The sequence below is a fragment of the Leucoraja erinacea genome, chromosome 37 (genome assembly GCF_028641065.1).
Source record: "Leucoraja erinacea ecotype New England chromosome 37, Leri_hhj_1, whole genome shotgun sequence".
NCBI classification, from domain to species: Eukaryota; Metazoa; Chordata; class Chondrichthyes; order Rajiformes; family Rajidae; genus Leucoraja; species Leucoraja erinaceus.
This window is the reverse complement of record NC_073413.1, coordinates 1,413,960-1,652,096: the sequence shown is the minus strand read 5'-3', so window position 1 is coordinate 1,652,096 and position 238,137 is coordinate 1,413,960. Positions and strand designations below refer to the sequence as shown.

The 238,137-nt window shown below is 47.8% G+C and overlaps 3 protein-coding genes across 7 annotated transcripts; all 3 read right to left on the bottom strand.

Annotated features, from left to right (window-relative positions):
• Positions 1–21,053: 21,053 nt before the first annotated feature.
• Positions 21,054–100,071, bottom strand: mgat3b (beta-1,4-mannosyl-glycoprotein 4-beta-N-acetylglucosaminyltransferase b). Of its 4 annotated transcripts, XM_055663009.1 has the most exons (3): positions 75,937–76,405; positions 72,909–73,633; positions 21,054–23,121 (listed from the first exon to the last, which is right to left on the bottom strand). In XM_055663009.1, exon 3 carries the CDS (start codon positions 23,118–23,120, stop codon positions 21,582–21,584), a length of 1,539 nt encoding a protein of 512 aa, XP_055518984.1. In that variant the 5' UTR covers position 23,121; positions 72,909–73,633; positions 75,937–76,405; the 3' UTR covers positions 21,054–21,581. The 4 variants fall into 4 exon arrangements, with proteins under 4 accessions (XP_055518984.1, XP_055518983.1, XP_055518982.1 ...); XM_055663008.1 differs by lacking the exons at positions 72,909–73,633; positions 75,937–76,405 and adding an exon at positions 99,034–100,071; XM_055663007.1 differs by lacking the exon at positions 72,909–73,633.
• A 35,872-nt stretch (positions 100,072–135,943) lies between these two features.
• On the bottom strand, positions 135,944–176,740 carry tab1 (TGF-beta activated kinase 1/MAP3K7 binding protein 1). Of its 2 annotated transcripts, none has more exons than XM_055663005.1 (11): positions 176,644–176,740; positions 176,186–176,322; positions 173,991–174,141; positions 169,602–169,688; positions 167,033–167,171; positions 163,977–164,093; positions 158,570–158,681; positions 156,230–156,374; positions 153,910–154,132; positions 142,736–142,898; positions 135,944–137,562 (listed from the first exon to the last, which is right to left on the bottom strand). In XM_055663005.1, exons 1-11 carry the CDS (start codon positions 176,674–176,676, stop codon positions 137,343–137,345), a joined length of 1,527 nt encoding a protein of 508 aa, XP_055518980.1. In that variant the 5' UTR covers positions 176,677–176,740; the 3' UTR covers positions 135,944–137,342. The 2 variants fall into 2 exon arrangements, with proteins under 2 accessions (XP_055518980.1, XP_055518981.1); XM_055663006.1 differs by having other exon boundaries at positions 176,186–176,319; positions 176,644–176,727.
• Positions 176,741–181,625: 4,885 nt separating this feature from the next.
• Positions 181,626–232,424, bottom strand: LOC129713700 (protein FAM227A-like). Its single transcript, XM_055662950.1, has 13 exons — positions 232,274–232,424; positions 223,653–223,735; positions 216,454–216,502; positions 209,981–210,033; positions 209,310–209,447; positions 207,686–207,784; positions 205,375–205,479; positions 199,256–199,385; positions 195,447–195,560; positions 193,863–193,975; positions 191,973–192,120; positions 185,292–185,362; positions 181,626–181,841 (listed from the first exon to the last, which is right to left on the bottom strand). The coding sequence occupies exons 1-13, from the start codon at positions 232,422–232,424 to the stop codon at positions 181,626–181,628; spliced, it is 1,470 nt and encodes a 489-aa protein (XP_055518925.1).
• Positions 232,425–238,137: the final 5,713 nt, after the last annotated feature.

The window sequence follows — 238,137 nt, the reverse complement described above, 5'->3', positions numbered from 1 at the left end:
TACGTTCCCCTGCAAACACAGGAGATGTACCACTCATTCCACACTTCCTCCGTCAAATCCACCATTTTTGATGTGGCCCCAGCAGTCCTTTTAGGTAAGTAAGAGGTTCACGTGCCTTCTCTAACCTCATCTAAGTTCATGTTCATAAGTTCTAGGAGCAGAATTAGGCCATTCAGCCCATCAAATCTACCTCCGTCTTAAAAATATCCATAGGCCTCCACAGCCTAAAGAAATTCCTTCTCATTTCCTTTCTCTGTCTGAGGCCTATGTCCTGTGGTCCTAGACTCTCCCATTAGTAAAAACATATTCTCCATGTATTTTCCACATTCACTCTATCCATGCCTTTCACTAATTGTTAAGTTTCAATGAGGTTCCCCCCCCCCCCCATCCTTCTAAACTCCAGTGAGTACAGGCCCAGTGCCGTCAAACACTCATCATATGTTAACCCTGGGATCGTTTTTGTAAACCTCCTCTGGACTCTCTCCAATGCCAACACATGCTTCCTCAGATATGTGGCCTACAACTGCTCACACTACTCCAAATGCAGCCTGGCCATTGCCTTATAAAGCCTCAGCATTACATTCCTGTTATTTTGTATTCTAACCCTCTTGAAATAAATGCTAGCACTCGTACATTTACTGCATCCATGGCCGTCCGAAGGGCCGGTGCGTTGGGTGGTTCGATGAGTTCTCTGTTCTCTCGTCCCCGGGCGGGAGTGGCTGAATCTGAACCCACGGCTGTAACTCCAACCCCAGTCGCTGCTGTGGCGGAGCCTGCTCCCCTAGCCTCCTCCAGCCGCTGGGGCCCAAGCCATCTTCCCCCCACACCACCCCCGCTGACCCCCACTGGGCCCACGCCACCTCCGCTGGGCCCACGCCACCCCCGCTGGGCCCACGCCACCCCCGCTGGGCCCACGCCACCCCCGCTGGGCCCACGCCACCCCAGATGGGCCCACGCCACCCCCGCTGGGCCCACCCACCCCCCCTGGGTCCACGCCACCCCCGCTGGGCCCACGCCACCCCAGATTGCTGACCCCTGCTGGGCCCACGCCACCCCCGCTGGGCTTACGCCACCCCCTGCCCCCGCTGGGCCCACGCCACCCCCGAACCCTGCTGGGTCCACGCCACCCTCGCTGACCCCACGCCACCCTCGCTGACCCCAGCAGGGTCCACGCCACCCTCGCTGTCCCCTGTTGGGCCCACGTTACCCCCGCTGGGTCCACGCCACCCCCCCGCTGTCCCCTGTTGGGCCCACGCCACCCCCGCTGACCCCCGCTGGGTCTCCCGCCACCCCCACGGGACTCACGCCACCTTCATCCCTCCCGCTCGCTGGGCCCCCGCTGGGCTCGCACCACCTTCATCTTCGCCCCCCGCAAGAAAGTGGGGGGATGTGAGAGGGGGGAGGGGGAGAGAGATAGGGGAAGGGAGGGGAGAGAGAGATGGGGGAGGGGAGAGGGAAAGGGGGATTATCTTCAGTGAGATTGCAAAATTAAGATATTTTAGAGCTATTATATTTTCTCCTCCAGATGAATAATATTCAACAATATAAAATAATATCAAACAATTGGAACTGATTTCTTTTCTTTGATAATAATACTGAAAAATATGAATTCCATAGTTTGTGACATAAATATACATTTTAATGGGATCATTATATACAGATGTAACATTTCCATTTTGAGATCGTGGGGTGGGGTGGGGGCGGGGGCAAATATGCGTCAAGCCGATAGCCTAATCGTTAAAGAGTTAAAAAATAGCCTAAGAGCTGAGAAGAGGAATCAGAGCTGCCAAGGAAAGATACTCTGAGAAGTTGAGGAGCAAGTTCTCAGCTAATGACTCTTCTTCAGTTTGGAAGGGCATGCACGAAATCACCAGCTATAAGAGGAAAGCTCTTTGGACAATCGTCAGCTGACGAACGACCTGAATGAGTTTTACTGCAGGCTTGAAAATCAGAAACGTGACCCTGTTACCCCCTCCCCAACAAACACAGCCAGACCCCAGTCTGCAAAGAATGGACCCTGCACCCTCTCCTTCCCATTCACCACCTCACACCTACTTCAAGCAAGACTCCAGTATGAAAAGAGTGGACCCTTTCCCACCCCAACCAACACTTCACACCCACTCACAGCCTGACCTCCGTCTGCAAAGACTGGGCCCTTCTACACCCACCCCACTCCAATCACCACTCCACTCCAATCACCACTTCACACCAATGACTGCACCTCCACAGACACCTCTGTCAAGCTTCTCAAGTTTGCGGATGACACAACCCTGATTGGACTGATCCAGGATGGGGATCTCTGTACTCTTTTCAGTTTAACATCTTTCCTATAACATGGTGCCCAGAACTGAACACAATATTCTAAATGCGGTCTCACCAACGTCTTATACAACTGCAACGTGACCTCCCAACTTCTATACTCAATACTCTGACTGATGAAGGCCAAAGTGCCAAAATACTTTTTGACCACCTGATATACCTGCGACACGACCTTCAAGGAACCATGCAACCATCAACCATTCCTCTGCCCACCTGGCTAATTGATCCAGATCCTGCTGCAATCTTTCACAACCATCTTCACTATCTGCAAAACAACTCACTTCTATTGATCATGATTTGAATAGATATGGTTGAGTCTTTTGCCCAGAGTAAGTGAATCGAGGAGCAGAGGACATAAGTTTAAGGTGAAGGGCAAAAGATTTAATAGGAATCTGAGGGGTGTGTTTTTCACACAAAGGGTGGTAGGTGTATGGAACAAGCTGCCAGAGGAGGTAGTTGAGGCAGGGACTATCGCAACATTTAAGAAACAGTTAGACAGGTACATGGATAGGACAGGTTCGGAGGGATATGGATCAAACGTGGGCAGGTGGGACTAGTGCAGATGGACATGCTGGGCCGAAGGGCCTGTTTCCACACTGTATCACTCTATGACTCTATCTTTCCCTCTCAAACCCATTCTCCTGCCTTCTCCCCATTACCTCTGACACCCGTATCAATCAAGAATCTATCAATCTCCTCCTGAAAAATGTCCATTGACTTGACCTCCACAGCTGTCTGTGGCAATGAATTCCACAGTTCACCACCCTCTGACTTAAGAAATTCCTGCTCATCTCCTTCCTAAAGGAATGTCTTTTAATTCTGAGGCTGTGGCCACTGGTCCTAGACTCTCCCACTAGTGGAAACATCCTCTCCAAATCCACTCCATCCAGGTTTTTACCAGACTGGGACAGACTGCAACAGCTTCACACCATGTCCCAAAGCTTGTGTCCAGTCCTGCATCACCCAAGGCAGCAGAGACGTTATAGGAGAGGGCAAGCACCGTAACAAAGTAGCTCACGATGGTTTGGGTAACATTCAGGGATGTCTACGCATGCCACATCATGAATATTACTGAAGAACGGTCTTGACCCGAAATATAATCTGTACCTTTTCTCCACAGATGCTGCCTGACTCACTGAGTTACTCCAGCACTCTGTGACATGTCACCTATCCATGTTCTCCACAGATGCTGCCTGACTCGCTGAGTTACTCCAGCACTCTGTGACATGTCACCTATCCATGTTCTCCACAGATGCTGCCTGACCTACTGAGTTACTCCTGCACTCTGTGAAACGTCGCCTATTCATATTCTCCGCAGTTGCTGCCTGACCCACTGAGTTACTCCAGCACTTTGTGACTATTTTCCCTTCACCCATCTGCCCAAGCCCACCCTCCCCCTCCTTTCCTATGTTCCTTTCCACCCATAAACCTCTCTCTGCCTTTACATTTCACTCCTCTTTCAAATCTGCTCTACTTATCTACATGCATTTTTCTTCTTCACTTTTTAGTCATCGAATGATGCAGTGTGGAAACAGGCCCTTCAGCCCAACTTGCCCACACCGACCGACATGTCCCATCTACACTAGTCCCACTCACACGCGTTTGGCCCATATATCCATCTAAATCTGTCCTATCTATGTACGTGTCCAAATGTCTCTTAAACATTAGGATAGTCCCAGCCTTAACTACCTCCTCTGGCAGCTCGTTCCATACACCCAGCACCCTTTGTGTGAAAAAGCTCTCAGATTCCTGTTAATATCTGAAATATTGGTCATAAATTTGGTGCAAAAATGCTCCAAAATAAGGCTCAGAATGTATCAGAGAGCATCTAAACCCCCTGAGCTTCCAGGGCCCTTCAGCGCGCCCTGGACCCCGGCATCGAGGGACTTCACGCTTCGCGCACGTGATGTGCGCAGCGCACACATTATTTCACATTAAGTTTTTTGTATTCCTGTCATGCCACCCCCCTTTTTGAAAAGATTCGTATGGGCCCTGCATCCCTTGTTCTAGATGTGGCTCCGAGACAAAGTGCAGACTCAGCGACCTTGGTACTCGGTCCACCAGGGCCTAGATCTCCCAGTAGATAACTCCCCTTCCCATTCCCATGTGGACTTTTCTGGCCTGGGTCTCCTCCATTGCCAGAGTGAACAGCACCTCATATTCCGATGAATATGAAGAAGGGTCTGAAGAAGGGTTTCTGCCCGAAACGTCGCCTATTTCCTTCGCTCCATAGATGCTGCCGCACCCGCTGAGTTTCTCCAGCATTTTTGTCTACCTTTGAGCACCTCATATTCCGATGGGTAGCTTACAGCCCAATAGTATGATCTCCCCAATGATAGACTAGTCCAGATATTTAGAGCCCGTGGGATCCTGTTTCAACAAACTAAATTGCCTTGGGAGGAAGCAGAGGATAGCGGTGGAGGTTTGGTTTTCTAAATGTAAGTTTATAAACAATGGGGATCGCTACTGGGATCTTTGTTGTTTGCCATATGGTAAAGAAGGCATGTGGTATGCTTGCTTTCATAGGTTAGTGCATTGAGTATTAGAGTCAGGAAGTCATGAAGAAAAGGTCTGAAGAAGGGTCTCGACCCGAAACGTCACCCATTCCTTCTCTCCAGAGAAGCTGCCTGTCCCGCTGAGTTACTCCAGCTTTTTGTGTCTATCTTCGGATCATCCGATCTGCCATTTACCAGCTGATCAGAATCTCGGAAACTGCCCAGAGCCCCAGCAGACCAGCAGGTCTCTCCCTCCTGTGAATTGTGGGCAATGCTGATCCCAATGCACGAGGGTGATGCAGCTTTATAGAATTTTGGTTTGGCTACATGTGGAGGATTGCGTGCAGTTGCGGTTGCCCCATTACAGGAAGGATGTGGAGGCTTAGGAAAGAGTGCAGAGATTTACCAGGACTATCCCTGGATTAGGTAGTATTAGCTACAGAGAGAGGCTGGACAGACTTGGAGTGTTTTCCCTGGCATGCCGAAATTTGCGGAGAGACCTGATAGAAGTGTATAAAAATGATTAGAGATGTGGAAGGACATTATTGACATAGAGGGAGTGCAGAGACGGTTCACCAGACTGATTCCTGGGATGTCAGGACTGTCTTATGAAGAAAGACTGGATAGACTTGGTTTATACTCTCGAGAATTTAGGAGATTGAGAGGGAATCTTATAGAAACTTACAAAATTCTTAAGGGGTTGGACAGGCTAGATGCAGGAAGATTGTTCCCGATGTGGGGGAAGTCCAGGACAAGGGGTCACAGCTTAAGGATAAGGGGGAAATCCTTTAAAAAACCGAGATGAGAAGAACTTTTTTCACACAGAGAGTGGTGAATCTCTGGAACTCTCTGCCACAGAGGGTAGTTGAGGCCAGTTCATTGGCTATATTTAAGAGGGAGTTAGATGTGGCCCTTGTGGCTAAGGGGATCAGGGGGTATGGAGAGAAGGCAGGTACAGGATACTGAGTTGGATGATCAGCCATGATCATATTGAATGGCGGTGCAGGCTCGAAGGGCCGAATGGCCTCTACTTCTGCACCTAATTTCTATGTTTCTATGGAATGGGCAGGCAGTCGGAATCTTTTCCCATGATGCCAAAATCAAATACATAGCTTTAAGGTGAGAGAGGCAGAGTTTAACGGTGATGTGCAGGTCAGGTCTTTTTACACAGAGGGTGGTGGATGCGTGAGGTTGATGCAGTGGCATATAAAAGACTCTTAGACAGGCACAAGGATATGCAGGGAATTGACGAATATGGGTTATGTGCAGGCAGATATTTAATGATCTTGGCATCATATTCAGCACAGACATTATGGGCCGAAGGGCCTGTTCTGGTGCTGTATTGTTCTATGTTCTTATATACAGGTAGTTCGTTCTGCTGTAACACAATAGTTGTTACATCCTGAGAAAGCTTGAGCTCTGGAAAATCTTATTGTAAAAACAATTGCATCAACGGGGGAAAAAGGGTGTTACAAGCCAGAGAGTTTGCAACTCACAATAACAACATCCTTCTTCCCACAGGATATTCACAATTAAATCTCTATTTTTAAAGCTACGTTTTTTTTTGTTACTGCAGTCTAAAAATACACAAGTCTGCATCTTACATTGTTTGATGGCGTATCTTCACACACATGAAGACAGTAGCAAATCTTTGACAATTCCAATGGCCTCCCAGTGTGAACCTAGTAGCCTGCTTCATTAAGATACAATGGTAAATTCCGAATCTGAGGAAAGACACTCTTGCCATAGAGGGAGTACAGAGAAGGTTCACCAGACTGATTCCTGGGATGGCAGGACTTTCATATGAGGAAAGACTGGAAAGACTCGGCTTGTACTCACTGGAATTCAGAAGACTGAGGGGGGATCTTATAGAAACTTACAAAATTCTTAGGGGGTTGGACAGGCTAGATGCAGGAAGATTGTTCCCGATGTTGGGGAAGTCCAGAACAAGGGGTCACACACAGTTTAAGGATAAGAGGGAAGACTTTTAGGACCGAGATCATTTTTTACGCAGAGAGTGGTGAATCTGTGGAATTCTCTGCCACAGAAGGTAGTTGAGGCCAGTTCATTGGCTATATTTAAGAGGGAGTTAGATGTGGCCCTTGTGGCTAAAGGGATCAGGGGGTATGGAGAGAAGGCAGGGATGGGATACTGAGTTTGATGATCAGCCATGATCATATTGAATGGCGGTGCAGGCTCGAAGGGCTGAATGGCCTACTCCTGCACCTAGTCTCTATGTTTCTATGGTATCTGATTACTGAGGGGAGATTACATAGAAACCTATTTTTTTCTGGACTATTTGTTTCCCCCAAGGCAGCTTTTTGTTTTGCTTGCCAATGTCCAAAGTGACTTTAAAGTGGATTTTGGCTTCCTGAATGCAATTGAAATTGCGTTTTTACGCCTGCAAAATACAAGTGCAGGTAGTTCTGTCACGGTGCGTGTTTTCACAATGCAAATTGGATATAACACGATTGATGAATTAGGAACATCAGCCAAATAAATTACAATGCGATTCCTATTGGGAATTAGAAAACGACTTCAAAGTTATTTAGGAAAATGACAAGCAGAAAGAAAGTTGGCTTGGGGAAAAAAAAAGTAGGAAAAAGATATATATCCATTTAAGCTACACGCAATAATCAGACACTATCTATCTATCTATCTATCTATCTATCTATCTATCTATCTATCTATCTATCTATCTATCTATCTATCTATCTATCTATCTATCTATCTATCTCTATATATATAAAACTCAAATCCGTCCGCCGTCCGTCCGCCTGCAGTACGGATCCCTTCCTGCCTTTTGATTCGTTGACGGCTGCTCATTCCTCAGCTTCCAACACACTTCGAAACAATGTTGCAAGACAGGAACACTGAACTTTTCACTGCTGCAGCAGGCAGGGATTTTTTTTTAAAGAGGCAGGGCAGTGCTGGAATCTTACTTTTGAGAACGGCTTCAGTTCCATTGGAGGAGACGGGTGCATGGTGGAATATTGGGTTGGGGGATCACACCATTGGGGGAGCAGACCCAATGGGACTGCACTTGGTCTAGTATATATATAAAACTCAAATCCGTCCATCCGCCTGCAGTACGGATCCCTTCCTGCCTTTTGATTCGTTGACGGCTGCTCCTTCCTATCAGCTTCCAACACACTTCGAAACATAGTTGCAAGACAGGAATACTGAACTTTTCACTGCTGCAGCAGGCAGGGGAGGTGCAATTGAGGGAGGCAGGGGAGTGCTGGAAACTTACATTTGGCAACGGCTTCAGTTCCATTGGAGGAGACGGGTGCATGGTGGAATATTGGGTTGGGGGAATCACACCATTGGGGGAGCAGACCCAACGGGTCTGCACTTGGTCTAGTTAACTATTAAAAACAGTCTGTCAGATTCTCTATGGGTGGCCATTGAAATCGCCACTGTGACTCCTGCACATGCAGAACTCATTGACTTCATTAGCTACTAATTTCCATCCTGCACTCAAATTCACTTGGACCATCACAGACATCTCCGTACCATTTCTTGATCTAACCATCTCCATCACAGACTATCGACTGCCAGACGTCTATTACAGTATAAACCTACTGACTCCCACAGCTATCTAGACTACACGTCTTCCCACCCTATTTCCCCTACTCCCAATTCCTCTGTCTAGTTTGGCTATTTGAGGTGTTCCATACCAGGACATTCGAGATGTCCTCATTCTTTAGGGAACAGGAGTTCACGTCTTCCATCATAGATGAGGCTCTCACATAGGTCTCCTCGATATCCTGCAACTCTGCTCTTTCTCTCCCTCCCCCCCCCCTAGTTGCCAGAGGGACAATCCCCCTCCGTAGAGTCCCCCTTGCCCACCATCAGCCATCGCACACAGCACATAATACTCTGACATTTTTGGCACTTCCAACGGGATCCCACCACTAGCAACATCTTCCCATCTCCACCTCTTTCCACAGAGACCATTCCCTCTGCAACTCCCTTGTCAACTCGTCCCTTCCCACCCAAACCACCCCCTCCCCAGGTATTTTCCCCATCAACTGTAGGAGATGCAACACCTATCCCTATACCTCCCCCCTCGACTCCGTTCAAGGACACCGACAGTCTTTTCAGGTGAGGCAGAGGTTCACTTACACCTCCTCCAACCTCATCTACTGTATCCACTGTTTCAGGTGTGGGCTCCTATATATCGGCGAGACCAAACGCAGGCTCGGCGATCGTTTCGCTGAACACCTCCGCTCAGTCCGCCTGGACTCACCTGATCTCCTGGTTGCTAAACACTTTAACTCCCCCTCCCATTCCCACACTGACCTCTCTGTCCTGGGCCTCCTCCACTGTCAAGAGTGAGGCCAAAGGCAAATTGGAGGAACAGCATCTCATATTTCGCTTGGGTAGCTAATGCCCCCGTCCCACTTAGGAAACCTGAACGGAAACCTTTGGAGACTTTGCGCCCCACCCAAGGTTTCCGTGCGGTTCCCGGAGGTTGCAGGTGGTTGCCGGAGGTTGCAGGTAGTGGAAGCAGGTAGGGAAACTGGCAAAAACCTCCGGGAACCACACGGAAACCTTGGGTGGGGCGCAAAGTCTCCAGGGGTTTCTGTTCAGGTTTCCTAAGTGGGACAGGGGCATAAGATAGAACTCTTAGGGCTAGCGGAGTCAGGGGATATGGGGAGAAGGCAGGAATGGGGTACTGATTATGGATGATCAGCCATGATCACATTGAATGGCGGTGCTGGTTCGAAGGGCCGAATGGCCTACTCCTGCACCTATTTATAAATAAACAAAACAAAAAAAACATTGCAATAGTACCTGCCTCAACGACCTCCTCCGGCAGCTCATTCCATACACCCACCACCCTTTGTGTAAAAAGGTTCCTATTAAATCTTTCCCCACTCATCTTAAACCTATGTCCTCTGGTTCTCGATTCCCCTACTGTGGGCAAGAGACTCTGTGCCTTTAGTCGATCCATTGTTGCCTGTGTCTATCCTCGGTTCAAACCAGCGATCTGTGGAATTCTCTGCCACAGAAGGTAGTTGAGACCAGTTCATTGGCTATATTTAAGAGGGAGTTAGATGTGGCCCTTGTGGCTAAAAGGATCAGGGGGTATGGAGAGAAGGCAGGTACAGAATACTGAGTTGGATGATCAGCCATGATCATATTGAATGGCGGTGCAGGCTCGAAGGGCCGAATGGCCTACTCCTGCAACTATTTTCTATGTTTCTAACCGCAGTTCCTTCCTACACGTTCTGTTACAAAGAGGTCCATTAAAACGAGGGCTTAGTGTATTTATTGCACATCTATAATTGCCCTGGAGAGGGTGCTGGTGAGCAGCTTCCTTGATCTTGCTACTGACCTTCATGTGAGGAAGTGCAGCTTATTAGGTGGGGGGTTCCAGGGTTTAGATCGATGAAGATGAAGAACCAATGATACATTTCCAAACCGGTCTGGAGAAGACAGCCAAGGCAACCGACACCCATATTTTGGGGAGTGTTGTTGATGAATTGGTGCCGTGCATCTTGCAGGCGGTGCTGCAGCCACAGTGGTGCAGCTGTGGTTGTTTTAAGCAGAGAGGGTGGCTGGAAGGAGCAAGGTGCGCAGTCACAGGAAGGACCAGCCGTTCCGGACTGTGTTGCAAACAGTTTCTTTAACCCATGAGGGTGGTGACTCTGGAACTCTCTGCGGAAGAGGATGATGGGGGTGGGGGGTGATGTTCAATCACAGAGTACATTTACACCAGATATTGAAAGGTTTCGATTTGAAGAGAATAAAGGGATACGGAGTTAGTGCAGGAAAGTAGAGCTGCGGTGGAAGGTCACCTATAACCTCATGGAGTGGGCACCAGGGGGTGAAAAGCCAATTCCTGCCTCATGTTCTTATATGCTTCCCTATTGTCCCTTATCCGCTCAGTTTCAATGAGATATCCTCTCATCCTTCGAGACTCCAGAGTGTACAAGCCCAGCCGCTCCATTCTCTCAGCATATGACAGTCTCGCCATCCCGGGAAGTAACCTTGTGAACCTACGCTGCACTCACTCAATAGCAAGAAAGGAAGGACATTCTTGCTATTGAGGGAGTGCAGCGTAGGATAACAAGGTTAATTCCCAGGAAGGCGGGACTGTAATATGCGGAGAGAATGGAGCAGCTGGGCTTGTACACTCCCAAATTGAGAAGGATGAGAGGGTATCTTATTGAAACATACAAGATTATTAACGGTTTGGACACACTAGAGGCAGGAAACATGTACCCGATGTTGGGGGAGTCCTGAACCAGGGGCCACAGCTTAAGTTAAGCCATTTACAGTGGAGACGAGGAAGTTGTGAGTCTGTGGAATTCTCTGTCTCAGAGGGCGGTGGAGGCAGGTTCTCTGGATGTTTTCAAGAGAGAGCTAGATAGGGCTCTTAAAGATAGCAGAGTCAGGGGATATGGGGAGAAGACAGGAATGGGGTGCTGATTATGGATGATCAGCCATGATCACATTGAATGGCGGTGTTGGTTCGAAGGGCCGAATGGCCTACTCCTGCACCTATTTATAAATAAACAAAACAAAAAAAACGTTGCAATAGTACCTGCCTCAACGACCTCCTCCGGCAGCTCATTCCATACACCCACCACCCTTTGTGTAAAAAGGTTCCTATTAAATCTTTCCCCACTCATCTTAAACCTATGTTCACATTGAATGGTGGTGCTGGGTAGAAGGGCCGAACGGCCTACTCCTGCACCTCTCCTCCTCCTGTCCATCTTCCATTTCCATAATCCCTAACGTCTCCTCAATTCTCCACCACCCTCTCTCTTCCATGCTCTTGGGACCTTTCTACTGTCTGACTTCCCATACTTTTTCCTCTCTCTCCCTCCACCCTATCTCACTCTCCCCTACTTCCTCTCTTCCCGCCCCTTTTTTTCCTTACACTCCAACCTCCTGCACAAAATGGAGGCCGTATCTCGTGCCCTGTACATGTGCAATCCACATATTTGCTCCAGAGATGTCCAGCCAGCAACACCCCTTCTACTGAAAGGTCAAACATGAAGAGGAAGGCTGTTTTCCTGGTGGGCTTTCATAACTGATAGGAGCAGAATTAGGCCATTCGGCCCATCGTCTACCCCCGCCATTCAATCATGGCTGATCTAACTCTCCCTCCTAACCTCATTCTCCTGCCTTCTCCCCATGCTTTGACACAATGAACGAGTTGGTCTGGCATCTCAGGAGCTCAGTAGGCTTATTGGCCTCTTATATTGTAAAGGAATGTGTAAAACAGGAACCTCTATTGAATTAAGACACAAAATGCTGGAGTAACTCAGCGGATCAGGCAGCATCTCTGGAGAGAAGGAATGGCTGACGTTTCAGGTCGAGACCCTTCTTTATTCTGATGCCTATTGAATTAGTTTGGAGAAGGGTCTTGACCTGAAATATCACCCATTCCTTCGTAGGGCTTTGTGGAATCACCTCACCTCACCCTGTGGCACAGCGGGTATAGCCACCTGCTTCATCACAACACCAGAGACCGGGTTTCGATCTGGACCTCGGGTGCTGTCTGTGTGGAGTTTGCACCTTGCATGTGATCGTGTGGGTTTTCTCCGGGTGACCCGTTTCCTCCCAAACCGACGTGTGGGTTTGTGGGTTAATTGGCTTCTGTAAATTGCCCCTTGTTTCTCATTTCGACAGAAGGAACTAATTTACAAAAAAAATGCTGTAGTAACTCAGTGGGTCAGGCAGCAACTCTGGAGAATGTGTATAGGTGAGGTTTAGGGTCAGAGCCTTCTTCAGACTGAAGAGTCCCGACCTAAAACTATGTTTTCCAAAAATGCTGCCTAACCCGCTGAGTTACTCCAGCTCTTTGTGTCTTGTGTTCCCTCATTTTCCCAGTTCATCAAGCTGAAACAAAACTCCCTTTGTCTTTCCACAGATGCATAGCAACGTTCTGAACATTAGCAGCATTTTATATTGATGGTTTCCACATAAACTGGTTTGCCAAATGAAAATCTTTGACTCCATTACAATCTTCCATCATTTTAAAGATTTATATTAGGTCACCACACACTTCTTGAGAAAAGAGAACCAGTCTATTTCGTCCCCCATTTCCTGTTAAATGCACCCTTTCAATTTAATTCACTCAATGCTTTAATTCACTCAAATTCCATTTCCTGTTTTTCTTACGAGCAGATAATCCTCATTCTGTGTGGGAAGGAACTGCAGATGCTGGTTTAAACCGAAGATAAGACACAAAAAGCTGGAGTAACTCGGCGGGTCAGACAGCATCTCCGGAGAAAAGGAACTGCCATCGTTTCGGGTCCCTTCAGTCTGATGAAGGGTCTTGACTCGAAACGTCACCTATGTTATCTTGTTAATATAACTCCTAACATCTCGCCTCTTTCACCTTAGGAGTAAAACCTACTCATTGCTTTCCACACAATACACAATACAATTTATTTGTCACTTGAACCTCATAGAGGCTCAAATGAAATGTTGTTTCTACGGTCATACACACAAGAAAAAAAGACCCAAGACACAACACAATTTACACAGACATCCATCACAGCGCATCTCCTCCTCGCTGTGACGGAAGGCAAAGACTTATCTCTCCTCTGCACTTCCCATTCCCCTCCCGATGTCAAAGTCAAAGCCCCCGGCGGGCGATGGCAATTGTCCCGCGGCCATTAACGCCGCGCCGGGTGATGCAAGGCCGCGCTCCGGGTCTTGTTGTTGGAACCCCCGGCGGGCGCTAGCAAGGTCCCGCAGCCGTTAAAGCCGCGCGGGGCAGTGATGTAAGGCCCCGCTCCAGGTCATCCTCGACCCCGCTACTCAGGCAGGAAAAGTCGCCGTTGCGGAAGCCCCGAAAAGCGGTCTCCCACCAGGGACCCGCTGGCTCCCGGTGTTACTGTCCATCAGACCTGCGGTTGTAGCCTCCGAATCCCCGGGGTCGGGCCACAGCAGCGCGCCACCACCGCTCCTCCCGCTCCGAACTCGGCCAGCTCCATGATGGTGAGTAGGTCCGCAGCTCCGCGACTGGAGCCCCAGGTCGTTCCTGTATGGCCTTGCTAACAAGGGCACTAGCTCGCAGTGGTTAATCTATTTATGGTTTCTCCCAAGTCTGTCCAGGCACTAAGGCCAACCATATAACCCAGGCCTGGAAATCGCTATCAAAACATAGGGGGGGACACAATTTTTTGGTGGCCGCGAGCATGCGCACATATGGGAGGCTTCGGCCGTGGGCCCTGTGGACGGTAACACCGGGAGCTGACCTGGTTGGTGACCGACTCCGAACTCCGGCAACAGCAGCTTCGTCTGCCCCAAATCGTGGGGCCTTTCATCGGCTGGCGGGGGCTTCAACATCGGGAGCCGCGATCACCTCGATGCGGCAGTTTGATTTTAAGCCGCGCCGGGCGATGAAAGGCCCCGCGAACGGGCCGATTCAGCCCTTAGAAAGAGTCCTCCCCCCCCCCCCCCCCCCCCGGGATTTCCGCCCATGATATAACCAACAGGCTGGCCCGGTGTGGCAGGGTCCCCCACAATTCATGTGGAACCACAGGGTTAGGGCTGAAGATACAGTGGTAACATAGACACACACACATTATGTTACAGTCTGAAGAATAGGTCTCAACACGAAACGTCACCCATTCCTTCTCTCGAGATGCTGCCTGTCCTGCTGAGTTACTCCAGCATTTTGTGTCTATCTTGTTAGTCACCTCTCTAGAGGATTTGAGGGGATTTATTTTTACACACACACACACAGTGACTGATATTTGAAACACACTGTCAGACACAATCGCTACCTTTAAGAACCATGAAGAGATGCATGTGAACAGGATAGGCATGGACTCGGTGGGCCGAAGGGCCTGTTTCCACGCTATATCTTTCCATCAAACAATGAGGGGGGGTTGCATTGAAACTTTCAGGGATGAAGAAGCAGGCTGCAGGGATGATGTTCCCTCCGAGGGTCATTACCCCAGTAGGAGTGAGACATTTAGGATAGAGAGGAGAAATTAGTTCCTAAAGGTTTGGCATGGCACAGTGGTGCAGCGGTAGAGTTGCTGCCTTACAGCGCCAGAGACCTGGGTTCAATCCTGACCACGGGTGCCGTCTGGACAAGTTTGTCCGTTCTCCTGGTAGGCTGTGGGCCGAGGAGCTTTATTCCAGTGTTTCGTGACCCAAGTCTCAGAACTACATGAAATTTTCACATATTGTGTAAGAAAATTATATAAATCACTCCTGAAACTCGTCATGAACAAGACTTGCACATTTTTAAAATTAAATTAGAGAATTAGGGTATTTTTAGTCCCATCACAGCACGTTTAACATTGAATTGTCTGCCAGTTGGCCAATCACGCGCTTTGTTTCAGGCTAGCACACGTCATAGCTGAGAGGGCTTCACAGATGCCTGTTTTACTGGAGATTCCGATGAAGGTTCTTTGTCGTGGAAACTTGCAGCAGGGTAATTGAATTTAGTGAGAAAAGCATTACGAAGTCTGAAAAATGTGCAGCTAAGTGGATAGAAGTGGAAGAAAGTCTTGAAAGCAAAGTCCCTGCAACACAAAGTTGTGAAACTTTGTGAATCAACGCAAACTGAGAGGTAAGGTCTAAAGTCTGAATTGATGAAAATTAATCTGTATGGACTTTAATTAATTTAATTGCACCCTTTATATTGTGAAAAAATGAGATTTGGAGGCTGTACATTCACTCACTCACTCATTCCTTCACTCACTCATTCATTCCTTCATTCACTCATTCATTCCTTCATTCACTCACTCATTCATTTCTTCATACATTCATTCACTCACTCATTCAGGAACCAACGAGAGCAGGCTATTCTAGACTGGGTATTGAGTAATGAGGACGGGTTAGTTAGCAGTCTTGTTGCGCGTGGCTCCTTGGGCAAGAGTGACCATAATATGGTTGAGTTCTTCATTAGGATGGAGAGTGACATTGTTAATCCAGAAACAAGGGTCCTGAACTTAAAGAAAGGTAACTTTGAGGGTATGAGACGTGAATTGGCCAAGATAGGCTGGCAATTGATTCTTAAAGGGTTGACGGTGGATATGTAATGGAAGACATTTAAAGATTGCAGGGATGAGCTACAACAATTGTTCATCCCAGTTTGGCAAAAGAATAAATCAGGGAAGGTAGTGTATCCGTGGATAACAAGGGAAATCAGGGATAGTATCGAAACAAAAGATGAAGCATACAAATTAGCCAGAAAAAGCAGCCTACCAGAGGACTGGGAGAAATTCAGAGTCCAGCAGAGGAGGACAAAGGGCTTAATCAGGAAAGGGAAAATAGATTATGAAAGTAAACTGGCAGGGAACATAAAAACTGACTGCAAAAGTTTTTACAGATATGTGAAGAGAAAAAGATTAGTTAAAACAAATGTAGGTCCCTTGCAGTCAGAAACAGGTGAATTGATCATGGGGTACAAGGATATGGCGGGCCAATTGAATAATTACTTTGGTTCTGTCTTCACTAAGGAAGACATAAATAATTTGCCGGAAATAGCAGGTGACCGGGGGTCAAATGAGATGGAGGAACTGAGTGAAATCCAGGTTAGCCGGGAAGTGGTGTTAGGTAAATTGAATGGATTAAAGGCCGATAAATCCCCAGAGCCAGATAGGCTGCATCCCAGAGTACTAAAGGAAGTAGCCCCAGAAATAGTGGTTCCATTAGTGATAATTTTTCAAAACTCTTTAAATTCTGGAGTAGTTCCTGAGGATTGGAGGGCAGCTAATGTAACCCCACTTTTTAAAAAGGGAGGGAGAGAGAAAACGGGGAATTACAGACCAGTTAGTCTAATGTCGGTAGTGGGGAAACTGCTAGAATCAGTTATTAAAGATGGGATAGCAGCACATTTGGAAAGCGGTGAAATCATTGGACAAAGTCAGCATAGATTTATGAAAGGTAAATCATGTCTGACGAATCTTATAGAATTTTTCGAGGATGTAACTAGTAGAGTGGATAAGGGGGGACCAGTGGATGTGTTATATCTGGACTTTCAGAAGGCTTTCGACAAGGTCCCACATAAGAGATTAGTATACAAATTTAAAGCACACGGTATTGGGGGTTCAGTATTGATATGGATAGAGAACTGGCTGGCAGACAGGAAGTAAAGAGTAGGAGTAAACGGGTCCTTTTCACAATGGCAGGCAGTGACAAGTGGGGTACCGCAAGGCTCAGTGCTGGGACCCCAGCTATTTACAATATATATTAATGATTTGGACAAGGGAATTGAATGCACCATCTCCAAGTTTGTGGATGAGACTAAGCTGGGGAGCAGTGTTAGCTGTGAGGAGGATGCTAGGAGGCTGCAAAGTGACTTGGATAGGCTGGGTGAGTGGGCAAATGCATGGCAGATGCAGTATAGTGTGGATAAATGTGAGGTTATCCACTTTGGTGGCAAAACAGAAAAGTAGACTATCTGAATGGTGGCCGATTAGGAAAGGGGGAGATGCAACGAGACCTGGGTGTCATGGTACACCAGTCATTGAAAGTAGGCATGCAGGTACGGCAGGCAGTGAAGAAAGTGAATGGTATGTTAGCATTCATAGCAAAAGGATTTGAGTATAGGAGCAGGGAGGTTCTACTGCAGTTGTACAGGGTCTTGGTGAGCCCACACCTGGAGTATTGTGTACAGTTTTGGTCTCCTAATCTGAGGAAAGACATTCTTGCCATAGAGGGAGTACAGAGAAGGTTCACCAGACTGATTCCTGGGATGTCAGGACTTTCATATAAGAAAGACTGGATAGACTCGGCTTGTACTCGCTAGAAGTTAGAAGACTGAGGGGGGATCTTATAGAAACTTACAAAATTCTTAAGGGGTTGGACAGGCTAGATGCAGGAAGCTTGTTCCCGATGTTGGGGAAGTCCAGAACAAGGGGTTACAGTTTAAGGATGGGGGAAATCTTTTAGGACTGAGATGAGGAAAACATTTTTCATACAGAGAGTGGTGACTCTCTGGAATTCTCTGCCACAGAAGGTAGTTGAGGCCAGTTAATTGTCTATATTTAAGAGGGAGTTAGATGTGGCCCTTGTGGCTAAAGGGATCAGGGGGTATGGAGAGAAGGCAGGTACAGGATACTGAGTTGGATGATCAGCCATGATCATATTGAATGGCGGTGCAGGCTCGAAGGGCCGAATGGCCTACTCCTGCACCTATTTTCTATGTTTCATTCACTCATTCATTCACTCATTCACTTATACATTCATTCATGAAGTTGAGGGCCTAAACTATATGTATCAATAACAAAGTAAATTAAACATTTTCACTAATGCCAGCTTGTTGTAGAGTAATAGGTCTTAATCATCTAATCTCAGAGCTGCCTGCGATAACTTACCGGGAAAAGGTGCTCCGATCGCGGGGCCTATGTATTTAACATAGTGAAGCCGCGGATCTTCTCCGCGGGCGGGGGGGGTTGTACATAGTGCCGTCCGTAGCGGCCGTTTCCAGGAAAATGGAGGAATATATCTAACTGGAATATATATAGGTATAATAATATATTATGATATATATTATTATACCTATATTACTATCTGGAATATATATAGTTATAATAATATATTATATTATTATTATATATATATTATATTATTATACCTATATTACTATCTGGAATGTATATAGGTATAATGATATATAGTTTAAATGGACTGCAACACGGAAATAGGCTGCCCTTCGTGTAATATGGGCATTGGCCACTAGATGGCGCTTACTTTCCCGATCTCATTTTCTAATTAGTTTAATTAATTAACGTGCAACTTACGGCAATGACGAGTTATGACATCCTTCTCAATTATATTTCATCTAAAACTGTGGAAAATTTCATGTAGTTTGGTGACTTGGGTCACGAAAACTGATTTCTAGACACATTTTTGATGCTCGGCCCGCAGCCTACGCGGGTTTTCTCCGGGTGCTCCGGTTTCCTCCCACATTCCCAGGACGTATTCATTGACTTTGGCAAGTTGAATAAAAATTGTCCCTAGTGCGAAAGACAGTGTTAACGTGCTGGTGGTCGCTGGTCGGCAGGGACTCTGTGGGATGAAGGGCCTGATTCCGTGCTGTATCTCTGTATCAGGTCTGAAGTGGGTTGGAGTTCTCTGTCCCAGTGCTGTAGAGGCTCCGTCACAGCAGATTTATGATCGGAAGGGAACAGATGGAAATTGGAGATGGCCAAGAGAATGGGACCGCGATCCTGATGAACGGTGGGCAGGTTAGAAGGGCTGAATGGCCTCACCCCGAGGATCATTCCTACATCCCTTCGCCTCACCTCTCCCCATCCAGAGACAGATCTGTAACAAATGAAACTGGGACACACCGTTCATTACATACAATTTAAATTTAATGTTCTGGGAAATATTTAACGCAAACGTTGTTACCAAAGGTAGAGTTGGCGTGGGCCCCTTGAGCAGCAGGGTGCCCGCAGACCTTTGCTGACAGAGGTGGGACCATTCGGACGTGGGGGGTGGGAGAGGGAAGGTGCTGGGCAGCCGGTGCGGAGCAGAGCTGCTCTGTGGCGCTGACAGGTGCAGTGTGGGACAGGATAACTTAGTGTCATACCCTCCAGCCCAGCCCCAGCTGAAAGCACGGGCAGCAGGAGCAGCCTGGCCGCTTTTAAGCTGCGACCGCATCTTCCAGCAGCAAGGGCCGTCACCCTTCCCGACGGTCAAATACAACAAACTCTTACCTCGGAGTAAGATGGAGTGGGGATGGCTCATTCCCAAATCCATCCGTGCTGCCTCTCCCTCCTCCCGATGACTCCCAGTGCGCAGACAACGTGCGGACATGCAGTTGGCATTGTGGCAAGGGCAGGACCAGTGTTATGGGGAGTGAGAAGTGGAGGGAGTGAGTCGGGCGCGTGAGGGGAGTTTGTGCCAGTCATCATGAAGGTGGGTGGGCAGTGCCACTTGGGGTAAGCTGTGCCACCCTGGGCCACCTCCTGGCTATCATTCTCTGTCAGTGCATGGCATGGCGGCAGGGTACGGGCAGGGGGCAGTGATTGCTGGATGGGAGAGCCCATGCTGCTGCCGGACTCCAGCTACATCAGTGGTTTGTCCCTACAGTGCAAGCCCGCGACGGCAGCAGGCAGCCAGTCACCCATCCACTGGCTCCGGGCTCGACCCGCGTCGCTTCACCCCACCCCTAGCGGGCGGGCACTACACACAGTTTCACAGAAACCTCAGGCTGGAAGACATTTCACGGGTAAAACCAGACACACACACAACCGAGCGAAAACCAGCCCGGCCTTAAACATTTTCAAGTAAAGTCCTTCAACAATCAGTGTCCAGTGTGTGCAGGCAGGACGAGAAGCTGGGGACGGGGACGAGGCACCAGCTCCACATTAGTTCATCTCAGTTTATCTGGACCAAGGGCCGAGGGTTGTGCAGTGAGGATGCTGCCTGGCGCTGCTCTGACATCCACTGGCCCAGTGGTAAAGTCTGTTCCTGCTGCCTGACCACAGTCCACCCCTCTCCCTGAATGCAAACCCCTCCTCTCCCCACACGCAACTCCTCACCTCTCCTCTCCTCTCCTCATACATCGCCACCTCTCCTCTCCTCTCCTCTCCCCATACATCACCACCTCTCCTCTCCTCTCCCAAACATCTCCCCATCTCTCCTTCTCCCCACTCCCCGTGGATCTCCCCATGTCTCCTCTTCCCCACACGCAACTCCCACCTCTCTCCCCTGCACATAGCTCCCACCTCTCCTCTCAGTACACTCCTCCTCCCCTCTCCCCACATATAACCCCCTCTCCTCTCACTCCACCACACCTCCCCTCTCCCCTCAGGCTCCTCTTCCCCACACGCAACTCCCACCTCTCTCCCCTGCACACGCGGCTTGGACCGTTGAACGGCTTGGACTGCCCCACGTCCAGTTGGAGTGAGCGACCCGAGGCAAGTTCTTCGATTGATGCCAAGTTGCTCCAGGTCTGTCCCAGGGTTAGTGCACTGGGCCTTTTACACCCCTGCTGCCACATGCAGCACCCTGCACGGACAAGCTTGCTTAACAGCACGCACCCACTCACTGTGCCTGCCCTCCACCCTCTTATTGTGCTCAATCACCCATCCCCCCTCCCCCCAAATTCCCATCTCCTTCCATGCACTCCTGGTCTCACCAGACCCGTAACGCCTGCCTCTGCTTGCCCTCTGACTACTCGGTAGCTCAGCGGGAAGGAGCAGCCCCGCGGGAAGTTCATCGGTCATCGTACCTGTCCCTGAGTTACTGACTCAAATCCATTCCCCTGCCCTTGCTCCTTCCCCCCCCCCCCCCCCCCCCCCCCCCGGCCCAATCCTCTGCTATCATCACCGCCCACTGGCCTGAGGACGAGTTTGGCCGAGTCACATTTTTGTACAGAAAGTGCTTGAACCGAAGAAATGCTACATCCAGACTGGGTCAGAGCTCCGTACACCTTCCCCACTCTCCCTCAGCACAGCACCTCGCCACCACTGCAGACTCTGCCGGTGCTCTGCAGCAGAGAGAGAGACTCCCTCGCTGGCAATGTGGCTGGCGCACCGCACCTCAGTCACAGAACCATTGTGGACAAAGAATGAACTTGGAACGTGGAAGTAAACCTGAAGCAGAACTGAGGGAGGAGAAACAAAAACAGAAAGCAGCTTGGCCCAGGCAGACGGACATGGCTGGCAACGTCAAGGTTGGTGAGAAAGTGCGGGTGCAGTGTGGCCTCGATGGGAGCAGTTCGGAGAGGCTTCCAGAATCCACAGGTAGTGGCAAGATGCCAGACAGTAGATGATGCACAGTGACCTGACCCTCCAGTGTTGCACTTGCTGCTTGCTGGTGGCACTATGTGATCCCCCCGGTCTGATTGTACGTGTCCACAGCTCTCCTCCGCCCCTGGCCCCAGCTCTCCTTCAAGTAAGGGTTCTCCAGCAAGTACTTGTACCTGCCGTAGTTTTTCAGCAGGTACTTGGGGGCGTACATGTGTTCCTTCGGGTCAGCGGGGGGGTACTCCTGCTCAGTGCCATCGAACCAGCCCCCCGTCTGGATCAACTCCCGGATGTAGCTCAGATCCCTTTTCTCCTGGTAGTTGCCCCAGCGGGGGAAGTCTCCGTTCTGGGCGGACAGCAGCTTGAAGCGGATGCCCTCGGGCCGAAAGCACCAGGAGCAGTGCCAACCGGCAAAGTGAAGCGGGCTGCCCACTGACCAGGGCACCAGGATGTGCCCGGTGCTGTTCTCGTACTTGCGGAAGTTTGGCATCAGGTAGTACTCCCTGCGCCTCAGCTTGATGCCGTCGCCGTTGTACACCATGAAGAGCATGGCCACGGTGCAGCCCGACACCACCTCCAGGCTGCCCGGCTGCTTCCAGAAAAAGCCGTAGAGGGACTTGCGGAGGTGGAAGGCGAGCGGCTCGGTCCAGCCGTCGAAGAGCTTGAGGAAGAGCACGCCGTCGCGGGCGGGGATCTCGTCGGCGTCGTCGATGAGGAAGATGTCGTCGTCGCGGAGGTTGGCGATGCGGCTCATCCCGTTCTGGGTGAGGAAGGTGCGCAGGTAGTCATCGGCGATCCAGCCGTCCTGCCTGCCGCCGCTGGGGAAGTGGTCCAGGAAGACGTACAGCACCTTGGAGGCCACGTAGCCGTACGTCCCGTTCAGGAGCATCTCGGCGAACCGCAGCGGTTTGGGGTCGCCGAAGGCGGTGAAGTTGGACTCGCAGATGATGAAGACGTCGACCACGCTGCCCAGCTCGTGGAACCGAACGTCCAGCAGGTCGAACTCGTGGTTGACGTTGATGGCGTTGATGACCCGGCGCGGCACCGCCCGGGGAGTCAGGCGCTCCTTGGTCGGCAGGTTGGAGTGCTGGACCATGGTGGGAACTCCGCAGTAGGGACCGTGCCAGCCCGGCAGGCAAGGGCACCCCACCCACCGACGTCTCGGTCTCCCACCCACCCCCAAACCCACCGCCTTGTGCGTCAGTGGCTTGTCCAGAGAACCGCGGGCCCAGGCCACCCCTCCCTCCATGGACCCCGCCATCCTGTTCTCCGTTTTGGTCCCCTGTTTAAAGCAAATGGCTCCCGCCTTGGTCCGTATGAAGTACTCGGTTTCATCGTCTTTCAGCTGGAACTGGGCCCGGTGCAAGTACGGCCAGCCTCCCTGGTGGCCGCCCAGCGATGCCTGCAGCGCCAGGCCCGAGCTGGCATCCTCACCCTCGTTTGGCTTCCAGAAGAGGTGCGAGTCGACGAAGATGGACCTGAGGGAGGGGCTGAAGGCGGACAGCTCGCGGGAGAAGGTGATGTACGACAGGGCCTTGAGGAAGTGCAGGAAGGAGATGAGGCAGAGTCCCGCCATACACAACATCAGAACTACACGGTGTCGCCGCATCTTCATCCTGCAGGCAGGGAGACAAGCAGAAAATAACAATTAAATATAGGCCTCAAGAGGCTGCGTCTATCTACGCTGCGTACTTCAGATGGACGAGGAAGGCCGTGTGCGATCTACGTAAATATCACTAGTTACCAACAGTGGGAGAGTCTAGGATTAGAGGTCACAGCCTCAGAATTAGAGGACGTTCTTTTAGGAAGGAGACGAGGTGACATTTCTTTACTCAGATGGTGGTGAATCTGTGGAATTCTTTGCCACAGAAGGCTGTGGAGGCCACGTTAGTGGATACATTTTAGGCAGAGATAGATATATTCTTGACTAGTACAGGTGTCAGAGGTTATGGGAGAAGGCAGGAGAATGGGGGTTAGGAGGGACAGATAGATCAGCCATGATTGAATTGCGGGATAGACTTGAGGGGCCGAATGGCCTAATTCTACTCCTATCACATGACCTTATGACAGATCAGCCAGGATTGAATGGCGGAGTAGACTTCATGGGCTGAATGGCCTAATTCTACGATCACATGACCTTATGATAGATCAGCCAGGATTGAATGGCGTAGTAGACTTCATGGGCCGAATGGCCTAATTCTGCTCCTATCACTTATGATCTTATGATAGCAGCAAGAATCAGGCCGATTACAAACAAAAATTCAAATGAGATAAAAATGAATACAAGAGGAAGAGAATGTATGAGGGAAAAAAATTGTGGGCAACATAACCAGGAATATAGAAATTCTCAAAGGCATAAATAGAATTGTAAAGCATGGAGAGGTGGGGCCCACTTGGGCTATACAAACTTTTAAAACATGACAGGTTAAGAAAAACACAGTGCTGGAGGAACAGAAAATGGGATCAGGCAGCATCTCTGGAAGACACGGGTCGGTCACGTTTTGGGTCGGGACACTTTAGAAATCAAACCATTCTGAAGATGGGTCCTGACCCGAAATGTCATCCGTCACTCCTTCACTAGGGGTCACTCCTCATGGGTAGTGACTGGCCCGTCGCTAAACTGAACCTGTAACGGAACTGAACAGAACTGAACCTTCCACAGATGCTGCCTGATCCGCTGGGTTCCTCCAACACTGTGATTTTACTCAAGATTTGCACTTCCTTGTTCCTCCAGAGCATTGAAGAAAGTGGTTGGGATTGCTGGCATTATTCTAAACTTTATCAATAGAGGATTAGAAAGTAGGGAAGTCATTCTGAACGCACTGGTCTGACCTCAACAGTAGTATTTTGCTTCATTTAGATCACCACATTACGGGCAAAATGTGCAGGAAGGAACTGCAGATGCCGGTTTATACCAAAGATAGACACAAAATGCTGGAGTAACTCAGCGGGTCTGGCAGCATCTCTGGAGAGAAGGAATGGGTGACGTTTCAGGTCAAGATTCCCCTCTGACGAAGGGTCTTGGCCTGAAACATCACCCATTCCTTCTCTCCAGAAATGCTGCCTGTCCCGCTGAGTTGCGCCAGCATTTTGTGTCTAACTTCAGGCATAGGTGGTGGTTGTTGAAGAAGTACAACTAATAAAGGAGGAGATCAGTGCAATGATGAGGAACAAGCTTCGCGTTGAAATCTAAGCAACAATGTGAATCACGGGTTGAGTTTACTGCAGTTCCATTCCTACACAATTACCCTGCAAACCTGTACGCCTTTGGGGTACAGGAGGAAACCGGAGCTCCTGGAGGCAACCCACACAGGGTCATGGGGAGAACGTGTAACCTCCATACAGACAAGCACCCACCGAACCCAGGTCTCTTGAGCTGTGGCGCAGCAACTCTACCGATGTGCCACCAATTTCTTACCATCGAATATAAAAGTAAGGAGGTTACTTAAATACTCCAACCAAACATTTCATGATAATCAACATATTTTGTGTGACTTTCTCTTGTACTTTCCTATTTCAAGAAGAACAATCCCAGTTTATCTGTTGAAACGTTTTGCAGAATTCTATTCTGTAACCTCTCTAAAGGGAAGTTCAGTTTACTCTGAATTTGCTGAAATCTACCTGGAGCTGAGCTTCTTTTTTATAAACCACAAAGGAAGTGCTGGAGAATAACCCATTGAAAGTAAACTTGCGGACTTCCGGTGACGAGGGGAGCAGATGGCTGCTTAATCTCGAGCTCCCGATAGCAAGTTTAAAACTAGCCTCCCTTATGCCCTGTCCCACGGTACGAGTTCATTCCAAGAGTTCTTCCGAGTTTACCCTGATTCGAACTCGGAGATTTACGGTAATGGCCACTCGTCGGTACTCGGGGCTCTCGTGGGCATTTTTCAACATGTTGAAAAATCTTCACGAGTCTTCCCGTGCTTACCTGCCGTTAGCGAGTCTTCCCGAGTACCTGCCGTCAGTGTTTCGAGCCGCTGAGAGACGTCCCCGAGCTCTGACGTACCCGCTATGTTCATTCTCCGTGCTTACCATGAGTTTGACTTTTTTTTAAACTCGGGAGAGCTCTTGGAATGGACTCGCACCGTGGGACAGGGCCATTAATTCACTAATTGCCACATAATTCACAGTTTTCTGTATTGGAATGAGTGGGGGAGCGACAACTAGAAGCCAAAAGGAACGTGACGGACGAGAAAGAAAGAATTCACCGGAGAGGGACACAACTCAAAGCTCAAACGATGACTCGGCAGAAACCGTGCGCTCAATGCTCCACAATATCAGTGAGGAAATACGTGACTTCAGGGCTGAATATAAAGTGGACTTACGTAAACTTAAAGAAGGACTCAAAGAAGACATGAAAGCCGAACTCAAAGATCTGAAGCAAGAAATTCACCATAAACTTTCTGCTAACTTCAAACAAATCCACACCAACTAAACTAGACTAAACAAAGCAGAGGCTCGAATCGAAGAGGCGGAGACAATTAGCCTGGCTATGAAAAATGTGCTGATTAAATTAATGAAAACCACAGAGTCATGCAAGAAAAACGGACTGATTTGGAAGGACGGTCTAGACGAAATAACATTCGCATCTGCGGCATACCCGAAGAGAAAGAAGGCAAATCCATGTCTGAATTTGTGGAGCAACTTTTGAAAACTGAACTTGTAATAACAACGGACACCAACGTACGGATCCACAGAGCTTTGGCTCGCAAACCGGAACGTAACGCACCACCCAGATCCATAGTGGTAAATTTCCTGGAGTTTAATACCAAAGAAATGGTATTGGAAAAGGCCTGGGGGAAGAAGATAATGATTGACGGGCGACGTCTATCATTTGACCACAACTATGCAACGGAGGTTGTCCAGAAGCGCAGGGCATGTAAGGGAACAAAGAGGGCCCTGAAGGAGAGAGGCGTCTGCTTCCAGACCCCGCTGGACAAGATGCGCATTCACTGGGACTCAGGAACATGCACATATCGTAGTGCACAAGACGCAGCGCAGGAGCTGAGGAGGAGAGGCTACTCCGTGGAGACACCAGATTACAGGAGCTGAGGAGCCGGCGGACCCGGAGATGGAACGTCTTCTCCAGGCTATGACATGGCAGAGAGTTGGATAGAGGAGCGAAGATGAGAGTGAGACAGCAAGAGAGTGACTACAGGAGCCTGAGCAGACCCCATCCAACTAGCTTTTATTGTGTCATCACTTCTTTTGGACTAGAAAATAAGTGCTCTCAGTTGACGTTGGACGATACTAGGATGCATGAAATGGAGTGTTTCACCTCTAGTGAGGGGCCCTCTGGGAGGAGGCTTTCCCCTATACCTGCCAACGGGGACTCAGGGTGGCAAGGAATCACCCTTGCTTGGAAGTCAACTGTTTTCCCTTTTTTTTTTTAATTTTCTTTATTCGGCACAAGTTGTCCAGATGTTCAGACCTGCACAGTTTCAAGTTATCTGGAGATTTATGAATGCAAGACAGGATTAGGTGAATTAAATGTCACGTAATACTATTAAATTGGTGTCACTCAATGTAAATTGAATGAATAATCCAGTTAAAAGGAGCAAGGTCCTGGCTAAACTGAAAAAAGAAAAGGCTCAGGTACTATTTTTTACAAGAAACCCACCTGCCTCAACAAGACCATGAGAAACTAAAACGCTTTGGCTTTAGAAATGCATTTTATAGTTCTTACAAAACTAGCCAAAAGAGGGGAGTGGCTATCCTTATCACAAATGCAGTCCAGTTTGAATGCCATAAAGAAGTCAGGGACAAAGAGGGAAGGCATGTATTAATTAAAGGAAAGCTGGAAAACAAAGTTGTGACACTGATCAATGTATATGAGTACCAAATGTTTTTTCAAAACTCTGTTTGATATTATTGCTTTAGAGACTGAAGGTATTTTGATATGTGGAGGGGACTTCAATGTGGTTATGAATCATAATTTGGATACAACAAGCCTAAACAAAACCAAGATGCATCTGACCAAGTTTATTTACACATCAGTGCAGGAAATGGGCCTAATTGATGTTTGGAGAGAACCACCCTTTAGAAAGAGACTACACACACTATTCAGTACCTCACTCAGTCTACTCCAGGATTGACTACTTTTTAACGAATACGGGTGAAAGACACAGGATCACAGAGTGTAAAATCGGGGTGGCAGATGTATCTGATCACAGTGCGATCAGCTTAACAGTACACCTGAATAGTAGAAAAATAAATACTGTTTGGAGGCTCAATGTGGGTATTTTGAATAATAAGGCAAATGTGGAACAAATAAGGGAAGAGATAAAAAGGTACATAGAAGTGAATGATAACGGAGATGTGGATCCTGTAATACTGTGGGATGCTATGAAGGCAGTTATACGTGGAAAGCTGATCACCCTGATGTAGATGACATGTGCATGTACCTTTAACATAGTGACCTCACCACTACTAACCACTCCCCATATCACAAGTATAATTACAACCTCCCCACCCACTGATCTCTCTCTAGTTCCCATGACAGACCACGTACAGCTAGTGCAGTAATGTATATACAGTATGAATAAACTGGAGTAAAGCCACACAGTGTAAATTACTCATGTTTACGCCTGACATCATCACAAAAAAAGGCCCGGCTAGCTACGTATGAACATAAAGTAGAAACATTGAAGGAATTGGAGAAAAAACATAAAAACATACAGGATCAGTTGGTACTGAAACAGTTTAAGGAAATAAGGGGGGGAGATAAATGAGATCCTCAGGGGAGATATGGGAAAAAAGGGTCGGGGGGGGGGGGGGGGGTCGAGAACTAAGGGGGACCAGGGGCGGGAACCTAGGGGCCTGGCCCACTTTCACGACCTAATTCACGACCTTTTTTACACGTGGACATTTTTCATTTTTCTCAGAAAAAGAACCCCCCCCCCCCCCCCATATGCCACGAGTACCTACGACTAGCATCACGGCCTGCTACGGCCTACCTACGACCTCGTGACGACCATGCTGCAAGTATGAAACATAGAAACATAGAAATTAGGTGCAGGAGTAGGCCATTCGGCCCTTCGAGCCTGCACCGCCATTCAATATGATCATGGCTGATCATCCAACTCAGTATCCTGTACCTGCCTTCTCTCCATACCCCCTGATCCCCTTAGCCACAAGGGCCACATCTAACTCCCTCTTAAATATAGCCAATGAACTGGCCTCAACTACCCTCTGTGACAGAGAGTTCCAGAGATTCACCACTCTCTGTGTGAAAAAAGTTCTTCTCATCTCGGTTTTAAAGGATTTCCCCCTTATCCTTAAGCTGTGACCCCTTGTCCTGGACTTCCCTAACATCGGGAACAATCTTCCTGCATCTAGCCTGTCCAACCCCTTAAGAATTTTGTAAGTTCTGTAAGTTTTGTAATGAATCAAGGGCAAACTCGGCAGAGGTCGTGAAAGTGGAACAGGCCCTTGGGGTCGGAGAGGGGGGGGATCGAGAATTAAGGGGGACGAGGGGGATAAAGGGATTAAGGGGGAAGAGGGACCATTGGGGATTAAAAAGTTACCTTGTAACTTTGTTGACGCCCTTTACATGGGAGCTCATTGTATGTCTAGGGATGTGACACAAAGCGACTCATTGTTACATGTGACAATAAAAGCCTCTAATTTAATCTAATCTATCTTTGTTCTTTCTTTTTTTTACAGCATTCATTCTTTAACCCTCTTCCGTCAGGAAGAAGATTCAAGAGCTTGAAAGTGCATAACACCAGACTCAGGAACAGCTTATCCCCGCAGTTATCAGTCTCTTGACTGACCTCCCATGCGAGGGATGAATTTCTACTTTAACCTGCATTTTCTCTGCAGCGGCAACACTATATTCTGTGTAGGAAGGAACTGGTTTACACCAAAGCAAAGGATTTTCATAGCAAAAGGATTTGAGTATAGGAGCAGGGAGGTTCTACTGCAGTTGTACAGGGTCTTGGTGAGACCACACCTGGAGTATTGCGTACAGTTTTGGTCTCCAAATCTGAGGAAGGACATTATTGCCATAGAGGGAGTGCAGAGAAAGTTCACCAGACTGATTCCTGGGATGTCAGGACTGTCTTATGAAGAAAGACTGGATAGACTTGGTTTATACTCTCTAGAATTTAGGAGATTGAGAGGGGATCTTATAGAAACTTACAAAATTCTTAAGGGGTTGGACAGGCTAGATGCAGGAAGATTGCTCCCGATGTTGGGGAAGTCCAGGACAAGGGGTCACAGCTTAAGGATAAGGGGGAAATCCTTTAAAACCGAGATGAGAAGAACTTTTTTCACACAGAGAGTGGTGAATCTCTGGAACTCTCTGCCGCAGAGGGTAGTCGAGGCCAGTTCATTGGCTATATTTAAGAGGGAGTTAGATGTGGCCCTTGTGGCTAAGGGGATCAGAGGGTATGGAGAGAAGGCAGGTACGGGATACTGAGTTGGATGATCAGCCATGATCATATTGAATGGCGGTGCAGGCTCGAAGGGCCAAATGGCCTACTCCTGCACCTAATTTCTATGTTTCTATGTTTCTAAAGATAGACACAAAGTGCTGGAATAACTCAGCAGGTCATGCAGCATTTCTAGAGAAAAGGAATAGGTGACGATTCGGGTCGAGAGAACCTTCGTCACACTGAGACCGAGGGGAGAGGAAAATTAGAGGGTTGAAAAAGTACAGATCAAAGAGCCAGCAGCGATGACCATAGGAATAAGATGTGGTCGCAGAGCTGGAGAGCAGGACGAATCACCGAGGGGAAGCAGTGAGAGAGTGTGTTGCAGTACCCCTGTCGGAGAGAGGAGGAGATCTTGGGCGGCACGGTAGAGTTGCTGCCTTACAGCTCCAGAGACCGGGTTCGATCCTGACTATGGGTGCTGTCTACGGAGTTTTTACCCTCTCCCAGTGACCTGCGCGGATTTTCTCTGAGATCTTCGGTTTCCTCCCACAATCTAAAGACGTACAGGTTTGTAGGTTAATTGGCTTGGTGTAAATGTAAATTGTCCCTAGTGTGTGTAGGATAGTGTTAGTGTGCGGGGGTGGCAGGTTGGTGCGGACTCGGTGATCGAAGGGCCTGTTTCCGTGCTGTATCTCGAACCAAAAAACTATTATTATAATACAATTGTAATATCTAAATGGTGTCGAGTTCTGAAAAGAGGAAGTACAACGGGATCTGGGGGTCCTCGTTCATCAGTCACTGAAAGTAAGCATGCAGGTACTGCAGGCAGTGAAGAAAGCTAATGGCATGTTGGCCTTCATAAAAAGAGAAGTTAATAATAATAATAATAATAATTTTATTTATAGAGCACTTTAAAAACAAACATAGCTGCAACAAAGTGCTGTACATCACTAATCATTGACAAAAAAGTTAATACACACCAAAAATAACAATCAAAAGGTTGAGTATAGGAGCAAAGAGGTCCTTCTGCAGTTGTACAGGGCCCTGGTGAGACCACACCTGGAGTATTGTGTGCAGTTTTGGTCTCCAAATTTGAGGAAGGACATTCTTGCTATTGAGGGAGTGCAGCGTAGGTTCACGAGGTTAATTCTCGGGATGGCGGGACTGTCATATGTTGAGAGAATGGAGTGACTGGGCTTGTATACACTGGAATTTAGAAGGATGAGTGGAGATCTGAATGAAACATATAAGATTATTAAGGGATTGGCCCCGCTCGAGGCGGGAAACATGTTCCCGATGTTGGGGGAGTCCAGAACCAGGAGCCACAGTTTAAGAATAAGGGGTAGGCAATTTAGAACGGAGCCGAGAAAAAACATTTTCACCCACAGAGGTGTGAATCTGTGGAATTCTCTGCCTCAGAAAGCAGTGGAGGCCAATTCACTGGATGCTTTCAAGAGAGAGTTAGATAGAACTCTTAAAGATAGCGGAGTCAAGGGATATGGGGAGAAGGCAGGAACGGGGTACTGATTGTGGATGATCAGCCATGATCACAGTGAATGGCAGTGCTGGCTCGAAGGGCTGAATGGCTTATTCCTGCATCTATTGTCTAAAAACTAAACTTCCTCATGCAGGAGGAATCTATACCGCTTATTCAGTATTGTTTATTTTTCTATTTTGCACTACCCCTTGTACTCGTTGATGATACAACTTCCCTGGATTGCGCATAAAATAAAGTATTTTACTGCATCAAGAGTGTTTCATTGTCAACAATGGACACAAAATGCTGGAGAAACTCAGCGGGGCAGGCAGCATCTCTGGAGAGAAGGATTTGTGCATCCAGCATGTGGTGTCTATCTTCGATTGAAGCCAGCATCTGCAGTTCCTTCCTGCACACGTGTTTCATTGTCATATGTACTAACAAGGAAACAATGTGTGGCAGCTTAAAACAGGTCCGCAAACGCAAAACATACTGAGAATATGATAATTAAAACATGACAATAATAAGCCACTACTAATCTTAAACACACTCACAGGATAAGCAATCCAACATCCTCTTCCTGGTCATTATCCCCAACAAATGTTCCGGTTACACTCAGCCCCCAATGGACCAAATGCCGACACCAGATTCACAAAATCAACACACAGGTCTATTTTGAGAATCAGGTTTCTTCCATACAATTTATGTGGCCATCATGCACGCTGAAAGTGTTTTTAAAAGACTCTCTCCCCGACTCCTGGGAGAAAGCGGCATTTAGGATGACTCCCTGCTTTAGAAGCACACACTGTAAACGTTGGGAGCTTGCGTGCGACCCACTCTGTGCACTAGCTGTGGTAGTAAACTGCAGGTCCTACACACAGGCCTGATCAACCAGCTCAGAGGACAGACATAAAATTCTGAGTAACTCAGCGGGACAGGCAGCATCTTTGGAGAGAAGGAATGGGTGACGGTTCGGGTCGAGACCTTTCTTCTCTCTCAACCTGAAACGTCTCACCCATTCCTTCTCTCCAGAGATGCTGGCTGTCCCGCTGAGTTACTCCAGCATTTTGTGTCTATCTTCGGGGTAAACCAGAGTCTGCAGTTCCTTACTACTCAACCACCTTAGAATAGCTCTGTGTTTAGTTTGGTTTAGAGATACAGTGTGGAAACAGGCTCTTCGGCACACCGAGTCCACACCGACCACCGATCTCCGTACATTAATACTACCCTAGGGACACACTAGAGACAATTTCACGTTTATACCAAGCCAATTAACCTACAAGCCTGCACATCTTTGGAGTGTCGGAGGAAACCGAAGATCTCGGGAGAAAATTAATGCCGGTTACGGGGAGAAGGTAGAAACTCTGTACAGACAGCACCCATAGTCAGGATTGGTCGGGTATCTGGCGCTGCAAGGCAGTAGCTCTACCGTGGCACCATCATGCCGCCCAAGTCCTAATGCCTCAATAGTGCAGAGCATTCGAACGAATGGCACAGGAACAGGCCTTCAAGCCACTATGCCTGTGCCAAACATGATGCCAAGCTAAACTAATCTCCTCTACCCGTACAAGATGCATGCCCCTCCGTACCATGCATATCCACATGCCTATCTACACAAGTCTCTGAAACGCCACCACACCTAGCAGCACATTCCAGGCACCCACCACTTTCTGTGTAATCACCTTTCCCCACAAATCTCCTTTAAGCTTTGTCCCTTTCACCTTAAGGCAATGCCCTCTAGACTTTGACATTTCCATCCTGGGAAGGTTCTGACTGTCTACCCTATCGATGCCTCTCATAAGTTTATACACTTCTATCACGTGCCCCGTCAATCTCCAGCATTCCGGTGAAAACATGCCAAGTCTGTCCTGTTCAGTTCAGTTCAGTTTAGTTTATTGTCACGTGTACCGAGGTACAGTGCAAAGCTTTTGTACAGGAAGAAGGGTCTCATAGAAGGCCCATTCCTTCTAACCAGAGATGCCCCACTGAGTTACCCCAGCATTTTGTATCTATCTTCAGTAAAAAAGTTTTTGTTGCGTGCTAACCAGCCGGTGGAAAGGCAATAAATAATTACACTCGAGCCATTTGTTGTGTACAGATACAACAATACAATACAATACAATACCTTTATTTGTCATTTGAACCTCACATGAGGTTCAAACGAAACGTAGTTTCTGCAGCCATACAATAAAAGAACCAAAACACACACCAACACTATTCACATAAACATCCATCACAGTGGCTCTCCTCCTCACTGTGATGGAAGGCAAAGTTCTTGTCTCTCCCCTGCACTCCATTTCCCTCCCGAAGTCGAGGTCAAAGCCCCCGGCGGGCGCTAGTCCGCGGCAAATTAAGGCCGCGCCGGGCGTTGTAGGGCCCCCCTCCAGGTCACTCTCAACCCCGCAATTCGGGCGGGAGAAGTCGCCGCTGCCGGTGCCCCGCAAAGCAGCCTCCCACCGGGGATCCGCGAGCTCCCGGTGTCACCATCCACCGGAGCCGGGCCGCATCAACGCGCCACCGCCGCTCTCCACGCCCCGAAGCCGGCCAGCTCCACGTAGGTAAGTCTGCAGCAGCTCCTCAGCAGCTCCTCAGCAGGCTCCACAGCAGGCTCCACGGCAGGCTCCACAGCAGGCTCCACGGCTCCACAGGCTCCGTGACTTGAGCCTCCAGGTCGTTCCGGTGGAGGCCGCTCCACGGCGCTAGGCCTCAACGGCAACGGAGCTCCGACAGGAAAAAGGTCGGGTCTCCATGCAGGGAAGAGATTAAAAGTTTCCCCCATCCAACCCCCGCACATACACATTAAAAAAAAAAAAACACGATAAACAGCTACAAACTAAACCCTCAACAGGACAAAAAAACAAAAAAACACAGACAGACTGCAGAGGCCGCTGCGACACCGGTCGCGCCGCCCACATGATAAGGGAATAACGTGCAACTGCTCTGCATCATTTCACATTCTTCCTGTAATGTTGCAACCAGAATTGCACACAATATCCCAATTGTGGCCAAACCCAAAGTCCGATAAAGTTGCATCATGATTTCTTTATTCTTATACCGAAGATTCTTTATTCTTATACCGAAAAGGGGAAGTACAACAGGATCTGGGAGTGCATGTTCATCCGTCTATGCAGGTAAGGAACAGCAGGCAGTGAAGAAAGTGAATGGCATGTTGGCCTTTATAACAAGAGGAGTCGAGTATAGGAGCAAAGAGGTCCTTCTGCAGTTGTACAGAGCCCTAGTGAGACCACACCTGGAGTATTGTGTGCAGTTTTGGTCCCCTAATTTGAGGAAGGACATTCTTGCTATTGAGGGAGTGCAGCGTAGGTTTACAAGGTTAATTCCCAGGATGGCGAGACTGTCATATGCTGAGAGAATGGAGCAGCTGGGCTTGTACACTCTGGAGTTTAGAAGGATGAGAGGAGATCTCATTGAAACATATAAGATTGTTAAGGGTTTGGACACGCTAGAGGCAGGAAACATATTCCCGATGTTGGGGGAGTCCAGAACCAGGGGCCACAGTTTAAGAATAAGGGGTAAGCCATTTAGAACGGAGACGAGGAAACACTTTTTCTCACAGAGAGTGGTGAATCTGTGGAATTCTCTGCCTCATTGGGCGGTGGAGGCCGGTTCTCTGGATGCTTTCAAAAGAGAGCTAGATAGGGCTCTAAACGATAGCGGAGTCAGGGGATATGGGAAGAAGGCAGGAACGGGGTACTGATTGGGGATGATCAGTCATGATCACATTGAATGGCGGTGCTGGGTGGAATGGCATACTCCTGCACCTATTGCCTATTGATTCCATCTTCAAGATTATTTATTCATAATCCACCCGGCCTTCTCCCCCTGAACTCTTCTCCCCTCTCGAGTGAATGGACTGCATTAATTTTTTCACTTTCCTCACTTGCCTCAACCTGCACTAAAGAATATATTGACGTTGGTTCTTCATGAGCAGAGGGCTTTATTGGCAGTAAAACATGTTGCCGGGGCAGTGCTGTGTTATTCCTCGAACTGACTTTTACTTCGCAGAGGCCAACCACAAGCTGTCTGCCATTTCCTCATACTCCTTCTATGAAGCATGATCCAAACAATGACTAAAGATAGACACAAAAAGCTGGAGTAACTCAGCAGGACAGGCAGCATCTCTGGAGGGAAGGAATGGGTGACGTTTTAGGTTCGCTGGAGTCTGAAGAAGGGTCGCGACCTGAAACATCACCCATTCCTTCTCTCCAGAGACGCTGCCTGTCCCGCTGAGTTGCTCCAGCTTTTTGTGTCTATCTTCGGTTTAAACCAGCATCTGCAATTCCTTCCTACACACACCAATCTCCACATCATTTCTTCTCTGGAGATCTTTCCATCACAGCCTACATCCACAGCTGTCTTTCTACCCCATGCCAAAGATTCACGAGCTGGGCTTTCCTGGTAGATCCCTTATATCACTTTTACAGAGATTGATTAAATTAATTGAACAGATCAATGCAATAAATCCATACATATCACTTGTTCCTGTTCAAAAGTGTTTGTCTGAGAGACACAAAAAGCTGGAGTAACTCAGCGGGTCAGAAAAATAGGTGATGCTTCGGGTCGAGATCCTTCTTCAGACTAAGTGAGGGGAAAGGGAAACAAGAGATACAGACGGTGATATAGAGAGAGAGAACCTCTATCTCCCATTTCCTCTTCCCCAGACTCCAATACTGAAGAAGGGTCTCCACCTGAAACGTCACCTATTCTTTTTCTCCAGAGATGCTGTCTGACCCGCTGAGCAAACTCCAGCTTTTTGTGTCTATCTTCAGTTTAAACCAGCATCTGTAGTTCCTTCCTACACAGTGTTTATCTGAGTCTATGTACCAACGACGCTGCTGCAAGTAAGATTTTTATTGTACCTCCACCTCACTGCAATCGCGCACATGACAATAAACTCCACTTGACTTTCACTTAAATGTAGAATGCGGTTGGGGAGGGAATTTAGGCCCACAGCAAGGAAGAACGATGGATATTTCCATGAGGAATGTATGTGATTTGGAGAAGAATGCGCAGATAGTGGTGACAGTCCTTAGGATGATCAACTTTCAAGTTACAACCATCTTCTGTGTATGGTAGCAGGAGAGTTGCTGCCTGACAGCGCCAGAGACCCAGGTACGATCCTGACTTATGGGTGCTGTCTGTAGAGAGTTTACACGTTCTCCCTGCGACTGCGAGTGCGTGGGTTTTCTCCGGTTGCTCCGGTTTCCTCCCACACTCCAAATAGGTACAGACTTGTTGGTTAAATGGCTTTGGTAAAATTGTCAATTGTCCCTAGTGTGTAGGATAGTGTTAGTGTTTGGGGTGATCGCTGGTCGGCACGTGACGTGGTGGGCCGAAAGGACTGTTTCCGTGCTGTATCTCTAAAGTTTAAAGCCCACAACATGACTATAGGCATTGGGAAGTTTTCCCTACCCTGCCTGATGACTACTCCATCAAATGCTGCCTTGACATCAAAGGGCAGTCAGAATTGAGGAACTTGGTTTACATGCAGACGACATATAACTCTGTGATGACATTGGAAACTAAACTGTCCTGGCAAAATCTAAACTGAGCAATTAGAATGAGTTTTTGGTAAAGGCACCTTCTTAGCTGAACGGGTGAAACCATCCTTGACTGCTGATGATATAGAATTGTCTGTTGGCAGAATAGGTTGCCCTATTGGATTTTTCATGTCAGCTTGTAGGGATGAGCAATGCAATGACCTGATAGTGATGAATAATCACAGCCTCAGGCGGCCATTGCTACTGGAGTTCCTCAGGTCGGTCTCTTAAGCTCATCTATCTACAGATGATTCCTGCACATTTAATATATTTTACACGTTCCACCCATACTAATCAAATTCCACACAGACAGCACCTCAGGTCAGGAACCAACCTAGATCATTTGCGCTGTGAGGCAACAACTCCACCAGCCAGTGTGCAATAGTGATTCAACAGTTAATGGAACTGACTGGCATATGGGTGATCTACAGAGATCTTTTAATTCTTCCTGATATTATTTGAATCTCCCACTATTAATGTATTTCAGGACAACGTGTGGCGTGGCACGGTGGTGCAACGGTAGAGTTGCTGCCAGAGACCTGGGTTTGATCCCCACTATGGTGCTGTCTGTACGGAGTTTGTGCGTTCTCCCCGTGACCTGCGTGGGTTTTCCCCAGCTGCTCCAGTTTGCTACCACACTCCAAAGACGTACAGGTTTGTAGGCTGATCGGCTTTGGTAAAATTGTAAATTGTCCCTAGTGTGTGTAGGATAGTGTTAGTATGCAGGGGATCGCTGGACGGCGCGGACATGGTGGGCCCGAAGGGCCTGGTTCCGCGTTGTATCTCTAAACTAAACTAAACTCAAAATTAGAACTGTTTCTCCGGCAGATGGAACTTGTTGTGGAAAAAAAACACATCTCAGCAGGGCCAGGAACTAATGCCCTGCGGGGATTTGCTGGTGTTATTGGGAACATTTACGCTAGCTTGGCAGAGGGATGAAAACAGTAAGGAAACTAAGGAAGGAGAGGACGGCAAAAACAAGAGTCAAGCAGCAGGGGAGATTAACATACAGAAAAAGGTTAAACAGGTCAAATTACCAGTTGTATGTCCCACTGCATTTGCGACACACAAGTAAGTTAATCTCACAAGCAGAAGTGAACGGATATGGTGTAACTATGTTGGCAGGGTGACCAAAGTTAGGAAGTAAAGGCTCCAGAGTATTCAACATTTAGAAAGGGCAGGCATACTGTCGGTGGGATGTGTGGGAAGGAACTGCAGATGCTGGTTTGCCCTTTCTTCAGACTCCGGTCTGAAGATGAATCTCAATCCGAAATGTCACCCATTCCTTCTCTCCAGAGATGCTGCCCGTCCCGCTAGGTTACTCCAGCATTTTGTGTCTATCTTCAACCATAGGTGGTGGTTGAAGAAGTACAACTAATATAGGAGATCAGTGCAATGATGAGGAACAATCTTCGTGTTGAAATCCAAAGCACAATGGGAATCACAGGTTGAGTTTACAAATAGCATAGAGGCAGAAAACATTGGTAGTTGTAAAATGTAATATTGGCTTGGCATAAATCAGGGAAGTAAGGAGATTATGACATGAGTGTAATCATGGGTGACTAACAAACGCAGACTGGATAAATCAAATTGACTCTAATAAAATGAATGACTGAAATTTATACTAATCTTAAATCTTTTGCTCCAGATTCCAGAATCTGGTTTTGCATTTGCTCTGAAATTGTATTCAAAAATAATATTTTCAATATCGTTCTATTTCAGTGGGTATGTACCAATGCACAATGTGAAAACATATAACCATATAACAATTACAGCACGGAAACAGGCCATCTCGGCCCTTCTAGTCCGTGCTGAACACTTACTCTCACCTAGTCCCATCTACCTGCACTCAGACCATAACCCTCCATTCCTTTCCCGTCTATATACCTATCCAATTTATTTTTAAATGATAAAATCGAACCTGCCTCCACCACTTCCACTTTTTCTCCAATGTATATAGCTGACCACAAGTTTCGAGATTAAAGCCAACAACTTTTAGTGATTGTACTTATGCCTTGTTGATACTTGTAGCAAAAATAAAACAACTGAAGTACCACAGCATTTTGTGTTCCAAGCATGTTTCCAGCATCTGTAGTTCCTTGTGTCTACAGGGAACCAAAGATAGGTCAGCAAGTGTTTGACGGCACTGGGCCTCTATTCGCTGACGTTTAGAAGGATGAGGGGGAACCCCATTGAAACTTACCGAATAGTGAAAGGTCTGGATAGAGTGGATGTGGAAAGGATGTTTCCACTCGTGGGAGGGTCTAGGACCAGTGGCCACAGCCTCAGAATAAAAGGACATACCTTTAGAAAGATGAGGAGGAATTTCTTTAGTCAGAGGGTAGTGAATCTGTGTCATTTATAGCCACTGATGGCTGTAGAGGACAAGTAATTGGATATTTTTAAAGCGGAGATTGACAGATTCACAGAGGATTGACAGAAGGCGAGATGAAAGGGGTTGAGAGGGAAAGATAGATTAGCCATGATTGAATGGCGGACTAGTCTTGATGGGCCGAATGGCCTAATTCTGCTCCTAGAACTTATGAACTATGAAGAAGGGATAACAGGTATCCAAGGGATGAAAACGCTTCCCACAACAGCGTGACTAGTTATTACTGCGACCTAAATAACATGCGGCAGTAAATTTATAACTGATAATAATCTTGAGCTGCTATGAAATATTGGTGGATCCAAATTCCTGAGTGGCTTGACCTTTAAAACATTTAAGATAATGTGATGGTGGGGAGTCTTTAAAACTTCAATAGGAAGCATAACTCAATAAAAACACAAAATGCTGAAATAACTCTTGGAAGTCTGTGGAATTCTCTGCCTCGAGGGCGGCGGAGGCAGGTTCTCTGGATGCTTTCAAGAGAGAGTTAGATAGGGCTCTTAAAAATAGCAGAGTCAGGGGATATGGGGAGAAGGCAGGAATGGGGTACTGATTGGGGAAGATCAGCCATGATCACATTGAATGGCGATGCTGGCTCAAAGGGCCAAATGGCCTACTCCTGCACCTATTGTCTATAAACTCAGCAGGTCAGGCAACATGTCTGGAGAAAATGGATAGGCAATATTTTGGGACGGGACCTTTCTTCAATCTGAACGAAGAGTCCAGATCCGAAGCATCTTCTCTCCATGGCCTCCATAGATGATGCCTGACCTGCTGAGTTACTCCAACACTTTGTGTATTTTCCCCGTAAACCATCATTTGCAGTTCCTTGTCACCAGGAAGTGCTCCTGTCTGAAATATTTGTCACATTGTCGATAGATTTATACGGTACAGGTTGCACACAAAATCTTGCAGATGTCATTATTCATAACCTGCCGGGTGACATTTATGGGTCCAAAAATTACTTCTTCACGTACCCTTTGGTAATTCAAGGAGTGACATTTGGTTAAACAGCTTGACTGAAGTGTTGTTAATGATTTAGCCCAAGTCCTTGTCAAAATCATTTCTGTTGAATCATCGTATTTAATTTCTTCCTAATTTGAACAAATTCAAAGCAAACTCTCCTGCAGATGGATTGCCGATCAAATGTGCTTGCAAAGTGGTTTTCAAGTGTGATTGTTTAATATTTTCCTAAATATATGATGCTTTTACACAGGCATTCCCATCATCTGCTTTAGCACTTCATGAAATTCCTGGCAGAGTTTGATGAAAATCTCCAGCTCGCACTAAAGTAAGACCTATAGTTTCCCTCTCCCCTGACTCTCGATCTGAAGATCTCGACGCAAAACGTCACCTATTCCCTTTTCTCCAGAGATGCTGCTTGAACGGCTGAGTTACCATAGGATGTTGTATCTATCTTCGGTGTAAACCAGCAAAGATTAGTGGGAAGGCATAGGATTGGGAAGCTTTTAAAGAACAAGGAAAGGTAACTAAAAAGGCCAAATGGGGAGAAAAGATGAAGGTAAGCTAGCCAATAATATAAAAGAGGAAGGCAAGAGTTTCTTCAGTAATATAAAGAGTAAGAAAGAGGTAAGAGGACGTAGGACAGCTGGAGAATGCTGCAACAGTCTTCCCAGTCGAAGACACAGCAACGTGCCTGAAATTCAACAGAGTAAGGGGGTGGAAGTTAGTGGAGTGGCTATTACTAGGGAGAAGGTGCTTGGGAAGCTGAATGGGCTGAAGGTGAATAAGTCACCTGAACCGGATGGACTGCACCCTAGGGTTTTGAAAGACGTGGCTTTAGAGCTTGTGGAGGCATTGATAGTGATATTTCAGGAATCACTAGAGACAGGAGTGGTCTCAGATGATTGGAAACTTGCCAATATTACCCCGCTGCACAAGAAGGGAACAAAGCAGAATAGTGGGAACTATAGGCCGGTTAGTCTAACTTCAGTGGATGGTAAGATTTTAGAGTCCTTTATAAAGGATGAAGTTAGGGGTTAGAGGTTCACGATAAAATAGGCCAAAGTCAGCATGGCTTTGTGAAGGGGAGCTCTAGCTTGACAAATTTGCTGGAATTCTTTGAAGAATTGGCGTGGCGGCGTGGCTCTGGCTGCAGCGGCTCACCGGCAGTCCCGTTTGTTTGTGTTTTTTGTGTTGTTTATTTTGTTTTGGTTAGTCTAGTTTTTGGGTTTTAGTTTGTGTTTGGGGGGGGGGGGGGGAGGGGGTTGAAACGGGGTTTGCAGTCTCTCCCTGCGGGGGAATGCGACCTTTTTGTTGTATTCCCCTTCTCTGCCACCGTCTGCGCTGAGGCCTAATGGAGCTGACGACCTCGAGGCTCCGGAGGCAGAGACCGTCAGGACTCGCCCTGAGCTCGCTCCCGTGAGGGTGGTCCGGCTCAGGGCTGGAACAGTGCTCCCGTGAGAGGTGACGCTCCCGTGACGGGCTCCCGTGAGGGCGGCCTCCAGTTGCCGGCGAGGGGGGGTGCAGCGCTCGCAGGCTCCCCGACGCCCATGTCGGGGCGGGCCCGGCCCGGGGAGGTGCGGCGCCCATGTCGGGGCGGCCCAGCCCGAGGCTGCAGACGGTACGGTACTCACGTGAGGGTGGCTGGGACGGTGTTCTGGCGGTGGTGGCCAGCGGCTGTGTCTGCAGGACTGGGGGGCGGCAGCTTCAACCACCCCGGGCCGCGGTGTTTGAGCCGCGGGACTGATTTATAACATCGCCCGGGGGGTATCGCCTCAGCGCAGAGGGAGAAGAGGAGGGAAGAGACTGCAGACCTAAGACTTTTGCCTCCATCACAGTGAGGAGATGCTGGGTGGACTCACTGTGGTGGATGTTAATATGTGTTTATTGTTGTTTTTATTGTATTATATGTATGACTGCTACAATTTCGTTCAGACTTCGGTCTGAATGACAATAAAGGCTATCTAATCTAATCTAATCTAATCTAAAAAGAAGTATATAGCAGGACAAAGGTGAGCCAGTAGATGTTGTTTACTTAGGATTTCAGAAAGCTTTTGAGAAGGTGCCACACGTGAGGCTGCTAAGGAAGATGTGAGCCCACAATATCAAAGGGCAGGTACTAGCATGGAAAGCAGGTTGGCTAGATGGCAGAAGTGTGGAGTCATGCATTTTGGTAGTAGAAATAAAGGCATAGACTATTTTCTAAATGGGGAGAGAATCCAGAAATCGGAGGTGCAAAGGGACTTGGGAGTGCTGGTGCAGGATTCCCAAAAAGTTAACCTGCAAGTCGAATTGGTAGTAAAGAAAGCAAACTTAATGCCAACATTTACTTCAGGAGGGCTTGTATACAAAAACAAGGATGTAATTCTGAGGCTCTAGAAGGCATTGGTAAAGCCACATTTTGAATATCTTGAGCCATTTTCGGCACCGTATCTGGGATCTGGGGAAGGATGTGCTGGCTCTGGAGAGGGTCCAGAGGAGGTTTGCAAGATGATCCCAGGAATGAATATGATGAGCATTTGACGGCAGTGGGCCCGTACTCGCTGGAGTTTAGAAGAATGAAGGGGGACCTCATTGAAACGTACAGAATAGTGAAAGGCTTGGATAGAGTGGATGTGGAGAGGATGTTTCCACTCGTGGGAGAATCTGGGACTAGAGGTCATAGCCTCTGAATTAATGGGCGTTCTTTTAGGAAGGAGATGAGGAGAAATGTTGTTAGTCAGAGAGTGGTGAATCTGTGGAATTCTTTGCCACAGAAGGCTGTGGAGGCCAAGTCAGTGGATATTTTTAATGCAGAGAGAGATAGATTCTTGATTAGTAGGGGTGTCAGAGGTTAGGGGGAGAAGGCAGGAGAATGGGGTTAGGAGGGAGATAGATCAGCCATGATTGAATGGCCGAATGGCCCAATTCTACTCGTATCACTTATGACCTTATGACCCTCTGAGCATCTGCATTTCCTTCCTACACATCCCCCGATGATTTATTGTGTTCAAGATCTTGCCTCGCTCAATTGAATGCTTCAATGGCTGCATTGTGAGCATTCATCCCACTACAATTTATCAACTTTTTTCCCTTTGCAGTACCCAGGCCAATGTTACATATTGCAGTCTCCACAGTTGTTACATCTAAAGGGAGTTTGAAAGCCAAATATGCTGTTCCCCAACCCATCCCTCCACCCCCATCAATGGTATTGAAACAATGCAATAATTATTTGTTTTTGAACTCCAGCCAAATGTAGATTAATAAGGACATTTATTTCCTGTTTCACCAGAAGCATCCAAAGAAAAAATAATCGCTTTATCACTCTAAACAAACTTTGTAATAGAATCCAAGGCATTGTTTTATGCCTCGCTAGGATTGATTCTAATACATTTGCCTAACTGATCCTGCAGAAGTTTGGTGCACAGATCTCCAGTTTTCCGTTGCAGTTCGTATAGTGTAAAAAGACCCACTAAAATATTTAATACCACAAAAACATATCTGAAAAAATAAATTTAAGTTGGGAAATTTAGAAATTTAAACTTAGAAACAAGGGGTGGCACAACGGTAGAGTTGCTGCCAGAGACTCAGGTATGATCCTGAATAGGGTGCTGTCTGTACGGAGTTTGTATGTTGTCCCCGTGACCTGCGTGGGTTTTCTCCGAGATCTTCGGTTTCCTCCCACACTACAAAGACGTACAGGTTTGTAGGTTAATTGGCTTTGGTATAAATGTAAATTGTCCCTAGTGTGGGGATCGCTGGTCAGAGCGGACTCGGTGGCCCGAAGAACCTGTTTCCACGCTGTGTCTCTAAATAAATAAAAATAAAAACACTTTTGTCAATGGAGGCCCTTCTTGACGTCCTCTGAGGGAGGGCTATATGTATGTATTTACGTATGTACTTAATCTATGAACCACTGTTGGATAACGTTAGTACCTCCACCAACGTAAAGCACTTTGGTCAATGAGAGTTGTTTTTTAAATCTGCTATAGAAATAAGTGACTTGACTTCTAAGGGGGTCTTAGACAAAATAAAGGGTGGTGCATATCCATATCCAAGCATATCCTTGTGCTAAATCCAACTTCCATTGCTGCTTCACCTTTGTTATTAGGCTTCTGAACAGTCCTTCCAGAAGTTAGGGTACTGTCCAATTCACCTCCATTGTGGACATTGGACTTTGTCTCTGGAACTGGTGCGCTACAATGCTGAGAACTTTATTCTGCACTGTATCTTTCCCTATGCTCTGTCTACTGTACTTGAGTGCAGATAGAGCTAGTAATAGAAAGATAGACACAAAATGCTGGAGTAACTCAGCGGGACAGGCAGCATCTCTGGGGAGAAGGAATGGGTGATGTTTCGGGTCGAGACACTTCTTCAGGGGAAAGGGAAACAAGAGGCAGACGGTGAAGATATAGAACAAATGAATGAAAGATATGCAAAAAAGTAATGATGATAAAGGAAACAGGCTATTATTAGCTGTTTGCAAGGTGAGAACGAGAAGCTGGTGCGACTTGAGTGATGGAATGCACGGATTGATGGAGAGAGGGAATGCACGGATTACTTGAAGTTAGAAAAATCAATATTCATACCATGATTGTATAGTAGCAGCAGTCCGTCCATTCACCCTTTCTAAATGTATGTTCTTAAAGGTTTCTAAGTATTTTTTGTGTGGGGGAGGTGTGTAGGGGGGGGAAGGAGGAAACTGTTTCCCAGTCACTTCCTGGTCGGAGATGTGTCTTTTCTCCGAGCCACATCTTCACCCTGCCCCCTACCGTCTGGATTGGCGCGGCCTTTCCTGCCGGAGACCAGCCAGAGCTTCAGCAGCGGCGCAGCACTGAATTCCATCGCGGAGCGGGTGATGCATTACCGGGGATCGCATGTGTTGGAGCTCCGATGTGTTGGGCCTGCTGATTAACACCGTGGAGCTGTGGTTGTGGTGCTTCCAGCTGCGGGCAGCACTGACTTCAACATCGCGGTGTCCTGGGATCTTTTGCCGAGGGTCGCCAGTGTTGAATCTCCGCCCAGCTCGGCCTGTGGACTTCGGAAGCCACGGTCTCCGGTAAGAAGTGGCCGATTCGGAAACTCCAAGCGGCTGAGTGTGTTCTTCCGTTCCGACGCCGGAGTTCTGATAATCCCGGCGAGAGGGCCTGAACATCGGGCTGCCGTAGCGGCAAATGCGGAGGGCTCAAAGGCCCCGACCACGGGTGAACAAAGAGGAAGATGACTGAACTTTATCGCCTTCCCTCACAGTGGGAAACATTGATTCCGCTGTAGGGGATGTTTATGTTAAACTGTATCGTGTGTTGTGCTCTTTTTGTTTGTATGGCTGTATGGTAACTCAAATCTCACTGTACCAGTTGGTGCATGTGACAATAAATGTAACTTGAACTACACAAACCATATAACAATTACAGCACGGAAACAGGCCATCTCGGCCATTCTAGTCAGTGCCAAACACTGACTCTCACCTAGTCCCATCTACCTGCACTCGGACCGTAACCTTCCATTCCTTTCCCGTCCATATACCTATCCAATTTATTTTTAAATGATAAAACGAACCTGCCTCCACCACTTCCACTGGAAGCTCATTCCACACAGCTACCACTCTCTGAGTAAAGAAGTTCCCCCTCATACATACACTGAACTTTTTTTCTCGTTTATTATATTGTTTACAGTGTACTACTGTACTATAACATAACCATATAACAATTACAGCACGGAAACAGGCCATCTCGGCCCTACAAGTCCGTGCCGAACAATTATTTTCCCTTAGTCCCACCTGCCTGCACTCATACCATAACCCTCCATTCCCTTCTCATCCATATGCCTATCCAATTTATTTTTAAATGATACCAACGAACCTGCCTCCACCACTTCCACTGGAAGCTCAGAAGAAGCTCATACTACATAAGGGTTAGCACTACACGCTACAAATCCCAGCTGTGGAGACACTGGTATCGTTGTCTCGTTGTAGGACATTGATCATTCTTTTAATCTGGATTTTTAACATGTATAGTGTTTAAAAAAAGATATAATTTATGATGCTTTTATAAGTGATACATTAAGATTTAATATGTACTTTATGATATTTAATATGCAATGCATTTTTTTTGTATGTAATGTTGCCGCTTGTCTGGACCTCAAGTCCGTAATAAAGTTTATTATTATTATTATGTACTATGTTTACATATTCTGTTGTGCTGCTGCAAGTAAGAATATCATTGTTCTATCTGGGACATGACAATAAAACACTCGTGGCTTCAGATTAGCTCTCATTATACCCTTCAAAATGCATGACCTTTCTCTGCGTTAAACCTCACCTGCCACACCAGGAGGAAAGAATTATTCTCTGGGAAGATGGTGAATCTTTGCAGCTCCCTAGCGCAGGGAGCTGTGGGGGCTCAATCACCAAGTCCATTCAAAATATCAGTCAAGCATAAAAATCTGTCTCCACCACCCTCAGCCACTGCATTCCAGATTTAAACCACCCTCTGAAAAAATTCCTCAGATTCCTTCTATAAACCTCACCCTAACCAGATCCCTTCTACTTTTAGATCGACACAAAAAGCTAGACTCTACTTTTAGACTTTCGCTATGGGAAACTTTCTGACTAAACATCCTCTCTATGCATCATAAAGCTATGCAGCATAGAAGCAGGCCCTTCAGCCCAGCTTGTCCATTCCATCCATAAGGCTGGTCTATACAAACCCCATTTGCCCACATTAGGTCCATATCTCTGTTCCTTTCCATTCCAAGTAGCTGTAACAATGCCTATTAAACCTTGTAATTTAACTGCCTCTACTATGCCTGTCATCATTTTGATAACCCCTACCATGTCCCCTTTCAGCTTACTCCAGTTTTATAAAGTCGCACCTCATCTCCCTGCTCATATCTGCACCCCAGCTGTCCTATGTGTCTCCTTTGCGCCTTACGTGTTGCCTGCTTCAAGAATCTGGAGTATTGTGTACAGTTTTGATCTCCTAATTTGAGGAAGGACATCATTGTGATTGAGGCAGTGCAGCGTAGGTTCACGAGATTGATCCATGGGATGGCGGATGAAGGATGAGGGGGATCTTATAGAAACAAATAAAATTACAAAAGGACTGGACAAGCTAGATGCAGGAAAAATGTTCCCAATGTTGGGCGAGTCCAGAACCAGGGGCCACAGTCATAGAATAAAGGGGAGGTCATTTAAGACTGAGGTGAGAAAAAAAGTTTTCACCCAGAGAGTTGTGAATTTGTGGAACTCCCACTGCCACAGAGGGCAGTGAAGGCCAAATCACTGGATAGATTTAAGAGAGAGTTAGATAGAGCTCTAGGGGCTAGTGGAATCAAGGGATATGGGGAGAAGGCAGGCATGGGTTATTGATTGGGGACGATCAGCTATGATCACAATGAATGGCGGTGCTGGCTCGAAGGGCCGAATTGCCTCCTCCTGGACCTATTTTCTATCTTTCTATGTTTCTAATCCCAGGTGTTGTACATACCAAAGTCTGAAGAAGGGTTTCGGCCCGAAACGTTACCCATTTCCTTCGCTCCATAGATGCTGCTGCACCCGCTGAGTTTCTCCAGCTTTTCTGTGTAACCTCTCTCTGTTCCATGACACTCCCAAAGTCCAAACTATTCACTGTGCACGTGCTACCCTTATCAATTCTCCAAATGCACCTGGCACTTGTCAGGATTAAATTCAATCTGTTGTTGCATCATTCATGTATTCTATAAACAACAAGAGTCCCAGAATTTGTTGTACAGTAGAGCTACTGCCTTACCACGCCAGAGACCTGGGTTCGATCCTGACTATGGGTGTATAGACACAGAGTACGGATTTAGGAATAAAGAGCAAGGATGTGATATCTAGAAAGGGTTTACGCGGGCTGGAGGAACTTAATGTTTTGCTGTGCTACAAAGCTCTGGCAGATGAAAAACTATGAAGACTTCCGCACCCTTGTTGTGCTGCAAATCTATTCATGAGGGAAGGGCTGATGGCTTTAACCAGCACCTGGTTTTCCCCTGATAGTTTAATTTCACCTCAAGTACATCCTTCTCAGCAACCGAGCACAGTTAATCCTCGCTTCCTAAACAATGCCCTCATCCATGTCTGTGGAATTCTCTGCCTCAGAGGGCGGTGGAGGCAGGTTCTCTGGATACTTTCAAGAGACAGCTAGATAGGGCTCTTAAAGGATAGCGGAGTCAGGGGATATGGGGAGTCGACGAATAAAACCGTATTGTATTGTATTATATTGTGTTGTGTTGAGAAGGCATGAACGAGGTACTGATTGGGGATGATCAGCCATGATCACATTGAATGGCGGTGCTGGCTCGAAGGACCAAATGGCCAACTGCTGCACCTATTGTCTATTGGCGATTGTCTATTGTCAATGTTCAAGAATACAAGAAGCACCCAGCAAATGGGAACAACTCACTGGGCAGTGAATTGGATGATAACCAGAGAACCTCACACTTCTGTTTAAGAAGGAACTGCAGATGCTGGAAAATCGAAGGCAGACAAAAGTGCTGGAGAAACTCAGCGGGTGCGGCAGCATCTATGGAGCGAGGGAAATAGGCAACGTTTCAGGCCCAATGCCTATTTCCTTCGCTCCATAGATGCAGCCGCACCCACTGAGTTTCTCCAGCACTTTTGTCTACCTCACACTTCTACTGTACACTCACTGGCTGCAGGTTAACATTCTAAAACTCATGATTTAAGATGAGTTTATAAGACGCCTGTCATTCACCTGATCTGCAAAATGAAATTCCCGTTTTGAGCTATCTTATTCATTACTGGTACCAGGCATCAAATTGCATGGGTTCGGCCCTTATCCATGTCAACATCAGCAATGAACAGCCACCCAGCTTAAGTCAACAGAAACCATTTACTCAAACTACAAACAACGATCTCAGTGATTTTTACCGTACAATCATCCCACTTCATCTTGCGTCAATAAACAAACACCAAGCATGCCTATTATACTACTATATGCTAAATTTACATGCAGGGTGGAAGCATAGCAAAATGAAAAGCACTTGCACTCTTAAAGCATTGATAGCAAGGTCCACGTTAGAGTCAGTGTCCTAGAATCATAGGGCAGAGAAACAGGCCCTTTGGCCCACCTCATCCATGCAATCAGGTACCCATCCATGTACATACAAGGAACTGCAGATGCTTGTTGACAGACACATTGCTGGTCTAACTCAAGTGGGTCAGACAGAATCCCCAGGGAACATGGAAAGGTGATGTTTCGGGTTGGGATCCTTCTTCAGACGGATTGTCGTGGAGGGGGGAGGAGACGAAGGTTCACAGGTTGATATGGATGAAGGGGGGGGGGGGGGGGGGGTTTGATGGGCAGATGGTGGAAATAAGAAGCCAGAGGTGAAAAGACAGCAGGTGTGAGTCAAAAGGAGTGAAGAGTTTCAAATTTTCACCCCCCCCCCTCTCTCTCACCTGGACAATCTTTTTCAATTTCTTCAGTGCCACTATGCCGTAAGTGAAGACCGCCAGCAGGATTGTGAAGACCGCCAGCAGGATTATTGGTGCTCCACTCCCTTTCTTGCTGGACATATACAGGAAGAGATGTATCAACAGAGCCATCTCCATCATCAAAGACCCCTACCACCCATCGCATCACATATTCTCCATCCTGCCATCTGGGAAGAGGTACAGAAGCATTAGCTGCAAAACCAGCAGGATGCTCCTCAGCTTCTTCCCGCAGGCTATAAGACTGATAAACGGACTTAGCCCCCTGCTAAAGTATCACGCACCAACCACCAACCTGGACACACTGCAGCAGCTGTCGATCGGAACGCCTGTTGATGTTTAGTAGAGAGTAGAGTGTTTAATTTAATTTGTTCATGATATATGTATTTTTATTTCTATTTACTTGTTGTTATTTGTACTGCACACTGAATGGACACTGGTTGAGCAACGTTTTTTTGTTTCCTCTGGGTATGTGAGTTCTCAGGAAATGACAATAAAGATATACTGATACTGATACTGATAAGTGAGCTCTAACACTTTGCAACGTTTTACGAGATCTACTCAGTTTTTCCAATTTCAAGATGACAGTCTGGTCTACTCATTCTATCCTCATAGCACATCACCATCCCTGTAAATTGTCTAGTGAATTTCAGCAACACTCCCTCTTTCTGACCAAGGGTCTTGACCCGGAATGTCACCCAATCCTTCTCTGCAGAGATGCTGCCTGTCCCGCCGAGTTACTCCACCTTTTTGTGTCGATCTTCGGTTTAAACCGGCATCTGCAGTTCCTTCCTACACACGTGGCATTTTTATTCCTGGTTTACGGAAGCCAAAATTGGATGCAACACTCTAGTGCACGCTGACCAAGGTCTCGTGCAATTGCAGCAAGACATCTTCACTGTTTAAGAAGGAACTGCAGATGCTGGAAAATCGAAGGTAGACAAAAATGCTGGAGAAACTCAGCGGGTGAGGCAGCATCTATGGAGCGAAGGAAATAGGAACGTTTCGGGCCGAAACCTATCTTCCGACTTTACACCTGTGCTCAAATCCTTTCATCTTAAAGGTCAATGTTACACACACACACCTCTCCTGCAGGGCCCACAGGCCAACTTTAGGTTGTCAACCAGTGATCTCCCGACTGCAAAACATTAACAGAATAATCTGTTCTTAATATAAACTTGGCCACAGCCCAAATATCAAGGGCAAAGTCATGAAGTCACCTGAACAATGCCACTGAAGAAACCAAAAACGGTTGTAGCAGGGGTTTGCTGCTCAGTGCTACATCGACAATGGGTGAGCGGTAGAGTTCTGCCTTACAGCGCCAGAGACCCGGGTTCAATCCTGACTTCGGGTGCTTTTCTGTACGGAGTTTGTACGTTCTCCCCGTGGCCTTGTGTGGGTTTTTTCCGAGATCTTCGGATTCCTCCCACACTTCATAGACGTACGTACAGGTTTGTAGGTTACTTGGCTTGGTATATAATGTAAATCATCCCTAGTGTGTGTAGGATAGTGTTAAAGTGCGGGGATCGCTGTTCGATGCAGACTTGGTGGGCCAAACGGCCTGTTTCCGTGCTGCATCTCTAAACTAAACTAAAGACAATATGACTCGGCCATTTCATAGTGCAATTAAAACTCTGACCCCCCTCTGAAGGGCATTCGTAAACCAGATAGCTTCTTACAAAAATCTGCAGCTTAGGGCCACCTAAGCTTTATTTGCAAACAAAATCCATATGAACATAATTTGCTTAGCTGTCATTGTGGGATTTGAATGTGCAGCTGTGGATTGTTAGCCCAAGCTCCACAGCCCCATAACTTATCACTTCTCCATCAGTGTTTTTCCTGCTTGCTTGTGCAGTTTGAAACTGCATGCAATATTTGTCTTCCTTACAAATTGATGAAAGGCATCTTAGTTGAGTTTAGAGATGCAGCGTGGAAACAGGCCACTCGGCCTACCGAGTCCACACCTACCAGTGATCACCCCGTACACTAGTTCTATCCTACACACAAGGACAATTTACAATTAACCTACACAAATATTTAGTATATGGGAGGGATAGCCCAGAGAAAACCCACATGGTCACGGGGTGAACGTACAAACTCCGTACAGACAGCACCCACAGGCAGGATCGAACCCGCATCCTTGGCGCTGTAACTCTACCGCTGCGCCAACGTGCCACCCTGTTCCGTCTGTAACATTCATGAATATTTTTTAATTAACTCACTCAGAATGTGTGCGTTATTGGCACCCCATTTGCCCCAAGATGATACCTTCAGCCTCTTAGAAACATAGAAAATTGCTATATTTAAGAGGGAGTTAGATGTGGCCCTTGTGGCCAAGGGGATCAGAGGGTATGGAGAGAAGGCAGGTACGGGATACTGAGTTGGATGATCAGCCATGATCATATTGAATAGCGATGCAGGCTCGAAGGGCCGAATGGCCTACTCCTGCACCTAATTTCTATGTCTATGTCTAAAATAGGTGCTGGAGTAGGCCATTCGGCCCTTCGAGCCTGTACTGCCATTCAATATGATCATCCAACTCAGCGTGCGTTTAACTTAGTGTGCGTTTAAGAGTAAACATGTAGGTTACATCAAGTAGAGAGGATCATTTGCTTTTTTAAGGGGAGGGGAGAGAGAGGGCAGGGAAACTTATTGAAAATGTTGTAATAAAGGGGAGAATAAAGGGGAAAGGGGAGACATTTTAGAATAAAGGAGAGGTCATTTAAGACTGAGGTGAGAAAAAACTTTTTCACCCAGAGAGTTGTGAATTTGTTGAACTCACTGCCACAGAGGGCAGTGGAGGCCAAGTCACTGGATGGATTTAAGAGAGAGTTAGATAGAGCTCTAGGGGCTAGTGGAATCAAGGGATATGGGGAGAGGGCAAGCACGGGTTATTGATAGGGGACGATCAGCCATGATCACAATTAATGGCGATGCTGGCTCGAAGGGCCGAATGGCCTCCTCCTGCACCTATTTTCTATGTTTCTATGTATTTACAATACTGAATTTGAGACCAATTACTAGACCAAGTGGGACCCATTGGGTCCGTCACATGGGAGGTCTTGTCCCCCAACGCAAACCCTTCCCCCAACGCAATATTCCACCACTCACCCGTAGCCCCTTATCCCCCCTCTTATTAAACTTTTTTTTTAAATGTCAGCACTTGCTGCCAGGATTTAAAAGAAATTTCCAATTCCACTCCCCCAGCACTCCCTCCCCCTCCTGTTCAGCCTCACTCTGCCAGGACTCAGTGTTTTATGATTGCAACATTGTTGTAAATGAGATCCCATTGTGACGCCATAGCTGTAACTGCCAGCAACTGCCACAGCACTTGAAGTTATTGGTCTCAAAGTGGGGTTTTGTAAAGTTAAAAAATGTTAATAATGTAAAGTATAACATCAATCTGAACAAAGCTTGTTGAAAACACATCACAAGACAAATGCAAGTAAGGTGGTGCAAAAAAATTTAGCGCTATCGTGTATCGTTTTGCCGTAATTTCAGGATCATATATCCGCACATAGAAACAAATAAGATGAGTTTTGGTAATATATAAATCAATCATTGCGGTAGACACCAGGAACTGCAGATGCTGGAATCTTGTGGAGAACACAAAGTGCTGACGTAACTCAGCAGGTGAGGCAGCATCTCCGGAGGACATGGATAGGCAATATTTCGGGTCAGATTTCTACAAACTCAAAAAAATAGTCTCAGAGTCTGAAGAAGTGCCCCAACCTGAAACGTTGCCTCTTCATGTCCTCCAGAAATGCAGCCCGATTTGCTGAGTTACTCCAGCACCTTGCATTCTAAACAAGGTACCAATCCAAAAGGTGAGGAGGTGAGGAAAGACCCTTCCCTCAATCCTTGAAAACTACCCAGCCAATATTAGTAACTTTGATTAACTGGTCTTCCATCTCCATGTTGTTTTGGGAACCTGGCATTGTACAACTGCATTCTACGACAAGAGAAGATGGAGTAAATCAGCGGGTCAGGCAGCATCTCTGGAGAAGAGGAATTGGTGAAGTTTCAGGTAGAGCCCCTTCTTCAGACCCTACTATATGCAACTACCCTACTACATACTACTTCTTGCATCTTATTACAATTCCACACTCCATGGGTGATGGAATGCACCATCTCACACATCACCAAGTGCCTGCCAGATGGTTGGAAGAGTTTAAAGTTCCCATTTTGGCCTCATGACCACCAATACTGGGATGGGTGCAAGTGATCGTTGATCCTGACGGACTGCTTATGAAGCTGTCACAGCAGAGCGAGAGATGGACTGGACTGCTTTGAGCTCACAGCCTGTCCATCGTCCAGAGCTCAACCTGTAACCGAGCTTTCTGACATTTAATGGGTCAATAAGGATCCCAGTAAAAACTCGCAGGCAATGAATAATTAAGTAGCTGAGCACAGGAAGCTTTCATTTTCAGGCAAAACAAAATGACCATTGTTTCTTCACAGCCTCCAATGACTATTGGCTTCCCAATCGAACTCAGTGCCTTCGCATGCACAATGCTTTCTTTCACATGGTCTCTCTCACCATCCTTGAGTTACACCTCTCACTGCTGCTCCAATTCATTCAGTGTGACCAGACACCCCGGGAAAGTCGACCCCAAACAAGAGCACAGTGTGCATGGAATGACTCACTCACACAAGAGATTCTGACAAAAATGGAAGAGGAGAGATGTCTCCGAATGCAGGGGCGGGCGGCAGGAGGGGCAGGCACTGGCCGAGGACTGCCAGCCGCCATTTGAGTGAAGAAAATTAGTTTTCTCAGGCGCCAGCAAAATACAAGTTAAAGCATTTGCCATAGCGTTAGATTTGAGGACTACTAGTGAAGAAACACCGGCAGAAACTAACTTGCTTTTAAACAAAAATCTAGCAAATAGAAGATGGAAATTGCAGAGACCAGGGCTGGGAAGTAAATTGTATTTAAATCCTTCTCGTCCAGTTACAGCAACTGAATTGAAATCGGGCTCTTATGCCGGTCCCGACAGTCCCTTTAAGCCAGCTCCACATCGTACAGCCCCTGTAGACGGCTGTCCATGCTACCTCACTCGTCGCTCCTTTATAGTTTAGCGGCCACACCTGTTGCAGCCTGCTCACCGGCGAGCTTCAGCCTGTCCCCCCTACAGCTTCTGTTATCACATCGGCAGCCCCACATTCAGCACCTGAACCTGCACCCTGGCCATTGAACGACACGACAGAAAGAGTTTCAAACTGCGCCTTAACCATACCTGTGCTCCAATCCAAAATGCTATTCAAGCTTGCTTGCTGGTTCGATGATCCTGACACATTTCCTGGATCCCCTCTTGCCCTCCACAAGGCACTGAACCGTATACAGACTTGGCGATCTCTAAACAAACCGCAGTTTTAAAACAAAATCGATTTCTTTCCACAATACCAAGGAGTCATGTTTAACTCCTCTACTATGGACTTCCCCGACCCGTTCAAAACCATCATCAGTCTGTAGCGAGCTCTGCCACACCCACTGTAGTTGCACAATTCCTCTCCAGTTCTGTTCTCCTACACACAGTTGGCAGCCGTCATGAACCAGCCTCTATTCACATCTCTATTCCTCCCCGCTTCTCGCTCCCTCACACAGCCGACCCAGCTGCACACGGGTGCCTCGTCCACTGTTGCAGAAGCTTCGCATGGTGCATTGGGTTAGTGGAGCATTACATTTATGGCAGGTCAGATTCATGCATTTCACGTGTCACTGGAGATGCACTAAATTACCTGCAAGTAGAAGGACAGTCCGGTTTCAGTCCGGTTTCACGAGGTTGACTGCAGAACAGACAGATTATGAAGAATCCAAGTCTATGAAATTGCCACATCCCAATGCCCAATTTGATCACAATGGAAGGAACAGCTTTGCATATTAATAAAACCCCTATTTTGCCTCGGCAATGATAGGCAGAAAGCAACTTGGCGGGAGAGGGAAGGCACATGGATATCCCAGACAAATTCAAACCGTATAGACACACAGTAAACACATTAAATTGAGTAACAGTGTTTGTTCGACACACCAGGCTTGGCAACTCAACTAGGGTGTCTTTGAAACAAATTCCGTATCAGACAAACTTGCTACCCTCCTAGAAAAAGAATGGGGCTAATATATAGAAAAATCATCCTACCTCCTCTCTGAAGAATCTCTGAACACAAAAGCTTCACTCCCATGAAGCCAGGCGCTAATGTTTTGTACTCTCCCAACAGCCCAGCTCCCTCTCCTGCCCCCAACAGCACAAACACAAACAAAACTCTCTATTCTAATAGTTCTTCTCACTATCATGAAGTCTTTGAAACTTCTTCTGTGGAATAACTTCTGCTATTTTCCTTGTTTAACAGAAGCTGTAGGGGGGCTTTGAAGAGACCTTGTAGTGCCAGCAGTCTGGAGTGGGATTTGCTGAATGAGGGATCTTCAGTGATGAGGATCTGTGAAATCTGCTTAAAGGGCCTGTCCCACTTAGGCGACATTTTAGGCAAGTGCAGGAGACTCTACGCTCCACTCATGATCGCCACATGTTCGCTGGTGGTCTCTGGCGAGTCTCCTTCTTGGTCGCGAGGAGTTCCCGCATTCGGGGAACTAGTCGCCGACTCAGTATGGTCGAAGCAAATTTTTCAACATGTCGAAACATTTTCTGCAACCAAAAATTGGTCGCCATGGAGAATATCGATAATCCTGTAGTCGTAGGTGCAGTTGTAGCGGGCTCGCCATATAGTTATAGGTAGTCGAGGTGGTCGTAGGTAGTTTTAGTTCATCGCCTTTGCTGACCGGTCAATTTCGACGGGTGATGTTAAATGCCCGCCGAACTTCACAGCTGTGTATCTCTGGCTTATTTGAAAGTTGTCTGGCTTCTTAAAAGTGTCTCCATTCCTTCTCCCCCCCACCCCCCCCCCCCTCTCCTTTTTTTTAAAGGACCTACCGTACACTGTGCTGGTCGTAACCTCCCTGTGCATCGCGGTGTGTGTCTGTATAACCTTGGCTTTGCACCATGTGAATTTCAGACAGCGCTCCCCCACTTGCCCTGGCCCCCACCTTTGCGATGCGTGTGTGTGTGTGTTGTGTGTGTGTGTGTGTGAGTGTGTGTGTGTGTGTGTGTATAATAGTGTCTCTGACAGTCGCCGTTCCTTTTTTAGGTTTTTTTTAGGCGAGTGCCGGCAACTTGACATTCGCCGGCAGTCCACTGAAAAATCGCCTAAGTGGGACAGGCCCATAAGACAGCCATCTGGTTGGACAATATGGTATAAATGCCGAGGAAAGTAGGTTGGCGCGTTTTTATTTCTCCCACTCATTTTATAGCCTCCATAAATTGGGAACAGATTGGATACTTTAATTTAGAAAGGGCCCCTTCGAAAGAATGGGAGGCGAGCTCAATAAGAGTGATACATGACTTGCAAGTAGACAAAATGTGTAGGAAGGAACTGCAGATACTGGATTAAACCGAAGATAGACACAAAAAGCTGGAGTAACTCAGCGGGACAGGCAGCATCTCTGGAGAGAAGGGATGGGTGATGCTTCAGTACCCTTCATCAGATTGAAAGTCACAGGAAAGGGAAACGAGAGAAATAGATGATGTTGAAGAGAGATATAGAACAAATGAATGAAAGCGGAGCTTTGGAGGCTTCGGCCACAGGCCCTGTGGACGGTAAAATCGGGAGTTCGCAGGTCCCTGGTGGGAGACCGATTTTCGGGAACTCCCGTAACGGCAACATCGTCCGCCCCGAATTGCGGGGTTTGACTCGGCCCGTCGCATGGCCTTACATCGCCCGGTGTGGCTTAATCGGCCGCGGGACTTACCAACGCCTGCCGGGGGCTTTAACATCAAGAGCCTCGATGCGGGAGGAAAACAAAGAACCGGGAAGATCTAAAACTCTTGCCTTCCATCACAGTGAGGAGGTGTTTGGGGATTCACTGCGATGGATGTTTGTGTGAAACTGTGCTAATTGTGTATTATGTTTATTTTACTGTCACGACAGCAGGGAACGAAATTTTGTTCAAACCTCTGTTTGTTTGAATGACAATAAAGGCTATTTGTATTTTGTATTTGTATTCGTACATATGCAAAAAAGTAACAATGTTAAAGGAAACAGGCCATTGTTAGCTGTAGCTAGGTGGGAACGAAAGCTGGTGTGACTTGGGTGGGGGCAGGATGGAGAGAGAGGGAATGCAGGGGTTACTTGAAGTTAGAGAAATCAAATATTCATACCCCTAGGTTGTGAGCTGCCCAGGCGAAATATGAGATGGTGTTCCTCCAAGGTCCTGCAAGTAGAAGTGTGTTCCTCGCTGTCTGGACAACTACATCTGCGAGAGGTGCCTCCAGTTTGGCTGGCCTTAGATAGACCCAAAGTACTGGAGAAACTGAGCAGGTCAGGCAGCATTTCTGAAGAAAAAGGAATAGGTGAAGTCTCGGGTCAGGACCCTTCGACTGGGTTTCAGAACTTGGAGGCACAATGATGTATCTGCATGTATTGGGAACAATACCTGGAGGGCACCCTGCATTGCAATAGAAGGCAGTGAAAGTCACCACCAGCTGAGGGGAAGAAGGCAGGGAAACAGAGAGCATCTCACTCTAAAACTGATTCTCCATGTCGGAAAATGGCAAGAGTGAATACCTCTGGTGCACGAATTTCTAGAAATTGTATGAAATTTGCACGTTTACAATACTTAAAGGGCCTGTCCCACTTATGCAACTTTTTCGGCGACTGCTGGCACCCATCATAGGTCACTGAAAATTTTCAACATGTTGAAAATTCAGCGGCGACCAGAAAGACGCTACGACTCTTTGAGTGACTGGGTGACTAGGAGACTAGGAGGCTACTCACTACCGGCCAGCACCGCCATTCAATGTGATCATGGCTGATCATCCCCAATCAGTACCCCGTTCCTGCCTTCTACCCATATCCCCTAACTCCGCTATCTAAACGAGGGATGGAGAGGATATTGACTGTGGAAATGTCGAAGAAACAGTTATGAATATAATAAGGGTTACGTCACCTTTAGCCATGGATGAGGATGCAAGCAACCCAGCCACCGTCCCAGAGGCCCGATTAAGACGGCAATAAAGATAATGGGGAGATCAAGCAACACGTACAGAATATCAGCCTTGGAGAAGCAGATGATTGTAAATTAATTGGCTGCCTTAAAGAGGAATGAAGGCAATCACACATTTTGGAACATGATAGCAGAGCCAAAGAGGCTCTCAGGTTTAACTACAATAATGTTCACTTAAAGGTGAAGGTTAAAATGCCAGCCATGGTACACACGACTGCTGCTTAATCACCGAGATAGAACACGGGTTGAACAACAGGGACTACTGATGACCAAAGATAGACAGACACAAAGATCTAGAGTAACTCAGTGGGCCAGGCAACATCCCGGGAGACAAGGGATGGGTGATGTTTCGGGTCGAGACCCTTCTTCAGACCCAAAACGCCACACATTCCTTTTCTCCAGAGTCGCTGTCTGTCCCGCTGAGATAGTGAGGTACAGAAACTTGAGATGGACACAAAAAGCTGGAGTAACTCAGTGGGACAGGCAGCATCTCTGGAATGGGTGACGTTTCGGGTCAAGCCACTTCTCCAGCTTTTGGTGTTTATCTTCGGTTTAAACCAGCATCTGCAGTTCCTTCCTACTACTAATGACCAAACGTTTAATGGTTTCAAGAGTTGAAAAAGCCAAAATGGACTCGGGAGGAGAAAAAGCGATTACTATCAACATGCCTGCGGCTGAATGTTGAGGGAAAGTTTAACGTCTCTAGCAAGTTGGGGAAGTACATTTGATGAGTTAAAGGTAGAGATCATGAGAAAAGCGAGAGAGATCCAGTGGGAACCGTAACAAAGTGCTGACAGAGACCAAAAGGACATCCAGATACTCAGTCGAACAGGTCATGGATGTATAGGGAGGAACTGCAGATGCTGGTTTACACCAAAGATAGACATAAAATGCTAGACTAACTCAACGGGGTAGGCAGCATCCCTGGAGACAAGGAATGGGTGACGTTTCGGGACGAGACCCTTCTTCAGACTAAGAGTCAGGGGAGAGGGAGACATAGAGAAATGGAAGGGTAAGATGTGAAAAGGAGAGATCAAAGGTTAAGGAAAATGTAGAATGGTTCATTGTAAGCTTAGGAGAAGGTGACAGCAAGGCATCCAATCAGTAACATTGATTCAGGAGGACAGAGAAACTAGTCGGAGAACTAGGATGGGGGAGGGATGGAGAGAGAGGGAAAGCAAGGGTTACTTGAAGTTGGAGATATCAAATGTCAACCGCTGGGGTATAAGCTGCCCAAGCGAAATATGAGGTGTTGTTCCGTCAATTTGTGTTGGGCCTCACTCTGACAGTGGAGGAGGTCCAGGATAGAAAGGTCAATGTGGGAATGGGAGGGGGAGTTGAAGTGTTTAGCAACCGGGAGATCAGGTAGACCTAGGCGGACTGAGCGGAGGTGTTCAGCGAAACAGTCGCCAAGCCTGCGCTAAGCCTCGCCAATATATAGACCATACCTGGAACAGTGGATGCATTATCAGTGCAGTGTATGGACCAGTTGTCTGGGGGGGTTCATCTAAGGTGGTGTTTATTATCAGCCACCTCTCATGCTGATCAAGTTGTTCTGGAAATGTATGGGATTTAGAGATGAACAACCACGGGGAGGTATGGGTGTTGAGAATGAGGAGAGCCCGGGAGAAAGAGAACAGAAAGAGAGGTGTCAGCACTGATGTGAGAAATCTTCTTCTTCTTCTTCTTGCGTATGGCGTGCACAGACTAAGGTTGTAGGACAACTTGTTCTATTTGATTTTATTTGATTGTGCACTCGTCGAAACAAGGCGGACCACGTGAAGGTTGCAATCATCCACACCAGTGTGAGAAATGAGGAACAGCAAAAGAAAACAGGTACAGAAACTTGAGATAGACACAAAAAGCTGGAGTAACTCAGCGGGACAGGCAGCGTCTCTGGAGAGAAGGAATGGGCCACGTTTTGGATCAAGACACTTCTCCAGCTTTTTGTGTCTATCTATGGTTTAAGCCAGCATCTGCAGTTCCTTCTTACAGAAACTGGAGGGCATGCATTTAAATTGGAGTGGGGGGGGGGGGGGGGGGGGGGGGGGGAATGTAGGTCACCCTGCCACCAACCAGGATGCCTCCTAACTTTTAAATGCTAATGGTAGCAATGTTACAAAATTTTGAGATTTAAAAAATCAAGTCTGCAATTTATCCCATCAGATAAAGCATAACAATAAGTTTAATTTGACACCAAATTCACTTTCATATCTCAAGTATTAAAAAAGTTATGACCATTTTCATACTCGGAAATTAGCATCTTGTTCCCTATTGATTTTCAATGGACATTACAAAAAAGCTGTGATCTTGGATAATCAAACGCCCATTTCTTAAGGAAAGATTAACATTTTTAAATAGCCTAAGTGTCCAAAGATTATTCACAAATAATTCACAATATAACATGATTTTTATATCTAATTTACATTAATTTATAGGCCAAATGGAAGGAATTTAGTGTTCAATTGCTGTAAATAAATGCCCATTTAAATCGGCTTTCTAGTGGGTTCATGTGGAACGCGCCGGTTTAGAACGTTGACATAGCGCTAGATTAGTGCCCTCAAGTGCCGAGAAAAATACTGCGGGATATAAAAAGCCCAAAATGAGCTATTCGTTATAGATAATTTGATATATAGGGTTATATATATGCCCCATTTAATGTAAAAATAAGGTACATACCTTTAATTGTTTGCTCTATAAAACCCTGGGGCTGCGAGAGATTGCGAAATGAAACAGTAATTTTAAAACTATTAGAACTATATTATCGAGGCCTATAAAACTAATAAAACCTTTTGCGACCGGGTCTTGCAGCGATTTTTCGTTAATGATTTACTAGGCTGAACATGCGCGATTAGTACAGCCTAGTAAAAATCGCGTTTTAAACCCGCCCCCTCCAAACAGCGCCAAAATCGCGGGCCTGGCTGAGGGCAGATTCCTAATGACGATTCAGGTAGGTTTTGTAACATACCTACTAATGGAGATTGGAATAGTGATGTGGGGGTGATTAAATGCATGTTTTTGCATGATCAATGTGTCTTTTGTGTGTCAAACGCTTCACAATCTGAGCGATTTCTTTGAGAACCGCATGATTGCTTCAATCTCCGTTTGGAATTGCAAGTGAAATCCGCCTTCTCATGTGGTCGACAAGTTTTAATACGAGGCGTGGTGACACTTGAGCGAGTGAGTAAAGAGCTGTTACTTGTTTATTGGAAATGACTTAAATATAAATCCTGTTTCGCACGTATAGAATGTGATAAAACATGCAGGGTCCCTCGTGTCTGAACAGGCAGCATCTCCAGCAAGTTGTGTGGGGATCCCAGCCACACAGCTTTGTTATTCTTTAGATTATTTGATGGAGTTTTCACTCTGGAAATGAACAGTACATTCTTATTTTTTCAGTTATTTGCGAAGGGAGAGAAGCACAAGCATGGCATTTTGTTTTGCCTCCACATGTTTTAAGTTTATTTTTATCCCATTTAGTTCCTTCAGAATTGAGCCGACTGGGAACAATCTCTCCACATCCACTCTATTCAGGCCTTTCATTACCCGGTGGGTTTCAATGAGGTCCGCTTCTAAGTTTCAGCGAGTACAGACAGGCCCGGCCCCTTCAAACTCTCCTCATATGTTAACCCAATCATCTCCGGGATCGTTCTCGTAAACGTTCTCTGGACCTTCCCAACACCAGCACATCCGTCCTCGGATATGGGGCGCAAAACTGCTCACAATATTCTGAATGTGCCCGGACCAGCTCCTTATAAAGCCTCTGTATTACATCCTTGCGTTTATATTCTAGTCCTCTCAAAATGAATGTTGACATTGCATTTGCCTTCCTTGCTACTGACTCAACCTGCAAATTAACCATTTTGGGAATCCTGTACCAACACTCCAAAGCCCCTTTGTACCTCCAATTATGAATAGTCTCTCCCTTGAGAAAGTAGTCCATGCCCTTATTCCTTCTATAAAGTGCTTGACTTGTACACTTTGCTACACTGTATTTCACCTGCCACTTCTTTGCTCACTCTCCCAACCTGTCTGCAGACTCCCCGCTTCCTCAATAAGCAAGTTTGGTATTCCAACCGCGTCAGTCTGAAGAAGGGTTCCAACCCAAAATGCCATCCATCTTTATTCTCCAGAGATGCTGCCTGCCCCATGTAGTTACTCCAGCACATTGTGTCTATCTTCGGTAGAAACCAGCATCTGCAGCTCCTTTCTACACAAATAATCATCAAATTCTATGAGCAGTTCCACTCTCGACTTCCTCACAAACAGACCTCAATCAGTGGGGACTGGCAGCAACACCTCCTCCTCGCTGGCCATCAGCACAGGGCCACCTCATGGCTGTGTGCTCCGTCCCCTGCTCTACTCTCTCTATATCCGTGACTGTGTAGCCAGACATAACGCCAATGCCATCTTTAATTCTCAAGCAATACAATCGTCATTATAAATAGTGGTTAGCAATGAGTGAGTGCAAAAGGGAGATTGATAATCTGATTCAATAGACAATAGACAATAGGTGCAGGAGTAGGCCATTCGGCCCTTCGAGCCAGCACTGCCATTCAATGCGATCATCCGCAATCAGTACCCCGTTCCTGCCTTCTCCCCATATCCCCTGACTCTGTTATCTTTAAGAGCCCTATCTAGCTCTCTCTTGAAACCATCCAGAGTCAGAGTCTGAGGCAGAGAATTCCACACTCACCACTCTCTGTGTGAAAAAGTGTTTCCTCGTCTCCGTTTTAAATGGCTTACTCCTTATTTTTAAACTGTGATCCCTGGTTCTGGACTCCCCCAACATCGGGAACATGTTTCCTGCCTCTAGTGTGTCCAAGCCCTTAACAATCTTATATGTTTCAATGTGATTCCCTCTCATCCTTCTAAACTTCAGTAGTGGCACAAAGAGCCGATTGTTGGCTTCAGAAAGGGAAAGCCAAGGCTGGACTGCAGGGGCAATTTACAGAGGTCAATTAACCTAAAAATCTGCACGTCTTTGGGATATGGCAAGTAACCAGAACACCTGGAGGAAACCCACGCGGTCACAAGGAGTGTGCAAACTCCACTCGTGCAGCAACTGAGGTTACGATCGATCTACCAGCTGCTTCACTGTTGACCAAATGTATAGTATGATTGGATTTGTTGATTGGTGGCCGGCCAAACTCCCAACACGGGTCAGAGCAACAAATAAACACGCATTGTAGAAACATAGAAATTAGGTGCAGGAGTAGACCATTCGGCCCTTCGATCCTGCACCGCCATTCAATATGATCATGGCTGATCATCCAACTCAGTATCCCGTACCTGCCTTCTGTCCATACCCTCTGATCCCCTTAGCCACAAGGGCCACATCTAACTCCCTCTTAAATATAGCCAATGAACTGGCCTCAACTACCCTCTGTGGCAGAGAGTTCCAGAGATTCACCACTCTCTGTGTGAAAAAAGTTCTTCTCATCTCGGTTTTAAAGGATTTCCCCCTTATCCCTAAGCTGTGAACCCTTGTCCTGGACTTCCCCAACATCGGGAACAATCTTCCTGCATAGAGCCTGTCCAACCCCTTAAGAATTTTGTAAGTTTCTATAAGATCCCCTCTCAATCTCCTAAATTCTAGAGAGTATAAACCAAGTCTATCCAGTCTTTCTTCATAAGACAGTCCTAACATCCCAGGAATCAGTCTGGTGAACCTTCTCTGCACACCCTCTATGGCAATAATGTCCTTCCTCAGATTTGGAGACCAAAACTGTACGCAATACTCCAGGTGCGTTCTCACCAAGACCCTGTACAACTGCAGTAGAACCTCCCTGCTCCTATACTCAAATCCTTTTGCTATGAAAGCTAACATACCATTCGCTTTCTTCACTGCCTGCTGCACCTGCATACCTACTTTCAATGACTGGTGTACCATGACACCCAGGTCTCGCTGCATCTCCCCTTTTCCTAGTCGGCCACCATTTAGATAATAGTCTGCTTTCCTGTTTTTGCCACCAAAATGGATAACCTCACATTTATCCACATTATACTGCATCTGCCAAACATTTGCCCACTCACCCAGCCTATCTAAGTCACCTTGCAGCCTCCTAGCATCCTCCTCACAGCTAACACTGCCCCCCAGCTTAGTGTCATCCGCAATCTTGGAGATATTGCCTTCAATTCCCTCATCCAGATCATTAATATTATATTGTAAATAGCTGGGGTCCCAGCACTGAGCCTTGCGGTACCCCACTAGTCACTGCCCACCATTGTGAAAAGGATCCATTTACTCCTACTCTTTGCTTCCTGTTTGCCAGCCAGTTCTCTATCCACATCAATACTGAACCCCCAATGCCGTGTGCTTTAAGTTTGTATACTAATCTCTTATGTGGGATCTTGTGCATTGGTGGAATGTGAGGCGCTATGATGTGTATGAAACTTGAGCTCATGGGGGAGATCAAAAGAAGAGAGAGAGAGTGCAAGCTTGTGCCTGTTAGCACCAGCCTGGTTTAGTTTACTTTAGAGATACAGCACGGAAACAGGCCCTTCAGCCCACCGGGTCCGCGACGACCAACGATTAACACTCCCCGTACATTAACACTATCCTACACCCACGAGGGACAATTTTTACATTTACCAAGCCAATTAACCGACAAACCTGTACGTCTTTGGAATGAGGGAGGAAACCGAAGATTCCGGAGAAAACCCACGCAGGTCAAGGGTAGAACGTGCAAAGTCCATACAGACAGCACCCATAATCAGGATTGAACCCGGGTCTCCGACGCTACATTCGCTGTAAGGCAGTAACTCTACCGCTGAGGGATCTAGGAGTGCAGGTACATGGTTCCTTGAAGGTGGAGTCGCAGGGAGATCGGGTGGTCAAAAAGGCTTTTGGCCCCTTTTCTGAGCCAGAGTATTGAGTATAGAAGTTGGTAGGTCATGTTGCAGTTGAATAAGACCTTGGTGGGGCCACGTTTAGAGTATTGTGTTCCGTTCTGGGCACCGTGTTGTAGGAAAAATGTTTTGAAGCTGGAACGGGTACGTAGAAGTTTTACGAGCATGTTGCCAGGACTAGAGGGTCTGAGCTAAACGCCGACCCGTTGAGTAGGCTGGGAATAGGTGACGTTTCAGGCGAGGCCCCTTCCTTCAGAGATTCTGCCTGTCCCGCTGAACTGCTCCGGCATTTTGTGTCTGTCTTTGGTTTGAACCAGCATCTGCAGATCCTTCCTACACACGGTACAGGACGGGTTCACCGGGATGTTGCTGAGACTGGAGGGCTTGTGTTATAGGGAGAGACTGGATAGGCTGGGACATTTTCCCATGAAGTGTACTATGTTGAGGGGCATAGATCTTCTCCAAGGCTTGTGACATGGTCCCATGTGGGAGAATGGTTTAAAAGATTAAAGCCCGTGGGATCCTAGGCAAGTTGATGATGGAGGGTTGTTTTGGCCATTGGAAATTTGTGATTACTTGTGTGCCTTAGGGATCAGTGCTTGGATCCCTGATGTTTATTTTGCTTTAACAATGCGTGCGTGTGTATAAAATTGCATAATTTCTGGAGGGGAATTTTTGAAATTTTTGAATAGATGCTGCTGCACCCGCTGAGTTTCTCCAGCACTTTTGTCTACCTATGACTCTACCATACTAAACCTGCCAATTCCTTGCCCGTAACCTAGCTACATTCTTTTACAGGCTGTGATCTCATAAATTGTTCACCTGCTGATCTTTTTATCAGCTGCAACTTTTGCCACAGTGCATCGAATCACTTCAATAATATGTATTGTAAATAGCTGAGGTCACAGATCCTCAGGACATCCCACTGGTATTCCAACTCTGGAGCCAATTAGTTATCCATGTCAGTATAATATTCTCACCCCCATGCCCTCTTATTGCAGTAACCTTCTGACGCACGTTAGCCTTGTAGTCACACAGCAAAGAAAGAGGCCCTTCGACCCAACTCATTCATGATCAAGAAACCTCACCTAAGCTGGTTCAATTTGCCATATCTCTCTAAACCTTCCCTATCCATGTTCCTGTCCAACTATCTTTTAAAGGTAGACAAAAATGCTGGAGAAACTCAGCGGGTGAAGCAGCATCTATGGAGCGAAGGAAATATACAACGTTTCGAATCGAAACCCTTCTTCAGACCATTTAAATGCTGTTCAGATCTTTTAAATGCTGTTATTGTACCTGCTCAACATGTTCCCAAAGTTGGGCGAGTCCAGAACCAGGGGCCACAGTCTTAGAATAAAGGGGAGGTCATTTAAGACTGAGGTGAGAAAACACTTTTTCACCCAGAGAGTTGTGATTTTATGGAATTCCCTGCAACAGAGGGCAGTGGAGGCCAAGTCACTGGATGGATTTAAGAGAGAGTTAGATAGAGCTCTAGGGGCTAGTGGAGTCAAGGGATATGGGGGGAAGTCAGGCACGGGTTATTGATAGGGGACGATCAGCCATGATCACAATGAATGGCGGTGTTGGCTCGAAGGGCCGAATGGCCCCTCCTGCACCTATTTTCTATGTTTCTATGTTTCAACAACTTCCTTGGAAGCTTGCCACACATACACACAAACAGCAGTAAAAAAAAATTCCCCTCAAATTACTACTAAATCTTCCCGCTCTCACCTTAAATCTATATCCTCAGGTTCTTGATGTGTAAACAACTGAGCATTTACCTCTGTGCATTTAGCTTTGTACAGCCTTCGTGGTTAATTTCAGTGCAGTTACATGATACTTAAAAAGATGCAAAACAATCCTGGGTAGACAAATATGTTGGAGAAACTCAGCGGGTGAGGCAGCATCTATGATGCTGCCTCACCCGCTGAGTTTCTCCAGCATTTTTGTCTACCTTCGAATTTCCAGCATCTGCAGTTCCTTCTTAAACAAAGCAATCCTGGAATACCTGCAAATCCCCTTTTCACCATTTAAAATGCACTTTTCTTTCCAAAGATTTGCTGTATTTTTATGTGCTTGTAATTTAATGCTTCCTTCTGTAGTGCTTGGAATACTATCCATCGTCATCATTGGCAAATTTAGGCACAGCTTTCTGAATCATCCAAGTCAATTATTAATCCAGCAAGGAACCATAGTTGCAACACAAATCTTCACAGATCACAGTAGTCACAACCTGCCAATTTCAAAACCTACCATTACCATTATAGTAAATTGGAGGAGCAGCACCTCATATTTCGCTTGGGTAGTTTACACCCCAGCCGTATAAACATTGACTTCTCCAATTTCAGGTAGTCCCTGCTTTCTCCTTCTTTCCCCTCTCCTTCCCAGCTCTCCCACGGCCCACTTTCTCCGCCTCTTCTTTTCTTCTTTCCCCCCCCCACCCCACCCTCACATAAGTCTAACGAAGGATCTCGACCCGAAACGTCACCTATTTCCTTCGCTCCATAGATGCTGCCTCACCCGCTGAGTTTCTCCAGCATTTTTGTCTACCTTTATCCTCACACGCTGAACGCAGTGACATAAACAATTTCTTGGATCAATTTTTTTTTTTCCAAACCCAAGAGTTTCTACTATAGTGAAAAATGTAATAATCACAGATAATCAAACACCTTCTGTGAGCCCACAAATAACATCTATATATATTTCTCCTTTTATAACTTTAGAGTACCTCTTTAGAAAAATCATACGTTTGAAAAGGGCAAACGCTGGATAAAAAAAACAAAGTTTCTGGATACAAGCAAAGGTCTGGACCCTAACAAACAGTGGCAGAACTATAATACCACGGGAAGCCATTCCACCGATCAAGTATAAACAGGTCCCTTTTCTCTAATCTTTCCTCATACACTCAAATTATTTGCAAATGCTTGTACAAATTTCAATTTGAAAAATCAGGATTTTCTTTTCACAATCCCTATTTCTTTCGTGAGAAAGTCACCCAATAAAGCTACGGAAAGGCCTAATGAACCACCATGGCCTAAAAAACCATCAGGCGAGAATGAAGTGCTCGGAGAGGGAGAAAGAGGTGCAGCGCAGGGGCCTTCAACCTGGTGAGACGGAGGAGGAGGCCGGCCAGGACTCGCCCCACAGAGCCCAGTCCCTCCATGCACTAGAGTCTCCCAACCCCCGCAGAGTGGTTATTAAGATGGCTGATCCGTGGGCGGTTGCTGCTGGGACGCAGGTCGGGCCCTGATCAACCCCGGCTGGGTTGCCTGGGCGAGGGTGTCTGATGTTGTGAGACCCGAAACACCCAATGACCCCAGGTCACATCACTGAGGATGCGTCCCAGCGCATCTAGAAGATGTATATTTTTAATACTAATGGCAAATTTTAAAAGACAACTCGAGGGTGGTCCAATGCTGCAGCTGGTGGAGCTGCTACCTCACAGTGCTACAGACCCGGGTTCGATCTTGACCTCGGGTGCTGTCTGTGTGGAGTTTGCATGTTCTACCTGTGACCACGTGGGTTTCTTGTGGACCTCACAGATCCCAAAGACGTGCGGGTTTGTAGGTTAACTGGCCACTGTAACAATTGCCCCTTGTGTGTGGGGAGTGGATGAGAAAGTGGGATAGCACAGGCGATTGAAGGTTGACGTGAGCTCGGTGAGCCAAAGAATCTTTCGTCATGCTGTATCTTTCAATCAATGAGAAACAAAGCAACTACTTGTTTAAGATAATTTTTGCATATCCTCTTTATCTTTTGCACAACAGTTTGAACCTGTCATTCCGGTCTTTAAATCATCCTCTTATAAGAACTGTGTAGGAAGGAACTGCAGATGCTGGGTTACACCAAAGATGGACACAAAATGCTGAAGTAACTCAGTAGGTCAGGCAGCATCTCTGGAGAAAAGGGATAGGAGTTTTAGGTCGAGACCCTTCTCCAATACAATACAATACAATACAATTTATTTGTCATTTGAACCCCATTGAGGTTCAAACAAAATGTTGTTTCTGCAGTCATACACACAAAAAAGAACCAAGACACAACGCAATTTACACAGACATCCATCACAGCGCATCTCCTCCTCGCTGTGATGGGAGGCAAAGACTTATCTCTCCCCTGGACTTCCCATTCCCCTCCCGATGTCAGAGTCAAAGTCAAAGCCCCCGGCGGGCGATGGTAATTGCCCCGCGGCCATTACCATCTTCTGAATGAACAGTTGTCCTCTACCCATGCAATACAAACAAGTCAAGATCACATCCATGTCTTAATCTTCAATCAACCTACGATGCTCCTGCAAAAGTCCAAGTTTTCCCGTCTAAATCCCTGGAGCTCTTCCAGCAATGTTTCTCCACATCCACTCCAGGACCTTCACCCACATCCTAAAGTAAAACTCCCAGAACTACACACAATACTCCAGCTGTGGCCTAACCATTGCTTTACATAGATCCAAAAATAACTCCCTGCTTTTGTAGAAACGACAAACTGCAGATGCTAGTTTACAAAAATTCACAAAGTGTTGGAGTAACTCAGCGGGTAAGGCAACATCCCTGGAGAACAGAGTCAGGGCCCTTCTTCAGACTGAATGTAATTTGTGGGGGGGGGGGGAAATCAGTCTGAAGAAAGGATCATGACCCGAAACGTCATGTTCATAAGTTGTAGGGGCAGAATTAGGCCATTCGGCCCATCAAGTCTACTCCGCCATTCAATCATGGCTGATCTTTCTCATCCTCCAACTCCTTCTCCCCATAACCCCTGACTCCCACGCCAATCAAGAATCTATTAATCTCCACCTTAACAATATCCATTGACTTGGCCTGGGCCTTCTGTGGCAATGAATTCCACAGATTCACCCCCCTCTGACCAAAGAAATTCCTCGTCATCTCGTTTCTAAAGATATGTCCTTTTATTCTGGGGCGATGATCTACTGGTGGAAACGTCCTCGCCACATCCATTTTGTATGATGGGTTTCTCATTATGATTCCCAAGGATCCCATTTGACTTAATAGGTTTTGCAGGTTAATTGGCTTGGTAAATGCAAAAATTGTCCCTAGTGGGTGTAGGATAGTGTTAATGTGCAGGGAACGCTGGTCGGCACAGACCATGTGGGCCGAAGGACCCGTTTCCGCGCTGTATCTCTAAAACTAAAACTGAAACCAGTCACTCAGCAGACCTTGCCCCTCAAGGATTTATGCTTCTTCTGCATCAAGATACCTCTGTTTCCTGCAGGCTTTGGAATATTGCCTTTTTGTCGACACTGCCTCTCCATTTCCCATCGGCCAAAAGTTCACCACTTTGCGCTTCACTTTGTTAAAACTTCCTCTGCCATTAGCCTGCCCAATGCCGCCAGCCTCAGGCTCATATAGTCTGCAACCATCCTCTTCACTTCATACAATTCCAAGCCTTACTTCATCTGCATGTTTGGAAATGTTATCCTTACGTGCAAAAGTAAGTCATTAAATAATGGACCCAGAGGACACAGGACATCCCAGGAGAACAGGGTTTGGACCCTTCTTCAGACTGAATATAACTTGGGGGGGGGGAGGAATCTGGTCAGGACCCAAAACGTCACCCATTCCTTCTCTCCGGAGATGCCGCCTGTCCCGCTGAGTTACTCCAGCTTTATGTGCTTATCCCCAAGAGGACACCACAATCCAGACCCCCCCCTAATTTCAAAAACACCATCTACCACCATTCTCTGCTTTCTATCTTGAAGCCATTTTCCCATCCATGTTTCTACTGAAGCTCAAATTCAATGGGGCTCAGTTCTCCTAATCAGGCCTTTGGTGCAGAAGCTCAAACGCCTTCTGAAAATCCATACAGCTCTGCCCCAGGCTTCGACTGCCCGGCGTGTTCAGCCTGCACATACCAATGAGTGTTTGGGACACCAGCGGGATGGATTTGTTGGCTGTTGTGGGAATGTGGTTCGAGGGCAAAATCATTGCTTCTTGCAGAAAAGCCTGAAAGGTCGAGTTAAACGTTGTTGTTTAACTACACTTGGTTAACCTTATTTTATTCAAATATATTGATTGGCAGTCACATATTCAATATGTAAACTGTTCAGGGTACTAACAGCTCTCAGGGATGGAACTGTCACAACCTGGGAGTAATCTGTAAAAATAATATTCAGTTAAAAAAAAAAAAGTGCTGCAGTAACTTGCTGCTGCAAGTAGGAATTTTCTTGTTTTGTTTCGGGACATATGACAATAAAACACTCTTGACTCACTATCTCAGTAGGTCAGGCAGCATCTCTGTTGGACACAGATAGTTGGTTGCTTGTGTCTTCTTAAGTAATATTCTTGTTCCTTTCGTCAAATTTTTGTTTGACTCATTAAAAAATAGATAATTGGACTAGTCAGATATGGCATGCCTTAAACAAGTCAATACTGGTTCTCTTATCTCAAACTTTGAGCACATTAATTTCACCATTTCTTAAAGCCGTCCCGCAACACAGGTTAAAATAACTAGCTCATAGTTTTCCGGCATGTCTGCGCACTCCTTTCGGAGCAAGGAATTACTTTTTCCAGACTTCTGACAGCATCTATTTATCAAGGGAGGTCTGGAAATTTACAGCCACCTTCTTTCTAACAACCAGTGCCACCTCCTTCAGCAACCTAAGACACGTTCCATCAGAAGCAGATGACTTGTTCACTTCAATCACAGCCATCGAAACAGTCCATTTGTCCTACTGTAGAACAATAATGCCCCATAAGCTGATTGAACAATACCTTCCTCTTGTTTGGGACGGTACCAAAGTGATCTCCGCAATTTTCCTTAACAAAATAGACACAAAAAACTAGGTAGACAAAATTTCTGGAGAAATTCAGCGGGTGCGGCAGCATCGCTTGATGCTGCCGCACCCACTGAGTTTCTCCAGCAATTATGTCTACCTTCGATTCTCCAGCATCTGCAGTTCCTTCTTGAACACAAAAAAGCTAGGAGAAAAGGAGAAAAGGAATAGGTGACTTTTCGGGTCGAGACCCTTCTTCAGACTGAGAGTCGGGAGAAAGAGAAACAAGAGATATAGACGGTGACCTAGAGAGATATAGATCAAAAGCAAAGTCAGTTTATTGTCACGTGTACAGTGAAACTCGAATTACATCAAATTAATGAAAGATATGCAAGAAAAGTAATGGTGATAAAGGAAACAAGCCATTGTTAGCTGTGGGTTTGGTGACATCTCTGTGCTCCAACATTGCTCTGATCTATATTAGGATAATTGAATCCTCACAAAACCGTCACTCGACATACCACCAAAATGTAGCTTTCCACAATACCTGTCGTCTATCACCCGCTCACGATGTAGCAGATGTACCTTGCATCGTTAGGTCAGACATGGGGATGTTTCTTTTTCATTCTACCTTATTCCGTTCCATTTGCAGCATTGCGGGTTGTGTGGCTGCTCATTCCTCCAGAGAGCAACATGAACACTGGACACACTCCTGCTAAATGTTAACATTCAGCATCAGCACACCCAAAACTGGAAAGTCCAGCTTGACTTACTACAACATCGCAAATGCCACAAGCCCCAAGCTACTGTGTTAGACTGGAAAATATCTGGAACAATCACGTCACAGCGGTTAACAATGAACAATGAGGCAGACAAACTAAAACTTTATCAGCACTTTATCAGCACAGAGCCTTCCCTCTGCTTGCGTGTCTGTAGTTCCAGAAACACAAGATAAGCCCCTGTCCCACTTTCACGACCTTATTGCCGACCTCTGCTGAGTTTGCCCTTGACTCATACTCGCAGCATGGTCGCCACGAGGCCGTAGGAGATCTTTGTAACTCTTCCTCATGCTCATGATGGTCTCCGCGTACTCGTGGCCTCAAGTAGGTCGCGGCATTTTTTCCAGCCTGATAAAAAATGTCCACGAGTAAACAAAAAGGTCGGCATGGAAAAAATTGATACTTTTTACTCGTAGGTAGGTCGTGATGGGTCGTCGGCATGGAAAAAATTGATACTTTTTACTCGTAGGTGGTCGTAGGTTGGTAACTGGCCCTAGAAATAAAATGCAAACATGACATAATTTTATCATGTGATCATTTTCCACTCGTAGCTAGTCGTAGTTGGTCTTAGTTGTGGAAGACTGAGGTCAAGGGGGGTCGTAGGGGGTCATAGACATAGTCGTAGGGGGTCGTAGACATAGTTGTAGGAGGTCTTTTACTTTGACGAGTCAACATGACGACATTTTTTTCAACTCGTCTAGGGTCTTCTAAACTCGTGGATTAGGTCGTCCAAGTGGGACAGGCTCTTTACAGAATATTAATCACAAAATAAAAATTGTACGAAATGGAAAGCGTCACAAACACTCAACACGTCACTCAGAAATAAATATTGTCATCATCTCTGGCGTTTACCCAACCATCTTCCAATCAAAATACTCCCTCCCCTGTATCCACCTATCACTTGCCATGCTTTGTCCTGCCCCATCTCTCTTCCAGCTTTTACCTGTCTGAAAAAGGGTCTTCACCCAAATTGTCACCTATCCATGTTCTCCAGAGATGCTGCCTGACCCACTGAGTTACTCCAGCACTCTGTGTCCATGTTCTCCAGAGATGCTGCCTGACCCACTGAGTTACTCAAGCACTTTTTTTGTAAACAGCATCTGCGGTTCATTGCGTCTACTGTAAGTGACCACCAAAGCTGTAAACAAGACCCAGGATACAAATATTTGCAGTTGGAGATGGGGATGGAGAGACAGAGAGAAAACAGGTTGTTCTGGTTACACAATACTTTAGTGAGAGTATTTGTGGGAGGGCCTTTATCACAAAGTTTGCAGAAGCACAAGTTTCATCACGTCGGAAGGGCCTCTAAATTTCAGATATCAAACTCTTGTCTTTCTTGTGTCAGGAGGCACACGAGATTGTAGGTGCTTGAATCAAGAGTTACAATCCGTGGAGAAACTCAGCAGGTTGGGCAACCTCTGTGGGGGCAGAAATGAAGAGTCCTAATTTGGTCCAAATCATTTCATAAGTTATAGGAGCAGAATTAGGCCATTCGGCCCCTCAAGTTTACTCTGCCATTCAATCATCTTTCCCTCTCAAACCCATTTGATTTGGGGAGAAGGCTGGTTTGTGTGATGAATGCATCATTCTCCCCATCACACCCCTCCTAATGAAAGAGTGAATCAGGACAATGTGTGGAGAGGGGAGATAGCTAGCGTGTAAAAGAGAGGGAGAGTGGTGAGACAGGGGCCAGATGTGATGGGTGGATGGAGGAAAGGTGAAGAACAGGCAAATTGAATCAGGTAGTGGAACGCAAGGGAGGGAGATGGCAGATAAAGCAGTTGGATGATAGGTAGAGCAGGCAGGCTGAGAAAAAGAGGCGGCTCTCGAAAAAGATGCAGAAACTGGATGAGGGAAGAGGATGAAGGTGGAGGAGCTCGGAGGATGAAAAACAGGAACTCAAAGGCCACCACCTCTAGCATCAGATAAGGAAGGGATAATGCAAACTATTGTAGAGAAAGTGAAGGCAGATGGAATCAGAACATCATGTGGCGGGAAATAAGCCTGTGGGTGAAATGTGTGCACAGCAGGTGCATCAAATGGAAACATCTGAAGAGGAGTGGTTGGGGGGGGAGGAAGATACACACTGGAAGAGAGGCTTTAGACTTTACCTTCGAGAGAAGGCGCATAAACAGGCCTTTCAGCCTTTCGAGTCCCCATCGACCAGAGATCACCCCGTACACCAACACTATCTAACACACCAGGGACAATTTTACAACTAATTAACGCCAATTAACCTATAAATCTATACATCTTTGGAATATAGGAGAAATTGGAGCACCTGCAGAAAACCCATGCAGAGAAGTTCATAGGAGAACGTGCAAACTCCATATAGACAGCACCCGTAGTCAAGATCGAACTTGGGTCACTGGCGTGGTAAAGGACCAACTCTACCACTGCGCCACCCTAAACGTTACCCAAAATTGGAAAATGTAATGTTCTTAGCATTTGATTGCAGACCACTAGTACGAAATACAAGGTGTTGGTCCTAGATAGTGTGTAAGGTTATCCCCCTGTAATATTAACCATTACTTCCTCTCTCAACAAAAGCGAGCTAACCAGATAAGACTTTCAATAGAGATTTAAAGGACTGGAAGGATTGTAATAGATTTGTATTGGCATTTAAGGATTGATGAAATGCCAAATCCATAACGCATCTACCTCACAAACCAGCCTCCTCCCACAATCGACTCCACTTCGCACTGTTTCAGGAAAGCAGCCAACACAATCAAGGACCACTCACACTCCATCTCCCTTCCCCTCAGGCATAAAACACAAAAATGTGGAAGCACCTACCGCCAGATCAGGAACTGTTTCAGCCCTGCTGTTATGTTCTTGAACAGACCCATCATAAGCTACTATATACTCAGCATGTATTCCCGATCTCCTTTGTTGTCACCCCTGCGCCTTTCTATCTGCACTGTCCCTGTAGCTGCAACATTATATTTTGCATGCAGTACCGTATGCCCTTCCTGGTTGGTATACATCGTTTCTCACTGTATTTCCGTACACGTGACCATAAGAAATCAATACCAGATCTGCTGATGTTTAAGAAGGAACTGCAGATGCTAGAAAATCAAAGGTAGACAAAAGTGCTGGTGAAACTCAGCGGGTGAGGTTACAGCCACTGAGTTTCTCCAGCACTTTTGTCTACCAGATCTGCTGACGTTGAGATTTTTATTTTGTATCATTTCGCTTTGCCCTGCCTCACATTCCAGCATTACATTTCTTTAAACATCTCCAGCTACCCTCAGTCCTGTATTAACTAGTCTGCAAAAGCACAGCCACCTTGATGGCTTTGAGCCCCACCCTATCGCAAACATTCCCTTTATTATCTTTGCCTCCTCCCCAATTGCTACAACTGCAAGCATACCTGCTTATGTACTCCAGCTCGGATGATGATTGGCCTGGAATATTAGCTGCTTTTTTCCTCTCTTTCCATGGAACTCTTCCCAAGCCGCTAAGCCCTCCAGCATTTTGTTTTTATTTCACAACAACACAGTTCAGTTGATTGGCACAACATTCATTACCTTTTTATTCACCCTTTTAAACAGCGCACTGTAGATGCAGTGTGCAGGACGGTGGCTACGTAGGAACGACTTCATCACAAGGGCTGCAGTAACTCGAGGCTGAAGATCACTATCATCTTCTCAAGAGTAATTAGGGATGGGCACTAATTGTTGTCATAAGCCCTAAATTAATATATAAAGGCCCTGTCCCACTTTCCCAAGTTACTCACAAACTCTCCTGTGTTTTCCCCTTGATTCAAACTCGGGGAATTACGGTAATAACCGTTCATAGGTGGGGCTATTTTTTTTAACTCGTGGACATTTTTCAACATGTTGAAAAAACGTCCCGACTTACCTGATGCCCCGAGTTCCTGCGGCTGGCATTACGAGCCGCTACGAAACATCAACGGACACCTACGGCCTCCTACGAGCTCGCTACCTTCATTCCCCGAGTTCAAATCAAGGGGAAAACTCGAGAGAGTTCGTGAGTAACTCGGGAAAGTGGGACAGGGCCTTAAGTCAAGTCAAGAGTCAAGAGAGTTTATTGTCATGTGTCCCAGATAGGACAATGAAATTCTTGCTTGCTGCAGCACAACAGAATATAGTAATGGCCCTGTCCCACGGTACGAGTTCATTCCAAGAGCTCTCCCGAGTTTGCCCTGATTCGGACTCGGAGATTTACGGTAATGGCCGCTTGTCGGTACTCGGGGCTCTCGTGGACATTTTTTCAACATGTTGAAAAATCTTCACGAGTCTTCCTGGTCTTACCTGCTGTTAGCGAGTCTTACCGAGTACCTGCCGTTAGCGTTACGAGCCACTAAGAGACGTCCCCGAGCTCCGACGTACCCACTACGTTCATTCTCTGTGCTTACCGTCTCCGTGACGAGTGGCCATTACCGTAAATCTCCGAGTTCGAATCAGGGCAAACTCGGGAGAGCTCTTGGAATGAACTCGTACAGGGCCATAAGGTGCTGCCACTGGATACATTTGAATTTACTTTGTGGCAATATGACCAAATATTTCAAAAATCTTCAAACAGTTTCTAATTTCCCCATTAGAAGTCGAGCAATATATCATACAGGTCTGAGCAGGGTGGATGTCTATCCTAGGCATTCTTCACACAAGCAGCCCCATTGATGACATTGTTTCAGTTCCATGCAAGCCCAGACATTGCACACAAATCTCAGATTGCACAGAAACTATATATCACTTAAAAACAGAGATTAGCGCAAAGCACAGGGATACTGGGAGACAATCATTCCATGTTATAACAATGTTGGAAAAGGGAGCTGAAAGAAAGTGTGATGGACCTTTCCCATGAGAGAGACAGAGAGAGTGTTCGGGTGCAGAAACAGACCACTGATGGAGATCTCCAGTCCAACTTTCCACCGCCTCCTGCCTTACCTCACTATTGCACTTCTATTTTCCTATCTCATAGTTATGGATCATTCCTTCATTCGCTTCATGAGAGCATGGAAAAATACTTTTTGACCTTTCTGTCCTGGGCCTCCTCCACTGTCAGAGTGAGGCCAAACACCAGAGGAACAGCACCTCATATATTGCTTAGGCAGCTGACAACCCAGCGGTATGAATATTGATTTCTCTAATTTCAAGTAACCCTTGCATTCCCTCTCTCTCCATCCCTCCCCCGCCTTAGTTGGCCTACTAGGTACACTGCCATTCTGCTTGGTTTCACGGTTTGCATCACCTTTTCCACAGCCAACATTTGACCATTGTGGGCTCCACCTTTCCTTGATCATCATTGCTGGCTTTGATTTATTATTTTCATAAATGTAATTCATTTGTTCTTTGTACCTTTACATACCTCTAGTTTCCCCCTCCCCAACTCTCAGTCTGAAGAAGGGTCTCGACCTGAAATCTCACATATTCCTTCTCTCCAGAGATGCTGCCTGTCCCGCTGAGTTACTCCAGCTTTTTCAGTCTATCATGGGAAAGTACAGTACAGGAATGGCCCCACCAACCCACAATGTCCGTGTACAAGATAAACTAATCTTATCTGTTTGCACATGATCCACATCCCTCCATTACCTACATAGCCATGTACATATCTAAAAGCTTCTCAGACACCACCCTGGGCAGCACGTTCCAGGCACACACCCTGACTAAACGAATTCCTGGCTACAATTATTTGCATTCACACGCACAAGCATTAGACTCACCCATACCCTGTATGTAAAGATCAAACTTAAAAAACCTCCCTGGAGTCACCCTTCAGTTTTCTTTTTATGGGAATATACTGCCCCAACTTCAATATTTCCACATTTATTTTCTGTTGTGGTATCATCCTCAGAGATATATTGTTTCGACAGCACAGTGGCGCAGGCAATAGAGCCACAGAAACACAGCACAGGCGAACAGGCTCAATTTGACCTCAGGTGCTGTTTGTGTGGAGTTTGCACACTCTGTATGGGTTTTTTACAGGCATTTAGACGGCCAAGGGCTGATTAGGGATAGTCAGCATGGGTTTGTATGTGGGAGGTCGTGTCTCACAAATCTGATTGTGTTTTTTGAGGACGTGACCAAAAAGGTTGATGAGGGCAGAGCTCTGGATGTTGTGTACATGGACTTCAGCAAAGCATTTGACAAGGTTCCGCATGGTTGGCTGCTCTGGAAGGTTAGATCGCATGGGACCAAGGAGAGATAGCTGAATGGCGAGAAAATTGGCTTCATGGAAGGAACCAGAGGATGATGGTGGAAGGTTGCTTCTCAAACTGGAGGCCTGTGATGAGTGATGTGCCTCAGGGTTTGGTGCTGGGCCCGTTACTGTTTGTCATCTATATCAATGATTTGGATGAGAACATACATGGCAAGATTAGCAAGTTTGCTGATGATACAAAAGTGGGTGGTTTTGCAGATAGTGAAGATAGTTGTGAAAAATTGCAGCAGGATCTTGATCGATTGGCCAGCTGGGCAGGAGGAATGGTTGATGAATTGAATTGAATCCTTTATTTGTCATTCAGACCTTTCAGTTGATGGAGTTTAATACAGAGAAATGTGAGGTGTTGCATTAAGGGCAGGACCTACACAATGAATGGATGGCCTCTGGGGAGTTTAGAGCAGAGGGATCCGGGAGTGCAGGTGCATGGTTCCTTGAAAATCGAGTCGCAAGTAGATAGGGTGGTCAAAAAGGTGTTTGGCACATTGGCCTTCATCAGTCAGAGTATTGAATATAGAAGTTGGGAGGTCACGTTGCAGTTGCATTAGACTTTGGTGAGGCCGCATTTAGAGTATTGTGTTCAGTCTGGCACTATGTTCTAGTAAAGATGTTGTCAAGCTGGAAAGAGTACAGAGAAGATTTACAAGGATGTTGCCAGGACTAGAGGGTGTGAGCTATAGGGAAAGTGTTTAAGAAGGAACTGCAGATGCTGGAAAATCGAAGGTAGACAGAAATGCTGGAGAAACTCAGCGGGTGCAGCAGCATCTATGGAGCGAAGGAAATAGGCAACATTTCGGGCCGAAACCCTTCTTCAGACTATTTCAGAGCAATATTTCAGACCTTCTACAGTGCTATAGGGAAAGGTTGAGTAGGCTGGGACTCTGTTCCTTGGAGTGCAGGAGAATGAGGGGAGATCTTATTGAGGTGTATAAAATCTTGAGAGGAATAGAGTCTCTTGCCCAGAGTAGGTGAATCAAGGACCAGAGGACATATATTTAAGGTGAAGGGGAAAAGATTTTATAGGAATCTGAGAGGTAACTTTTTCACACAAAGGATTGTAGGTGTATGGAACAAGCTGCCAGAAGAGGTAGACGAGGCTGGGACTATCCTGTCATTTAACAATCATTTAACAGGTACATGGAAGGATATGGACCAAATGAGGGCACGTGGGACTAGTGTAGCAGGGCCATTTTGGCCGTTGTAGGTAAGTTGGGCCGAAGAGCCTGTTTCCACGCTGTATCACTCCTTCGGAGCTCCAGTGTCCTGCCATCTTAAAGATGGGCAGGCTAGTAGGTTAATTAGCCCCTGTGGCGGCACTGTGGAGCAACTAGAGTTGCTGCCTTACAGCACCAGAGACCCAGGCTCTTCCCGTGACCTGCGTGGGTTTTCTCCGAGATCGTCGGTTTTCTCCCACACTTCAAAGACAAACAAGTTTGTGGGTTAATTGGCTTGGTATAAATTGTCCCTAGAGTGCGTAGAATAGCATTATAGTGCAGGGATCGCTGATCAGTGTGGACTCGGTGGGGCCAAGGCCATGTTTCCACGCTGTATCTCTAAACTAAACTGTATATTACCTGTATGTAGGGGAGTTGTAAAATCTGCGATAGTTGATGGCAATATAGAAATAATTTAAAAATGGGATTAATGTGGGATTAGTACCTCAGTATAAATGAGAGGTTGGTGTTAAACTTGTTGGGTCAAAGGGCCTGTTTCCGTGTGGAATCTCGTTGTGTCTCTATTTTGCATCTTTTCCTGTGCCTCATATCCCTTCCACACTCTGGAGACCAATGCTTTGTGCAAGATTTCTAGTGCTTTATCTTACCGAGGTACAAACAATAAACCATAATAATTACTTCATGTGGTAAACACAAAATGCTGGAGTAACTCAGCGAGACAGGAGGCATCTCTGGAGAGAAGGGATGGGTCACCCATTCCTTCTCTCCAGAGATGCTGCCTGTCCCGCTGAGTTACACCAACATTTTGTGTCTACCTTTGATTTAAACCAGCGTCTGTTGTTCTTTCCTACACAATCTGCATGCATGCTTCGTTGTGAGCTGTGCACACATAATCTCAGCTCTCTCATCTACTATATTCCTGCACCTATAGGGAGTTTTCACGGCAGTCAGGTCACGACCCATGACCCGTACTGTTGCAACGCTACGCCAAATGGATTACACGCGATATACTGCAGGTAGGCACTTACCATTGATTCCAGCTTAGCGGGCCCGTTAAAAACCCACCAAAAATGTCAGTTTTTGCGCTGCAAATAATTATGGAAATCGGGATAAGCGTGTGAGACATTTAGCCTACTTCAGAATTCCAAAAGTGAGGAGAAATTATGGTAGCTGAAGGGACAACAACAGCCAGAGTGCTTGGCAAACATTGGCCGTTTGCTCACTGCATTTCATCAACTAAGGCATTATTTGTATTTTTTCTTGATTTCTTTGGCATCTAAAAAGTTTCAGAAGTGATAAATCTGGCTGTAATTTATTTTAATCACCCATGGTTCTCAAGTGGGTTTTTACATACAAAATGAAAACGCATCTGAAGAAAAATTTACAGCCACATTGATCACTTCTGAGACTTTTTAGATACCAAAGGAATCAAGAAAAAACACAAATAATGCCTTACTGTTGATGAAATGCAATGAGCAAACGCGATAATTCCCAATATTTTCAATTACGATATCTGCACGGCCAATGTACTTTACAATCTGGAACAGCCAGTACTTTACCAAGTACTTTAGCTGCCGTTGTCCCTTCTGCTCTGCTTCTCTTTACCTTCATTTCGCTTCACTTTTGGAATTCTAAAGTTGGGTACATGTCTCTCACACTTACCCCAACTTCCACAATTTTTTTCAGCGTAAAAATTCAACATTTTGGCGGTTTTTAACAGGTAGGAAAGTATCCGTTTCTTGCATTAATAACATATACCGGAAGTGACGGATGTCCTCCAGATGGATTGAGAGGCACAGTGCGTCAAACCCTATGACCCAGTGACCTTACGTGCAACCCCCTTATTCAGCAAGGATAATGTGGTCTCTCGCATTCCTATCAAAATGCACCCTTATCGGTATTGCAATTGCTTTTTAATTTGCATGACCACTTCAAAGTCCATTGTTGTTTTGTCATTCGTTTACCAAGTATTACTTTAAAACTTTAGCAACACACAATGGGAAACATTATAACTCACCCAAGCATTCTGTGACTGTTTCATTTTGTTATCTAGCAATGTTACAAAATTTTGAGATTTTAAAAATCAAGTCTGCAATTTATCCCATCAGATAAAGCATAAAAATAAATTTAATTTGACACCTAATTCACTTTCATATCTCAAGTATTAAAAAAGTTATGGCCATTTTCATAGTCAGAAATTAGCATCTTGTTCCCTATTGATTTTCTATGGACATAACAAAAAAGCTGTGATCGTGGACAGTCAAGAGCCCATAACCTTCTTAAAAATTAAGAGAACTGAATGAAATTTTCAGTTATCATAGATTGAAGCATTCTGAAACAAATATAAAATAATCTTACTTGGATGACCTGAAATTAAAGCATATAATTAGTTAGTTACCCAATTGTAGCTAATTCCAAACTTCAATTACTAGATCTAAACATCTATCCATTTCTTAAGAAATGATTAACATTTTTAAACAGCCTAAGTGTCCAAATAATGTTCACAAAGAATTCACAATAAAACATGATTTTTAAATCTCATTTACATTAATTTATAGGCCAAATGGAAGGAATTTAGTGTTCAATTGCTGTAAATTAATGGCCATTTAAATCAGCTTTCGAGTGGGATCCTGTGGAATGCGCTGGTTTAGAACGTTCGCGTTGCGGTAGATTTGTGCCCCCAAATGCCCAGAAAAATACTGCGGGATTTAATGGGCCCCTAAATTAGCTGCTTTCTCCTCCCCTTCCCAGCTCTCCCACTATCTCTGCCTCTTCCTTTCTTCTTCCCATCCCCCACCCTCACATCAGTCTGAAGCAAAGATCCTATAGCAAGCAAGATAGATCACTCGACGAAAAAGGCGTAGTACGGTCATGGGCAGATTCATGGATAATTTTTGGCCCCATTTCCGTAACCGGCTTCCGTCTCCGCACCAAAGATCCCATAGCGGAGCAAAGATACTAGTGCAGAGACGGAAGCCGGTTACGGAAAGATCCTCGTAAAAATAAAAGTTATTTGGTAAATTGCTTCTCCTCATTTTCAGAATTTTAATTTATTAACACAAACTGTTCCCCCGCAACGTTGATTACATTGCGAGTGGGGTCGGGTTACGGAGATGGATGAAAAAAAGGCCCATTGCGTACTACACGTCAGCCCATTTAGCAGGAGTGGTCTATCTTGCTCCGCTATAGGATCTTTGGTCTGAAGAAGGGTCTCGACCCGAAACGTTGCCTATTTCCTTCGCCTCACCCGCTGAGTTTCTCCAGCATTGTCTACCTTCGATTTTCCAGCATCTACAGTTCCTTCTTAAACATTATTCCTGCCTACTCTTTAGTACATTCAGATATGCGTTCTCAGGGTGCTTGTACCTATATGGTTTCAATGTAATCCTGGGAGTACAAGGGGAGATACATCTTTCCCATCAGTGGCATCCAGTTACCTGTAGTATATTTATTTACCCCTTCTCAGATTTATGCACTGTTTTCACAGATATATTTTCATAAACATGGAGGTACTGCCCTGGCTTCACTGACCATCTACCAATCAGCAAAACCCAAGATTTATTCTTTGTCTAGTTCATCAGCTACTCCCCACCTTAAACAGTTCAATATTCTTTGGATCTCAACACAAAGAATTGCAGATGCTGGATTACAAAAAAAAAGACGCAAAGTGCTGGAGTAACTCGGGTAGCATGTCTGGAGAACACGGTAGGTGATGTTTCAGGTCAGGATCCTTCCCAAGGTGTCACCTATCAATGTTCGCTAGAGATGCTACCTGACGAGCTGAGTTATTCCAGCACCCTATCCTTTGGTTCTCATCTGCTCGAATCAAGTCAAGTCAAGTTTATTTGTCACATACAAGATGTGCAGTGAAATGAAAACAGCAATGCCTGCGGATTGTGCAAAAACAACATAACAGAATAGAACAGAACCAGTATTTACATTTTAGAAAAAAAAAAATGTTTTAAGACACAACACAACAGTAAATTAGTCCCTGGTGAGATAATAGTTTACAATCCTGATGGCCTGTGGGAAGAAACTCTGTCTCATCCTCTCTGTTTTCACAGTGTGACAGTGGAGGCGCTTGCCTGACCGTAGTCATATTAACCTTGTTATCCTCCCTGATAAACACAGAAGCAAAGTCAGAGAGAGACACTGCACCAAGTCAGTGCCAACCGTGAACGACCCATTTGCTCTAATCCTATATTAATCCCATTTTTATTTACACTAGTCTTTCCATCAACTTTTGCATCCATTCATCGACACACAAGGAGTTATTGATGCCAAGCATCAAGAATATTTTCTTGTCATACCAAAACGCAACGATTAAATTCTTACTTGCAGCAGCCCAACAGGTTTGTCAATAGATACTGTAATAAACACACATAAAAATGAAGCTCAATAAATAAGAAAAGCAATCAACTTGACAGAAATATAGGACAACATTCCTTTCAACAACCATCAGGCTCATGAAGTACTCCGCACGACACTAACCAAACCAGTGATGGAAATGGGTTTTAGGAACTAGGGGTACTCTAGTTCCTAAAACCTTTCTAGTAGAAAGGAAAACGGGAAGTATAGGCTTTTCTTCCATTCATTTGTCCTTAGTACCGTCTATATCTCTTGTTCCTCTTTCCCCTGACTCAGCTGAAGAAGGGTCTCGACCCGAAATGTCATCTATTCCACTCTACAATTGTTGCTTTTGTCTGTCTGTCCGCTTGTTTGCTTGCCCTTGGATTAAGTAGCGCAGGATAAAGCTGTGAATTCATGCCATTCCCCTCCCATTCCCAATCTGACCTTTCTGTCCTGGGCCTCCTCCATTGTCAGAGTGAGGCCCAGCGCAAATTGGAAGAACAGCAACTCATATTTCGCTTGGATAGCTTACACCCCAGCGGTGTGAACATTGACATGCCATTAGTTTTCTTCACTGCCTGATGTTTCTTGCATGCTTATTTTCAGTAACTGATGTACAAGTACACCCAGGTCTCGTTGCACTTCCCCTTTTCCTAATCTGACACCATACAGAAGAAGGGTCTTGACCAGAAACGTCACTCATTCCTTTGCTCCAGAGATGCTGCCTGACCCGCTGAGTTACTCCAGCATTTTGTGTCTACCTGCCATTCAGATGATAATCTGCCTTTTGTTCTTGCCACTGAAGTGGATAACCTCACATTTATCCACATTACACTGCATCTGCCATGTATCTTCCCACTCACCCAACCTATCCAAGTCACCCTGCATCCTCATAGCATCTTCACAGTTCATACTGCCATCCAGCTTTGTGTCATCTGCAAATTTGCTAATGTTACTTTTAATTCCTTCATCTAAATCATTAATATATATTGTAAATAGCTGCGGTCCCAGCACCGCCTTGAGGTACCCCACTAGTCACTACCTGAAAGGGAACCGTTAATTCCTACTCTTTGTTTCCTGTCTGCCAACCAATTTTCTATCCATGTCAATACCCTACCCCCAATACCATGTGCTCTGATTTTGCCCACTAATCTCCTGTTTGGGACCTAATGAAAGGCTTTCTGAAAGTCCAGGTACACTACATCCACTGGCTCTCCCTTATCCATGTTACTGTCCTTATGAACTTGGTTGTTAGGGATAACATTCATTTCTTTTCATTCATTTTTGAATGACAAATAATTTCAATTCAATTCAAAATGTACAGGTCAAGAAGATCTTGGAACATTTCACATTGTTTGTTAATGATCTGCATAGTTTAATCTTCTGCCTCACTTTCCCAAAGTTTACTTAAATTTAGAGCTTTGGTTTCTGACTCATGCTTCCCTCTTAACTAGTTTATCGAATAACATTCAACGGTGACTGCCAGCCAAGCGTTACTGCACCATTAACTAATTGACTAACTCAGACTCAGAGCATAAGGTATTCATTATTTTTGTTAGCTGAAGGACATATCATTCCAAAAAAGTTGAACCCAATTTCTAACTATGGCACAATCAACGATTTATACAAGTTTTCTATTAGGTTCTTAAGCATTATTTCCCATTTGAAAATGTAGCTTATCATTTGCTTTTGAAGGTTTGTATATCTGAACCCTGATTTTTTAAATGTACACATTTTATGCATCTCCTTTCTACAAAATACTTCCCAAAATACATCATCAAGTTTTCAAGAGCGGGCAGAGCGCAGAGAGACGGCAGAGCTAGGGTGGGGAGCGGGGAGAGCGCGGGGGGAGCGCGCGGGGAGCGGGAAGCGTGGAGAGAGCGGGGAACAGGGAAAGCGTGGGGAGGGAGTGGGGAGCTGGGAAAGTGCGGGGAGCGCACGGGGAGAGCGGCGGAGATGGCAGAGGGGCACGGAGGCAGATAAAATAATGTGGAATAATAAAATAACGTGAGTTTACCTGAGCCCGTGCTCGCGGTCCGGTAGCCCTGACAGTGAGTTTAAGAAATTCTCCCTTGAATTTTATTCAAAGGAACGCGGTGTTAAAACACAATTATATTTACTGAGGAATGTGGATCGATGTATCGATGACACATTGTATAACTACTGTTAACTACTGGCTGTTAATAAGTGCTAACAGTGGCAGTTAACAAATCGTTTTTGGCCGAGTTGAATAAAGTGGGATTCTTTCTGCAGTCATTAATCCCGAGCTGCAAATTGAAAACTAGGGGAACACCGTACCCCTGCGTACCCCCCCCCCCCCCTCCCCATTTCCATCACTGAACCAAACCACTACGGATTTTGCGCTACAATGGTTGCTCTACACACGGTGGGTTTTGCACTAGTTTGCTTAGAATAACTGATAATTTATTGTTGTTGCATTTACTGTGCATGTAAGGCTGCAGCATGCAATTTCATTGCTCTGGTTCGCATCTGCTGAATATGACAAATAAACATTTTTGACTGATATTAGAGGCCTGGACTGCTTTCGTTGAAGAGATAAGGGAGGTTTAATTAAGTGCACAAAACGATGAGGGGTAAGAACAGTGGGAGGGCGTACCTCTTGATAGAGAGGTCAAGAACCAGCCGTAAGAAAGAAACATAGAAAATAGGTGCAGGAGTAGGCCATTCAGTCCTTCGAAACAGCACCACCATTTATTACGATCATGGCTGATCATCCAAAATCAGTACCTTGTTCCTGCTTTCTCCCCATATCCCTTGATTCCGTTAGACCTATGAGCTATATCTAACACTCTCTTGAATACAAGGTGATGGGGGAATGATTTATAGGGACATGAGGGACAACTATCTTACACAAAGGGCAGTAGGTGTTTGGATCAGGCTGCCAGAGGAGGAGGTTGAGGCAGATTCGATCGCAAAACATTTACTCCCGAGAAACATTTAGACAGGTACATGGATAGGATAGATTTAGCGGGATATGGGCCAAATGTAGACAGGTGCGACTAGTGTAGATGGGGCAAGTTGATCGGTGTGGGCAAGTATCACTCCATGCTGATTCTTGTCTTGTGATATCTGGTGTGTTTCAGTTGGTCACTGATCTAAAATCACATCTAAAGGGGTTCCCAGACCAGTTGTAACACAAAAGCAGTGTAGGCAAGTTGGGCCGAAGGGCCTGCCTCCATGCTGTATGACTCAGTGCGTGAGGATGTGCTAGTTTCACTTCTCCTGGGATGTTTCGTGGCCAGGGTGGGGGTGGGTGCGAGTTTAAAAAAAAAATGTTTTTAAATTAGAAGCAAGTGTACAAAAATATAACCAGCGGCATATGACATAATACAGTTATTGTACAGCTTCAATTTTGACTTTTAGCTATAGTTAAAAGAGAAAAGAGGAGAGAAAAAGCATGAGAGAGAAAAAGTGGAATGTGCAAGGATAGACCCCCTAGACTACCAAAGTGGTGTATCCAAAGAGTGAGTAAGTAAAATAAATAAGGAAGGAATAGAGAAATAAAAAGACAAAAACAGAAAGGAAAAAAAAGTGATGATATACCTGCCTCGCATCCCATCCCACCCATTACCCAACCCATAATTCGATGAGTGCGAGTATTTAACTCCAGTCCTAATCGCTCCTAAAAACCCTCCCAATGGCTGAACCTTCATCTGAGTAACTGAACTGCACCTTAGGAACCTGAACTGCACCACAAAAGGAAAGAGAATTAATAGTCACATGAAGACAACCCTCTGGGCAAAGCATGTAGTTAGAATCAGCATTGTCACGCTACAGATGGGTGAAGGCAGATTCAATTGTGGTTAAAAAGGGAAACAATCTAAATGTAGAGTGCAGAAAAAATAACCCAGACTACCGAGAATAGCCTGAAGAAAGGGGACGGGTGTGGTACAAGAGAGTTTCTCTGTTGGAGAAACAGCACAGACACCACGGACCAGATGGTCTACCTCCTTGTTGCGACCATGATATGATTTTAAGACTGCAGAATAAAATGGTTGAAGGCAGAATCACAATGGAGCAGCGACAGAAATCCCAGATGGAGAAACAAAACTGGAGGAGATTTCAGGGGTTCATCATTCTGGAGCAGGAAGCGAGGGCGACTAGATTGCTTTGACAGTAGATAGGAACGGAGTCTGAGTGCAGAACCACTGGGATGTGCAGCAAAGAGGAGGACGATGTCAATTATGTCAAAGGGTACGGGCAGGTCAACGGGCCTGCTCTACTGTCACAGTACAGACGATAAACCCGGCCCTCACACAAAGTCAAGGCCCGCAGCAAGGATAAGCATGAGTTAGGAGGCGATTACACAGGTTATCAAAAATTGCAGCAGGATCTGGATCAGTTGGGCCGAGCCCTGATTAAGGGAGTTTAACGCACCACAACACCTCCCAGGGCCCTGACATTTAATGTGAAGGTCCTGCCCTGGTTTGACTTCCCAAAATGTAATTACCTCGCACTTATCCGCATTAAACTTTTACCAAATGTAAGAACCAGAGGACATTGGTGTAAGGTGAGGGGGGGGGGGGAGATTTAATAGGAACCCGAGGGGTAATTTTTTTAATGCAAAGTGTGATGGGTATATGGAATGAGCTGCCAGAGGCAGGTACTATCGCAATGTTTAAAAAACATTTGAACATGGTATATGGACAGGAAAGGTTTAGAAGTGTATGGGCCAAACGCAGGCAGGTGGGATTAGTGTAGATGGGGCATCTTGGTTGATGTGGGCAAGGTGGGCCAAAGAGCCCGTTTCCACGCTGTACGACTCCATGGATAAAACCTCTTGGATTTAAAAAAAAGGAAAGCTAGGAATTGGAAGATTGTTTGCCTTTGGACCCTGCCAAAGACCTACATACCTGAGCCAATGACTGCAACCTACATATGCCTGACAATCATCTCAGGTTATACAGGACAATTAGTATCTTAGGTCACTTTGCTCAGATTCCCCCTCCATTAGCAAGGCATTACATTTCCAAAATCACTTTACTGAGCTTGTCTGCTGCCAAGAGGCCTGTTCAAGCCTCTCTTACCCCAGATGTAATTAATTTACAGCTCCCACACTGAGCTCTGTATACAGAATCGCCAAACAGTTGCTTGTAGTCTCTATGGCACCAAGCCCCATTTGCCTCTTACCTCTGAGTTCACTGACCTGTACTGCCTCCTGGTCCATTGAATTCCCCCGATTTTAAATTCTCATCTTAGTTTTCAAAACCCTCCTGCGTTCCAACTCTCGACTCGTTCCGATTCCCATCAGCCCACATTTGGCTCCCAATGCCAAAAGATTGGAAATTCCTCCCGAAAAACTCAATTTTATTCACTTTAGTTTTTCTTTAGAATTCACCTTAATTCCTACCTCTTTAGCTCGGGAGTCATCAGCCCTAATTCAACGACACACTGCACTGCATCAAACCTTGCAAACACATTCCTGTAATTCATTAAGCATATAATGAAGCCATCATTTTTGGTCTCCATTAAATAACCCCTTTATATTCTCCATTTGTATATATTTTCACTTTTCCCAGCTTGCTATGTACTTATATTTCATCACACTAGACAGCTTCCTATTGAATTTTCAGAACATTCACTATTTTTTCATCATCCTGCCAATGGTTCAATGCTACTGTAACATCAAAATGCTTTATGGTGATTCACAGTTATATCTGTTACATTCTATGCCTTTGGCCTCAAAGAGTAATACCTTCACTTTAAAATAAAATAGTCTGTCAAACCAAGTTGTGTATTTAATGCTTGTCAAACTGCTGTCACCGAAACTTCCCCTATTTATTGCTTTTCATAAACGGAAATGTTCCTCTCGCAATTGTTGACGAATTCTAGCTACAACCTTTATCCGATCCACCAGCTTATCACATCTCCTCACACGGCCCTCTCGTTCTCAACTGTACTTTAACACTGGACATACTCAAGGTAGAAACATATTTGAGGCAGACATCAATAGATTTTAAAAAAAATATATGAAGGGAATCGATATTAAGGGATTAGTACTGGAAAGTAATGCTGAGGTAAAAGATAACCGTGATTCTTTCTGAATGGCAGAGCAGACATGAGGAACTGAAGGCCAACAGACTGGTCTAGATCCCAAACGTCACCTATTGCTTCACTCCACAGATGCTGCCTCACCCGCTGAGTTTCTCCAGCATTTTTATCTACATCCGGCTACAATCGCATATGTTTTTATAGTTATATATACACACAACACAGAAACAGGCCCTTCGGCCCAACGCGTCCATGCCGACCAAGATGCCCCATCTAAGCTAGTCCCATCTGACCACATTTGGCCCATATCCCTTTAAAGCTTTCCTATCTATGTACCCGAGTGTCTTTAAAATGGTGTTACAGTAGCTGCCTCAACTACTTCACCTGGCAACACATTTAATATACCCACCATGCTCCGACTGAAAATGCTGCTCCTCAGGTTCCTATTAAAAAATGTTTTCCTCTCACCTTAAACCTAGTTCATCTGGTTCTGGATTCCCCTACTCTAGGTAAAAAAAATCCTCACCATCCCTGTACACTTCTATAAGATAACCCCTCAGCCTTCTTCACTCCAAGGAATAAAGTTCTAGCCTGCCCAACCCTCTCCCTGTAGCTCAGGCTCTCAAGCCCTGGTATTGCTTGGGACTCTTTCCAGCTTTCAAATGATACATCTTCCTCGACCAAGTCCAGCAAACAGAATACTGGCATCACGGTGCAACCCCTCATACCTTGAAACCATTTATCTCCCCAGTTGCCTTCTTTTCAGAAAAGTTTTTATATTTAATACTTTATAACTTCCAATTCCATTCCACTCATAATCACACACGGTACCTTTGAATAGTCCTCTGGCAATCTTTGTACAATTCATCTGCCATAAGGATCAGTCCGAAGAAGGGCCTCGACCTGAAACGTAAACCTATCCATGTCCTCCATCGATGCTGCTTGACCTGCCGAGTTACTCCAGCACTTTGTGTACTTCCCTCCCCACACACCTCTACACCACATCTACCGCCTCTTCAAATTAACTCCTTACGTACAAGGATATCCATTTTCAATTCTACATCAGCAACTTCCAACTGTATTGCAACCAGGCATTGAGTTAATTGAATAAATCCAAAGATTGACTATGACTGATGTTAAACTGGGTGGAATGCCACAGGTTGCCAATTAATAGGCATTACGCAATTAATAGGCATTGTCAGCCTTTGTGCAATGCAATGATTGTCAGAGTGTGAAAGAGTCATTGTTGTGTAGAGGTTTGTTGCTGCTCCTCGCAGTCAATATTAAAATTGATTTATATTCTAACGATTCCTTTCCAAGTGGAACCTACCTCCTCCCAGTTACAATAGACAATAGGTGCAGGAGTAGGCCATTTGGCCCTTCGAGCCAGCACTGCCATTCAATATGATCATGGCTGATCATCCCCAATCAGTATCCCGTTCCTGCCTTCACCCCATATCCCCCGACTCCGCTATTTTTAAGAGCCCTATCTAGCTCTCTCTTGAAAGCATCCACAGAACCTGCCCCCACCGCCCTCTGAGGCAGAGAATTCCACAGACTCGCCACTCTCTGTGAGAAAAAGTATTTTCTCGTCTCCATTCTAAATGGCTCACTCCTTATTCTTAAACTGTGGCTCCTGGTTCTGGACTCCGCCAACATCGGGAACCTGTTTCCTGCCTCTAGCGTGTCCAAGCCCTTAACAAATCTTATGTTTTAATGAGATGCCCTCTCATCCTTCTAAATTCCAGAGTGTACAAGCCCAGCTACTCCATTCTCTCAGCATATGACAGTCCCGCCATCCCGGGAATTAACCTTGTAAACCTATGCTGCATTCCCTCAATAGCAAAAATGTCCTTTCTCAAATTAGGAACTGCAATTGCTGGTTTACACCAAAAATATACACAAAATGCTAGAGCGGGACAGGCAGCATCTCTGGAGAGAAGGAATGGGTGGTGTTTCGGGTCTAGACCCTTCTTTGGAGAGCTCAGACACATTTTAGTATTTTTCCTCAGACACATGGCATCCATGCAGGCCTGTGCAGATACAATACCTTCAATCGATCCACGCAGACTCCTACGGCCACGCTAAATGTAAAATCGACACTGTCACTCTGGATTGTTCAACGAACACATGGAAAGGAACTACTACACCAAAAATCACAGAAAATGCATAGAAGGCATTGAGTATAGAAGTTGGGATGTAATGACCCTTCTTTTGGAGAGCTCACAAGGCATTTTCCTCGGCCAATTGGCTGGAGTGCAGATACAATACCTACTCCACGTAATGTAAAATCGACACTTGGTGTACAATTGGTCGCCTAATTATAGGAAGGATGTCAACAAAATAGAGAGAGTACAGAGGAGATTTACTAGAATGTTGCCTGGGTTTCAGCAACTAAGTTACAGAGAAAGGTTGAACAAGTTAGGGCTTTATTCTTTGGAGCGCAGAAGGTTAAGGGGGGACTTGATAGAGGTTTTTAAAATGATGAGAGGAGATTTACAGAGTTGACATGGGTTTCAGCTTTTCCCACTGAGAGTAGGGAAGAGGGCTTTAAACAAGGGGGGTTAAGGGGACATGGATAGACAGAGTTGACGTGGAAAAGCTTTTCCACTGAGAATTAAGGGACTGAAGTTTAGGGGTAACATGAGGGGGAACTTCTTTACTCAGAGAGTGGTAGCTGTGTGGAATGAGCTTCCAGTGAAGGTGGTGGAGGCAGGTTCGTTTTTATCATTTAAAAATAAATTGGATAGTTATATGGATGGGAAGGGAATGGAGGGTTATGGTCTGAGCGCAGGTATATGGGACTAGGGAAGATTATGTGTTCAGCACGGACTAGAAGGGTCGAGATGGCCTGTTTCCGTGCTGTAATTGTTATATGGTTATATGGTTAAACATAGAAATTAGGTGCAGGAGTAGGCCATTCGGCCCTTCGAGCCTGCACCGCCATTCAATATGATCATGGCTGATCATCCAACTCAGTATCCCGTACCTGCCTTCTCTCCATACCCTCTGATCCCCTTAGCCACAAGGGCCACATCTAACTCCCTCTTAAATATAGCCAATGAACTGGCCTCGACTACTCTCTGTGGCAGAGAGTTCCAGAGATTCACCACTCTCTGTGTGAAAAAAGTTCTTCTCATCTCGGTTTTAAAGGATTTCCCCCTTATCCTTAAGCTGTGACCCCTTGTCCTGGACTTCCCCAACATCGGGAGCAATCTTCCTGCATCTAGCCTGTCCAAGCCCTTAAGAATTTTGTAAGTTTCTATAAGAGAGCAACTGGTTGACCCACTACTGCTTTAGCGTCTGTATTGAATTAAATTAACTGTCTCAATTAAATGCAGAACACCTCTCACAACCTCTCAGCGGCGTAAGAGAAATGGAATTGCAACAAAACATGCATGGTACAAGGCAACTGATAGACAGCATTCACCCACCACTGAAGGAGAGCATCCAGACTTTGGCAGCTCTTTCAAGGACTGGTCTCATTCTCAGACATTATCCATGTAACCTTACAAATTTCTCTTCTCTCCACCCCCCTCCCCACCCACCCCGACCATCACCAAGTATTTCCTATTACAATTTTACTTAATGTACTTAATTCCAAACTTTTTACATACAAATTCCAAGATCTGCAACTTGCTGCGTTAACAAACAACTTATCACCTTCTGGAGAAACTCAGCGGGTGAGGCAGCATCTATGGAGCGAAGAAAATAGGCGATGTTTTGTGTCGAGACCCTTCTTGAAGATTGAACATTGACTTCTCCAATTTCAGGTAGTCCCTGCTTTCTCCTTCTTTCCCCCCCCTTACCAGTTCTCCTTCAGCTCACTGTCTCCGCTTCTTTTCTTCTTCCCGCCCCTCCCCGCACCATCACATCAGTCTGAAGAAGGGTCTCGACCCGAAACGTCGCCCATTTCCTTCGCTCCATAGATGCTGCCTCACCCGCTGAGTTTCTCCAGCATTTTTGTCTACCTTCGATTGTCCAGCATCTGCAGTTCCTTCTTAAACTTATCACCTTCTTGTGCTTTTGTCAATGTCCTTTAAATCTCTGTCCTCTGGTCACCAATCCTTCTGCCCTGGAACACTTCCACATTTGGCCTTTCAAAACGCTCCAGGACTTTGGACGCCTCTGTTAAAATTTCCTCTCGACTTTCTCCGCTTGGAGAAACAGTCCTGGCTCTCTTCCATTGTTGCAGGATAACTACTCCTCATCCTTGGAATGAAAGTAACCCACCTGCTCCACAAGCAGATGGAGCGCTTGGAGCAAGACTGCAGCCCAGTGTGTTTTCCCGAGGCTCTTGTGCCTCCTCGAGTCCAGGGCGGCCCCTTAACCATGCCCTTTCTGCGGCAAACCATCGGAGGATTTGCCCCAAGGCCTTGGCAACATTCCAGACGTGCAGTGCCCAGACATTAACGCAAATCAAGTCTTGATCTTGTCAATGATTTCACAAAAAGGCATGCACGGAATGTTTTTGTTTCATTAATACAATGAAAGCCCAGCATCTTTTATGTACTCAAGGTATACTTTGATAAGCGTCGCACTTGCAAAACTACATCCAATCATTATTTATCCGGTATTAAGTTACACCCAAACATTTTATCAGACCTTACACTTCTAACCGTTTCGCAATCACCTCACCTGATAACGTGTCCAAACATGGCTTGCATTAATAAAATTAACCTCACCCCACCAACCAAGTTTCCTTTCCGTGGGGGAAATGATTAACAAGAGTCGAAATGATTAACAAGAGTCGGCTTTGAATAGAGAGAATGTGTCACTTGCTACACCTTGAACGACAGTTGGACTTTCACTATTAGCAGTGGCAGGGTCTAAGCTCTAGAGCCATCCTTGTCTCAGCCTGACCTCTGCTCGCAGAGTAGGCAGAGTGCGCTGACACAGGGGCAAAGGGGCAATTACACTGGCAATGGTCCACTCAGCCAGTAGACCCACCAGGTATGGGAACAACATCAACATTATTGCAGTAGGTGTCTAGGGATGTGTAAGAAGGAACTGCAGATGTTGGTTTAAACCAAATTTATAGATACAAAAGGCTGGACAGGCAGCATCTCTGGAGAGAAGGAAAGGGTGACGTTTCGGGTCATGACCCTTCAGGTACTGCAAGATGGGTGTGACGAGACTGGATGAGATAATAAAGGGAGGGTCTCTGGGGGATTCAATGGAGAAACGTGCGGGAGGGTTTAAGAGGAGTTAGGGGTCTCAGTTAATCATTGTGTGGGGATTGGGGGGGAAAGCAGTTAGCAGAAACGGACTGGGTGGAGGAGGGCAGGTGTTAGGGGCAAGGGACTGTATGTTTGGCCAGAGAATGGGACGAAGAGGCAAGGACGGGGAGGGAGGGGGAAGGAAGAAGTCAAGTTAGGGATGACATAGGTCGAGATTGGAGCTCTGGGCAAGAGATAAGCTGTATGGGTGGGTGACTGTTATCGTGGCTGCAGCAGCATTGGGACGGAGAATACGGGCGAGAGTGGTGATGAACGACAGTGTTGGGGCTGCAGGTCAGAGTGTGGGTTCAGGTGGAGGTTGACAATGGTGCAGTCGACTGTCATTGAGGTGAGTGGTCGTGAGATGGGAGCTTGTGTAAGGGGTTGCCGTGGGTGTGATGGTGGGGATGGGTGACAGTTTGGGGTGGGGTGAGGTTGAGGGCGCTGGGGATGGGTGTTTGGGTTGTGGGCAAAGGCCAAAGATTGGGGATGCAAGGGTGATGGTGGCAGCCGTGTGGATCAGGAGGAGGGTGGTGTATGTTGGCCGTTGCGTGTGGTGGGAAGAGGTTGCGATGTGGGAAGGAGAGAATGAGGGAGGAATGGGGGGGCTACTGTAAGGGGTGGGACCCGTTGTGTGTGGGGGGGTAAGAGGCTACTTGCGAGGGGCATGGGGAAAATGGCCACCAAGAGGGGTGGGGGTGGTTGGGGTCAAGGGGGTGGCAGTCTAAGAGAGAGCGTCCCTTTAGCGGTGGGAGGGGAAGAATGTAAGGGAGAGAGCGGGGAGGAGAGTGGCCCTGTGAGGGTGGGAGGATGGCCATCAAAGGGTTGGGGGGGGGGGGGGGGCTGCCATGAGGGGGGGGGGGGAGGGAGGACGTGGAGGAGGTGGGGAGAGAAGAGTGGCTGCTTGGGTGGTGAGGAGGGGGGGGTAGCAGCTGCCGAGGGAGAGGTGTGTGGTGGAGGGCATTTTTGGTAGTGTGGTGGATGAGTGTGGCCACTGTGAGAGATGAGCGCAAAGAGTGGCAGATCGTGGTGTTTGAGGGGGGGGGGGGAAACCGTTTGGGTTTGTGGTATGCGGGGAGGGCAGTTGTGAGGTGAGAGGGAGACCATTATGAGATGTGGGAGACACCTTTGTGAGGGTGGGGGAGGGGAAGACAGTTGTGAGGGGAGGTGGGCTACGGGGGGGGGGGGGGGGGGGGGGGAGAAGAATTGTAAGGAGAGGGGGGTGTGGTGAGGTGAAGGGGGGGGGGGAAGATGGGGAGAGGGGGAGGGGGTGAGGGAAGGGTGGAGATGGTGAGGGGGAGACGGGGGGGGGGGGGGAGGAGGATGGTGGGGGGAGGGGGAGATGGTGAGGGAAGGAGATGGGGAGAATGGTGAGGTGAGATAGGGGGGCTATGGTGGGGGGAGATGGTGAGGTGAGACGGGGGGGAGATGGTGAGAGGGGAGGCAGTCGTTAGGAGAGGGTGCGGGGAGATGGTGAGGGGAGGAGACGGGGGGGGAATGGTGAGGTGAGACGGGGGGGGGGGATATGGTGGGGGAGGGGAGAGATGGTGGGGGGAGGGAGATGGGGGGGGGGGATGGTCAGATGGGAGGGGGGAGATGATGAGAGGAGGGGAGGGATGGTGAGGTGACAGGGGGGGGAGATGGTGAGGGGAGGACACGGGGGAATGGTGAGGTGAGATGGGGGGGGGGGATATGGTGGGGGGGAGGGGGGAGATGGTGGGGGGGAGGAGACGGGGGGGGGGGGATGGTGAGATGGGGGGGGGATGATGAGAGGAGGGGAGGGATGGGTGAGGGGGGACGGGGGGGGGGGGGGGGGAGATGGTGAGGAGAGGACACGGGGGAATGGTGAGGTGAGATGGGGGGGATATGGTGGGGGGAGGGGGGAGATGGGGGGGGGGAGGAGGGAGGAGATGGGGGGGGGGGATGGGGGGGGACAGGGGAGATGGGGGGGAGATGATGAGAGGAGGGGAGGGATGGTGAGGTGACGGGGGGGGGAGGGGATTGGTGGGGGGGGGGAGGAGACGGGGGGGGGGGGGAGAGGGGGGAGGGGGGGGGAGGGGGGAGAGGGAGGGGGGGGGCTTGGGGGGGGAGACGGGGGGGGGGGGGGAGGGTGAGGTGACGGGGGGGAGATGGTGGGGGGGGGGGGGAGGGAGATGAAAGGATGAAAGGGGGGGGGGGGTGAGGTGACGGGGGGGGGGATTTGGTGGGGGGAGGGACGGGGGGGGGGGATATGGTGAGGGAAGGGGACGGGAGAGTGGGGGGACAGGGGGGGGGGGGGGGGGGGGGGGATGGTGAGGGATGGGGAGGGGAGGACGGGGAGGGGGGGGGGGGGGGGGGGAGATGGGGAGAGGGGGGGGGATGATGAGAGGGGGGAGGGATGGTGAGGGGGGGGGGGGGGGGGGGGGGAGGAGACGGGGGGGGGGGATATCGTGGGGGGAGGGGAGAGATGGTGGGGGGAGGAGACGGGGGGGGGGGGGGGGGGGGGGTGAGATGGGGGGAGATGATGAGAGGAGGGGAGGGATGGTGAGGTGACGGGGGGGGGGGGGGGGGGGGGGGAGGGGGGGGGGATGATGAGGGGAGGAGACCGGGGGGGGGGGGGGGGGGGATGGTGGTGAGATGGGGGGAGATGATGAGAGGAGGGGGGGGGGGGGGTGAGGGATGGTGGGGGGGGGGAGACGGGAGGGGGGGGGGAGGAGGGGTGAAGGGGAGACCGCTGTGATGGACGAGGGGGGAGAGGAAGCTGCCGATGCTCGGCTCACTGACGGGCGGCCGGGGGGGTAACATGGGGCCCGGTGGTCGACGCCGGTGCTGGAGCCGGGATCGGGGTGGTCTCTGTCTCTGTCTCTGTCTCTCTCTCTGTGCGGAGGTTGCGGTTAGGCCCGGGCCCGGGATGGAGGAGGAGGATGATGTCGGAGGGAGGGCGGCCGGTACCCACCAGCCCGTTCACTCACCCATTGCCCGCAGCCGCCGGCCCGGCCCAGCCCGGCCTGGCTCGGCTCCGTCCCGCTCGCTGGCTCGGTCTCCCGGCGCCGCCTCGCTTCACCTCACCTCGCGCTGACAACGGGCCGCGGATCTCCGGCCGCCCGAGGGAGCGAGACCCCCCCACCCGGTCCGCGCGCCTCTTAAAGGGGCCGCCGCCCGCCGAGCAGCAGCACCTCAGACAGCTCTCCCGCTGCAAGTTCTCCCGTTGCAGGCTCTCCCGCTGCAAGATTCCCCGTTGCAAGCAAGCTCTGCTCCCCCGTTGCAGACTCGCCCTTTGCAATCTCTTCCTGCTGCAATATTCCCGTTGCAACTGCAAGCAAGCGCCGCTCTCCCCGTTGCAGACTCTTCCGCTGCGCTCTCTCCCGTGTGCACCGTGCAAGCTCCTCTCTCCCTTTGCAAGCTCGCCCGCTGCAATTTTCCCGTTGCAACTGCAAGCAAGCGTTGCTCTCCCAGTTGCAGACTCTTCCGCTGCGCTCTCTCCCGTGTGCACCGTGCAAGCTCCTCTCTCCCTTTGCAAGGCTCGCCTGCTGCAACTGCAAGAGATCTCCCCGTTGCAAGCAAGCGCCGCTCTCCTCTCCCGCTGCAGGCAGGAGCTCTGCCGTGCAACTCCCCCGCCTGCAAGCGCTGCTCTCCCGCTGCAACCGCGCAGCCCTCTCCCGCTGCAGCTCACTCACTCACTCACTCACAGCCGCAGCCACGGCGCTGCAGAGGCCGGAAACATGAATCGAAAAGGTTCAATGCCGGAGAGGTTCAGGAGGTCTGAGAGGCAGAGACGAGACGGCAGAAGGAAACCCCCTGCACAATATATGCTGCAACCTGGAGCAAACCACCAAGTGCCGGAGAAACTCAGTGTGTCAGGCAGCATCTGTGATGGGGAAATGGCCAGACGATGCTTCGGCTCAGGACCCTACTTCAAGTTGCAACTTGTAACTGAATTGGCCTGTGTCATGGCCAACATAGTCTATATCAACAACAAATGCGCTTCACTGGGAAATCGTTGAATTCAAGTCAGGTTCACTGTCAAATGCACAACGAATATATTATTTGCAGCCCAGGCACATAGACTCAGACAACATGCACAAACCAATTGGTCATAACACGGAACAGAACAGGGAATTCGGCCCACAATGTTTGTGCGAACATGTTAAACTGATCTCCTCTGCCTTTACACGACCCATATCCCTCTGCTCCCTGCATTTCCATGTGCCCATCCAAAAGACTTTAACGCCACTACATTACCTGCCTTCACTACATCTTTCCTGTACATTCTACATTCTACAAGATGGTGAAAAAAAAGTCATAAAAACCAAGGCATTGGTACAAAAATACACAATTCAATGTTAAACCGTGAGGGCTGCAACTTCTATGATGCATGTACTCACTCAAGCTGACTTTGGGGTTCGATGGAACAATGTTGAAGACCAAAGGCAGAGTAGGATGGAGAATTACGGTGACTGCCAACTGGAAGTTCAGGATGAAGACAGAATGAAAGTCAATTGCCCGAGCGAGGCCCCCATGCAAACTGGAGGAATAGCACCTCATATTCTGCTTACAACACAACAGTATGAATATTGAAGTCTCCAATTAAAAAAAATATTTTTTTTTTATTAGAGGCAGGTACATATCTTATTAAAAACATTTCATGTATATCATTCCTACAGTACTAATATTATCGATGAATATTAACTCTGCTTCTAGTATTTTTTTATATATAGATAGAAAATAAGGAAGAGAAAAAAAAGAGGAAAAAGCATGATAAAGAAGAATGGAATAATTTACTAAAAATACAACTTTGGAGATAAGTTCATAAATTATAAAGTATAACTTTTCATCTAATCCTTAATTCGAGTTTCAGTCAGGTTCCCGTGCTGAACCAGTCTGCCCCTTCAAATAGTCAATAAATGGAGACCATATTCTGATTAAAAGTTCTTGTTTGTCCATTAAGACAAGTCTGATTCTTTCCAAATGTAAGGTCTCCAACATTTCCATAATCCACATTTTAATTGTGGGGGTTATAGGACCTTTCCAAAATTTTAATATTAATTTTTTCCCATCGAGGGGATTTATCGCAGTCGCTGCCTCAAAAAGGCTGGCAGTATCATCAAAGACCCACACCATCCTGGCCACACACTCATCTCCCTGCTACCTTCAGGTAGAAGGTACAGGAGCCTGAAGACTGCAACAACCAGGTTCAGGAATAGCTACTTCCCCACAGCCATCAGGTTATTAAACCTGGCTCGGACAAAACTATGATTATTAATAACCCATTATCTGTTATTTGCATTTTATCAATCAGTTTATTTATTCATGTGTGTATATATTTATATTATGGTATATGGACACACTGATCTGTTTTGTAGTAAATGCCTACTATGTTCTGTGTGCTGAAGCAAAGCAAGAATTTCATTGTCCTATCAGGGACACATGACAATAAACTCACTTGACACTTGACTTGACTTGTTAGGCTTTGTTCTGATATTCCTAGTATTATTAGTATTAAATCGGGAATTCTCCAGTTTTAAGCGAGAATGATTGAATGACGCATTATTGTTACATGTACCTGGATAAAGTGAAATGCTTTGTTTTGCAGACAAGCAGATATACCCATAAGAGTATTCAGCTCCTAGCTCTGATCCTCTTGCAGATTAGTACTGCCTGAGAGAGGTCTGCTGCCCGGGAAAGAGGATCAGAGCTGGGAACTGAATATTCAGGGTTATACGTCCTATCGAAAAGGCAGACAGATGGGCAGAGGAGGTGGCATGACTCGGTTGCTCAGGATTGAAATTCAGTCCCTTGCGGGGGGTGACAGAGAATCAAACGATGTAGAGCCATTGTGGATAGAACTGAGAATTGTAAGGGTAAAAAGACCCTAATGGGAGTTCTATACAGTAGCCTGGAGATAGGGGGCAAGTTGCATAAGGAGTTAAAATTGGCATGTCGTAAAGGTAATGCTACAGTGGTTATGGGAGATTTCAACATGCAGGTAGACTGGGAAAATCAGGTTGGTACTGGACCCCAAGAAAAGGGGTTTGTGGAGTGCCTCCGAGATGGACTCTTAGAGCAGCTTATACTGGAGCCTACCAGGGAGAAGGCAATTCTGGATTTAGTGTTGTGTAATGAATTGGATTTTTATAAGGGAACTCAAGGTAAAGGGAGGTAGAGACCATAATATGACAAATTTTAATCTGCAATTTGAGAGGAAGAAGGTAAAATCGTAAGTGTCACTATTACAGTTGAACAAAGGGGACTATGGCGGCATGAGGGAGGAGCTGGCCAACGTTGACTGGAAAGGAGACCCTAGCAGGGATGACGGAACAGCCATGGCAGGTATTTCTGGGAATAATCCAGAAGATGCAGGTTCCTACACACACTCGGGACAATTTACTCATATACCAAGCCAATTTACCTACATACCTGCACGTCTTTGGAGTGTGGGAGGAGACCGATAATCTCGGTCACGGGGAGAACGTACCAACTCTGTACAGACATAGAAACATAGAAAATAGGTGCAGGAGTAGGCCATTCAGCCCTTCGAGCCTGCACCGCTATTCAATATGATCATGTCTGATCATCCAACTCAGTATCCCGTACCTGCCTTCTCTCCATACCCCCTGATACCTTTAGCCACAAGGGCCACACCTAACTCCTTCTTAAATATAGCCAATGAACCGGCCTCAACTACCTTATGTGGCAGAGAATTCCACAGATTCACCACTCTCTGTGTGAAAAATGTTTTTCTAATCTCGGTCCTAAAAGATTTCCCCCTTATCCTTAAACTGTGACCCCTTGTTCTGGACTTCCCCAACATCGGGAACAATCTTCCTGCCTCTAGCCTGTCCAACCCCTTAAGAATTTTGTAAGTTTCTATAAGATCCCCCCTCAATCTTCTAAATTCTAGCGAGTACAAGCCGAGTCTATCCAGTCTTTCTTCATAGGTCTCCGGCTCTCCAAGGCAGCAACTCTACCGCTGGGCCACTGTGCCACCTCAGTTATTATCAGGCAACTGAATCATCCTACCATGTTGTTGACCCTCGAACTATGTTTGATCGGACTACTGGCTTTACCTTGTTCCCTTACCATGTATCTATACACTGTTTGTAGGGTACAAATGAATACATGATTAAACACGGATGACTGTTCCACTCATCATCATGGCTTGATTTACATGTCCCTCTGACTTTTTTTTACCAGTAATTAATTAGTAATGAAAAGACTAGGCTAGTATTCACTGGAGTATAGTAGGATGAATGGGGAATCTTATAGAAACATATAAAATTATAAAAGGACTGGACAAGCTAGATGCAGGAAAAATGTTCCCAATGTTGGGCGAGTCCAGAACCAGGGGCCACAGTCTTAGAATAAAGGGGAGGTCGTTTAAGACTGAGGTGAGAAAAAACCTTTTCACCCAGAGAGTTGTGAATTTGTGGAATTCCCTGCCACAGAGGGCAGTGGAGGCCAAGTCACTGGATGGATTTTAGAGAGAGTTAGATAGAGCTCTAGGGGCTAGTGGAATCAAGGGATATGGGGAGAAGGCAGGCACGGGTTATTGATTGGGGGTGATCAGCCATGATCACAATGAATGGCGGTGCTGGGTCGAAGGGCCGAATGGCCTCCTCCTGCACCGATTTTCTATGTTTCGATGAATCTGTGTGGATTTGATGAGCTGTGCAGCGTGATGCTATTTTCTAATTCATCAACCACATCAAATGACCAACAATCGAAAATGGAACCATTGCGAGGAAATCCCACAGCAATTTCGAGGTTTTCAAACATGTGGAAGTACATACACTTTTGGGGACAAATAGTTCCTTTTTATCTTGGAACGTTTGTTGATCAATGCTGTGCATTTCTTGTTGAAGACTTCGGCACCTCTGGTTTTTGCCTTAGCGAAGCACTTTACAGACATCTGCCTCCTGAACTGTAGTATTTTCTCTTACATTGAGTGGTAAGTGCTACCATGTTTGGGTGACGGCTATCTGGCTCTTCACCAAAGGGCTCAGGGTTCATTCGTGCCTCTTTGAAAGTGTCCCATCATCCAGGGTTACTTAATGCTGATGAATCCTTAATCCTGAATCCTGAATCCTGAAGCATTCGGAAAGCCGTGACAGGATCGGTCAAAGTCAGCATGGATTTATGAATGGGAAATCATGCTTGACTAATCTTCTGGAATGTTTTGTGGATGGTAGATGGTAACAAGTAGAATGGATAAGGGAGAGCCAGTGGATGTAGTGTATCTGGACTTTCAAAAAGCTTTTGACAATGTCCCACACAAGAGATTAGTGTGCAAAATTAGAGCACATGGTATTGGGGGTAGGGTATTGACATGAATAGAGAACTGGTTGCAAATAAGACAGGATGCAAAGAGTAGGAATTAACGGGTCCTTTTCACAATGGCAGGCAGTGACTAATGGGGTGACGCAAAGCTCGGTGCTGGGACCCCAGTTGTTTACAATACATATTAACGATTTAGACAAGGGAATTAAATGTAACGTCTCGAAGTTTGCAAATGACACAAAGCTGGGTAGCAGTGTGAGCTGCGAGGAGGATGCTATGAAGCTGCAGGATGATGGATAAGTTGGGTGAGTGGGCAGATGCATGGCAGATGCAGTATAATGTGGATAAATGTGAGGTTATCCACTTTGGTGGCAAGAACAGGAAGGCAAATTATTATCTGAATGGTGTCATATTAGGAAAAGGGGAGGTGCAACGAGACCTTAGTGTCCTTGTACATCAGTTGCTGAAAGTAAACATGCTGGTACAGCAGGCAGTGAAGAAAGCTAGTGGCACGTTGGCCTTCATTGCGAGAGGATTTGAGTTTAGGAAGGAGCAAGGAGGTCTTACAGCAGTTGTACAGGGCTCTGGTGAGACCACACCTGGAGTATTATGTGTAGTTTTTGTCTCCTAATTTGAGGAAGGACATTCTTGCTATTGAGGGAGTGCAGCATAGGTTCATCAGATTAATTCCCGGGATGGCGGGACTGGCATCATATATAGGCCATTTAGAACTGAGATGAGGAAAAACTTTTCCACCCAGATAGTTGTGAATCTGTGGAATTCTTTGCCACAGAAGGCAGCGGAGGCCAATTCACTGGATGTTTTCAAGAGAGTTAAATTTAGCTCTTGGGGCTAACGGAATCAAGGTATATGGGGAGAAAGCAGGAACGGGATACTGATTTTGGATGATTAGCCATAATCATATTGAATGGCTCGAATGGCCTACTCCTGCACCTATTTTCTATGTTTCTATAACATTGAGACACATTGGTTAAAAGACTACTCAGAGATCAGGAATCAAGGGTCGATCAGGCTCTTGTTATCAGTGTGGTATCACAGCGCTATGTAGCGAGCTCTCAGCTGTTCACAATTTACTTCAAAACAGCTTGTTCATTTGAGTAAACAGGATGCCGTGGATTAGCGTTTAGTTCATTTAGCATGGAAACAGGCCCTTCGGCCCACCAAGTCCAGGCCGACCATTGTTCAAAATTCAAAATTCAAAACTTACAAAATTCTTAAGGGGTTGGGCAGGCTAGATGCAGGAAGATTGTTCCCGATGTTAGGGAAGTCCAGGACAAGGGGTCACAGCTTAAGGATAAGGGGGAAATCCTTTAAAACTGAGATGAGAAGAACTTTTTTCATACAGAGAGTGGTGAATCTCTGGAACTCTCTGCCACAGAGGGTAGTTGAGGCCAGTTCATTGGCTATATTTAAGAGGGAGTTAGATGTGGCCCTTGTGGCTAAGGGGATCAGGGGGTATGGAGAGAAGGCAGGTACGGATACTACTGCGTTGGATGATCAGCCATGATCATATTGAATGGTGGTGCAGGCTCGAAGGGCTGAATGGCCTACTCCTGCACCTAATTTCTATGTTTCTATGTCTATGTTTCTATGTTTCACTCGTACACTAGTTCTATGTTATCCCATTTCTGTATCCTACACACTAGGGGCAATTTACGGAGGAATGCGGGAGGAAACCGGAGCACCCGGAGAAAATCCAAGTGATCACAGGGAGAACGTGCAAACTCCGCACTCGAGGTTAAGATCGAACCTGGGTCTCTGGCGCTATGAGGCTGTGGCTCCACTGCCCTGCCCTGCCCCGCTGGAGATAAGAGGTGGATGAGATAGTGAGCTGTGAAGAGAACACAAAAAGCTACACAGGAAGGCATTCAGGTTACAGGAGAGTTCAATGTAAGAAAAAGCTGGGATGTAATGTTAAAATTGTACAAGGCATTGGTGAGACCAAATCTGGAGTATGGTGTACAATTTTGGTCGCCCCATTATAGGAAGGATGTCAACAAAATAGAGAGAATACAGAGGAGATTTACTAGAATGTTGCCTGGGTTTCAATAACTAAGTTACAGAGATAGGTTGAACAAGTTAGTTCTTTATTCTCTGGAGCGCAGAAGGTTAAGGGGGGACTTGATAGAGGTCTTTAAAATGATGAGAGGGATAGACAGGGTTGAAGTGGACAAGCTTTTCCCTTTGAGAATAGGGAAAATTCAAACAAGAGGACATGACTTCAGAATTAAGGGACAGAAGTTTAGGGGTAATATGAGGGGGAACTTCTTTACTCAGAGAGTGGTAGCGGTGTGGAATGAGCTTCCAGTGGAAGTGGTGGAGGCAGGTTCATTGGTATCATTTAAAAATAAATTGGATAGGCATATGGATGAGAAGGGAATGGAGGGTTATGGTATGAGTGCAGGCAGGTGGGACTAAGGGAAAAAAAGTTGTTCGGCATGGACTTGTAGGGCCGAGATGGCCTGTTTTCGTACTGTAATTGTTATATGTTTATATGGTTATAAGAAAATGTGAGATTGCCCACTTTGGTATGAGGAAGAGAAAGGCATAATTTTAGTACGAGGAAGTGGTAAATATCATCTGTTGAGAAATCTGTGTGAGCTGGTTGTGGAAATGTTCATTCAGGTTCAGCTCCAACTCCATCATCAAGTTTGCTGACGACACTGTGGTGGTGGGTCTGATCTCCGATAACGATGAGAAGGCCTACCGGGAGGAGGTGGCCGATCTGGCACTCTGGTGTCAGGACAACAGCCTCCTCTTGAATGTCATTAAAACTAAGGAGCTGATTGTGGACTTTAGAAGGGCACAACATCCGAGGACGTACACGCCACTGGAGATAAATGGGACTACTGTCGATAGGGTGAGTTGCTTTAAATACCTGGGAGTCCACATCACGGAGGATCTGACATGGACAACTCACACCGTCGCACTGGTGAGTAAGGCAAGGCAGTGCCTTTACCACCTCAGGCAGCTGAGGAAATTCAGAGTCTCTCTGAGGATCCTTTGGTGCTTCTACTCTGGGTCTGTAGAAAGCATCTTGTCCGGCAACATCACAATCTGGTTTGGGAACAGCTCTGCCCAGGACAGGAAGGCTCTGCAGAGAGTAGTGCGTTCGGCCGAATGCACTGGAGGTGCAGATCCAGAGCCAGCAACATTATGGGGGACCCCTACCACCCCAGCAACGGGACTGTTCCAGCTGCTACGGTCAGGCAAACGCCTCCGCTGTCATGCTGTGAAAACAGAGAGGATGAGACAGAGTTTCTTCCCACAGGCCGTCAGGATTGTAAACTCTTATCTCACCAGGGACTAATTTGCTGTTGTGTTGTGTCTTAACATTTTTTTTTCTCTCTAACATGTAAATACTGATTCTGTTCTGTAGTTTTTGTACAATCCACAGGCATTGCCACTTTCATTTCACTGCACATCTTGTATGTGTATGTGACAAATAAAGTTGACTTTAAACGTGAACATTGAATTCTCCCAATTTTGTTAGCCCTTGCTGTCTCCTCCCATCCCTCAGCCCTCGGGCTCCTCCTCCTCCTTTTTCCATCCTTCTCCCCGCCACCCCCTATCAGTCTGAAGAAGGGTTTCGTCCCGAAACGTCGCCTATTTCCTTTGCTCCATAGATGCTGCTGCACCTGCTGAGTTTATCCAGCATTTTTGTGTACCTTCGATTTTCCAGCATCTGCAGTTCCTTCTTTCCACTAGCCTATTTGGCAGTGGACTTCAAATTTTAATCCTTGATCCTCTGATTAATAAGGTTCCTTCTGCCACCGTAAATAGCTGCTCTTTAACTTCGATAAAAATGATTTTGAACGCACCTTTTCAATCTTCACTTAACCTTCCCAGATCTGAGAACAGTCCTGGTTTCTTTAAGATTCGGGTTGCTTCTCCCTCAACCCATTCCACCAAATCCTCACGAACTTCCCCAAAGTCTTGTCTGTTTTCTGAACTGTTGCCCAAAACTGGGTGCAGAATGGCACCAAATGAAACGTAAGCAACTAGTTTTGCATAACTTCTTTGACTCAGTTTTCTGTTTCTCTATTTATAGGTTCTTATCAGATTGTGTGCTACATTCAGGCTTTCTTTGCATCAACACACTAGTTTCTGTGATACATCCTCTTAAAATGCAAACATCTGGTTTCTGTTGCCTCTCCCCAAACCTTGCACCAAAAATGCTTTGCTTCGGTCTTCAACGTTGAGATGCTCTGCCTATTTCACCGGTCTGTGTGTGCGCTCCTGAAGATTCACTCATTTTACTAAATTACTGAGCTGCTCACCCGACATGTGCTACAGGTCCGCCATTGATTATCTGGCACCTCCTTCAATCCAGACAAAATTACGAGAGAGAACTTGAATTCCCCTCGAGAGGTCCCCGAGAAAATGTGCCTTTAAGGCCGGGTGAGGCAGCGACATCGATCCACCTCATTGGGATCTCCGCGCCGATCGGGGGGTCGAACCTGCCCGCTGCAGCCGGGGCTCCGGAACTCGAGCTTGGCCGGAGCCGGCAGATCTGTACCCCCTTCTGAGGCCGATATCCCGGCCCCTCGTTCCGGGACCGTTGGACCCCTCTCAGAGGCCGTGACCTATGTTTGTCCAGCAAAACGGATAATCCAGAAAGGCTCTGGAACCAAGGCTACCTGGAGATCGGTGGTGGATCTATAGTAGGCTCCCCTCAGTCATGACTGACCATGGGTGATGCATCCGAGTTTGCAGGTGATGTGTGGTCGGATGCAAGCCCTGGGCGATCGATGTCATATGGAGGACAGGCTGTTGCCCATGCAGCACATCCCCCCCTCTCCACGTCGCTGATCGATCCAAAGGAACAGCAGGGCCGTTACAGTTTGGCACCAGTGCCATCGCAGGAGCTGCCAGAGCGAGGTTGTAGACAACGACAAACTGCCTTAGGGGCTCCCACTCCGGATTTTCTTGACGTTTACTCCTGGAGCCTTTTCCATGACTGGATATGGCCACAAGGCAGTGGAGGTTTTAATCAGAGTTTTCCCTCTCCTGAATGGACCGTCTTCCCAGGCTGACGAGCCCCATCTGACGAGCCCCACTTACAAAATTCTTAAGGGGTTGGACAGGCTAGATGCAGGAAGATTGCTCCCGATGTTGGGGAAGTCCAGGACAAGGGGTCACAGCTTAAGGATAACGGGGGGGAATCCTTTAAAACCGAGATGAGGAGAACTTTTTTCACACAGAGAGTGGTGAATCTCTGGAACCCTCTGCCACAGAGGGTAGTTGAGGCCAGTTCATTGGCTATATTTAAGAGGGAGTTAGATGTGGCCCTTGTGGCCAAGGGGATCAGAGGGTATGGAGAGAAGGCAGGTACGGGATACTGAGTTGGATGATCAGCCATGATCATATTGAATGGCGGTGCAGGCTCGAAGGGCCGAATGGCCTACTCCTGCACCTAATTTCTATGTTTCTATCTGCCCGAGACTCGTGTGGGCTGGAGCATCTACCTTCCCGTGCAGGTCTATAGCACCTGCCCACTACAGGTGGACCTGTAGTTGTACTCCATATAGCCAAACCATTCATATTTATTTTAAAAATCAATGGTTTAATGCCAAACAGGAATGTGCATCTATCTCCCTCCAGCCCCAAACACAGCAATTCATCTTGTGCTTTCAACAACTTTGTATTCGTTCCACTATTGCCTCTTTATTCCAAAGAGCCTTTATTGTATTAACATCTATTATGTAGTAATTTATCAAAAGGCTTTTTGAAAATGCATGCACACAGCATCAATCACTTTACCATTATTAACCTTTAACTGTTCTCTTAAAGAACTGTATTAAGCTCACGGACAAAGATCATGGAGAACGCTGGAATCTGTTTCGGAATAATGGTTAGTTTAGTTTAGAGATACAGCATGGAAACTGGCCCTTCGGCCCACCGAGTCCATGCTGGCCAAGTCAAGTCAAGTCAACTCAAGAGAGTTTATTGTCATTACTATTTCTTTTGATTGTTATTATTGGTGTGTATTAACTTTTATTATGTCAATGATTAGTGATGTACAGCACTTTGTTGCAACTATGATTGTTTTTAAAGTGCTCTATAAATAAAATTATTATTATTATTATTGTTATTATGTGTCCCAGATAGGACAATGAAATTCTTGCTTGCTGCAGCACAACAGAATATTGTAGGCATAAATACAGAACAGTTCAGTGTGTCTATATAGCATAGACCATATATATACACACATAAATAAACAGATAAAGTGCAATAGGCTGTTACATTTAAGAAGGAACTGCAGATGCTGGAAAATCGAAGGTACACAAAAAAGCTGGAGATACTCAGCGGGTGCAGCAGCATCTATGGAGCGAAGGAAATAGGCAACGTTTCGGGCCGAAACGTTGCCTATTTCCTTCGCTCCATAGATGCTGCTGCACCCGCTGAATTTCTCCAGCTTTTTTGTGTACCTTCTGTTATAGTTCAGAGTTTGTTTGAAGGCGAGTTTAACAGCCTGATGGCTGTGGGGAAGCAGCTATTCCTGAACCTGGGTGTACCAGATTTCAGGCTCCTGTTCACACAGTTCTACCTTATCCGACTTCTCCATCCACTCCCTACCCAGGAGGGGGGGGGGTCATTCTGTAGAGTCTGAAGAAGGGTCCAAACCCGGAACGTCACCTATTCATTTTCTCCAGAGATGATGCCTGACCAGCTGAGTTACTCCAGCATTGTGTGTCTATCCTAGGGGCCATTTACAGCAGCCAGTTAACCTACAAACCGCATGTCGTTGGGGATGTGGAAGGAAACCGGAGGAAATCCACACGGTCACACAGTGAGAACATGCAAACTCCACACGGAAAGCACCCAAGGTCGCGATTGAACGTAGGTCCCTGTTGCTGTGAGGCAGTGGCATTATCAGCTGCATCACAGTGCCTTTCTGTAAATAATCTTACAGATGAAATTCTGAGATGCATTATGAAGGCGGTCTTGTAAACTGGCTGAACCAGGCAAAACCAGAGATCTCTCTCAGTTTTGATGAAAAAGTAGTGAGCAGCAGAAGACGGCTCTCTACAGTTGCATGGGGCTGCTGTCCTGGGCACTTTAGTACAGCTTTGATCTCCCTGTCTTACAGTGTCTGACAACGAGGCAAGCAAATTCCCAGTGGTTTTCCAAGGATCAATATCATTGATTTCAATCAAGATAAGAATTCTTTCCAAAAACCCTCTGATAATGCCCAGTGGGAGCGGCAGTGTCTGTGGACAGTGAAACAAATTCAAGGCGTCAAGTAACAATCCCGACTCAAAACTCACCCAAAACGGCAACTCGACATCCACAATTGTCAACTAGTCCTCTGCACCAACGCTGTCCGACCTGCCAGCCGTTTACGACTCTTATTAGCAATTTCTAGTAATCAAGAAGCAGTTAGGACAGGTTTGAAGGGATATGGGCCAAACGCGGGCAGGTGGGACAAGTTGGTCCGAAGGCCCTGTTTAACATACTGTATAACTCTATGACTCTACGCTTTCATGCTATGGCTTTTGTGCAAGAGTTTGAAGGTTACAGCATGGAAACAGGTCCTTCAGCCTCACCAAGTGTACACCGACCGTTCAGGCTAGTTCTGGACAAACCCCACTTCCTCATCCACTCCCTACGCACTAGGGACAATTAACCTCCTCTTTGGGATGTGGGAGGAAACCAGAGCACCTGGAGGAAACCGAACGTGCAAACTCCACACCAACAGCACCCGAGGTCAGGATCGAACCTGGGTCTCTGACGCCGAGAGGCAGCCACTGTGCCGCCATTTTAAAGCACAACACCATCTGGGCAAGTAGTTGTAAAGGAAGGAACTAGGGTTGCCAACTGTTCCGTATTAGCCGGGACATCCCGTATATTGGGCTAAATTGGTTTGTCCCGTATGGGACCGCCCTTGTCCCGTATTTGACTACTACTACTCGGGTCGAGGGGACTGTCGGGTCGGAGCGCTGCGTCCAGCCCCGCCTCACCCGTCCCGACGTAGTGCAGCCCATGGAGTGCAGCAGCAGCAGCAGCAGCAGCAGTGCCTCGCCCGTGGCCCCGTCGGTCGGCAGCCCGGCCAGCTGTCCGACCTTCGGACCTTCGCTTACCGCCGACACCACCACCACCCCTCCTTCTCACGGACGATCATCGGTTCGTGAGTTGGACGGGGTGCCGGACTTTGGGCCAATACTCCTCAGCTGGCCCACCGGCTGGGCCTTGTGTACAGTCCAGCACCCGGACCAACTCATCATTCACCCCGCCACAGCCGAGTCGGTCAACGAATTGCCGTGGGGAATTTGTCTCTAATTTTGACTTTTTGTCCCTTATTTGGGAGCGAGAAAGTTGGCCAACCATAGAAGGAACTGCAGATGCTGGTGTACACCGAAGATAGACACAAAATTCTGGAGTAACTCAGCGAGACAGGCAGAGTCACTGGAGAGAAGGAATAGGTGAAGGTTCGGGTTGGGACCCTTCTTCAGGCTGAGTATGGAAGACCAGCGTAATTGGTCCGTTATACAAGAACATTGGCATGCAAGACAGATCAGTACATTAAAAAAGATGCCATATATGATTGTGAAATAGGTCCTACTTTTACTTTTCTAATCCTCCTACCTGAAGAATCCTCTGCCTCAAGCCCTTGAAGGTCAGAAGCTCATCAGCTCCAGTAGCAGAATTAGGCCATTTGGCCCATCAAATCTGCTCCGCCATTCAATATGATCATGGCTGATCATCCAACTCAGTATCCTGTACCTGCCTTCTCTCCATACCCCCTGATCCCTTTAGCCACAAGGGCCACATCTAACTCCCTCTTAAATATAGCCAATGAACTGGCCTCAGCTACCTTCTGTGGCAACCCCATTCTCCTGCCTTCTCCCCATAACCCCGGATGCCCGTACTAATCAAGTATCTATCTATCTCTGCCTTATGACAATTGACTCTCGAGTCTTTGATGAATCATTGCTGAAACTTCTCTGCCTTCACAAGTTCATTAGTTCTAAGCAGAATTAGGCCATTCGGCCCATCAAGTCTGCTCTGCTATTCAATCACGGCTGATCTATCTCTCCCTCCTAACCCCATTCTCCTGCCTTCTCCCCTTAACCCCTGAACACCCGTACTGATCAAGAATCTATCTATCTATCTCTGCCTTAAAGCTTTGCCTACATCTGTAAATTGCAAGGTGTAGATGACACGTGCATGTACCTTTATGTAGATGACATGTGCATGTACCTTTAATGTAAAGAGGAGTCATGAACACACTGTGTCTTTACTACTTTTATTGATATCACATAACCGTTGCTGCCCTAGCTGTACGTGGTCTGTCACCGGAGCTAGAGAGGGATCAATGGGTGGGGAGGTTGCAATTATACTTCTGATATGGGGAGTGGTTAGTAGTGGTGAAGTCACTATATTAAAGGTACATGCACAAGTCATCTACACAAGGTAACCTGCCATAATACTCAAATCGTTCCCTGCAAGGGCAAGTGTGAGTCTGGGAGAACAAATTTGGGCTCAAGTGCCCAGGACAATAACCCTATGCAACTATAAAGAGCCTTCCCACTGCTTCATTTAATCGGTAACTTACCTATGACTATACTGGTAAACCAACAAGGTTGAGTAATCCCTGCTTGCCTGCTCCCTGACACTGGGGCAAGTTTTCAGTGAGAAGGCTTTCCTGAAAATCTCTTAACTCACATTGTTCTAATAACTGGATTAGCATTTAATGGATTAATTCCCCAGGTTGTACATGGATGAATTGCAACTAAAATTTAATAAGCACATTTAACATTGAAAAATGGCCCCAAGGCACTATTCTCGAGATTTGTCGCACTGATAATGATAGAGAGAGACAAAGTGCTAGGAGTACGAGTAAGCGCAGCCAGAGGAGGAGGTGGGGGCGAGGACGCTCACAGTGTTTACATGATTTGGATGAGTGTAGAAGGCCACGGGCTGATTAGTTCATAAATCAATGGTAAACACAAAATGCTGGAGTTACTCAGTGGGACAGGGAGCATCTCTGGAGAGAAGGAATGGGTGACGTTTCAGGTCGAGACCCTTTTTCAGAAAGTTCATAAATCAAGTCCACTCCACCATTCAATCATGGCTGATCTATCACTCCCTCGTAACCCCATAGAAGCATAGACATAGAAATTAGGTGCAGGAGTAGGCCATTCGGCCCTTCGAGCCTGCACCGCCATTCAATATGATCATGGCTGATCATCCAACTCAGTATCCCATCCCTGCCTTCTCTCCATACCCCCTGATCCCTTTAGCCACAAGGGCCACATCTAACTCCCTCTTAAATATAGCCAATGAACTGGCCTCAACTACCTTCTGTGGCAACCCCATTCTCCTGCCTTCTCCTCATAACCCCGGATGCCCGTACTAATCAAGTATCTATCTATCTCTGCCTTATGACAATTGACTCTCGAGTCTTTGATGAATCATTGCTGAAACTTCTCTGCCTTCACAAGTTCATTAGTTCTAAGCAGAATTAGGCCATTCGGCCCATCAAGTGTACTCCGCCATTCAATCATGGCTGATCTATCTTTCCCTCTCAACCCCATTCCCCTGCCTTCTCCCCATAACCCAGAAACCCACACTTATTCAAGAGTATGTCAATCTCCGCTTAAAAAATATCCAATGGTGGCGTCCTCAGCCGTCTGTGGCAATGAATTCCACAGATTCACCACCCTCTGACTAAAGAAATTCCTTATCTCTTTTCAATAAGAGCGTCCTTTTATTCTGAGGCTATGGCCTCTGATCCTAGACTATCCCACTGGTGGAAGCATTCTCTCCACATTCACTTTAACCAGGTCTTTCAATATTCAATAAGTTTCAATGAGGTCTCCCCTCATCCTATGAAACTCCAGTGAGTACAGGCCCAGGGCCTTCAAATGCTCATCGTGTTAATCCAATCATTCCTGGGATCATTCTCGTAAACCTCCTCTGAACCCTCTCCAATGCCAATACATCCTTCTTCAGATATGGTTCCCAAAACTGCTTACAATTCTCCAAATGCTGTCTGGTTTACACAGCATTATAAGGCCTTATAAAGCCTCAGCTTCACTCTAACCAGGCCTTTCACTATTCCTTATCTGTCGTTCTTTCTCTATTGCAACTTGCACGTTGCAAGTCGTCTGTGACGCCCATTCAGGTTTTAAATGTATAATCATTTATAGGTGTGTTATTGAGTCAAACAATTCATGGATGTGTTGACTCACCTGGAAATGATTGCGGTGTCTGATGGTGGCTGGTGTATACTCAGTCAGAGTGACACAGTGTGGAAACAGGCCCTTCGGCCCAACTTGTCCACACTGGCCAACAGGTCCCAACTACTACTAGTCCCACCTGCCCATGTTTGGACCACATCCCTCCAAACATGTCCCCTATCCATGTACCTGTCTAACTGTTCCTTAAATGTTGGGATAGTCCCGGCCTCATATACTGTACCTCGTCTGGCAGCTTGTTCCGTGCCTCCACCACCATTTGTGTGAAAAAGTTGCCCCCCAGATTCCTATCAAATCTTTTCCCCTTCACCTTGAACCTATGTCCTCTGGTCCTCGATTCCCCTACTTTGGGCAAGAGACTCTACCTGATCTATTCCTCTCATGATTTCATGCCTTGCTGTGTTCCGGCAGCGAATGGTCTGGGCCACACTGCAGATGGCAGAGCGTTCAGGACCTGGAACCGCTGAAAAGGCCCGAAGTTGCTGACATTGACTGGCAGAGAGTTTGGAATATTTGAGGTTGGCTTCATTTGTTTTGTTGTGTCGCCATGCAGACACAGAGTAGAGTGTGTAGGAAAGAATGTAGGCAGATGCTGGTTTAAATCGAAGATAGACACAAAATGCTGGAGTAACTCGGCGGGACAGGCAGCATCCCTGGATAGAAGGAATGGGTGACGTTTCGGGTCGTGACCCTTCTTCAGACCCATCACTTACCAGGCTTGGACACATAATGCTGGGGTAACTCAGCGGATCAGACAGCATCCCTGGATAGAAGGAATGGGAGATACTTCTTCAGGAGTCTGAAGAAGTGTCTGACCCAATACGTCACCTATCCATTTTCTCCGGGGATGCTGCCTGACCTGCTGAGTTACTCTAGTATTTTGTCTTATTTTCAGTGTAGCCCAGCATGTGCAGCTCCTTCCCACACATATCACCCTTCAGGCTTAGTCCCGTCCCCAACTCTGCCCTTTGCCAGCTTTCGTGCCCTGGCCACAATCAGACTGAAGAAGAGTCCCGACCCAAAACGTCACGTATCCATGTTACATAGAAAATAGGTGCAGGAGGAGGCCATTCGGCCCTTTGAGCCAGCACCACCATTCATTGTGATCATGACTGATCATCTCCAATCAATAACCCACGCCAGCCTTCTCCCCATATCCCTTGACTCCACTAGCCCCTAGATCTCTATCTAACTCTCTCTTAAATCCATCCAGTGACTTGGCCTCCACTGCTCTCTGTGGCAGGGAATTCCATAAATTCACAACTCTCTGGGTGAAACAGTTTTTTCTCACCTCAGTCTTAAATGGCCTCCCCTTTATTCTAAGACTGGCCCCTGTTTCTGGACTCGCCCAACATTGGGAACATTTTTCCTGCATCTAGCTTGTCCAGTCCTTTTATAATTTTATATGTTTCTATAAGATCCCCCCTCATCCTTCTAAACTCCAGTGAATACAAGCCTAGTCTTTTCAATCTTTCCTCCTATGACAGTCCCGCTATTCCAGGGATGCTGCCTGACCCTCCGAGTTACTCCAGCACTTTGTGTTCTTTACAAGATTCCAGCATCTGCAGTTCCTTGTGCTTCTGTGAACCACCACCACTGAGATTGTGATTCAGCTTTCTCAGACTGCCTCACCATGCCATGCACAATGTGTCTCCCGAGAAAGGCTTTTAAAGGCTTGAACTTGAATGTGATCACTCTGCTTACGACAGATCAGGACCGTAAAGGGGGCCAGTGGGAAACCTCTATCCATTCTGCCACACAAAGTGCTGGTGTAACTCAGTGGGTCAGGCAGCATCCCTGGAGAACATGGATGGATAGGCGACAATTCGGGACGGGACCCTTCTTCTGACACAAATCCTCACCTATCCATGTTCTCCCGAGATGCCGTCTGACCTTCTGAGTGACTCCAGCACTTGTGCCTTTGTTTGGAAACAAGCATCTGCCGTGCCTTGTTTTTACTCTAAACATTATATTCCGGCTGCTCAGGTCAGGAGACTTCAGGCATAAAGTGGCAGCAAATGTTACTCATCGGCCGATCTCAGTTCTGCTCACTTGTTGGGTCAAGGTTTTCCATTGGGAATGAGACGTCAGTCACTGCCCAGCCTTTGGCTCGATGTTTCTGCAGTTCTGCCTCAAATCAGTCACAACCTCACATCATGATTTGATATTGTAGACCCCGTTTAAATTAAATATCTTATTCTCATAAAGATCATAGAACTGTACACCACAAGAATGGGTTCCTCAGGCTCACAGTGTTTGCTCCGAACATGATAAACTACAGTTAAACTCATCTCACCTTGACTCTCCAGTCTTGATGATTCATTGCTGATACTTCTCTGCCTTCACAAGCTCATTGGCTGTAAGCAGAATTAGGCCATTCGGCCCATCCAGTGTACTCCGCCATTCAATCAATGACATTCATTCCGACATAAACGGCAGAAATGGGCCCTTTGGTCGACTGAATCCACACCGACCCGTGATCACCCCATACAATAGCACTACTCGGGACAATTTTACCAAAGCCGACTAACCTACAAACCCGTACGTCTTTGTAGTGTGGGAGGAAACCGGAGCACCCGGAGAAAACCCACACGGTCACAGGGGGAATGTACAAACTCCGTATGGACAGTAGCCATGTTTAAGGTCCATACCCCGACAGTCCCTTCACTTCCATGCACCCATCCAAAAGCCTCTTAAATGCCACATATCGTATCTGCCTCCACCACCATCCCGGGGAAGTGCGTTCCAGGCCCCTGCCACTTTCTTGCTTCTTGATTCTTGGTTTCATGGCCCTCCAAAATATTCCAACTGGAATTTAAACTGGAGGTGGTGGAGGGAGGGCTTAAGCCAGAAAGGGTTATTGGGAAGAACGAGCTACTTTAAATTTAGTTGCATCTGGTTGGGTAACTATAGTTGGGTGGAGATGATTCCATGCTTTAATTGTGCGGGGGAAGAACGAATTGCTGTACACATCTGTCTTTGTAGCTGGGATCACAAATTGGATCGAATGACCTCGTCTGTTCCTAATTGGTTTGGGTTTGGTGTAGGTCTTGTAGTCTATGTGGAGCTGACCATTTAACGTTTTGTAAAAACAGGTCAAACGGTGAGTTTCACGTGTGTCTTGGAGAGGGTTCCACCCCAGAGAATTCAGAAGTTTGGTGACACTCGCTTCTCTCTCATAGGTGTTAGTAACAAACCGAGCTTCCTTTTGTGCCATTTGCCCAAGTGCCCCCCCTCCCCCCCCCTCCCCCCCCCCCCCCCCCCCCCCCCCCCCCCACCCACTATATCAGCTCCTTCATCCAAAGAAAAGCAAACTTAAACATTTGGTGGTGGTGGCCAGTCTAACCATTCATCACCATATCAGGCCCAACAGTACAGAGCACTATTGATCTAGTCCTCAGCCAAAGCTGGTCACTCACACAGGATCACACTAGAAAGTAAAAATAACTGTGACCTAGCTCCAGTAGTGGCGACTGGAGGACTTCTTTGTTCAAAAATTGAGACCAGTCACCTCCCCCTCTCATTCAATTCAGCCACCAGTCTCCCCTGGCTCCCGCTCTGAATTTTCCGACCCCCATCTCCCTCTACCCCTCGTCAGAGCTCGCCTTGGTCACTTTCCACTGCCCTGACTTCACTCCTGCCCACACATTGACATCCAACCTTCTGTCCAGGATTCACCCCACCAGCCTCGGCATCCAACACATCATCCTCCGACACCTGCCCAACGTGGCCCCCACCACTAATCTTCCCGTCTCCACCCCTTTCAGCGTTCCGCGGAGACCGCACCCGTCGGTTCACTCGTTCCCTCCCACCCAAAACCACGGCCTCCCTGGGTACAACCGCAGGGTACACAACACCTGCCCCTAAACCTCCTCCGCCGACTCCATGCAGGGAACTGAGACAAGACAAAGATTCATCGACAAGACCAACCGCATCTACTGCATCAGGTGTTCCTGATGTGGGCTCCTGCACACCGGCGAGACCAAGCGTAGACTCGGCAGCCATTTTGCTGAACACACACGCATGGTCCCACCAGGCCCACTGGATCTCTGGGTTGCTAATCATTCAACTCCCCATTCCCACACTGACCTTCTGATCCTGGGCCTCCTCCATTGCCAGATTGATGCACCACGCAAGTTTGAGACACGACACCTCATACCTCACTTGGGTAGCGTATGATTCAATGGTGTGAATGTTGAATTCTCTAACTTTAGGTAGCTTATACAAACACTCCTCTCCCTCCCCTCTCCCCTCTCCCTCCGCTAAACGTCTGTTAATCAGTTCCACAGTTCGTAACGATGTATCCCCCTTGGGACCACACTGTCCCAGGCCAATAATTGGCCTATTGGAACCACCCTGCCTGATGTCATCTGTTGCCGACCCCAGATTTATCCTGGTCTATTCTTGCTCCCAGTCCCCCCCCCCCCACCCCATTATTCTCCCCGCCTCACTATTCTCCCCCACCCCACTATTGTCCTCACCCCCCACCTCACCCCCCGCCCCCCCCCCCCCCCCACCCCCCAATTCCTCCCCCCCCTCACTATTCCTCCTCACCCCACCCCACTATTCCCCCCCATCCTATTCCCCCCCATCCCACCCCCCCCCCCCCCCCCCTCCAAACCCCGCCCCCCCACCCCTCCAACTCCACCCCACCCCCCCCTCCACCCCTCCAACTCCACCCCCCCCCCCCCCACCCTCCCCTCCACCCCACCAACCCCACCCCACCCCACCCCACCCACCCCTCCACCTCACCCCCCCACCCATCCCTGGGCACATGACGCCCAGCTTTTACAAAGGTTTTTCAGTGTACCTCAGTACACGTGACAATAAACTAATCGGACGTAATATCTGTGCACTGGTGCCTACACTGGAACAGCCATCCCATAGATTAGTTGGGCAGAGCACGGTGACGATTCCAGGCAGGAAAGTCAGGTTCGAATGAGTAAACAGCAACCGGCCTTACATTACTACCTGCGCCCTGACACTGCCCTGCATTCACCCATGTCATAACTAAACAATTGATGCTTATTCTCAATAATGTTTGAAGACAACCAGGATTACACAGGCTCTTAATCTAGCTGCAGGATTGTTATGTCCTCAATATACCGAATGAGATTTAAGTTTGCAATGGATCACCATAAAATGGATCACCATCTTCCCGGCGGCTGTCACTCTACTCAACACTCAATCACCACCCCCCCCCGGACACTTATTATTATTTATTCAAATCGTTTGCTATGTCGCTCTTCCAGGGAGATGCTAAATGCATTTCGTTCTCTCTGTACTGTACACTGACAATGACAATTAAAATTGAATCTGAATCTGAATCTGAATCTAAAACCTAGGGTCATCGCAGGCCACAGTCTGAAGCGGTCAGAGACCCAGTATCCTGACCTTTCTACCATCAACAAGGCACAGCAGGGGAGGGGGGGGGGGGGGGGGAAGGATCGGATATGAAATAACTGTTTAAGCAAGATGCTGGAAAAATCGAAGGTAGACAAAATTGCTGGAGAAACTGAGTGGGTGAGGCAGCATCTCCAGAGAAAAGGAACAGTTGAGACACGACCAAGATCCCTACATCGCGTGTCCTTACTTACTTACTTCCTTATTGTGTGCAGCTAAGGTTCTCAAATTTGAGGAAGGACATTCTTGCTATTTAGGGAGTACAGCAAAGGTTCACCAGGTTCATTCCCGGGATGGTGGCACTGTCAAATGTTGATAGAATGGAGCGGCTGGGCTTGCATACTCTGGAGTTTAGAACGATGAGAGGAGACCCTATTGAAATATATAAGATTATTAAGGGTTTGGACATGCTAGAGGCAGGAAGCATGTTCCCAATGTTGGGGGAGTCCAGAACCAGGAGCCACAGTTTACGAATAAGGGGTAAGCCATTTGGAACGGAGGTGAGGAAACACTTTTTCACACAGAGAGTGGTGAGTGTGGAATTCTCTGCCTCAGAGGGCAGTGGAAGTAGGTTCTCTGGATACTTTCAAGAGAGAGCTAGATAGGGCTTGAATATAGCAGAGTCAGGGGATATGTGGAAAAGGCAGGAATGGGAGATGATCAGCCATGATCACATTGAATGGCAGTGCTGGATTGAGGGGCCGAATGGCCTGGACTTGAATGAATGAATTTCTTTATTGTCATTGCACATGGTACAACGAAATGTAAAAGTCAATCCCACGGAGCGATTCACAAGAGCAATTTTAAATATATAAGAAAAGGTAAAAATATATACATATTAAAAAGAAATTACAGATAAATAACAATAGCAGCTGAGGTAGAACCATTCAGTTGAATGTGAGTGTTATTTCTTATTTTGCATTGTTAAGTTCACGTATGGCTATGGGGTAGAAGCTGTCTCTGAGTCTGTTTGTGCGAGTTTTGAAAGACCTGTACCGTCTGCCAGAGGGCAGCAGGTGGAACAGGTTGTGTCCAGGGTGGGAAGGGTCCTTTAGGATGTTGGCTGCCCTGCCAAGGCAGCGAGAGCTGAAGATGTCCTTCGGGGAAGGCAGTGGGCAGCCAGTGATGTTTTGTGCGGTGTTGATGACCCTTTGAAGGGCTCTCCTGTCCGCTGCAGAGCAGCTGGCATACCATGTGGTTATACAGTACGCCAGCACACTCTCGATGGAGCAGCGGTAGAAGGACACCAGCAGCTTCTCCTCCAGGTTGTTTTTCCTGAGGATCCTCAGAAAGTAGAGTCGCTGCTGGGCCTTCTTGACTGCTGTGGTGGTGTTTGTAGTCCAGGAGAGATCCTCCGTAATTTGTGTGCCCAGGAATCTGAAGTCTGAGACCCTTTCCACACAGTCCCCATTGATGAATAGGGGTTTGGGGGCTGCACTGTTCTTACGGAAGTCTATGGTAATTTCCTTTGTTTTTGTGGTGTTTAGGATGAGGTTGTTGTCTGAACACCACGCTGCCAGTCTTTGTACTTCCTCCCTGTAGGCTGTCTCATCTCCTCCTGATATACGTCCAACCACAGTCGTGTTGTCCGCAAACTTGACGATGGTGTTGGTGGAGTGGGCGGGGGCACAATCGTGGGTATAGAGGGCGTAGAGGAGGGGGCTCAACACACAGCCCTGTGGGGAACCGGTGCTGAGTGTGATGGGGGTGGAGAGGTGGTGGCCCAGTCTGACGGCCTGGGGGCGGTTAGACAGAAACTCCTTGATCCAGAGGCAGATGGGTTGGGAGAGTCCTAAATCCATGAGTTTGGTGACCAGTCTGCTGGGGATGACAGTATTGAAAGCGGAGCTAAAGTCAATGAAAAGCATCCTCACATAGCTCCCCTGGTGTTCGAGGTGGGTCAGTGCAGTGTGAAGAGCAGTGGCGATGGCATCCTCAGTGGACCTATTTGCTCTGTAGGCAAACTGGTGTGGATCGAAGGTGGGCGGGAGGCTGGCTTTGATGTGCTGCTGGACCAGCCTCTCGAAACTCTTCATGATGACTGGTGTGAGAGCGACCGGTCGGTAGTCGTTAAGGCCGCTGATAACAGGCTTTTTTGGTAGTGGGATGATTGTGGCAGACTTCAGGCACGGTGGGATGATGGATTTGGACAGGGACAGGTTGAAGATTTTCGTGAAGACCTCGGAGAGCTGGTCTGCACATTCCTTCAGAACCCTTCCTGTCACGCCATCCGGGCCGGCAGCCTTCCTCGGGTTCACCGCCCTGAGCACCCGCCTCACTTCATGCTCCTGCACAGTGAGGGTGTAGTTGTTGTTGTTAGGGGCTGGTGGGAGAATGGTGACGAGCTCTTCTGGTTCTGCCTCGAAGCGAGCAAAGAAGCAGTTCAGCTCCTCTGCCAGTGAGGCGTCGCCGTCGGCCGTCGTGCTGTTGCTGGGCTTGTAGTTGGTGATGTGCTGGATGCCCTGCCACACCCGCCGTGGATCGTTGTTGTTAAAGTGGTCCTCTATCTTCCTCTTGTGGGCCGCTTTGGCATCCCTGATGCCTTTCTTCAGGTTGGTTCTAGCACCAGGGCCAGACCTGAAGGCGGTGTTGCAGTCCTTGAGGAGAATTTGGACCTCCTTTGTCATCCACGGCTTCTGGTTGGGGTACACCCGGATGAGTTTGTCGACGGTGACGTTGTCAACACAGTTCTGGATGTAAAAGAGTACCGTGGATGTGTACTCCTCCAAGTCCTGATTTTTCAAAAATGTCCCAGTTTGTCCTTTCAAAGCAGTCCTGTAGCTGTGAGGAAGCTCCTTCAGGCCAAGTTTTAACAGTCCTGGTGGTGGGTTGAGCTTTTCTCCTGAGGGGGGTGTATGCTGGTGCTAAGTGAATGGATAGATGATCTGACTGGCCTAAGTGGAAGGATTTGAGTATAGGAGCAGGGAGGTTCTACTGCAGTTGTACAGGGTCTTGGTGAGACCACATCTGGAGTATTGTGTACAGTTTTGGTTGCCAAATCTGAGGAAGGACATTATTGCCATAGAGGAAGTGCAGAGAAGGTTCACCAGACTGATTCCTGGGATGTCAGGACTGTCTTGTGAAGAAAGACTGGATAGACTTGGTTTATACTCTCTAGAATTTAGGAGATTGAGAGGGGATCTTATAGAAACTTACAAAATTCTTAAGGGGTTGGACAGGCTAGATGCAGGAAGATTGCTCCCGATGTTGGGGAAGTCCAGAACAAGGGGTCACAGCTTAAGGATAAGGGGGAAATCCTTAAAAAACGAGATGAGAAGAACTTTTTTCACACAGAGAGTGGTGAATCTCTGGAACTCTCTGCCACAGAGGGTAGTCGAGGCCAGTTCATTGGCTATATTTAAGAGGGAGTTAGATGTGGCCCTTGTGGCTAAGGGGATCAGAGGGTATGGAGAGAAGGCAGGTACGGGATACTGAGTTGGATGATCAGCCATGATCATATTGAATGGCGGTGCAGGCTCGAAGGGCCGAATGGCCTACTCCTGCACCTAATTTCTATGTTTCTATGTTTCTAAGTGTGGTAGTGGTGTGGCTCTAAACCCCTTCTTGATGTTTGAGTAGGCCTTGTCTAATGTATTTTCTCCCCTGGTTGTACATTTGATGTGTTGTTCAAACTTGGGGAGAACTGATTTTAAGTCTGCATGATTGAAATCACCAGCTGTGATATGGGCTGCTTTGGGGTAGGTGTTCTCTTGTTTGCTGATAGCGCTATGGAGGTAGCCTAGGGCTATGCTAGCATTAGCATCCGGTGGGATATAGACAGCTGTAACTATGACCGCGGTAAACTCACGTGGAAGGTAGAAAGGCCTGCATCTAACTATCAGGTACTCCAAATCAGCAGAACAGTGTCTGTCTATGATTGTGGTATTTGTGCACCAGTTGTTGTGAACGTAGATGCATAATCAATACAATACAATACAATACAATACAATTTAATTGTCATTGTTGAGGTCCAAACGTAGCCATGCATTACCCCCCAGACCAACATAATTACATCTTTGTTTCTATCCATTGCTGTTAGCGAAAAAAAAACTTATCTGTGCAGCCTGCTAGCTCAATGGCTCCGTCCGGTACGAGTGCGATTGTATTAAAGCCACACAAGTCCACACCGGTCTTGGTGTTAGAGCAGAATGCAACGCTCGCAGAGTCCGCGATGCCACTCGGGCGGGGGTCGAAGAGCTCCCTGTTTGCGGCGACCGGAGTCTTTCTATCCCAGTTGCGTCCTGCTATTCAATTCCGTCCGGTACAAGTGCGTGTAGCCACGTCTCTGTTATTATCAGGCGTTGTCCGTGATGAATTTATGCTGGACCTGTAGTCTTAGTGGTTGGTGATGGATGGTTTGTTGAGAATGATGCTGGGTAGCGGTGTTTAGCGGTTGTTGCCTTAGTCTAGCGGACCGGCGACCACGCTTTTGCTTCCTGTGCCTCCTCCGTCCCCGCCGTTTGCTGGGGCCGACAACAATCCGCGGAGAGCCCGGTGTCCTGGCTATCTCCTCCGGTATGTTGCGTGAAGGCAGAAAAACACACACAACTGCCTGTTTACACTGTAATCCGATAATCAGAAGATCCTGTCGGCTGAAGGTGAGATTCGCACGACAAAACGTAACATTGTCAAACAGACATACAAACAAAAAACACACAAAAAAAGCACCGAAAAGGGAGAGCTTCGAGCCGCTGCGACTGTGCGCGCCGCCATATAACCATATAACAATTACAGCACGGAAACAGGCCATCTCGACCCTTCTAGTCCGTGCCGAACACATAATCTCCCCTAGTCCCATATACCTGCGCTCAGACCATAACCCTCCATTCCCTTCCAATCCATATAACTATCCAATTTATTTTTAAATGATAAAAACAAACCTGCCTCCACCACCTTCACTGGAAGCTCATTCCACACAGCTACCACTCTCTGAGTAAAGATGTTCCCCCTCATGTTACCCCTAAACTTCAGTCCCTTAATTCTCATGTCATGTCCCCTTGTTTGAATCTTCCCTACTCTCAGTGGGAAAAGCTTTTCCACGTCAACTCTGTCTATCCCTCTCATCATTTTAAAAACCTCTATCAAGTCCCCCCTTAACCTTCTGCGCTCCAAAGAATAAAGCCCTAACTTGTTCAACCTTTCTCTGTAACTTAGTTGCTGAAACCCAGGCAACATTCTAGTAAATCTAGAATCTAGTAATATCTTGCACCTATTGTCTATTGTCCTTCATAAGAACATACCTCACTGAAAGCAAAAAAAGAATTTCATAGTACGTCTGTACATGTGATAAAGAACCATTGAAAACTGTAGTAAACCGCTTAACCCCTCAAGCCTGCACCACTATTCAATGTGTTGGTGGCTGATCTGCCCCAGGCCTCATCTGTGCCAGTTCCTCATAGCCCTCAATTCTCTGTTATTTCAAGAATGTTTCTACTTCCTCATTAAATACCTCTCCAGTGATTTAGCCTTCCCAGCCCTCTGGGGGAGAGAATTCCATAGATTCACCACGTTCTGCCTTCTTTTAGTTTAGTTTAGTTTAGAGATACAACGCGGAAACAGGCCCTTCGGCCCACCATGTCCGTGCCAACCAGCGATCCCCGCACATTAGCACGATCCTACACCCACGAGGGACAATTTTTACCTTTACCAAGCCAATTAACCTACAGACCTGTACGTCTTTGGAGTGTGGGAGGAAACCGAAGATCTCGGAGAAAACACACAGGGAGAACGTACAAACTCCGTACAGACAGCACTCGTAGTCAGGATCGAACCCGGCATTGCATTCGCTGTAAGGCAGCAACTTTAGAGTTTAGTTTATTGATGTAGTGTGGAAACAGGCCCTTTGGCCCACCAGGTCCATGCTGACTATCAATCACCCGTAGACTAGTCCTATCCGACACAATAGGGACAATTTACAGGCCAATTAATTGACAAACCTGTACGTCTTTGAAGCATGGGAGGAAACTGGAGCATCCAGAGAACACTCACGTGGTCACAGGGACAACGTACATACAGCAGGGGTGACCCACTGCAATCTTAGAAGTCTGCACCTCTGCACAGACAGTACCTGTAATAAGGGTGTCTATACATGATCCATATCCCACCATTCCCTGCACTTCCATGCACCCATACAAAAGCCTCTTATATGCCATGATCGTATCTGCCTCCACCACCATCCCAGGTAGTGCTATCCTGGCCCCTATCAGTCTGTGTAAATTTGTGTCATTTTGTGTAAATTTGCCCAAATACCATCCCTATAGGACCTGTCCAACTTTCACGACTTTTTTTACTCGTGGACATTTTTCATCAGGCTAGAAAAAAACGCCCCGACCCACTTGATGCCACGAGTACCTACGACTAGCATCACGACCTGCTACGACCTCGTGACGACCTTGCTGCGAGTATGAGTCAAGGGCAAACTCGGCACAGGTCATGGATTAGGTCGTGAAAGTGGGACAGGCCATTATCTCAGTACCTTTCATCCCTCCAAGCTGGGTCTCTGGCGCAAGTAAGGCAGCATCTCTACCGCTGCGCCACTGTGCCGCGCAAAGTCTTCAATATCTCACCGCTGGCTCTGAATCCTGGGACTTGCTGGCACGCCTTCACCAGGACTGCAGCCGTTCAAGGTGATGGCACACAAGGGCAGGCGTGAAGAGGCAACAAATGATGCCGAGATTCTACTATCAGCACCATCTCTATACTGGTCACACTGTATTCTGCACTCTGCTCACTCCTTCTTAGGTTTAGGAGACACGATCTTATTGAATTGTACAAGATTGTGATGTTGGGATAGTCCCAGCCTCAACTACCTCATCTGGCAGCTGGTTCCATGCACCCACAACCCATTGTGTGAAAAAGTTGCTGCTCAGGTTCCCATTAAATCTTTCCTCCCACCCCCCTTCACCGTAAACCTATGTCCTGTGGTTCTCTATTTTCTCTTTTGCGGTGCCTGATGTACTCATGTCTGTCATGATTTACTCAGACAACATGTATAACAAAGTTTTTCACTGTGTCTCGGTACACGTCAGGGGGTGGTGAATCTGTGGAATTCTTTGCCACAGAAGGCTGTGGAGGCCAAGTCGGTGGATATTTTTTCAGGCAGAGATAGATTCTTGATGAGTACGGGTGTCAGGGGTTATGGGGAGAAGGCAGGTGAATGGGGTTAAGGCCCTGTCCCACTTTCACGACCTAATTCACGACCTTTTTTACTCGTGGACATTTTTCATCATGTTGAAAAACGCCCCGACCTACTTGATGCCACGAGTACCTACGACTAGCATCACGACCTGCTACGACCTACCTACGACCTCGTGACGACCATGCTGCGAGTATGTCAAGGGAAAAGATCATGCATCAGGTCCTGAAAGTGGGACAGGCCCTTTAAGGAGGGAGAGATAGATCAGCCATGATTGAACAGCAGAGTAGACTTGATGGGCCGAATGGCCTAATTCTTCTCCTATTCCTCACGATGTGGCAATAGTGCACCAAACCTATATGAATCTGAGTGCAAGTCCTACTGCCATTACATGGGATCCTGGTGAATCTGCAACCAGACTGTTGAGTACAGGTCTGCTCTCCGGACACAAGGAAGAGGTACTTTGCACAAGGGATGGATTGGTACCCAAATGGATGACGCCCCCAACAAATTAAACAGACTGGGTGTGCTCCTTAGGTTTTGGAGGCATGATCCCATTGAAATGAACAAAATTCTGCTAGTACTTGCTTCAACTACCTCGTTCCATATTTAGTCAGTGTGGTAACAGGCCCTTCAGCCCAACTTGCCCACACTAGATGATTACAATCGAGCCATCCACAGTGCACACATACACGAGAAAGGGAATAATGTGAATAATGTTTTAGTGCACGGTAAAACCTGCAAAGCTAGCCGATCAAAGGGTCTCCAATGAGGTAGATAGTCGCTCAGGACCAATCTGTCATTCTAGGATTCCTCATGTTGTGGACGAGGTCTGTGACAAGAGGATGTTGAAGCCACTGCAATCAAAGATCCTATAGCGGAGCAAGATAGACCACTCCTTCTAAATGCAATGGGCTGACGTGTAGTACGCAACGGAGTGGAACGTGGGCCTTTTTAGCATCCATTTCAGTAACCCTTCTTCTTTCGTGCGGCGTGCACAGCCTAAAGTTGTTGGACAACTTGTTCTATTTGATCTTCCGTTTGTGCACGTCGAGTTGATTGCATTAGTCGAAACAGGGTGGACCACGTGACGGTTGCAATCTTCCATCCCTTCCGTAACCCGACCCGACCCGACTCCCAGTGTAATCAATGTTGCGGGGGAACAGTTTGTGTTAATAAATTAAAATTCTGAAAATTAGATTTTCCCCAAATAACTTTTATTTTTACGAGGATGTTTCCGTAACCGGCTTCCGTCTCCGCACTAGTATCCTATTGGATCTTTGGTGCGGAGACCGAAGCCGGTTACGGAAATGGGGCCGGAAATGACCCATGGATCTGCCCATGACCGTACTTCGTCTTGTTGATCGAGTGATCTATCTTGCTTGCTAGAGGATCTTTGGCTGCAACGTTATTGAGGTTACCACGGGCAGGCTATGTCTGTGGCTGTCAGCAGGAAATGGGCGGGATTCCCATTATCACATCCATCACATTTAGACTGCAGATAAACAAGCAGGATCCTGATGCCAAGAATAGCCATAGGGCGTTTTCTTTTCATCTAATGAAACACAACCACACTTTGTTTGAGGAACTATTTTTTCCCCCGAGTATCTCTGACATTGAACCTACTTAGTATTTGATGAGCAATGAATGCAATTGCAGTGAAAAACTTGACCTTACAACACAGTGGTTCCTCTGCCCCGACATCGACACGTGTTACATAGAAACATAGAAATTAGGTGCAGGAGTAGGCCATTCGGCCCTTCGAGCCTGCACCGCCATTTAATATGATCATGGCTGATCATCCAACTCAGTATCCCGTACCTGCCTTTTCTCCATACCCTCTGATCCCCTTGGCCACAAGGGCCACATCTAACTCCCTCTTAAATATAGCCAATGAACTGGCCTCAACTACCCTCAGTGGCAGAGAGTTCCAGAGATTCACCACTCTCTGTGTGAAAAAAGTTCTCCTCATCTCGGTTTTAAAGGATTTCCCCCTTATCCTTAAGCTGTGACCCCTTGTCCTGGACTTCCCCAACATCGGAAACAATCTTCCTGCATCTAGCCTGTCCAACCCCTTAAGAATTTTGTAAGTTTCTATAAGATCCCCCCTCAATCTTCTAAATTCTAGAGTATAAACCAAGTCTATCCAGTCTTTCTTCATAAGACAGTCCTGACATCCCAGGAATCAGTCTGGTGAACCTTCTCTGCACTCCCTCTATGGCAATAATGTCCTTCCTCAGTGTTTGTTTTAAATAACTATTTTCTTGCTCGTATTTATTTGCTTTTCCCTGAATGCCACCTCAACTGATCCTATGGCAGTGAGCTCTGTGCACTTCTCCCTCTCTCCGGGTAATAATGCCATAGAGGGAGTACAGAGAAGGTTCACCAGACTGATTCCTGGGATGGCAGGACTTTCACATGAAGAAAGACTGGATAGACTCGGCTTGTACTCGCGTGAATTTAGAAGATTGAGGGGGGATCTTATAGAAACTTACAAAATTCTTAAGGGGTTGGACATGCTAGATGCAGGAAGATTGTTCCCGATGTTGGGGAAGTCCAGAACAAGGGGTCACAGTTTAAGGATAAGGGGTAAGTCTTTTAGGACCAAGATGAGAAAAACATTTTTCACACAGAGAGTGGTGAATCTGTGGAATTCTCTGCCACAGAGGGTAGTTGAGGCCAGTTCATTGGCTATATTTAAGAGGGAGTTAGTGTGGCTAAAGGGATCGGGGGGTATGGAGAGAAGGGAGGTACAGGATACTGAGTTGGATGATCAGCCATGATCATATTGAATGGTGGTGCAGGCTCGAAGGGCCGAATGGCCTGCTTCTGCGCCTATTTTCCATGTTTCTAATGAGGCCATGAATTGTAGGAGCACTAGGCCATTCGGCCCATCTAGTCCAGTCAAGAGAGTTTATTGTCATGTGTCCCAGATAGGACAATGAAATTCTTGCTTTCCCATCAAGTCTACTCTGCCATTCAATCGTGGCTGATCTATCTTTCCCTCTCAACCCCATTCTCCTGCCTTCTCCCCATAAGACCCCGACACCCGTTCTAATCAAGAAAGATGATCCATCTTTCCCCCATTTCCCAGCTCGGTTGCCTAGAAACTATCTTATATTTACATCCCACTTATGGAGGTCACCAGGAAAAGAAATATAAATATTATTATGCCTGGCTTATGAAATCCTGTCCTGGCCTTAAAGATCGCTTTCCTGGAAACTGAATCTCCGTGTTTAGTTTGGAGGGATATGGACCAAACGCGGGCATGTGGGACTAGTGTAGCTGGGACGTGTTGGCCAGCTTGGATCACTCTATCTCTCTAAACGTAATATATATAAAAATATACATACTTAGCAGAATATCTGAACGGCAGGGTCCATCCCCAATCTCCCATCTTTATCCTGCCTCTATCAGATGTGCAGCCTTAAACATACCAACACTGAAGTATATTTTACATTGGGTCACCCATTTTATTTCATGTTTTTTGTATTTTTCTGCAGACTTACCGATACCTCGCAGCTTGAAGAAGGGCGCGCGGATTACCCTTGGGCACGGGAGAGGGAAGGGGATCCCCACCGCCTGATTCTCTGCTGTTTTAGTATTTTAGTTTAGTTTAGAGATACAGCATGGAAGCAGACCATTCGGCCCACCGAGTCCACACCGACCAGCGATCCCCGCACATTAACACGAGCCTACACACACACACTAGGGACAATTTACACTTATACCAAGTATACAAATCCAAGCCAATTGGCCTGCAAACCTCTCCGTCTTTGGAGTGTGGGAGGAAACCTATGATAGACAATTGACAATAGGTGCAGGAGTAGGCCATTCGGCCCTTCGAGCCAGCACCGACATTCAATGTGATCATGGCAGATCATCCCCAATCAGTAGCCCGTTCCTGCCTTCCCCTAGTATCCCCTGACTCCGCTATTTTTAAGAGCCCTACCTCTTTCTCGAAAGCATCCAGAGAACCCAGCCTCCACTCGCCCTCTGAGGCACAGCACTCCACAGACTCACCACTCTCTGTGAGAAAAAGTGTTTCCTCGTCTCCGTTCCAAATGGCTTACTCCTTACTCTTAAGCTGTGGCCCCTGGTTCTGGACTCCCCCCAACATTGGGAACATGTTTCCTGCCTCTAGCGTGTCCAAACCCTTAACAATCTTGGATGATCTCGGGGAAACCCTACGCAGATCACGGGGAGAACGTAGAAACACTGTACAGACAGCACCAGTAGTCAGGATCGAACCAGGGTCTCCGGCGCTGTAAGGCAGCAACTCTACAGCTGCACCACCGTGCCATTGTATAAAGTATATATGTATACATTGATTGTTGTGGCTGAGGAACAACGCAGGGTTGGGGCAGCAAGAGGTGTCGATGGGAAGTGTGTTCACATCCATCTATGGGCCGAGGGGGCCAACAGGGTACAGTTAAACGTTGCTACATTAGTGGGCTGGACAGCGCACGGCAAAAGCTTTTCATTGTACCTCGGTCCAGGTGACAATAAACCAAACGCAACTAACCTCCCCTGCCTGCCCGTGATCTAGATCACTCCATTCCCTACACTTTCCCGTGCTTATCAAAATGAGTTAAACGTCAGGTATTTTGTCTCTACCGCAACCCCTGGCAGGACATTCCAGGACCCACCCCCAAACTCACCAAACCCACGACCCTGTATGGCACGGTGGTGTAGCGGTAGAGTTGCTGCCTCACAGCGCCAGAGACCCCCCCGTCCATCCTGACTACGGGTGCTGTCTGTACCGAGATTGTATGTTCTCCCAATGGATTATCCTTGGTGCTTCGGTTTCCTCCCACATTGCAAGGACGTACAGGTTTATAGGTCAATTGGCTTTCTGCAACGGTAAATAGTCCCTAGTGTGCGTATGTGCGCAGGGATCACTTGTCTGTGCGGAGGCGGTGCGCCGAAGGGCTTGTTTCCACGTTGTATCGCGAAACTAAACCCTCTGTATTTACCAAGTCAATTAGCCTACAAAACCTATGCAGGTAGGTGGAGTGTAGGAGGAAACCGGAGCTCCCGGAGAAAACCCACGCAGGTCACGGGGAGCACATACAAACTCCATACAGAGAGCAGTCAGTCAGGATCGAACCGTTGGCTCTCGAATGGCGTCAAGTTGGGAAAAGTGGAAGTACAACGGGATCTGGGGGTCCTTGTTCATCTCTCTATGAAGGTAAGCCTGCAGGTACAGCAGGCAGTGAAGAAAGCGAATGGCATGTTGGCCTTTATGACAAGAGGAGTCGAGTATAGGAGCAAAGAGGTCCTTCTGCAGTTGTACAGGGCCCTAGTGAGACCACACTTGGGAGTATTGTGTGCAGTTTTGGTCCCCTAATTTGAGGAAGGACATTCTTGCTATTGAGGGAGTGCAGCGTAGGTTTACAAGGTTAATTCCCGGGATGGCGGGACTGTCATATGCTGAGAGAATGGAGCAGCTGGGCTTGTACACTCTGGAGTTTAGAAGGATGAGAGGGGATCTCATTGAAACATACAAGATTGTTAAGGGTTTGGACGTGCCAGAGGCAGGAAACATGTTCTCAATGTTGGGGGAGTCCAGAACCAGGGGCCACAGTTTAAGAATAAGGGTAAGCCATTTAGAACGGAGACGAGGAAACATTTTTTCTCACAGAGAATGGTGAGTCTGTGGAATTCTCTGCCTCAGACGGCGGTGGAGGCAGGTTCTCTGGATACTTTCAAGAGAGAGCTTGATACTCTTAAAGATAGCTATATAGGCTCTTAAAGATAGCAGAGTGAGGGGATATGGGGAGGAGGCAGGAACTGCTTACTGATTGGGGATGATCAGCCATGATCACATTGAATGACGGCGCTGGCTCGAAGGGCCGAATGGCCTACTCCTGCACCTATTGTCTATTGTTTATTGAACCCAGGTCTCTGGCGCTGCAAGGCAGTAACTCCACTGCTGTGCCGCCCTCTACATGACACCATTATAAGACCGGCACTTGGCTGAGCAGACACCACTTCACACCAGTGCAAATTTACTTACTACTGAGAAAGCGCATTGCTGCAGGGAGCTGGCACATTCAGTAACGAACGGTCTCTGATGCACACAGCCTGCAATGAAAATGCCACTGCACCGATCCGGTACGCAGCAGAGACCCTCCACAAACTCACTGACCCCCACACACCGCACCGCGTCTCAGAGTTATCCTGCAGAAAATTCGGAAGCAATTCCGGACAGCAGAGGCCACACTGTCGAGAGGAAGCATAACAGTAGGAAAAATATTTGTTGTAATAGGCAGAGGTGAGAACAGAAGATAACCAGGAAAGATACACATGGCCTTGAAAGTGAAGACAAACAAAAATAAAACAGAATTCTGAAAATATCTTAGCAGGTCACACAGCAAGCGTGGAGTGTGAAAGTGAATCTTTCAGGTCAAAGATCCTTCGACAGAACAATGATATAGTTCCTCCTCCTCCTCCCTTTTTCCTTCCTTCTCCCCCCCACCCCCCATCAGTCTGAAGAAGGGTTTTGGCCCGAAACGTCGCCTATTTCCTTCGCTCCATAGATGCTGCTGCACCCGCTGAGTTTCTCCAGCATTTTTGTGTACCAAGGATAAATAATGATTTGCTTTGCAAAAAAAGATAGGGGGGAGGGTTAGCTCAGACAAAATGGAAGGGGGAAGTCAGGGTTGCCATGGGGATAAGCTGTAACCCTGTGATCAAATGGGAGCATTTTGAGGCTGTAATATCACCTCAGTTTCTCATTCCACAGACGCTGCCTGACCTGCTGAGTATTTCCAGCATCTTATGTCTTTAGATTTGCAGCACCTCCACTCAATTTGATTTTCATTGACTATAATATTCGGACAGTTCACATCTTGCAATCAGTCACATGCCACGCGCTCTCTTTGGATGAAGGTCATGTTAAAAGGCTGGCAGCGCGGCAGGATAATGTCTTTATATTTGTAGCTTCATCGTCGGATATGATGGTCGGAGTGGTTGGCAGCTTTCCCCAAGCTGCTGCCAAAGACTTTTGGGGATGTTGGATCAAACACTAAGGAGCTTCAAGAGCTCCTGAACACACACACACTCGGCACTCAGAGTCAGTCAGAAGGTTCCTCGAGAAGGAGAAGTCAAACAACCTCAGTTCACTTGCCCCCAGAAGTTGCCTTGCAATCTCCCAGGCGACTCTGGCAATCGTTTTGACGCAGTTTAAGCAGTCAGCTGACTATTTGGTTGTGGAAGTTATCACAGATGAACCCAGCCTGGACTTGCACACATGTGTACGCACACACACAAACATTTACACACACACAAACATGCACACACACACACAAACATGTACACACACGTGTACGCACACATGCACACGTGTACACACACACGTGTATATATACACCCACGTGTACAGTGCCCTCCATAATGTTTGGGACAAAGACCCATCATTTATTTATTTGCCTCTGTGCGCCAGTTTGAGATTTGTAATAGAAAAAAAAAATCACATGTGGTTAAGGTGCACATTGCCAGATTTTAATTTTTATACATTTTGGTTTCACCATGTAGAAATTACAGCAGTGTTTATACATAGTCCCCCCATTTCAGGGCACCGTAATGTTTGGGGCACAGCAACGTCATGTGAATTAATGTAGTCATGTTTAGTATTTTGTTGCATATCCTTTGCATGCAATGACTACTTAAAGTCTACGATTCATGGACATCACCAGTTGCTGGGTGTCTTCTCTGGTGATGCTCTGCCAGGTCTGTATTGCAGCCATCTTTAGCTTATGCTTGTTTTGGGGACTAGTCCCCTTCAGTTTTCTCTTCAGCATATAAAAGGCATGTTCAATTGGGTTCAGATCGGGCCACTCAAGAATTGGCCATTTTTTAACTTTGAAACATCCTTTAGCGGTTTGTTTGGGATCGCTGTCTTGCTGTTGAATGAACCGCTGGCCAATGAGTTTTGAGGCATTTGTTTGAACTTGAGCAGATAGGATGTGTCTATGCACTTCAGGATTCATTATGCTACTACCATCAGCAGTTGTATCATCAATGAAGATAAGTGAGTCAGTACCTTCAGCAGCCATACATGCCCAGGCCATAACACCCCCACCTCCGTGTTTCACAGATGAGGTGGTGTGCTTTGAATCTTGGGCAGTTCCTTCTCTCCTCCATATTCTGCTCTTGCCACTATGAAATGTTAATCTTCATCTCATCTGTCCATAAGACCTATTTCCAGAACTGTGGTTGCTCTTGTAAGTACTTCTTGGCAAACTGTAACCTGGCCATCCTATTTTTGCGGCTAACCAGTGGTTTGCATCCTGCAGTGTAGCCTCTGTATTTCCGTTCATGAAGTCTTCGGCGGACAGTGGTCATTGAGAGATGACTCCTGAAAAGTGTTTCTGATCTGTCAGACAGGTGTTTGGGGATTTTTCTTTATTACAGAGAGAATTCTTCTGTCATCAGGTGTGGAGGTCTTCCTTGGTCTGCCAGTCCCTTTGCGATTAGTAAGCTCACCAGTGCTCTCTTTCTTCTTAATGATGTTCCAAACAGTTGATTTTGGTAAGCCTACGGTTTGTCTGATGTCTCTAACAGTTTTATTCTTGTTTCTCAGTCTCATAATGGCTTCTTTGACTTTCATTGGCACAACTTTGGTCCTCCTGTTGATAAACAGCAATCAAAGTTTCCAAAGGTGATGGAAAGACTGGAGGAAAGACTAGGTGCTGAGTGCTCTCTTATACCTGCATTAAGGGGGCATTTAAACACACCTGAGCAATTACAAACACCCGTGAAGCCATGTGTCCCAAACATTATGGTGCCCTGAAATGGGGGGGACTATGTATAAACACAGCTGTACTTTCTACATGGTGAAACCAAAAATGTGTAACATTACCCTTTAATAAAATCTGACATTGTGCACTTTAATCACATGTGATTTTTTTCTATTGCAAATCTTAAATTGTGGTGTAGAGAGGCAAATAAATAAATGATGGGTCTTTCTCAAAAACATATGTATTTATACACACACACACACACACACAAGTACAGGCCTCGAATATTCCTCTCCATTGCAGGTCTCTGGTGCCCTGACAATCGCCCAGATTAGCTGGTCTGATGAGGAGATGAAACCCAAGTGAGAACGAGCAGCCCTTCAGATCTGCCCGATGTTCACGTCCCCACCTCTCCTGGAAGGCCGATGGTTCGAAGACCCAGGTCAACATGTCACAGCTCGGAGCCTCTCGTGTGTGAGGCAGCCCGGACCGGTCACCTACTGCGCTCCGGCCACCGTCTGCTCACTGTGGTCCACCGTCCAGAGCCGGTAGAACTCCAGGAAGTCGACGTAGGGCTCGACACGGCCGTCCTGGTCGGGTTGTAGGGTGTGAGGGAGCCGGTGGCGATGGAAGAGGTGACCCTGCCCGTCCCCCGAGCTGGAGCTGCTGCTGTGCGTGTGTGTGTTGGTCGACTGCAGCGTGGCCGTCGGGCTTTGACTGGAAAGGAACCAGAAGGGGTGGTCACATCGTCATATTGTGCTGTACAGTCTCTCACCTAACCATCCACATGGAGTCTTATCAAAGGCCCTGCTGTAATCTATATGGACTATGTCTACCATCTTGCCCTGATTATCCTTAGTTTCCTTAGTCTGTCCTTAGTCTGTCCTTCATTTAAAACATTTTTTTTTGTCTCGTTTAATGTGTAGTGGTTTTGATTTTTTTAACTGTGTTTATATGTGGGTGGGGGAAACTTTTAAATCTCTTCCCTGTACGGGTGACCCAACCTTTTCCCTGTCGGATCGCTGTTGTCGTTGGGACCTAGCACCATGGAGCAGCCTCCAGCCGGAACGACCTGGGGGCTCCAGTCATGGAGCCTGCGGACCTACCGTCGTTGGGGCTGGCCGGCCTCAGAGCGTGGACAGCTGTGGTGGCGCGCGGTTGCGACCGGACTTCGGAGCTTTGGGGGCTCCAGCCACAGGCCCGGTGGACAGTGACATTGGGAGCTCGCGGGTCCCTGGTGGGAGACCGCTTTTCGGAGCTCCCGCGGCGGCAGCTTCTCCCGCCCTAGTTGCGGGGTGGAAAATGACCCGGAGCGGGGCCTGACATCGCCCGGCGCGGCTATAACGGCCACGGGACTTGCCAACGCCCGCCGGGGACTTTAACATCGGGAGAGGATGGAGAGTAGGGGAGAGACAAGACTTTGCCTTCCATCACAGTGAGGATGAGATTCACTGTGATGGATGTCTGTGTGAATTGAGTTTGGTTATGTGTCTTGTAAAATTGTTTCTTTTTGTTGTATGGCTGCAGAAGAAATACTGCACTCATAATCTACCTTAACATTATCCACTGCTATCTGGTCTGTGATAAGCAGCATTGTTTGTTCCAGGTGCGACAAAGGTTCACCTGTATCTCCTCCAACCTCATCTACTGCATCCGCTGCTCTAGATGTCAGCTGATTTACATCGGGGAGACTAAGCGGAGGTTGGGCGATCGTTTCGCCGAACACCTCCGCTCAGTCTGCAATAACCTACCTGAACTCCCGGTGGCTCAGCACTTCAACTCCCCCTCCCATTCCCAATCCGACCTCTCTGTCCTGGGTCTCCTCCATTGCCAGAGTGAGCAACACCGGAAATTGGAGGAACAGCACCTCATATTCCGCCTGGGTTGCTTGCGTCTGGATGGCATGAACGTTGAATTCTCCCAATTTTGTTAGCCCTTGCTGTCTCCTCCCCCCTTCCTTAACCCTCGAGCTGTCTCCTCCCATCCCCCCGCCCTCGGGCTCCTCCTCCTCCCTTTTTCCTTCCTTCTCCCCCCCCATCATCAGTCTGAAGAAGGGTTTTGGCCCGAAACGTCGCCTATTTCCTTCGCTCCATAGATGCTGCTGCACCCGCTGAGTTTCTCCAGCATTTTTTTGTACCAGCATTGTTTGTCTGTTTGTTTATTGTACTCTTTATTGTTATTTTTCTTATTTTATCGGTGGTTTTTTTTCTCATTGATTGATTGTGATGTGTTTAACGTGTATTTAACATCAACCTGCCAGAGGGACTAAAGATGGAAATTAGCTACTGGCTATAATCTTGCATATTTACATGTAAATCTTTATCAATATGCACTTCTTCTTCTTGTGTATGGCGTGCACAGCCTCAGCTTGTTCTATTTGATCTTATTTGAATGTGCACGCCAGGTTGATTGCATTCGTCGAAACAGGGCGGACCACGTGAAGGTTGCAATCTCCCACCCCATCAATATGCACTGTCCCGGTTTAAAAAAAACCCAAATAAACATTGCCAATCATTTCAGGACTCATGAATTACATAAAATAAAGTGGTTTACCACTAGTTATTTGGTTAAGGGCGGCACAGGGGCACAGCTGGTAGAGTTGCTGCATCACAGCGCCAGGGACCCGGGCTCAATCCTGACTACGGGTACTGTCTGTTCAGAGTTTGTACTTTCTCCCTGTGACCGCGTGGGTTTCCTCTGGGAAGCTCCAGTTTCCTCTTGCGTCCTCACAACCCAAAGATGTGCAGACTTATAGGATAATTGGTCCCTGTAAATTGCCTCTAGTATGTAGGAAGCGAAAGCGGGATAACAGAACAAGTGTGAATGACTTGGCACAATGTGCCGGAGTAACTCAGCGGGTCAGGCAGCAACGCTGGAGAAAAGAAATAGGTGATGTTTCAGGTCAGGGCCTTTATTCAGTCGTCAGACCAAAGAAGGATCCAAATCCTAAACATCACCCATCCTTTTCCTCCAGAGATACTGCCTGACCCGCTGAGTTACTCTAGCACTTTGTGTCTATCTTTGGTATAAACCAGAGGTCCTTCTGCAGTTGTACAGGGCCCTAGTGAGACCACACCTGGAGTATTGTGTGCAGTTTTGGTCTCCAAATTTGAGGAAGGACATTCTTGCTATTGAGGGAGTGCAGCGTTGGTTTACAAGGTTAATTCCTGGGATGGCGGGACTGTCATTTGCTGAGAGAATGGAGCGGCTGGGCTTGTATACTGTGGAGTTTAGGATGAGAGGGAATCTTATTGAAACATATAAGATTATTAAGGTTTGGGCATGCTAGAGGCAGGAAACATGTTCCCGATGTTGGGATAGTCCAGAACCTGGGGCCACAGTTCAATAATAAGGGGCAAGCTGCTTAGAACGGAGACGAGGAAACACTTTTTCACACAGAGTTGTGAGTCTGTGGAATTCTCTGCCTCAGAGGGCGGTGGAGGCAGGTTCTCTGGAAACTTTCAAGAGAGAGCTAGATAGGGCTCTTAAAGATAGCAGAGTCAGTGGGTATGGGGAGAAGGCAGGAATGGTGTACTGATTATGGATGATCTGCCATGATCACATTGAATGGCGGTGCTGGCTTGAAGGGCCGAATGGCCTACTCCTGCACCTATTGTCGATTGTTTCTACATGGTGTGAATGGGTAGTCGATGGTCGGAGCGGTGGGTCGAAGGGTCCGTTTCCACGCTGTATTTCTAGACAAATGGCTCTTTCTGCATTAGAAACCGGTGAAGAAGTTCCCTTTATTTACTTTATCCAAACTCTGCACACCCCTCCCCTGTGTCACCTGCACCCTGCTCTTTGCACCCCCCCCCCCCCCCCCCCCACCCGCACAATGTAACAGCCAAACCCCCCCCCCCCCCCAAGTGACAGCTTCGCCAGATGCCCCCTGCTTGGCACAGCACTAGATAGCTGGCTCCCCCACACCCCCCCCCCCCCTGCCTCTGGGGCAAGCGCAAGAGATTCCCAGCATCCAGGGCATCTTAGTTTAGTTTAGAGATACAGCATGGAAACAGGCCCCACCCACCCAGTTCATGCTGACCAGCCAACACGCATTCACTATGTGTGCAGGAAGGAACTGCAGATGCTGGTTTAAATCGAAGATCGACACTAACAGCTGGAGTAACTCAGCGGGACAGGCAGCAACTCTGGAGAGAAGGAATGGGTGGCCATTCCTTCTCTCCAGAGATGCTGCCTCTCCCGCTGAGTTACTCCAGCTGTTAGTGTCTATCGACCATACACTAGTTCTATCCTACACACTAGGGAGATAATTTACTAAAGCCAATTAACCGACAATACGGACAGCAGCAGTAGTAGTCATAAATTAAACCTGGGTCCCTGGCACACCTGGCAGCACCTGCATCACCATGCCGCCACAGTGTGAGACACCACTTAGCCCCTCATGAGATGTGCCCGTCAGTGGGCAAAGGGTTTGGGCACTAAAATGTTCTGCTGTATTACACCACACCCAGTCCAAACGCACGTCCTGCTGTAAAACACAAGCACGGCCTGAGATCGTGAGAGACTGCACCTCACTTTCACAGCACCGCCTGGATCAGCTGCTGTGTTACTGTAACTACAAGCACTTAATCCAAGTCATCCATCCCTTGCTTCACCCATTTCTTCCCTCCTCCAGCATACCTTCCTCTGGCTTCACAACTTCCAACCCTTCACTCAGTCTGTCTCACAGCTTCTGCCAAAATCTCTGGCCCTTGTTCCAACCATCCATCTATCAACATCTCCCATCGTATCTATCACAGGGGTGGGCAACCTTGTTCTGCATAGGTGGCCGGGACACATGTCTGTGAGTGGATGGCGGGCCACATCTATCACGTGTGTACACATGGATCCCGCCCCGGATGGCAGGCGTCAAATCACATGTTCACAGAAGGTAGACAAAAATAAGGTAGACAAAAATGTTGGAGGAACTCCAAGGGTGAGGCAGCCTCATGCAATACTTGCATGTCTCACCCGCTGAGTTTCTCCAGCATTTTTGTTTACCTTCGATTTTTCCAGCATCTGCAGTTCTTTCTTAAACGTGTTCACAGAAGGTGAGCGGCCGTGCCGTGCCGTGCCGGCGGGTTTGGGCAGGATGCTGTACAGCCTGAGCTCGGCGCTCAGCAGGCCGGATGATTATGTGGGAAAAAATCCGCCTGTGGGCCAGATGATTTCAGGTTACGGGCCGCATTCGGCCCGCGGGCCGCCGACCCCATATCTATCACCTGCCTCTCCTCTCTCCCAGCTTTCTTCCCTCTTCCCCATCAACGTCTGAAGAAAGGTCCCGACCCGAAACGTTGCCTATCCATGTTCTCCAGGGATGCTTTTTCAAAAGTCCAGTTTAGTTTAGAGAGACAGCATGGATATAGGCCCCTCAGCCCATCGAGTCCGCACCGACCAGCGATCCCCCCTACACTAACTGTGCCCTACACACACACTAGGGATAATTTTATATTTTTACAATTATACCAAGCCAATTAACCTACAAGACTGCACGTCTTTGGAGTGTGGGAGGAAGGCGAAGACCTCGAAGGAAACCCACGCAGGTCACGGGGAGAATGTACAAACTCCGTACAGACAGCACCCGTAGTCGGGATCGAACCTGGGTCTCTGGCGCGGTCAGGCAGTAGCTCTACCACTGCGCCACCGTGCCGCCTCACAGATGCTTCCTGACGATGGGTTCCGACCAAAATGGCCCCTGTTCCTTTTCTCCAGAGATGCTGCCTGACCTGCTGAGTTGGTCTAGCACTTTTGTGTCTATGCTGTCTGACCTACTGTGTTATTCCATCACTTTGTGTCCTTTTGTGTAAACCAGCACCTGTAGTTTCCTGTGCCTTGACCTGGCCTCTCCTCACAGTAACCCCCCCCTCCCACCTGTACTCGGGACACGTACCTGTTCGTGAGCGTAGGTGTTGTCTCGTCCCCCGTGGAGTTGCTGTGGTTACCGTTCATCATTTGATTCTGGGATGGCATGACCAGGGAGAGCGTGACGCTGGTTTTTCCCAGAGTGCCTTGGGTGCTGGTGTACGGGACGGACACAGGGTAGATCCGACCCCCTGGAAGATGGAACAAGAATGAAAACAAACAGACACACAGTGAAAGATTGTTTCCCATCTAAATGCAGAATCAAGTAACTGCAGATGTTAGTTTGCACAAAAGGACACACAGTGTGGGAGTAAATCAGCGTGTCAGGCAGCATCTCCGGAGAAGATGGATGGGTGATCATTCGGGTTGAAGAAGGGTCCCGACCTGAAACATCACCTATCCACGATCTCCAGGGATGCTGCCTGTCCTGCTGAGTTACTCCAGCACTGTGTCTCTTTTTGCTTCTGATTTTGTCTGTCTCTCATACCAATTTGTGCACTGCAATAGGTACTTTAGGCTTAGGTTTATTATTCTCCCATGTACCAAAGTCCAGTGCAAAGCTTTGTGTTGCATGCTATCCAAACCGATCGGATAATACCATCCATAAACACAATCCAGTCAAACTCCGATAGTGAAGGAAGGAAATGCAGATGCTGGCTGAAACCAAAGATAGACACAAAAAGCTGAGGAAACAGCGGGCCAGACAGCATCTCCCTGGAGAAATGGAATTGGTGACGTTTCGGGTCGAGACCCTTCTTCAGAAAGCACGATCGGTTGAGCAAAGGAAAGCAGCTTTGGAACAACTCAGTTCCAGAGACAAACTCTAATGTCCACAATGGGGTAGAGGTGAATCGGACAGTAGCCTAGCTCACGGAGGACCATTCAGAAACCTGTAACAGAGAGGATGAAGGTGTTTCTATGTCTGGAGGTGCGCGTTTTTAAGCTTCTGTATACTCTGCCGTACAGAAGCAGGAAGAAGAATGGCCTGGGTGGGACAACTCGTTGGCTGCTGCTCGTCCGTAGATATATCGTAGCGGCTCGTTATGTCAGCTGTAGGTACTCGGGGCATTAAATGTTACAATTTTTCTCCTCCCGACTATCTTTTTACTCATGGACATTTCTTTAATCAGGCAGGAAAAAACATTCCAACTTACCTGATGCCCCAAGTACTGACATAACGAGCCGCTACGATATATCTACGGACTCCGACGGGCCCATTAAGAACATTCTCCGGGTTTGAATCAAGGGGAAAACTCGGGAGAATTCCTGAGCAGCTTGGGAAAATGGGACAGGCCCTTTAGGGAGCTCTAACGGGATTTTAACCGGCACGTGGTTGTGTAATGGGTGTCTATTGTCTGTCAGTTGTTTCAGACGCTCCGTTGTACTCTCCTGGGGGAGTGATGCCAGCCAGTAGGTAGACCTTGTTTATGTCTGTGGATCGGAGGCAACCGGTGATGCTATGGCAGCTGGCATTCAAGGATGAGTCGATCTTCTTTGCATGTGTAGATCTCTCCCAAGCAGGGCAGGTGTATTCTGCTTTCCCTAGGCAGTGTAAAGTGTGGATGGACTCAATGGTGGGACGTCTGGTCTGTGTGATGGACTGGGCTACATCCACAACTATGTAATTGCTTGCACTCTTGGGCAGAGCTGTTCCCAAACCAAGCTGTGTTGCAGCCTGACAGCGTAGTTTCGGTGGTGGATCTGTAGAAGTTCATAAGAATTGTTGGAGACATGCCAAATACCCTCAGCAAAAATCGAGAAGTTCCCCTCCAACATTTAGTTTAATTTAGAGATACAGCGCGGAAACAGGCTCTTCAGCCCACCGAGTCCACGCCGACCAGCGATCCCTGCACACTTACACTATCCTACACACACAAGCAGCAATTTACAATTATACCAAGCCAATTAACCTACAAAACTGTACGTCTTTGGAGTGTGAGAGGAAACTGCCGATCTCAGAGAAAACACACGCAGGTCACGAGGAGACCGTATGCTTGTCTGTACGGAGTTTGTACATTCTTCAGCCATTAACACTAATCCAGAGGTCACCCTGAACCAAGTTCCAGCAGCAAGTCTGAAGAAGGGTCTTGACCTGAAACGTCGCCCATTCCTTCTCTCCAGAGATGCTGCCCGTCCCGCTGAGTTACTCCAGCATTTTGTGTCTATCCAAGTTCTAGGGGTATATGAGATGTGCTCTCGTGACTGGATTTAGTAAATTAGCCAACGCACGCACACACACGAGTGGCAAGATATGCTCGAGGCATCTTCAGAGAAAGAACCGCCCCTGCAGCCAACTTTGTGCAAATTAAAATCGCAACTCAGTTATAACTGACGCATTTAACTGGAAAACCAAACTCTTGGTCAGCTGCTGAACTGCAGCCAGATCCACACGACCCTCCAGAGTACCAATTATTTCAGTGTTTACACAAAGTCCCGGTCGTTTCAAACAGGAAACAGGTTTTGTTTCTCCTCACTGCACTTTTCCCAAAGCCTCATGCGCAGAGATATTAATTATTCCCCAAAGATCAGGCTGAGGGGAACATGTCCAGGTTTGCCGGTGGCGGAAGGTTAGGCGGGGGAAATCAGAAAAGACGCAGAGATTCTGCAGCGGGCACGTTGGACGTGCAGTAATTCTGTTCCCGATCTAGTTCACACTGCAACGCAGTTGTTTTAATCCATATAATCTGGAATTTTAAAGGGGCGCATTGAACTACCGATTGGAATCACGATCCAAGATGGCGCCCAAGCCAGGCCCAAGCATACGATCTCCTCGTGACCTGTGTGTGCGTGTGTTGGTCCCAGGAGCGGATCTGCAAGCACGCGTTACAATCGCTCCACTCTTACATCTCTACTGCAACAGCAGCATTTCTTACTTACACCACGCTCATCTCCATCTCCCCTCAGATTTGTAAACGTGCCGACTCCCGGGACCAGAAGACTCGCCGCGACGTCTCAGCGCCGCGAGGAGCCGACGAGCAAAACCGACCGAGACCGGCGGCCCACCGACTCTACCGGCAGGCTTCCCCCGGAGTTGCCGAGCCCACGACAAGACCACTGGGCCCAGACCCACAGGGACCTCAACAGGCAAGATGTACAGAAGTGTGAAAACACACATCTCCAGATTCAGGGGATCTGATCTGTATTTATTGATGCCTACAATATTCTGTTGTGCTGCAGCAAGCAAGAATTTCAGCGGTTAACAGGCAACTGAACCAACCTATCAACGACTAGAGAGCAGTCCTGAGCTACTATCATCTGAACCTCGGACTATCTTTGATCAGACTTTACCTTGCACTAAATGTTAGTCACTTTATACCTGTACACTGTGGATGGCTCGATTGTAATCATATGTAGTCTTTCCGCTGACTGGTTGGTACAAAAAAAGATTTTCTCTCGGTACACGTGACAATAAACCAAACTATTTGCTGTAAAATGTCATCTGGATCAGTAATATCCCACGGGTGAACGCTGACCTTATCTGGAGGTTGCAGCCCCAGGGGTCTGGTTCACCCTGATCTGCCTCTGACACAGCCCAGCCCAGCCCAGCCCGCTGGCCAGTTATTAGACACTATCACCATTGAAGAGGGAACTGGGCAGACTGCCCAGCATTAAATAAGGCAGTGTAGTCAGACGGAGCAAAGTCAAACTTGCGAAACCCTGCCCCTGTGGGACAGTGTGTTTGTGGGGAGAGTTGCTGTGCAGACCAGCTGAGCAACATCCCCACAGAACCATATCCTGCAAACACTGTTGCTCAAATCACATTCCTTCGATGCACTCCGACCCACGAGGAGAATAGGCCCACAGTGGTGTACGTGGGAGGAAGTTAAACAATGACTCAAAATTCCACATACGGTCCAAAATAGACAGGGGGGGTTGGGGGTGGGGGATCCCCCAATTACCACTGCCAACATCCTCTCTCAGCCGATGAATCCGCACTCCTCCACGTTGATCCATATTGAAAGTTGGCAAGGGCCCAGTAGGTGGGGGCCTCAATGGTCATTAACAAGATTGACTGAGCTGCTTAAATCCTGCAGGTCATAGATGCCATACTGGGTGTGTGATGGGTCCTGGCTGGAACCGCCATCTCACCAGTCTGCTTGTGCTTGACGGATCTCCCCATGAGACTCACAGCATGGAAACAGGCCATTCGGCCCAATTCACCCACACCGACCAACATGTCCCATCTACACTAGTCCCAAACTGTCTGCATTTGGCTCATATCTCTCTAAACCCACCCTATCCATGTACCTATCTAAATGTTGCTTCAATTTGAAATAGTACCGGCCTCACCTATCTCCTCCGGCGGCTCTTTCCATACACCCACCACCCTTTGTGTGAAAAGGTGACCCCTCGGGTTCCTATTAAATCTTTCCCCCCCTCACCTTAAACCTATGTCCTCCTGTTCTCGATTCCAAGAGTCAAGAGAGTTTATTGTCATGTGTCCCAGATAGGACAATGAAATTCTTGCTTGCTGCAGCACAACAGAATATAGTAGGCATAAATAAATACAGATCAGATCAGTGTGTCCATATACCATTGATAAAGTGCAATAGGCTGCTATAGTTCAGAGTTTGTTTGAAGTTGAGTTCAATAGTCTGATGGCTGTGGGGAAGTAGCTATTCCTGAACCTGGATGTTGCAGAATTCAGGCTCCTGTACCTTCTACCTGATGGCAGCGGAGAGATGAGTGTGCGGCCAAGATGGTGTGGATCCTTGATGATGCTGTTCAGCATCTGCAGTTCCTTCTTAAACACATAGGTTGTCTTCGGGTTTTCGTTCTGCTCAAGGATTGGGGTTATTAATTGACTGAATTTTCTACAGCTATATTAGCTGTAGGGTTTCTACAGCAATATTAATAGCAAAAGGATAACGAGGGATAAAATTGGTCCATTGGAGAGACAGAGTGGACAGCTATCTGCAGAGCCAAAAGAGATGGGGGAGATATTGAACAATTTCTTTTCTTCGGTATTCACCAAGGAGAAGGATATTAAATTATGTGAGGTAAGGGAAACTACTAGTAGCTATGGATACTATGAGTTTAAAAGTAAAAGAAGTACTGACACTTTTGAAAAATATAAAAGTGGATAAGTCTCCAGGTCCTGACAGGATATTCCCTAGGACATTGAGGGAAGTTAGTGTAGAAATAGCCGGGGCTAGGACAGAAATATTTCAAATGTCATTAGAAACGGGAATAGTCCCCGAGGATTGGCGTACTGCGCATGTTGTTCCATTGTTTAAAAAGGGTTCTAAGAGTAAACCTATCAATTATAGACCTGTTAGTTTGACTTCAGTGGTGGGCAAATTAATGGAAAAGATACTTAGAGATAATATATATAAGCATCTAGATAAACAGGGTCTGATTAGGAACAGTCAACATGGATTTGTGCCTGGAAGGTCATGTTTGACTAATCTTCTTGAATTTTTTTGAAGAGGTTACTAGGGAAATTGACAAGGGTAAAGTTGTGGATGTTGTCTATATGGACTTTAGTAAGGCCTTTGACAAGGTTCCTCATGGAAGGTTGGTTAAGAAGGTTCAACTGTTGGGTATAAATGCAGGAATAGCAAGATGGATTCAACAGTGGCTGAATGGGAGACACCAGAGGGTAATGGTGGATGGCTGTTTGTCGGGTTGGAGGCAGGTTACTAGTGGGGTGCCTCAGGGATCTGTGTTGGGAACCTTTGTTGTTTGTCATGTACATCAATGATCTGGATGAAGGTGTGGTAAATTGGATTAGTAAGTATGCAGATGATACCAAGATAGGGGGTGTTGTGGATAATGAAGAGGATTTCCAAAGTCTACAGAGTGATTTAGGCCATTTGGAAGAATGGGCTGAAAGATGGCAGATGGAGTTTAATGCTGATAAATGTGAGGTGCTACACCTTGGCAGGCCAAATCAAAATAGGACGTACATGGTAAATGGTAGGGAATTGAAGAATGCAGTTGAACAGAGGGATCTGGGAATAACCGTGCATAGTTCCTTGAAGGTGGAATCTCATATAGATAGGGTGATAAAGAAAGCTTTTGGTATGCTAGCCTTTATAAATCAGAGCATTGAGTATAGAAGCTGGGATGTAATGTTAAAATTGTACAAGGCATTGGTGAGACCAAATCTGGAGTATGGTGTACAATTTTGGTCGCCCAATTGTAGGAAGGATGTCAACAGAATAGAGAGTACAGAGGAAATTTACTAGAATGTTGCCTGGGTTTCAACAATTATGTTACAGAGAAAGGTTGAATAAGTTAGGTCTTTATTCTCTGGAGCGCAGAAGGTTAAGGGGGGGGACTTGATAGAGGTATTTAAAATGATGAGAGGGATAGACAGAGTTGATGTGGACAAGCTTTTCCCTTTGAGAATAGGGAAGATTCAAACAAGAGGACATGACTTCAGAATTAAGGGACAGAAGTTTAGGGGTAACATGAGGGGGAACTTCTTTACTCAGAGAATGGTAGCGATGTGGAATGAGCTTCCAGTGGAAGTGGTGGAGGCAGGTTCGTTGGTATCATTTAAAAATAAATTGGATAGGCATATGGATGAGAAGGGAATGGAGGGTTATGGTATGAGTGCAGGCAGGTGGGACTAAGGGAAAATAATTGTTCGGCACGGACTTGTAGGGCCGAGATGGCCCGTTTCCGTGCTGTAATTGTTATATGTTATATGTTATATATGTTAAAAAATCATCTATTAGCTCGGTGCACTGCTGTTTCTCAGGCTTGTTATTATGCGGCGTTAGAATGTCATTGTTCCCTTGTTGCTACATATGACAATTAAAGGAGATAGTCAGGGCAATTCCCAGGGCTCAATGCAACTAATTCCATTACCAGCTACAGGAAACTTCAGTCCTGTGTGGCTCTTGGCCAAATATCATTTGCGAGTCAAATTATGAATTATAAATATGCAATTTAATGAGATTTTGTAAACTGTTGCTAAACATTCTTTAAAACCCACTCATTAATCATTCTCCAATTCTTCGCATAAATGACAAAGCTTTTCCCAGTTCTTCCTTCCCATTATCTTTCTAAACTGCTCTTTGTTGTACTGTTAGGAATTGGATGCCGTTAGTTTACAGTAACGCAGCTTACATTTCATTTGGCAGTCGCACCAAATTCTTCCTACAGTGGAAATACAATGGGCCAAGTCACGTACTCTGTGCTCCCGGCTCTTGTCCTGCACTCTATCCGCACGGATAATTAGCCTTCACTCACGCAGCGCCATCCCTTACTGCTGGGCACAGCGTTAGGTGTGGGGTGGAACAAAAGCTCAATGATACCAGCAGATTGCAGAGTGACTCAGCCAAAACAAACACGCACGAGGGTACTTCTGTCAAGGATAAAGCAACTTCTGTTCTAACGGAGGTCAACAAAAATGCTGGAGAAACTCAGCGGGTGCAGCAGCATCTATGGAGCGAAGGAAATAGGTAACGTTTCGGGCCGAAACTCTTCTTCAGACTCATCCACAACAGTCTGCTCACTTTGGAGACATAGCATGGGACAGTCCTTCAGCCCATCGAGTCCGCGTCGACCAGCGGTCACCCGTACACTAGTTCGATCCCACACGTTAGGGACAATTTACAATTTTACTCTACGTCTTTGGAGTGCGGGAGGAAACCGGGGCACCCGGAGAAAACCCACGCAGGTCACATGGAGAACGTACAAACCGTACAGACAGCACGCGTACTCGAACCCGAGTGTCTGACGCGGTCAGGGAGCAACTCTACCGCTGCGCTGCCCCTTCAGACTTTGCACTAAGCATTGACTACATCTCAAACCCTTGAACTCCTCTGAAAATAGTGTTCCCAGACTCGGTCTAGAACAGAAAGGCACAGCAGGAAGGAATAGGCCCTTCAGCCCATAATATCTATGCAAAGATAAATTAATCGCATCTGGCTGCACATGATCCATATCCTTCTATTCATTGCATATCCATAAAAGCCTCTTAATTGCCATCATTGTATCTGCCTCCACCACTACCCCTGGCTGCCCTTTCAAGGCACATTAACTGTGCAAAATGGGTACAAAGAGCTGGAGTAACCCAGTGGGTCAGGCATAATCTCTAGCGAACGTGGATGTGACCTTTCAAGTCGGAACGCTTCTTCAGATGCATTAACCCGAAATGTCACCCATCCACATTCTGCAGAGATGCTGCCTGATCCGCTGAGTTACTCCAGCACTTTGTGTCTTTTTTTTTGTTTACCAGCACCTGCAAGTTGCTTGTGTCTACAATATCTGGGCAACATTGGCAGCAATTGTACAGTGAAGGAATAATGCCTGTGGAATGGAAACAAGTGTCTTGGCTTTGAGATTTCACCCTGTCTCAGTCACATGTACGTTGGAAGTCAGAATCCGATTGGGGATGTTCTTGGTGCAACTTACCCAATAACATTTCCTGTACTAGTGGTTTAGTTTGTTTAAAAGTATGTTTTGGAAGTTTTTTTTAGTATTTCTATGTGGGGGAGGGGGGTAGGGTAATGGGGAAACCGTTTCTCAGTCACTTCCTGGCGAGGATGTGACTATTCTCTGAGTCGCGTCCTCGCCCCCCACCTCGCGGTGCACCAACTGGATTGGCGCGGCCTTTCCTGCCGGGGACTGGACCAGAGCTTCAGCAGCGGCGGCGCAGCGCTGGATACATCACGGAGCGGGCGATCTCTTACCTGGATTGCCATTTGAAGCTCCGGAGTGTTGGGCTTGGGCCTGCTGCTTCAATATCATGGAGCTGTGGTTGCAGAGCTCCCAGCTGCGGGTGGCACTGACTTCAACATCGCGGAGTCCTGGGATCCTTTGCCAGGAGATTTGCATTCAGCTGAGGACCAGATCCCAGGCATTTAGGTCTGGCGACGGAGAAGTATATAAGACGTCCAGATATGACCTTGACTGGGCCATCAAAAGGGCCAAAAGAGACTTCTGCTCCAAGCTGGAGGATGAGGCAGATGTTCGGCAACTGTGGCAGGGCTTGAATGCCATCACCTCCTACAAGGTGAAATTAGGGGGCAGCTCAAGCAACAGCGAAGCATCACTTCCTGACGAGCTCAATGATAGTGAGAACACTGATGTGCAGTCAATGACAGAGGCCGACGTCAGTAGATCCTTCAGGGGGCGAACCCTCGGAAAGCGCCTGGACCTCATGATATATACGGTCAAGTTCTCAAAACCTGTGCAGACCAACTGGCTGGAGTTTTTGCGGACATTTCCAACCTCACATTACTGAGGTCTGAGGTTCCCACCTGCATCAATAATACGGGTGCATAAGAGTAAGGTGACGTGCCTCAACGACTATCAACCGGTGGCACTAACGTCTGTGGTGATGAAGTGCTTTGAGAGGTTGGTTATGGTGCATATCAACTCCTACCTCAACAAGAATCCTGACTCACTACAGCTTGCCTACCACCACAACAGGTCAACGGAGGATGCGATCTCACTGGCTCTCCACTGGACCACTTGGACAATAAAAACACATACGTCAGGCTGATGTTTATAGACTACAGCTCGTCGTTCAATACCATCATCCCCTCCAACTTGGTTACCAAGCTCACGGAAATGGGTCTCTGCGAATCTTTCTCTGCTCCGGATCCTCGACTTCCTCATCCATAGACCAGTCTGTTCGAATTGGCTGAAACATATCTTCCTCAATAACAATCAGCACGGGAGCACCTCAAGGCTACGTGCTCAGCCCCCTGCTCTACTCACTCTATACTCATGACTGTGTAGCTGGACACGGAGCAAACTCCATCTTCAAGTTCACTGACGACACCTCCGTTGTTGGATGAATTACAGATGGTGACGAGTCAGAGTATAGAAGTGAGATCGACCAATTGACCAAATGGTGCCACCACAACAACCTGGCTCGCAACACAAGTAAAACCAAGGAACTGATTGTGGACTTTGGAAGAGGAAGGATGAGGACCCACAATCCTGTTTATAACAGTGGAGAGAGTCAAAAACTTCACATTTCTGGGCGTGCATATTTCCAAAATGAAGATCTTTCCTGGACCCAGCACACTGATGCAATTATAAAGAAAGCACATCGACGACTCTACTTCCTGAGAAGATGACGGAGATTCGGTATGTCAGAGGGGATACTGACTGGTTGCATCGTGGCCTGGTTCAGCAAATTGAACGTCCGGGAGCGGAAAAAAAAAAAAAAAGAAAGCACATCGACGCCTCTACTTCCTGAGAAGATGACGGAGATTCGGTATGTCAGAGGGGATTCTCTTGAACTTCTACAGGTGCATGGTAGAACATACTGACTGGTTGCATCGAAAAGACCGCAAAAAGTTATGACCACTGCCCAGTCCATCATCGGCTCTGACCTCCCCACCATCGAAGGGAATTACCGGAGTCGCTGCCTCAAAAAGGCAGCCAGCATCATCAGTGACCCACACCACCCTGGCCACACACTCATTTCACCCCTGCCATTGGGAAGAAGGTACTGTATACTCAAATGTCCAGGGTTCAGAAACAGCTTCTTCTTTACAGCCTATTTCCTTCGCTCCATAGATGCTGCTGCACCCGCTGAGCTTCTCCAGCATTTTTGTGTACTTTCTTCTTTACAGCCATTTGGTTATTAAACACTACAAAGTTAAATCACTCTGAACTACATAATATATACACACACACACACTCTCTCGTTTTTCATATCGTTCACAGTGTACTATTCTGTCGTGCTGCTGCAAGTAAGAATTACATTGTTCTATCTGGGGCACATGACAATAAAACACTCTTGACATTCAGTTAACACGGAGCTTCAACTGAGTTCTCGTAATTTTGTCCAAATTAAAGGTGGGGGGGGGCGCGAAGGGAGACCTTTAATTGCTGCAAAACTTGTAGATTAGTTCAGAGTCACAGCGAGGAAACAGGCACTTCAGACGACCGGGTCCACACCGACCAGCTATTTACAATAGTTCTATGTTATCCCATTTCAACATCCACTCCTTAAACATCAGAGGGCAATTTGGAGGCCAATTAACAATTTACACAGGCTGATTAACAATTTATTGAGGCTAATTCATCTGCAAACTTGCCCGTCTTTGGACTCTGGAAGGAAACCAGAGCACCCGGGAAAACCTACGCAGTCACAGGGAGAACGTGCAAACTGTGTACGGCTAACACCTGAGGCTAGGATCGCACCGGGGTCTTTGGTGCAGTGAGGCAGCAGCTCTACCCACTGCGCCACTGAGAGGCAGCAGCTCCACCCGTCACGCCGCCTACCTTGGGTTGGGCTGTTGGACGTCTGGCTCATCTCGCCCAGAGGGTAGTGGAAGTTCCGGACGAGTAGGGTCATGTCTTCGTGCCTCTCACAAAACTTCGACCTTTCCCCTCCGCTGACGAAGGTGTCGCGGTGTATCCGCCGCACGCGGTCCACCACCGCCTGGGCTACCGCCTCCAGCCTCGTCTGCAGAGCAAACTCCGTCGCCACCATGGCAGCAATCTCCTGCAGAGCCAGACGGCAGCAACACACTGAGGACAGGAGCAACGGGAACATGGGCCCACACTCACACCCTCCCCACCCACCAACACCCTGGGACACACACTGTGCAAAGGTGTACCCCCCAACCATCCTGGGACACACACTGTGCAACATGTACCCACACACACCACCCTGGGACACACACTGTTCAACATATACCCACACCCCCCCCCACCACCCATCACCCTGGGACACATACACTGTGCAACATATACCCACACATACACCCCCACCACCACCCTGGGACTCAATCTGTGCAACATATACCCACACACACACCACCACCCTGCGTAGTCAGACTCTGTGGAACTTATGTGCAGCCAGGTTTGGAGGGACAAGGACTTCCGGTGGCGCTGGTGCCAGCTGCCTCCACCTTCAGCCCGGTATCTTTTTGTTTTTTTGTTTTTTTTGTTATGTTGAAGTGTGTTTTTTATGTTTTTTTAATGTTTTAATGTGGGGGAAGAGGGTACGGTAAGGGGGATACCGTCCTTCAGTCGCTCCCTGGAGAGGACGCGACTATTATTCGAGTCGCGTCCTCACCCTCACCCCTTACCGGGGATGGCCGTCTGGAGCCTGCGGTACCGACATCCTGGAGCTGTGGTTCGCGGAGCTCCCAATGCGGGCGGCGCTGACAAACATCGTGGGGTCCTGCGACTCTGCCGGCTCGGCCTGCGGACTCGGGAGCTGCGGACAGCGGTGGGAGGCGGCTGATCGGGGAGGTCCGGGCCGCTGAGGAGGATTTTCACCGTCGGGGTTCGGCGTCGGCGTTCCATCAGCCCGACGAGAGGGCCTGAGCATCGGGCCGCCCGGGGTGGCGACTGCGGGTGCTCGGAAGGCCCCAACCACGGGTGAGCATCTGGGAAGATCGGAGGGGAGGCTGGCTGGACTATGGTGCCTTCCTCACCTTGGTGCCATTGTGTTGTGTTGTGTCGTGGACTTGCTGTGTTTGTGCTTTTTTTTACATTCTATTTTATTTTTAATATGTTTTATTATTTATTATTTATTTATCTTTATGATGCTGACTGTAACGGGAAATTCATTTCGTTGTCTCTAATTGAGACAATGACAATAAATTTGAATACAATACAATGGACCAACGTGGGCAGGTGGGACTAGTGTAGCTGGGGCACGTTGGCTGGTGTGGGCAAGTTGGGCCGAAGGGCCTGTTTCAACATTGTATCCCTCTATATAACCACACCCAATCCCACCCCAGGGACATGTTCTGCTGAACACATACACACACACACCCGCCCCCACCCTAGGGCTCCCTCTGCAGAATACGTACACGCACCCAGACCCACACAAATAAACATCTACCCACCCATCATATCCAGTACCCGAGGACATATCTCCAGCCCTCCACATAACCCACTACCACATACACTGGATCAACCACACAGCCCACCTCACACCAGCCCTCGGATCACACATGAAAACCTTCCCACCACCTCACCGGATCCCAAACACGGCACGACACACTGGAATATATATACCCCCTCCTCACCTGCAGCCCCATGCACACAGCAACCCCCCCCCCATGCATACAGCCCCTCTCTACCGCACCCCTCACCTCCTCCCCCCCCCCCTCACACACACAGCCCTTCATCGTTCCCCCAGCCCCTCCTCTCCCTCAGTCCTTCACCCCGCCGCCCCCGGCCCACCTCTCCCCTTCCCCACCACCTCATCGCTCATCCCTCCCCTCCCCACACACAACCCTTCACCCCTCCCCCCCGGCCCCTCCTCTTCCCCAGCGCCTCATCCCTCCCCCACCCCCTTCACCGCTCCCCCCCCCCCCTTCACCGCCCCCCCCACGCACAGCCCCTCCGCCTCCCTCACGCAGCGCTCCCCCCTCGCTCCACACACAACTCCACTCCCCCGCAACCCCAACCCCCACACACAGAGCCCTCCCGCCCGCTACTACCCTCCACGCACAGCTCCACCATCAATGCCAGCCCAACCCCGCGACCACATCGCTCAGAACGTCACCCCATCTCAGACTATCGTGCCCACTGCAGCTTCTACGCAGCCACTGTACAGGGTCAGCCAAGTGCAGGGTCTCACCTGGTTGGCTTGCCCAGGGCCATGAGCTGCCTCCAGGGCTTTGTACAGTCCATCGGTCATCAACACCAAGAATCCCGTCACCCCGTCCAGCGACTGCCCCCCGTGAATCTCCGGCTCTGCGATCACTGGCTTCGTCTTGGCGGGGCTACCCGGGAACACAAGTCAGATCATTGCCTTTGTAAGTAGACGTTAGCCCAGAACATCACACCTCCTTTCCACTGACTCAATTTATACCCTGGCTGCAAGACCAGCTGCATCATCAAGGACGAGTTACATCCCGGCCACTTCCTCTTGTCGGGCAAAAGGTACAGAAGTGTGAAGACGTACACGTCCAGATTCAGGGACAGTTTCTTCCCAGCTATTATCAGGCAACTGAATCATCCCACCAACAACTAAAGAGCAGTCCTAGCAGAACGACTATCTACCTCATTGGGGACCTCACTGGACTATCTTGGATCAGACTTTACTGACTTTATCCTGTACAAAACGTTATTCACCTTACTCCCTTTATTGTAGTCTGAAGAAGGGTTTTGGCCCGAAAGGCTGCCTATTTCCTTCGCTCCATAGATGCTGCACACGTGTGGAGTGGAGTGAAATCCGTTCCCACAGAATTTAGGTGAAAAAAAGAAATAAATAAGAACATTCTTCTTTCAACTCAGTTTCCTGTCGCATGTGGAGATGCTGTCACTTTGCAATGCAGAAATTTGCGCTGTAGACTATATTCTAGGAATGCAACATACCGCTGTACGTGAATTTGTGATTGAGTTTAGTTTAGTTTATTGTCAGGTGTACCGAGGTAGAGGGAAAAGCTTTTTTGTTGCATGCTATCCAGTCAGCGGAAAAGACAATACATGATTACAATCAAGCCGCACAGATACAGGATAAAGGGGATGTCGTTTAGTGCAAGATAAAGTCCAGTAAAGTGCGATTAAAGACTGCCTGAGCGTGTCCAAAGAGATACTGTAGATGGTGGGTTAAGAGCCTGTCCCACTTACACGACCTTATTCACGACCTCTGCCGAGTTTGCCCTTGACTCATACTCGCAGCATGGTCGTCACGAGGTCGTAGGCAGGCCGTGATGCTAGGCGTAGGTATTCGAGGCATCAAGTAGGTCGGGGTGTTTTTTTCAACATGATGAAAAATGTCCACGAGTACAAAAGGTCGCGAATTAGGTCGTGAAAGTGGGACGGGGGCTTTAGGATCGCTGTCTGGTTGGTGATAGAATGGTTCAGTTCCCTGATAACAGCTGGGAAGACACCATCCCTGTACCTCTTGCCTGAGGGGAGAGGGGAGGTCCAGGGTCCGTCATTATGCTGGTGTCCTTGCCAAGGTCCAGTACAGACACCAGGCAACTGAATGGGGAATTAAACGCCAGATCTGCATATTTACAGGCAGCACAAAGGTGGGTGGGAGTGCGGGCAGTGAGCACTAAGCAGAGATGTCGTGGTGTGGTTGAGACTGATTCTCTGGGGGGGGGGGGGGGGGAACAGAGGCATGGCAGAGGCTTGACGATAATGGACAATTGGAGACTCCCAACAGTGGCGGGAGACAATAGGCAATAGGTGCAGGAGGATGTCATTTGGCCCTTCGAGCCAGCACCACCATTCAATGTGGTCATGTCTAATCATCTACAATCAGTACCCCGTACCTGCCTTCTCCCCATATCCCCTTGACTCCGCTATTTTTAAGAGCCCTATCTAGCTCTCTCTTGAAAGCATCCAGAGAACCTGCCTCCATCGCCCTCTGAGGCAGAGAATTCCACAGACTCACCACTCACTGTGAGAAAAAATGTTTCCTCATCTCCGTTCTAAATGGCTTCCTCCTTATTCTTAAACTGTGGCACGTGGTTCTGGACTCCCCCAACATCGGGAACATGTTTCCTGCCTCTAGTGTGCCCAAGTGCTTAACAATCTTATCCTTCTAAACTCCAGAGTGTACAAGCCCAGCTGCTCCATTCTCTCAGCATATGACAGTCCTGCCATCCCGGGAATTAACCTTGTGAACCTACTCTGCACTCCCTCAATAGCAAGAATGCAGGTGATTATCTGAATGGCACATGATTGAGGGATGGGGGATGGAGGAGGGACGACACAACCTGGGCTTCCCTGTGCCCTGGTCAATGGAAGCAAGCATGGAGGCCGCACCAGGCAGTCAAGCAGCAAACATGCAGTGCTGGCTTTCACAGCCAGACGATTCGAATACAGGAACAAGGATTTTGTGGGCCACTTTGCTGCCCTCATGCGAGGGTGGGAGGGGACGGGGGGGCAGCCACCTGCTGGTCTGGTCACGTTCCTGTGCCTCCGGATGTGGTCGAGTGAGCGGGAATCGAGCGCCGCTCACCTCAGCATCTCCACGTCGTTGTAGCAGTACTTCATTCGGTAATCGCCGATGCGCCGACTGCTGTCCTGGCCTCCAATCAGCCCTGACTGCTTGATCTTTGCAACATCCAAGCCTGGAGAGAGAAAGAGAGAGAGAGCACAACATTCAGCATCAGGCGGCCAGTGGTTGAGTGACCACTGCAGGGATGGACATCACTGGCCAGTCTGTGACTCACCAGCCCTGGGGTAGGGCCATCGCTGACCCATTGGTGAGTGACCATCACTGGGACACCGCTGATCGGTCAGTGGGCCACGGCCACTGGGACAGAGCCATCGCAGACCAGTCAGTGAGTGACCATCACTGGAGGACATCGCTGACCAGTCAGTTAGTGAGTGCCACTGGGATGTCAGTGACAGGCCAGTGGGTCACGGCAACCCTTTGCCACGCAAGCCCAAGAGCTGCTCTGCACAACACCGGCTGACGCTTCCAAGGCCACCTGGGTCAAGACGAGATGGAGAGACCAGTGGAAGTCAGCGGAACCATCTAGGCTACACCAGTACATCAATGACCCCATGGACGTCCCTGGCCAGGACCCACCCCAAAGCAGTGGACAACCCTCAACTGGTCAGCTGCTCCTGGAGGTACCGAGGTCTAGTCGGAGGCTCAGAGGGGATAGAGCCTTCTCTGTTGCGGCTCCGGCACTCTGGAACACCCTGCCGTTGCACATCAGACAGGCCCCCTCACTGCCCATCTTCAAATCCAGTGTTAAAACACATTTGTACTCCCTGGCTTTTGACCATGCCTGAGGGCTTTGCTTCTGTTTGTGGTGTTTTGATGTTTCTTTATTTTGCATGTCTTTTCCTACTATTTCTTTTGATTGTTATTTTTGGTGTGTATTAACTTTTTTGTCAATGATTAGTGATGTACAGCACTTTGTTGCAGCTATGTTTGTTTTTAAAGTGCTCTATAAATAAAATTATTATTATTAGTATTATTATAACCGCTCGAGGACAGGAATCGGACCCTGTGGAGTAGCGATGAAGAGGTGGGGCCTCGTGGACAGCGCCTCCTGAGAGTGTGGGGACCCAACACAGGCAGTGGAGCACATCGTCACCAGTTGCCCCAAACACCGGCCACTGAATGGTGAACAAGGTCTGATTGACCTGGATGATGACACGTTGTCCTGGCTCGCCTCAACGGAGCTGCAGGTCTAAAAGACACACGACAGCAGGATACAGCCATCAGTTTATTTTCTTGCCAAGTACAGCGAAGAGCTTTGTGTTGCGTGCGAACCAGTCAGCAGAAAATCAAGACACGATTACAATCAATCCATAAGCCAGAGACACTTCCTCGATTACAGTTTAATAACTGTGAAAAAATTAATACTTAAATTTTGGGGAAAAACAGCAACCCCTGCAATTAAAATGTGGATTACGGAAATGATCGAGACCTTGCATTTGGAAACAATAAGATTTGTCTTAATTGACAAACCAGAACTATTTTTTTAAATATAGTCTCAATTTATTGAATTTTTAAAAAAAGTAAACTGGTTTAACACAAAATTAAAGTCACAACTTGAGTTTAGGGGTGGATGAACAACTATACTCAACATCTCCCAGATCTATCTCCACAATGTTTATATTTGTAATCTTTCTTTCTTGCTTTCTTTCTTTCTTTCTATTAGTTTATAGTTTCTCTTATCTCTTTCTTTCTTTATTTCGTTTCTTTAAAAAAAAAAATAAAAATTGAAGCTACGTAAGAACTCTGTAACCAATTTGTTGTTTGTTTCTATTTGTACATATGCTTTTAATAAAAATTTAAAAAATAATAATAATAATAAATCAATCAATCAATTTACAGTGTATATATGTGTGAAGGGAATAACATTCGAGCAAGCACCGCCATTCAAGTGGTCATGGTACATCAAAAATCTGGATCCCGTACCTGCCTTCTCTCCAGCCCTCTGATCCCCTTGGCCACAAGGGCCAGGCATCGTTTCGGGCCGAAAGACTCAAATATAGCCAATAGTTCAGCACCGGGTAGTCAACTACGCTCTGTGGCAGAGAGTTGTCAGGAGAGGCACCATCGCTCTCCACTGGAACAAAGCCATCACTGACTCGATTTTAAAGGATTTCCCCCGGGACAAGGCCTCGCTGACCAGCAATGTGTGACCAGGTCCAGGACAGGCTGCACGCTGACTGGTTAGTGTGTGACCATTACTTGTGTGACCATCAGTGAGTAACCACCATTGGGACCGGACCATCACGGACCACTGTGTGACCGGCCCCAAGGGACCAGTGAATAATTCGCCCCTCTAACTACGTCTGACTTGGGGAAGCAACCTTTAAATGCAGGTGTATAAAAACAATTACAAATTTGTTCAATTTTAATCTGCAATTTATCTCGTATATTCCGCGATGAGATAGCTGGTGCACTGGTGCAGAGATATTAAGCCGACAAAGTCTGAAGCAGTTCTACAAATGAGACATCACCATTTCAAAGGTCAGGGCACAGTTTGCTGCAGCTGTCTTAAACTCTGAAGGAAATAGGCAGGATGTGCATTTAGAACGTGCCGCAATTGCCGTTCCAGAGTTGCGCATAGGATTGTTTCAGCATCGCAAGACTGGACAGTGAGTGGAAGCACTGGAAGAGGCCATCGCTGACCACCACTGGAACAAAGACATCACTGACCGATCGGTGGGTGACCGGCCCTGGGACAAGGCCATCGCTGACCAGTCAATGGGTGACCAGGCCCAGGACAGGCTGCACACTGACCGGGTGCTTTCTTAGTGTGTGACCATTACTTGTGTGACCATCAGTGAGTAACCACCATTGGGACTGGACCATCACGGACCACTGTGTGACCGGCCCCAAGGGACCAGTGAATAATTCGCCCCTCTAACTACATCTGACTTGGGGAAGCAACCTTTAAATGCAGGTGTATAAAAACAATTACAAATTTGTTCAATTTTAATCTGCAATCCATCTCGAATTTTCCGCGATGAGATAGCTGGTGCACTGACGCAGAGGCTATTAATGGGAATGTGATTGAAGCAGTTCTATTACATGAGACATCACCATTTCACAGGTCAGGGCACAGTTTGCTGATCATGCTGTTTAAACTCTGCTGAATCTACAGGATGTGCATTATAGAACGTGCCGCAATTGCCCTTCCATTCTTGCGCATGGGATTGTTTCAGGAAATAACCAAGTCCGGCGTGTTGTGGAAGCAAGGGTTAACAGTTAGTTTTATTTGTTCGAACTTTAATCTGGACACTTGCAGGAACTTGTAGGGGTAGGGAGCACAGTGATGCAGCTGGTTAAGGGCGCTGTAAGAACCACAGCTCCTCGAGACCTGGGTTTTCTCTGGGATCTCCGTTTTGGTTTAGAGATATACAGATTTGTAGGAAATAAGCCCTTCGGCCCAATTGACCAGCGATCCTAGTATACTAGGTTGTGTTAGAAACACCTTTCATTTACAAACCCTAACCCAACATTATGGTCTTTGGATGGTGGGACTACGTAAACCAGAGCACCCAGAGAAACCCACGTGGTCACAGGGAGAACGTAAAACTGTACAGACAGCACCCGTAGTCGGAATTGAACCCGGGTGCTGTAAGAACTCCAGACCTGCGGACTGATTTTACCATGGGATCTCCGGTTTCCCTCCCAGACAGACAGATCTGTAGGTTAGAGACTGTTTGGTATTATTGTCCATTGCTCACAGTGGGAGGTAGGATTGTGGACTCAGTGGTGGATGTTAATTTGTGTTTACTGTCTGTTCTGTTGTCTATTATTGTATGTATGACTGCAGGCACGAAATTTCGTTCAGACTGAAAGGTCTGAATGACAATAAAGGAAATAAAGGAAATTCAGCTGTAATTTCTACATGGTGAAACCCAAATGTATAAAAATGGCCTTAATTAAAATCTGACTTTAACCACACGTTTAAGAAAGAACTGTAGATGCTGGAAAAATCGAAGGTAGACAAAAATGCTGGAGAAACTCAGCGGGTGAGGCAGCACCTATGGAGCAAAGGAATCGGTGACGTTTAGGGTCGAGCGATTTTCACATGTGATTTTTTCTATTACAAATCTCAAATTGTAGAGTACAGAGGCAAATATATAAATGATGGGTCTTTGTCCCGAACATTATGGAGGGCACTGTATATGGCTAGTGCTTAAATATACAATAAGATTTGGCTGCAAGGGAAAATTCATTCCCACAGCAGCCAGCTGTCAAACTCAAGGAGCTGCAAATGCAGAGAATTGGCACTGCAGGAAATATACACAGGCCAAGGAGTGAGTCAGGCACGTGTCTCTCCACTGTGCTGGCTATGCAAGGTTCTGTTTACTGGCCTGGATTCAACAGAAGAACTCGAACAGAGAGAATGTGCACCCACTCGAACTTTTGTGAAGGGCCTGTTCCGTTTACACGATTTGTCTCGGCGACTTTCTGGCACCTGTCATAGTCGCAGCAGGTCGCCGAAATGTTTCAAAATGTTGAAAATCCAGCGGCGACCAGAAAAAGGTACGACTCTTTGGGAGACTACTGATGACCATACAGGCATCACGTGGCGACATCACAGGGTGACGCCTGTTTGGTCATGAGTACTCGCCCAAAGAGTAGTACCTTTTTCTGGATTTTCAACATATTGAAATTTTTCGGCGACCTGCAGCGACCGTAACAGGTGCCGGCAAGTTGCCGAAAAAAAAAATCTCGTAAGTGGGACAGGGCCTTGAAGCTTCCAAATACAGCACGTTCAACAGAACTGCTGCCCCTTAAATTACAGCAGCAACTAAGTTCAGGGGTAAAAAGTCAGCTTAGAAGGTAAAAAGCAGTATCGGTTAGATCTTTGGGATGCTGGTCCCAATCTCAAACCGGCTCATAAATAGACAGTTATAGAGGCATACAGTGTGGAAACAGGCCCTTCAGCACAACTTGCCCACACTGACCCATCTACACCAGTTCAACTTGCCTGCGTTTGCCCCATATCCCTCTAAACCTGTCCTATCCATGTACCTGTCTAATTGCTTCTTAAATGTTGGGATAGTCCCTGCCTCAACTACTTCCTCTGGCAGCTTGTTCCATACACCCACCACCCTTTGTGCAAAAAGGTTACCCCCTCAGATTCCTATACAAATCTTTCCCCCTTCACCTTAAACCTATGTCCTCTGGTTCTAGATTCCTCCACTCTAGGCAAGAGACTCTATGCATCCACCCGATCTATTTCTCTCATGATTTTTTAACCTCATTCAGATCACCCTTCATCCCCCTCCAGGCACTCCAATGAATAGAGGTCCCAGCCTGCTCAACCTCTCCCTGTAGCTCATACCCTCGAGTCCTGGCAACATCCTTGTGAAAACCTGAGCCCCGAGCTTCCAGCAGCCTGGTGACTGGAAGTGTCCTGAACGTCAGGGTGACCTACCGAGCTGAGAGAGCCGGAAGAGCTCGTCCTCGTTGTCCGTCGTGTGATCGACGCTGACTTGCGTCACCTGCAGCTGTCCGTCGGCTGTGGACTTGCACAGCAGGGCTCGGCTGGTGCCTGCAAATAGGAACAAGAGCCCAGTTAACATGCTGAACATGGCACTGGGTGGGTGGGGTGGCGGTGGAGGTGGCTGTCACGCAAGGCACTGGGTAAATGCAGAGGGCACGGAGATGTAATTGCAGAGATGAGCCAGCGCTTCCACTCTCTCAGAAGCTTAAAGAGGCCACGCAAGTCACAGAATACTCACACGTACAGATGCACTGTAGAAAGTATCCTGACAAACCTTTAGCCTGTACAGCAATTGCAATGGACAGCGACGCAAGAGGCTGCAGAGGATTGTTGACTCAGCCCATCAGGGGCCCAGTCCTCCCTCAGTCTGTGGAATTCTCTGCCTCAGAGGGTGGTGGATGCTTTCAAGAGAGAGCTAGATAGGGCTCTTAAAAAAAGCGGAGTCAGGTTATATGGGGAGAAGGCAGGAACGGGGTACTGATTGGGGATGATCAGCCATGATCACATTGAATGGCAGTGCCGGCTCGAAGGACCGAATGGCCTACTCCTGCACCTATTGTCTATTGTCTCCCCTCCATCCAAAGCATCTGCAAGGAGCTGCCTCAAAAAGGTGGCATCCAAGTAAGGCCTCCACCATTCTGGCCGTGCCCTCTTCTCAATGCTACCCCACCCGGCAGGAGGGACAGAACCCGAAGTTTAACACCACTAGTTTCAAGAATAACTAGTTTCATATAACCACTGAATTCTTAAACTGACCCGCAAACCCTAATCCCACCTCAGCAACAGAACACTGCGCACCATCTCTTGCACTACTGTGGACTTGTTTTCTAATTATATTTTGCACGAATGTCTTGTCGTATTTCTGCAATCTTTTTCCTGGCCCCCAGAGCAGAAGCGTCCACGTGGTGGGGCTGGAGACTGGAAGTATCCAAAGCTAATTCTGCCACCACAATCATCTATTGAAACAAGTGATGGCTCCCACTGATTGTCCCCGGAAGCTTGTGTCCTTTTGATGACACACGATGACATTTGAAACAAGGAAGATGGACACAAAGGGAGTATTTTTCCTTTGCACGGTCTTGTATAAATGAGACATGGTGCAGTTAGTGTGTTGTCTGATTTATGTGCCTGTAATTGTGCTGGACAATTTATACCATCTATCTATCTATAAAACTCTGTGCCTGACGACTGGCTGCCTTTCTGCCTTTTGATTTGTGCCCAATACTTGCAGATGTCCAATCAGAACGGCCGATGCTCGCAGATGTCCAATCGGAATGGATCCTTTTACTTTCTTCCTTTGATTCACTGCCACGCCGAATCCAGACGCTCAATCTCCCAGGTCTTTTCCATTTCGGTGGAGATTTCGCTTTTCTTTCTAAGTATCCGCTCCTCATTACATTTCGTCGCCTTTAAGTACACGTTTTTAATCAAATCCTTCTCCCCCCCCCCCCATTCACTCATTTTGTCGCCTCCTGCTGGCCAGCGACCATAACGGCTGCTGGCCCCCGCATTTCAACCTCAAGAGACGCCATTTAATTCGGCCTTTCAAGAATGGCTTCAGTTCGAGGGTCACGTCTCCCGTGGGGGCTGCGGGTAGGGAACGGCTACGGGTAGGGAACGGCTGCGTTGGGGGAGCAGACCCAACGGGTCTGCCATTGGTCTAGTTATCTCTACTTCTGCATGTGACATAGAAACATAGAAACATAGAAATTAGGTGCAGGAGTAGGCCATTCGGCCCTTCGAGCCTGCACCGCCATTTAATATGATCATGGCTGATCATCCAACTCAGTATCCCGTACCTGCCTTCTCTCCATACCCTCTGATCCCCTTGGCCACAAGGGCCACATCTAACTCCCTCTTAAATATAGCCAATGAACTGGCCTCAACTACCCTCTGTGGCAGAGAGTTCCAGAGATTCACCACTCTCTGTGCGAAAAAAGTTCTCCTCATCTCGGTTTTAAAGGATTTCCCCCTTATCCTTAAGCTGTGACCCCTTGTCCTGGACTTCCCCAACATCGGGAACAATCTTCCTCCATCTAGCCTGTCCAACCCCTTAAGAATTTTGTAAGTTTCTATAAGATCCCCTCTCAATCTCCTAAATTCTAGAGAGTATAAACCAAGTCTATCCAATCTTTCTTCATAAGACAGTCCTGACATTCCAGGAATCAGTCTGGTGAACCTTCTCTGCACTCCCTCTATGGCAACAATGTCCTTCCTCAGATTTGGAGACCAAAACTGCATGCAATACTCCAGGTGTGGTCTCACCAAGACCCTGTACAACTACAATAAATCCTGGATGTGACATGAGGGAAGGGTGTTGTTATGTTGATGGGTGTAGGGCAGGGGTGGGCAACCTTGTTCTGCATAGGGGCCGGGACACATGGCGGGCCACATCTATGATGTGTACACATGGATCCCATCCCCATCCCGCGCCGGATGGCAGGCATCCCCACACACACACACACACACTCGTGTCACGGGGAGAACGTACAAACTCCGTACAGACAAGAACCCGTGGTCAGTATAGAACCAGGGTCTCTGGCGCTGGAGGGCAGTTGCTCCACCGCTACGCCACGTTCCTTGACCTTCTTTATTGCTCGCTCCAAGGAAGCAAGATCATGTTAACCTTTCAGAGATAGTGACGTTTTAACAGACAGCGAGGAAAGCTCTGTCAAAGAGGGACTTGCGGGATGAGCAGTGCTAGGGGTACAAGACAGATAACTGCAGACTCTGCAGGAAGGAACTGCAGATACTGGCTCATACCAAAGATAAGACACAAAATGCTGGAGTAACAGCATCTCTGGGGAAACGGAATAGTTGACGTTTCAGGTCAGAAGGCTGAAGAAGGGTCTAGACCCAAAAGGTCACCTATTCCTTCTCTCCGGAGATGCTGCCGGACCCACTGAGTTACTCCAGCATTTTGTGCCCGTCTTCAGACAACTGTGGCCCTGCACAACAGCCATTCAAGGGTGTGGGTGAGAGAGTACCTATGTTGGCAATGTAGAGCTTGTTGTTGAGAATGAGCGCCACAATGGCCGTCGTTCCTCCCGCAATCTCCTGCTCGATTTTATGTAGTTTTTCCAGGAGTTTCTGATACTGCTGTGGAAGCTGGGAGTGAGGAATACCCTGCGTGGCAAAGACAAAACACAAATTAAAAATAGGGGAGAGGGGCGGGAAGCGAGGGGAAATGGAGAGGGAGTGACATGGAGATGCCAACACAGCAGGTCAACCGGACAGAGTCGATGCTTGCAACGGGAAACAAAAGCTTTTCACTGTACCTTGGTACACTTGACAATAAACTCAACTGAAGTGAATAGAAAAATGGCACCAAAATGGGCTGTTCTGTACATTGGGATAGTCTTGCTGAGCTGGATGCATTAACATTATTTCACTATACCTTGGTAAATGTGATAACAAAGAAACAATTGAAGTGGGAGATGGGGAGTCAGGTCAGAGAAGGGATAAGAGTTCAGGAGTTGCAGCAATGTCAGCGTTAAAGGAACGAGGCAGAAATGGTATTAATATTTGAGAAGAGGGTAGATTGGGTGAATGAAAGGGAGTTGCAGACTTAAGGGCCTGTCCCACTTGGCCGTCATTTGCGCCTCATTTACACGTTATATGTAAATTATGTCGACGCGTTGTGACACGTACGGTGGCCCGCGGTATCGCGCGGCGCTCCAGGATTTAGTACAGGAACAAAATTATTGCCCGCCACCTGCGTGACGTATCGCGTACGCACGCTGATGCATTGGGTACACACGCTGGTGTCCCGACGTCTCACGTGTATCGTGTGGTGACGCATGGTTACGTCACCGTGTGTCAACGTCCTTGCGTCAACATCCTGCCGCGCGCCGCAGGGTATTCTAATAACGTCACGCGCACCAGACGGCTGCGCTGACCCGTGATTTGCACGCGACGTCGCGCATCACAACACGTCAACCTATTTTACATATGACGCGTAAATGAGGCGCAAATGATGGCCAGGTGGGACAGGCCCTTTAGGGTACCAGAGCAGCTGTGGAAACGTTATCAGAGGTTACTAAAACTGGAGGACACAGATTTAGGTTCAGGCTAAGAGGTTTAGAGCGTAGTCGAGGGCGACATTTCTCACCCAGAGAGTGACAGGTACCTGGAATGCACTGCTTGACAGAGTGGTGGAAGCAGCATTTAAATAGCCTGTGTGCGCTTGAATTGCCGAGACACGGAAGGGAAGTGCTAAGTGCTGGAAGGTGTGTTCATGCAACTGGCCGGCGAGGATGTGTCTCCATGCCGTGTGACTTTATGATTCTGCCCAGACTGGGCACAGGCTTCAATAGACCTGCTGAGCCAAATGGGCTTGTTGTCAAAATGGATACCACAACGCCTGTGGCCAGAAATGCTAACAGTTTTACTAGAACCACGCTCATTAATTATCATGAACAAATACAGAATTATTGTCTAAGAAGGAACTGCAGACGCTGGAAAAATCGAAGGTAGACAAAAGTGCTGGAGAAACTCAGCGGGTGCGGCAGCATCTATGGAGCGAGGGAAATAGGCAACGTTTCTGGCCGAAACCTTTCTTCAGACTACCTTACAGAATTATTGTCTGCTGCAGTTATTAGCTAAGTAATGTCAAGGAGTAGGAAAGAACTACAGATGCTGGTTTAAATCGAAGAAAGACACAAAATGCTGGAGTAACTCAGCAGGACAGGCAGCATCTCTGGAGAGAAGGAATGGGTGACGTTTCAAGTCGTGACCCTTCTTCAGACTGATCACACTGACAAGCAATCAGATGATAGAAACATAGAAAATAGTTGCAGGAGACCATTCGGCCCTTCGAGCCAGCACCGCCATTCATTGTGATCATGGCTGATCGTCCCCAATCAATAACCCGTGCCTGCCTTCTCCCCATATCCCTTGATTCCACTAACCCCGAGAGCTCTATCTAACTCTCTTTTAAATCCATCCAGTAACTTGGCCTCCACTGCCCTCTGTGGCAGGGTATTCCATAAATTCACAACTCTCTGGGTGAAATTTTTATTTCTCACCTCAGTCTTCAATAGCTTTCCCTTTATTCTAAGACTGTAGCCCCTGGTTCTGGACTCGCCCAACATAGGGAACATTTTTCCTGCATCTAGCTTGTCCAGTCCTTTTATAATTTTATATGTTTCTATAAGATCCCCCTCATCCTTCTAAACTCCAGTGAATACAAGCCTAGTCTTTTCAATCTTTCCTCATATGACAGTCCCGCCATCCCAGGGATCAATCTCGTGAACCTACGCTGCACTGCCTCAATCACAAGGATGTCCTTCCTCAAATTAGGAGACCAAAACTGTACACAATACTCCAGATGTGGTCTCACCAGAGCCCTATACAACTGCAGAAGAACCTCTTTACTCCTATACTGAAATCCTCTTGTTATGAATAGAGTCCTAGCCTGCTCAACGTCTCGCTTTAGCTCAGGTTCTGGCAACATCATCTGGCAAAAGGAACGCCGGGCAAGGCAAATATTGGCCTGTGCAGAAGCTGGCTCTTTGCCCCAAAGGCTGTGGGTAAGAGACAGGTCAGGGTTGTTACCTCGGGAAGCTGAGAATGCAGGTTGGCCTTTTCTGCCAGAGAATCATCAATCGATTCAAAGAAACTGCGCTCCACCACGTCGAAGGCCTGCGGAGAAAGAGAACAAAGAGCTCTGCCGGTCTGTTCACACCAACTGTTCCACCCGACACAAACTGGAAGCAAACAACAGCACACAGAACAAAGCGGCCCAAAGCAACAGTCTCAAGCAGCATCTAGAATCGTAGAGTAATACAGTGCGGAAACAGGCCCTTCGGCCCAACTTGCCCACACCTGCCAACATGTCCCAGCTACACTAGCCCTACCTGCCCGCGTTTGGTCCATATCCTTGTCTTATCCAGGTACCTGTCTAACTGTTTCTTAAATGTTGGGATAGTTCCAGCCTCAACTACCTCCTGTGGCAGCTTGTTCCATACACCCATTACCCTTTGAATGTAAAAGTTACCCCTTGGATTTCTATTAGATCTTTTCCCCTTCACCTTAAACCAATGTCATTTGGTCCTCATTTCACCTGCTCGGGACAAGAAACTCTATCCATCTACCTGATCTATTCCTCTCATCACTTTATAGACCTCCATAAGATCACCCCTCATCCCCCTGTGCTCCAAGGAATAGAGTCCCAGCCTGCTCAACCTCTCCCTGTAGCTCAGAACCTCTAGCCCAGGCAACATCCTCGTAAATCCTCTCTGCACCCTTTCCATTTCGACCCGAAACGTCACCCCCGTTCCTCTTTTCCCAGAGATGCTGCCTGACTCACTGAGTTACTTCAGCATTTGGTGTCTATCTTCAATGGACAGACCATTATTGGTTAGGAAATATGAAAAACCTTAGAGTGCATATCCACGGGACACTGGTTGGAGTCGGAGATATCAATGCGAGCCAGAACAATCAGTTGCAAGAGACCTTTCATCGCATTTGTATTAGTCCTGGTTCTCTGAAAGGAGGTCATCCTCCTGCAACGAATAGAGTCCTAGCCTGCTCAACCTCTCTCTTTAGCTCACGTTCTGGCAATATCTTCTTCATGAATCTCCTCTGCACCCTTTCCAGCTGAAAAAAATATTTCCAAAAACATGGTGCCCAAAACTGAATGCAATACTCTAAATGTGGCCTCACCAACGTCTTGTATAACTGCAGCATGACCTCCCAACTTCTATACTCAATACTCAGACTCTGAGAGGAGGTCTGGTGATCGAAAGCCATTTTGCCCACCCTATCTATCTGCAACTACACTCCAAGATCCCTCTGCTGTACAGAAACAGGTGAATTGATCATGGGGAACAAGGACATGGTAGACCAATTGAATAACTACTTTGGTTCTGTCTTCACTAAGGAAGACATAAATAATCTGCTGGAAATAGCAGGGGACCAGGGGTCAAATGAGATGGAGGAACTGAGTGAAATCCAGGTTAGCCGGGGAGTGGTGTTAGGTAAATGGAATGGATTAAAGGCCGATAAATCCCCTGGGCCAGATAGGCTGCATCCCAGAGTACTTAAGGAAGTAGCCCAGAAATAGTGGATGCATTAGTGATAATTTTTCAAAACACTTTAGATTCTGGAGTAGTTCCTGAGGATTGGAGGGTAGCTAATGTAACCCCACTTTTTAAAAAGGGAGGGAGAGAGAAAACGGGGAATTACAAACCAGTTAGTCTAACATCGGTAGCGGGGAAACTGTTATTAACAGTCTAACATCGGTAGTGAGGAGTCAGTTATTAAAGTGGGGAGTCAGTTATTAAAGATGGGATAGCAGCACATTTGGAAAGTGGTGAAATCATTGGACAAAGTCAGCATGGATTTATGAAAGGTAAATCATGTCTGACGAAATCTTATAGAATTTTTCGAGGATGTAACTAGTAGAATGGATAAGGGGGAACCAGTGGATGTGTTATATCTGGACTTTCAGAAGGCTTTCGACAAGGTCCCACATAAGAGATTAGTATGCAAACTTAAAGCACACAGTATTGGGGGTTCAGTATTGATGTGGATAGAGAACTGGCTGGCAGACAGAAAGCAAAGAGTAGGAGTAAACGGGTCCTTTTCAGAATGGCAGGCAGTGGCCAGTGGGGTACCGCAAGGTGCGGTGCTGGGACCCCAGCTATTTACAATCTATATTACTAAAACTCTGTTCTTGACCGGTTTTGGCTTTCTGTGCTGCGGTTTCCAAGAGTACGCCGCCACCTACGGCCGTCATTTTGGCAACCTCGCTCAGAGCCCCCCTCCGCCGCATGTGTGCCGAGGATTTTTCCCGTCAATGCAAATTGACAGAGATTTTAATGTTTTTACAACATTCCCCATTCTCTCTGCTGCCCCTGCTGGAGGGAGGGGGAGGGACTATAAAACCAGGAAGTGGCGTGCCTCAATCAGTCTCTGCAAGTGGTGTGCCTCAATCAGTCTCTGCAAGTGGTGTGCCTCAATCAGAGCTTTGAATGACACTGACAAATGTCTACAGCACTGTGAGTACCCTTAATTTGGATTGAAAATGAAAATATGGTTAGAGGTAAAAAAGCACTGCCTGCAAATGGTTGTTTGGGTTTGGGTTGAAGTGAAAAGGCACTCTCTCTCCCCCCCCTCTCCCTCTTCTCTCCCCCCCTCCCACTCCTCTCTCCTCCCCCCCCCCCCCCCTCCCCCTCTCTCTCCCCCCCCTCTCTGTCCCCCCTCTCCCCCTCTCTCCCTCCTCCCTCCCCCCCCCCCTCTCCCCCCCCTCCCTCCCCCTCTCCCCCCCCCCCCTCCTCCCCCTCCCCCTCTCCCCCCCCCCCCCCCCCCTCCCCCCCCTCCCTCCCCCCCTTTCCTCCTCCTCCCTCCTCTCTCCTCTCCCCCCCCCCTCTCCTCCCTCCCCCTCTCTCTCCCCCCCCCCCCCCCTCCCCCCCCCCCTCTCCCTCTCCCCCTCTCCCCCCCCTCCCTCCCCCCCCTCTCCTCTCCCTCCAATCCCCCCCTCCTCTCCTCCCCCACCGTCCCTCCCCTAAAACCCCCATCCCCCATCCCATCACACCCCTACACCACCCCTACCCCCCCCCTGCTCCCCCACCCCTCATCTCACCCCCCTCTCAGCACTCCCTCTCTCGCTCCCCCCCCTCCTCCCCTCCATTAGCATGAGTGCAGGGGGGGGGGAGGGGCGAGAGGGGGATTGCTGAGAGGGGGGTGAGATGAGGGGTGGGGGAGAGGTGGGGAGCAGGGATGGGGTAGGGGTGTGTGGAGGGGATGGGGGTTTAGGGGGTTTTGGTCTAGTATATATTAATGATTTGGACGAGGGAATTGAATGCAACATCTCCAAGTTTGCGGATGACACTAAGCTGGGGGCCAGTGTTAGCTGTGAGGAGGATGCTAGGAGGCTGCAGGGTGACTTGGATAGGTTGGGTGAGTGGGCAAATGCATGGCAGATGCAGTATAATGTGGATAAATGTGAGGTTATCCACCTTGGTGGCAAAAACAGGAAAGTAGACTATTATCTGAATGGTGGCCGACAATGGTCACTATTTACAATACCAACCATTGTTACATAATCTCCAAAATTGGTAATCATGCCATGTGCTCATCCAACATGGGGCGCTATTTACAGAAGCCAATTAACCTACAAAGTCATGCATCTTTGGGATTTAGGGGAAACCGGAATACCTGGAGGAAACGCACGCGGTCGCAGGGAGAAAGCGCATACTCCAAAAAGATAACGACCGAGGTCAAGAGCGAACCTGGAACGCTGGCGACGTGATGCAGCAGCTCTACCGGCTGTGCCACCCAGGTCCATCCACCTCTGACACTGTAATATTCACTGGTAGACAGAAATGCTGGAGAAACTCAGCGGGTGAGGCAGCATCTACGGAGCGAAGGAAATAGGCAACGTTTCGGGTCGAGACCCTTCTTCAGACTGATGTGGGGATGGGGGCGGGAAGTTTCATTTGTTCTTTTAATTAATTTATACTCTCATGTGGAGGTTGCAAATGAAATGTTATCAGCCTGTGCGCCCTGAAATCTGTTACAATCTTTGAGCAGGACAATCGAGCACATCTATAATATTATCCCAGCCTAAAGGGCCTGTCCCACTGTACGAGCTAATTCAAGAGTTCTCCCGAGTTTCCCGATTCAAACTCGGAGAATTATGGTAATAGCCGCTCGTAGGTACTCGGAGCTCTCGTGGACATTTTTCAACATGATGAAAAATCTTCACGAGCTTACCGCGTTTCCCGAGTACCTGCCGTCAGCGTTACGAACCGCTAAGAGACGCCCCGAGCTCCGATGTACCCGCTACGTACATTCTATGTGCTTACCATGAGTTAGATTTTTTTTTTAACTCGGGAGAGCTCTTGATTTACCTCGTACCGTGGGACAGGCCCTTTACTTGATACTTACTTACGCAGCCGGCAAGCCCCCAACAGGAGGAAGTAGACGGAGAGCCAGTACCTGCAGTAGCACCTTGCGTACGTCAGCATCATTGCGACTCAGGGTCAGCTGCCCCAGCAGCAGCTCTGCCGTCAGCCTCTGCGTCACAAACTGCGACACCCGGCTGCCGTCGTATCCATTGAAGACCCCGTAAAGGAAGCATTCGTCTTCCCTGGAGGAGAGAAAAAGGAAATTAGTGGCAGCACAATGGAGTAGTTGGCGGAGTTGCTGCCTCACAGCGCCAAAGACCCGGGTCCAATCCCGACCTGGGATCCGGTCTTGGAGTGGCCTTCCCCACCATCCAAGGGATTTACCGGAATCGCTGCCTCAAAAAGGCAGCCAGCATCATCAGAGACCCACACTACCCTGGCCACAGACTCATTTCACCCTTGCCATCGGGAAGAAGGTACAAGAGCCTGAAAACTGCAACGTCCAGGTTCCTCACATTTATCCACATTATACTGCATCTGCCCACTCACCCAACCTGTCCAAGTCACCCTGCAGCCTCATAGCATCCTCATCGCAGTTCACACTGCCACCCAGCTTTGGGTCATCCGCAAACTTGGAGATGTCACATTTAATTACTTTGTCTAAATCGTTAATATATATTGTAAATAACTGGGGTCCCAGCACCGAGCCTTGCGGAACCCAACCAGTCACTGCCAGCCATTCTGAAAAGGACCCGTTAATTCCTAATCTTTGCTTCCTGTCTGCCAACCAGATCTCTATCAATGTGAATACCCTGCCCCTAATACCATGTGCTCTAAATTTGCACACTAATCTCTTGTGTGGGACCTTGTCAAAGACTTTTTGAAAGTCCAGGTACTCTACATCCACTGGCTCTTTCTTATCCATTCTACCTGTTACATCCTCAAAAAATTCGCATTGATTCCAGAATAATCCAGAGATAACTACCCTGGTGGTACTTCATTCCCTTTCCTTCCTACGTCATTGGTGCCACCATGTATAACGACTTCAGGTTGCTCCCTGCCCAAAAGCATCCAAAGAATGTCATGCAGCCGCTCTAAGATATCTTGGACCCTGGCACCAGGGATGCAACACACCATCCTGGGGTCTCGACTGCTGCTTAATGTCACAGAATCGCATGTCTGTGCCCCCCAACTAAAGAGTTGCCAACCACGATGGCTCTGAGTGATGGTACTGCTTCCCTGCAGAGCATCAGAACCAGGCTCGGTGCCACAGCCGTGCCTGGTAATGGTGCTTAACCCTGACCAGTCATCCCCACCGACAGCATCCAAAGGGGTGTACCTGTTTTAAAGGGGATGGCCATGGGGGTCACCTGCACTCCTTGTCTATTTCCCTTCCTCGTGGTCACCCACCATCTCTCTTCTTTGTCCCTGGGCATCACATACTGGCCACATGTCCGAGAAGCACTCATTCTCCCGAGTGGAGCCTGAGGTCATCCAGCTGCAGCTCGTCCCACAGCGCAGTATATAAGCAGCTGCGACTGGACTCAATCCCACAGGTGCGGTCATCAGGGCCACCAGTGGTTCCCCTGACCTCCCACATTCAGCAGGAGGAGCACTGTACCAATTTCCTGTACCAGTGAATTATGAAAGAAAAACAAAATCACAAATTCACACACTAAAACAAATTCGACTTTATCATCTGTATTAGCCAACTGAAAGCTCCAGAGCCAAACGCGCGCATACTTGCCTTCCACACAGCCTCTCTCCCTGCACAGTTGCTCCGCTACACCTGTTAGCTTTATGTTAGCTGATCAATTTGGATGCTCCAATTGATCCACTGGTTACTTTTAAATTGTCCCACCTCTCAAGTTACCTGGCTCCACAAATCCCCTGCTTAGCTTTTTTTTAATGTTCCCAGACTGAAACTGAATGTCAGCACTGCCTTCCTGCTGTTGTCCTGCCTCTCAAGTTGTATCAACCTATTACCTGCTTCTCCTGTCTTCCAGCTTTCTTCCCCCCATTGCCATCAGTCTGAAGAAGGGATACCAACTGAAGCATCACCTATCCACGTTCTCCAGAGATGCTGCCTGACCTGCTGAGTTACTTCAGCGCTTTGAGACTTCGTTCAGCTCCTCTACGGCCGAAATGCACACGGATGGGTCTGCAATGATTTTGAGCAAATCAGTTTTGATAAGATCAAAGCCAAGGTCTTAAAATCCGATCACACAACCGAGACCAAATCTCTTAAAAGTTGGACCTATTGGATGGTCAAGGGTTCAAACTCACCGAAACCTCAGCCAACCGTCCTCCAGGCTGTGGGCCTCAGTGCTGGTCCCGTCCACCTGGTAAATGCGGTTTGTGCCATAGCCGATCCCCGACAGATGGCACACCGTGAGGTCATCTGTCCAGCTGGTCTGCTCCTGCTTTGGGTGGGGAATCAACCATCAATGTCCACCCACAACACTGACCAACATGTGTACAGTGAGGAGGAGGAGGAGGAGGCAGGGAGAGAGTGAGGGGGAATGAGGAGGTGATGGGGCAGAGAAAAGGGATGTGTGGGGTGAGGAAGATAGACAGAGGGAGACTGGGATGGAGGGGGAAATCAATGGAGGGACGGAGAGGCGATGAGGGAAGGGGGGGGGAGGAGGAGGTAGGGGGAGAGGGACGAAGATCAACAGCTGCTCGCAAAGTCCCCCTCCTCCCCATTTGCCTGATTCTCCCCCTCCCTCATCTCAGCTGCTTACATTCTGTAGACCCAGTCTCCTCTGCGACGCCATTACAGCGGAAGCACGTCAGCCCCGTCACACGTCACAGAAATTCTCGGCCGGAGGATGACGCGCCGTGGGCGGGGCCACTGACGTCAGGCCAGAGACGTCTGGTCGAGGCAGTGACGTCGCGTCGTGGGCGGGGCCTAGAGAGGGGAAGTGGGACCCGACGAGTGGAGGAGGGGCCTGGGGAGAGAGGGAGGGGCCTGGGAATGGGGACTGGAGAAAGGGAGGGGGGCGTAGAGAGGGGGAGGAGCCCGGGGGGAGAGAGGAGGGGGGGGGGGGGGGGGCAGAGAGAGAGCGGGATGGGCTTAGAAAGATGGAGGAGCCTGGGGAGAGATGGAGGGGCTGGAGACAGATGGAGGGCATGGAGAGAGGGGAGGGGCCTGGGGAGAGGGGAGGGGGTGGAGAGGATGGATTAAGGGTAGAGAGGGGAGGGGCTGGAGAGAGAAGAGCGACATGGGGAGGGGGCAGCCTGGGTAGAGAGGGATGGGTGTGGGGAGGGGCCTAGAGAGGGGGGGGGGGGGGCTGGAGAGAGAGGGAGGGGCCTAGAGAGGGGGGAGGTCCTGGGGAGAGGGGGCGGGGCCTAGAGAAGGGGGGGCTGAGAGGGGGAGGGGCCTAGAGAGGGGGGGGCTGGAGAGGGGGAGGGGCCTAGAGAGGGGGAGGGGCCTGGGGAGTGGGAGAGGGGCCTAACAATTCAGTAATGTCAGTCCCACGGATTCAGCCGCGGGACTGACATTACTTACCATCACCCGGCGGGGTCACAACATCTGAAGCCTGGATCGCCTCGGCGCAGATGGAGAACAAGAAGGGATGAGACAAAGACTTAAGACTTTTGCCTTCCATCACAGTGAGGAGGTGCCTGGTGAGCTCACTGTGGTGGATGTTAATTTGTGTTTATTGTGTGTTTTTGTCATTTTGGTACTATATGTAGGACTGCAAGGCAACAAAATTTCGTTCAGACCGCAAGGTTTGAATGACAATAAAGGCTACTTTGACTTTGACTTTGATTGGGGGAGGAGCAGAATTGTCTACATGGGTTTCTTTAGTTTGAGAGGAGTGCGGATCAGGCAGCATCTCTGGAGAGCATGGATAGGCCACGTTTTGGGTTTGAACCATTCTTCAGACTGAAGAAGGGTCTCGACCCCAAACATCACCTATACCTTCTCTCCAGAGATGCTGCCTGTCCCGCTGAGTTACTCCAACATTTTGTATCTACCTTCGATTTAAACCAGCATTTGCAGTTCTTTCCTGCACATCCAGACTGATTGTGTTGGTTGGAGGAGTTGGGGGAGGGGGGGGGGGGGGGAGCTGAAAGGGGTGGGGGGTGGAAGCTGGAAGAGAGGTGGGGGCAGGACAAGGCCTGACAGAGTAATAGGTGGATACAGGTGAAGGAGGCTTTTGAAAGGCAGATGGCCAAGACAAAGGCCAGAGAGGAAGACTAAAGGTGGGAGATAAGGATAGAAGAGCTCCAAATTGTGAAACGCAAAGGAAGGAATACAAGTGGAAGGGGAAGGGAGAATTGTGGCTAGTCCAGGTGAGGAACGAGGAAGGAGAAAGGAGAATGGGAAAAGGGGGGGGGGGGGTGTTAAGCTAACTAAAATTGAATAATTCAATGTTCATAATGTGTAGGAAACAACTGCAGATGATGGTTTATACTGAAGATTGACACACAATGCTGGAGTAACTCAGTGGGTTAGGCAGCATCTCTGGAGAAAAGGAAATGGTGATGTTTCGGGTCAGAAACCTTTTCCAGAGTGAAGAAAGGTCTCAACCCAAAACGTCGCCTATTCCTTTTCTCCAGAGATGCTGCCTGACCCGCTGAGTTACTCCAGCATTTTGTATCTATCAATGTTAATACTGTTGGTTTGTAAGCCACCCAAGTGGAATATGAGGTTCATTGATTTTGGGGTAATGCCAGGGTTTGTTGTTGATCCCCACTGCCCAGTGAGATGGGGGCAAGCCACCACCTTGAACCACTGAAGACTTCTGGTGAAGCGGCTCCCACAGGTCTGCCAGGGATAAGCTTCCAGGGTTTAGACCCAGCAACGATGCACAAACCAACAACGGTGTGTGATGTGGAGGGAAAACTGCAGATACAATGTGCTCCCATTACACTGGTATTTACTGAGCTCATATGTTGCTGAGGTGCTCTTGGGGTATCCTAGATGACTAACTGCGATTCATTTTGCAGATAGTATATCTCTGTGTCCCAGTGGTGGTGTGAATGAATATTTTTGATGGTTGATGAGTTACCATTTAAGTATTTAAGAAAGAACTGCAGATGCTTCCATCCCCCCCCACCACCCCCTCCACCGCACATCAGTCTGAAGATGGGTCTCGACCCGAAACACCACCTATTCCTTCACTCCATAGATGCTGCCTCACCCGCTGAGTTTCTGCAACACTTTTGTCTACCGTTTAAGTATGATTTGTCGTGGATGGTACCAAGTTTCTATGGAGTTTTGTGTACCTTCGATCTTCCAGCATCTGCAGTTCCTTCTTGAACACGATTCTATGGAGTTTAGTTTAGTTCAAAGATACAGCGCGGAAACAGGCCATTCGGCCCACCGAGTCCGCACTGAACACTATCCTACACACACAAGAGACAATTTACACATACACCAAGCCAATAAACCTACAAACCTGTACGTTTGAGGAAACCGAAGATCTCGGAGAAAACCCACGCGGTCACAGGGAGAACGTACAAACTACATACAGACAGCACCCGTAATCAGGATCAGGATCGGGATCTCTGGCGCTGCAAGCATCGTAAGGCAGCAACTCTACCGCTGCACTACCGTGGCTGCCCACAAGTTAGAACAGTACAGCACAACTCGGTTGATGTAAAAATTGTCCCTAGTGGGTGTAGGATAGTGTTATTGTGCGGGGATCGATGGTCGGCGCGGACTGAACTAAACTAAAGCACATGACCAGACCCAGGGCCGGCTTTAAGCCGATTGGACCGATTGCTCCCAATTGGGCCCTGTGCCTAAGGGGGCCCCGTGCTAATTTTCCGTATTTCGTACGGAAATATGAATTCGCGTTGTTAAATACAGATTTAAAAAAACCCCCATTCACCTTGTTAAAAACGAACATGGATAAAAACCTTTGCGCAGGCCATCAGACAAAAATGATTTGTTAACTACCACTGTTAGCACTTGTTAACAGTCAGTAGTTAACACATAGTTAAACAATGTGTCATCAATGCATCGATCCACATTCCTCAGTAAATGTAATTGTGTTTAGACCAAGTATTAATGATGCCGCGTTCCTTTGAATAAAATTCACGGGACAGTCCGTTGCTGGGGTGGAAGGGGTCCCCCATAATCTTGCTGGCTCTGGATCGGCACCTTCTGGTGTATAGGTCCTGCAGTGGGGGGCCTATCTGTGTGTGTGTGTAGTTGTGTGTGTGTGTAGATGTGTGTGTGTGCGTGCGTGCGTGTGTGTGTGTAGGTGTAGGTGTGCGTGCGTGCGTGTGTGTGTGTAGGTGTGCGTGTGTGTGTAGGTGTATAGATGTGTGTGTGCGTGTATGTGTGTAGGTATGTGCGTGTAGGTATGTGCGTGTAGGTGTGTGTAGGTGTGTGCATGTGCGCGCGCGCATCTGTGTGTGTAGATGTGTGTGTGTAAGTGGGTGTGTGTGTGTGTGTGTGTAGGTGTGCGAGTGAGTGTGATTGAGGAGACGCTGTGTGATACCAATGGAAGAGGCAGGTGTTTTGACAGCTACTTTACTCTGCCGGTATCAGGTACAGTTGACGGTGTCAGCGTTGTGCTGAGATGACCCCCTGTGTTGAGCGGGGCTACTGCACTAAGGTTGCAGCAGATTCATTTTCACCTCCTTCAGTTTCAGCAGGTTCTGATGTCCGGCTTTAATCACATCACGGTACGTGGGAGCATCATCTGTAAATCCAGTGTCAAGAGAAAGTGCAGGAAAGGTGACGTTTGAAATGATTCATGCTGGACAGAGCAAGGCTTGCCCTCCAGCTGACAATGTCTCAGCGCCCCCATAGACCGGGATTGCACCCAACCTGCCCTTGGCATGGAGCTGGTCTACCTTCCACCAAAGAGCGTTCCTTAAAACAGGCGGTGGACCGGGACAAATTAAATCAGCCACTTGAAGCACAGATGGGTAAGGTAAGGAGAGGAGTTGCCATACCAGGCTGAGAATGTGGCATCTTGTCAGAATAATTTCTATTGCGCATTCCTATCAAATATACTGTCTCTACAGCAGCTCCGTTTATGAGGATCGGCTGTTCTCTCCGGGTGCTCCGGTTTCCTCTCACACTCCAAAGACGTACAGGTTTGTAGGTTAATTGGCTTGGTATAAGTTTTAAATTGTCCCTCGTGTGTATAGGATAATGTTAGTGTGCGGGAATCGCAAGTCGGCGCAGACTTGGTTGGCTAAAGGGCTTGTTTCTGCGCTGTGCCTCTAAACTGAACTAATACTAGGAGCCTGCAGCGAAGGCCGCAGATGGCAACAGGATCAACAAGCTCATCAGGAAGGCCGGCTCCGTCCTGAGGGCAGAGTTGGATTGATGGGAGGTGGTCTTGGAGGGGAGGATGCTCCTCAAACTGCGGAGCATCCTGGACAATACAGCTCACCCCCTCCATAAACGCACACTGGTCAACCTGAGGAGCACCTTCAGCAACAGACTGGTTCCACCAAGATGCAGCACAGAACGCCACAGGAGATCCTTCTTCCCTGTGGCTATCAAACTGTACAACTCCTCCCCCTTCTGTCGTGGGGTAGACTGAATCCCCTCTCCCCCCCCCCCCCCCCCAATCTTTACACATCCCCAATCCTGGACTTTCCCACTCATCGCTTTAGTTTCATGTTTCATGTATCTTGTTGTGTTATTAATGACTGTTGGCAGACCAATTCCCCCCTGGGATAAAGAAAGTTCTATCGTACCGTCTGGAGCAGAAGATTGCCTTGCTGAAACCTAGCGTCTTGCAGGTGTTCACTGTTTTGCAGTGAAGAGCACAATCCCACAGGAAGAGAAACCAATAAAAGGATATGGTGGAAGGCGCTGGATCTCTGTTCTGGTCACAAAGATGTTTTCTCCAGCATGTGGCTCCAATTTCTGACCTTGAAGGAAGTTGAGAACGAGAGGGCTGAAGCCAAACAAATTGTACAAGTTCTTCATGAAATCAGGCCCTCGTCTGGCTACAGGTGGCTGTAGGAAAGAAGAGGTTATTCAAACTTGTGGGTGTGTCTGTCAGTAACCTCTCGCCCCACCTCTGGAACTTCTAGTACACTCCACTCCCAATCCCTGGGATACTCATACCATCGCTCTGGAGCTGCGGGACTTACGATGAATAGGCAATAGACAATAGACAATAGGTGTAGGAGTAGGCCATTCGGCCCTTCGAGCCAGCACCGCCATTCAATGTGATCATGGCTGATCATCCCCAATCAGCACCCCGTTCCTGCCTTCTCCCCATATCCCCTGACTCCGTTATCTATAAGAGCCCTATCTAGCTCTCTCTTGAAAGTATCCAGAGAACCGGCGTCCACCGCCCTCTGAGGCAGAGAATTCCACAGACTCACAACTCTCTGTGAGAAAAAGTGTTTCCTCCGTTCTAAATGGCTTACCGCTTATTCTTAAACTGTGGCCCCTGGCTCTGGACTCCCCCAACATTGGGAACATGTTTCCTGCCTCTAGCATGTCCAAACCCTTAATAATCTTATATGTTTCAATAAGATTGCCTCTCATCCTTCTAAATTCCAGAGTGTACAAGCCCAGCTGCTCCATTTTCTCAGCATATGACAGTCCCGCCATCCCGGGAATTAACCTTGTACACCTTTGCTGCACTCCCTCAATAGCAAGAATGTCCTTCCTCAAATTAGGGGACCAAAACTGCACACAATACTCCAGGTGTGGTCTCACTCTTGAAAAACACTCTTGAGGCTGCTGAGAAGGACGATGAGCTGAATGACAAGGTACCCACAATGTTCATCATCGTCTTCTCCGTGGATTGTCACCTTGTCGTGGTGGAGAAGCTTGTGTGGACCTGAGATCCTGAGAGCGATGCCGTCTAGAGCTATGCTCCTTGTAGGGCCACCCATGGCGGTAAGGTCGAGGGGGAGGTCTCTGACAAAGACCTCAAAGACCAACCAACCACAAAGATCCAACCAAGACCTTAATGGTGAAACAGGCAGAGGACGATGGCTGACCTTAGTGGAGCGTCACGATGGCTGGGAAGGCGGATGAAGGCTGCAGCAGAAAAGGGTCTCCGGTCGTCTTGGACTCCATGCCACTGGATCCTGACCCAGATCTGTCAAGGATCGTGGGATGGCTGTCTGTGCACCAGTCTCCCCACGTTAAACAAAGTCACGCACAGGCGTCCTCCATATAAGGAATAACACCCTGGAGACGCCCATGATCAGCCACGTCCGAAGGGGGCCTAAGAGCTATTCTGAGATCTGAAGATCTAGGAGCACATAGTTCCTTGAAGGTTGCGTCACAGGTGGATGAGGTGGTCAAAAGGGCTTTTGGCACATTGGCCTTCACCAGTCAGAGTATTGAGTACAGAAGTTGGGAGGTCATGTTGCAGTTTGGTGAGTCCGCAATTAAAGTATTGTGTTCAGTTTTGGGCACAATGTTAAAGGAAAGATATTGTTAAGTTGGAAAGGGTGCAGAGAGGACTTACAAAGATGTTGCCACAACTCGAGGGTCTGCTCTATAGGGAGAGGTTCAGCAGGCTGGGACTCTTATTCCCTGGAGCATAGGAGGATGAGACGTGATCTTTTAGAGGTGTATAACATCATGAGAGAATTAGTTTGAGTAGTCTCTTGCCCAGAGCAGGGAAATCGAGAACCAGATGGCATAGGTTGAAAAGATGAAGGGGGAAAGATTGAATAGGAATATGAGGAATTTAATGCACGCAAAGGGTGGTGGGTGTATGGAACGAGCTGCCGGATGAAGTAGTTGAGGCTGGGACTGTCACATCGCTTAAGTAACATTTAGACAGTTACTTGGGTAGAACGGGTTTTGAGGAATATGGGCCAAACGCAGGCAGGTTGGACTAGAGTAGATGGGACATGTTGGCCAGTGTGGGCAAGTTGGGCAAAAGGGTGCGGAGTTGATCGCTGGACGTCATGGACTAAAGTCATTCCTCCACAGATGCTGCCTGAACCGATGAGTTCCTCCAGAACTTTTGTTTTTTGAAGTTCCAGCATCTGCAGTTCTTTGTGTCTCTAACAAAAACGGCTTGTTGGGTGTTTACAAAAACATTTCTATTTTAAGGGCCTGTCCCACTCTCCCGAGTATTTCACAAATTCTCCCGAGGTTTCCCCTTGATTCAAACTCGCGGAATATTGGTAACGAGGAAGAGTTCGTAGATATATCGTAGTGGCTCGTTATGCCAGCCGTAGGTACTCGTGGCATCAGGTAAGTCGGGACGTTTTTTCCAGCCCGATAAAAAATATCCACAAGTAAAAAAATGGTCGGGATGAAAGAAATTGCAACTTTTTACTCGTAAGGAGGGCATCGAAATACTAGTGGAATTCGTAGACAAACTCGTAGGAGTTCGTGAACATAGAAACAGAGAAACATAGAAATTAGGTGCAGGAGTAGGCCATTCGGCCCTTCGAGCCTGCACCGCCATTCAATATGATCATGGCTGATCATCCAACTCAGTATCCCGTACCTGCCTTCTCTCCATACGCCCTGATCCCCTTAGCCACAAGGGCCACATCTAACTCCCTCTTAAATATAGCCAATGAACTGGCCTCAACTACCCTCTGTGGCAGAGAGTTCCAGAGATTCACCACTCTCTGTGTGAAAAAAGTTCTTCTCATCTCGGTTTTAAAGGATTTTTCCCCCTTATCCTTAAGCTGTGACCCCTTGTCCTGGACTTCCCTAACATCGGGAACAATCTTCCTGCATCTAGCCTGTCCAACCCCTTAAGAATTTTGTAAGTTTCTATAAGATCCCATCTCAATCTCCTAAATTCTAGAGAGTATAAACCAAGTCTATCCAGTCTTTCTTCATAAGACAGTCCTGACATCCCAGGAATCAGTCTGGTGAACCTTCTCTGCACTCCCTCTATGGCAATAATGTCCTTCCTCAGATTTGGAGACCAAAACTGTACGCAATACTCCAGGTGTGGTCTCACCACAACATAGTCGTGGAAGGTCGTAGGAGTTCGTAGATCACCATGATGTTGATTTTTTTTTTAATCCTTTAAACTCGGCAGAGGTTTTGAATTAAGTCTTGAAAGTGGGACAGGCCCTTTACAGTTCTGTTTAAGAGGGAACTGCAGATGCTGGAGAATCGAAGGTTACACAAAAAAGCTGGAGAAACTCAGCGGGTGCAGCAGCATCTATGGAGCGAAGGAAATAGGCAACGTTTCGGGCCGAAACCCTTCTTCAGACTCCCGAAACGTTGCCTATTTCCTTCGCTCCATAGATGCTGCTGCACCCGCTGAGTTTCTCCAGCACTTTTGTGTAACCTTTACAGTCCTGCTCTGGCTGCTCTGGCTGGAAGAGGAATGCCGACTGGACTGGTAACGAGGAGGAGGAAGCGTGATGATGGTTCTAGGATGCCACAGGTTGTCAATAGCAATGTCTGACAGCACATGTGGAGGGAGATGCGGTGCGGAGTGTGCTCCTGTGGCCTCACCTCTGTCGGCAGGGAAGCGCTGCTGATTCTGTAGCTCTTCTCCGTCTTGCTGCTTGACGCCGGGAGGCTGGCTACAAGGGAATGAAACACAGGATAGTGGAATGATTACAGCACGGGCGTCAGACCCTCTACCGGAGCACACCCTGGTACCACCCCAAGCCCCCGTTCCAGAGCCGTGTAAATGTTTCTTCACCAGAGAGGCGGCTCAGTGGCGAGGCCGGTAGAGCTGCTGCCTCACAGCACCAGCGACCCAGGTCGATCTAGACCTCAGGTGCTATCTGCGTGGAGTTTGCACGTTCTCCGCGCGGGTATCCACCAGGCGCTCCGCCTTCCTCCATCGTTCCAAAGACGTGCGGGTTTTTACGTTCATTGGCCTCTGTCAAATTCCCCACGCTGTGCAGAGAGTGGATGCATAAAAGAGAGGGATAGCAAAAAGCTAATGTGAATGGGTGATCGATAGTCATTGTGGACTTGGTGAGCTGAAGGACCTGATTCCACGCTGCATCTCTAAATCTCTATCTCTCTCCTGTCCGTGATAGAACCTGCAGGCAGGGTATCTGATGGCAGCATATTCCCATCAAAAGTATTAAGGGCCTGTCACACTTTTGTGACCTTTACAGGCGACTGCCGGCACCCGTCATAGGTCGCCGAAATTTTCAACCTGTTGAAAATTCGACACCGACCAGAAAGACGCCACGACTCTTTGGAGACCTCTCACAACCATAGGAGACCTCTCACAAGCACGGTCGCCAGGTGTCGCCTGTATGGTCGTGAGAGGTCTCCCATGGTCTTGAGAGGTCTCCGAAGAGTCGCAGCGTCTTTCTGGTCGAACGGTGAATTTTCAACACGTTTTGCTGACCTATATCGAATACTGGCAGTCGCCTGTAAAGGTCGTGTAAGTGGGACAGGCCCTTATTACTCTTCAATATCCTCCACTTCTCGAACTCTCCACTGTTCACTGTCTAGACTATTCCTCGTGTTATGCACTTCTATCAGTTCTCCCCCAGCCTGCCCTTGTCCAAAGAATCTTCAGCCTATCCATTTATCCTGAAACTGTAGCCATTCATCCCAGGAATTATTGATGGATTGAAAAATGCAGCATGGAAACAGGCCCTTCGACCCACCAAGTCCATGCTGACTGTCGATCACCCATTCACACTGATAACCTCTTTCATATTCACACCCTGCACAGTGGGAGCAATCTACAAAGGCCAATTTACCTGCAAACCCGCACGTCTTTGGGATGTGGGAGGAAACGGGAGCACCCAGGCAAAACTTAAAGGGCCTGTCCCACTTGGGCGTCATTTGCGGGTAATTTACGCGACATCATTTAAGCGTCACGACGCACGCATCATGCCGCGCACGTGATGTGCGCAGGGTGCGCATTACGGGCGCGTGGTACGTGGTGACGTGGCCAGTGACAAGCGGTTGCGCGCGGCGCCCCAGGATTTTGAGATGTACAAAATCTTCGCGAATGACGCCCAAGTGGGACAGTCCCTTCAGTGGTCATGTCAAGAAGGTGCAAACGCCACACAAACAGCAACCGGGGTCAGGGTCGAACCCGGGTGTCTGGAGTGGTGAGGCAGCAGCTCTACCAGCAGTGCCACTCAGCTACTCATTCTTGGCTAAGAAGGAACTGCAGATGCTGGGAAAATCGATGGTAGATAAAAATGCTGGAGAAACTCAGCGGGTGAGGCGGCATCTATGGAGCGAAGGAATAGGTGACGTTTCGGGTTGAAACCCGAAACGTCACCTATTCCTTCGCTCCATAGATACCGCCTCACCCGCTGAGTTTCTCCAGTATTTTTGTCTACTCATTCTTGTCACTCTTTTCTGATCCTCTCAAATGGCTTCACATCCTTTCAATAAACTGGTGACCAGAACTGATAATTCCAGTTGAAACGCAACATGATTTTTATACTCGCTGGTAAGCCTCAGAATCACATTCACTTCCCCAAATGTACTGCCTTGTTCAATGATCTGTACACCTATATCCCCCAGGTCCCCCTGTTCCTGCAGCTCTATTTGAACCACGTCTTTTGGCCCATACTGCCAATCCTCATTCTTCCCACCAAAATACAACAGAGCACATTTTAGTTTTGTTTAGTTTAGAGATACAGCATGGATACAGGCCCTTCGGCACACCGAGTCCGCGCCGACCAGCGATCCCCGCACATTAACAACACCCCACACGCATTAGGAACAATTTTACATTCGTACAATCAACTTACAAACCTGTACGCCTTTAGAGTGTGGGAGGAAACCCGAAGATTTCGGAGAAAACCCACGCAGGTCACGGGGGGAACGCACAAACTCCGTACAGACAAGCGCCCTTAGTCTGGATCGAATCCAGTTCTCTGGCGCTGTAAAGGACCTGTCCCACTTTCACGACCTAATTCACAACCTCTGCCGAGTTTGCCCTTGACTCATACTCGCAGCGTGGTCGTCACGAGGTCGTAGGTAGGTCGTAGGAGGCCGTGGTGCTCGTGGCATCAAGTCGGTCGGGGCATTTTTCTAGCATGATGAAAAATGTCCACAAGCAAAAAAGGTCGTTAATTAGATCATGAAAGTGGGACAAGCCCTTAAGGCAGTAACTCTACCGCTACGCCACTGTGCCATTTCTTGGCATTAAACTTCATCTGCCTAGCATCTGCCCGGCGTGTCTATTTTCAATAGCATGAATGAAAAACTGTCCACAAGTAAAAAAAAGGGAGAAAAACTCGTGAATTAGGAGCGAAAGTGGGACAGGGCCAAAACCCTTCTTCAGACTGATCGGGCAGTAGCTCTACCGGAAAAAGGAGGAGGAGCACGAAGGCTGGGGGATGGGAGGAGACAGCACTATGACAGCATAACAAAATTGGCATTCGAAATTCATCTGCCTAGCATCTGCCCGTTCCACCAGCCTGTCTATATCCTGCTGCAATTGATCACTATCTTCTTCACAGTTCACAACCCAGACAGGTTTTAGAATGTGTGCCTTGCAAAACCCACCTTCAGGTCATTCATTGAGCAATGGCCCCAACACCAATGCTATGGCATCTCAGTGGAATGCCATGGAACACTGCCGTGCAATAGATGCTCGGTGGACCCTAGACATGAATAAAAGGGAATGACAAATAAAAACGGAATGTAGTACATACAGTACTTGGGATTGATGTGCTGAAGGACAATCTGATTAGCATGAGCACAGTTGTGATGGTGCATTCTACTCGGTCGTTTATTCCTTAGGGACAAAGGCAGCGCCCATCTCAAGAAGATGGTGGTGAGCCAGTTTCTCAAATCACTGTGGCCCTTCTCATGAAGATGCTCCCACAACACTGTGGTGAGGAAGTTCCAGGATTTAAACCCAGCGATGACGAAGGACAAGTGATATATTCCCGGGCAGGGCCGGCCGTAGGAGGTGCGGGGCCCAATTGGGAACAATTGGTGAGCCTGCGATGCATCGTATAAAGGATGCCGTTACTAAAAGCAATGGAAAAGGGATTCAACACTCCCGCACATTCAGCAACAGTCCAAGCAACTGTAGACCGCAATATAGTCTTCTCCAGACGAAGATTAGCGGCACTAGCACAGAGCGCGGGGTGCGGAGCAATTGGTCCAATTGGCTTAAGGCCAGCCCTGTTCCCTGGACAGGTACTAATAATAATAATAATAATAGATTGCCAGAAGAGGTGATGTTCTCATTCACCTGCATTCACCAGAGGACAATAGAAGAGGTGGACTGAACTTTGGTGCCCTCCCTCACAGTGGGAAAAGCTGATGTGGATGTCTATGTTAAAGACTATCGTGCTCTGTGTTCTTTATTTTTATTCGTATGGCTGTATGGTGACCACATATTTCACTGTACCAATTGGTGCATGTAACAATAAATGTCTCTTGTCTTGTCTCTTGTCTCTTGTCTGTCTTGATGATAGCAGGTGCAGGTTGGGATGGGCCATTAGAGTAGCCTCGTCAAGAGTCGACACAAAGTGAAGGGTTCTCACCGGAAACTCAACAGCATGTTCTCAGAGATGCTGCCTGACCCACTGAGTTACTCCAGCACTATGTGTCTTTTTTTGTACACCAGCATCTGCAGTTCCCTGAGTCAAGAGTGTTTAATTGTCATATGTACCGACAGTGGAACAAAGAGATTTCACTTGGCTCCACCTGAACAGGCCCATAAACATAATAAATGACAGATAATATATGATAATCAACAATACATTAAATGTAAACCATTATTCTAGGTAGCCACGGTACAAGGGTTTGATAGACAGATATCTAGATAAAGGCCAGAGATGAAAAGATGAAAGACTAAAGGTGTAAGATAAGAAAGAATAGTTGTAAATGGTGAAGGAGAGTGGAATGTAGGTGGGGCAAGTCGATGGCTGGATTCCCCCTTTGGAGATGGTCACTTCTTGGTACATTTATACCATGAACGTGAGATGCTGTTCATCCAATTTGTGTGTGCGGCTTGTGTGTCCACACATCCCCTCCCTCGGGCTTGGTCTCTCGCAATTTCTCACTCCCAACTCTCACCCAATGTTGGCAGCCCTGTGTACTGCTCCACAAAAAAGGACACTAGGTGATGGAGTAACTCAGCGGGTCAGGCAGCATCTCCGGAGGACATGGAAAGGTGATATTTCAGGATTTCAGGTTGGGACCCTTCTTCAGGACTATGTTTAGTAGTCTATGTTTGTTTTGGTAAACCAGCCTCTGCAGATCTTTGTGTCTCTACTGTACTGTGTCTGTTCTAGTACACCTGCTGTGGTTCATGGTCCACAGAGGTGTCTCATTTGGAGCGGCCTATTGTGTTTATGACCAATCCCATTCAGTACACCTGTAGTCCTCCAGACTCTGCAAGGCCGTATATGTGGACAGTGCATCCAGTCTGGCCGGCTTCAGCGCTGGGTTTTGGGGTTGGAGCTCCACCTGGAGGCACCATGGTGCATCAGCAAGTCTGGAAGTTGCACGACAGCACCTTCACCAAGTGGTCGACCTGCAACTTGGTGTGTAGGAAGGAACTGCAGGCGTAAGAAAGAACTGCAGATGCTGGTAAAATCGAAGGTGGTCACAAAAAGCTGGAGTAACTCAGCCGGTCAGGTAGCATCTCTGGAGAAAAGGAATAGGCGACGTTTCCGGGTCGAAAGCCTTCTTCAGGCTGAGAGTCAGGGGAAAGGGAAACGAGAGACTTAAGGGCCTGTCCCACGAGCATGAGACACCATGCAGCAAGCGCGACCTAACGTGGAGTTGTGCGGAGCTGGTCCCAACATCGCGCGGGGCTCCGAAAAACTGACCGTGTTCAAAAATTACACGCGGCAACGGCCTGCCGGCCCTCAGACTCCTCGACACCATACGCACCGCCTTGACGGGCATACGCAGCGCCTCGACACCATACGCAGCGTCTTGACACCGTACGTCACGCACGAACATCCGCGGACTTCGCTTGAACTTCACGTCACTCACTCGACTTCCGCGCGGCCCCCGCTTCTGGTTTGGTCGCGCTCGCCGCATGCAGGCGCATGCTGATGGGACCGGCCCTGTACGGGGATCACTTGACCTCCGAGCGACCCCCGCGCAGCCCCCGCATCCGGTTTGGTCACGCTTGCCGCATGCAGGTCGCATGGTCGTGGGACAGGCCCTTTAGACGGCACTTGGCTCATTATTAACACATGTACCAAGACAGTGTAAAAGTTTGTTTGCGTGCTATTCAGTCCCATCAGGTATGTAGTGTGATGAACTAGGCCTTTGGGACGTTGGTCTGCATCAGGCAGGGAATTGAGTTTAGAATGTTTAAGAAGGAACTGCAGATGCTGGAAAATCGAAGGTAGACAAAAGTGCTGGAGAAACTCAGCGGGTGAGGCAGCATCTATGGAGCGAAGGAATAGTCAATGTTTCGGGCCAAAACCCTTCTTCAGACTGATGCATGGTGGGGGGTGGGAAGCAGAAAGGAAGAGGAGCAGCCCAAGGGGGAGCTGAGAAGGGGAGGAGACAGCAAGGGCTACCGGAAATTGGAGAAGTCAATGTTCAAACCGCTGGGGTGCAAACTGCACAAGCGGAATATGAAGTGCTGCTCCTCCAATTTCCGGTGGTGCTCACTCTGGCCATGGAGGAGGCCCAGGACAGAGAGGTCGGATTCGGAATGGGAGGTGCTGAGCCACAGAAGTTGGGACGTTTTCTTCCAGTTTTACAAGACGTTGGTGAGGCCACACCTGGAGTTTTGTTTGTCCCCTGACCACACGTCCCTGGAGTGCAGTGTGTGCCTGGAGCAGACTGCCAGGAGTGGTGATGGAAGCAGATGTGACTGTGCCGTTTAAGAGACTTTTGAAATAGGTTTGTGTTTATGCAAGGAATGGAGTGAAATCATAAGTGATGGAATTAGACCATTCGGCCGAGCATATCTACTCCGCCATTCAATCATGGCTGATCTATCTCCCCCTCCTAACCCCATTCATTCTCCTGCCTTCTCCCCATATTCTTTGACACCCGTAATAATCAAGAACCTCCACAGCCGTCTGTGGCAAAGACTTCCACAGATTCACCACCCTCTGACTAAAGAAATTCCTCTTTCATGGCTCATGTGCAGGCAGAGGTAATTAGTTTAAATTGGCATCGCGTCTAGCACAGACATTGTGGGCCGAATGGCCTTGTTCCTGTGCTGTACACATGGTCTATATTTATACATGGTAACTCCATTCCTACCATTGATCCCGAGTAGTTGTTTCTCCCTTGTGCAGGTCTCGTCCTCCTGCAGCTCTGAAGAGGATTTGCTTGTGCTCACTCTACCTTTCAGCCAGGATACGGAATTTATCGAGATTTTCGTCGCTCTCCACAATGTTCTCGAAGAAAGCTAAACCCAGAAGAACAGTGTTAGTTGTCAAGTGGAATTAAAATCAGTATTAGCTTTGTCCGAGTCCTTCATTTCACTCTAAGACATCAGTGTGCGGTTCCCGGAGGTTGCAGGTGGTTGCCGGAGGTTGCAGGTAGTGGAAGCAGGTAAGGAGACTGACTAAAACCTCTGGGAACCGCACGGAAACCTTGGGTGGGCGCAAAGTCTCCAGAGGTTTCCATTCAGGTTTCCTAAGTGGGACAGGGGCATTACAGTGCTTGCAGCGGCAGAGACCCAGGTTCGATCCTGACTACGGGGGCTGCCTGTACGGAGTTTGTACGTTCTCCCCGTGATCTTCGGTTTCCTCCCACACTCCAAAGACATACAGGTTAATTGGCTTGGTATAAGCGTAAATTGTCCCCAGTGTGTGTAGGATAGTGTTAATGTGCGGGGATCGACGGTAAATGCAGACTCAGTGGGCCGAAGGGTTTGTATCTCTAATTGAACTGAACAAGTGGCAGCAGGCAGTGGATAGGACTGTCTGGGTACTTTTGTACCTTTGTCCGTGCCAAGATGTGGCGGCACCTTGTGTACTGTTCAGGTTGGATGCAAAACAAAGCATTTCACAGCACTAGGTACATGAGACAATAAAGTATCATTCATTCATTCATTCATTCATGCATTCATTCATTCATTCATTTAGAGGTGGAGACGTCAAACCAGCCTGTAGCAAGATTCAAGAGTGTTACATTATCATGTGTTATAGAGTGATACAGCGTGGAAACAGACCCTTCAGCCCAACTTGCCCACACCTGCCAACATGTCCATGCTACACTAGTCGCACCTGGCCACGCTTGGTCCATATCCCTCTAAACCTGTCCTATCCATGGTACACAAAAATGCTGGAGAAACTCAGCGGGTGCAGCAGCATCTATGGAGCGAAGGAAATAGGCAACGTTTCGGGCCGAAACCCTTCTTCAGACTGTACCTGTCTAACTGTTTCGGAATGGAACAATGAAAGCCTTACCTCATAACAGGTCTGTAAACACAGTACTCAATAGATAACATAATAAAACTAACAAAAAAAATAATTAGATGAATATAAACACCCAATATTAGGGCAAAATGAAGCAAAAGCCTGAACTCCCAAGTGCAACCAAGACAGTTTGTAGTTCAAAGTTTAGTTGGTGGTTGTAGTGTTCAATGCCCTGATGGTATTTGGGACAAAGTTGTTCTTGAACCTGGAGATCACGGTCATATCAAGGCATGAGGATATCAGTATGGATTCATAGGACAGTCTCTTTGTAACTCCTTAGTCACCTCTTCCCCCCCGCAAATAACACTTCCCATCTCAGAGTACCACCGTGACCGTCATGTGACCTGCGTTGGTTTTCTCCGGGATCTTTGGCTTTCTCCCACACTCTAAAGACGTACAGGTTTGTAAGTTAATTGGCTTGGTCTAAATGTAAATTGTCCCTAGTGTGTGTAGGATAGTGTTAATGTGCGGGGATCAGTTGCGGTGGACTCGGTGGGCCACGTCGTATCTCTAAACTAAACTAAACTAAATGAGATTAATTGACCTTGGCATCATGCTGGGCACAGGCATTGTGAGTTGAAGGGCCTATTCCTGTTGTACAGCTATTAGGTTCTATGTTCTTATTTATTCCACCAAATTGAGTGACCACAGATTTTCCACATGTCTGCAACGTTGCAGTGTTTTAGCACGCCACATATTTCAGTGTTGTTCTCTGCTCTTTACTCACCTTGCTGGATCTCGACATGACGGATCTCGATGGGGAAGTTGCCCTGGATCTTGCAGTTGTTGCTGGAATCAGCTTCATGGATTTATCCAAGTCAAAGACCCATTCTTTTCTTCCTATAAAATAGACAAATCCTACGATGGAAACCATTGCACATTGCCGCAGATTACCAACTCACGTCTACACTCATTCACAGGGATGGTGAAATAGCGCAGACATAACCGGTATTAAAGAACGAGGCTTTAGGTAAAGGGCCTGTCCCACTTACGTGTCCTAGGCACGCAAATTACGTGACCTCGTCGTCGCGTTGAGGCGCACAGGCATCGTGTGGCCGCGCGGGGCCGATCCCACGGAGAAGCACGGAGGTGTATGGTGTTGTGCGCGGTATCGCGATAACTGACGGCCAAAGTGGGACAGGCCCAAGACCCTGGCGTGACGCAACGTCTTGCCTTCAGCAGCAGCAGAAGCAGGCAAACGATCGCCGAACTCGGCCTGGGGCTCACGGCCGTTGCAGTGCGGATATGCCCCCACTTCTACCCCCAGAGCGGGGCCAAGAAAATTGAAGATAGACACAAAATGCAGGTGTAACTCAGCGGGACCGGCAGCATCTCTGGAGTGAAGCAATGGGTGATGTTTCGGGTCAAGACCCTTCTTTCAGACTGAAGAAGAATCTCGACACGAAACGTCACCCATTGCTTCTCTCCAGAGATGCTGCCGGTCCCGCTGAGTTACTCCTGCATTTTGTGTCCATCTTCAGATGGCTGCCACTCCTTCTCCTTATCATAACTTTCACTCTCCCTTTCTCGCTACTCTTTCCCTCTCTTCATCAGCACCCCCTTCTCTCCTTTGCCCCCTCTAGCAACTTGGTGCCTCTTCTGTTACCTGCTCCTCTTTTTGGTCAGTTAATAATCTAGAATCTAAGGGAAAAATTAAGCAGGTCATGTTCATAAGTGATAGAGGCAGAATTATGCCATTCGGCCCATGAAATTTACTCCACCATTCAATCATGGCTGATCTATCTCTCCCTCCTAACCCCATTCTCCTGCCTACTCCCCATAACCCCTGACACCTGTACTAGTTAAGAATCTATTAATCTCTGCCTTAAATATATCCATTGACTTGGCCTCCACAGCCTGCTGTGGCAAAGAATTCCACAGATTCACCACCCGCTGGCTAAAGAAATCCCTCCGCATCTCCTTCCTAAAGGGATGTCCTTTAATTCTGAGGCTGTGACCTCTGGTCCAAGACTCTCACACCGGTGGAAACATCATGTCCACATCCAGGTCTTTCACTATTCGGTAAGTTTCAATGAGGTCCCCCCCTCGTCTTTCTAAGAGCTCTTAAAGATAGCGGCGTCAAGGGATATGGGGAGAAGGCAGGAACGGGGTACTGATTGTGGATGATCAGCCATGATCACATTGAATGGTGGTGCTGGCTCGAAGGGCCGAATGGCCTACTCCTGCACCTATTGTCTATTGTCTAAGCCACTCATTCCTGGGATCAGGTCCTTGCTTCACATTGTCAAAGCTGCTAGGCTGGGTCTCTGCATGCAGTGAATATCCAACTCATCTTCCCTTGTCATTGTACCTCTCTTATTTTGGTCTCCTTCCTGTGCGGTCCGCAGTTCCATCTCTTTGACCTCACGCGGCAGCAAGACATCACATTTCCAGTTTTTATATATCCTTGGAGTCGGGCGAATCCCTGGAGAAAACAAAGGGGGCTCAGTGTGGGTCTGACACACACCAGGCGAGGATTATGTGAGGGTAGAAGCAAAGGTACATGGATAGGACAGGTCTAGAGGAATACCGGCCAAATGCGGACGTGGGACTAGTGTAGATGTGACATGTTGCATGGAGTGTTGACCTTCATAACAAGAGGATTTCAGTATAGGAGTAAAGAGGTTCTTCTGCAGTTGTATAGGGCTCTGGTAAGACCACATCTGGAGTATTGTGTACAGTTTTGGTCTCCTAATTTGAGGAAGGACATCCTTGTGATTGAGACAGTGCAGCGTATGTTCACGAGATTGATCCTCGTTGCAGCCCCAACGACAACGGAGACCCGACAAAGAAAAGGTCGGGTCTCCCGTGCAGGGAGAGATTAAAAGTTACCCCCTCCCTCCCTCCCCACTCCCCCCCCCCCCCCCCCCCCCCACACACACCCCCACAAAAAATAACCAAAACTACATAAAAACATAGACAAAAAATAATAAAAACGCAGACGGGCTGCAGAGGCCGCTGCTGACGAGAGTCGCGCCGCAAACCTGTACGTCTTTGGAGTGTGGGAGCAAACTGGAGCACTCGGAGAAAACCCACGCGGTCACAGAGAGAACATACAAACTGTACAGACAGCACCCGCATTCAGGATCGAACCCGGGACTCTGGCGCTGTAAGGCAGTAGCTCTACCAATGTGCCACTGTGTCGCCCTCAATGCCATTGAATATTAAATGTCATTGTATATTAAACTTGTTACTCTAGATTTTCCTCACTCTTAAATTGGAACAACAATTCACTGAGTTGTAGCATTGTAAATAAATATAATGACTTGTTAAGATGTCTGGACAACGTGCCTCAGTGAATTAAGTGCGGTAAATCTAGAATACAAGATTCAGATTCAGATTCAGATTCAATTTTAATTGTCATTGTCAGTGTACAGTACAGAGACAACGAAATGCATTTAGCATCTCCCTGGAAGAGCGACATAGCAAACGATTTGAATAAATAATAATAAATGTCCACCGAGGTACATTGTTGAGTAGAGTGACAGCCGCCGGAAAGAAGCTGTTCCTTGACCTGCTGGTTCGGCAACGGAGAGACCTGTAGCGCCTCCCGGATGGTAGGAGGGTAAACAGTCCATGGTTGGGGTGAGAGCAGTCCTTGGCGATGCTGAGCGCACTCCGCAGACAGCGCTTGCTTTGGACAGACTCAATGGAGGGGAGCGAGGAACCGGTGATGCGTTGGGCGATTTTCACCACCCTCTGCAATGCCTTCCGGTTGGAGACAGAGCAGTTGCCATACCATACTGTGATGCAGTTGGTAAGGATGCTCTCGCTGGTGCAGCGGTAGAAGTTCACCAGGATCTGAGGAGACAGTGTTTCCTCAATGTTTCATGGTTACTTTATCTCCTGAGTGGATGAGTTTGTGGAATACTGAGTTTGGGTCTGGTCCGAAGTATTACTTGGGGAGCAAAGTCAGATATGGACAAGTTGAGCCACTACTGGAAAAAGTTGAGGATATTAGGAAATGACATGGACCTGAAATATTTCCAATCTGCCAGATGTCATCAACAAGTCATCTGGGCTGAGCCTTTGGCAGAGCTAACCACATTTTGGCCTGATCTCATCCATTGGACCTCTGTAGCAAGAATAACCTTTGGAGGTCTCCAGAGTTCTTTGTGCTTTGATTTAGAATAATTCTAGTATTCTATTATCAGGAATTATTATTCTAGTATCAGGAACATAATCTCCAGATATATTAATTAAAATAGAATGTAATACACTTTTTCAAGACTTGTATTAAAGTAATGCTTTAATACAGATCTTGTTTTCAGTTTTTTTTAGCTCTACTCAATAACTAAAAATCTGTAGCCTCCTTTTGCTCTGGTATTTTATTTAATTCACATGCTTAATTAATAATGTTTTATTATTATTGTTTAATGTTTTATGTATCATTCTTAACTGTCACTGTATGTCATGTTGTCATTTGCGGGCGGAGCACCAAGGCAAATTCCTTGTATGTGAATACTTGGCTAATAAATTTATTCATCATTCATTCATTCATTCAATCATTCATTCAAGAAACTGAGATTAGTCATTAAGATATACAGGCAGGAGGCATTTGAAATAAATATATAACATGCTGAGGATATTCAGCTATGCAAATTTCTATTTCTGTCTCCCTGGGGAATAAGGAAATGGCAGAGAAGTTTAAGAAATATTTTATGTCTGTTTCAATGAAGAAGAGACTGGAACTTGTCAGAAAAATGAGAATATGAAGAATCTGGTGAGGATCAGGGTTTTCAGGAGACTAATTTCAGTTAAAACAAGTATTGGCCAAGTTTGTCAGACAGAAAGCGTATCTCTGCTAAGGGGTGGCACAATGGTAGAGTCGCTGCCTCCCAGATTCGACCCTGACCTCCGGTGCTGTCTGTGTAGATTTGCTCCTTCTCCCTATGACCGAGTGGGTTTCCTCAGGGTGCTCCAGTTTCCTCCCAAATCTCAAAGATGTGCGGGTTTGTAAGTTAATTGGCCCACTGTAAATTGATCCTAGTGAGCAGCGAGTGGATGAGAAAGTGGGATAATGTAGAAATGAGTGTAAACAGGTGATCGATGGTCGGCATGGACTCAGTGAGCTGAAGGGACTGATTCAATGCTGTATCTTACAATCAATCAATCTAACACCATAATATAAACCCTGCAATTTTGAAAGACATGGCTAGAGGGGCAGCATGGTGGTGCAGCGGCAGAGTTGCTGCCTTACATCGGCAGAGACCCGGGTTCGATCCTGACTATGGGTGCTGTCTGCATGGAGTTTGTACTTTCTCCCCATGACCTGCGTGGGTTTTCTCCGGGAGCTCCAGTTTCCACCCACACTACAAAGACAAACAGGTTTGTTGGCTAATTGGCTTTGGTAACAATTGTAAATTGTCTCTAGTGTGTAGGATAGTGTTAATGTGCGGGGATCACTGGTCGGCGCAGACTCGGGCTGAAGGGCCTGTTTCCGCGCTGTATCTCTAAACCAATCTCCAATAGATTTGTCAAACATAAATCCATGCTGCTTCTGTTAAATCTTGACACAAAGTGCTGGAGTGTGTGTGCGCATGCATGCGTGCATGTATGTGTATGTATATGAGTGTGTGTATTTATGTGACGTATGTGTATCTATGTATATGCATATGTGTATATGCATGCATGTGTGTATATGTATGTGTGCATATGCGTATGTGTGTATATGCTTGTGTGTATGTGACAAGCTCTGTGTATGTATGTGTATGTATATGTATGCGTGTATACACGTGTGTGTGTATGTGTGTGTGTGTGTGTGTGTGTGCGTGCGTGTGCGTGCATGCGTGTGTGAGTGCGTGTGTGCGTGTGTGTGTGTGTGTGTGTGTGTATTTGCGTGCGTGTGTGTGTGTATTTGCGTGCGTGTGTGAGTGTGTGTGTGTATATTTGCGTGTGTGTGTGAGTGTGTGTGTGTGTTCATGTGTGCATTGTATTAATCATGGTGCCTGTGTGTGAGTGTGTGTGTATGTGTGTGTGTGTGTGTGTGTATATTTGCGTGTGTGCGTGAGTGTGTGTGTGTGTGTGTGAGTGTGTGAGTGTGTGTGTGTGTGTGTGAGTGTGTGAGTGTGTGTGTGTGTGTGTGTGTGTGTGTGCATTGTATTAATCATCGTGCCTTACCTCCAAACCAGCAGTACACAACGTCGCACACTTTAGCTTTGAATTCATTGTTGTCGAACTGAATCAAGGACTGGGGGAAACTGCAGCAGAAACTGATGAACACGGCTTGGCTGAGGCTGCTTGGCAGCTCCTGATGGACAACAAGAGCAACATTGAGAAACACAGCAATGATACCTAGACACACACAGCTGCCACAAGCAACCAATCTTCAGTCGGGTCTGTGGTATTATGCAATAATAGTGTAAGGCTGAGCAGAGGGGCACTAGGACCCTGTGTGCCAGAAGCCAGGCTCCAGTAACCGGATGTGTCTGGAACCCAGGGGGTGGGCAGTTAGAGAGAGGCCTGGGCTTACACGAGGCTGTTGCAGTTGCTGCTGTTATTGTACAGATTAAAGGTATACTCTGTTTACGTCGTCGTACGAGCCTTATTACAAGCATAACTCGACATGGTGTCAGAAGTGGGATGTGAAAATGTTCTGTAAACCTGTTACATTTACCTGAAACCTGAAAGAATAGTTCACAGTATGGTAACGTGTAAGTTATTTTATTTCTATTTTGCATGCTTAGATCAGGGACAGGTCTTCCAGCAAAAGGGCAGAATAAACCCCTTAAGACCTGCAGAGACAAAGGTAGTCCACCCTTTGTTCTCAAAGAAAGGGAGATGTGGTATTATGCAATAATAGTGTAAGGCTGAGCAGAGGGGCACTAGGACCCTGTGTGCCAGAAGCCAGGCTCCAGTAACCGGATGTGTCTGGAACCCAGGGGGTGGGCAGTTAGAGAGAGGCCTGGGCTTACACGAGGCTGTTGCAGTTGCTGCTGTTATTGTACAGATTAAAGGTATACTCTGTTTACGTCGTCGTACGAGCCTTATTACAAGCATAACTCGACAGGGTCCAGCCGCTGCCTTTCACACCCGGGTTTGATCCTAACCTCAGGTACTGACGGTGTGGAATTTGCATGTTCTCGATGTGACCGCATGGGTTTCCTCCAGGCGCTCTGGTTTCATGCCAGATCCCAAAGACGGGTGGGTTTGTAGGTTAATCGGCCCTTTGCAAATTGCTCCTCATGTATAGGGAACCAAATTCAAAAGTAGGACGACACAGAGCCAGTATGAAGGGGTGATCGATGGTCGGCATGGGACTTGGTGGACTGAAGGGCCTATTTCTATCAATCATGCATCTGCAAGGACATAGAAGTTCTTTGTCGTAATTATTTACGCTTTTTGACTTGCAGCATCGATCACCGATTTCCTCTGCCATCTACCCAGACTGATTTAAAATGGGACAGCTAGATACACCCCTGATGTAAACAGAAACAAAACCTGCAGATGCCGGAAATCTGAAATAAAAAAAACCCAAGAAACGCTGGAAACACTCGGCAGGTCAGTCAGCATCTGTGGAAGGTGAAACAGTTAAAGGTACAAGTCTCCAATCGGGTGTGTGTTTCCAGTATTTTGTGTAGTGTACACAACCAGCTGCCACACTGAGGGCAGGCTTGGACAGTCTTCAGATAGGCTTGGGGGGAAGGAAACTACCCTCAAAGCATTCCTGTGTAGGAACGGCTCATGACAGGACATCATTTTCTTCAAGGACTTGGACATGCAGGCTAAATCATCCCCGGGCACTTCAAAGAGTTGCTCTTAAACACATTTTTCTGACTTGCGACTGAGTTACGACATGCGACCAAAGGTTTGCTCACACACGCAGCCTACCAGGAGCACTTTGAAGAGGTGTAGCAAGGTTCCGAGGGTTAGGGAAGGAATTCCCAGCTCAGTGCCTCAGAGGCTGATGGCACAGCTGGCGGTGGTGGAGGAATTAAAGCTAGAAATTCGCAGATTCCGCGGAGATTTGTGAGGCTGCAGTAGGTGACGGGGCTGGAGGGGCGAGAGGGGAGAATGGGGAGGCGAGGGATGCAATTGAAAACAAAATTGAGAACTACTTAAGTAGAAACATACTTCATTCACAGTCAGTGTAGAAGAGCGATAAATTTAGGACCAGGGCTTTGTGCGAATTAGAAACTGGGCAACAGAACGCTGGAAGCTTCACCGTACACTAAATGTTATTCATGTTAGTCCCTTTATCCTGCATCTGTACACTGTGGATGGCTTGAGTATTAGCATGCATTGCTTTTCCGCTGACTGGTCAGCACGCAACGGGGCAGCACGGTAGAGTTGCTGCCTTACAGCGCTTACAGCGCCAGCGGCTGTGGAAAGCATCTTGTCCGGAAACATCACAATTTGGTTTGGGAACTGCTCTGCCCAGGACAAGAAGGCTCTGCAGAGAGTAGTGCGTTCGGCCAAACGCACTATGGGAACTACACTCGCCCCCCTGCAGGAACTATACATCAGGAGGTGCAACTCCAGGGCCAAGAAGATCATGGGGGACCCCTTCCACCCCTGCAACGGACTGTTCCAGCTGCTACGGTCAGGCAAATGCCTCCGTTGTCATGCTGTGAAAACAGAGAGGATGAGAAGGAGTTTCTTCCCAGAGACCAGAGACAGTAAACTCCTATCTCACCAGGGACTAACTTTACTGAACCAATTTACTGTTGTGTGGTGCCTTTTTAAAATTGCTGCTTTTTTTCTTTTTTTTCCCCTCCCACAAATATGTAAAATGTGAATATGTGATTCTGTTCCATTCTGTTTTGTAGTTTGTTTGCACAATCCGCAAGCATCGGCACTCTTCATTTCACTGCACATCTCGTATGTGTATGTGACGAATAAACTTGACTTGAGACCCGGGTTCAGTCCCGACTACGGGTGCTGTCAGTACAGAGTTTGTAGATTCTCCCCGTGACCATATGGGGTTTTCTCCGAGATCTTTGGTTTCCTCCCACACTCCAAAGACGTGCAGGTTGGCATATAAATTGTCTTGGTGTACATGTAAATTGTGCCTGGTGCGTGTAGGATGGTGTTAATATGCGGGGGGTCGCTGGTCGGTGCGGACTGAAGGGCCTGTTTCCCGCGCTGTATCTCTAAACTGAACGAAAAATCTTTTCACTGTACCTCGGTGCATGTGACAATCAACTAAACTCACAGTCAAAAATTCATGGAGGGTCAAAAATAATGAAACCTGTGCAGAACAAGGGTAAGGACAAGACTTTCAGGAGCAGATGAAGCTGGACAGTGGTGCAGGGATGGAAGCAGGCAATCTCAGTGATGGCTTCACTCAGGCAGAATAATAACATACAGGTTAGGATAGGTCTGGCACAGTTTCCCGCTGGTGCCTGCCACGATATGGTCCCAGAGGCTGGGGATTGAGATGGTGGCGGAGACCCAGGACAGTGGCTTCTCTCTTCCTTATTTTTTAGTTTAGAGATACAGCACGGAAACAGGCCCTTCGGCCCACCGGGTCCGCGCCGACCAGCCATCCCCGCACATTAACACTATCCTACACCCACTAGGGACAATTTTTACATTTACCAAGCCAATTAACCTACAAACCTGTACGTCTTTGGAGTGTGGGAGGAAACCGAAGATCTCGGAGAAACCCCACGCAGGTCACGGGGAGGATGTACAAACTCCATACAGACAGGGCTACCCCGCATTGAATCAGTCCCTACCTGATCTCCCGGATACCAAACACTTTAATTCCCCTTCCCATTCCCACATTGACCTTTCTGTCCTGGGCCTCCTCCATTGTGAGAGTGAGGCCAAACGCAAATTGGAGGAACAGCACCTCATATTTCGCTCGGGCAGCTTACAACTCAGTGGTATGAACATTGACTTCTCTAACTTCAAGTAACCCTCTCTCTCCATCCCTTCCCCACCCAAGTCCTTGTACCAGATTCAAAGTTGGCTTGTTGAGTCTCATTGTCTGTAACTCGTTTTCACCTTGCTCCTAGCTAACAATGGCCAGTTTCCTTTATCATCGTTACATTTTTTGCATATCTTTCATTCATTTGTTCTATACAGTATATCTCTAAATCACCATCTATATCTCTCGTTTCCCTTTCCCCTGACTCTCAGTCTGAAGAAGGCTCTCGACTTCTTTAGTCAGAGGGTGTTCAATCTGTGGAATTCTTTGCGACAGAGGCTGTGAAGGCCACGTCAGTGGATATATTTAAGACAGAGATTGATAGATTCTTGATTAGTATAACTGTCAAAAGTTATGGGGAGATGGCAGGAGAATGGGGTTGGGAAGGAGAGTTAGATCAGCCATGGTTTCACGGCGGAGTAGACATGATGGGCCGAATGGCCTAATTCTACTCCTATTCCTTATGACCCGAAATGTCACCCCTGAAATTGCGGTGGTCCCTGGGGGTTAGGCCACTCCTTGGGTCACCCCCCTCGGCTCTTGAGGGACAGGAACGATTGTCTGTCTATGGGGTCTCCCGGGTCCTGCTCGCGGGCATTCTGTGTGTTTGCCACGATTCATTAACAACGACTTCTGAACCTGCCTGGCGTCTGGCCTTTTCCTGACCTCATCCAGGCCACTACAACTGGTGACCGCGACGTTCATCACGCATCGTGATGGAAAACAACGCCGTTGCGCTGAAGCTCCCGACTTTGTGGACCGAAGAGCCTGATATCTGGTTCCAGCAGGTAGAGGCCCGGATTGCTCAGCGAGGGATGCTCATCAGGCGCCCCTCCAGTGGCCGTACGGGGGTCCCTTCCGTGTCCTGGAAAATGGCGCGTCCACTATCGTCCTGGACATGGGGGATCGGCGTGAGACTGTTTCGGTTGCGTGACTGAATCCGGCGCACATTGACATTGATTGGCCGGTGCTGGTAGCACGGCCCCGTAAGCGAGGGCGCTCTCCGTCTAGCGGTACCTCCTCCAGTGGCTACTCCGCCCCTGCACCTGTTGGTCGGCTGCCCGTTCCTGTGCCGGGCATGGTGCGAACCCGTGCTGGTCGCCGTGTGTGCCCTCCTGTCTGTTTCGTGCCTCTGGTTCTTGGTTGGGGGGGGGGGGGGGGTCCTGTGGCGGTCCCTGGGGGTTAGGCCACTCCTTGGGGCACCCCCCCCCACCCCCTCAGCTCTTGAGGGACAGGGACAATTGTCTGGCCATGGGGTTTCCCAGGACCTGCTCGCGGGCGTTCGGTGTGTTTGCCATGATTCATTAAAAACAATTTCTGGCCTTTTCCTGACCTCATCCAGGCCACTACAACCTATTCATTTTCTCCACAGATGCTGCCTGACCCACTGAGTTACTCAGGCTTTTTGTGTGCATCTTCTGTTTATGTTGGACATCCATTGGTGTGTTGCTAGCTGCCTCTGCCCACGGTCTGCCTGTCTTTTTCTATTTGTTATGTTTAGAGTGTATCCTTTAGTTTTTTTTCAGTATTTCTTTCGGTATTTTATGTGGGGGGAAGCGGGTAGGGTAAGGGGTAAACCCGTCCTTCAGTCGCTTCCTGGCGAGGATGCGGCTATTATCCGAGTCGCGTCCTCGCCCCCTCCCCCCCTCGCGGCCACCAACTGGATTGACAAGGCCTTTCCTGCCGGGACCAGACCAGAGCTTCGGGGCTCTGGAAACATCGCGGAGCGGGCGAGGCCTTCCTGGGATCGCCGCTTGGAGCTCCGGAGTGTTGGGCCGCTGCTCCAACATCGCGGAGCAGTGGGTGTGGAGATCCCAACGCAGGCGGCGCTGACTTTAACATCGCGGAGTCCTGAGGCCCTTTGCCGGGGGTTGTCAGTGCGAATCTCCGCCCAGCGCGGCCTGTGGACATCGGGAGCCGCCGACTCCGGTGGGAGGTGGCCGACGCGAGGTTCTGAGCATCGGGCTGCCCGTAGCGGCAACTACGGGGTGCTTGGGAGGCCCCGACCACGGGTGAACATTGGGGAACATCGGCGAGGAGGTTGACTGGACTTTGGTTCCTTCCCTCCGTTGTGGGGATGTCTGTGTTGTGGACTACTGTGTATGTGTTTTGTGTTTTTTTATTTTATTTTTTTGTATGACTGTAAGGGAAAAAGAATGTTGTTGTCTCTTCATTGAAGACATTGACAATAAATTAAATCAAATCAAATTTAAACCAGCATCTGCAGTTCCTTCCTACCGCCATCCACAGTACTGGCTGCAAACACCAGTGGAAGCAGTGGCGGGCAATGGGAGCTGCTGAGGGCAGGTCAGGGGCATGGAAAGGACACTGGCTTGTGGGGAACTGTCAAAAAGATATTGCTAACCTGCAGAAAACGGTCACCAAATGCCCAGTTCCAAGTCTCCATGATCAGCAGCACGTAATTCTTGGATACCCGATCAAACAGCTGGCACTGTACAGAACTCTGACGCTGAAAGGGAACCAACATTTATTAGCGATAAATTCCAAATACACTGGTGACAAACCAAATACCCTGCTCACTTCACCCCCTGCTCACTATACTCAGTGACTGGTCACCACAAATCACAGTGGGTGGATGGCCCTTGAGTCAGGCTCACTGTGCTCTGCCTGTGATGATCAGACTTAGTTTATGCTCGGCAGTTGCAGAGAAGGGCCGGCACAGTGGTGCAGCGGATAGAGCCACTGCCTCACAGCACCGGAGACCCGGGTTCGATCCTGATCACAGGTGCTGCCTGTGTGGAGTTTGCATGTTTGCTGTGTGGAATCACCCCCCCCCCCCCCACAGTAGAATCACTGAAGAGCTATCCTAACCCGAAAAACGTCACCTATTCACTTTCTCCATAGTTGATGCCTGATCCGTTGAGTTACTCCAGCATTTTGTGTCTGTATTAAGTATGTCCTGATTGACTGACTGTTCATTTCTTTTCTCTTTGCTCCATGTTGTTGACCTGATCTGGTCCCAGGATCAATGCCCATACTTCACTCTGTTTGGCTATCGGCCTCAGAGACTTACTTAGTGCCTATTATGCCGCCTGACATGTAGGGCAGCAACAAAGGTCCTCCACTCCTGTCTGTTCTGGGCTAGCTTCTGGACACTACCCCAGGTCAGGTCTAGTAGTGCTGATTCTTGCTGTTTCCGTGACACTTGCAGTTTCCGTGACATATTTGTTTTACGAGACAGGGTTGTTAGCCATGTGCTCAACCTCCAACGTGGAGGACCAGTGGATCGCTCTTGGTCTCGCCTCTACCCTTCCACCTGTCCAGCATGGGAGACCCTAACAGGAGCGGAATCTCCCGCTGACATAGCTCTAGGGGTCACTGAGACACACAAGCTCCACGACCTCGACAAGGTTGCAATCCAAAGGGGAGAACCTCAGAGAGTAAAGAGCTAAAAGCCCATCGCAGGACCTCTACACCAAACTCCCAATCGATCGTTACTTTTACGCAGAACACATGGCAACAGCATTGGTTACATGACATATTGGCGGCTGCCTACACCCCTCCCCCCCCGGCTCCCACCGACTCCCCGGCCACTTCCATGCCAAACCTTCTGCCGCCACGGCCGGCCCTCACCTGCTCTCTGGCCACCCGCGCACAGGCCGCGACCATCGACTCCGCCGATCCTCGCCTCCCCTTACGACTACATCTACGACCTCCTACGACCCCCCCTCAACCTCAGTCTTCCACACCTAAGACCAACTACAACTAGCTATGAGTGGAAAATGATCACATGATAAAATTATGTCATGTTTGCATTTTTTTTCTCGGGCCAATTACGACTATCTACAACTACCTATGACCTACCTACGAGTAAAAAGTATCAATTTTTTCAATGCCAACCTTTTTTTTATACTCGTGGACATTTTTTATCAGGCTGGAAAAAACACCGCAACCTACTTGAGGCCACGAGTACGCGGAGACCACTCACGAGCGTGAGGAAGAGTTACGGAGATCTCCAACAACCTCCTACAACCTCCTAGGACCAGAGATGCCCGCACATTAACACTATCCAACACACACTAGGGACAATTTGCATTTGTACCAAGCAAATTAGCCCACCAACCCGTATGTCATTGGAGTGTGGGAGGAAACTGATGATCTCGGAGCAAACCCACGCAGGTCACAGGGAGAATGTACAAACTGCGTGCAGACAGCACCTGTGGTTAGGATAGAAGGTACAGGAGCCTGAAGACTGCAATGACCAGGTTCAGGAATAGCTACTTCCCCACAGCCATCAGTTATTTGCACTTTATCAGTTTATTTATTCATGTGTGTATTTACGTATATAATGGTTATGGACACACTGATCTGTTCTGTAGTCAGTGCCTACTATGTTCTGTTGTGCTGAAGCAAAGCAAGAATTTCATTGTCCTGTCGGGGACACATGACAATAAACTCTCTTGGCTCTTGACTTGACTTGAACCCGGGTCTCCGGCGCTGTGAGCGGCAACTCTACCGCTGTGCCACCGTGCCGGCCTACTTAAACATTATTAATCCCTTTAACTCTGTTATAGCGGACAATCGCCAATAGTGGACACCACCCCCCCCTCCCTCCCCCCACAACCATGGTCCGTTAAAACAAAGGTTTACTGTGTGTAGTTGCAGCATATAGAGCCTTTAAAGCAACCCAGCCGCTCCCGATAGCACATGCTCACCTGCTGTGTGTGCAGGAAAAACCACCAGAAGCTGTCCAGGAGGATGCTCTTCATCAGCGTGGAGTTGAGCAGCTGCTTGAGATCAGCAATGTAGCCAATCTGCAGAGGGAGCAAACAGTGTGAGACGGACACTAAAGGGCCTGTCCCACTTACGTGTCCTTGGCATGCAAATTATGCGACCTCTTCGTCGCGTTGAGGCGCACGGGCATCGTGTGGCCGCGCGGGGCCGGTCCCACTGAGAAGCGCGGAGGGGTATGGAGTTGTGCGCGACTGCGAAATTTTTGTAGCGAACAAAATCTTCGCGCGCCGACAGCCTGTCGCGGAACTGACGGCCAAAGTGGGACAGGCCCAAGACCCCGGCGCGATGCAACGTCTCACCTCAAACAGCAGCAGAAGCAGGCAAACGATCGCCGAACTCGGCCTGGGGCTCACGGCCGTTGCGGTCCGGATCCGCCCCCACTTCTACTCCCAGAGCGGGGCCAAGAAAATTGAAGATAGACACACAATGCAGGAATAACTCAGCAGGACAGGCAGCATCTCTGGAGTGAAGCAATGGGTGATGTTTCGGGTCAAGACCCTTCTTTCAGACTGAAGAAGAGTCTTGACACGAAACATCACCCATTGCTTCTCTCCAGAGATGCTGCCGGTCCCGCTGAGTTACTCCAGCTTTGTGTCCATCTTCAAATGACGTCACGCGCTCCAGACGGCTGTGCGGGCGCATGAAATCGCTCACGACCTTCACGGGACGGTCGCGGCTCAACGCCACCACGAGATCGCGTAATTAGTGTGCCAAGGACACGTAAGTGGGACAGGGTTTTAATTTTCAAGAAGGAACTGCAGATGCCGAAACCCTTTTTCAGACTGCGGGCCAAAACCCTTCTTCAGACAGTCTGAAGAAGGGTTTCGGCCCGAAACGTCGCCTATTTCCTTCGCTCCATAGATGCTGCTGCACCCGCTGAGTTTCTCCAGCATTTTTGTGTACCAGGGATTTTAGTTGTTGTGTTCAGTTCTGGCCACCATGTTATAGGAAAGATATTGTCAAGTTAGAAAGGGTACAGAGAAGATTTACGAGGATGTTGCCAGAACTCTAGGGTCTGAGCAATAGGGAGAGGTTGAGCAGGCTGGGACTTTATTCCTTGGAGCATAGGAAGATCTTATAGAGGTGTATAAAATCATGAGAGGAATAGATCGGGTAGACACACAGTCTCTTGCCCAAAGTGGGTAATATCGAGAACCAGAGAGCATAGGTTTAAGGTGAAGGGGGGAAATTTATAGGTGACTTTTTCACACAAAGGGTGGTGGGTGTATGGAACAAGCTGCCGGATGAGATAGATGAGGCAGGGACTATCGCAATGTTTATGAAACAATTAGACAGGTACATGGATAGGACAGGTTTGGAGGGATACGGGCCATATGCAGGCAGATTAGTGCCACCACTGTGGTGTAGATGGGACATGCTGGGTGGTGTGGGCCGAAGGGCCTGTTTGCGCGCTGTATGCCCCAATGTCCCCAGACTGGTGAAGCCATTCTCTCTGGGCTCATGCCCATGCAGACTGCGATGAACCGGGAACTGATCACAAGGGGAGGAATCGCTGAGTGAGCCAACGCTCTCACATCCACTCACCTGTTTCATCCCCTGACCACGGGCCTTCAGAACGTTGTCCAGGATCTGGTCCAGTGCTGTCTGGTTGGGCAGAGGGGTGGGCTCCCCTGGATTGAACCCCGGGTAACGTTGAAGCTCTACCAATTTTGGCTTAGCTACCTAAAGTGGGAGAGAAGCAACAGTAAGAGCAGACACTAAACAGTAGCTGGTCCTAGTGAAACTCGAATTAGTAGTGGTCATTGGTCAATGCAATCTGTGAAGACGTATTGTGGGAACAGTCAGTGATGGTGGGAACGTTACCACAGGCAGAGGGAATGTCCACGGATTATGGGAGGGAATTATCGGATGGTAGGGGGAATATTTAGTGGGCATGAGATGGTAATTATCAGAGGTTGCACGGAATGAGAGCACAATCTAGAGAGATGTTGGCTTACAAAAAAAAACCACCACAAAGTGTGGTGTGTCTCAGGGAAACAGTGCAGGGCCCCCTTGCTGTTTGTGGTTTACATGAACGATTTTGATGAGAATGTTGAAGTCATGATTAAAGGCCCTGTCCCACTTTCCCGAGTTACTCATGAACTCTCCTGAGTTTTCCCCTTGATTCGAACTCGGAGAATTATGGTAACAGGACTGGTGGCTGGTTTGTTCTCAATGTTTTCAAATGTGGGTAAATGTGGTGAAAATATACCAACCTTGCTCTTTGGCTTGTTCCCTGGTTGAACTTCAAAAATATCCTGCATCATTTCTGGGATAAAATAAATCAAAAAGGGCAAGGTGAGTTTCAGCAGTGAATGTGCCGACTCCAGATAGGTGAGAAAGAGCCGAGTCATCCCTCGCGCCCTGCCTCAGCTTTAAGCCTGATTACCGTAATCCTTGATTTCCTATCTATATAGAATAGCATGGTGGCACAGCAGTCCGATCCTGACCACGGGTGCTGTCTCTACGGAGTTTGCACGTTCTCCCCTTGACATTAGACAATAGACAATAGGTGCAGAAGTAGGCCATTTGGCCCGTCGAGCCAACACCGCCATTCAATGTGATCATGGCTGATCATCCCCAATCAGTACCCCATTCCTGCCTTCTCCCCATATCCCCTCTCCACTATCTTTAAGAGCTCTATACAGATCTCTCTTGAAAGCATCCAGAGAACCGGCCGCCACCGCCCTCAGAGGCAGAGAATTCCACACACTCACAACTCTCTGTGTGAAAAGGTTTTTCCTCATCTCCGTTCTAAATGGCTTACCCCTTATTCTTAAACTGTGGCTCCTGGTTCTGGACTCCCCCAACATTGGGAACATGTTACCTGCCTCTAGCGTGTCCAAACCCTTAATAATCTTATATATTTTCAATAAGAACTCCTCTCATCCTTCTATCCCCTCTCTCATCCCCTCTCATCCTTTCTCCTGGTTCCGGTTTCCTCCCACATTCCAAAGATGTGCGGGTTTGTAGGTTAATTAGCCTCTGTAAATTGTCCCTGGGGTTTCGGATGGAACTGGTGTACGGGTTATCTTTGGTCAGCACGGCTTCGGTGGGCTGAAGGACCTGTTTCCACGCAGCGACACTAAACTAAACTAAACAAAAGTGGCTGAAAATGCTGGCATCGGGAACAAGTACAACTGAAATGCTGGAAGAAATCAGAGGTTCAAGCAGCATCTGTGGATGTAAAAGATACAGTAAGTAAGTAAGTTTATTGGCCAAGTATTCACATACATGGAATTTGCCTTGGTGCTTGCTCCGCCCACAAGTAACAACATGACATACAGTGACAGTATATGTCAACGTTTCAGGTTGAGACTCTGGATCAGGAATGAGAGGGAAATGGAAAGATCTCCAGCATATAGCCAAATGCAGATTAGAAGAACACCTGATATTCTGCTTGGGTAGCCTTCAACTCAATGGTATGACAATGAATTTTACCGTTTCAGGTTCAGTGTGTGTCTCCCACACCCGCTTTTAGGTTTCCACTCACTTTCCTGTCCTTCCCCCACCCCCCCCTCCAAGTTCCATCCGCCCATCCATCCCCATCCCCTTGTACTCCCATACACACATAATATTTCCCTTTCTCTACCAGTCCCACTGCAGGCTCTAGAACATCATACATTTTTGTAGAGTTGAGTTTATTTTATTGTCACGTGTACCGAGGTGCAGTGAAAAGTCCCCCTTTTGTCTCCATTTGTGTTATTGTGTTCTTCCATTGTTCTATTTTGTTGTGCCGACTGCACTGCAATCATTGCCTTTACTTCCTTGGAGAACATTATTTTCTCCCCCCCCTCCCTGCTGTACCTATGTTTATCCATACAGATAATGAAACAATTGCTGCTGATTTCTAAGAAAAGATGCAAAGTACAGGAGCGACTCAGCGGATCAGGCAGTATCTCGATAGAACGTGAACAGGTGACATGTTGGGTTGGGACTCTTCTTCAGACTGATTGGAGTAGGGGCTGAGAAAGCTGGGAACAGACACAAAAAGCTGGAGTAACTCAGCAGGGCAGGCAGCATCTCTGGAGAGAAGGAATGGGTGACGTTTCGGATTGAGACGTGCAACTTGAGCGTCCAGGAGTGAAAAAGACTACAAAGAGTTGTGACCACTGCCCAGTCCATCACCGGCTTTGACCTCCACACCGTCGAAGGGATCTATCGTAGTCGCTGCCTCAAAAAGGCAGCCAAAGTCATCAAGAACCCACACCATCAGGCTATTAAACACAAAGAATAAGCAATCAGCTCTGAATATTATTTGTTATTTGCCCTATTGGCTGTTATTTATTGAACTTTTTGGCCCCCCCCCCCCCCCCCCCCAGTTATGGATACAATGTTTACATTGGAAGATCGCCATGTCTGCGGAGGGCGCTCAGCATCGCCAAGGACTGCTCTCACCCACCGAACCATGGACTGTTTACCCTCCTACCATCCGGGAGGCGCTACAGGTCTCTCCGTTGCCGAACCAGCAGGTCGAGGAACAGCTTCTTTCCGGCGGCTGTCACTCTACTCAACAACGTACCTCGGTGACTGCCAATCACCACCTCCACCCCCCCCCGGACACTTATTATTGTTTATTCAAATCGTTTGCTATGTCGCTCTTTCAGGGACAGATGCTAAACAGCCATTCGTTGTCTCAAAGTAAGCTGTACACTGACAATGATTTGCAATTAAATATTTGAATCTGAATCTGAATCCCCCCCCCCCCCCCCCCCCCCCCCCGTTATCTACATATTTACATATTATTTTCTGTTGTGTTTGCAGCAATTAAGAGTTTTATTGTCCCGTCCGAGACATATGACAATAAAACACTCTTGACTTGAGACCCTTCTTCAGTTGAGGGCAGTTCAAAGCCTGTCAAGTTATAGATGGGTGGATATAGTTGAGGTCGGGGGGGGGGGGGGGGGGGGGAGAGGATGATAATTGGTAGATTACCTGGTATCAGACAACGGCCACAGATGAAAAGACAAAAGACTACGTGGTACGGAGGCAAGAGATGTGACATGTAAAGCGCCAGAGGAAGGGATATTAGTGGAAGGGGAAGGGTGGGGGAATGGGGAAGGAGAAAAGGGGATGGCTTTGTGGAAGAAATGGGTGCGCATTCAAGCAGGGCACAGAGGGGGGGGGGGAAGCAGGGTAGACTCGATGGGCTGAATGGCCTCCTTAGAAACATAGAAAATAGGTGCAGGAGGAGGCCATTCGGCCCTTCGAGCCAGTACCGCCATTCATTGTGATCATGGCTGATCGTCCCCAATCAATAACCCGTGCCTGCCTTCTCCCCATATCTCTTGATTCCACTAGCCCCTAGAGCTCTATCTAACTCTCTCTTGAATCCATCCAGTGACTTGGCCTCCACTCTCCATTCCACTCGTACGAGTAAAAAGTAACCGTTTTTTTCAATCACGAGTAATTTCTTTACTCGTGGACATTTTTCACAGTGTTGAAAAAACGCCACGAGTTTACCGGATTTCCCGAATACCTACCGTTACTCGTATGAGCCGCTACGGGACATCCACGAACTCCTACGGACCCGCTACGGACATTCTCCGAGTTCAAATCAGGGGAAAACTCGGGAGAACTCTTGAATTACCTCGTACAGTGGGACAGGCCCTTAAGTCACACAGCACAGCAACTGGTCCTTTGCTCCACCATATCCGTGCTGTCAAGTACCCATCCATTCACCAGTGTCCGCTCCACAGCCCACAGGAATTTGTTTGGATATAAATGTGTGAGAGTCTTTGCCTCCCCACTCCTCAAAGCTGTGGATTCCATATTCCAAGCACCCTATGAGTGAAAACATTCCTCCTCAGATACCATCTCAACCTCTAACCCCCCTACACTAAAACTATGCCCTCTAATTTTAGACACATGGATAATAGACAATAGGTGCAGGAGTAGGCCATTTGGCCCTTCGAGCCAGCACTGCCATTCAATGTGATCATGGCTAATCATCCCCAATCAGTACCCCGTTCCTGCCTTCTCCCCGTATCCCCTGACTCCGCTATCTTTAAGAGCCTGCTGCTTTGAGGAAGCATTTCCCACTATTTACTCACTCTGTGCCTCTCATAATTTCCTATGTTCCAATTAGGCTCCCCCTCAGGTTCTTCTGCCCCAAGGGAAAAAAACCCAGCCTGTCTAGTCTGTCCTCATATCTAAATAATCTATTTTAGGCAACATGCTGATGAATTCGCTTTGCTACCTCTCCTGAACAATCTTGCCCTTCCTATAGTGTGGTGATCAAAGCTGCACACTATTTTTCACCTGAGCAATGGTTCATAACATTGTGCTATAACCTCCTTGCTTTTAGAGTCATACAGTGTGGAAACAGGCCCTTCAGCCCAACTTACCCACACTGGCCAACATGTCCCAACTACGTTAGTCCCACCTGCCCGCATTTGGTCCATATCCTTCCATACCTGCCCAACCCATGTACCTGTCGAACTGTTTCTTCAATGTTGGCATAGTCCCTACCTCAAATACCTCCCCTCTACCTCCTTCCGTACACCCACCACCCTTGTGTGAGTGTAGTTCTGAAATTGGCTTTGGTTAATTATCTTCATGTGTACTGAGCTACGGGGAAAAGCTTTCATGTGTGCTATTCAATCAACTCATATCACACATGAGTACAATCCAGCCATATACAACTCCAACAGGTAGATCAAAGAGAACTATACCGGAATGCAGAATATAGCGTTACAGCGTAATAGTGTTATAGTTACGGAGAAACATAGAAAATAGATGCAGGAGGAGGCCTTCGGCACCTTCGAGCCAGCATCGCCATTCAATATCATCATGGCTGATTACTCTCTCTTGGAAGCATCCAGTGAATCGGCCTCCACTGCCTTCTGTGGCAGAGAATTCCACAGATTCACAACTCTTCGGGTGAAAAGGTTTTTCCTCATCTCATTCCTAAATGCCCTACCCCTTATTCTTAGTGACCCCTGTTTCTGGACTTCCCTTACAAGGGGAACATTTTTCCTGCATCTAGCCTGTCCAATCCCTTAAGAATTTTAAATGTTTCTATAAGATTCCCTCTCATCCTTCTAAATTCCAGTGAAGACAAGCCCAGTCGACCCATTTTTTCATCATATAACACTCACAATTTCGGGAATTAACCTGGTGAACCTACGCTGCACTCCCTCAATAGCAATAATGTCCTTCCTCAAATTAGGAGTCCAAAACTGCGCACAATACTCCAGGTGTGGTCTCACCAGAGCCCTGTACAACTGCAGTAGGACCTCCTTGCTTCTATACTCAAATCCTCTCGCTATAAAGGCCAACATGCTGTTTGCTTTCTTCACTGCCTGCTGTACCTGCATGCTTACTTTCAGTGACTGATGTACAAGGACACTAAGGTCTCGTTGCACCTCCCCTTTTCAAAATCTGACACCATTCAGATAATAATCTGCCTTCCTGTTCTTGCCACCAAAATGGATAATCTCACATTTATCCACATTATACTGCATCTGCCATGCATCTGCCCACTCGTCCAACCTATCCAAGACACCCTGCAGCCTCATAGCATTTTTCCCGCAACTCACACTGCCACCCAGCATTGTGTCATCCGAAAACATGGAGATGCTACGTTTAATTTCCTCGTCTAAATCGTGAATATATATTGTAAATAGCTGGGGTCCTGGCACCGAGCCTTGCGGCACCCCACTAGTCCCTAGTCCAATGTGGTAGGTTGGAAGATCGGGATTATACCCTGGTTTCTGGAAAGACCATTCAATAGTCTGATAATGTGGGGAAGAGGTTGTTCCTGAATGTGGTGGTACGTTTTGTCAAACTTTTGTATCTTCTGCCTGACGGGAGAGGGGAGAAGAGGGAATGGCCAGGGTAGAAATGGTCCTTGATTATGAATTGAATTGAATTGTATTGAATTGAATTGAATGCCTTTATTGTCATTCAGACCTTACGGTCTGAACGAAATTTCGTGCCTGCAGTCATACATACAATCATACAATAATAACAACAATAAACACAAATTAACACCACCACAGTGAGTCCTCCAAGCACCTCCTCACTGTGGTGGAGGCAAAAATCTTAGGGCTGCAGTCTCTTCCCTCCTCTTCTCCCTCTGTGTGAGGCGATTCCCCACCGGGCAATGGTACAAACAGTCCCGCGGCTCACCGAACCCTTCAACGGGCCGGCTCAAACACCGCGGCCCGGGGTGGTCGAAGCTGACATGTTTAAGGAGGAACTGCAGATGCTGGAAAATGGAAGGTAGACAAAAATGCTGGAGAAACTCAGTGGGTGAGGCAGCATCTATGGAGCGAAGGAAATAGGCAACGTTTCGGGTCGACCCGAAACGTCGCCTATTTCCTTCGCTCCATAGATGCTGCCTCGCCCGCTGAGTTTCTCCAGCATTTTTGTCTACCTTGATTATGGTGGATCTTTTCCCGAGGCTAGTGGCCATCGAGCTAATGGCAGAATAACTAGCATTAATACCGCACTAACCACGGCACTACAGACGTTGCAGCTATGGTCTGCATCAACACAAGTGATCATTTGAGGCACGGCAACCTCAACCTTCCCGAAGCAACCTGAAGTACAAGAACCATTCAAATGTTTACATTTAAAATTTACGAACCATTTTTGGTCAGATCAACACACACTACGTATTTAAGGTTCCTCCCTCCTGACTTTGTTCGCTGATTATTTTTAGCCACTCCTCAAACATACTTACTCTCTGGTTGCACCCTGGCTTGCAGCTCACAGCTTCTGAGCTCAATCACCTGTAGGAAATACAAAGAAAATACACAACTGTTACAGGGAAGTGTCACTCGAGCTGTTGCTCATTCCAGTTTGTGACTGACCTCAGGCACATTGTCACGGTGGCGCAGCGGTAGAGTTGCTGCCTCACAGCGCCAGAGGCCCGGGGTTCGATCCTAACTACGGGTGCCGTCTGTACAGTGCTTCTACTTTCTCCCCGTGACCTGCTTTGGTTTTCTCCGGGATCTCCGGATTCCTTCCACATTCCAAAGACACACAGGTTTGTAGGTTAATAAGCTTGGCATAATTGTAAATAGTCCCTAGTGTGTAGGATAGTGTTAGTGTGTGGGGATCGATGATCGGTGGGCCGAAGAGCCTGTTTCTGTGCCGTATCTCTAAAGTAAACTAAACTAAACACTGCTTCACCTAACTAACTTCACTCTTACTGCTTACTGGACTGTTAAAGCTCTGTCCCACGGTACGAGTTCATTCCAAGAGTTCTCCCGAGTTTGCCCTCGGAGATTTACGGTAATGGCCACTCGTCGGTACTCGGGGCTCTCGTGGACATTTTTCAACGTGTTGAAAAATCTTCACGAGTCTTCCCGTGCTTACCTGCCGTTAGCGAGTCTTCTCGAGTACCTGCCGTTAACGTTACGAGCCGCTAAGAGACGTCCCCGCGCTCCGACGTACCCGCTATGTGCATTCTCCGTGCTTACAACCAGTCTGATTTTTATTAAACTCGGGAGAAATCTTGGAATGAACTCGTACCGTGGGACAGGGCTTTGACACCCTCCAACTCAGACCATCACGGAATCATTCTTGTTTTTTCCCTGAAGGAAAAGCGGACTGTGGGGAGGATAAAGAGGCAGGGTGTGTGAGGGGGCAAAGGCAGGTGGAATATATGCGGTTTACCAGAATGCTGCCTGGATTAGAGGGATTCAGCTACTGGGAGAGGTTTGATTGTTGGACTTGGATTGTTTTCTCAGGACCGTCCGAGTTTGGGGGAAGACTTGATCAAAGTATATGAGAGGCATAGATAGGGTAGAGATATACACCCTTTTTCAGCCACAAAGAGCAGTAATTAAAATTTGCTTATATAATTGCAGCCTTATAGTTTGTAAAATATCTCAATCTAATTCACAGGATCATCATCAAATTAAATTCAATAGCAAAGAGATTCAAATACAAGTGACCAAATGGTTAATCGGACAAGAACGTTTTAAGGAAAGTGTTAAAGGGGAGAAGGAAAGTAGAGAAACCGTTTAGTTTATTGTCACATGTACCGAGGTGCAATAAAAGACTTTTAGTTGCATGCTATCCAGTCAGCGGGAAAACTATACATGATTACTATCAAGCCACCCACAGTGTACAGATACAGGGTTAAGCGAATAACGTACAGAGCAAGATATAGTCCAGTAAAGTCCAATTAAAGATAATCCGAGGGTCTCTAATGAAGTAGATAGTTGCTCAGGACTACTTTCTAGTTGTTGGTAGGATGGTTCAGTTGCCTGATGACAGCTGGGAAGAAACTGTCTCTGAATCTGGAGGCAAGTTATATAGTTCAAAATAAAGCAAACAAAAAGAGGTTGAGAAGCAGAAGTACAGAGCTAAAAATGAATTGCTTAATGTCACAGGCACCACTGGTCTTTGATGTACAGGTACCAGAATTTACAACTGGAGCAGCTTAGATTTCTCAGAGATGTATGCAGAGGTCTATGCAGGCATAAACATGAAAAGTTTAAAACCGGAGGTGTGGCTCAGCTAGCAGTCAGTGTAGTCAATCGGTGGTGCTGACAATCTATAGCAATTATGTTGCATGAGGTGAGTGTAATGGATATATGGGAGGTTACTGAAGATACACAGCTGGGTGACAGTGCGGACTGTGGGGAGGATAAAGAGGCAGGGTGTGAGGGGGCAAAGACAGCTGGAATATGTGCGGTTTACCAGAATGCTGCCTGGATTAGAGGTATTCAGCTACTGGGAGAGGTTGCATAGACTTGGATTGTTTTCTCAGGAACGCCCGAGGTTGGGGGAAGACTTGATCGAAGTATATGAGAGGCATAGATTGGGTAGAGATTCACAACCTTTTTCCCAGGGTGGAAATGTCCACACTAGGGTAGCACAGTGGCGCAGCAGTAGAGTTGCTGCCTTACACCGCCAGAGTCCCGGGTTCGATCCTGACTACGGGTGCTGTCGGCACGGAGATTGTACATTCTCCCAGTGACCGCGTGGGTTTTCTCCAGGAGCTCCGGTTTCCTCCCACACTCCAAAGATTAACGTTTTTGTTGGCTAATTGGTTTCGGTAAACTTGTAAATTGTCCCTAATATGTAGGATAGTGTGAGTGTTGGTGTTCTCAATTGAAGGAAGGTCGGCGAGCACCAGGCGGGCCAAAGAAACGTTTCAAAGACAACATCAAGAACAGTTTGAAGAAATTCCACATCACTTCGAACAACTGGGAGCAAATTGCACTGGTTAGGCGCTCCTGGTAAAATCCGTGCAGAAAGGAGCTGCAAGTCACAAAATGGAAGTATGCCGTGTCACAGAGACAAAGCAACAACATCGTAGGGAGAGAGAGAGAAGGGGGCACGACGACTACCAGCCACCGCCAGTCTCCACGACCCACGTTGCACCGAGGTGTGTGGATAGCGGATCTACAGACATCTGCAGACCCACAAGTAGGCGACCCTGTGGAGGGGAGAGGACAGTCATACTCGTTTCGAGTGACCGCCGATGAAGATGAGTGTTATGCCCCTGTCCCACTTAGGAAATCTGAACAGAAACCTCTCGAGACTTTGCGCCCCACCCAAGGTTTCCGTGCTGTTCCTGGAGGTTGCAGGTGGTATCCGGAGGTTGAAGGTAGTGGAAGCAGGTAGGGAGACTGACAAAAACGTCCAGGAACCGCACGGAAGCCTTGGGTGGGGCGCAAAGTCTCCAGAGGTTTCCGTTCAGGTTTCCTAAGTGGGACAGGGGCATAAGTGTACGGGGTGATTGCTCGTCAGCATGGACTCGATGGGCCAAAGGGACTGTTTCCGGGCTATAGTTCTCGAGTCTAAAGACTAAAGGGCATAATCATATGGTAAGTTGGGGAAAGTTTAATGGATATGTGCCGGGGAAGTTTTTAACACAGAGAGTTGTTGGGGTTTGGAGCGCCGCCAGGGGTGTGGTGGGGACAGATACGATAGTGGCGTTTGAGAGGCTTTTAGATAGGCACGTGGAAGTGCGGTGAATAGAGGGATATTGGTATCATGTACGGCACAGACATTGTGGGCCGAAGGGCCTGTTCCTGTACTGTTCTATGTTCTATTTCATTCACTTTAGTTGAGTTTACAGATACAGCATAGAAACAAGCTGTTCAGTCCACGCCAACCAACGATCACCCAGACACTATTTCTATGTGATCCCCAGTTTAGCATCCTACACTTTAGGGGCAATTTACAGAATCCAAGTTAACCTGCGAAACTGCGCGTCTTTGGAAAGTAGGAGGAAACAGAAGCACCCGGAGAAAACCCATGTGGTCACAGGGAGAATGTACAAACTGTATAAAGACAGCACCTGAGGTCAGGATCGAACCCGTGTCTCCGGCGCTGTAAGGCAGCAACTCTCCTGCTGCGCCACTGTGCTGTCCTGTTCTATGTTCTATCATTCATTTTGGTAAAAAGAAACAAAAATGTAGAGTATTTTTGAAAAAGTGAGGGCTTGAAATGTGCTGATGCTCCAGGGGACATGGGAATCCTTGTACAATCGAAGGTAGACAAAAATGCTGGCGAAACTCAGCATCTATGGAGTGAAGGAATAGGCGACGTTTCGGGTCGAGATTCTTCTTCAGACTGATGTGGGGGTGGTGGGGGCGGGAAGAAGAAAGGAAGATGCGGAGACAGTGGGAGAGCTGGGGAGGGGAAAGACGGAGAAAGCAAGGACTACCTGAAATTGGAGAAGTCAGTGTTCATACCGCTGTGGTGTAAACTACCCAAGCGAAATACGAGGTGCTGCTCCTCCAATTTACGGTGGCCCTCACTCTGGCCATGGAGGAGGCCCAGGACAGAAAGGTCGGATTTGGAATGGGAGGGGGAGTTGAAGTGCTGAGCCACCGAGAGATCAAGTTGGTTAATGCGAACCGAGCGGAGGTGTTGGGCGAAGCGATCACCAAGCCTGCGCTTGGTCTCACCGATGTAGAGCAGCTGACACCTAGAGCAGCGGATGCAATAGATTTGTACACATGATTATCATGTAGGCACAGCATCAATTAATGGTCAGGATTGACGGTCACCAGGAGCAAAGCCAAATAGGCTTTACGGAAGAGCTTGACCCTAACCCTAACACAGCCAATACCCCTCCCAAGCCTCAACACCCCCAATACCCTCCGCACACAACTCCATCAACAATCCCACCCAGATCTTGCCCGTCCCGGCTGTTTCCATCATCCCTGAATCTCCTGCACCTTTATCACCCATCCACACCGCATACCTCCCACACTACCCCACACTACCATTATTTCCCCCCACACCTCCCCGCACAGGTGTGAGAGGTTATGGGGAGAAGGCAGGAGAATGGGGTTAGGAGGGAGAGCTAGATCAGCCATGATTGAATGGCGGAGTAGATTTGATGGGTAGAACGGCCTCGTTCTACACCTATGATGACCTTATGACTACCACCTTCCCACCCGCACCATCACCATTTCCCCCCACACTACCTCCCTTCCCTCCCACGCATCAGACCCCCACCATCCTCTCTCCCCACACACCACTCTTTCCCCCCACACTGCTCACGCCACTACCATTTTTGCCCACACTGTAGACTAGTGTCACTCATTTCATGAGTCATGCATCTGTAGTTACACCCACTAGCTTTTCAGTTATCACTTGCATGTGTTTGGCGCGACCAAACGGAAGCGGAATTCACGCAAAGATCGTGCCAAGTTTGCGCGTGACATCATTTGCATCATACTTACCAATCAGCTGGGCAGGAGGCGGGCCGGTTGAATTTGGGCGTCGGGCGGTGACGTCATTACGCAACACCACGCCGGGCGGTGATGTCACCGCTTAACGCCACGCGCTAGGCGTACGCTGTCAAGACGCTGCGTACGACCACAAGGCGCCTGCGTGCCGACAGGCAATTGGTGCGCGAAGATTTCGGACACTGTCAGTTTTTTGGAGCCCCGTGCGATGTCGAGACCAGCCCCGCACAACGCCTCAAGCGACCACATTTGGTCGCGCCAAACGCACGCAAGTGGGACAGGCCCTTAAGTACAACGTGCAAGTGTGAAGTCATGCTTGCTATGTAGTTAATTAAGTCCTTGGATCTTTATCTTGGTGTAATAAGGCTTCTGTTATTGTATGGTCATCACTCAACATGGTGTCAGAAGTGGGATACACGCGACCCCACGCACCACATCATCCCCCCCCCCCCCCCCCCCCCCCCCACTGCTACCCTTTCCCCTGCATACGTCCCCACACTTCCACCCCATCCCCCTCACACGACCATTCTTCCCCTCCACACCTCTACCCTTTCCCACCACACCATTCCACAGCACCACGCATTCCCCATGCACATCCCCAGACTACCTCCCTAACCCCACACCGTCCCACACAACTGGTGTGGGGGAAAGGTGGTGGTCACTTTGATCTTGTAGAAGTGTATAAAATCATGAGAGGAATAGATCGGGTAGAGTCTCTTGCCCAGAGTAGGGGAATCGAGAATCAGAGGACATAGGTTCAAGGTGAAGGGGAAAAGATTCAATAGGAATCCAAGGGGTAACTTTTTCACACAATGGGTGGTGGGTGCATGAAACAAGCTGCCAGAGGAGGTAGCTGAGGCTGGGACTATCCCAACGTTTACGAAACAGTTGGATAGGACAGGTTGGACAGATATGGACCAAGCGCAGGCAGGTGGGGCTAGTGTTGGCTGGTGTGGGCAAGTCTGGTCGAAGGGCCTGTTTCCATACTGTATCGCTCTATGATACTCTTTCCTCTCACACCATCTCACACCTCCCCCAATACCCTCTCCCACCACACTACCCGTTGTCCCGTCAACAGGGACTCGAGGCCCACGACCGAGGAAGAACAAAAGGAAGGACTTGAACTTTATTTTGCCTTCCATCACAGTGAGGAATGTGTAGGAGTCACTGTGGTGGATGTCCGTGTTAAAATGTGTTTTTGAATGGTCTGTTACTTTTAAGATGGCTGCCGGAAGTGAGAGTGAACGCTAGCGCGATTAGCTGCCGCTGCTCTCTCTATATGTGGTTTTTGTTTCATTTTATTTATATATTTGTAATTTGCTTGTTTTAATCTGTAAGGGGTCCTTGAGTGCTCTGCAAGGCGCCCATAAATAAAATGCACTATTATTATTATTATTTCCACCCTTTCCCCCCCACACACCTCTACCACCGTTCCTCGTTACTATCCTTTACCCCGCACCATTCCACACTACCGCCTTTCCCCCACCCCACCACCCTTCCCCTCACACTACCACTCTTTCCCTCTCTCCACACAACTCTGCTTCCTCACACTAACCCAGTCCAAAGAACCTAGAGGAGCAAGATAGACAACGACTCCGAAATCCAATGGACTGACGTGTAGTACGTAACGGAACGTCACGGCCGCCATTTGTTGATGCCAAACGCAATATCTTTGGTGGCGGGGATGGACTCCACAGTTATACAATCTGCGCCTACATCAGGTCGCAGGGAAAAGCAAAGATACTGGAGGCTCCTCTAGTATCTTTGGGGGACTGATCCAGGACTGATTCTCGGTCGGTCCCCCCGATACCAGATGAAGGCGGCCGGTGGGAGAGCCTCAAGCGTCTGCCCGCAGTCGGCGCTCCCGAGGCAGCGGGCGGGCAATGCTCCTCTAGTATCTTTGGTGTAATCAGTGTTGTAGGGAACTGTGTTTTATACAGCATCCATCACTTCACATATTTAGTTCATGTTATTGTCAATGTTATTAATATTATTGTAAATTGCAGCCCAATAAAATGGCGTCAACAATCACCCATGTCATACTACGCTTTTTTCGCAGATTGGTGCATCTTGCTCTGCTCTATAATCTTTGCCCCAGTCTACCACCCTCTCCCCTTCGCACTCGCCCTCCACTCCCTCCTCTGCCTAACCTGATCTCCCCCGACGCCCACAGACACATTACCCTCCCCGGAGATGGCCACCTTGTGGTCAGACTCACCAGAACAGCGGGGTGGGCCTGGATTGTTCCACTCAAATGCTGAAGCTTCTCGTTCACCTGGTCCATCGAGCCAGTCACAAATACTGAAGAGAATGAGTTAAGTAAAAATAAAATGGACAAGGTTTCACCCAAAGTTTTTCCAGTGTCGGTCTGGCCATACATATCTCTGCCCAACAACATATCACCACAACCTCTACCAGTTCACCTCCGATGGTCAACCTCACATTCAACAATGAGGGTGACATCTGTGCAAGGAAGGAACTGCAGATGGTGGTTTACACTGAAGATAGACGCAAAATGCTGAAGTAACGCAGCAGCTTTTCTGGAGAGAAAGAATGGGTGACATTTCGGGTTCAAACTTGGTGTGAGGAAGCGTCTCGACCCGAAACATCACCCATTCCTTCTTTCCAGAGATGCTGCCTGTCCCGCTGAGTTACTCCAGCATTTTGTGCCTATCTTTAGCGGGTAGGGATGTCCTCACCCAGTGACACTGGCATCAGGTACTGTTACTCATTCAAGAGACACGATTAAGGCAGATGGGGTCAACTTTGGGAGAAGGTGTGGTCTGATGAGTGAAGATTAGGTAGACTTTGGGCATGCACTGGCTGGTCAAAATATATAATTTTCAAAAACATTTGAAAAAAATCCATCCTTTATCATTAATTAGAGGAAGAGGGGTAAAAGGCAAATATACATTTCCAACTTCCTCTTTTATTTGTTGTTGGACTTGCTTTGCCTTAATTTAAACAGTTATCAAATATATTTTGTGGATTTTGTTCTTCCAAGACCTCTTGCTGTTACTGGCCCAGAAGGGCCTGTCTCACTTTCACAACCTAATTCACGACCTCTGTCGAGTTTGCCCTTGTCTCATACTCGCAGCATGGTCGTCACGAGGTCTTAGGAGGTTGTAGGTAGGTTGTAGCAGGTCGTGATGCTAGTCGTAGGTACTCGTGGCATCAAGTAGGTCGGGGCGTATTTTCTAGCCTGATGAAAAATGTCCACAAGTTAAAAAGGTCGTGAATTAGGTCATGAAAGTGGGACAGGCCTTTTATCGGAAGGGTAGTTGGAATTCTCTTCAAATGCTATTTTAGTTTAGTTTAGAAATACAGCATGGAAACAGGCCCACTGAATCCAAGCAGCCCAATGATTACTCATATACTAGTTCCATCATACACACTAGGTACGATTTGCAGAAGCCAATTAATCTACAAACCAGCGCGTCTTTGGAATGTGGGAGGAAACCAGAGCACTCGGAGAAAACCCTGAGAGAATGTTGTCCAAACTGCACACAGATAACATTCGCAGTCAGCATCGAACCAGTGTCTCTGGCGCTGTAAAGCAGCAACTCTACCGCTGCGCCAGTGTGCTGCCATTTTGTTTTTTTATTATCTTTTAATTTTCAGGTACTTGCTTACATATTTCCTCTTCTATTCACCTCTTACTGTTTGGGACCTTTAATGTGCGCCCCCATCAATGGAAATTCTCATTTTGGACCCATTTTGTTGACGTTTTCTCTCACAACTGTAATAATTTCCTTAATCAACATTACTACACCTTGTAGAAACAAAGAACTGCAGATGCTGGTTAATATGCAAAAGGACACAAAGTGCTGGAGTAACTCAGCAGGTCAGGCAGCATCTCTGGAGAACATGGATCGGTGACATTTCAGGTCAAGACCCTTCTTCAGACTACAGCTCCTTCTATCTAATGGCCGGCCTGAACTCTCACTGGCCGGCATCGGCCCACATCTTCTCCAGCCAATCTCTACTCCATGTTACAACACAGGCCACTACATCATTCTTCACTCTCAGTTCACTGCCTTCATCACAGAGACTCCTCGCATGGTCGTGTAACTAGTTAACCACTGTCTGAAAACTTACTTTCCTTTTTCACAGTCTTTGATTCCTCTGCCTTCCAAACTCATTCTTCTGCTTCCTGGCTTGGTTACTGAACCCACCAACCTTCCATGTCTAACTTTTCCATTTGCCCTTCTGAAACTGTGGCGGCACGGTGGCGCAGCGGTAGAGTTGCTGCCTTACAGAGCCAGAGACCCGGGTTCGCTCCTGACCACGGGTGCTGTCTGTCTGTACGGAGTTTGCACGTTCTCCCCGTGACCGGTGGATTTTTCTCCAGGTGCTCCGGCTTCCCCCCACACTCCAAAGATTTGTCGGTTAAGGGCATGTCCCACTTGCCGATTCTTTCGGCAACTGCCGGCGTCGTTTCAGTGTCGCCAAAAGATTTTGAACATTTCAAAACTCATTTTGAACATTTCAAAATCCAGCGGCGACAAAAAAAATGTTGCGATACTTGAAAAAACACCGCGCGTCATAAGTCATCACGCCACAAATGTTTCGGTGACCTGATACGTCAGTCAATGATGCCAGCAGTCACCGAAAAAATGGGCAAGTGGGACAGGCCCTTTAATTGGCTTGGGTGAAACAAAAAGTAAATTGTCCCCAGTGTGTAGGACTGTGCTAGTGTACGGGGTGATTGCTGGTTGGCGCAGACCCAGTGCTGTATTTCCAAACTAAACACTAAGCAGCTGAGAGGTTCCCAGTCCCTTGCTGAGTGAGTTTAAACCCTCCTCAACAGTAGTGTCAACCTCTCCACAACAACCTTGGTCTGCTCCTGTCAACCACAGCCCACTTGGTTTGTGTGAGACACCACTGCCTCGCACAGAATGTCCCCCAGTGACCTGCACCATCTCTTAACAATGTTTTGTTAGTCTAATGTATTAAAAAATCATTATTTGCAACTGTCTCTAAATACCAAGCAGGATCTCACTCCCACTTCACTCAATTCCTTGCCTACCAAATTCTGAACCTTTGCATCCAGCTGATCTGCGCCCACTCCATGCCACTGCTCCTTGAGGGCACAGAGGCGCAGCGGTAGAGCTGCTGCCTCACTGTGCCAGAGGTCTGAGTTCAATCCTGACTATGGGTGCTGCTAGTGTGGAGTTTATATATTCTTCATGTGACCGTAAGGGTTTTCACGGGATGCTCGGTTTTTCTCCCGCACTCCAAAGACCTGCCGGTTTGTCATTTTGCATCCAGGCACCTCCTCACTGTGATGGAAGGCAAAAGCCTTAAAGTCTTTGTCTCTTCCCTCCTTGTTCTCCCGCTGCGCCGAGGTCGATCCAGGCCTCTGATGTTGTGACCCCGCCGGGTGATGGTAAGTCCCGCGGCTGAATCCGAGCACTGCGAACGGGCCGGTTCAAACTCCGCGACCCGGGGCGGTCGAAGCTGCCGCCCTCCAATCCAGCGGACGAAGCTGTTGTTGCGGGAGTTCCGGAAAAACAGGTCACCAACTGGGACCTGCAAGCTCCCGACGATGTCGTCCACTGGGCCCGCGGCCAAACCTCCGAAGTTGGGCTGCAGCCGCCGGAACGCCGCCACAGCTCCGAAGTCGGGTCCGCCGCCGGAACGCCGCCACAGCCCCGTGGCCGCCAGCTCCGCCATTAGGCCTCAGCGCAGACGGAAACGGGGGACATGACAAGAAAAAGTCGCATCCCCCCGAAGGAAGAGACTAAAAACATGTTTCTCCCACCCCCCCCCACACACACACAACCTAATAAACTAAATTTAACTAAAACAGACAAAAGAAAACAACAAAAAAAAAAGAAAAAACAGACGGACTGCAGGCGAGCCGCAGCTGCCAGGCAGCGCCGCAACTTCCGGAGACTCTTTCCCTATTTCCGATACCCTCATCCCAGGTAACATAGATAATAGGTGCAGGGGCAGGCCATTTGGCCCTTCGAGCCAGCACTGCCATTCAATATGATCATGGCTGATCATCCAAAATCAGTACCCCGTTCCTGTTTTTTTCCCCATATCCCTAGATTCCGTTCGTCCCAAGAGCTTCCTGGTGAAATTTCTTTAAGGGCTCTCCAGTACAATCACATCCTTCCTACAGTGTGGCAACAGACAACTGCACAGAGTGCCTCAGATGTAGCCTCACCAATACTGTATCCCATCTGCTGTCTTCTTTAATGCTACAGTCTCAGGGATCTTTAGATGTACACCATGTCCCTCCTCCTACTCCTACTCCTGCACCCATTTTTCTATGTTTCTAATGTGATTAGGCTGTAGATCATTGAGTCTAATCACATAGAAACATAGAAAATAGGTGCAGGAGGAGGCCATTCGGCCCTTCGAGCCAGCACCGCCATTCATTGCGATCGTCCCCAATCAATAACCCGTGCCTGCCTTCTCCCCATATCCCTTGAATCCACTAGCCCCTAGAGCTCTATCTAACTCTCTTAAATCCATCCAGTGATTTGGCCTCCACTGCCCTCTGTGGCAGGGAATTCCACATAGGCTATATGATTACATACATTAGAACTCTTTGTATCAGTACAAGAGGCAACATTCAGGTGTCAAAGTGAGGTGTCTGATGAGTCCCTTCTCCATATAAAGTGGTTAGCATTTGATGGGTTCTTCAGTAAGGGGCAGTGCAGTGGCGCTGCTGGTAGAGCTGCTGCCTCACAGCAGCCAGAGACTCGGGTGCTGTCTGTGTGAAGTTTGCATGTTCTCTCATGACTGCATGGATTTCCTATGATGCTCCCTACGGTTTCCTCCTACATCCCAAAGACACACGGGTTAGTGGGTTAGATGGCCTCTGTACATTGCCCCTAGGGGATAGGGGATGTATAACAGAACCAGTGTGAATGGTTGTGTGGTAATATGGTCAGTGTGGACTCGACAGGCCAAAGGGCATGTTTCCATGCTATATAAGTTCATGTGATAGGAGCAGAATTAGGCTATTCGCCCCATCAAGTCTACTCCACCATTCAATCATGGCTGATCTACCATACCCTCTTAACCCCATTCTACCTTCTTCCCATAACCCCTGACACCTGTACTAATCAAGAATCTATCTATCTCTGCCTTAAAAAATCCATTGACTTGGACTCCACAGCCTTCTGCAGCAATTAATTCCACAGATTCACCACCCTCTGACTAAAGAAATTCATTCTCATCTCCTTCCTAAATGAACGTCCTATAATTCTGAGACCTCTAGTCCTAGACTCTACCACTAGTGGAAACATCCTCACCACATCCACTCTAACTCAAGCCTTTCACTATTCGTTAAGAATCAATGAGGTCACCCTCTCATCCTTCTAAACTCCAGTGAGTACAGACCCAGTGCCGTCAAATGCTCATCATCTGTTAATCCACTCATTCTTGGGATCATTCTCTTAAACCTCCTCTGGACCCTCTCCAGCGCCAGCACATCTTCCCTCAGATACGGTGCCCAAAATTGCTCACACTACTCCAAATTCGGTCTGACCAGCTCCTTGTAGAGCCTCAGCATTACATCCCTGATTTTGTATTCTAGTCCTCTCAAAATAAACGCTTGCATTGCATTTGCCTTCCTTACTACTGATATCTTTAAATCCGTTTCCGAATTAACTCCCATTCCAAATCCGACCTTTCTGTCCTGGGCCTCCTCCATGGCCAGAGTGAGTCCGTAAATTGGAGGAGCAGCACCTCTTATTTTGCTTAGTTCGCTGGTATGGGTAGTTTCCCTGCTTTCTCCTTACCACCCCAGCGGTATGAACAGGTCATCTCGACCCTTCTCTCCAATTTCAGGTAGTCCCTGCTTTCCCATCCTATCTTCCAATTTATTTTTAAATGATAAAAACGAACCTGCCTCCACCACCTTCCCAAGCTCTCCCACAACCCTGAGTAAAGAAGTTCCCCCTCATGTTACCCCTAAACCAGTCCCTTAATTCTCAAGTCCTTTGTTTGAATCTTCCCTACTCTCCCAACTCTGCCATCATTTTAAAAACCTCTATCAAGTCCCCCCTTAACCTTCTGCGCTCCAAAGAATAAAGCCCTAACTTGTTCAACCTTCTCTGTAGAAGGCAACATTCTAGTCTCGATCTGAAACGTCACTGTCTATCTCCTTCGCTCCCCTCATCATTCTGATGATCTGAAACCACCTATTCCTTACCGGCTGAGTTTTCTCCAGCACTATTGTCTACCTTTAAATCAATCAACTCACTTGTCCTGATCTCATCCTTTCACACAAAATCCCATTTGTCCTATCCATTCTTCCTACCACCTTCTCAGCAACGTAAAATTACATTTTATTTATTTTGCAGTGCTGACAAATGGTCCTAAATGGTCCTTGTAATATTAATTGATCCTCTGTGCACAGGGTATGCCTGACCTGCTCAATATCCCCAGCACTTCTTGTTTCTACATCTGTCACCCCGGCACACAATAGAGAATCATAGAGTCATAGAGAGTGGAAACAGGCCCTTCGGCCCAACTTGCCCACACCGACCAACATTTCCCAGCTACACTAGTCCCCCTTGCCTGCGTTTGTTCCATATCCCTCCAAACATGTCCTATCCAAGTACCTGTCCAACTGTTTGTTAAACGTTGGGATAATTTGCGTTTTCCAAACATGCTGTTTGGAAAACGCAAAATAAATACACAAGTAAAAATAATGATAAATAATGTTGAAATAGAAAGAGTGTATGAAAATAAATTTCTGGGTGTGATTCTTGATCACAAAATCTGCTGGAAACCCCATATAAAACATGTGAGAGCAAAAGTAGCACGGAGTATTGGAGTGATGGGGAAAGCAAGGCATGTTTTGATTGAGCGAGCACTGTATATTCTGTACAGCTCACTTGTGTTACCGTATTTAAATTACTGTGTGGAAGTATGGGGCAACATCTACAAAACTACCTTACAAACACTAAGCACACTACAAAAAAGAGCTATTCGTATAGTAAACAATGTAGGATATCATGAACACACCAATATACTGTATTTAAAATTACACACCTTAAAGATTAAGGATCTGGTAGAATTTAAGACTGCACAAATAATTTATAAAGCAAAAAATAAACTGCTACCTGTAAACATACAAAAACTGTTCAAAGACAGAGAGGGGGGTTATAACTTTAGAGGGGAAACTAAACTTGAAACAGCATTATGCTCGGACCAATTTAAAAAGTATGTGTATTTCCATTTGTGGGGTGGTTTTGTGGAATGGTCTTGACGAAACGATTAAACAAAGTATGAATATAATGCAATTTAAAAAAATGTACAAAAGATATATCTTTGAAAAGTAGAATAATGAGGAAGGAGAATGTAAATCTCACAGATGTTAATGGTGCTTGTTCTTTTTGTTCTTTTTTTCTTAATAGCTTGATTGGAGTAGTTTTATTTGAATTGTCTGTTTAGTTTATTTTATTGAATTTTGCAATTGTTAATGGTGAAGAATGGGGGTAGGACTTGACAAACATAGGCTGCTTCCTGTCCCTTTTCAAACAAGTCTAATGTGTATTATGTTGAAATTGGCTTTTGATTTTTTAATTTATGTGTGTACATATATGTTATGTATATGTGTATGTGTGTATATGTATGTATATATGTACATGTATATGAATGTATGTGTGTATGTATTTATATATATATATATATATATATATGTTTATATATAATTTTCCTTTTATTTATTCATTTTCATTTTTTCGTTTTTTTTTAATCATTCGAAATAAAGATAAAGATAAAGATATCATAGTCCCAGCCTCAACTACCTCCTCTGGCAGCTTGTTCCATACACCCACCACCCTTTGTGTGAAAAAGTTCTCTGCCTCAGAGGGCAGTGGAGGCTGATTCTCTGGATACTTTCAAGAGAGAGCTAGATAGGGCTCTTAAAGATAGCGGAGTCAGGGGATATGGGGAGAAAGCAGGAACGGGGTACTGATTGGGGATAATCAGCCATGATCACAATGAATGGCGGTGCTGGCTCGAAGGGCCGAATGGCCTACTCCTGCACCTATTGTCTATTGTTACCAATCAGATTCCTATTAAGTCTTTTCCCCTTCACCTTAAACCTCTGCCCTCTGGTCCCCGATTCCCCTACTCTGGGCAAGAGACTCTGTGCGTCTACCTGATCTACTCCTCTCATGATTTTTATGCAACTCTATAAGATTACCCCTCATCGTCAGTCTTTAAGGTTTATTCACAGGAAGGTGTTCAGCACAGAAGCACTCTCTCAGTGGCCCGCAGAAGCATGGCAAGGTACAACCCAACCACAAAACGTCTGAAGAGCGAAGGAAATAGGCAACGTTTCGGGCCTAAACCGTTCTTCAGATTGATGGCGGGCGGGGAGAAGAAAGGAAAAAGGAAGAGGAGGAGCCAGAGGGCTGAGGGAGAGCTGAGAAGGGGAGGAGACAGCAAGGGCTATCGGAAATTGGAGAATTCAATGTTTATGCCACTAGGGTGCAGACTGCCCAAGCGGAATATGAGGTGCTGTTCCTCCAATTTCCAGTGGTGCTCACTATGGCCATGGAGGAAGCCCAGAACAGAGAGGTCGAATTCGGAATGGGAGGGGGAAATGAAGTGCTGAACCACTGGGAGGTCAGGTTGGTTAATGCAGACCGAGTGGAGGTTTTTCCAGCATCTGCAGTTCCTTCTTAAACACAAATGTCTGAAGAAGGGTTTCGACCTGAAACGTCTCCAATTCCTTCTCTCCATAGATGCTGCCTCACCCGTTGAGTTTCTTCTGCGTTGTTTGTCTACAAACCCTGAAAATGCAGCAAGGAACATGTCCCTGATTCCTGCGCTCCCCCTGCTCCCTCCAAAGTCCTCTCGCACCTGCCAGGTTCATCAACAGAAGGATGCATGCGGGTGACTTCACCACACTCTGCTGCAGCCGACGCCTCTGCTTGGCCGCCAGCTCCAGCGGCACATTCAAATCCTCCTCAAAGACTTCGAAGCGCGTGAGGTCGCAGTTAATGTCGGCCATCGGGCCTCTTCTCCCGAACACTGGGAGACGGGAACAAAGACTTGCTTAGTCTCAGCGTGGCTCTACCGCTGCACAACTTGTGTGGGGGTTGAATGTGTGAAGGGCGAGGTGGAAGGGGTAAGGTGTGAATGACTCGGTTGCTGAGGGGCAAGGTTGGACTATGCTTCCCCCTTCATCTTTCTCGTTCTATATCCATCACTCACACTAACACAAAGATCCATTTTGTTTTCCTTATCAATCACTCACAAAATCTCGCCCTCACTCACTCATTCCCTCTGCTCCCTCCAACCAATCTTTTCCCATCTCCTTCCTCCCTTTTGCTGTCCCCGTCTAAATGTTTGCATCCTCAGCACCTCGTTCCTCAGATATGGTGCCCAAAATTGCTCGCTATAACTCCAAATTCAGTCTGACCAGTGCCTTGGAGAACCTCAGCATTTTCTCAACATCCCTAATTTTTTTTGTAGCTCTCTCAAAATAAATGCTAGCATTGCATTTGCCTTCCTATTTCCTCACTGCCCATCCTCTGCTCCCTGCCCACCTCTAATCACCATTTTTTCCTCCCTTCCTCTCCTCCTTGTTCCTTCCCCACTCACCCCCTAATTACTCCTCATTCATGTCTTACTCTCCAGCCACACTCCCACTCTTCTCCTTCCAACCAGACTTCCTCCCGCCCTCCACTCTCTTCCTCCCCTCTCTCCCTTCCCCTCTACCCCCTCCCTCCTCTCTGCCTTCTTCTCTCCCTCCCCCGCCTTCCTCCACTGCTCTCCCACCCTCTTCTTCCTCTCTCCTTCCCTCCTCTCTACCGCCTCTCTCTTCCTCACTCTTCCTCTCTCCTCCCATTCTTTCCCTCTTCTCCCCTCTTATGTCCCTCCCTCATCCCTCCTCACACCATCCTTCCCTCACTCTTATCTCTCTCTCCCTGCTTCCTCTCCTCTCTCTCTCCCTCCCTCCTATCCACTCCATCTTTCATTTCCTTCCTGCCTCACTCTCCATCCCCTCCCCCTCCCTGCTTCCTTTCCTCTTTCCTTTCCTCCCTCCTCTCCCACTTTCCTCCCATCTCTCCTTCTCTCCCTGCTTTCTCTTGCTCTCTCCCTCCTCTCTCTCTCTGTCTCTCTCCTTGTATCTCTTTCTCTCTCCCTCCCTCTCTCCTTTTCTCTCTCCTTTCCTCTTTCCTTCTCTCTTGCTGTCTCTTGTTCTCTCCCCCTCTCTCTCACCCTCTCATTTTCTCCCTCTCCTTTTCTCTCTCCCTCTTTCTGCTCTCTCTCTTCATCTTTCTCCTCCCTCCCTCTCTCTCCCTCCCCTTTTCACTTTCTCTCCTCATCTCTCCCTCTCTTTTCCTCCCTCCCTCCCTCTCACCCTCTCTCGGTCACGTGTGCAGCCGCCGCCGTTGCCGTGGAGACGGGGCGCGTCCATGTGACGCGGGAGCGCCTGAGGCCTAGCTCCCCTTGAAGAGAAGCGGCAACGGAGAGCGGCCCGTGGCTGCTGGTGCGGGGAGAGGGAGAGAGGGAGATGGAGAGGGAGAGAGGGAGAGGGGGAAGGGGGAAGGGGGGAAAAGAAGAGTGAGAGAGGGAGAGAAGAGAGAGAGAGGGGAGGAGATAGAAAGGGAGAGGAGAGGGTGTGAAGAGAGAGGAAGGGGTGAGATAAGGAGAGGGGAGGAGAGTGTGAGAAGGAGGGGGAAGAGTGGAGAGAGAGGAAGGAGATAGGGAGAGAGAGGGGTAGAGAGGAGGGAGAGAGGGGTAGAGAGAGGAGGAGGGAGAGAGGGGAGAGAGAGGGAGGGAGAGGAGCAGAGAGAGAGGGAAGGAGGGAGAGAGAGAGAAGGAGAGAGAGCGAGAGCGAGAGGGGAGAGAGAGAGAGAGTGGGGGAGAGAGGGGAAGGGAGAGAGGAGGGAGAGAGGGGAAGAGTGGAGGGAGAGAGGAGGGAGAGAGGGGATGAGTGGAGAGAGATATGGGGAGAGATGAGGGAGAGGGGGAGAGGGAGAGAGGAGGGGGAGAGAGGGGGAGAGAGGGGAAGAGAGAAAAGGAGAGAGGGGGAGGAGAAGAGGTGAGAGCAGGAGGGGAAGGGTAGTGGAGGGTGGGATGAGAGATAGAAGGGGAGAGGGAAGAAAGAGTAGGAGAAGAGAGGGAGGGAGAGAACAGTCGGAGGAGGGAGAGGGGGTGAGGGAGGGACTATCTTTGGCTGATTGTCTACCTTATGCACGGACAGGTAACAGTCTGAAGTGGAGCCATGCCTCTGTTTGGGAATGTGTTTAGTCCGAAGAAAACACCACCAAGGAAGTCAGTTTCTCTGTCCAGTTTGCACACGGTATGTTGGATTTGGGCTTCCATCTTGTTAAGTCATGCCAAACCGTACTAAACGCAAACATACAGGATGGAAACAAACCCTTCGGTCCAACTCGTCCATACCAACCAAGATGCCCCATCTAAGGAAGTCCCATTTGCCAACTTCTAGTCCATGTTCCTCTAAACATTTCCTATTCATGTATCTGACACTTCACTTGTACCTCCTCCAACCTCATCGACTGTATTTGTTGTTCAAGATGTGGACTCTCATACATCGGCAAGACCAAACTGGGCGATTGTTTCGTTGAACATCTTCATTCAGTCTGCCTGAACCTACCTGATCTCCCAGTTGCTGGACACTTTAATTCTCCTTCCCATTCCCACACTGACCTATCTGTCCTAGGTCTCCTCCATAGTCAATGTGAGGCTAAACGCAAATTGGAGGAACAGCATCTTATATCTCGCTTGGTCAGCTTACAGCCCAGTGGTATGAATATTGATTTTTCTAACTTCAAGTGACCCCGACACACACACACACACACACACACACACACACACACACACACACACACACACACACACACACACACACACACACACACACACACACACACACACACACACACACACACACACACACACCCTCTCTCCCTCTCTTCTCGTTTTCACCCAACAAACAGCTAACAATATGTAGAAAGGAACTGCAGATGCTGGTTTAAACCAAAGATAGACACAAAAAGCTGGAATAATTCGGTGGGACAGGCAGCATCTTTGGAGAGAAGGAATGGCTGATGTTTCGGGTCCGGACCATTTCCTCAAACAGCTGTCAATGGCCTGTTAGCTGTTACTTTTTTGCGTATCTTTCATTCATTGTTCTTTATCTCTCTACATCATCATCTAAATCTCTTGTTTCCATTTTCCATAACTAGTCTGAAGACAGGTCTCAACCAGAAACGTTCCTTCTGGTTGAGATCCAGAGATGCTGCCTGTCCCGCATCTTGAATGAATTAATAAGTTTATTGGCAAAGTATTCACATACAAGGAACTTGCCTTGGTGCTCCGCCCGCAAGTGACAACATGACATACAGTGACAGTTAAGAATGATACATAAAACATTAAACATTAATAATAAAACATTGGTTACACAGAAAAGCTGGAGAAACTCAGCGGGTGCAGCAGCATCTATGGAGCGAAGGAAATAGGCAACGTTTCGACCCGAAACGTTGCCTATTTCCTTCGCTCCATAGATGCTGCTGCACCCGCTGAGTTTCTCCAGCTTTTCTGTGTAACCTTCGATTCTCCAGCATCTGCAGTTCCCTCTTAAACAATAATAAAACATTATTGATTAAGCATGTGAATTAAATGAAATACCAGAGCAAAAGGAGGCTACAGATTTTTGGTTATTGAGTAGAGCTACAAGTCGTGGAAAAAAGCTGTTTGGTGCTAAAAGATTACCTATCAGGTGCCCATTAAATCTCTGAATTTTTGTTGTCTCTTAATTGAAGACAATGACAATAAATTAAATCAAATCAAATCAAATCTATCAAATGAGGGAGCTTTGCCTCTATTGGAATGCCGTCCAACTCCAGTTTGCAGACACCTCTAGAAACCCCAGCGTACCCTGTGACTCTTGTGTCACCTCTGTTTTGCAGCTGGATCGTGTGGCCCGGGAAGTTGAACTGGGGCTGGAATACGGCGCTCCTGTGATGAATATTGGAGGGCAGAGCCTGAAGTTTGACAATGGACAGTGGGTATCAGGTTTGTTGAGCTGCATTTTAAAACATTAAAGCGATGCATTCCAAACATTGCAACAATATTCAGTTACAAGCACCAAATCATCTCTATTCATAGAAACATAGAAAATAGGTGCAGGAGGAGGCCATTCAGCCCTTCAGCCCTTCAAGCCAGCACCGCCATTCATTGTGATCATGGCTGATCGTCCCCAAACAATAACCCGTGCCTGCCTTCTCCCCATATCCCTTGACTCCACTAGCCCCTAGAGCTCCATCTAACTCTCTCTTAAATCCATCCAGTGATTTGGCCTCCACTGCCCTCTGTGGCAGGGAATTCCACAAATTCACAACTCTCTGGGTGAAAACATTTTTTCTCACCTCAGTCTTAAATGGTCTCCCCTTTATTTTAAGACTGTGGCCCCTGGTTCTGGACTCGCCGAACATTGGGAATTTTTTTCCTGCATCTAGCTTGTCCAGTCATTTTATAATTTTATATGTTTCTATAAGATATCCCCTCATCCTTCTAAATCCAGTGAATACACTGAAGAAGGGTTTTGGCCCGAAATGGTGCCTATTTCCTTCGCTCCATAGATGCTGCTGCACCCGCTGAGTTTCTCCAGCATTTTTGTGTACCAGTGAATACAAGCCAAGCCTTTTAAATCTTTCCTCATATGACAGTCCCGCCATCCCAGGGATCAATCTCGTGAACCTACGCTGCACTGCCTCAATCACAAGGATGTCCTTCCTCAAATTAGGAGACCAAAACTGTACACAACACTCCAGATGTGGTCTCACCAGAGCCCTATAAACTGCAGAAGAACCTCTTTATTCCTATACTGAAATCCTCTTGTTATGAAGGCCAACATTCATTAGCTTTCTTCACTGCCTGCTTCATTCTTGCTTCACCGCTCACCCACACTAGGGGGCAGTATACAGCGGCCGATCAACATGCATGTTCTCCCTGCGACCCCATTAGGGGAAACCAACGCAGTCACAGGGAGACAGTGAAAGCCGCCACACAGACTCGTCAGGGTTGAACCTGAATTAGCACAACCGTGAGCAGCAGCTGAATTAAATGGAAAGATACAGTGCAGAAACTGGCCCTTCGGTCCATCCGAGTTCATGCTGACCATCGATCACCTGTTCACACCAGTCGATGTTATCCCCACTTTCTCATCCACACCAGGGGCAATTTACAGATATTCCACAAAGCCGCACGTCTTTGGGATGTGGGAAGAAACCAGAGCGTCCCAGGGAAACCCAAACGATCATAAGGACAACATGCAAACTCCACACGGACAGCACCCGAGGTTCAGGATCGAACTAGGGTCTCTGGCACTATGAGGCAGTGTCTCTACCAGCTGCGCCACTGTGCTGTACGATCAACGTCGCCACTAACTTTCATGTAGACAAAAATGCTGGAGAAACTCAGCGGGCGAGGCAGCATCTATGGAGCGAAGGAAATAGGCGATGTTTTGGGTTGAGACCCTTGGGTCTCGACCCGAAACGTCGCCTATTTCTTTCGCTCCATAGGTGCTGCCTCACCCGCTGAGTTTCTCCAGCCTTTATGTCCACCTTCGATTTTCCAGCATCTGCAGTTCCTTCTTAAACTAACTTTCACGTCATCAGCAAACTACAAATTATTCCACTGAATGATTTTGAAGCAGGGTCTCGACCCGAAAAGTCACCCATTCCTTCTCT

Coding starts and splice junctions, on each gene's coding strand:
- mgat3b (XM_055663007.1), bottom strand. CDS start 75,992: ATGATGGGTCTGTTCAAGAACATAACAGCAGGGCTGAAACAGTTCCTG. Junction 23,122..75,936: donor AAACAGTTCCTGATCTGGCG/GTAGGTGCTTCC, acceptor CCCTGCCTGCAG/GATGAAGATGCGGCGACACC.
- LOC129713700 (XM_055662950.1), bottom strand. CDS start 232,424: ATGGCCGACATTAACTGCGACCTCACGCGCTTCGAAGTCTTTGAGGAG. Junction 205,480..207,685: donor TTTTCCTGCACACACAGCAG/GTGAGCATGTGC, acceptor GTTCCCTTTCAG/CGTCAGAGTTCTGTACAGTG. Junction 195,561..199,255: donor TGTGTACTGCTGGTTTGGAG/GTAAGGCACGAT, acceptor TGTTTTCTCCAG/GGATTCGCCCGACTCCAAGG.
- tab1 (XM_055663005.1), bottom strand. CDS start 176,676: ATGGCGTCGCAGAGGAGACTGGGTCTACAGAAT. Junction 176,323..176,643: donor GGAGACTGGGTCTACAGAAT/GTAAGCAGCTGA, acceptor CCCCACCCAAAG/CAGGAGCAGACCAGCTGGAC. Junction 158,682..163,976: donor CTTCCGGCTCTCTCAGCTCG/GTAGGTCACCCT, acceptor TTCTCTCTCCAG/GCTTGGATGTTGCAAAGATC.